Below are 288,358 nucleotides of genomic sequence, written 5' to 3'. Positions count from 1 at the left end.
CCTCTGGTCTGTAATCGCTTCACTGCCTCTCTGCCTTGGCCCCGTCCCATCCGGGTTGACGGTCATGAGGAATATGAGGTGACCCGGATCCTGGACTCTCGATTGGTGCGCGGTCGGGTGCAGTTCCTGGTTCATTGGCGCGGTTATGGTCTCGAGGAGCGTTCCTGGGTTCCTTCCGCGGATGTTCATGCTCCTGCCCTCCTCTGCGCTTTTCATGCCCGCTTTCCTCAGAAGCCTTTTGTTGAGCCACGGAGGGGGAGGGGCCCTTGAGGAGGAGGTACTGTCAAGGTCCTACCTTTCCCCAGAGGTTATGCTGCTCCATGTTCTGGCATCCATCTTAGGTTTCTGCAAAGCATAGTACTTTTTATGCTTTCAGGCCTCTGCGGTCCATCCCCCAGAGGGGCGTGGTTGATCACATTTAAGCCTGTTGTCTGCACTTGCTCTTTGCATTCGTGTCCTGTATGTTCCCTTGCAGCAAGCTCTTGTTCTGTTCTCATTGCTCTCCTGGTAACCGACTCGGCTTGGACAATACTATTCTCTGCTTTAACCCTTTACCTGACCTCCCGTTGCTGAACCCGGCCCGTGACCTGAGTATTCTTTGCCTACCGTCTTGTAATGTCTGCTCCGTTGTTATAGACCCGGCCTGTCTGACCACGCTACACGTTTTCCCATCTAGCTCCCACCAGCTGTACGCCATTGGCGGCAGTTGTTACCGCAGCTGGGGTTACTCGGGGGCCGCGACCTGGTCTCAGGCTGCGTCAAGTCCATCCCCACCATCAGGGGCCCTGGTGAAGGGCAGCCTGGGGCTTAGACTCCATGCCCTGAGGGACTCTGGTCTGTGGGTAGTGGCTGTCGTCAGTCGCTGCGTGACCTTACCATAGGCCTGCCTGCCCATTCCATCGCTCCTGCCCTGACAACCATACGGATTGCCTTTATTATATTTACATTGGTGATTGTTTATGTTTCACCACTATTTTCTCCAGATTTACTATATGTAACTGTCCCTTACGATTCTGACCCTGCCTAGTGGCCTCCTACTGCATGTAGGGGATTTTAACACAGTGTTGGACCCTGCCATGGGCTGCTTAGGGGGTAGTGGTAAACTCTCTCAGACATTTCTTGATTGGGTACAAGTATATAATCTCACTGAAGTATAGTGGTGGAAACACTCAGATGCACAACAATATTCCTGCCACTCTGATTCTTTTCATACAATGTCGTGTATTGATTTAGCTTTTGCTTCTGCTACCACTCTCCCTCTTATCTCTGCTGCTTCATACTGTATCTTCCTAGAGGCATCTCAGATCATTCGCCCCTCTCCTTCGACCTTCTCCTTCTTCCACGTGCGGGTTCCATTCTGCTGTGTTTGAACTCACAGTGCCTGGAGGATGAGGTGGTGCAGGGGGAGTGTAAACAGGGTATAGAGGATTATTGGAATACAAATTTAAACACTATTAGCCCTTCTAGAGTGGGAGGCATTTAAGACTACCCTCCATGGAACCTTTATGTCTGTTACTGGTATGATATGCAAAAATGCTCAAATGTTTACTGAGGAATTGGAGTCAGCCATGTTATGAGCAGAAAGTGATTTTATTTCTAACCCTGACCCATATACAAGAGAGGGGTAGTTGCTTAAACGTAGAGAGTGTGAGTTTTGGTTGTTAGACCTTACTATAAAAAAGATGCTTTATGCTACCCAAACATTTTTTTGAACATGGTAACAAAACTGGCCATTTAATTGCCTATTTAACTAGACCTGAATCCATCCCCACTTCTATTTCCCGTATACAATTGACTACTGGACGAATTGGCACTGTCCTGTATGAGCTTTTAGATACCTTTCTGTCCTTTTGCACTGATATTTGTGCTACCAAGGCCTGATACTCTGCTGACCAATTGTTAGATTACTTGGCACAGGTATCCCTTCCTTCTTTGTCTCCTAGTAAAAGGGGGGAATTGGATGCACCTATCTCTATTGAAGAAATAGACCATGCCATCTTGCAGCTTCCTGCTCATAAAATTCCAGGCCTTGATGGCTTCCCAGCTGAATGGTATGTTAATTTTAAACAACTACCAAATCCATTTCTCCTCCAGACGTTCAATGAGGACCTGGATGGAGGTATTTTATCTAACCTCTATGCAGGAAGCATTGTTCGTTCTTATTTTGAAACCTCACAAAGACCCTCTTCCCTCTTAAAGGTGATTCTTATAGCAGATTTCCCTAATTAATGTTGATATAAAGATATATAAAGTATTGGCCAATCAATTAAGCAGAGTGGTTGTGAGCTTGGTGAAAAGTAATCAGGGTGGTTTTATACCTGGTTGTACCACTAGAATGAACATATGCAGAATATTTCAGAATATGCAATATCCCCATGATTACCCTCCTACATGTGTTGTGGATTCTTTAGACACCTGTAAGACCTTTGATAGCTGTGCTACTCTCTTATCAGTCCCCTCTGCATGTGACCCGCCTCCTCCACTCAGCGGTTCCATCCTGCCTGGCACCCATGCGGAGAGGAGTGATCCATCTGTGGCAGCACATACCGGCCTCTCAGGTATTCCCAGCTGCTCCTACACAGGCTCTATAAAACTCAATGTGAGAGGGAGGCTACACGGGCCCTCCCGGATCATGGGCGGGGTCACAATTGCAACCCCTACAACCCCTGACACCAGTGTTTGATAGTGTTGAATGGCCTTATATATACAGTATACTACCATTTTATGGCTTTGGCCCCCATATGATAGCATGGATACGTCTCCTTTATACTAACCCTGTAGCCAGATTTAGAGTAAATTCTCATATTACTGGTTGTTGTATACTTTATGGTGGAATTCACACCTTCTGTTCGTTATGTGCTTTTCTAAATAAGACATGTCAGACATTGTGAGATTGTTTAATTGTTTATCGTTTTCTTTGGATTTTGTGTATTGTTTTTTTTTCTGTACAATTTATGCTCAAATTCAATAAACATATCTTAAATAGAACAAAATACACAGAAATGCCAATTTTCTGCACTTTTGCTGTTGTCATCTTCCCATTGTCATGTTATGTATACTCTGAATTTACTCATGGGCATAGCATCACTAGCAGAATATTGCAGTATGTGGATGTATTTGTCCAGCCCATTGTTACGTTCCTACTTGCATACATCAAGTATTTGTCCTATGTATTGGATACTTTAAACATTATAAGTGGGAGTCTAATTATTTATGTCTATTTTTAAATGTGTGCTTGCTGTACATCTCAATCCCTCATACAGAGGGGGTTGCAAGCTGTGGAGCATTTCCTGATGGAAACAGATGATATACATCACTCCCAATCTGGGTTCATCTGTCAATACACCAGGTTCGCCTTAGAGCACAACTTTTTCGATTCAATGAGTTTTATTATAGGCAATTATTTAGGTGCACATTTCACATCATGTTATGCAAATCTCTGGGAGAAGTTCAATATCTGGACTCAAAACCATTTTGCTATGCATCTTATTTACTACGGGTGATACATTGACAAAGTGCCTATTCGTTGGGACAGCCCACTTGAGATTGTCTCAGGCTTTGTGGCTTATTGCAATTCTAATGCTTATATGGAATTACCCTTTATAAAGAATCTTACTTGAGTAGAGGATGCCCAAAAAATGTTGATAAGGCTTGGCAGGCCTGGCTGTCCACTCCATCTACCAATGCCTAAGCTTTATGTAGTCATTGATTACTGTCTAATGCTAGATGTGCTGGGAGAGGCACATAGGACCACCACCAGTCTCAATACCACTTCCGCTATTGATAATTTAAAGGGAACTGGTATCGAACTGGCTACCTGGAGCATCTACTGTGCATGGGTCTAACTGGTGAATGATCCTTTTAACCTGGAATTATATGAATGAATACATTTGACCTCTATTTCTATAGGTCAAAGGTTAAGGTAAGCGTGCATTCCATGTGGTGGAGGTGCACAATATTGTGATCTGAGTGTAACCCACTGGTTTTGTTTCTGTGAATTGTGGAACATTATCACTGTCCATGTGCAGCTAATTTTGTTGGACTGTATTTTGGGACTTATTACTACTATATAGTCACAATTTTGCACACTTTGTACTTTGCCATTTGTGTGGGACTTTTTCATATCATTAATATTAGTTTTGTGTTAATTTTTGCACTTTGTTGGGTTAGTTGGGCTGACAGGTGCTTATTGCACTGTCACTATATAATAATATTGATGTACTGTATATTGGATTTCTATATAGGAATGATGTTTGTCAGCTATTACATTTTTAAGCACTTTATTGGGTTAGCAGGGCTGGCAGGTATTTATTTGACCTTATATACTTCGTTGTTACACTGTTTATTGGGCTTTATTAGGTGATTTATCAGCACTTGATCTTTATCTAGTGTTTGTTTCCATGTAATTAGTTACACTCTTTTGTATTGCTATAGATTTATTACTTTTTATTTTGCTATTTGTTTCTATTTTATTTAGTATATTATTTAGCTTTATTGTGAGCATTTTTGTAGTTTATGTGGGTTTGAAGGGTTGCAAGGTGTTAGCCAGTTTTACTTGTTATTTTTATTTTATGAATTTTGGATGCTAGATGGGCATTAGTGCCCATTTTTAGAATTATTTTTACTTTGGCAGTGCAGCACTTTTATTTTATTTGTTGCTTTGTTTGTGGGAACACATTTGGTGCTTGCAGCAGCTTTTTTATTTCCATTTGGCAGCGCACTTCAGTTTGTTGTTTCAGTTGTCCACCCAAGGATGTGCCTGATGCTCCAGCTCAAGTCTAGTGCTCCCCACCTAAATAAAGCCTAGTTCACACTGGCACTGAAAGCAGGCATTTGAGAGTCTTTTTAACGCATATCAAATGCCTATGCAAATGATACTATGTACAGCACACAATGCTGTTCACATTATCAAAACAAGAAGCATTCAACAATTGAATTGAAGCTTTATGTTGAGTCTGGACTAGTTTGAAGCCTTTCAATGTCTCATATTTAAGTTTATGGTGAAACACACTGGCAGCTGTTTGCGGGGCGTTAACAACATTAGCCAGGTACTATTGGAATTTTGTTAAAAAATGTTTGTTTCAAGAACGTTTGCAAATCGTTACTGAGGTCAAATTCACTTATGAGACAACTCAACTGAACAAACTAATTTCTAACTGACTGTGGCTTTTGTTTGGAAAAGTCCATTCACTCCTAAATTGAATGTTTTAACATAGGTAATTAAGAAAATATTTTTTTAGTATTCAAGTGATGTTTGTCATGTCATTGAATGTACTGATGAAAATTTTCATACAAATGTTTGATTAAACATTAATTTTAAATTCTACAGGTGTATAGTCAGCTTTATTCTCCAGGCTAAATTAAAGTGGAACTTCACTCTCTCAATCAACGTGGACTATTTTTAATCCTTATGCTGCTAGCATTAGTAAATAGAGAAACAAGTATGTCTTATTTACTTGTTTTAAACTTTACATTTCTTCAGTTACTTCCTGGTTTCCTGCCTAGGCAAATGGTGTCATACATCCTAGCAGTCTCCAGGAGGGGAGAGAGGGTTCTCAGCTCATCCAACACCTTAGCTAAGGGCAGATGGATTCCAGGAAGTAAATGCTACATGAATCATCTACCCTTACTCAAGATGGCCACTACCAGAAAGGCTAGGAGGTGTTTTTGAAAATTATTTCTCAGCAAAATAAAGCATGGGTACATGGATGGATATGTGAGTTTGCTTTGAATATTAACAATGAATTAAATAGTACAGCTCCACTTTAAGATTTAACCTACTTAATTTTCGGTGCTGAATGGAGTTCAGATTTAGGCTAGGTTCACACCTAAGCGTTTTTCGGTGTGTTTTGCGTTATGCAGAAACGCACTACAGTCCATTCAACATGATTTCCTTTGGGTGAAGTTCACATCTCCACGTTTTCAAATGGTGCAATTTTTGGAAAGGATCAGTGCGTTTTGGTTCCAAAGACTTCGATAGAGATGCTGCAGAAACGCATGTGTTATTGATGCGTTTTTTATGAGTTTTGCATTTTCAATCTGCCCAGCACCAAGTTGGCCAAAAAACCCATAAAAACACAAAACGCATAAAAAAGCGGCAAAAACGCACGTGTAAATCACACCACAAAAAGCACTGCAGAAACGGATCAAACAAACTGCATAGGTGTGAACCTAGCCTTAAGAAAACAGATTTTTTTTGTATCTCTAAGCTTCCAGGTAAATCAGGTCTTGTCTGTATGTATATTTAGAGCTTTGTAGCTTCATAAACAACAGTCTGTTTCTTAAAAAAACATTCCTCTTGCTTCCTGAACATAGATAAACCTCAAAATATTTATATACACCAGTTCAGACTCTTATGACAGGCAGTTGTGCTCTCGGGCAGAGAGGCAACGCGTTTCAGGGTAATGCTACCTTTGTCAAGGCAGGTCTAGTGCACCAACATTAGGGCTTAACAGTAACAACCCTGCAGTGTTAGGGAAATTCTAGCATTCTTTACATCTTGCCTCTATGGATGCTACCTAGGCTGGAGACAGGCTACTTTCATGTGTGTATGTGATTTTTTTTTTTTACCTTTAAAAGGGAAGTATGGGGTATAGTTTTTTTTTCCAAATTACACTTACCTAGGTGGATGCAGCATCGGTCCGATGCTGCATCTGTCCTCGTTGGCTCTAAGTGTGAGAACTCTCAGGAAACTGATCACTGAGTTCTCTCAGCTGCTCTGAGCAGAAAGTGGAGGGGGAGGGAGTGGCTGGACCAGGCTCTCAGCACCTTGCTGAGAGGCTGAGCCAGGTGCCGCTCAAGACTCTGGGGTGGATCCAGACTTTAAAGTTTAAATCTTTCCCCAGCTTGGACTGGCTTCAGCCATCTGTCAGCTGAAAACAGGTCAAAGGAGTGCAGAACGAACTGCACTCCTGTGATCCACAGAAGTACAGTCAAAACAGCTTTGGCTGTACTTCTCCTTTTAATAAATCCTTCCACTTTTTTTAACAATTCTCCGCACCCTTGTTTGTTCTCTGCTTCAGCTTGATCTCCTAGGATCAGAGCATAATGTACTGATGAACTCTCTGAATGTTACAATCAAGCAGACGTTAATTCTGTGCGCTACTGCCTGTCATACTTTTATTTACTGTACTTTATAAAAATTACTTTTTTAAATGTATTTATCAGTCCTGAACATATAAGCCAAGAATGAAAGTATATAACAATTATACATTACCTTTGAAAAGTTTTGAGAAATATTACATGTCATAGAACATAAATATACAGAAACTAGCTTAGAGTTCTGCATTTTGCAGGCTCACACCTGTGGCTGGTAACACTGTATACTGGTGCTGGTCAGGAGGTAAAGCTCATCAGGCTTTACAGATGTTAACGGATGCGGACATTAACAGATGTAAACAGATGATCATCAGCATAGATACATTAGTCCACATGGGTATCTGTTTTTCATTTGTAAATGGACAGATTAAATATGGACATATGGAACGCCTGTGTGAAAGGACCCTAAGGCTAAAATTGTAAAAGATGATGAGAACTGGCTTCAACTCAGTTCTCCACCCACCGAGGAACTCCTCCTAAAGCATCTCACCCATGTGTAGCTTAATCATAGAAGCCCCATATTAAGCCTTGCATGGGTCAAATGCATTGGGGGGTATTCTGTGGGTGGAGAGCCGAGCTGAAGAAAATTCTCATCATCTTTTACTATTTTAGCATTGCAGTCTCACACTGTTCAATCATCACAGACAATGAACTTATATTATATTCCCTGTTCTGTTTGTTTTTTTCTGTTACTTTTTTCACAATAGCTGAAATTTAAATTATTCAGGTGTTGTGGATGTCTTACATTGTTATGAAATTATAAAGTTATGCATTATTTTAATAATAGACTGAGCAGGAGAAGGGCAGTGTGGACAACTGTTGGGTCAGGAAGAGTTAGGCCTATGGATCATAAAAATGTAGTTTTAGTGTGACACTGCATAACTCTTATAGTGTTCTTTCTGAGCTAGAAGCAAATACAAAGGTTGCAAACGCAGCTGATTGTGAGCATAGGAAGGAGGACCCTAAGTAAAAAAATTGCTTTGCCAAAAGAAACAGTTTTATCTGAGGTTCCATTCCAGGTAAGTGTTGTGAATAAGACTCCAAAAAGGAGAAGTCATCTTCTTGTTGGGGATTCAATTGTAAGAGGTGTTTCTTTAGGAAATCATGTGGGAGTGTCAAAAGAAGTTAGATGTTTACCTAGTACTACTGTTAAGAGAAATAAAAGGCGTATTTTGAAAATTGTGAAGAATGCAATGTTGATATTCTAATGCACCTTGGCACAAATGATTTGTCTCAGAATTTTGTGTTCTGTACAGAAGGATTTTCAGTATTTGGGAAAGGACCTTTAACAATTAGGGTGTATTGTTACATTTTTGAGAGTTCAATGCTTGGTTAAAGGATTGGTGCAAAGCTGACGGTTTTGGTTAAGTTAGTCATGATGCTATCAGGTGGTCTGACATTGAGCTGTACAAAAGAGATGGTCTGCATCCCTCTCAGAAAGGCGCTGAGCTTCTGAGTATGGAATTTAGCAGTTTTTTGGACATGCATTTAAACTGAGGAATGAGGCAGAGATGTAATTGTTGAGGAGAATAATAGTAGGACCTCCTGCACTCAGATGAATAAACTACTTAAAGCTGCCAACACCCTCCTTTATACCAAAAAGTAAACAGTACATAAAAATATATATAAATGGTGTAGCGCTATTGGGTATGCGTATGTATACACATGCAAAATCTTAACAGATACATAAACATAAAAACACACAGATAAATATACATAAAACAACACTCCCCTTAGGTGTCCCCAATATGAATGGGAAACCAATACGTGACTCAATAAGTATACAGTGGTTGAAATGCAAACTCGTGCAAGCATAGCACACTTATTATGTGGTAATAGTGAATAAAAAATGAAACAGTCCACTTCAAACATAGGTGTAAAGACTTCAAAAACGTGAGAGTGCCACTGGTGCCACAATCCTACGATGGTCTGAGTGCCCCCTCACCTCCTTGCAGTGACCACAAGGGCCAGCACGCTTTGTTGTATATAAGACGTATCCCTCAGGGACCACCTGATCTAGAAGACCATACTGGAAATCACATCAAGGCGCTGTCTTCAAAAACTCCTCCTGCCACTGCCTCTTTGCAAGCAAAACAGGATTTACAGGGATAAAAACCTTTTAGATCTAAAAAAGTAATCGCCTTATTTTTTATTGGAGGATCTAAAACATTTTTTACTAGTTTTGTCCTAAGTGTAGGTGCTTTCCTATATATAAATCGAGGCTGTTCTGGTATTATATGATTTAAAACCGGATCCACTTTTAAAATAGGCCAATATTTTTTAAAAATGCTTTCTATCATTTTATAATGCACATTAAAATCTAATATTATTGGCACTTGTTCTTCACTGTTCCCTTTTTTATTCACAACTTGCTTTTCCTCTTTATCTTTCAAAAATATATCTCTTTCCATATTTCCAACCATATTAATCTTATTCTTAATCTGATCCCGTGGGTACCCTTTAGAAATGAATCTTTCACCTATTATTCCAACTTGTTCATCATAATCTTCTTTATTAGTACAGTTCCTCCTAAGTCGAACGAACTGACCCCTAGGAATATTGTACAACCAGGAAGGATAATGACAACTGTCACATGGAATATATCCATTCCTATCGACATTCTTAAAGAACATCTTAGTAACAATATTACCTTTGTGTACACTCACATTAAGATCCAAAAAGTTGATTTGGGAGTTGTTATATTCCCATGTAAAATTGATATTTTTATTATTAGAATTCAATTTGTTAAGAAAAAACAACAGGGAATTAACATCTCCTTTCCACATAATGAACACATCATCTATATAGCGTTTAAAAACAAGTAGTTCTTTAGGGAATTGTTGGTAAACTGAGCTTTCTTCCCAATGGGCCATAAATAAATTTGCCACACTGGGGGCAAATCTTGCCCCCATGGCTACACCCTTAACTTGTTGATTGAACTTATTGTCATGCCAGAAGTAGTTATGTGACAGACAAAAGTCTAAACACTCAACTAAATATTTCCTCTGGGTCCAAGTGATATCACTATACTCCCCTAGTCCCCATTCTACTGATTCCATGGCTGCCTCATGTCCTATGATGGTATACAGGGATGCAACATCCACACTTGCTAAATAGATATCTGTATTCCCCTCCTCCTTGATCTCATGTAGAATTTGAATAAGATGTTTTGTATCCAGCAAAAACGATTTGGTTCTCTTATCTAAAGGCTGGAGATATATGTCAATATATTGGCCTAGTCTTGCAAGGATAGATTCAATCCCATTTACAATGGGTCTTCCTGGTAGAATTACTGGGTCTTTATGTAACTTGGGAACAGTATAAATCACCGGAATCCGGCATATTTCAGGGACCAAGAACTTGGATTCTTTTTTATTAAGAATTTTCTTCTCTGTACCTTTCTTGATCAATTTTCCTAGTTCTTTTTTATATCCAATAGTAGGATCTTTAGGGAGTACCTGGTACGTGGCAGAATCTGCTAGTTGTTCTCCTAGTTCTTTAAAGTAATATTTCCTTTGATAAAACCACAATGCCCCCTCCCTTATCTGCTGGTCTGATTACTATATTTTCTCTTTTAGATAGTCTCTTAATACCAGTTTGTATTCCAATGTTGTGATGAATTTTTGGGAAAGTCATTTTGTCCAAATCTTGGACTACCATTTTTTTAAAAGTATCCACCTGGCTATTATTTGAAATGTGCGGGTTAAACAATGATTTGTTTTTAAGATTCGAATGTACAATATCGCTATTGCAATCAATGGGACTATATTTAGATCCTGATAATCCCATAAAATACTTCTTTAAATTCAGTTTCCTAATAAATTTCTGCGTGTCCACATACACATCGAATTTACATGCCGTTTTGGGGGGGGGGGGGGCGTATTTGAGACCCTTATCCAACACCATAATTTCTTCATTAGTGAGGACGGATCCACTTAAATTAAACACCCCTTCCCCTAACCCTCTCTTTTCCTTTTGTTTTTTCCACCCGGCTCTACATCCCCTCCTCTTGGGGGGCTTCGTCTTCTTTCTACTACTGGGCTCCTGTCTTTCCATCCCCTCTCTAAAAAATCCCGTTGGGAATAATCATAGTTCAATGGTTTATACCTATTGAATGTAGGTAATGGACTTCTCCCACCCTGATAGTGATAATAATTCCAATTCTCCTGCTGATTATGTCTAGGGCTTCTATCATAGTATTGTCTATTCCCATATCCATATGGAGGTTCTGGTCTTATATAGTTTTCTGTTCTAGGTATATAATTTGGCCTATGTGCTTGATAGTAAGGTTTCCATTGTTTCCCCTTTCCTCCCCCTTTAGATTTTTTTTGGGGGTAACCTCTATTATGTGGTCTCCACCCATTGCTAGGTGTTTGATAGGTGGGATTATTATTAACTCTATATTGATTTTTGTCTTGTTGTCCATGATGTGCAGTTGGTTTCCTCGGTGTCTCAATTTTTATCTCCTTGACAGGGGTGGTATTGACAGATGTAACTTCAATATCATTTGATGAAGACTGCCACTTAAAGACCTGGTCTTTCTTAAAGTCAATAAAATCTCGTTGGTATTTCTTACTTTTTCTATATTTTATTTCTTGATCCAATTTTTCCAGGTCTTTATTTAACCATTTTGTAAGTTCAATCATCTCCTGAGTATCTTTTAATGGTTCACTTTTATCTCTAATTTCTCCAATCTGTATTTCTAAATTCCTCATTTTCTTTTGTTTTCTTTTGAGCAGGAGTTTCAATAACTCCAGCCCTTTTTCATGGAAAAAATTGAACCATTCATCAGTAGATTCTTCATCTAGAAGACCATCTGCAATTGGCACATCCCATCTCCTTGTTCAAACATTTTATTAATTTTGAAACATAGGGGGAAAGGCATAGACAATTGGCATTAGACATTGTACAGGCTGTGAAATACAGAGAAAAATGTACACAGCAGACATGTCTTTAAACAAATAGGGAGAGAAAACGTCAAACACATAGTGCAATGCAAACAAGCTTGTGACTCTAGGCATACAGAGATTATTTTAGGAAAAGGTAACGATGTGCTAAAGAGAGTTCACTCATTGGGCATAGAGACTCTCCAGAGATACTTAAGGAGTTGGGGAGAGGCCGAGGGAGACCAAGGAAGAGTGGGGGGGGGGGGGGAGGTGGCAGGAATGACTCCAGGACCAGTGAGAAGGAATATACATAATACGTGAGACCGGTTAGAGGTTGTACCAGCATTGTGTAGAAAAAAAAATATTTAATCTAATTTGGATCAAGGAAGAAGGAGGGATTCGTCAAAGTTTTGCGGAAGGAAATTTTGACCCAGGGAGTCCAGGCATTCAAGAACTTAGGAATTGTATCAAGAATTGTGGCTTCAACCTTTGCGTGTATCATAGCTTGTGTTACTCTGGTTTTAACAGCAGCAATGCTTAAGGCGGGGGCTTTCCAAGATTTCGCTATGACCTGCTTGGCTGCCGTGGTAACTTGCATGATAAGTTTGAATTGTGACGACGTCACATTGGGAGGGCGTAGGTTGAGAAGAGCTGTTGTCGGGGTGGGTTGGAGTATGTTTGTACTAAGTCTGGATATCATAGTGAAGACATCCATCCAAAAAGACTTGGCTACCGGACAATCCCACCAGATGTGGTAGTATGTTCCCGGGTCTACACAGCCTCTAAAACAGTTGGGGGAGTAGCTAGGAGTATATTTTGCGATTCTCGCTGGAACCATGTACCAACGGGTCAAAACTTTATAGTTGGTTTCCAAGGCCGCAATGTTCTGCGAATATGATTTCGTATTGGCCCATATGTGATCCCAGTCAGATTGATTTAAATGCCTATCCAAGTCTGTTTCCCACTTACGGGTATATGAAGGGAAGGATGCGGTGGCCGAAGTTGCAATGAGGGAGTATAGATAGGAAATGAGGTCGCGCCTATGGGGGGCCTTTATAGCAAACTCATTCAAAGGGAGACATGATATTAGTTTGGTTGGGTATTTTAGTATAGGGGCCATAAAAGTGTTGCAGCTTTAGATACCGGAATATTTCAGAGGCTGGGAGGCTATACGCCTCCTGTAGTGAGGCGAAGGATTTGAATTTATTTCTCTGCAAGAAGTGATGAGTGCAGAGTAGGTTAGCTGAGGTCCATAATTTAAATGAGAGTGGCGAAGACCAGACCGGGGGAAAAGCTGGATTCTTTAGATGTGAGAGTAACGGGTTATGCAAGGATTGGAGAAGGGAGCGAGTCCTGAATTTGTCCCATAACGATAGAAAGTGAAAGGTAATGGGGTTTGTTATCGAGCGGCGGTCACTTGGTCTGAGCCAAAGTAAGTTAGCCGTAGAAAGGGGATCACAATCTATAGATTCAAGAGCAACCCACTGAGGTATTTCATAGGTTGCATGGTATTTTGGCAACTGAGCCAGGTGTGCCACCTGATAATATTTACCGATGTTTGGTAGACCAAGACCTCCGTTAAGTTTAGAGCGATAAAGGGTGGAGCGGGGTACGCGGGGGCGGATAGTGCCCCACACATAGGATGAAATGCGACGCTGTAGAATGCTAAGATAGTGGGGAGGTACTGGGATTGGGAGAACTCTGAAAAGATACAAAATTTTTGGAAGTATTGACATCTTTATGACCGTTATTCTGCCAAGCCATGCGAGAGGTAAGGAGGACCGCTTAGTCATAAGAGCGGTAAGATGTGTTAACATAGGAGTATAATTAGCTGTATAAAGGTCTGATAAAGTAGGGGTTAGTTTGATTCCCAAGAAAGGAATATGATTCCTAGACCAGGGAAATGGAAGTATATGCTTCAAATGTGCCAGCTCCTTAGCGGGGAGGGAAATATTAAGTGCCGTGGATTTGTGGGGGTTTATTATAAGGCCAGAGAGTGCTCCGAACCTCTTGAGAAGCCGGAGGAGGGGAGGTGAGGAGGTCAAGGGAGAAGTGAGAAAAAGCAGAACGTCATCCGCAAAGAGGCATAATTTATGGTGGGAGCCACCTATTTCAAGACCACGGACATCTGGATTAGCTCTGATTAGGAGGGCAAGCGGTTCTATGGCTAAAGCAAAGAGTAAAGGGGAGAGAGGGCAACCTTGCCTTGTGCCCTGGGAGATTGGAAAGTGAGCAGATCTATGCCCCAGGTATCTAATGCTAGCCGATGGCTCTCGGTACAAAGAGAAAACCCAGGTTAAAAAATGCGGGCCAAAACCCCAGCGGTTCAGAATGTAGAGTAAATAGGGCCATGAAACCGTGTCAAATGCCTTCCTTATGTCCAGGGACAGGAAACAGGTAGGAATATCACGGGATTTAGCAATATGCGCCAGAAGAGTTGCGCGTCTGACGTTGTCTCCGGCCTGCCGAGATGGAATGAATCCCACCTGGTCATTATGGATTAAGGAACCTATACACATTAAGGCGTGTGGCAAGAATTTTGGCAAGTAGTTTAATGTCTATATTGAGGAGGGAGATCGGCCTGTAATTGGACCATTGCGTATCGTCCGAATTAGGTTTTGGGATCATTGAGATGGTAGCTTGCACTGATTCTGAATTAAAGGTATGGCCCAGTAGTATGGCGTTAAAAGCACTGGTAAGGATGGGCGTTAGAAGGTGGGCAAATTTTTTGTAATATGTGGCGGAAAACCCATCTGGCCCTGGACATTTACGAAGCTTTAAATTTTTAATTGCGCTTAAGGTTTCAGTTGGAGTGATGGGTTGTTCTAAGGCTGCTAGGTGGTGTTCAGAGAGTGTCGGGAAGGAGATGGGCACCAGGAAAGCATCGGCCTGGGTGAGGTCAAAGGGTGTGGAGGAAGAGTAGAGTCATGAGAGATGCTCGTGAAAGGTTTGCAGGATGCGTTCCGGGTTATTGGTGAGGTTGCCAGAAGAGGTACGTATTCAAATAGGTCTAGTTATCTGGTCAAGCCTACGAACAGAAAGGGATAGAAAGGTGTTGGGTTTATTTGCTTTTGTATAATGTTTGTGTCTGGCTCTTCGGAGTGAGAGCTCCGCCTGGTCCATGAGGAATAGGTCAAGAGCTAATCGGGCTCGCTCAAGAGCTTCACTGTTGGCTGGTGTAGGGGTTGCTTGGAAGGCTTGATGGGGTTGGTTGTATGTTCGCTCAAGGGAGAGGCGCCTCTGTCGTTTCGCTTTATTTAAGTAAGATGCTTTACTAATGCAAAATCCCCGTAGGACTGGTTTATGTGCTTCCCAGAGAAGGAGAGGGGATATATCGGGTGTTTGGTTGAAAGTTAAATAATCTTTGAGAGCTGCCTCAATTTCTTGGCAGTGAGATGTATTCGCTAATTGTCATTAATGATCCAGGAGGGGTCAGACGGGGATGGGGCTAGGGAGGTCATGGAGGTGAATACAGCGCTATGGTCTGACCAGGGGATAGGAAGTATGTCAGAGGCCAGGAGCCGGGATGAAGAGCCAGCGGTTACAAAAATGTGATCTATCCTAGAGAAGGACTTATGAGGGTGTGAATAATAAGTGTATTGACGCTTAGTTGGATTAAGTTCCCTCCAGGTGTCTATCATGGAATGAAGTTGCAATACGGCTTGGAAAGTGTGCTTAGAAGTAGGGAGGTGGGTAGGTTGGGGAGATTTGTCAAGAAAAGGATATAAAGTGCAGTTATAGTCTCCGCAGACAAGCAAAGTACCTCGCGCATGATGGTCTATAACCGTTAGTAACATAAAAAGTAGTGCAGCGCTGAGGGTAGTGTTTATAAAACAGATATGAGTCCACTGCAAGTCCAGTTCATGAAAACGTGTCAAGTGACAAGTGGGAATTCAATGTTGGTGATCCGTGAGGAAGTGGCTGAAAAACGCACTCCCTAGAAAGAAGACATATAAACGCAGTATATATACAAAAACTCATGGATCCTCAATCCGGAAGAAAATAAAGCTGGTCCGGTCACAGAAAAGTGGGTTCCTCCTTTATGGATGCAGCAACAGATCCTCCTCCTCCCAGTTAGGTGTAGGATTCCAAAGTCACGGTTCCGTAAGCAAAGTGCTCCTCAAGGGTGTTTAGGGAAGGACACCCATAGTGTAGTAGGTTAAGTAAAAGCAGCTTTATTAAAGGAAACAAAAGCATCCAATTCAAAGTAGGCAGGTATCATAAAGATGTGTCAGCAAGACAAACTAACCCTGACACTATGAATGATGGCCGCCGGGCCTCCACGTGGCTCCGGCGGCGTAGCGTCTCGACGTCCAGGCTCCTCCTTACGCGTTACGTGCACACGCACATCTTCAGAGGTATGGAACCAGTGACGTGATGACGCGATAGGCGCATTTATATAGGCATAATGAGGCATGCGCGGTTTCATATGCGTCATTGTGCAATGGTTAAGGCGCATGTGCGTAGTTCCGTCCGCCATTTTAATGGAGCCCAGAGACACACAAAATAGGCGATGGTGCGCCATGTATCTGACAGATGGATGTCAGTGGAGAAAAGTTCAACATCGGTGTAAATACACCCATTAAAAGAAGATCTAGTTCAAATCTAGAAAAATAAGCGCAATGGCGCCAATATGTTGAACCTATTCCAGTTACGTGGTATAATTTGAGTGTGTATATACATGCGTCATTATTTCATAAATAACTCAAAATTCACCTTAATTCAAAGTGACATCATATGCATAAAATTCTTTATGTCAAAGAAGATATAATTATAAAAGAGTGATTATGTTCATCAGAAAATAAAACTGAAATATCACATATTGAACATAATATATAAAAAAGGCCTAAAATTCTAAATCTGCATCAACCACAAATTAGATAACGCATGTAAAAATAGTTGAAATAAATGAATAGATATGTATATCAAATAGTCAATCCCTGCATCTATGAGCAATGTAATCTAACTGGCTGGAACGAATGAATATAAAGTTTAATTAGGAATTATTCAATTATCAAAAGTGGTTGGTGCAAATGACTAACAATATATACATAAAGTCATATCCAAATCTATATTCATTCGTTCCAGCCAGTTAGATTACATTGCTCATAGACGCATGGATTGACTATTTGATATACATATCTATTCATTTATTTCAACTATTTTTACATGCGTTATCTAATTTGTGGTTGATGCAGATTTAGAATTTTAGGCCTTTTTTATATATTATGTTCAATATGTGATATTTCAGTTTTATTTTCTGATGAACATAATCACTCTTTTATAATTATATCTTCTTTGACATAAAGAATTTTATTCATATCATATCACTTTGAATTAAGGTGAATTTTGAGTTATTTATGAAATAATGACGCATGTATATATACACACTCAAATTATACCACGTAACTGGAATAGGTTCAACATATTGGCGCCATTGGGCTTATTTTTCTAGATTTGAACTAGATCTTCTTTTAATGGGTGTATTTACACCGATGTTGAACTTTTCTCCACTGACATCCATCTGTCAGATACATGGCGCACCATCGCCTTTCTATTTTGCGTGTCTCTGGGCTCCATTAAAATGGCGGATGGAACTACGCACATGCGCCTTAACCATTGCACAATGGCGCATATGAAACCGCGCATGCGTCATTATGCCTATATAAATGCGCCTATCGCGTCATCACGTCACTGGTTCCATACCTCTGAAGATGTGCGTGCGCACGTAACGCGTAAGGAGGAGCCTGGACGCCGAGACACTACGCCGCCGGAGCCACGTGGAGGCCCGGCGGCCATCATTCATAGTGTCAGGGTTAGTTTGTCTTGCTGACACATCTTTATGATACCTGCCTACTTTGAATTGGATGCTTTTGTTTCCTTTAATAAAGCTGCTTTTACTTAACCTACTACACTATGGGTGTCCTTCCCTAAACTCCCTTGAGGAGCACTTTGCTTACAGAACCATGACTTTGGAATCCTACACCTAACTGGGAGGAGGAGGATCTGTTGCTGCATCCATAAAGGAGGAACCCACTTTTCTGTGACCGGACCAGCTTTATTTTCTTCCGGATTGAGGATCCATGAGCTTTGTATATATACTGCGTTTATATGTCTTCTTTCTGGTGAGTGCGTTTACCAGCCACTTCCTCACGGATCACCAACATTGAATTCCCACTTGTCACTTGACACGTTTTCATGAACTGGACTTGCAGTGGACTCATATCTGTTTTATAAACACTACCCTCAGCGCTGCACTACTTTTTATGTTATTCTGTTTAAGTATATATCGGTTGCTTAGAGTGTTTAGCTGCTATTTAGGACCAGCGCTCACTGTTCTTTTCCTTTTTATAACCGTTAGTAGGTGGGAAAGAAATGGTAAGGGCCTTTGATTCGGTGCATAATATGTGGCTATGGTTACGTCTACATCTAGGAGTTGCCCTATTAGTAGGAGGTAACGGCCTTCAGGATCCTTAACTTCATTGCTTAGCGTAAAGGGGGTTGTACGATGGAAGGCGATGAATACTCCCCTGCATTTTGCCCTGGCAGAGGCTGTGTAGACCTGCGGGTAACGGGGGCCAAAAAACTTGGGGGTAGAGTTAGGGGTGTAGTGCGTTTCTTGCAGGCAAACTACATGGGCTTTAAGTGATGCAAAAGAGCGGAAGGCTTTGTTGCGTTTCTGTGGTGTGTTGAGGCCCTGAACGTTCAGGGTGAGAATGTTTAATGGGCCCATAAGGAACGTTTATGGTGCGTCAGTTGAGAGAGTATTGTCAGCCATGTACGAGGCTGGGAACCACTATGTAAGATAGTCTGAGTGTATAAGAAACTAGATGGGGTCTTGGAGTCATATGAGGTGAAAAGTAAGGGGATAAGATAAGGGATAGAGACCAGGGAAGAGGTGGTGCGGGGCCATGCCAGGCCCAAGTGGCGGTCCCCAGAACCACCTAAGAACAGGGTGGTTCGGGGAGCTGTAGTAGCCCAAGCGCTATTAAGTAAGCAACAGCGTAGGGGCTAAAGGGGAGTGTGCAGGTGCGCGGACCGTGGGGATGATAGAGGTTTGTCAAAAAGAGGGAAAAAAAAATGTATGATAAGGAGATCCCGGAAAAGAATAGACAAATCAGTACTCAAGCAGCTAAAGAGGTCCCGAGCTCAGGCGGCTTCTAGCGCGAAAACTGAACAAAAAAAATGAGAAGTATCCTCCTAGGCCGCCGGAGCTGAGGCCCCCATAAACAATCTAAGACACGATTAAGGGGTAGTGATGTCAACAGTAACTTTCAATGAGCAACAGGCTCTAAGGGATACATGGGAGGCAAAGAGATAACTTAACCATCAACATGCAAGAAAAACCCCCCGATAAGAGTTTTTCTCCAAAACAAAAGGTAGCCTTCAAAAAGGAAAGAAACAAGAGGGCCAAACAGGCCCCGGTGGCTAGTATGAGTTTACACAACGTCTGCATTGAAGCGCGAAGCAGGAAAAATAGGAACCATAGGTGGTAACCTCGCCGCTGATCTAGCGGTGGTTGGTCCAAAACGGGTGTCAAGAAAAGAGGTGAAGGATGCAGTTCAATCCATGGTATCCTGTGGAGGTGGGCCCGGTGATGAGAAGCGCCCACGTTTGTGGACACTGAGTTGACCGTCGGCCGAGCATGGAGGATAGGATTTCCGCGGTGAGCAGGATGTAGATCTGCGTTTGGTAAAATATAAGGAATCCTCCTGCGCTCAATGGAATGATTATTATAATACAGCTGCTATCACTTGACTAATACCAATAACTGCAAACAAAAAGAAAAAATAGTGAAGCGCTTATATCACATAAATACAGTAAAGTGCATTAAAAAATAAAAATGAATTAATATAAATATAATTCTAATAATCCTGTGTAACAACTCTATGTAATCGATATTAATGCCTCCCTCTGGTGGGGGAAGAAAATAATACAACCAAATATAATTAAACTATAATAATATAGCACACACTTTAAGAACCTATTATTACGTTCAAAATTCATAACGGAATGTGAATATATAAGTGAAACAAATTAATCACATGAGATAGTGCCTAATTCATACACATGACATATACATCATAAGTGAAACAGAAAAAATGTCCATGCATGTGACTGTGCTTTTAGAAAACACACGTGATCTCCACTTCTAGGTGCAAATACTCTCCTCCAAATGGCAGCAATGCCTGCTCACCTCCCTTCCTTGACCCACACAGGGCCCAAAAGCAGTTACCACCTCAATGGTGTATCTCCTCTGGCAGACTCATTATTCCTCCTCCTCTCTTATTCAACTCATAGAAAGACAAGAAAACTTTCCATAGTGTAGTATGTTTAATTAGGAAAAAGGTAAACTACAAAAAGTTCCACTCACATGGTCCTCTTCATCAGTAAGCGTTTTTACCACAGCCTATGGGTAAATCTGCATGCACTTGGGGGAATCCAATATGGCCGCGGCGTCCGGACATGCGTCACCAGGAAATGACGAACCATGAACCAGCGTTTGGTGCCTTCTGACTGGCTCGAGGGGGAATGTAGTTGGAGGTTCTGTAGGGTATCCAGCAGGTCTTCAGGGGTTTTGCAAGAGTAGTCCCGGGTTTGATAGCGGAAACGTACTGCGAAGGGGAAGCTCCATTTATATGGTATCGCATGATGTTGAAGCGTTTGCAGATGCGGTTTCATGGCTCTACGTTTAGCGATGGTTGTTGGGCAGAGATCCTGGAACAACTGGTAGGTGTGGCCTTGGAATTGTAGGGATTCCATGTTGTGGGCTGCCTGCAGGAGTTGCTCTTTATTACCAAAGAAATGGAGCTTGGCTATGATATCGCGTGGTGGGCCATCAGGGCACCGCGGGGTTAATGCCCTGTGGACCCTGTCCATTTCCAAACGGTCCATTGGAATGGATGGGGCGAGCTCCTGAAACAGCACCATTACAGTAGACTGGACATCGACGATCGACTCAGGGAGGCCACGGATACGCAGGTTTGAACGCCTTGCCCGATTTTCAAAGTCCTCAAGGCGTGCTAATAACGTTGTGTTTTCATCACGCAAGAGGTCGAGATCGTCCGCATGTGTCTGAAGTGAGGCGTCGATATCGTCTACTTTCTGTTCCAGGGCCGCCATGCGTTGTCCTAGTTCGTGGATTTCTCTGGACAGCGTAGCGGTGATACGGTCGGAGGTTTGTTTCAGGGCTTTATGCAGCATCTTTTCAAATCGTGCTAGGAGATCAGGGGGTGTAAGGTCAGGTGTCGGAGCGTATGTAGGGGTGTCTGGGTCAACATCTGACTCACCCTCGGATGCGCTGGGGTGGCCGGGCTGTGCGTCCCTCAGAGCTGCAAAGGATCCTGCAGCCTGCTTGCTGCTTTGTGATGCAGCTGTGGCCAGTTTGTATGAGGCCCTTGCTAATGCCTCCTTAATGGGCTTCTACTGTGGTGGAGCCTGGTGGCGGGGTGCCCCTTTCACCATGGTGCTGTCAGGTGAGTGTGCCCCCTCAGATTATGGCCCCCCCTGGTCTGTGTGAGGCTATATGATTTGCCTCGTTGTGGGCGGGCCTCCGTGTGGCCTATAGGGGGGACGGAGCCACGGCTCCTTATATATACTCCGCCGATCGTCGGCCGTTTTTACAGGGCTGGATCGGATCTGGGGGGTGTCACAGTGGAGGTGGGTACCTCAGTAGGTGCCGTGTTGGCCGGGATCCATGGGCGGATTGCCTCTACATCTGACGGGGAGACGGAGCTCTAGCTCTCCATGTCCGTCCCGCCGGTCGCGCATGCGCACTCGGCACATCCCATCTCAACCGCCTGGGGATTAGTTTATCCTTCAAATATCTTTCATAGGTGACCATATCCCACCATATGGCCACTTTCTTTTCCATTAAATGCCCAAGTTTTCTATAGTGAGACTCTAGGTCACCATTTGTATTCACTGTGTGCTTTTGTTGAGGAGCATTTCTGTCCCCAGCAAGTTGAAACAAATGCGAGGGTTTGTGTTGCTAAGGACTGGGCTGATGGGGTGGTCACTTCAGTTAAAGCTTCTGGTGGCAAAAAAGCAGTAGATAGCAGTGTAAGTCATGTGCACTAATGCTCGTAATTTAGTCAGCAAGCTTTGTGAGCTGACAGCTAGGGACAACTTGGACCTTGTTGTAATGACAGAGACATGGTTCAAGGATTCAAATGACTGGGAAATAACTATGCCAGGGTATACACTATACAGGAAAGACATAGTAGGGAAGAAGGGAGGTGGAGTTGCCCTATATGTCAAAAATAGCATAAATCTAACATTAATTAAAGAAACAAATGAAATACTCGAAACTCTCTGAGTCTGCCTTCCAACCAGAGAGGGATCTTCCCTTAAAATTGGTGTAATATACAGACCTCCAGGACAGACTAAAGATTATGATAACTTGTTGATTGACCAGAAAACGCAAATGGAAATGAAGGGGTAGTTTTGATTATGGGTAACTTCAACATGCCTGACATTAACTGGAATTCTCAAACTGCTATTACAGGCAGGAGCAGGGATGTAATGGAAGCATTGAATGGGCTTTCTCTAAAATAGTTAGTAAAAAGTCCAACCCTAGGTGATCATATTCTATACCTAGTACTGACAAATGGGGATCGACTGTCTATAAGAGACTCAAGGAAACAGGAGGTGCAGCTGACAGAGAAGAGTATAAGAACAGACAAAAGGAGGTACATTAGTGATAGAAAAAATACGATGGGATCACTAAAATGAAAACTGGTCACAACACTTATGCTAAGGGAGACATAGATGTAGCAAACCGCTTAAACAATTATTATTATACAGGATTTATATAGCGCCAACAGTTTGCTCAGCGCTTTACAATATATAACGGGAGACAGTACAGCAACAATACAGTTCAATACAATAGGGTTAGGAGGGCCCTGCTCCTTGGAGCTTACAATCTAAGAGAAACTATTACTTTTGTTCAGTCTTCTCAGAAATAAATTATACTAACAATAATAAGTTGGGAAATCATATTGGTTGTAGTAATGATGGTTCATTTTTAGGATTTCCAGAGACAGAGGTAGCAGAGGAACTGGGTTTGTTAAAGATTAATAAAGCAATGGACCCTGAAGGTATTCATCCCAGAGAACTTCGAGATATAGTTGTTGGACCATTAACTGATCTTTTTATTTAATCTCTTCTAACAGGAGAAATTCCCCATGACTGGCGGACAGCTGATATTGTACCTATGCACAAGAAGGGCAGGAAGGTAGAAGCTAGCAATTACAGGACAGTGAGTTTAACATCAGTTGAAGTCAAGTTAATTGAATCACTCCTGAAAAGAAGTATCATTGATCACTTAAAAACACAAAACTATGCTGGACATAGCATATTTCAGCACGGCATTTGATACAGTTCCACATAATGATCTAATACAAAAGTTGTACAAGCTAGGAGTTAACCCTTGGGTGGGTCAGTGGATATGCAGCCGGCTAAATCAGCGGCGCTGAGCGAACTATTGGCGCTTTATAAATACTGTATAATAATAATAATAATAATAATAATAAAAAATGATAGATACCAGAGTGTGGTTGTAAATGGGGTTCACTCGGAAAACAGACCAGTCACTAGTGGTGTACCACAAGGCTCTGTACTAGGTCTTGTTCTTTTTAATCTGGGTGTAAGTTATATAACTAAAGTTTTGGTGGGTAAGGTATGTCTTTTTGCTGATGACACAAGGGTGTGCAATAGGGTTGATATCCCGGGAGCTGTATGTAGCATGGAACATGATATTTCTTTGCTGAAAGATTGGTCAAAAAAGTGGAAATTACAGTTCAATGTTTCTAAATGTAAAATAATGCACCCAGGAAAAAAAATCCCTTGAGAGACTACAACACTGGGCATATAGTGTTGGCCAGCACTACAGAGAAAAAGGATTTAGGTGTAGTTATTTCAGGTGATTGCAAAATGAGCAGAGTGGCCAGGCAGTGGGGATAGCAAATAGAATTCTAGGATGCATCACTAGAGGGGTCACCAGCAGGAGGAAGGAGGTCCTGATTCCCCTATGTAGATCTTTAGTTAGACCTCATTTAGAATACTGTGTCCAGTTCTGGAGACCTCACTTACAAAAAGATATTGATAAGATAGAACAAGTCTAGAGACAGGTAACAAAAATGGTAAAAGATCTGGGGGATAAAACATATCAAGAGCGACTTCAGGAACTTAACATGTACAGTCTGGAGGAAAGAAGGGAAAGGGGTGTCATGGAAATTTTGTATTTACAGGTTGAACTTTAAATGTGTCATATATTAGTGTTATTCATATGTCTCTCGTGTGGCTTAATTAAAGCTCTGAAGGCTGCAATTGGGCTATGCGCATGTACAATGTATGTATTACAGTACTCAGCTCGGTAATGGATGAGATGGCAGATCTGCGCTTATAGACCGGCGTGTATACCACCACGGCATTCGATGCAAATGCCGCCGGCGGTAGGCCGCGGGCCTGTATCCAAATATCAGCAGCATAGTACCACATGGACTTCGTACCGCAAGGCGCCAAGCAGTGCGAACTCCGTGTGTAGGCTCATGTATATCTTACAAGCCATTACCAACCTGAAACTGTATCTGGATGGATGTGTTTTAATAAAGATCGTATCGGGCCCATTCAGATACAGACTGACACTGTTTAATCTAGGGGATGCTTGTACAGAGAATTTACATACCACTAGGAGCTAATAGGATAGGAAGTTTGCTCTCCTCAGAGAGTTCATGGGGGGGGAGGGGAGGACTGGTGTAAAGGGGGAAGGTTGCTTCCCTCAGAGAGCTCATGGAGGGAGGGGAGGACTGGTGATAGATAAGAGGAAAGGCTGCGCTCCAATCGGAATGTACATCCTGTGTATAGGCACTCCCCATGCATTGTTCTGTGGGAGGGGATTGACCTGACTCATGTGGGGGGGCATGTGTGTGTTTGTAATAAAACCAGGGGCTGAGTCTGAAGCCAGTCTCTATGTGAATTCCAACAGCAACCTGAGAGTGTCGTGTGATCATTCCCAGGTAACTGGAGCTCCATTTCCCCACAATTCTGAGATAGCTAAACCAGTTGGAGGCGTGGAATCATGGAGCTAAGCTGCAGTCGTGGTAGGCGAGATTCGCACAGCTTTATGGGGGATTGCTGCGCATCCAACTGCGAGTACTCACGGTAAGGAGAAATTCGTTAAAAGCGAATTTCCAAGACGGGAGACATGATTGAAACCTTAAATACATCAAGGGGTGAATAAAGTTCAGGAGGGCAGTATTTTCAAAACAAACCCAAAATCAAGAATACAGGGACATGACCTTAAACTAACCGGAGGAAAGTTCGAAACTAATTTCACAAAGTACTATTTTACTGAAAGAGTAGTTGATGCTTGGAATAAACTTCCAGCAGAGGTAGTGAGCCAGTCAACAGTAAATAATTTCAAACATGCTTGGAACAAGCATAGATCTGTACTCTCTATACAAAAAAGTTGACACCTCTCCCCCCCCCCCCCCCAAAAGAAAAACACAAAAAAAAGGGCAGACTTGATGGACCACTTAGTCTTTTTCTGCCATCACTTTTCTATGTTTTTATTAATATTTGTGTTTTGTACTATGAAAATATGTTTGTTTAATTTTGGACTCGATTTGAAACACTAGTTTTATTTTTTTTTTTCGTTCCATTCTATAAAAACTATAAACCAGATTGCCCTATATTTATTTGGTCTGGGTTTTTTTTTCCTATGTTCTTGCTGCACTTGGGTATGCTGTTTCCACGGTAACCAGATAGACTTCAGCTTTAAAGCAATGAAGTAGATAAAGACATTAGCAATTAAGGGAAGCATAAAGAGACGAAAGGAGAAAAGAATGGAAGACATAGCATACACTTTAGGCTCGGCTTAATGGAATCTGATTGACCATAACATGATAGTTAATAATCAAACATAATGATGCAGTTTTTGACGTATATTAATATTTAAAATACTTTAGTGTTCCTTTCTCTCTAATTGGTTGCAATGAGTTAAAGCTTTAAGATAATTGTGACACAGCAATGGCAGTCTGCTTGTTTACTGTTTGTTGAAACACTCTGGGCTTTGTTTATTACAATGAAGATGGTAGTAACTCAGCAAACCATTATATATGATTTGCTTGTATTCTTCAGTGTCCTATTTTAGATCACTGAAGAGTAAATGTGCTGTGTGTAGCAGGAATTGTTATTAAAGCCAATCGTAGCATCATAGAGAATAAGCCAGCTCTGGTATAATGTATATGACACCCAAACTAAAAGCATCAAAAGACCTTTATCTTACCAATAGCAACAGAAAGACACCCCATCCATATAGATGGTAAATAAGAGTCTACTTGTTTTGCAAATAGTCCTGAGCCCCTCATGTTCCTTAGAATGTCACCTCATGCAGGGGACAGCATACAAGCTTCCATAGGAACCAGAATGTGAAGAAAACCACTTTTTCTTTGCCTTAGAACAATGGTCTCCAAAAACGGTTGATCCAAAGGCCAGACTTAACCTGCTGCAAGATTTTTATGCAGCCCTCTGATGTAAGAAGGGACTCTGATGAGGACCCGGATGTAAGGGGGAACTCTGTTTGGGACCAGGATGTAAGGGGGAATTTGATTAAGACTGTCATATAAGTGGGCTGTAAGGGGGACTCAAGTTTATTTGAAATTTCAAAGCTTTGTTTTATTGAAGTTTTCTTTTCTGCTGTTCCAACTCATACTGGTTACAAAAAAAGCTCAATGTAAAATATATACATTCATTTAAATTTGATTTGTTCCTTTCTTAAAACTGACTTTTTTTTTGCCCATGAATTTTCTTACAATATATACAATGTGACCCGGGCACTGAAAAGTGTGCAGACTGTAATGGCAATTTTGGGCCTATAGTAATTTTCACCTTCATTAAGGTTATTGTGACTGTGGGGGATTACACTTCAAAAGACTCAATGGAGGTGAGGGAGATGGAAGGCAACTGGAATTTCCTGTTTTTCTTTTAACTAAACTGACCATTGCTCTGAAGCCCACCCCATTGGAGGTTACTTTGGTGGGTGGGTCTAGGGATGGTCTTTTGGAAAGGGCATAAAACGGCTTTTACAAGGGAGACATGTTCTCTTTGTCCTTTGTGCCTCCTGGAGCCCAGACCTCAGAACATCAGGATGTCTGTAATGTTTCACCATTGCTCTGTCTTTTTCCTGCAACTTTCTGTTTTCCTCGTTCTGTTCCTGTTCCTCACAGTCTTTTAGCCTTACCTTGTGGCTCTCCCTTTTCATCAACTGCTAATAACAGTCCATATCAGTGCTTGAGAATTCCACTGGCAAGGACTGGGTAACTGCATAAGGCCCAAGTTCTGACTGTTGCTCATTGTCCCCCTGTTCATCATTGCCACAATTCTGTTCCTTCATACATCTACTTTCAAGTGTTGTTTGGAATGATTTCTCTTTAGATTCCATATTAAAAACATTCCCTGCCTCCCTACTCCCTACTCATTGACTCTAACAGCCATATGCTCCAAGCATCTCTTTCATTTGGGCGTGTCATCTTTCTACGATGATCATACAAGAGGTGATCCCAAGTCTTAGGTTTAAAAGTGGGTGGGTCTAGGGATGGTCTTTTGGAAAGGGCATAAAACAGCTTTTACAAGGGAGACACATTCTCTTTGTCCTTTGTGCCTCCTGGAGCCCAAAACTCAGAACATCAGGATGTCTGTAATGTATCACCATTGCTCTGTCTTTTCCTGTAACTTTCTTTCTTGTAGTCTTTCTTTGTATTGGTAACATTCTGTATTATATTTTTGTTGTATTTGATTAGTAGTCAGCTTCTTTGCTGTGTAAATAAATAAGATCTTTACTTTTGCACAGTTGTTTTTCCTTAGCTATTAACATTATTGGTATTAACCACATGAGGATTGGCTAAATTCAGGTATAGACAAAGGGTTATAATCACTTATTACATTTATAATCTGTATAGAACCAAGTAAATAAGTGTGGGTAGAAAAACCGCCAAAACAAGACCCAGCTCTGGAAAATGGCCTTGAAATGTCCACAACTATGTACTACTTTCACTGGGGTGATTTTATTACATATGCGCTGACCTTGGAAAATTTTATAATTGATGGGTGAATGCACAGTTACTTTTTTACTTTCTCCAGGCAAAGCTCAATGGACCCCTCAAATGACATGATGGACATTGCAAGAAGCTAGCTACTTATTAGTTATCACTGGTTGCCAGTCAAAAAGCTGGCATTGTGCAATTGCATATTTACAAGCCTAGGACTGTCCTTGAAAACTACATTCAGGCTCAACCTGCATAAACCTTTATAGTAAACACAATTCATAATGTTCTCTATCCTCACTTCTTGTATTATCCAGATTTACTGCTACAGGGTGGACTCCCAGTCCAAAATCAATGATGTTTGGACTGGATTTGCTGATTGGATGTAAAAAACACAAATTAGAGAGCACACTGGCCTAGTGCATTATCCTTAGTGAATTTTATTAAATGCTGGTAAAAGTTATACTCACAAATAATATATAAAAGCTTGCGTATCAAGTGATGACATAGTGCTGGTATAGACCTGAAGGACCTTCAAATGCCTGGTGGGTGTTATCCAGAAAACCAGAACATGACAGTCACATTTCAAAGAAAAAACTCTTCTTCAAGGCAAGAAGAATTGGATCCCTCCATCACCTTAAATCCTCCATTGCTACCACACACAGTATTAGTATAGGGTACAGCACAGCACAGTCTAGGGTACACATTTACACAGTGTCTCAATAGATGTTAGGTAGTCAGAAAACATTTTGCAGACCCTAAAATCAGTCTGGAAAGTTTACTGTTTTACAAAAAAAGTTTAAAAACAAAAAAAAGTTAAAAGTTAAAAAAAACAGAAAAAAGTAAAATTAAAAAATAAAGTCAAAAATAGTTGTCATTTATTTAGTTAATGTTCTCTTGTTGCTGTGTTTTACTGTTAACTGTTGTTGTTCTCTTTGCAGGAACTCTATTCAGCTGCAGCACCGACCTGTTTATTCTGACAGCAACAAGGTGTGCTCTCAGAATATGCATCAGTGCTTGCAGCGCTACTGAATGAGATTTATCATCCGCAGTTGAAACAAGCATATATGCTCAAGCATGTGGGGCCTGGGAAAGTCATTGGATGGATTGCTCCTATGCTTCGGCATATACATTTTTCATATTTTTGGCACAGATTTCAATTAAAAAATGTGTTATTTTATTGAGTTAATGTTCTGTTGTTACGGTGTTTTATTGTTAACAGTTGTTGATTTCTTTGCAGGAACGCCATTCAGCTGCAGTACTGATCTGTTTTTTCTGACAGCAACAGAGTGCGCTCTCAGAATATACGTCAGTGTGTGCAGTACTGCTGGATGAGATTTATCATCTGCAGTTAAAAAAGAACATATATGCCCAAGCATGGGGGCCTGGGGTGGTCAGTGGGTGGATCGCTCCTATGCTTCAAAATATATAATTTTCAAGGCAGAGATTTCTTCATCCACATCTATCGAAAAAAAGAATGTTTCATGTATGTCAAACATTAGAAGTGGGTGAATGAAGGGTGGTATATGTTAATGTTGGGTATACCACACACTTTTTCTGCCAGATATTTCTTCTGTTTTTTCATTCAGCACACAGGCTGCAAAAAAAAAAGAACAACATATATGCCCAACAAGGACCAGCGATATACTGGAACATCACTGGACTTTTTGGAAAGTAGACACCCCAAACTATTTGCTGAGAGACATGTTGAGTTAATAGAAGATTTTATATTTTACCACAAGTTTTTGGAAAATGCTGCTAGCATTAGTAAATATATAAGAAAGTATATCATATTTACTTGTTTTAAACTTTTTTTTTTCCATATTTTCTCAGTTACTTCCTGGTTTCCATGCCTAGGCAAATTATGTCATCCATCCTAAGAGTCTTCAGCATGGAATGGAGGATTCTCAGCTCAGCCTATGGGTGAGCCAAGGGCAGATGGATTCCAGGAAGTAAATGCTACATGAATCATCTACTCTTGCTCAAGATGGCCAGGGCCAGAAATGCCAGGGGGTGTTTTTCAAAATGATTTCTCAGTAAAATAAAGCATGGAGACATGAATGGATGGGGGAGTTTACTTTGAATATTAAAAATGAAATAAACTGTGTTTTTGGTTTGTGGTGCTCAGATGCTGTGTAGGTCCGCTTTGAATGATATATTGCTCACACAAGCCATGGGTATATGTGGAATTACACCCAAAAATACATTCTGCTACTTCTCTCGAGTATGGGGATACCACATGTGAGAGACGTTTTGGCAGTCTAGCTGCATACAGGATCCAAAATTCCAATAAGCACCTTCAGGCTTTTAAAGGGCTTTATTTCCTCATTACACTTCCTGACTACATATCACAGTTTCGGAGGCCCAGAAATGCCAGGATAGTACAAACCCCCACCCCCCAAATTAACCCTTTTTTGGAAAGTAGATACTCCAAGGTATTTTCTAAGAGGTATGGTGAGTATTTTGCAGATCTAATTTGTTGCCACAAATTTTTGGAAAATAAAGAAAGAAAATATATTTTTTCTTTTCCTTTTTCATTTTTCAAAACCTTGTGACAAAAATGAGATCTGCAAAATATTCACCATGCCTCTTGTCAAATTCCTTGGGGTTTCTACTTTCCAAAAATTCATTTTTTCGATGGATGTGCTATTCTGGCATTTCAGGGCCTCCGAAACTGTAATAGGTAGCGAGGAAGTGAAATGAGGAAATTACGCACCTTTAGGCTTTCGAAGGGGTCAATGGATGTCGGGTTCCTGTATTCGGCTAGGTATTCCCATAAACTTTGTGTAAAAAAAAAAAATATATGTTTTTTTTGTCATTTTCCAAAAACTTGTAGTAAAAAATAAAAGATTCCATTGATTCAACATGCCTCTCCACAAATTATTTGCGGTGTCTACTTTCCAAAAAGGGATCACTGGGGGGGTTGGGGGTGTGATGCTATCCTGGCATTTCAGAGCCTCTAAAACTGTGATAGGTAGTGAGGGAGTGAAATGAAGAAATTACGCACCTTTAGGCTTTCAAAGGGGTCATTGGATTTCGGGCTCCTGTATGCAGCTAGGCTCCCAAAAAGTCTCACACATGTAGTATCCCCATACTTGGGAGAAGTAGCAAAATATATTTTGGGGTGTAATTCCACATATACCCATGGCTTGTGTGAGCAATATATCATTTAAATTACATAAAAAACCCAGTGGTGATTAAATATCACCAAAAGAAAGCTCTATTTGTGTGAAAAAAATTATATCAATTTTGTTTGGGTACAGCGTTGCATGACCGTGCATTTACCAGTTAAAGTAGCACAGCTCCATGTAGCAAAAAATGGCTTGGTCATGAAGAGGGGTAAATCTTTCGGAGGTCAAGTGGTTAAACAATTTCCTTTATCTGTCTTTTTAATAAATATAGAAAGTTATGGTTTACATTTACTCAATATTTTATCAAAGCATCTTATAGATATTTACATTTCTTTTGTAGTATCTGTAGAAGCTGTATGTGTGGATTTGTGAATAAGGTAACTTGATGTTTACATTTACTGCTGTAAGAATCCACTTACTTTTCTGCTAGTATCCTGAGCTCTTCTGTGTCTTTACTCTTCCCACTGTAGTAAGAGGTTATGCTATGAAGTGCTCTGACATCTCTCTATTATTTTTTATTCTGTGTTCATCCCCTCCTCATCAGTGCCTTCTTCTAGTAAGTTTTAAATGTGTGTAAAGATTTTGTGGTTTTGCTTTGCTTCTTTGCTTCCCAGCCTTCTGATGGCATTTTGTTACATTTTTTTTTTTCGAATTGTCTTTTGAATTCAGTTTCCTAGTCCTGCTCCTTGCCTTTCTATTAATGTGTGTTCAGCATATCAGAATCTGTGTTCAGCATGTAGTGTTTAGCATATGTGCATGTTTTCTGCCTTTTATATTCAGCTTGTTCCTCATTCTCTTTGTCCCTTATGCCTGTCATTATTTGCCTTTTACTTCCTTTTTTCTTTGTTTAATATTTATGTAAACCATTCCTGTCTTTACCTTCTTACTCCAGATTACCGGTTTAAGAGGGGTTAAATTCACCATTAAATGTTTTACCCTAAAAAAAACCTTTTGATCCTGCCAGAAATGTAGAGAGCATTTGTGCATTCTTCTTCTGCTATGCTGAAATTTAAAGCAGTGCTATTGTCCCTGTCTGGTTCACCTTTGTGAATTACAGAACAGTCCCCCATGTTATGGAGAGAGGGGGAGGTATTCCACAAGCTAAATGAAGAGTGAGCAGGACCTAGGGTGTCAAAGAGTTATACATTTTTTTACCATGGTACAGAAATAGTGCTACTGGCAGGATCACCAGTTACAGAATAGACTGTGTTTGAATTTAATGTCTCCACCCCCACAGCTGCACCTTTCATTTACAGGTCCATTCACAGGGATCTGTAAAAAACAATTACAGTAAGTCCCATCTGCCAAGGTAGCAGAGGGATGTAAACACCTCAGTGGATTATTTGTTGTCCATTGCTTCTGTCCTCCAGACCCCTAATGGTAAATAAGTATTTATTTTCTGTAATCATCAGCTCCATGTATTGGCCATTATGTTGTATTTTCCTGATTCACCCTATTCTGTGAGAATAATAACATTTGACCTGGAGAGAAATTAGCCTAATAACATTCAATTTTGTCCTCATTCACAGATCGAATGCAATGTCACAAGCTAAAAAGATCTGCAAAGTTTTATAAACTATGGGATTTAGAACCACTATGGGTTATCAAAACAGAAAGCACAGCAAAGCAGCTTGTTTTGCTGCTTCATTTGTCTGATAGAAACCTCCAGCTTGACCATTTATTAACATATGAGTCATAACAGGCCTCTTTTAGGAGAACTAGAAAGTATTTATGCTGTTAATCTTAAAATGAAATATACATAATAGTAATATTACTATGCTTGCACTTTCTACTCCTCTTCTCTGTGTGCCCCCATAGCAAGTTGTATGCTATGGAGGCGCACTTGTGGGTGTGCTCCCGAGCCGGACTGTGTGCATCTACAGACACACACAGCGCATCTGGGCTCTGCCCCCTTCTCACAGGATTTGACTGAGAGGAGCAGAAGCCAATGGCCCCTGATGCTCTCAGAGCCTCTTGTGAGAACAGGGAAAAGGGACAGATCAGATGCAGCAGGACACAGCGCTGGATCTCAGGTGAGTACTTCGGAACAGAGGGCACATAACAAGTACTAAAATGTTTTTTTACCTTGCAGGGAATGCATTAAGGGTAAATAATATTTTAGCTTTAGAACCACTTTAACTGTTTTACTACTTTCACCTTTCTTTCAAGATTATTTTCTGCTTCAGTCAAGGCTTTATCTACACTCTGCTTGAGCTGGTATCCTTATGAAGCAGTATATTCTCAGCAATAGTTTTGGAGGCTATATCCTGACCCCACTGGACTGGAAAATTGCATGGCCTGCATAGAATGTGACTTTTGGGCACTAGGCTCTGCTTGTAGCGCTTTCCAGAACTTGTGTTATTTAGCAGCAGAGTGCTTTTCACATCCAGAGCTGTGACTCAGCCTCTGAGACTCATTTATAAGTAGACCATATGGGGAAAGTATCAGGAGCTACAGTAGTTATTAGAACTGTTGGTGCCATTATTACCTATGTTTTCCATTGGTCTGTTGGAAAATTATATGCTATGTCATTAGTTGGCAAGTTGTGTGTGTGCGCACTCCTTGCTCTGTTCCTGCCTTGAAGTATTGGGTAGCCATCTTCCCACCATTGCTCATATTGCAAGAGATATGAGCAATGGTTAGTCATTGCAGCTAGTGGGACTAAGTCACTAAGTCAACACCAGCTATTTGAACCTGTATTGCTCTCAGCAGCTGGTTTATGAGCACCCTAGGTTTTTATCTGGTGTTCCACTTAGGTTGTATCTGTGCAGATCCCAAGCATAAGGGGATTCCTAAATCTGCTTGAGAAGGCCTTTATTAAAAACAGGACACTATCGTTGTTGTCCTGTCTTAATAAAGCACTGACCCTTCCTACATAGTTATTCAGGAAGAAATAATATATGAGTCCATCTGGTTCAACCAATAAAAGAAAACCTTCATATACAGAATACTATACCCACAGCCCAGGGGATCCAGGGGAAGGCAAAACGCGAGGAAGTCACGTGCCTATAGTGACATAACGCGTAGATACGCCAGTGGGAGGAGCTTGTACGATCGACGGCTTGACGTCATATCCGGCGCGGGCGCCATCTTGGTGCTCCGTTTTCCAATATACAGTACACCCTTTGAGTGGTGTGAAAGCTTATTCGTTTGGAGTGTTTTGTAAGTAGGATTTCGTTTCTTTATCGATATAAATAAAATGGTTTTACACTATATGAGTCTCTCTTGCCTTACTGGTGATCGTCCTGGAGAGTCATATACTGGTACCACCAACGATTTACGGTATAGCCAAGAGGAGGGAGTTCCACCACCATTGTCGAAGTGATCCATCTAACATCCGGAGGGACACCCACTGCATTATTAAAGGCTCATTGGTCCTTAGGGGCCTGGGCAGGAAGTTGAGGAGGCACCCCAGCTATAGAGGATTGGCACTTGCAGTTCTTTTTTGCTTTTTTTTTGTTTATAGTGCAAAAAATTAAAGACCCAGCGGCAATTAAATACCACTAAAATAAAGCTCTTTTTGTGTGAAAACAATGATAAAAAGTTCCTATGGGTACAATGTTGCACGATTGAGCAATTGTCATTCAAAGTGTGACAGCTCTGAAAGCTGAAAATTGGCCTGGGCATGAAGGGGGTATAAGTGCCCAGTAGGCAAGTGGTTAATTGCCATTAACCACTTGCCTACCGGGCACTTATACCCCCTTCATGCCCAGGCCAATTTTCAGCTTTCAGAGCTGTCCCAGTCTTAGTCCATAGGGTTGGCCCACCCTTTGCAGCTATAACAGCTTCAATCCTTCTGCGAAGGCTGTCCACAAGGTTTGGGAGTGTGTCTATGGGAATGTTTGAGCATTCTTCCAGAAGCGCATTTGTGAGGTCAGGCACTGATGTCGGATGAGAAGTCCTGGCCCGCAGTCTCCACTCTAATTCATCCCAAAGGTGCTCTATTAAGTTGAGGTCAGGACTCAACTGTGCAGGCCAGTCAAGTTCCTCCACCCCAAACTCGCTCATCCATGTCTTTATGGACCTTGCTTTATGCACTGGTGCGCAGTCATGTAGGAACAGGAAGGGGCCATTCTCAAACTGTCCCCACAAAGTTGGGAGCATGAAATTGTCCAAAATCTCTTGGTATGCTGACGCCTTAAGCTTTCCCTTTACTGGAGAGAACACGTCTTTATTGCTCTAGAGTCCAGAGGTGGCGTGCTTTATTATTATTTTATTATTATTATTATTATTATTATACAGGATTTATTTGGCGCCAACAGTTTGCTCAGCGCTTTACTATCACGTACCTGGTGATGGAGGCCAATGGAGAGAGGGCTTCCCTTGCGGCTAAGTTCCGGACTACCCTGAGAGTGGGACAGCGGGAGTCAGGCCCAAAGTTGCACAGGTCACCTGTAGGAGTGCTGGTTGGTGGTCCACTCAGGAGCAAAGCTGGTGCATGGAGATAGGTCTTCAGGCTGGAGGCACCTGTGCGTGGTATGCAAGCCTTCTGGGATATGGATGTTTGTTGGTTAGTCAGTTCGAGCCAAGGTCAGGTACCGGGTGGGGAACAGAACAGACGTGGTCAGGTGGGAAAGCCGAGGTCATGCACGGAGGAGCGAGAGAGAGAGTAACCTTTAGCCAAGCCGAGGTCAGATCAGGGGGGTCAGTAGAGCAGACAGATCCAAGTACAAGCCGGGTCGAAATCAGGAAGTCACAGGTAACAGGAAACAGGAACAAACCACGGGGAGCTAGAGATCATTCATCAACCAGAGGAAGTGATGAGTCTCCTTATAAAGGCCGTCTGGCACCAGACTGAGGCTGAGGTGTCCCTTTGCGGCCACGTAGAGTATTGGCAGAAACGCCAGAACTTCTGCTGTGGACAGGACCCTGACAGTGCCCCCCCCTAAAGGGCAGCCTCCGGATGCCCACCCGGGCCATCTTTTCAGGATACTTGGAATTAAACTCTTGGAGAAGCCTGGGGGCATGTATATTCCCTTTTGGTTCCCAGGAACTTTCTTCAAGTGGGTACCCCTTCCATCTGAACAGGTACTGGATCTGTCTTCCCTGCCTTCTGCAGTCCAGAATTGTTTCAACCTCGTATTCCATCTCCTCCCCAACTGTTGGATCAGAAACAGCTGGCTTTAGTAGGGAGACGTGAAAAACTGGGTGGATCTTGTATGATTCCGGAAGAGACAGCTCAAAAGCCACAGGATTTATTTCCCTCTTGATCTGGAAAGGGCCAATGTACCTTGAACCCAACTTACGTGACGGGCACGGGAGTTTTAGATTGGCAGTTGATAGCCAAACTTTGTCTCCAATCTTCAGGGGAGGTGTCAGGGTCCGCCACGGCATCCGATCCGGCGCATGCGCGGTTTGCCGGCTCGCACCGGGCTATGGGCGCTAGGTCCTGGCCGGACACAGTGGAGGGGAACTCGCGCATGCGCACTGGGTGGCGCGGGAGCTTGCCGGGCACCGATGACAGCGCAGGGCGCGGTATTTAAAGATGCCCTGCGCTGACACTGGTTGCCGTTAGGTCTATCCTGTGTTCCCCTGCTTCTGTACCTGTGTAGATTGACTGTTGCTGACCTGCATTGCCTCTGACTTGCTGTATTCTCCTGCCCTGACCCCTGGTTCGCCTGACCTCTCTTTGCATTGTCCCCATTGGATCTGAAACTCTGGTATTGACCCTGCGTGTGACTCGACTCTCCTCTGCTTGCCGCCTTGTACCTCGCTGCTCCCACAGTAACGACCCGGCCTGTCTGACCACGAAATTATCATTCATCCATCCGTCCATCCATCCTGCTCGGGCCCGTTTGACCTCTTCACATCAGGCTCTCCTCTTGTAGATATCCCCTGCAGACCCCTCTGCCACGGGTGGGAGTACTCAGAGGTCGTGACCTGGTCCTGGTCTGCTCCAAGTCCATCCCCACCATCACGGGCCCTGGTGAACAAGTAGACCGGGACTTAGACTCCGCGCTCTGAGGAATCCTGTCTGGTGGACTGCCAGAGGTACTGCCAGGGGGATCATTACAGTATCTAATGGCCATGACAGAGACTGGAAGAGGACCAGCCTCCCTAGAAGATATATGCCAGCACCTAGCGGCTTTAACCCAGGCCGTCCAGACGTTGCGCGATAGATACACCCACTTGGAGAAGTGCATGGAGACGCTAGTCACACCTGCTCCCACCTCCCAGAGTCCAGCTACCCCCGCTCCATCAGGGGAATCTTTAGATCCAGCTCCTGGAGTGGTAGCCACACCACCCACTCCAGAACCCCGCGTGCCATTACCAGAACGCTTCCGCGGGGACAATTCAGAGCCTTTCGGAACGCGTGCCTTCTTTTTTTTAACCTGCAGCCACGCACGTTTGCCACAGAGACCGTTAAGGTGGGATTTATCGTCTCCTTGCTCCAGGATGAACCCCAGGACTGGGCTCACCGTCTGATGGAGAACCACGATCCTCATCTGGAGTCAGTGACAGAGTTTTTTGATGCTATGGCCATATTATATGATGACCCGCAGCAAATAACCTCCACAGAAATGGCATTATACTCCCTCCGACAAGGCCGCCGGAACCCAGAACCTATGCCTGTATTGTGAAGAAGCCGGTCATATGGTGTGTTCCTGCCCAGCAAAAATGAGTAAGTCCGCTTCTATTTCTTCCTCTGTATCTGCTGAAATGGCCAATCAGTCCAGTTACTCAGCTATACCTGTTTCTTTTCAGCTCCGTGGAAGAACCGTGTCGGTGACGGCAATAATTGATTCCGGAGCATGTAGTTGCTTCGTGGATTTAACTTTTGCCAATCAACAAAAAATCCCCCTCCAGACCAAGGAACGGGGTCTTAACATCTTTCTGGCCGACGGGTCATGCATTAAGTCAGGAGTGGTGGACCAGGAGACTCCTCCTATCTACACTACAGTAGCTGGCCATCATCAAGAGTTTCTCCGACTGGACGCTATAGCTTCCCCCCATTTCCCAATCATTCTGGGGCTTCCTTGGTTGCGGGCCCATAATCCCCAGATTGATTGGGAGAATGGATCAGTTCAGTTTCAATCCCCATATTGTCAGAAACACTGCCACGCCTTGGGGCCCGTGGCTCCCTGACTCCTCCTATGTACAGACGGAGATGCTGACTTAACTCAAACGATTCCCCAGCCTATCATAGTTTTCTGGACGTCTTCAGCAAACGGGGAGCAGACGTCCTCCCACCACACCGAACTTATGACTGTCCCATAGACCTCCTGCCTGGTTCCGAGATTCCGTTAGGTCGGATCTTCCCCGTCTGAGCTAGAATTAGGGGTGCTTAAGGAGTACATTGACGAGAACCTCCGGAAAGGGTTCATTCGTCCCTCCACGTCCCCAGCCGGGGCCGGAATTTTCTTTGTGGAGAAAAAAGATAAGTCTTTACGGCCTTGCATTGATAATCGTGATCTAAACAAGATCACGATAAAAAATCGCTACCCACTACCCCTGGTCCCAGAACTCTTCCAGAGACTAAAATCCGCAGTGATCTTTACTAAACTAGATTTAAGGGGGGCATACAATCTGGTTTGTATCAGGGAAGGGGACAAATGGAAAACGGCCTTTCGTACTCGATTCAGCCATTTTCAATATTTAGTCATGCCATTCGGTCTCTCAACACCCCAGCCACGTTCCAGCACTTCATTAACAATGTATTTCATGATTATCTTGATGTTTTTGTGGTCATCTATTTAGATGACATATTAATCTGCTCTTCTTCACTTGAAGTTCATCGGGGTCATGTGGCAAGTGTGTTGGAAGATTAAGCCAACACGGTCTGTATGCTAAGGTTGACATGTGCAGCTTTGAGCAGCACAGTATTGCGTTCTTGGGGCTGATCATCTCCACCGGGGGGGTTGCGATGGATCCTCAGAAGGTCGCGGCAATTTTAGATTGGCCAATACCCGCAGATAAGAAGGGCGTACAACGCTTTATCGGGTTTTCAAATTTTTATAGAAAATTTTTCAGAAACTTCACTGGTCTGGTTTCCCCCATTACTCAGTTGACCAAACAGGGAGTCCGTTTTAAATGGACGCCTGAGGCTCAAACAGCTTTCGAAACCCTAAAGAAGCTGTTCACCACCGCTCCCATTCTCAGTCACCCTGATACATCCTTACCATATGTCTTAGAAGTGGATGCTTCAGAAAATGCTGTAGGGGCCGTCCTGTCCCAGAGGAAGGGCACCAAGGAGCTCCTGCACCCAGTAGCATTCTTCTCGAGGAAACTCACACCGGCAGAAAGAAACTATGACATTGGAGATCGGGAGCTTTTGGCTATTAAGACCGCACTGGAGGAGTGGAGATACCTGCTGGAAGGAGCCACACATCCAATCCTGATCTTTACCAATCACAAAAACTTGGAGTATTTGAGAACAGCGAAACGTTTGAGACCACGCCAGGCAAGATGGGCACTCTTTTTCTCCCGGTTTTCCTTCCACATCACGTACCGGCCAGGCTCCAAAAATACAAAACCTGACACCCTTTCATGCATGTTTGAACACCCTGAAGACATTCCTAAACCTGACACGATCCTGTCCTCTGGGAACTTTCTTGCTCTCCAGACGGAGCTACGTTCCAGGCTACAAGATGCCTCCGTGGGAATGCCAGATCCACCTGGGGTATCCCTCCAGAGCAAGGGAGGGCTCTTATGGAAAGAAGGCCTAATCGCAGTACCAGAGGAGGTCCGAACATTGGTCCTGGGACACTGCCATGACCACCTGATGGTAGGGCATTTCGGAATAGCAAAAACCTCAGAATTACTTCAGCGCACATTCTGGTGGCCAAGTATGACCAAAGATTGTGAGCTCTATGTCAAAACTTGCGCCACCTTCCAGAGGAACAAACCCTCCAGGAATAAGGCCTGGGGTTTGCTACGCCCACTGCCAATACCCGATCGATCATGGCAAATGGTTGCCATGGACTTTATAGTCGAGCTTCCTCCGTCGCAAGGCTACACTGCAATCTTCATAATTGTGGATCGTTATCAAAGATGGCCCACTTCGTACCTCTGAAGGATACGCCATCGGCTCTGGAAACCGCGCAAATTTTTATAAAGGAAGTGGTAAGATTGCATGGAGTTCCTGAAGACATTGTGTCAGACCGGGGAGTCCAGTTCACCTCGAAATTCTGGAAGGCATTCTGTGAAGCATTGGGAATCAGATTGTCCCTTTCTTCCGCTTATCACCCACAGACGAATGGGCAGACAGAAAGGACGAATCAAACGTGGAACAATATTTAAGATGCTACACATCCTTTCTGCAGGACGATTGGCTGACACTTTTGCCACTGGCGGAATTCGTCTACAACAAGGCGAATCATTCAGCACCGGGGCAATCTCCATTTCTTGCAAATTATGGGTTCCATCCCACATTCCTGCTGGATTTGTTGCCCGAAAGTTCAGTTCCTGCTACTCAAAGCATGTTGAGTTTTTTTGCTGTCAACAACAAGGTACTTCAGGAGGCTATCGCAAAAGCGCAAGAAGATAACAAGAGGGCCTTCGACAGGAAGAGGAGGGGAGAACTGGTATTGCAACCAGGAGATCAGGTCTGACTGGCAACAATGAACTTAAAGATGCCGTGCCCATCGAAAAAACTGGGGCCGAAGTTTGTAGGTCCATTCCAGGTAAAGCGAATGATCAACAAGGTGGCTTATGAACTCACGCTTCCGGAAACCTTTAAGATCCACCCAGTTTTTCATGTGTCACTACTGAAGCCAGCTATGCCAGACCCCTTTCTAGATCAGGAGTCCAGACCTCCAGAAGTGATAACCATAGATGAACAAGAAGAGTTTGAAGTGGAAGCAATCCTGAACTGTCGAAAAAGGGGGGGCCAGACACAGTTCCTGATCAAATGGGAGGGTTATGGTCCTGAGGAGCCTACCCAAAATGTTCATGCCCCTAGGCTCATCCGAGAGTTTTATCGTAGTCATCCACGGTGGAGAGATCAGTTGGGCACCCGGAGGGTGCCCGTAGGGGGGGGGCAATGTCAGGGTCCGCCACGGCGTCTGATCCGGCGCATGCACGGTTTGCCGGCTCGTGCCGTGCTATGGGCGCTAGGTCCTGGCCTGCCGCGGCACAGGGGAACTCGCGCATGCGCACTGGGTGCCGCGGGTGCGCGCCAGGCACCAATGACAGCGCAGGGCGCAGTATTTAAAGATGCTCTGCGCTGACACTGGTTGCCGTTAGGTCTATCCTGTTTTCCCCTGCTTCTGTTCCTGTGTAGATTGACTGTTGCTGACCCGGATTGCCTCTGACTTGCTGTATTCTCCTGCCCTGAGCCCTGGCTCGCCTGAGCTCTCTTTGGATTGCCCCTACTGGATCTGAAACTCTGGTATTGACCCTGCGTGTGACCCGACTCTCCTCTGCCTGCCGCCTTGTACCTCACTGCTCCCACGATAATGACCCGGCCTGTCTGACCACGAAATTATCATTCATCCATCCGTCCATCCATCCTGCTTGGGCCCGTTTGGCCTCTTCTCATCAGGCTCTCCTCTTGTAGATATCCCCTGTGGACCCCTCTGCCACGGGTGGGAGTACTCAGAGGTCGTGACCTGGTCCTGGTCTGCTCCAAGTCCATCCCCACCATCACGGGCCCTGGTGAACAAGTAGACCGGGACTTAGACTCCACGCTCTGAGGAATCCTGTCCGGTGGACTAGCAGAGGTACCGCCAGGTGGATCATTGCAGGAGGATTTCCTCTCCGTTTCCTGTCATAGTGTTTCTTATAATTGGCCTGGGATTTCAGTATAGACTCTCGGAGGACTTTAAAGTTGTTCGGTAGCATGGAGAGCCTGTCCTGTACTGCGGGTACCGAAGCTTCAGGAATGGTGTCAGGTATGGAGGAAGGGTGGAATCCATAATTGGCCCAAAATGGCGACTGGTTGGTGGCAGAATGGACTGAGTTGTTGTAGGCAAACTCTGCCAATGGGAGCAGGGATGCCCAATCATCCTGGGAGAAAGTAGAGAAGCACCGTAAGTATTGCTCCAAAGTCTGATTTGTTCACTCCGTTTGCCCGCTACTCTGGGGATGGTAGGCAAACGATAGGCAGAGTTCTATGTTCAGGGCCTTGCAGAGGGCTCTCCAGAACCTGGAAGTAAACTGCACCCCTCCGTCTGAGACAATATCACTAGGCAGACCATGCAACCTGACAATTTCTTTGATGAAGGTCAGTGCAGTCTCTGGTGCAGATGGAGTACCCACCATTGGTAAGAAGTGGGCCATCTTGGATAGCCGATCCTCTACTACCAGAATGGTAGTAAACCCCTCAGAGGGTGGTAAGTCCACGATGAAGTCCATTGCGACCCTCTCCCAGGGACGATCAGGAATGGGCAGGCGCCTCCGTAACCCCCAAGCCTTGGTTTTGTCTCCCTTGTTACGTAGACACACTGTGCATGATTTCACATAGGCTCTACAGTCTTGATTCAGGTTGGGCCACCAAAAGGATCGCTGGATTAGTTCCATTGTTTTACGGGCTCCAAAGTGTCCCGCAATTGATGATCATGGAAGGCCCTGAAAACTTGAGATCTTACTTTTTGGGGTACAAAGATCTTATCCTTGTGCCAAAGAAGGCCATCCTGCCTTCTTAACGAGTCTCGTTCGGGTTCAGGACATAGTGCAGATGCTTGCTTGATCGAAGATTTTAGGCTTGGTTGGATCAGTTAAAAATTTTGGGCTGACAAGATGGTGTTGTGAGGCTCCTCTAGGTCCGGGAACATACGGGAAAGAGCATCTGCCTTCCCGTTCTTGGATCCTGGGCGGTAGGTTATGTGGAAATTGAATCTGGAGAAGTATAGGGCCCATCTAGCCTGCCGAGGTCTTAGGCGCTTGGCAGATCTTAGATACTCCAGGTTTTTATGATCCGTGAAAATCATAATTGGGTGAGTAGCTCTTTCCAAAAGGTATCTCCATTCTTCGAAGGCTATTTTGATCGCTAAAAGTTCCCTATCACCCACATCGTAGTTCCTTTCAGCTTGGCTCAGGTTCCTAGAACAAAAGGCTATTGGGTGAAGCAGAGCCTTTGGGCCCTGGCGCTGGGAGAGTACGGCTCCTGTAGCAACTTCAGATGCATCCACCTCCAGGATGAAGGGAAGTGTTGGTTCTGGATGCTGTAACACTGGATCGGAAGTGAACTGACCTTTTAACTGCTCGAATGCTCTTTGAGCTTCGTGGCTCCAGCAGAAACGTGTATGCTGGCGAGTGAGTTGGGTAATAGGGGCAATGATGGTAGAAAAGCCCTTAATAAATTTCCTATAGAAATTGGCGAAGCCCACGAATCTTTGGACCCCTTTCCTGTCTGAAGGTGCAGGCCATTCCAGGATAGCCGATACTTTCTGAGGGTCCATGGAGATTACCTCAGTGGAAATTATGAGCCCCAGGAACTGAATGGACTGCTTTTCAAACTCGCACTTCTCTGCCTTCGTGTACAAGCCATACATCCTTAGAGTGTTTAGCACCTTCCTAACATGATCCCGATGGAGTTCCAGTGAAGCAGAGAAAATCAGGATATCGTCCAGGTAGACAATTACGAAAAGGTCAAGGTACTCTCTAAAGATGTCGTATACAAAGTGTTGAAATGTAGCAGGGGCATTACACAGCCCAAACGGCATAACTAGGTACTCAAAATGTCCAAAGCGCGTTCTGAAGGCGGTCTTGCACTCATCGCCCTCCCTTATATGGACTAAATTGTAGGCCCCCCGTAAGTCCAATTTAGAGAACACTCGGGCTGTTCGGAATCTCTGGAATAACTTGGGCACAAGAGGAAGAGGATACCGATTTTTAATGATAATTTTGTTAAGCTCTCGGTAGTCAATGCAGGGTCTAAGAGACCGATCTTTCTTCTCAACAAAGAAAATACCAGCCCCAGCAGGGGAAGAAGAGGGGCGGATGAATCCTTTAGCGAGATTCTCATCTAAGTAATATCAGAGGGCTTCTAGTTCTAGCTCGGACAATGGGAAAATTCGCCCAAATGGTATTTCTGCTCCTGGAAGTAACTCTATTGGGCAGTCGTAAGACCGATGAGACGGCAGCGTGTCAGCCTTCTTTTTATCAAACACATCAAGGAAGTCGTGGTAGATAGAGGGAACCGATTGACTGGCCTCTGGTGAAGGTTGGACTGAGAGACATATGGAAGAGTTGGTGGAAGCAGGGGCACCACAGTGTTGCAGACAATATTCCGATGAAAAGATGATTTCCTTCTTGGGCCAATTGATCTGTGGGTTGTGGGCTTGCAAATAGGGTATTCCCAGGATGGCAGGAAACATGGGGGAACTGATGACGTCAAAACGAATGAACTCCTGATGGCCGGAGTCAGTGGTTGCTAGAATAGGAATGGTTTCCTGGGTAACAGGTCCAGAGCTTGGAGCAGTGCCATCCGCGAGTAAGACGTCGAGTCTCTGCTTCTTAGGCAGAAGGGGGATGTGTAGGTCCTTGGCCAATTTGATGTCCAGGAAACAGCTACAGGCTCCTGAGTCAATGACTGCCCGTAACCTGACGTTCCTTCCACCCACCTGCAATGACATGCGTAGAATGACATGGGTGGTTAAAGTCCCGGATAACTGAAGGTACGAAAGATGGAGCTGGCTGGACTTACTTGGTCATACTGGGCAGCTACGCAGGAAGTGGCCCGTGGCCCCACAGTACAGACATAGATTGCCTTGCTGTCTGCGTAGCCTTTCTTCCGGAGTTAGGGCAGGTTGGAGAAGGCCAATTTGCATTGGTTCTACCTCAGTAGTGCTGATGGGTTGCGGAGTAGGGGCAGGAGCAGTTGGTCCTGGAATCTTTGGCAAAACCCATGTGGGTCGAAAGGTCTGAGTACGCTCAGCACGTCTTTCCCGTAGACACCGATCCAACTGGGTAGAGAGCAGGATTAGGTTCTCCAAGGAGGAGGGAACTTCCACCCTAGCTAACTCATCCTTGAGTGATTCGGACAGGCCTAGGCGGAACTGGTACTTTAATTATGCATCGTTCTAACCAGTATCTGCAGACCATTTGAGGAACTCCACTATGTAGTCCTCTACAGGCCGCCGACCTTGTACTAGAGCATGGAGGGCGGACTCAGCAGTGGAGGTCCTCTGGGGATCATCGTAAAGGGCAGCCATGGCTTCAAAAAATTCACTCACTGAGTTGAGTGCTGGGTACTTTTGTTCCAGTAAGCTATGTGCCCAAGACTGAGGTTCTTCTGACAGGAGGGAGATAATGAACCCGACCTTCCAGTGAAAAGGTTCTGGGTTGTAGAGCAAAATACAGTTCACAGGCATTTTTAAAAGCTCTGAACTTGCGTCGATCCCCAAGGAAATGTTCAGGAGTAGGAACTCGGGGTTCCGGAGGTGGTAATACCACAGCAGGAGTGGTGGTAGGAAGCAGACTGGCAGGCGTGGCTACTGGGTTAGGATTGGCAGGAAGATCCTGTTCGGTAGAAGTAGAGAGCGAGTGAAGACGCCCTTCCAACTGGAAGTATCCTTGCTGAAGATCTTTCATTTGCTGGCACAGGGCCTCTAGTGTGGAAGCGCCTCTCTCGGCCTCGGACATACTGGCTGGATGATACTATCACGTACCTGGTGATGGAGGCCAATGGAGAGAGGGCTTCCCTTGCGGCTAAGTTCCGGACTCCCCTGAGAGTGGGACAGCGGGAGTCAGGCCCAAAGTTGCACAGTAGCAGTGCTGGTTGGTGGTCCACTCAGGAGCAAAGCTGGTGCATGGAGATAGGTCTGCAGACTGGAGGCGCATGTGCGTGGTATGCAAGCCTTCCGGGATTTGGATGTTTGTTGGTTAGTCAGTTCGAGCCAAGGTCAGGTACCGGGTGAGGAACAGAACAGACGTGGTCAGGTGGGAAAGCCGAGGTCATGCACGGAAGAGCGAGAGAGATATTATCCTTTAGCCAAGCCACGGTCAGTAGAGCAGACAGATCCAAGTACAAGCCGGGTCGGAATCAGGAAGTCACAGGTAACAGGAAAAAGGAACAAACCACGGGGAGCTAGAGATCATCCAGCAACCAGAGGAAGTGATGAGTCTCCTTATAAAGGCCATCTGGCACCAGACTGAGGCTGAGGTGTCCCTCTGCGGCCATGTAGAGTATTGGCAGAAACGCCAGAACTTCTGATGTGGACAGGACCCTGACATTTACAATATAATGGGAGACAATACAGCAACAATACAGTTCAATACAAGAGGAAAAGGAGGGCCCTGCTCCTTGGAGCTTACAATCTAGGAGGGAGGGGCTAGTGGTACAAAAGGTAGTAACTGTGGGGGATGGACTGGTTGGAAGAGTAGAAGATTCCATTAGTAGCTGAGGGCAGGATAGGCTTCCCTGAAGAGATAGGTTTTCAGAGATCGCCTAAAAGTGAGCAGAGTAGGCGATAGTCTGATAAATTGGGGTAGAGAGTTCCAGAGGATGGGGGAAGCTCTGGAAAAGTCCTGGAGACGAGCATGGGAGGAGGAGACAAGGGAGCTAGAGAGCAGGAGGTCTTGCGAGGAGCAGAGTACGGTTAGGGTGATATTTAGAAACAAGATCGTTTATGTAATATGGGGCAGAGTTATAAATGACTTTATACGTTATTGTTAATGTTTTGAATTTTATCCGTTGGGCAATGGGAAGCCAGTGGAGGGATTGGCAGAGAGGGGTGGCAGATACAGAATGGTTAGTAAGGTGGATAAGTCTGGCAGCAGCATTCATGATATACTGAAGAGGTGATAGCCTGCGATTCGGTAGGCTAATGAGGAGGGAGTTACAATAGTCAAGGCGAGATATAACAAGAAAGTGAATAAGTTGCTTAGTGGTTTCCGAGGTTAGGAACGGGCATATCTTGGAGATGTTGCGGAGGTGAAGTCTACAAGATTTGGAAAGTGATTGGATTTGGGGGTGAAAGGACAGATGGGAGTCTAGGATTACACCTAGCACCCTGGCTTGAGGGGAAGGAATGATGATTGTGTTATTGATTTTGATGGAGAAGTCAGGAGAGGGGGTACGGGCTGGGGGGAATACTAAGAGCTCAGTTTTGGAAAGATTGAGTTTGAGGAAGTGGAGTGACATCCATGCCGATATGTCACTTAGTAGGTTAGTAATTAAAGGGGTGAGGTGAGGGGTAGAAAGATAGATTTGTGTGTCATCAGCATAGAGATGGTACTTAAAGCCATGGGAGTTTATCAAGTGACCAAGGGAGGAGGTGCAGATGGAGAACAGAAGGGGTCCAAGGACAGAACCTTGAGGAACCCCTGCAGAAAGGAGTAAAGAGGAGGAGGCAGCGTTATAGGTAACGCTGAAGGAGCGCTGCGATAGGTAGGAGGAGAACCAGGAGAGAGCAGAGTCTCTGAGACCAAGAGAGTGGAGTTTTTTGAGGAGGAGGGGATGATCAACCATATCAAAAGCTGCAGAGAGGTCAAGTAGTAAGAGTACGGAGTAGTGGCCATTGGTTTTAGCTGTTCGTAGATCATTAGTGAGTTTTAGTAGGGCAGTTTCATTGGAGTGTAGTGAGCGAAAGCCAGACTGTAAAGAGTCAAGAAGGTTGTTGTTGGTGAGGTGGGAGCTCAGGTGATTGTAGACTAAGCGTTCCAGGAGTTTAGAGGTAAGTGGCAGCAGGGAGATGGGTCTTAAGTTGTTCAGGTTGGTGGGGTCCAGGGAGGGCTTTTTAAGTATGGGAGTGATGTGCGCATTCTTTAGAGGGGAGGGGAAGGCACCAGTAGAGAGGGAAGGATTGAAGATGTCAGTGAGGGAGCATAGGATGGAAGAAGAAGGTGACCGTAGTTGTGAGGGGACAGGATCCAGGGGGCAGGTAGTGAGACGGGCTTCTGAGAAAACCTTAGTGACCTCTTTGGTAGTAGCAAGGTCAAAAGAGGAAAGTTTTGAGGGAGGTTTAGTATAAGGTATGCAAAGTGGGATGGATGTCTGTGCAGTGGCGATTCCCCTTACGAATTGCGTCAATCTTGTTTTTGAAATGATTTGCAATCTTGTGAGCAGTGAGTGAAGTACTGGGTGAGGTAGAGAGTTAAAAGTAGAGAAGAGACGATGAGGACTGGATGACAAGGTATTAATAAGAGTGACAAAGTAGGCTTGTTTGGCAGCATGAAGGGAGGAATTGTATGTTAAGAAAACAGATTTATATCGGGTAAATGCTTGTTGGGATTTGGTTTTACGCCACAATCGCTCCAGCGCACGACTATGTCGTTTAATATTTCTGGTGTCGTCAGTCTGCCAAGGTTGTAACAGTCGGGGCCTGATGCTTCGTGTTGTTAGAGGAGCAAGTGAGTCTAATGCGGATGAAAGCAAACTGTTGTAGACAGCAGTGGCCAGGTCAGGGCAGGACAGGGGAGAGATTCTGTCATAGAGTTGGTCAGTTGCAGAGGGGAAAGGAGCAGGGTTAAAGTTGTGAAGGTTTCTGCGGGTAATTGTTTGCAGCTTGGAGGGATAGGTGTTTGAAGACGAGGACACTGTGAAGGTGATGAGTTTGTGATCAGAGAGAGGAAAGGGGGTGTTTGTGAGGTTGTAGGGAGTGCAAAGACGGGAGAAAATAAGGTCTAATGTATTCCCATCAGAGTGAGTGGAGGACTGTATACATTGTGATAAGGCAAAAGATGAAGTTAGGTTGAAGAGTTGGGATGTAGCCGGGTTGTTGACATTAATAGGGATGTTAAAATCTTCGAGAATGATAGTGGGTAGTTCAGAGGAGAGAAAGTAGGGTAGCCAGGCGGAGAAATCATCAAGAAAGCGGGACACCGGTCCAGGAGGCCGATAGATCACTGCAATCATCAGAGAAATGGGAGAAAACAGCTGGATGCAGTGAGTAGAAGAAGAGAAGGATAGAGAGGGAGGGTTAGGGAGGACATGAAAGGTGCTCAGTGGGGATAGAAGCAAACCAACCCCACCACCTTTCCGACCACTGGGTCTGGGTGAGTGGGTCCAGATGATGCCTCCATAGGAAAGTGCTGCGGGAGAAGCAGAATCTGTTGCTTGGAGCCAAGTTTCTGTAATTGCTAGTAGGTTAAGGGAGCGGGAGACAAAAAGGTCATGGACAGAGGTGAGCGTATTACAGACAGAGCGGACATTCCAGTTCGCACATGAAAAAGGGAGGGTGGTTTTTGGGAGCACGGGGACCGATGTTAAATGGAGGGGATTGCGGCTATTCCCAGAAGAAAGAGGATGCCTGATGTGGGGGTGAAATACTGGAGGACCAGGGTTTGGGGAGATATCTCCAGAGGTTAGGAGAAGAAGAAGGTGAGGAAAGTAACATGGGAGTGGGATGTACACGAGTTCACATGCCTTCCAGTCCTGGTGTTTGGGTCAGCAGCAGAGTGAGAGTGATGGTAGCAGTAAGGGTGAGATGTACAAGTTTTGGGGTGGAGCAGGGGGGTAAAGAATTGAGATTTTTGGAATGCAGGAAAGTAATATGAAAAGAAGGAGTAGAGGGGACATATTAAAAGGTACACGGAGTGGGACTCAGACTTGTAAGAGATGTTTCCCAGGGTGTTTGCTTGCAGTCTGTCCAGCATGCAGTAGAGATTCTTGTTGTTGTATCTTCCTGCTGCTTGAGTTATAGCACTCCATCAACGCAGCACTCACGCAAAAGCAGCACCCCATCTCTGACTGTGCCCCCCCTTCTGTGATTCCCCCCATAAGCTGATCTAAATTTATAGGGAGATGGTCAAATGAGCACTCTTCTCCGCCCCAATTAGGAAATGATAAGGATCACATGGATAGGGGGGGGATGTTTCTCAAGCAGACCACACACAGACTACAGTCATGAGTGCAACTAGAGGTGAGAACTAATCAACATATACAAAAATATATATACACTATTTGTTCTGAAATTGACAGGAGTCTATGCATTTTTGTAGTTAGGACTGGAGAGGAGATAGCAGCATTTACCCAGTGAAAGCAGGAGTCTATGCGTTTTTGTAGTTAAGAGTGGAGAGGAGATAGCATTTACCTGTGAAAAGCAGAGAAGGCATGATTAGACTGCTGTGTTTAACTGCGTCTTAGCACTCCAGGAATGCAGCACTCACACAAAAGCAGCACCTCATCTGTGACTGTACCACTGCATCCGACACTAAACCCGCTCTGTCATTTGACGTGGCCTACCACTTGGTGGCTGAGTTACTGTTGTTCCCTGCTGCTTCCACTAACAGTTGACTTTAGAATATTTAGTAGCAAGGAAATTTCACGGATGAACTTATTGCACAGGTGGCAACCTATCACGGTACCATGCTTGAATTCACTGATCTCCTGAGAGCGACCCATTTTTTCACAATGTTTGTAGAAGCAGTCTGCATGCCTAGGTGCTTGATTTTATACACCTGTGACTATGGAGGTGATTGGAACACCTGAATACAATGATTCGGAGGAGTGTCCCAATACTTTTGGCAATACAGTGTATTTAATACATTTGGGGTTTGTCCTCCTCTCTCTTGCAATCTTTTGTCATTTGTTTTCAGTTTTTGCAGCCTTGATTTCCTTTTTACATATTCTTTTATATTCTTTGTAAATTTTAAATGATAATAGTGTTGCTTAATTTTTATATTTTTTAAATGCTCTTTTCTTAATATTTATAGCTATTTTAAGTTTGGAAGTGAGCCACATAGGTTTTATTTTTAGCCTTTTAAACGTATTTCCCATGGGAATATATTTTGCAGTGTGTTTGCATACAGTCAATCTGAAGCATTACCATTTCTGATCTTTAATGACAACATTCTCTTCCAGTCTAACGCTACTTTCACACTGAACTGGTGCATGGATATGTGAATCTAAAACTGCAAAAATGCAACGCTTTTGCTGCATTTTCCATTGATTTCAAGGGTAAGGTGCGTTTTTGGCGCAGTTATTTTTACCACACTAAACCTGCACCAAGAATGCAGCAAGCAGGATTTTAAAAAATATACCAGATCCGCAACAGATCAGTGTGAAGAGTCAGTTTCTGGGACATTATTCTCACTGTGCCAACCCTCGCAGCTCTTTCTATCTGTGCAAGGAGCTGAGTCTCCACCTCCTCATTAACATGGGGTGGTCTGTAACAAACTCCAATAATTAACTTTGAAGTATGCACACCCATATGCAGCTGCATCCATAATGCTTCAGCACCATCACACTCTCCATCCACAAGGTCCTCTTTCACATTTGCTGTGAGATTATTTCTCACATAGAGACAGACACCCCGCCTTTATATTTCACCTTGCCCCTGCAGTCAGGAGCTCTGGCAAATACTGGTTAGTGCTTAGACCTCACGCCTCGTGTGAGCCCCCTGTCATCCACCTGGGTAACCTGCTTGTGTACTTATTCTGCTGGTTAATGTAGAGCCTACCTACTTCTATAACTACTGGTCTCAGAGCCTGACCATGAGAATATATGTATATTGCTATACTTTTTTTGTTTTAATTTTGGTTGCTGATGGGAGGCCTTGTGCTCTCCCCTTTATGGTGCCCTGGGTTTGTGGGTTTCCCAGTATGCTTGGGGGGGGCCCTGCCTCCTTTTGTTTTATCCTCTGCCCCTAGTTTGAATGGTGCTCCGTGCCTTAAGGTGGGGCTTTTCGCCATGCGCGCTGATATCACATGGTTGACGCATGCACGGTGGGGACCTGAGGTGACGGTTGCCATCTTTGAATTCCCTGTTTACCTGTCATCCATGCTAGCCTTGCCAGCAATGTACAGATGCAAAATATTTACTCATTAGTGCATCTGTGTGCAGCTATTTAGCTATATACACAAATTATGAAAAGCCAGGCTGAGAAGGAGATGGTCTCTTTGACTTTGGTCCTCACTTGGACTTTTACATCTGGCGGCATATGTACTGGTATAGGAGTGGGTATGTTGGGTTTTTTTGTTATATAAGTTGAGGCTGCTGGTGCTCCAGTGTTTTTTTAAGTTTTATTTGGTTACACTTATATTAATTACTCCCTTTTCCTCCCCCTTTTTTCAGAATAGTTTGTTGTTCTGGAGTGTGAGGCTTCACATGTACTGATATATCAGATACAGGTATCTTTTGATTCTATCCCTGACCTAACTTGGGATAATAAACTGGCTGAGCACCTGTTTTATAGGTGGCTCATTTAGTGTTGTATTCCTCTCATGCTGGTTCTACTGTTTTGGGATGGCTTGCAATTATCAGGGAATGACCTTTCATATGTTATATGTAATGTTTAGGGTGGGTGCCTCATCTGGCAGTTACAATATTTCCCTTTTTTTTATTCCCCCTTAATATACACTTGATACTCATGTGATACTTATTTGGTGCCTATAGGTCCTTGTGACATTGCAGCCTGGAGCATCCACCAAAAGGACTAAGCCAAACATCTTGGAATACTGTTACTGTATTTTTTTATGGCTGACTTCACATACAGTATGGTTGCTTTCTAGGTGTGAGTAAAGAAATGAGGTTCATATGATTGTGCTGGAATTGCATTGTACATGATGTAAATTATAATACGTTATGCATTTATTGTAGAGTGAACAAGAGTCTCGTCTCCCCGAGGAAGAAATTCATAACATGTCAGTGGCATCCCACACCATCATTTTGTTGCATGATCAATATATATGAGACATTTATTCAGCTTGGAATGTTGGGATTATAGAAATGTATTGGCTTAGCAACATTTTCTGTTGTGTAGAAATTGCCATCCTTGATATCTATCCTATGTGTGTAACAAGATAGTTTTTGTCCATTTATTATAATAAAAATATGTTGTTTTTATATTTTTTGTGTACGCACATATGAATGCCTGAAAAGTCCCAGATAGAAATGTCTAGTTGTTTGTTGTACATTGTAGGGATGTGGCATTCCCCTTGGGTGAAATCACTTGTACAAATACTTTTTTATTTTTTTGGTATAATTCATTTGTCTCTTTGTCACCTTAATGAAGAGATGGATTTCATGGCGAGTAAAAAAAAATATATTTTTTACCTTTTATTTTTAGTCCTGGCCATGATAAATAAAAAGCAAATAAATAAAACTAGCAAGACTTTGCATATTCATAAAATAGGCTGAATACAGGTGTGTGTATTGTTAGAGTGAGTGCCAACCCTGAGACACATGTTGGTGGATTGTTGAGTGAAGAGGGGGTATACAGGAAGGGGAGGATAGGAGTCTAATGTAGTGGTGAAAGTATGTCTTCAAAATGGAGAAATGTATGTTGGTGCAGTGGTGGCAAGTGCAGAACTACATAATGGTGCACTTGCACTGAGAGCAGAAGTGCATGTTAGTACAAGATGGAGAGTGTAGAATGCCCATTGACTATGGCAGCGAGTGCAAAAGTGCATGTCAATGATGTTGCATTAAGTGCAGAAGTGTGTGTTGGCGCAAGGGCAGCGAGTGCAGTGACGTTGCAACTGGTGGGGTATTGTGCATCGGTGCAATGGCAGCAAATGTGGCACACAGTGCATAGGTAAAGTGGCTGCGGGCAGGGGGGAGTTAGGGGGGAGAAAGGCAATAGTGAGGTAGAATCAATTAGCTGCCACCTGACATATCTATAGGAACATACCAAATAACCAGTAGAGGGATGCACATAGTGCTAGAGCGTACCAGAGTTCTGCAGCGATGACTTAATTCTTTAGTGCCCAGCCCATCTCAACTTTCCATTATCATAACAGCAGTGAATGTGTGCTGTAATACCACCAAAATTAGGTTTCAATGTTACTACTGCATATGCATTAAATATTACTGCTAACCACACTGCTATGGGGATATTAGTGATGGACATTGTCTCTGACCAGTTGCCATTACTATGGAACCCAAGTGTCATCTTTGAGAGGTCCCGGTGAAAATATTATTGCTTATGCTCCTTCTTGAATTTGTGAATTTGAAATACAGTTATATATCCACCTAAAGTGAACAAATATTCTCTATTATTAACAGAGCATTCTGACAAGAACTTGCTCTCAGAATGGTCCCATTGGGTCTTTGCAGTTTACCATACACTAAAGTCTATAGACTGATGTTGAGCAGCCCTGTTGCTCTTTGTTTTTGAAATTCCTGTAATGATTTTGTCCTGACATTTTAGGTTTGTTCCATGGCTTGGCTGACTCTACTTTTGTGAAAACCAGAATAAGTTTGGCCAAATATATAACTCCCAACTTTAACAAGGATGGATACCCTGGTTTGAGAAGAGGGCAGAGCGTGCCACAGCAAAAATAGGTATTGCTAAATTGCTCTGAATAGAGTCTAAACCTACAGATGGTATACAGTGAACAGTCACACAGTCTACAGTGCCTGCTCCTACAACATAGTAGAAACGAGGTGGTATCAAGAAGTCTCCAGACTAGCTCTGTTTACATGAAAGTACTTTATTTATTTACGTTTACACACTATCACCTTCAAAATAGTCCCCTTGCACAGCAATACATTGCTCCCAGCATTTCTGCCACTTCTGGAAGTCTTCTTTTTCGAAGTTGGTCAAGCACCTTCTGCTATTCGTTCTGGATCTCCATAATGTTGTCAAATCGGTGACCTTTCAGTTGGATCATCATCTTCGGGAAGAGGGAAATATCCACAGGAGCCAAATCTGATGAGTAGGGTGGGTGCAGAAGTGAGATCATTGCAGCCTGGGGATGAACTTGGCAGTAACACGGCGCATATTCAAATCACAGGATTGCCTGGACTGTTCCGTATGACACACCGACAATGGCAGCAATTTTGTGGATTGTTCTCCAATGATCATCATGCACAAGTTGCTGAATGGTTTTGAGATTTTTGAGGGTTGAGCTTATTTAAGGTCTTCCTGATCGCTTGTCGTTTTCCAGTGATGTTCTTCTGCTCTTGAAGTGCGTGTGCCACTCAAACACCTTGAAAAATTCAGCAGCATCGCCGTAAACTTGCTTAATCATGTCAAAAGTCTCTGGATTTGCCCACTTTCAAGCAGAATTTCACATTTGCACTTTGTTCTAAGTTGCTGTCCATGATGAAATGGCAGATGTGGTAACGCATGTGGTCAGAATAGCACCAGTTACACAGCTTTTGGCGCACTGACTTATGAAGGTCGGTCACAGTGCGTGCAGACCTGTTGCTGCCATTTGTTGGCGTGTTACAAAACTATTCTTGAAACTTTTTGATACCGCCTCGTAATTACATAGTCACATAGTTGGTAAGGTTGAATAAAGACACTAGTCCATCCAGTTCAACTTGAGTGTGTGTGTTTGCTTATGTCACTATCATTTTCAATCCCTGTACACTCTGTTCGCTAAGAACATATCTAAATGTTTTTTTTTTAATTTATCTAATTACTGCCAATTCCATACCACTAACTGTGGAAGGGAGTTACACATCCTCACTGCTCTAATAGTAAGTAGCAATTACTGTGCTATAAGTGGGAGACTTACTCATATAAACCTAAAGTATCAATAAAAAAAATCCTGCCACATGTTTACACACTGACACAGAGGCTGAGGAACACTCTATGCCAATAACAAATGTTTGGTGTGAAGTATGTAAAGCTGTGCTGTATCCATACAAAAGTTCTAGAACTGTGGCTAAACAGTTAGGTCCATATACAGTATATTTGGACACAGACACAATTTTATTTTTTTCAGGTATTTGCCAAAACATATTCAAGCTATAGTTATATAATGGATATGGGCTGACAGTGCATACTCTCAGGTTTAATGTGAGGGTATGTACAAACTGGAGGAAGGGTTTAGGAATTACAGGAGAGTTTAGGAGAGTTGGGTATGCCACATAAAAACAGACCAAACTGTGCTCAGATTGAAAACAATGGCACAGTGGCTTAGTGGTTAGCACATCTGCCTTGCAGTAAATGGGTCATGGGTTCGATTCCCGACCATGGCACCTCCTGCATGGAGTTTGCATGTTCTCCCTGTGCTTGTGTGGGTTTCCTCCGGGTGCTCCGGTTTCCTCCCACACTCCAAAGACATGCTGGTAGGTTAATTGGATCCTGTCTAAATTTTCCCTAATATGTGTATGTATGAATGTGAGTTAGGGACCTTAGATTGTACACCCCTTAAGGGTTAGGGACTGATGTGAATGTTCAATATATATATATGTGTAAAGCGCTGCGTAAATTGACAGCGCTATATAAGTAACTGAAATAAATAAATAAATAAATCTCTGTGACCAGGTAATTTTCATATTGACTGAAATTTGGTAGAGGAAATTAACACACTCTGATCTACAGATATCCATCAAATCAGAAAAGTTGCTATATGGAACACCATCATGGATCCCTGATATAGCAAGTATATACTGTAAATGCCATATTAAATGTTTTTCACTCTAACATTACATAATCAATGTTTTTTGGATTAACACCTTAAGTACAATAAAATAGATTCCCCAGTAAACTATTCCTTAAAATTCTAAACCCAGCACTTGTAGTTTACAACTTTCAGTGCTGTGGGCTCCAGCTCTCTCAGTGCTGCTTCTTTGAACTTCCAGTCTTTACAAGGAAGAATTAACAGTGGGCAGTGCAATCTTGAGCCATCATGTTAGCCTAGAGAAGGGAGGGGAAAAAGTAGGAAGGCACAGGGCACTGTCTTGCCATCCTAGGTTATGGGTTTGTGTGTGGTTCTATTGATGCGCACAGTGCACGCAGACTCAACTCTAGTCCCTACATGGAAGGGTGATTTCATAGGATGCTGTAAGAGAAAGGAGTCACCCTGAAACAGGGAACCCGGGGCAGCAATCATGGCACTAGCATAAACTGGAACACAGGCAATGATTAAAAGATAGAAAGGTCCGCAACATCGCCAAAATCCGCACGTTCCTAACCCCAGAAACCACTAAACAGCTCATCCACTCCCTCATATCACGACTCGATTACTGCAGCTCCCTCCTTACTAGCCTGCCTCGCCGCTGGGTATCCCCGCTTCAGTCGATCCTGAATACGGCAGCCAGACTCATTCACCTTTCCAACTGCTCCATCTCCGCCACCCCCCTCTGCCAATCCCTCCACTGGCTTCCGATTGCGCAACGGATGAAATTCAAAATCCTAACACTGACGTACAAAGCCGTCCACCACACTTCCCCGAACTACATCACTGACCTAATATCCAAGTACCACCCAGCACGCACACTCCGCTCCTCACAAGACCTCCTTCTCTCTAGTTCCCTGGTCTTCATCTCCTATGCCCGCCTCCAGGACTTCTCCAGGGTGTCACCCATCCTCTGGAACTCCCTGCCCCAACCCATCAGATTATCACCTACTCTCCTCTCCTTTAGGCGCACCCTGAAAACCCATCTCTTCAGGGAAGCCTACCCCACCCCCTGCTAACTTGCCGACCTCCTCTACTCTTCCTACCACTCCATCCCCCACAGCTATCTCCTTCTGTGCCACCATCCCCTCCCTCCTAGATTGTAAGCTCGAAAGAGCAGGGCCCTCAATCCCCTCATGTTTTGCATTGTATTGTTATTGTTCTGTCACATGTTCTGTCCCCCTTTGTAATGTACAGCGCTGAGCGAACTATCGGCGCTTTATAAATACTGTATAATAATAATAATCAGTAACTGAATAAAGCCAGCCATACATGGATCAAAATTCAGCCAGTTCAGCAGAGACTGGCTGAATTTCTGTTTCAATCTTTTTATTGAGTTTTCAAATGGCAGTGAAACAGTACAGGATTTCCAAATTGTATATCAAAGTGAATTGTCTACATACTGTTGTCAAGATGGTGACAATAATAAAGGAACATCCAAAATAAGTGATATGAGAAAGAATGGGTTGAGTCAAGAACCCTTATATATATATATGATGAACTACAGCAAAGTGGTCAACAACAGAGAAGTCAGTGTAACGCTGTATAAACTATATTCCAGAAGGAAGAAAAAATAACAATTTGGTTAGTTCAAATATATCATCATCACATTCTCAGGGGGAATGTATCACTTATGCAGTCTAGACTAGAGTCTTAAACCCTATGCAAAGGTCCAAAAAGCGGACCAAAATAAATAAAACAGACAATGCAAATGAGAAGGGAGGGAAAGAAAGCAGAAGAGGAAACAAGCAAAAAGAGCGGAGGGGAGAAGGGTAGAAGAGTGAGGATACACTCATCAGGGAAACCCATCACGCCTCCAGTCTGATGGTGACCTTAATACCTATATACTTATAATACCTATACCTGCAGGTAGGATAACCAAGGATGCCAATTTTTTTCAAACGGGCTGTTTGTCTCGCAGAACACTAGCAAGTTTTTCATGTAGCATAATCCAAGTTCGCTTCCATTTCATTAAGGCTAAGTCAATCACAGGGCTTTTCCAAGCAGTAGCAATAGCTATTTTGGCCACCATAAACATCAAAGTCCGCATGGATCTCGGAATATGGTCTACAGGTTCATTAAGCATTGTGATCTGAGGATCTTTGGTAATATTAACCATAGTTAATTTTGAACCTGTAGATAACAGGTCATAATAACTATGAACTATGTAGATTAATGAATGAACACTTATTTAAAAATGCTGGACCTTAGGGCATGTCCACCACATATAGAAAATTGCTCAGGTACAAAGCACCATCTTGCAAGCACCTTGTACCCCGCTTTGACCAGGGCTACATTCATTATACCCTTATGTGTGCGTGTAGACCAAGTCCGACAGTCTTCCACATCAGGAGAAATGCCCAAATCCCTCTCCAGAGCAATTTGGTGAGGAAGTTTTGATGGGGGGGGGGGATAAAAGATTTATATAGCATGGAAATGCAACCCCTCTGGGGGTATCTTGTATACATCTGTTTTCGAACTGTTTTCGGACTGCAAGGTAAGAACTTTTCTTCTGTAAAGAACAAAGAAAATTGTGTATTTGTTGTAAGTGGAAGCTTTCAGAGGGGGCATCCCCAGATCATAAATATAATATGAAGAGAGATGCCCCTATGATCAATAAATTGCTATATATGGTAGAGGCCTTTGTTCATCCACCAACAAAAATGAGCAGGTGAAATGCCTGGTGGAATGAATGGGTTATTAAAGAGGAGTTCTGTGGGGGGAACTGAGAGGCCCCCACCTGCAAGTCGATTCCCATAACCCTATAGAGTGGGAAAGTGTGGGGTGCAGAATATCCCTTCGGTATTTCGAAGGAAGCCAAAGAACCAAGTCTATTGGCACTGGGGAGCAAGCTTGAGCTAAACTGTAAATACCCAATCTGGTCTATAGTGTTTATGATGAAATTGACATATTTGTGTGAGTTGAGCCGCAATGTAATATTTCCGGAAATCTGGGACACCCAGACCCCCCCCCCAAGACTCTTAGGAGCGTACATTGTACTCCAAGCCAGCCTACTGCACTTTGCGCCCCAGATGAAATTGCAGATTTCTGTTTGGAACTGTCTTAAGGCCTCCATCGGCATGGAGATAGGTAGGGTTCTAAAATAACCAGGTCCTCACGTCCTTCAACAATTTATTAAAAAGTGCCGGGTAATTTACTTTATAAAGCAATGAAATATGGAGGGTCAACTTAACCCCAAGATAAGGGAGTAAAGTTGTTTGCCACATGAATTGGTATTGAGCCTGAAGGCTTCTATGCACTGCACTATCTAGATTCATGGCCTTTGATTTGGCACGATTGACCAGTAGGCTCAAAATCTGACCAAATCGGTCCAATAAGGAAAATAAGTATGGTAAGGTAGTATGGTAGTATGTGGTGAGGTAACAAATAACAGTAGGCAATTTGCGAAAAGCGCACTTTTATGATTTTGGTCCCAGCTCGTGATCCCTAATATGTTTGGGTCCTGATGGATCGCTATAGCAAGGGTCACCATCACTATGATGAATAATAAAGGAGAGAGCGGGCACCCATGGTCTCGCAAAGAGATCTGTGCTGTCGGATTACTATATAGTGAGTGGATCGAGGCAATAAATTCGGGACCAAAGTTCCATTGTTCCAACATCCGAAAGAGGTAGGACCATAAGAGGGAATTGATTGCCTTTCGTATGTCTAGAGATTACAGCATCCCATAACTACAGCCTTCCCCATCCCAATGAGATCTACCACTCGATGCACTTGATCTACCGCCTGTCGATGTAGTAGGAAACCAACCTAATCAGAATATATATAGCGGTCTAGAAAGGTCAACAAGCGATTTGCGTAAATGTTTGTAAACAATTTCAGGTAATTGTTGATTAAGGAAACTGGTCCATAGTTAGCCACGTTGCTTTGGTCCTTATGAGGCTTAGGGATAAGCGTAATGAATGCTCTATTGGAGTCAAGATCTATAGGTTGTTACCAATCAATCAGTGCAGCCAGGTATAGCTGGCCACACGGATCTGTGTATTTTGGTGGCGGGGAAGTCCCACTGTCAGACTACAGTAGTTCAGCGGGGAGGATTCCCGAATCCACCCCAAGTGTGTGGATGGGGAAATTGAGTCTCCTAGGTCAGGGGTGGGCAACTGTCGCCCTCCAGCTGTTGGTGAACTACAAGTCCCATCATGCCTCTGCCTTTGGGAGTCATGCTTGTAACTGTCAGTTTTGCAATGCCTCATGGGACTTGTAGTTCTACAACAGCTGGAGGGCCACAGTTACCCACCCCTGTCCTAGGTGGATCCTGACCATATGGTTGGGATCTTTCCTCAGCCTGGACTGGCTGTGTGAAGTCAGCTAACACAGGAGAAGGGAAATGAGCTTTGGCTGTGCTTCTCCTTTAACTTGTGCATGGTTAGATTCTCGTTAACATTCTTTCATGTCACAAGATTTGCTATATTTATATGAACAGAATCAGTAATGCTAGACTTATCAACAAACATCTGTTTCAATTATCCCTTTCATAAAACTGGTCAGAATGTGCAAGGGCAGTGAGGCACATGATATAGAATAACTTGACTAGTGGATTCTGTGTTTGGAGATAGGAATATTAAGAACTAATCTTACTGAGATAACATTTTCCATATTTTGTGATTTAGGCTAAAAACCACACACATTCTATAGACAAACTAATTCAAGTTTAGGGCCTCATGCACACAGGGCATTTGAAAAAGCCCCTCTGAATGCCAGAAGTGCTGGCAGGAAAATGCAACTAAAGAAACATGCTTTTAGCTGCATTTTGTACATGGGTTTATGCTCATTTAAGTGCGTTGGTGTCTATTTTATTTTTATTTATTTATTTAAAAAACTCAGCACTGGTGAGGTTGTGGTTGTGGCTGAGTTTGATGGACTGGATGATGGACTAGCATCATTCATTTTCCTCCTGCTCCTCTGGCTGATATACTGGCCAGTTGGATATTGTACTAAAATAGTAAGCATTACACATTAAAAAAATGAAATAAAAAATAATAATAATAATAAAAAAAAACAAAAATAAAATAGAAAACATTTTTAAAAAATTATATAAAAAATGTAAAAGAACTTTTGTAAAAAATAATTAATTCATTAATATTTTTATTAGAAATGTAAAAAATATTTTGGAAAAAAAAATTAGAAAATTTTTCCTATTAAAAATTGAAAGATAAAAATTAAAAAAAAAACCAAAACACTGCCCCTACAAAAAATAAATTAATAAATTACTTTCTAGATGCCATGGACTCCCTCAAGAAACCAAGGTCCGAACCATAGAGTGTTGCCTGTGCATGCTTGTGGCTTCATTCTACTGTGCTTCATTTTATTTTTTTAAATCTATACACATGCAGTCATGCAGGGACTTCCACCGCATCCAGAGGATGTCAACTGAAAAAAAAAACACAAAAAAGGGTATATAAACATACGTACTGCAAAAATTTACATAAACATAAAATCGTGCGGACTTATGTCGATTCTTCTTCTGCCTGCGCATAAGACCATCCCAATGCTCAGTCAGGCTCCAGCCAATTTTATACCAGATATTTCCTTTAGATACCTAATCCACATGGGACTAGTTGCAAGTTTGGGGGTGCATTTGTGCAGCTTCAATCAACTGTGTGTACACCAGGCGGGGAAAGGTCGCGGGGAACTTCCTATATACATAGGATTTCTTGAATTGTCATCATCATCATCAAAAAAACAAAATGATCTTTTGACCACTAAACTGTAAAAATGGACCTAAATGCAAGACACAGCCTTTAAACGTCTTCATTCAAATTTAAAAACTGTGCAAAGAATCCACTAGATCTTTCATAGCTTCCTTCCATCAGACTTTCTATCATCTATGGATATCAAGGATGCATCCTTACTCGTCCCCAACTTTCCAGTACACTAAGTCCACCACCATTTTGCTGTGGGCACACAGCACTGCCAGTATGTAGCTCTTCCATTTGGTCTGTCTTCCGAAACCTCTGTTGTTCACCTAGGTGTTAGAACCCATGCTACCCTTACTACACTCCCTGGGTATTTCCATTGTGGGAAACCTTGACCATCTCTATATGACAATGTGATGTGAACAGTTCAGACCTTACAAAGGTTCAGTTGGATCCTGAACCTCACCGCTGGAACTGACACATCACATGATGTATCTAAGTCTCATTCAGGACACAGGACACGGCGATCCTAAAAATGGATGCCAGGCTGAAGGAATGGGAAAGAGTCTTAGACACCTTGTTTGACAAACAGCTCGACTCCTAGGACAGGAACTATAGCTGTCTTAAGCAGCCCCCATTCCCTAAGGCAAAAAAGGTTTTCCAGTACTTGGTTGCTCCCAGATCTTAGAACATGATGCTGTAGTTCCTTTCTAAATTACACTGGGACTGAATGAATGAGACAAGGAAGGGTACCTGTAGTCTCAAGGCTGATCAGGCAGAAGGCAGTGGCTGGTAGTGAAACCATGGGACAGTCCAAGGTCAGGGCAGACAGGTAGTGGTCACTAATATTCTAATAGACAGTTCTGAGGTCAGAGCAGGTTTTGCCAAGTGTAATCCAGTGGACAGTTTCAAGGTCACAGAAGGTAGCAAATGAGTGTAATCCAGTAAACAATCCGAGGTCAGATTCAGATGGCAATCCAGTCCAGGTACAAGGCAGGGGTTAGCAATGAGGAATCCAAATATCAGGTACTACAACAGGCAGGGCAATGTTTGTGTCACGTACCTGGGTAGTGAGCCTGACGTGAAGAGGCAGACCTCTCGTACAACCCCGGCTTGGGGACCGCTGAGAGTGGAACAGTAGTCACAGGAGCTCGGTGGGGTAAGAGGGCCTGGGATCTGTCCGATGAGAGCTGTTGGACTGATGTGTAGCAGACCAGAGCAGGGTACAGAGGGATCCGTGCAGGATGGATGGATGCGGATGCAGAGTCAGACAAGCCTGTTCGGTATTGGACGAGACAGATCAGGCATTAACAGTAGGCAGGAGAGTAGTCGTGGCACAGGCCAGGTTCAGCAGCAGGAGGTCAGTCAATCAGGAGCAGGCAGAAGAGTAATCCAAAGACAGGCCAGGGTCAGGGCAGGAGACAATCAACCAGTAGTCAGGAACAGGCTGGATTCGGCAACAGGGAACAATCACAGAAGTCAGGAACACAAGCAGGGAACAAGACCATACGGCAACTAGGTAACTGCAGCAGCCAGTTTAAATAGCCCACTTGGCGCCAGCATAAGTGACAGGCGTGCACTCGCGTGGGCGAGTCGAGGCGCCCGCACATCTGTTCGTCTTGTCAGCACCCTGCGCATGTGCATATTCGTGCGCCATGGCGCTTTTCTTGTACTACTGGAAGGCATTTCCTGACAGTTTGCAGGAAGTTTGACTGCTTTTGGATGTTCTGTTTGTGTCTGAATAACTGAATCCTGTGTCCCGTAATGAACTTGAAAGATAACAGGATTTTTGTACTTACTGTACAGTCTGTTTCTTGGAGTTCATTAAAGTGGAACTTTACCCAAAAGGGGAAGTTCAGCTTTTCCTCCTCTCCCCCTCCTCTGACATATTTGGCACATTATTCTTTTTTTTTGGAGGAGGGGGGAGCAGGTACCTGACTTTGACACTCCCACTCGGATCGCCTAGATAATCCAAGCAGAAGGCCCCCCCCCCTGCCCGCATCCTTCTGGGACACCTCACAGTTCCCAGACGGCTGCAGGACTATTTACAAAGCGCAGTGCGGCTTGTGCGTGCTCAATGGGTAGCCTCCTGTGAAGCCGCAAGCAGTCACAGTCAGCTGCCCACAGCTAATATGCCAGGGACCGAAGACTGATGAAGAAACTGACCTGGGTGAGGACAGCGCTGGATGCTAGGACAGGTGAGTGTTTGTTTATTAAAAGTCAGCAGCTTCAGTTTTTGTAGCTGCTGACTTTTACTTTTTGCACAAGAGACTGAAGAACTTCTTTAAGGGACACAAATCCCACTCCTATGTCTTTGTGATCTACTCCTAATATTGCTTTTATACAAAACCAAAGCATTATGGGAGTTGGAATGGTTATACCTGGGTGGCCAACAGTTTCCAGTCCCTCCTGAAGGTGGCAGTATAACCCAGTTGTCTCTGAACAACTGAATTGTGTATCACTATAAATACGTTTTATGGTAAGTACAAAAATCCTGTTTTTCAATCTATTTTGTTTGTAAGTAATGGGGGACAAGTAAAGTACTAAATTACTACTATGGATAAGATGGTTTTCACAATTTTTCTATGACAGACGGAGCTGTGATCAGTATTTTCTAGGCCCTATACAGGCTTCTAATTGTCCTGACTAATGCCCTACTTCCTCTGGCTACTTATTTAGGGCTCGTTCACACTTGATTGTTTTACCAACTCTTGCCAAACGCCCCTATAGTGTTTGGCAAGCGTTGGTCCGGCGTTTGCGGAGTGTTTTTTAACGCTCGGCAAACGCCCCGCAAGTGCCACATGCATGGTTCAGCGGCGGTTGCTAGGTGTTTGCCAAGCGTTAAAAACGCCCCACAAACGCCTATAATGAAGTTTGGATGGTGTTACTGCTCCGCAAACGCCCCACAACCGCGTTGCAACCGCACCGCAAACGCCGGCCGGGCATTTGCGGAGCAGCACCATAGACTAGAATAGGAGGCTTCAATGCCTCCTGACTCGATCAGAGGCCTCCGGTTTGCTGCACCGCAATGCGCCGTGGCACTACCGCTCCCGTTAGAACAGCACCATATGCTGATGAGTGATATATTTCCCAAATCTTCTGGTGATATTAAATAATAAATTGCGCACTCACCAGATGCGCAAAGTTATAGCGTATTTTGAGAAGATAATCTCTCAGAAGATCAGCTGGGGTGTCTTAACAGGGCCTCTGCCGCCTGATGTAGATTCCTCCCCGGATGGCTCCTGGGTGACAGCAGCTACTCTCTCTCCTTAGTGAAGAATACTGTGGAAGGTTGGACTCATAAAGAGTCCAAAAAAGGAGGAGACCACATAGCGTGATACTGCTTCACAACTTTATTCCAGTCACAGGTACAGATAAGAGGCAAAATTGAAATGAAGAAAAGACACTGACCAGTAATTAGGCAAGATGGCTGCCGGACCACCGCAGGATCTCGGCAGCGTGACGTCACAGCGTTGTAGCTCCTCCCTGATGCATTTTGTGCTAAGCACACATATTCATAGGGGGTATGCTATTAACGCCTGACGTCTGTTGCACCTTTATATAGTATGAAAATGGCGCACGGATAATCGCGCCCGCCATTTTCTCGGCTATCTTCTCAAAATGCACTATAACTTTGTGCATCTGGTGAGTACGCAATTTATTATTAATTATCACCAGAAGATTTGGGAAATATATCACCCGTGCATTAGATATCTCATCACCAGACTTCACGTCTGACAGTTTCTTTGGACTTTTATTGTTATATTTTATGTATGAACTCTCATTTAATGAATGGTAATTTTTACTAGACCATCCTAATACGGAAATTACACTATTTGATCATATTAGCGGTGCACCTTTCATTATATTTGGTTTTTAGAGGGTTATGTCGGTACCTTTTGGTGTCCTAGCTGCTCTATAATATAGTGCTTACTTTGACCCCCCCATTTTAGTAGTGGCAAGATAGTTTGGGACTTGGTGTCATCCTTTATCCATATGGGGTACCACTTATATGTGGACAATTTTTATTCAAGCGTGCCACTATTTAGACATTTGTACAATCATGGAATTGGCACATGTAGCATCGTGTGACCTAATCTGTGCCCACCATTAGAAGTGGGCATACCACATACTTTTTCTGGCAGAGATTTCTTCTCTTTTTTTCATTCAGCCCACAGGCTGCATACAAAAAAAAAAAAGAACATAGCATATATAACCAACAAGGACCAGCGACGTACTGGTACATCACTGGACTTTGAATGGTTATACCAGGATGATGCCTACAGCTGCGGGCATCATCCTGGAAATGTTTTTTTCAGCCGGCGATCGGCTTTCATGTAAAAGCAATCCTAGTGGCTAATTAGCTGCAGGATTGCTTTTACAAGCAGTGGGAGATGATGGCCCCCCTCCCCCACTGCCTTCCACGGCCTTCTCGGGCAGTACCGTGTCATCGGGGGAACTTGAGAATGCAGCCGGATTTTCTGCCAGCTGACCATAGAGCTGATTGGAGACCGGAATGGTGCCAATCATCTCTATAGTCTAAGAAATTGGAAGCTACGAGCATTTTATCACTTCAGTTTTGCAGGATATAAACAGCGCCATTTGTAAATTGGGAAAGCATCTGATCACACTGATCTTGGTGAGATTAGATAATGTAAGGGCAGAGGAGATATCTAGAGTCTGATAGACCCCAGATTTCTCAAAAAAGAATATATGACAATGCCCATTGAAGTTATAGGGGATATTTGTATTCCCTGTGATAGCATTAAAAGTGACAAAAAAAATGAAAGGGACAGTGTAAAAATAATTTTAAAAAATCAAAATAACTTAAAAAAGAAGAAAAAAAAAGCACCCTTGCCCCTCCCCCCACGCGCACCTGCGTACACGAACGTTGACCCTGTGCCGATATGTAAACAGCAGTTGCACAATGCATGTGAGATATCACCACGAACATCAGATCGAGGACAGTAATTCTAGCACTAAACCTCCTCTGTATATATAAAATGGTAGCTTGTAAAGGCTTTTAAAGTGTTGCCTATGGATATTAAAAATGTATGCAGTTTGTCGCCATTGCACGAGGCATGCACAGTTTTAAAGCACGTCATGTTTGGTATCTATTTACTCGGCATGCCTTCATATTTTATATTTCACCAAAAAGGGGTCATTTGAGGGGGTTTGGTGCTATCCTGGCATTTCAGGGCCTCCGAAACTGTGATAGTTAGTGAGGAAGTGAAATGAGGGAGTTACGCACCTTCAGGGTTTCAAAGTGGTCATTGGATTTCAGGCTCCTGTATGTGGCTAGGCTCCCAAAACATCTCACAAATGTGGTATCCCCATACTCGGTTGAAGAAGCTGATTGTATTTTGGGGTGTAGTTCCACATATGCCCATGGCTTGTGGGAGAAATATATAATTTAAATGACAACTCTGTGCAAAAAAAAAAAATGTTTTTGTAATTTTCCACGAAAAGGTAAGTTTTACAGCAAGCCGACTGCTATATATATATATACTGTACCTACACACGCACACTATAATGACTCTACAGCAGCAGTTCATATAGCAACTTCTGGCAACTGGTTCACTGACATTTGCACAACTATCAGACCTTACTGGGGAGTAAGGTCTTTAATAATTTTGTCCCAGAAGCTGTCTGCCACCCATCATCCACATGTACATCCTAATCCTAGGTTCACACCTAAGCCTTTTCTGCAGCGTTTTGCAGAAACACATTACAGTCCATTTAACATGATTTCCTATGAGACACGTTCACATCTCCACGTTTTCACTCAGTGCGTTTTTTGGAAAGGGTCAGGGACATTTTTTAACGTAAAAAGTTGCATTTTTGGTTCTATAGACTTCAATGGAAATGCTGCAGAAAAGCATGTAGTGCGTTTTTGCTGTGTTTTTGTGGTGGTTTACGTTTTAAATCAACCTAGCAAAAAAAAACTAAAAACGCGTCAAAAACACGTCAAAAACGCAAGCGCAAAAATGCAATGCAAAACACACTGTTGAAACAGATCAAACACAAACTGCATAGGTATGAACCTAGCCTTAGTGAGGAAGCCAACAAAATCCTTCTTCAAACTCAATACTTCAGTGCAGTGCCTTTCAGCAAACGTAATCTTCAGTTAATCTCCTAGGCTCTCAGTCCAACAGCTGCTAAGGCCTAAACTGCAGCTTGTCTCTTTGGCTATTTCCCCAGGAGAATTGGAACCCTCCCTGATGAGGAAAAAACAATCTGCTCAGGCCTCTTGCACATTTATTGCCTCCCCAATCACCTACTGGATGCCCCCTTACAGGGATTGGCTAGGGCATGATAAATATTCAACCAATGATTTAAATCTTCCTCCCTATGCCCTGGAAGTTCCTTCCAGAGGTATGGGGATTCAAACAAACTCTCAGCTCAGAAATCCTGATCAGACCAAACAATTGAAGGGTTACCCCCGCAGAAGCCTCTTGGTAATTTGGGTTCTCTGTTCTGTGCCTCAAGTCCAAGAACAATCTCAGCCCCTCTGACACACCTGGTTGAATGAAAACTGCTGTAAGCACTTATAAGAACACAAGCATAGATACCTGCGGCTGTGAATCAGTACCAGGAAATAGACACAAAAATGTTTAGTGGTAAATTAATCAATGTGTTGGTACGGGTTAAAGTAGTGGTTTGAGCATACTGAAGGTAAGTTCAGACACAGTCTGCTAGACAGTATAGTCATTATGCCACAGTAACTTAGAATAGAGTTCTGTACCACTAGACTTGAATCGACACATAAATCAGCAAAGTCCGCAATAAACAGTGCATATAAGCATTAACTGCAATGGTGCCCTGAAAGGTACCTCTTAGCATAAGAAATAGGTAAAGGTCTCTGTATAGCAGCTGTAAAGGGGCAGTTTTTAGTCCTAACTCTTCAGCCGGCTAGTGTTGGGGTCCAGTGGTACCCTTGGGGCACATAAGAGTGGTCCCAGTCAAGCTTGCAGGCAATAGTAAGGCTAGCAGATGGCTTTATGGTCAGTTCCTAAAAGGCTCAGTCTCTGATAGTAGATCCCCACACCAGCAGCTCACCATTCAGTCACACATGGCAATTAGTCCACTCTGCTGTACACCCAGGTGACTCTGGCCGTCTGCACCCAGAACTCAGCACTCTAAATCCTGCTCAGGCTGCTGATATGCAGCAGTTAAGTTAACACTGGACAGTGATCTGCACTCTCCAGTCTCCCTCATGGCCAGAGGAAATTGCGTGCTGTACAGATTGAGAAAATGCAGCTCTTTCCTCTCCTCTTGGCAATCTCTCTCTGGGAAATGAAGTTCAAAAAATCTTGATTACAGAAGAGTCTCTCTCCTCTGGACTACAGTTCCCACAGTGTAATGCTGCCTGACTCAGTCTATTGAACTCTTCCAGCTCTGCAGCTCTCTCCTCTTGCTAATATAGCTGTTAACCAGCTCAGCACCACAGGACAGCAGCTACAGAGAGCGGATGCAGCCAGTGTTTCTCTCACTCTCCATTCTTAGCCAAGCACCTGGCTACACAATCAACCACTCCACTCACTACACTGGAGCCAAAAACTAAATATGCCTAGCAGCCTAGGAAAGTGGGGAAATAACAGATCTACAGGATCAACATGTAATAAAACTATTTTACAAGGAGATCCCAAAAAAACTGATGTGTTGCTATTGACAGACTGCCATATGTCATTTTTTTGTGTAGTAGTATGTTGATCCAGAGATATGTCAGCTTTTTGGTGTGATTCAACATAATTAGAAACAAGACATTTTGCCTTGTCTATGTGTTGGGGCTGCAAAGGAAATAGCTTCTAGTGCGTCCTCACTGGTGGACTTGGGCACTTTAGCTGGCCATACACTATATAATCATATCATCTCTGAACAATCCTCTTTAGGATAGGTTTAGACATGTGGAAGCCCCTGACACCCCTCCGAAAAGCAATCCACACTGGATCTCTTCTCACAGATGTTTGACAGGCAATGAGGAGGCAATGGTTCTAAAGGTAATAGTTTTTTTTTACCTTAAAGCACAACTATACTCTCAATCAGCATTGATTATTTGTAATCCTTATGTTGATAGCATTAGTAAATAGATAATAAAGTATCTTATTTACTTGTTGTAAACAATTGTTTTTTACATTTATTCAGTTTGTTTCCAGGCAAAGGCAAATGATGTCATACATCCCACAAGTCCTTCGGGAGGGGAGGAAGTGTTTTCTCTCCCAAGCACACCCTTCTGCCTGCATGACTGAGCTAAGGGCAGATGGATTCCAAGAAGTAAATGCTACACAAATCATCTGCGCTTACTCAAGATAGCCATGGCCAGAAAAGCTAGGGGGTGTTTTTCAAAGTGATTTGGCAAAATAAAGCTTGGAGACATGGATGGCTGGGTGAGTTTGCTTTGAATATTAAACATTAATTTAAAAGCATTTTTGCTTTGTGGTGCTCAGAAGTGTAAATCCTCTTTAATGCATTCTAAGAATAATGGTGAAAAACCTTCTGAGTTCAGCTAACCCCCAGGTCCCCCTTATGCTTACCTGAGCCTGATCTTGATCCAGCACTGTGCACTAGAGCAGCATTTCTTTCCACCCTTTTCCTCCTTATACAATCAAAGGCAGCAGTGGGAGCCATTGGCTCCTGCTGCAGTCAATCACAGCTAGGGGGTGGGCCATGCTGTGTGTGTCAAGGAACACAAAGAGTGCAGCACCAGATCGAGCCCACACGACTGCCCCCATAGCAAGCCAAAAAACAATTTGTGAGAACTAGCATCAAAATGGTAGAGCTTTTTAAAGCACACAGCAACTCGCTTCTTCTTTTTTAAAGACCTTTTAGCCCAATTTTATTTAGAAAGAAAGTTCAATAACATGCTTCCCACGCAGGGGTATCCACCATCACACAAATGCAACGAATATTCAGCCTCCTGGCTTGTACACAGAATTATGTCTGTCTCCTGCAGACTCTTTCCAAAATGGTTGTTTCACACACAGCCACTAGCACACGGCTACTCTGGCTTCCACCTCTCCTAGGTAAAGCCCTCCAGTCTGCCAGGGTAGAGCCCAGAATCATGGTTTGGGCCTCTACAAAAAGGCCTGCACACACCTGCGAAATCAGTGTGCTGGCTGCTCTCAAAACATGGGCCCAGGATTGGAGATTTCATCCCTCCCAAATCTTTTAGAAATCTCTAGGCCACAGGTTCCAAAACGGGCTTTACAAACCAAAGAGGAAACTGATAAACCAGTTTCCTCTGCATTAAGAGAACTGCCTGGAGCCCCTCAACCTGTATGGTTGAGAATCCTGGGTTATGTGGTGGTTTATGTAAGAATTTATTCTAAATACGTAGGGCGGTGTCCTCTCTCTTAAACAAAATATCGCAGTGCCTCCAGCCGTTAAAATACGGCAAATATTTAATGAACCAATAATTTGGACACCTTAATAATTTGATCACCACTTAATAATATACCTTGAGTCCTTTTAGCCAGTATGATTTGGTACCATATACACAAAAATTGCCTAAATTTATTTATGTACAAAATTTATATATATATTAATACAAACGCAAAAGACTGGTGATAAATGTATACTTGTACATACAATCAAAAATATGACAGGCTCATTTTTATATGATCCAACAATATATGATTATAGATAATAGTAAATAGAGGAAAAATCGAATTTAGGTATAAGTTGTAACCTTATAGTGCTTCAGAAATTATTTCAAATTTCCTGTGGCCATAGAGAAAAAAGAAAAGTCTCTCTGATAAATTGCACTACAACAAAACTACCAATCAGTTAAATATGCAATATATATTCTTAATACCAAATCAAATAATTTTTTAGTGATAATTATGTATGTAATCTTAATATGTTCCTAAACACACAATACAAATGCCTATGGACTATGCCTAGTCTATGGAAAATTGAAAATATTAAATAAATACAATATCCTAGCAGTCTCACCACTCCCAGAATCTTGATTTTGAGGCCTCCCCAGTGGGATGCAGTTAAGCCTTCAAATGGTCCTCAAGACAAAATGGCAGCTGGAACTCCTTCAGCAAAATGGCCACAGGTAGCAAGTGAGAGATAGTGCAGTAGTTGTTAGTAATAGGATAGATGATATATATTGGAAGTTATAGCAGCCTGGATTGTAGTGTTATAGAAGAAGTGTAGAAGTGTAGAAGTTCAGAGGTTCAGAAGTTTAGCAGAAGTTTCAGATTGTAGATTGTAGATTGCCTTAGATCTTTTCAGCTTCTTCAGATTCTTAGCCTTTTTTTTAGATCTCCTCTCTAAGTGGGAGGTGTATGGCCTTTTTATACCATACAATCCTTTGTTTCAAGAGACCCTCCCAACAGGCTTGTTGATTGGCCGGTCGAGAAATGTGTGTACATAAAGATATATCTCACCTGTCCACTGGGGCAGCTAGGGATCACAAAACAATTTGTGTTGTAATGATGACTCATACTTTGATTGAAATAACATGTCTTTAGGTATCAAATATATATGTATCCTATTCAAGTATAGTTGATTCTACTACTACTCTTGGATGAGGACCATAGAAAGATATACAGTACGTTTGGAGAAGAAGGGGCACAGAATTTAATGAAAAGAACCTCTGTCCAACTGTTAAGCATGGGGTTGGATCAATCATGCTTTGGGGTTGTGTTGCAGCCAGTGGCACAGGAACATCTCACGAGTAGAAGGAAAAATGGATTCAATAAAATTTCAGCAAATTTTGGATGGTAACTTGATGCCATATGTGAAAAAGCTGAAGTTAAAGAGAGGATGGCTTCTACAAATGGATAATGACCCTAAACACACCTCGAAATCCATGGGGGATTACATCAAGAGGCGTAAACTGAAGGTTTTGCCATGGCCTTCACAATCTCCTGACCTCAACATAATTGAAAATCTATGGATAGACCTTAAAAGAGCAGTGCGTGACAGACAGCCCAGAAATCTCAAAGAACTGGAAATTTTTGTAAGGAAGAATGGGCAAAGATACCTCAAACAAGAATTGAAAGACTCTTGGCTGGCTACAAAAAGCGTTTACAAGCTGTGATACTTGCCAAAGGGGGCAGTACAAGATATTAACTCTGCAGGGTGCCCAAACTTTTCCAGACGCCATTTTTTTGCTTTCTGTTATTTTGAAAGTGTAAATGATGGAAATAAAATCTAACTTTTGTTGACATATAAGAATGTCTAATCTGTAATTTTATGCCTTTTGGAGATTTTTCCATCTTTCCTTGGCTTCTTTATGCACATTAATACAAATTTTTAGCTGGGGTGCCCAAACGTTCGATCCCCACTGTACATACATTTGGTTTCTCATTTCCCTGATATTTAAACTGTTTTGAAACATTTGATTTCTTTTGGAAATGTATAATTGACACCAATTCACGAATCATCTTATTCTTCATCATTTCACACTTAATTGAGTGGTATGCAATACCTAACCTTCTCAAAGATATTTTCCCTAGATAAAAATTGTTAGTAATATGCCTTTTGATAATGTCTCTGTGGGTAGATATATCAAGTTTTTAGCTTTAGATGACCTAAGTTTCACCTTCTTGTTTAAGGAATGAAGTTCCCATGAGTAGGAAAAACTCTCTGTTTACCTGTTTATTGTGTGGGAATTAGGGTAAACAGCCAGTTATATTTTGACCTCAGTATCCAATAGCTATTGTGACAGTTCAAGAAGTTTGTTTGTTCATCACACTTTCCAAGGTTTTGTGTGAGCTCTCAGACAATCAGGTTTGGTTACCCTATTGTCACTTCCATACCTCCTATATGTTCACCTGCAGAAGTCCAAATAGTAGTGTTTGACTACCTAGAATTAAGTTTCCTGCCATTGAAGTGTCTCCTAGCTTCCCATAGACAATGGTACTTGTTTAGGAAACATATATCTGCCAGGTCTTAGACTAACCAACATCAGATCCCCCATTGTCTTTTCTGGGACTTTGTTTGATCACCTGTAGGAATTTCAATAGTGGTGTGTGTCTCATTGTCTTTCAAACAAGTTTCTTCCACTCACTGGTTTTTGTAACTTCCTAGAAGGTCATTTGAATTTCAACCAAGAATGTTAACCCCTGACAGTCAGCTAGGATTCACAATTTTGGAATAATATCATTTCTTAATAAATAGTCCCCCAAAAGTCACTACAGTTAACACTGTGATTTTCACCGTGGCAGGATACCACACTGCCACACATTGCACATAGCAGGTATGTATATCATGTTTGTTATTTAAAAAGAGAAAAAAATTCCTTTAAGACCACTTTGACCCTGTAAATGGCAGGCCGCCGCAGCACATGGTTGCAGGGTGGTTGTGGTGTGTCCCCTTTCACTTGAATTGGTCATGTTCAACAGCAGTACTGCCTGCTGAACACAACAGGGGGGTATATCTGCAAAACATTGCGCCTCTGGTATGTGTACAACCGTGACCGACTGCCTTTGCAGCTTAACCCCTTTGTGCTTAAGGGTAAAACAAATCTTAAAGCCTAAAAACAATTTTGCAACTTTGACATGTGTTAGCAAAACCGTACATATCATCAAAACTACTTTGTCCATCCAGGTAGATTATACCTTGTTTTTTTCAGGACAAATTGAGATTTTATTTGGTGGTAAATGGTAATAGATACAGTGAGGAACAGAAGTATTTGAACACCCTGCAATTTTGTTACAGTTCTCCCACTTAGAATCATGGAGGGGTCTGAAATTCACATTGTAGGTGCAATCCCACTCTGAGAGACAGGATGTAAAAAGAAAATTCAGGAAATCACATTGTATGATTTTTAAAGAATTTATTTGTCTTGCACTGCTGAACATACAGTTGCAAGAAAAAGTATGTGAACCCCTTGGGATTCCGTGGCGTTTTGCATGAATTTGGCATAAAATGTGCTCTGAATGTCATCTAAGTCACAACAATAGAAGAACGCAGTCTGCTGAACATAATACTACACAAACATTAGATGTTGAAATGGTTTAATTGCACATAACATGTAAACATTCACAGTGCAGGGAGGAAAAAGTATGTGAACCTTTGGACTTAATAACTGGTTGTCCCTCCTTTGGCAGCAATAACCTCAACCAAACATTTCCTTTAGTTGCAGATTAGACCTGCACAACGATCTGGAGTAATTTTGGACCACTCCTCTTCACAAAACTGTTTCAGTGTAGCAATATTCTTGGGATGTCTGGTGTGAATCGCTCTCTTAAGGTCATGTCACAGCATTTCAATCGGGTTGAGGTTAGGACTCTGACTGGGCCACTCCAGAAGGCGTATTCTGTGCTGTTGCAGCCATTGTTTTGTTGAATTACTTGTATGCTTTGGGTCATTGTCCTGTTGCCTCACCCATTCTCTGTGGAGCTTCAGTTGGCGGACAGATGGTCGTACGTTTTCCTGCAAAATGTCTTGATAAACTCTGGAATTCATTTTCCCATCAATGACAACAATCCGTCCAGGTCCTGAGGCAGCAAAGCAGCCCCAGACCATGATGCTCCCTCCGCCATGTTTTACAGTGGGGATGAGGTTTTGATGTTGGTGTGCTGTGCCTTTTTTTCTCCACACATAGTGTTGTGTGTTCTTTCCAAACAACTCAATCTTGGTTTCATCTGTCCACAGTATATTTTGCCAGTAGTGCTGTGGAACATCCAGGTGCTCTTTTGCAAACTTCCAACGTGCTGCAATCTTCTTTTTGGACAGCAATGGCTTCCTCCGTGGTGTCCTCCCATGTACTCCATTCTTGTTTAATGTTTTCTTTATTGTAGATGTGTCAACAAAAATGTTAGCATGTGCCAGAGATTTCTGTAGGTCTTTAGCTGACACTCTGGGATTCTTCTTTACCTCATGCAGCATTCTGCGCTGTGCTCTTGCAGTCATTTTTACAGGACGACCACGCCTAGGGAGAGTAGCAACAGTGCTAAACTTTCTCCATTTGTAGACAGTCTGTCTTACCGTGGACACATGAACATCAAGGCTTTTGGAGATACTTTTGTAACCCTTTCCAGCTTCATGCAAGTCAACAATTCTTGATCATAGGTCTTCTGAGATCTCTTTTCTGTGAGGCATGGTTCACATCAGACAGTGCTTCTTGAAACCAGTAATCCCAAAACAGGTGTGTGTTTTTTAAGGGCAGGACAGCTGTCAGCAACACATCCGATATAATCACCCTGATTGGAGTCAAGGTTGGCTCACTCCTGGCTCCAATGTGCTCTGGGAGAAGTCATTAAGCTAGGGCCTCACATACTTTTTCCTCCCTGCACTGTGAATGTTTACATGTTATGTGCAATTAAACCATGGCAACATCTAATGTTTATGTAGTATTATGTTCAGCAGACTGTGTTCTTCTATTGTTGTGACTTAGATGACGTTCAGAGCACATTTTATGCCCAATTCATGCAAAACTCCACGTAATCCCAAGGGGTTCACATACTTTTTCTTGCAACTGTAAGTATTTGAACACCTAAGAAACAGCAAGAATTCTGGCTCTCAAAGACCTGTTACTGTGCCTTTAAAAAGTCCACCTCTACTCCACTCATTAATCTAACTTAGTAGCACCTGTCTGAGCTCTTTAAAGACACCTGTCCACCCCACAGTCAGTCAGATGCCAACTACTACCATGGGCAAGACCAAAGAGCTGTCAAAAGACACCAGAGACAAAATTGTGGGCCCCCACAAGGCTGGAAAAGGCTACGGGGCAATTGCCAAGCAGCTTGGTGAAAATAGATCAACTGTTGGAGCAATTGTTAGAAAATGGAAGAGGCTAAAGACGACTGTTAGTCTCCCTCGGACTGGGGCTCCATGCAAGATCTCACCTCGTGGGGTATCACTGATGATAAGAAAGGTGAGGAATAAGCCCAGAACTACAAGGGAGGAGCTGGTCAATGACATGAACAGAGCTGGGACCACAGTTTCAAAGGTCACTGACGGTAGAACACTACGCCGTCATGGTTTCAAATCATGCATTGCACGGAAGGTTCCCCTGCTCAAGTCATCACATGTCCAGGCCCGTCTGAAGTTTGCCAATGACCATCTGGATGATCCAGAGGAGGCATGGGAGAAAGTCATGTGGTCAGATGAGACCAAAGTAGAACTTTTTGGTCTAAACTTCACTCGTCGTGTTTGGAGGAAAAAAAAGGATGAGTTGCATTCCAAGAACACCATCCCTACTGTGAAGCATGGGGGTGGTAACATCATGCTTTGGGGGTGCTTTTTTGCGAAGGGGACAGGACGACTGCACTGTATTAAGGAGAGGATGAATGGGGTCATTTATTTTGAGATTTTGAGTAACAACCTCCTTCCCTCAGTCAGAGCATTGAAGATGGGTCGTGGCTGGGTCTTCCAACATGACAGCGACCCGAAGCACACAGCCAGATAACCAAGGAGTGGCTCCATAAGAAGCATATCAAGGTTCTGGAGTGGCCTAGCCAGTCTCCAGACCTAAATCCAATAGAACATCTTTGGAGGGAGCTGAAACTCCGTGTTGCTCAGCGACAGCCCCGAAACCTGACGGATCTAGAGGAGATCTGTGTGGAGGAGTGGGCCAAAATCCCTGTTGCAGTGTGTGCAAACCTGGTCAAGAACTACAGGAAACATTTGACCTCTATAATTGCAAACAAAGGCTTCTGTACCAAATATTAACACTGATTTTCTCAGGTGTTCAAATACTTACTGTATGTTCAGCAGTGCAAAACAAATAAATTCTTTAAAAATCATACAATGTGATTTCCTGAATGTTTTTTTAAATTCTGTTTCTCAGAGTGGGAATGCACCTACAATGTGAATTTCAGACCCCTCCATGATATCTAAGTGGGAGAACTTGCAAAATCGCAGGGTGTTCAAATACTTCTGTTCCTTGCTGTATCTCCTGATTTATTTTTCTTATTACCAAAGGAAAAATGGCCCAAAATAGTAAAAAAAACACCCTTTTTCTAAATGTAGCTGTATATTTCTTGCTACTACCATAACCTACCACCAAAGAACAACTCAAAATAATTTCTCCTGCTCCTGACAATCGCAGCGATACCACGTGTGTAAGTTAGTTGTTGTTTGTACCCATAGTATAGCCCAGAAACAATAGTGCGCAATTTTTTTGTTTTTATCCTGCCACTAACTGACAATGATACTAATTTAAAATTTAAAAAAAAATCCTGACCAAAAAAAAAAAACTGACCCTTACCCTTGACCCTGACCCAAACACTAACCCTGGCACAGACATAGATCAAACCTTGATCTAGGTATTCTTGTCTATTTTATTTTTTTTATATTATTGTTTTTATTTATTTTTTACACATACTTGTGTTTTTTTCTCTCTGAAAGGACAGAGGGAGATACAATGTATCTCTCTCCTCCATTCAGAGAGAAAACAAGGGGGGCAACTTCACAGTGACTGATCACTGTGACAGGCAATCAAAGGCTATCACAGCGATCAGTTGACTCAGAAATCAGGATTCTGGGTCATGATCGTTAGAACGTGACCTGAGGCTCTAGATGACACCCCGGTCTTTGTGCTGGGAGCGTGCCATGTGTACGCAAATTAGCAGCCCAGTTCTGTGAGGCAGTTAATTTCTGTACAGTCAGCATCAAGGGGTTAAAGGGGGACAATTGGGAGTGCTAAAAATGCTCTTATTTTTAGTTTCCCCCCCAGGGTTAGTGTAATCTGAGGACAAACCTAAACAAGCCATTTATTGCATCAAATCATGCAGGCCCTTTTACTACACAGTTGATGGAAGATCTAAAGGAGATTGTACAATCAGATTGTATAGAGTATTGTCACCACCAAGGCTGAACTTCACAGATAGGGTTCATTTACATGGGGCGTACAATATCATATGCTCATGCACGGACATGTTTACCTGCATGCCATGCACAGGTGTTCCATGCATCTCCTTACAGGCAGTCCCTTTTATGTCTATTGGGATGCAACAGCTTCAAGGGCACAACCACTGTGTCTCAATATGACAGCTGTGTGGGTGCATGCGGATCTCCAATTGCAGACGGTGTGAGTTTGGGGACTCACATGCACCTGATCCACGTGGAAAAATCCTAACTGAAAAGGATGAGAAAAAAGAAGACACTGGACTTTTTCTGGTGTGTAAGGACAACATCTTAAACAAATTTTATTAACACACATTACTTTAAAATACACATGTGTGCTGCTGTTAAAATAATAAAGTATGAAATCCTTATTTGGTATCATGGGCTCCCCAAACTTCACAATGTCACATGCAGTATGTGGGGGGGGGGGTCCTCATCCAGCTTGTTACTGCCTCTATGCGTTTCGTAGGAAAAAGCCTGCTTCCTCCGGAGTACATCAAGGGGTGATAGTCTGAATGGTATCCACAAATGTAAGAAAAAATCTTGATATACCATGTAACAAGGTTTACACAGACCCAACTGTGCATCTATATTAGAGCTGTGCACAATGGAAAAAATTGCTTAGTTTTGGATTCATTCGGAAATCATTTTGTTTTGTCATATTCATTATGTTACAATGATTCGTTTTTGGAATTCGTTTCATATATTCTGATTTGTTTAGTATATTTGTTGTTCCAAATTAATTCATATTCATATCAAATTGATTCATATTCATATTGAGGCCATAAAAGCATTTTTCTTACCAATCTGATTATGAATATTGTACTCCTGTGCCTGCAGTTATACCAGAGCAGGATTAGTATCACAAACCAGCTGCCCTCCAGACGATTTATCCCCCTTTCTTGACCAGGCCATTCTTTGCAATACGGCGTTGCATTATTTTAACTGACATTTGCGGTGTCATGCAATGCTGCACTCAAATGAAATTTATGTCCTTTTTTCCCCACAAATAGAGCTTTCTTTTAGTGGTATTTGATTACCTTTGCGGATTTTACTTTTTGAGCTATAAACAAAAAATGACTGTCAATTTTGAAAAAAAAACTAGTAATTTCTTACTTTCTGCTATAAAACATATCCCCCCCCAAAAAGTAAAAAATCAAATTTCTTCATAAATTTAGACCAAAATGTATTCTGCTACATATTTTTAAAATCCCAATTATTGTATATTGATTCGCTTGTACAAAGTCGTAGCATCTACAAACCATACAAACACTGTACTAATGACACTGGCTGGGAAGGGGTTAACATATATGTTAACCTCTTCCCAGCCAGTGTCATTAGTACACTATAGGGTGATCAAAGGGTGTAGTGTGTTCCTAGCTATGTTCTTGGTGTACACTAGGTGGTGCTTTTATTATGGGAAGTGATGGATCATTAAATGATTCATTACTTTTTCTTGTCAAAACGGTACTATGACTATGTAAACATAGCCATAGCACTGTTCTTCCTCCCTGACTGACGATCTGCAGGTGCCATTGAGCAACTGATTGCCGGGGCCTATAGATTGTTTTGTGCTGCAGATCTTTGACGGCGCATATTAGCCCCCGTGTCACGGAAGTGCAAAATTAATTTTTTTAAAGTGATTTTGCACAGGAGAACCACCCCGTAGCAGTAAAAATACTATAGGGCGGATGGAAAGTGGTTACTTGCTGACTGCCCCATGTTTTTAAACTGTGGGCTGGAGGCTCTTCTGCGCTGGATCACATACATGTATCTGATGAAGCATCTCTGGGTAAGAGGTACGTGCGTGCCCACCTCCTGACTGTGCTGTCATTCACTACAGCACAAACCGATCAGCGGGTCCTTGCCAATGATTTATGGCTTTGACCCACTGATCGGTCGAGCAAATGACAGAAGAGAGCCCTCTGTTGGTAAACAACACAGGGCTCGCTACCATTGTAGCAATGTGGCTGTTTTTTTTTCTCCCTGCAAAGCACAGAGTAAAAACAGTCACAACTATAAGTGAAAACGGAATACTTTACACATTGATAGGCACACAGTCAACCCTTTGATAGCCCCTAACTGTTAACCCTTTCCCAGCTAGTGTCATTAATACAGTCACAGTGTATATTATTAGCACTGATCATTGTATTAGTTAATGGTCCCGCAGCCTTCTGGGACCCACCACAGGTCCCAGAAGACTGAGGGACCATTCACTAATACAGTGATCAGTGCTAATGACACTGGCTGGGAAGGGGTAACAGTTAGGGTATATCAAAGGGTTAACAGTGCCTATCAATGTGTAAAGTATTCCGTTTTCACTTATGGATGTGACTATTTTTACTCTCTGCTTTGCAGGGAGAAAAAAAAAACAGCCACATTGCTACAATGGTAGAGAGTCCTGTGTTGTTTACCAACAGAGGGCTCTCTTCTGTCACTCACTCAGCTGATTAGCGGGTCAAGGCCATAAATCATTGGAAGGCACCCACTGATCGGTTTGTGCTGTAGCGAATGACAGCACAGCTGGGGTGGTGGGTACGCACGCACCCTCTTCCCCGGAGATGCCGCATCACGTACATGTATGTGATCCAGCACAGAAGAGCCACCACCCCATAGTCGATCTGAGCTGGAAGTGGGAGCAGGTACCTGTCAAAACAAGGTACCAGCTCCCCCCCCCCCAAAAAAAAGTGCCAAACGTGGATGTGGGGGGGGGGGGGGGGTGCAGACACATGGAACTTCCATTTTTAGGTGAAGTTCTGCTTTAAATGGTTATCATAAATGACCTGAGGTGAGAGGGATGCTGGTCCTTATCTGTCTGCACTCACTGCTATGAGAAGTGGATTAAATATTGATACTTAAAGCATCTTTTTTTCAAGATAAGAATACATCATGACTGGGAACGTCCTGGTCCCAGCTCCCTCCCGGACTGCATATCAGGATGACGTCCCAGATGTTGTGGATGAGCTCTTCCTACCTCCCACGTCTGTTGTCTCTCCGCCTACCTGTGACTTCTCCTCTGCAGTGTGACCGTTAGCAAGAGCGGGGGAGGCAGAGGTTGCTGGATAAGGAGCTGCCTCTCATCTGATACGTAAGGAGACTTTGAGAAAGAAGGAGCCATGGCTGTCTGCCTGCTGGGGATGTTATACCTGTGTCTTCACATCTGTAGGATCACCGGCCATATCGAGAACACTCAATGGACAGCAGAGAAAGTGAGTGGGGGAGGGGGCTCCTCCAGTGTACTTCTTGTAATGTAATATCCGGCAGAACTTAGCAACATTTTATTTCAATGTCAACAGGCAGGAAAGACAGTTTACATTGCTTATTGTGCTTACCCATAAGTACTAGTTGTTCTGTTTGTTTTTCTCCAGGCTCTCCTTGAATAGGATATTCCAGTTATAAGATATTTAGACATGACATGCAAATCCTATAAACCTACTTCAGTGTAAATGCACGTCCCCATCTGTGTATAGGGTGTCTTCCTGATGTCAGATATAAACAAGTTGTTGCACAATAATTGCGCAGCTATTTATTGAACATAAATTTCTAGGAACAAAAATACACCAAAATGAATTTTAGTGTAAACACAGTATTATAGTATACCCAATTTTTTGGTAAAATCTAAATGGGGTTGTGTCAAGCAAATTTTAGTGTAAGCACAGTATAAGTCTTCACACACACTGGACGTTTTTACAGCTGCTGTTTTTGGCTTTTGGCATTTTTTTCTACAGCCAGCATGTTATTCTGTGTGTCCATGCATACATAAGCTTTAATTAGCATTTTTGGCAGGGGTGTTTTTTTGTCTGGGAAAAAAAAACAGAACTAGTGGAGTTTTTTAGCTGTAAAAAATGCTCTAATGCAGAAAAACACAGCAAACCGGCATTTTTGGAATTTTTTTTAGCAAAAAACACTAAAAAACCTAAACGCTAATGCAAAAATGCTAAAAAACGCTGAAAAACTCCAGTTTTTAACATGACTTTACACAGGTAATGCTACCAGCGTTATTAAAATGCCCAGTGTGCATGGAGCCTTATAGTATACCCAATTTGTTTGTAAAATATAAACAATGGAGTTGTATCAAGTAAATTTTAGTGTAAACACAGTATTATAATATACCCATTTTATTGGTAAAATATAAACAATGGGGTTGTGTCAAGTCAAGTAAATTTTAGCTTAAACACACTATTATAGTATACCAGGTGCGGACTGACCATTTGGAAACTCGGGCACTGCCCGAGGGCCCGGGGTTAGTAGAGGGCCCCATGAGATGCCCCTGTGCCTTTTTGATAGGCTTTTTTGAGTTTGGGCAAGGACACAGGGGCCCCATGATCCCCTATTGCCCGGGGGCCCCAGGAGTTGTCAGTCCGCCCCTGTAGTATACCCAATGTTTTGGTAAAATATAGAAGATGGGGTTGTGTCAAGTAAATTTTAGCGTAAACACAGTATTATAGTATACCCAATTTTTTAGTAAAATATAAACAATGGAGTTGTGTCAAGTAAATTTTAGTGTAAACACAGTATTATAGTATAACCAATTTTTTGGTAAAATATAAACTATGGGGTTGTGTCAAGTAAATTTCACATAAATTGATATCAAATGTGTCAAGCCTTAAGCCTAGTACACACATTGAGAAAATCGAATGAAAAATACCACTTTTGGAGCAATCGTCCAATCATCTAATCATTAGGACACGCTTTCCAGAGCTGATCGCAGCAGTTTATGTAAATTTACCCGAAGAGACAAGCTCAAAACATTTTCTCCTATGATAACAGAATGAATGATTTTCATTTAATCAGTACAGTATTCGTCTGTAAAAAATCGAGTGATGAAGATCACACAAAAGAATAAATTACAATGCAATCCAATACATTACATCATTGTTGGAAATTGTATTCTGTTTTATGGGAATTTTCGTATCTTTAGTAGCCTATTCGTTTGTGATATGAAACTAGCATGCAATAAAAAAAAAAAATGCGTGTGCAAGGCTTTAGCATTGCATTTGCCCATGAAATTGTGAAAAAAGATGGTACCCAAAATTCTGCATAGCCATCGCTTTAAAAGCTTTTTCAGGTTATCAATTTAGAGTTAAAGTGACACTAAACAACGTTTTAAAGATATATTTTCTATTTAAGTATGTATTCCTAACTTTTGCTGCTGTGATACAACTTCCTGTGGCTGCCTTCATTCTACATGATCCCACTGTAAAGTCGGCCATACATGAATCGAATCTCAGGCCAATTCAGCAGGGACCGGCCTAGATTCAATTTATGTATGGGAAGGCTGATTGTACCCAAGTCGATCCATCAGTCGATTTGGGTACAACCAGCCTGTCGGATTTTTCTACATGCGATTACTACCAGCGGCTAAGCTTCTAGTAGTAATCATTGTGTTCCACTGGTCTGAAGAGCCCCCGCCCCTGCTGGCAGAACTCAATAGCGCTGCAGAGGCATTAACTGTGTTGATGGGGGACTTGAGCAATTTTCTTTTCTTCCATCCTTGATGGAAGAAGGAATATAGAAACAACTTTGGGCTACTTAACCTCTTCCCGTCTGTCCCATGTCAATAAACGGCTGGATGGGAGTGCTGCCGATGCGGGTGGACGTTTCTAAACATCCCCCCGCATCCATTGCCTGTGTGCGCTCCCTGGGAGCGGAACACAGATCGCTGCTCGGGACCTTTGTATGAGGTCTCGATTCATGTAATTACTGATTGGCCAATCAGTGATCACATGAACAGTAGTAAACAAGATGTCACTTCCTGACATCATTGATTACTACTTTTGAAATCTGTAAATGATCACAGAGGTCACGTAGTACAAGGCTATTCACAACAGCTTTGTACCATGTCACAAGCTGTGACCAATCACAGCTCGTACAGTTTTTCTTAATGGCTGCAGGAATGCAGCCAGAGAGGAGAAATTGTTGCTTTTACAGCCTTTATGGGTGCAAAAGCAATCAGTGCAAAAAAAGAAAAAAAAATCTTCATCACCCCCCACAAGTAGTACAGTGTCACTATGGTGACACTGTACTGCTAGAGTGACCGTATGTTAAAAAACAAAAAAAAATAATAATATAAAAAAATAAAATAACATTTATTTTTTTTTTTAATTATAATTTTTGGTTATAAACTAATTTGGGTTATTATTTATTTTTTTTACTAAAACGATAGCTGAATACATTTTGACCAAGATTCTTGCTACTACCGAAGAGGTCACTAAGGCTTTCTCAGAAGCCCGTCTCACTACCTGCCCCCTGGATCCTGTCCCCTCACAACTACTACGGTCACCCTTTTCTTCCATCCTATGCTCCCTCACACACATCTTCAATCTCTCCCTCTCTAACGGTGCCTTCCCCTCCCCTCTAAAGCATGCGCACATTACTCCCATACTTAAAAAGCCCTCCCTGGACCCCACCAACCTGAACAACTTAAGACCCATCTCCCTGCTCCCGTTTACCTTGAAACTCTTGGAACACTTAGTCTACAATCGCCTGAGCTCCTACCTCACTGACAGCAACCTTTTTGACCCTTTACAGTCTGGATTTCGCTCACTACACTCCACTGAAACTGCCCTACTAAAACTCACTAATGGTCTACTGACTGCTAAAACCAATGGCCATTACTTCATACTCTTACTACTTGACCTCTCTGCGGCTTTTGATACTGTTGACCATCCCCTCCTCCTCAAAAAACTCTGCTCTCTCCTGGGTCTCCTCCTACCTATCGCAGCGCTCCTTCAGTGTTACCTATAACTCTGGCTCCTCCTCTCCACTCCCTTTTTCTGTAGGGGTCCCTCAAAGTTACGTCCTTGGACCCCTACTCTTCTCCATCTATACCTCCTTCCTTGGTCACTTGATAAACTCCCATGGCTTTAAGTACCATCTCTATGTTGATGACACACAAATCTATCTTTCTACTCCTCACTTCACCCCTTCAGTCTCCTCTCGCATTACTAACCTATAAAGCGACATATCGGCATGGATGTCACTCCATTTCCTCAAACTCAATCTTTCCAAAACTCCAAAACTGAGCTCTTAGTATTCCCTTCAGCCTGTGCCCCCTCTCCTGACTTCTCCATCAAGATCAATAACACAACCATCAGTCCCTCCCCTCATGCCAGGATACTAGGTGTAATCCTAGACTCCCATCTGTCCTTTCAGCCCCAAATCCAATCGCTGTCCAAATCTTGTAGACTTCACCTCCAAGATACGCCCATTCTGAACTTCAGAAACTAATAAGCAACTCCCTTGTTATCTCTTGCCTTGACTATTGTAACTCCCTCCTCATTGGCCTACCTCATCGCAGGCTATCACCTCTTCAGTCTATCATGAATGCTGCTGCCAGACTCATCCACCTTACTTACCGTTCTGTATCTGCCACCCCTCTCTGCCAATCCCTCCACTGGCTTCCCATTGCCCAACGGATAAAATTCAAAACATTAACAATAACATATAAAGCCATTTATAACTCTGCCCCAAATTACATCACCAATCTTGTCTCCAAATATCACCCAAACCGTACTCTCTGCTCCTCGCACGACCTCCTGCTCTCTAGCACTCTTGTCTCCTTTTCCCGTGCTCATCTCCAGGACTTCTCCAGAGCTTCCCCCATCCTCTGGAACTCTCTACCCCAATTTATCAGACTACTCTGCTCACTTTTAGGCGATCTCTGAAAACCTATCTCTTCAGGGAAGCCTATCCTGCCCTCAGCTAATAATGGAATCTTCTACTCTTCGTACCAGTCTATCCCCCACAGTTACTACCTTTTGTACCACTAGCCCCTCCCTCCTAGATTGTAAGCACCAAGGAGCAGGGCCCTCCTATCCTTCTTGTATTGAACTGTATTGTTGCTGCATTGTCTCCCGCTATATTGTAAAGTGCTGAGCAAACTGTTGGCACTATATAAATCCTGTATAATAATAATAATAATTTATTAGCAAAATTTTATAAAAATACACTTTTTTTCAAAATTTTTGGACTTTTTCATTTATACAGTGGGGATCGAAAGTTTGGGCACCCCAGCTAAAAATTTGTATTAATGTGCATAAAGAAGCCAAGGAAAGATGGAAAAATCTCCAAAAGGCATCAAATTACAGATTAGACATTCTTATAATATGTCAACAAAAGTTAGATTTTATTTCCATCATTTACACTTTCAAAATAACAGAAATCAAAAAAATGGCATCTGCAAAAGTTTGGGCACCCTGCAGAGTTAATATCTTGTACTGCCCCCTTTGGCAAGTATCACAGCTTGTAAACGCTTTTTGTAGCCAGCCAAGAGTCTTTCAATTCTTGTTTGAGGTATCTTTGCCCATTCTTCCTTACAAAAGTCTTCCAGTTCTTTGAGATTTCTGGGCTGTTTGTTGCACATTAATACAAATTTTTAGCTGGGGTGCCAAAACTTTCGATCCCCACTGTATAGCAAAAAATAAAAATCCCAGTGGTGAATAAATACCACCAAAATAAAGTGTTATCTGTCTCAAAAAAATGCAAAAAATTTATATGGGTACAGTTTTGCATTACCGTGCAATTGTCACTCAAAGTGTGATAGCACTGAAAGCTGAAAATTGGCCTGGACTGGAAGGGGTTGAAAGTGTCCGGACTTTAAGTGGTTAAATAATATATAAACCCATCCTTTCATATTTATATGTGCCTGCTGTACCATGTACTTGTATGAAAAAGTGTCCTGTTCTCTTTGTATTGCTTCCTTGGTGTAAAATTGCTGGTGTTCCTGACAGTCCCTCTGCTTTCCTGTAAAAAAAAAAAAAGACCACACTAGGCATGAGAGCACAGTGTGGTCAGTTCTGTAGCTGTGCTGGGAGCTAATGCAATCATCAGACTTGTGCTGACACGTTACACGTTTACCCCCCCCCTCCCATCCCCGAACAGCCACTCACTGGGAAGATCAGTGTACCCCTCCTTCTCCTCTCCTAGCTTCTTATGTAGCTGAGAACAGAGATTGTGTAATCACTTGTAAAATAAGGGGAAATACGTATTTATATTGTTTTAATATGTGTACACAAATGTTTTGCCTACACTGAATGTATACACAAATGTTTTGCCTAAAGTGAATGGGTTGTCTTACAAGGTGAGGGTTTACATATACTTAACATAATCGCCTTCTCTTTCTCACTCCTGAGATAGACTAGGGACTATGGACTATGGGACTGGTGCATAAAACAGTGCACAGCAACTAACTTCTTGATTTAAATAAATGGGAGTGAGAGGAAAAGGGGAGGTTCAGAAGCTCAGGGAGGATGTTATTTTTATCTAGGGGTTAAAGCAGGCAGCATTGTGTTGCTTTCTCAACACCTGCTTTAACCCCTTGGACCCCGCAGAAGCATACAGCATGCTTTCAGAGTGGTCCCATTTACTTGAATGGATCATGATTGGCAGGTGGTAGCACCCACCAAAAGCAACAGGGGGTTTCATTTCTACTGCGGCATGAGTACACCTTTGGCTGCTGCCTCAGCAGCTAAAGGGGGTGGGGATTAGGGTGGTAAAAGTTTGACTCATACACAGGGTTTTACCACCCCCCAGCTAAGGTTGCTGCTGTTGAATGCAGTTAAGGGCTTGTTCACAAGTGCAGCAGGCACTGCTGCTCTCCTGAAAAGTAATCTGAGTGTATTTGACAGATCTGAGGAGGCGATATGTTGCCTCCTCACCCCCTCATTTAACCACTTGCCATCCTGAGGATTTACCCCCCTTAATGACCAGGCCTCTTTTTGCTATTCTGCACTATTTCAACTGATAATTGTGCGGTCATGCAATTCTGTACCCAAACGAAATTTACGTCCTTTTTTTCACACAAATAGTACTTTCTTTTGGTGGTATTTTATCACCTGTGCGCTCTTTATTTTTCGTGATATAAACAAAAAGACCAAAAATTTTGAAGAAAAACGATATTTTTTACTTTTGGCTATAAAAAAAATATATAGTAAACTCAAAGTTAGTCATAAATTTAGGCCAAAATGTATTCTGCTACATGTTTTTGGTAAAAAAAAATCCCAATAAGTGTATATTGATTGCTGTATGTGAAAGTTATAGCGTCTACAAACTATGGTATAGATAGTGCAATTTATGCCATTTTTTTGCTATACAGTGCCGCACTAGTTTAACTGACAATTGCGCGGTCATGCAATATGGGACATAAATTCAATTTACATCCTTTTTTCACATAAATAGATCTTTCTTTCGGTGGTATTTGATCACCTGTGCGCTTTTTATTTTTGCCGCTATAAACAAAAAATGTTTTGAAAAAATTATTTTGGGGGAAAAAAACAATATTTTTTTTCATTTCTGTTATAAAAAAATATCCAAAAAACTAAAGTTTTGTAATAAATTTAGGCCAAACTGTATTCTGCTACATGTTTTTGGTTAAAAATATCCCAATAAGTGTATATTGATTACTTTGTGTGAACGTTATAGCATCTACAAACTATGGTATAGAAAATTGAATTTTCACAGCTTTTACTTTCTGATTGCCCATCACATTTCTTGAGGTGCTAAAATACCAGGACAGTACAAACACCCCCAAATGACCCCTTTTTGGAAAGTAGACACCCTAAGCTATCTGCTGAGAGGCATATTGAGTCCATGGAAGATTTTTTTTTTTCCACACGTGTTTGGAAAATTACAAAAACTTTTTTTTTTACACAAAGTTGTCATTTAAATTATATATTTCTCCCACAAGCCATGGGCATATGTGGAATTACACCCCAAAATACATTCTGCTACTTCAACCGAGTATGGAGATAACATATGTGTGAGACGTTTTGGGAGCATAGCCAATACAGGAGCCTTAAATCCAATGACCACTTTGAAAGCCTGAAGATGCATAACTTCCTCATTTCACTTCCTCACTACCTATCACAGTTTCAGAGTCCCTGAAATGCCAGAATAGCACCAAACCCCTTAAATGACCCCTTTTTGGAAAGTAGACACCCCAATGAATTTAAAAAGAGGCATGGTGAGTATTTTGCAGATCTAATTTATTCTCACAAGGTTTTAAAATGTAAAAAAAAAAAAAATATGTTTTTGTTTTCTTTTTTCATTTTCCAAAAATGTGTGACAACAAACGAGATCTGCAAAATACTCACCATGTTTCTTATCAAATCCCTTGGGGTGTCTACTTTCCAAAAAGGGGTCAGTTGGGGGGGTTTGGTGCTATCCTGGCATTTCACGGCCTCCAAAACTGTGATAGGTAGTCAGGAAGTGTAATGAGAAAGTAAAGCCCTTTAAAAGCCTAAAGGTGCTTATTGGATTTTGGGGTCCTGTACTTGGCTAGACTGCTAAAAAGTCTCTCACATTTGGTACCCCCATATTCGGGAGAAGTAGAATGTAGTTTGGGGAGTAATTCCACATATATCCATGGCATGTGTGAGCAATAAATCATTTTAGTGACAATTTTGTGTAAAAAAAAAAAAAAAAAAAAATTTTTTTGTAATTTTCCAAAAACTTGTGGTAAAAAAATAAATTTTTCTATTGACTCAACATGCCTCTCTGCAAATAGTTTGGGATGTCTGCTTTCAAAAAAGGGGTCGTTTTGGGGAGTGGGGGCATTTTATGGCCAGCATTAGAAGTTTATGCCACGCATCATTCACTCTTCTAACCACCTAAAGACCAAGCCTTTTCTGACATGAAAAAAATCTGTATTTTTTGCTAGGAAATTACTTTGAACCCCCAAACATAATAAAATGGTGGGTACTGCGATTTTTTCTGTCACATAGTACTCACGCAGCGATTTTCAAAACACAGATTTTTTTTTAAAAAATACACTTTTTTTACTTTTACTGCATAAAAACACAATATATTGGCCAATTATTTGGTAACTTATAAAAGATGATGGTATGCCAAGTAAACAGATACCAAACATGACATGCTTTAAAAATGTGCATGCCCCGTGCAAGGGTGACAAATAGCATACATTTTTAATATCCATAGGCAACACTTTAAAAGCCTTTACAAGCTACAATTTTAGATTTACAAAGGAGTTCTAATGCTAGAATTACTGCCCTTGATCTGACATTCGCGGCGATACCTCACATGCATTGTGCAACCGCTGTTTAGATTCCGGCACAGGGTTAACGCTTGCGTCCCTTTCATTTTTCCATTTCCACAGGGAATGGAAATATCCCTTATAACTTACATGGGCATTGTCATATATTCTTTTTTGAGAAATCTGGAGTCTATCAGACTCTAGATATCTCCTCTGCTCTTATGGTACTGCCCGAGAAGGCTGTGGAAGGCAATAGCCACTAGGATTGCTTTTACATGAATCTCCGGCTGAAAAAAACAATACCAGGATGATGCTTGCAGCTGTAGGCATCATCCTGGTATAAGCATTATAAGTCCAGTGATGCACCAGTACGTCGCTGGTCCTTGTTGGGTATAATTGCTATGTTCTTTTTTTTTTTTTTGTATGCAGCCTGTAGGCTGAATGAAAAAAAGAGAAGAAATCTCTGCCAGAAAAAGTGTGTGGTATGCCCACCATTAGAATATACCGTCCTGCATCCACCCACTTCTAATGGTGGGCACACATTAGGTCGCACGGTGCCACATGCGCCAATTCCATGATTGTACAAATGTCTAAATAGTGGCAAGTGAATAAAAAATTGTCCATGTATAAGTGGTACCCCATATGGAAAAAGGATGACACGAAGTCCCAAACTATATTGCCACTGCTTCCCATGTAGTCTGGGCATCCGGGGGGCTCCACGTGACTATCTTTTCCCTCGTAAATCCGAACCTTATATGTATAGACTGTTGCCCTCTCACAGGTCTTATACATCTTGACTCCATATCTAGCACACTTGCTGGGGAGGAATTGTTTGAATGCAAGGCGGCCAGAAAAATTAATGAGAGACTCATCAGCACAGATTGTTTTGCTGGGGAGTATAGACATCTGCAAATTTTGGTTAAGGTGATTTACGAGGTGCTGAATTTTGTGGAGCCGGTCAAATTCAGGGTCACCCTGAGAATGACAGAGTGTATTGTCATTGAAATGCGTAAATTACATTATACTCTCATATCTATGCCTGGCCATGGCAGCAGAGAACACGGGCGTATGATGAATCGGGTCTGTGGACCAATACAACAGCAATTCATTTTTTTTAGTAATGCCCATTGTCAGGGTCCTGTCCACTGCAGAGGTTCTGGAAGATCTGGCATTTCTGCCAGTACTCTGCATGGCTGCAGAAGCACACGCCAGCCTCAGTTTGGTGCCAGACGGCCTTTATAAGGAGGCTCATCACTTCTTCAAGTTGCTGGATGATCTCTAGCTCCCCGTGCTTTGTTCCTGTTTCCTGTGATATTGACCTGCGATTTCCTGTTACCAACTCGGCTTGCTCCCGGACCTGTCTACTCTGCTTTACTCCTGGTCTGACCTCGGCTTGGCTTATGGATACTCTCTCACTCCTCTGTGTATGACCTCGGCTATCCCATCTGACTGCGTCTGCTCTGATTCCCACCTGGTACCTGACCTTGGCTTGAACCGACTACCCAGTAAACATCTAAATCCTGGAAGGGCTTGCATACCACGCACAGGCGTCTCCTGTCTTCAGACCTATCTCCATGCACCAGTGGTGCTTCTGAGTGTACCACCAACGAGCACTCCTACAGGCGACCTGTTCAACTTTGGGCCTGACTCCCGCTGTCCCACTCTCCATTGGCCTCCATCTCCAGGTACGTGATACCCATGTTGAGGGTTAGGCCCCCAAAAATTTAAATTTGGAACTGTAATGGGTTTCCATGCGAATGGACTGGCAAGGTTTGAATTTGGGTTGGCAGGGATAAATTGTTGTGCATATAAATTGTTTTGATCCACAGTAAATGCATGCAAATCTTCCATGAAAAACAGCTCCAAAAAATCAAGGGGAGTAGTTAAATCTGCTGATTCCATCTGAATTCTGAGTTGGGCAGTGAATGGGGGAAATACGGGTGCTGATTCCACGAACACTGCGGTCTTCTGTGCAATGTACCAAGTGACCTACTGACGCTGCACTTGCTGGGGAATGGGAGGGGGGACGGGGGGGGTAAGCATAGGGACTAAACGCAGGTGCTGGCGCTGTGTTTTTGGGGACACTATACTAATGATTATACGTGATTTTGTGCAGAGGGCCCGTCCTGCAGCAGTAAATGTACTGTGGGCGGGCCTTAAGCTGTTAAAGTTGTTGTCAAAGCTGAAGGTTTGCCCCCTCAATACTTACCTGAGCCTCATCGTGATGCAGCGATGTGAATGACAGCCTCTGCTGTAGCAAGTCTCTTCCATTGGTTCCCACTGCTGTCAATCACAGCTAGTCAGCCAATGAGGATAGAGAGGGGGCAGGGCCAAGCCGTGGCTCCATGTGTGAATGGACATATGGAGCAGCTGGTGTGAAATATAAACAAAATATTGCAACACAAAAGGAATAGTTTTTTTTTGTCAAATACCTATCAAGTTTATTAGACAAATATCTGTTAGAAGGTGCAGCTCATGTGGCCAGGGGGCCGCACAGCAGCACAATCTGTTACCGGTTGTGTCCACGGGATACAGCCGATGACATCACTGCACTGGCCTGCTGCCAGTGTTATGTGACCCCTGGATTGCCTTCATGCCATCCTTTTATACAATTGTGTTGTTAGCTGTGATTGGTCACAGCAATCACATGGTACAAACAGGGCCAATCACAGCCCATATGTACCATGTGATGAGCTTTGTCCAATCACAGCTAATCACAACATAAGAATGAGGAATCAGTTTCATTCCGTAAAAATGGTTGCTAATACTGTATCAATGCAATACATTGGTATTAGCAATCATAGTGTGTAAAAAAACAAAAAACCTGATCACTTGCCTAGAGTAGTACAATATTTCTATGGTAACATTGTATTGCTCTGGTCACATTGTGTTGGAAAAAAAAAAAGTTAAACAAAAAGAAAACAAAATAATAGAAAAAAACTGAAAACATTTTTTAATTAAATTATTATTTTTTTTTTTTTAAACATAATGTCACCAATCAGTGTCCCTGATCACCGCCACCCCAGTTTTAATGAGAACGTTGTACTGGACTGGAGACAATATGTAAAAATACAAAAAATGTATTTTCCCAAACAATTGTGACAAAAAAATTACAAATACTAAATACCTTGGACTGTCTATTTTCCAAAAATGGGTCATTTGGGGGGTATTTTTACTATCCTAGCATTTACGGCCTTAAGAAATTACATTGTCCGTCAGTACATCAAGATTGATCTATTGTCAGATATATATGCCATAGTTTGTGGACTCTATAACTTTCCTACAGATTAAATATATACACTAATTTGGGGTATTTTCACCAAAAAAATGTAGCAGAATACATTTTGATCTAAATTTATGAAGAAAGGTTATTTATTTGCAAAATTTTTTTAAATGGCCATCAAAGTGCACACAGTTTTCAGCATAGAAATATACCATATATAGGGGGTGGGTCCAAGATGGCGACCGGAGCGGACGTCTGATCCTGGGCTCCGGCGCCTTGAAGTTAAATCCGCTGCCATCCAGGTGACAGCGAGCCTTACACGGCCACCGGAGGCTCTGCGGACCCTACCTGACACCTGAGAAGGGGTGCCGGGCGTTTTCGTCCCCCCTCTGGCCACTCAGAGATCCGGGCGATTTGCGGCACGCCGCAGCCTTTTCCGCTACCGCGGCTGGGACGGAACGCTGCCGTGGCCAGGATGGGACGCCGCTGCTCTGTCCCCCAGCCCCCTGCTATAAGGCCAGTTGCTGGGACAGCCTGTGTGGGTCCCCCTGGCTTCTGTGTCGGTCCAGGGCAACACACCAGGCCTACATAGGTTCCAATAGGGCCTGGAGGCCCATGGAAGTGGATGAGCAGCCCTTGATAGGGGTGGAGGCTTCACCCATCAGCCCCCCCTTCTATAGAGGGTGAATCAGGGGCTCCTGTGGCCCCCCCTTGCAGGCCTTTATTGTTGCTGACCACCTGGCCTGATTGTCACAGATCCTCGCGTCCCACCGGCTGCTGAGATCTTGGGTCCTACGCCTGCTCTACTTGGGACTTCATCACCCTATGGAAGGTACCGCCGCAGTTACATCTGAAGTCTGTATCTACCCCTCCCTTCCCAGTGCGATAATCTTCTCTACAATTTATTGGCTGTGGCGGGACGCATGATGTGCTCCGTAGCAATGGATCTTATGTGAAAGCAACCCTGTTGGGGGACACGAACACGTAATCGGGGAAGATGACTATGTGATCTCCCTGTGCCGTGCCACCGGAACATATATCTCGGCAATTGGGTTTCTACACCCTGGCGTATAATTTCAACCGGTTGAAGGTGTTTGTGAACTACCTGGACTTCTAAAAATGCACGCACCACGCACCAAACCCAAACACTGGGCCCAGCAGCAATCTCCTCCATATAGCCACACTAGCAAGCTAACGCCAAGCCCCCCAGAGCTTGACCGGCCCTCTTGAACAAAACCCTGAAGCCTTGCTACACAAATTCCGCGCCATAGTGCGGGAGGAGATTACAGTTGCCTCTCGTAAATTATCTTCTGATCTGGTAAGAGGCCTAAAAGAACTGGGCCATCGTGCCCATCAACTGGAACAACGTATGGATCTGTTGACTACGGTCTTGGAGGGCCATGAACAGGAGGTGGATGATCTGCATGCTGATCTGGACACTTTAAAGGATAAATTGGAGGATGCTGAGAATAGAGCCCGCAGAGATAATCTCCGCATCCGCGTGGTCCCTGAGGTAATCACCGATCTACAGGGTATTGCTATCGCACTATTCCAGGAACTGGCTCCTGAGCTCCCCTTGGAATGACTGGAGTTTGACCGTATCCATAGAGCTTTAGCTCCTAAACCCACGGAGGGCCCTCCCAGGGACATTCCCAGTCTTCGCCTAAATCTTCTCCTCCAAGTCAGAGTAGCTCTCAGGCTCTTCGATCTCTACAGGCCCAGCGTTTCCAGGAAGTTTCTGCGACTTGACATTCTGTGTCCGGTTGGGTTATTCACATTTGTTTTTTTTTTTTCTCTTGGAGATGTGGGCGACATTGCCCATATGTGATCCTATGCAGTTATGCCTTGTAGCACTTTCTCCACAGCGGTTAGTGCCCAAATAACAATGTTATTTCTGTGTAGATGCTTCTACTTATGTTATAGTTGATGGGCGGAACTGGCGGCGGCTCTCAGGCCGCGGGTGTCACTCAGCTCACTGGGCAGTCCAGTGGGCGGTCTCACCCCTCCGGCTATTTTGGAGCTTCTTCATTTTTTAAGTTTTAGTATACTGAGATTCCTATTGCCTTACTAGCCAACTATAAGTAAATTGTTCCTGGGGTTTATTAGCCTAAGTTGTTTGTTTAGTATTTTCTTGCCTTAACTAAGTCGAGTAGTTCCGGTAGACTATGGTGTCCCCCTCCGAGCTGGTTAGTGGACTGGTATTTCATCCACAGTGAATTATTAAGATGTTTGTGCTAAACTTACTGTTTCATATGAATATTGCTCGTATACCAGATGGTTTCTTGTTTTCTTCCTTCTGTCCTGTCTTTTTTTCTCTGTTTTTTGTCATGTGTGTTTTGTGTTTTTATCATTTTTATTTCAGAGCTCTCGGGGATCGTAGCGGAGATGGTCTTTTTCCCTTCCAATTGCCATGTCGCTAAACTGGTTATCCTTGAATGTTCAGGGCATGAACTCTCCGCAAAAACGGGAAAAGATATTTAGGTTTCTCCGGGCTCGCCATGTCAACATTGCTTGCCTGCAGGAAACTCATTTTTCAAATACCTCTGCCCCTAAATATTTCGATGCACGCTACCCTCAGGTTTTTCAGGCTACTGGCCCTACTAAACAAAGGGGAGTCCTTGTTGCTTTTCACGGCAAAACCCCATTTGTTTGTGTGAAGCGTATTGCTGACCCAAGCGGCAGGTATATTTTATTACAGGGCGCGATTCAGGGTATCGATGTTACAATTCTGACCTATTATGCTCCCAATGTCAACCCTGGACCCTTTCTATCACATATCTGCTCCCTCCTGGCTGTTCATCAACGGGGTACTCTTCTGCTGGCAGGAGTTTCCAATTTAGTATTAAACCCATCCCTAGATAAATACCCTGCAAAAAACTCTTAATTATTCCACGTCAGCCAAATCCTTCACCCATACGTTAAGTACCCATGACCTGGTAGATTTATGGCGTGATTTCCACCCCCGAGGAAAAGACTATACCTACTACTCTCAACCTCATCATTCTCATTCAAGAATTGACCATGCTTTTGTATTGCGTAAACATCTTCCTCTGTCTCTATCCTCACGGTTCCATGGTCCGATCATGACCCCATTTTGGTGGTTTGTCGATCTCTCCTCTGTAAGCCATCCTACTCCTTTTGGATTATGAATGACTCTCTACTTTCACTGAAGGAGATTCAGGCGGAACTATTGCGTAAATCCGAAGAGTATTTTCAGCTAAACTCGGGTTCTGACTCTTCTTCGGTGACGTTGTGGGAAGCTTACAAGGCTGTTCTCCGGAGTCATATTATTCAGATAGCTTCGAGGCGGAGGAAGGATAGTCAACATAAACAGAGTCAGCTGGAATCAAAGTTAGCTTCTGCGTCGGCTCAATTTAAGCAGGTACCAACCCCATGGAACCGTAAGTTGTTAGATCAGGCTCGCCTGGAACTAGATCTCTGTTTGACTGATGAGGCTGAGCGCTCTTTGCGATGGACACGCCAGAAGTGGTATAGTAAAGCAAATAAACCAGATTCCATGTTAGCACATAGATTGCGCTCTTTTGCGCACCATCCTAAACCGATTTTTCTACGCACTCATCAGAATGTTCTCACCAGTAATCCTGTAGCGGTATTGCAGGAGTTCCAGCATTGACTAGCCAGACTTTATGCGGATCCTACACGGGCTGATCCCCAATCTATCTCTGATTTTCTATACTGTCACGGCTTCAACTACCACCTCTATGCCGATGACACACAAATCTATCTCTCACCCCCTCAGTCTCCGCCCGAATAACAAACCTACTGAAAGACATATCAAACTGGATGTTGCTCCACTTCCTTAAACTGAACCTCTCCGAAACCGATCTCCTAGTCTTCCCCCCAGCCCGCACACCACCCCCCACTGACTTCTCCATCACGTCCAACAATGCCACTATCAGGCCCGCCCCGCAGGCCAGAGTACTTGGTGTCATTCTGGACTCCAATATTTCCTTCCAGCCCCAAGTCCAATCATTAACAAACTCATGCAGACTCCACCTCCGCAACATCGCCAAAATCTGCACGTTCCTAACCCCAGAAACCACTAAACAGCTCATCCACTCCCTCATCATATCACGACTCGATTACTGCAACTCCCTCCTCACTGGCCTGCCTCACCACAGGCTATCCCCACTTCAGTCGATCCTGAATACGGCAGCCAGACTCATTCACCTTACCAACCGCTCCGTTTCCACCACCCCCCTCTGCCAATCCCTCCACTGGCTTCCGATTGCGCAACGGATCAAATTCAAAATCCTAAAACTGACGTACAAAGCTGTCCACCATACTGCCCCAAATTACATCACCGAGCTAATATCCAAGTACCACCCAACACGCACACTCCGCTCCTCACAAGACCTCCTTCTCTCTAGTTCCCTGGTCTCCTCCTCCCATGCCCGCCTCCAGGATTTCTCCAGGGTGTCCCCCATCCTCTGGAACTCCCTGCCCCAACCCATCAGACTATCACCTACTCTCCTCTCCTTTAGGCATACCCTGAAAACCCACCTCTTCAGGGAAGCCTACCCCACCCCCTGCTAATTTTCGGACCTCCTCCACTCTTACTACCACTCCATCCCCCACAGCTATCTCCTCCTGTACCACTATCCCCTCCCTCCTAGATTGTAAGCTCGAAAGAGCAGGGCCCTCGAACCCCTCGTGTATCGCATTGTATTGTTACTGTACTGTCGCATGTTCTGTTCCCCTTTGTAATGTACAGCGCTGAGTGAACTGTTGGCGCTTTATAAATACTGTATAATAATAACTGTCCTACTACTAGTCAGCCTATTTCTGATACATTAATGAAGGAAATGTTCCTTTCATTAAGACCATCCATAGAGTCAGATATCATTAACTCTATGCAGCAAATCAAATCAGAGATTAATGACCTTGGCGACAGAGTTGACCATGTTGAAACAAAAATGGTAGAATACGCCACTTTCTTTAACCATTAGCCGCCTGGCCAATGGCCGATTGGCGGCTGGCAAAAGCCTTTAGCATTCTGGGTGGACGCCATATGGCGTCCTCCCGGGCATGCGCAGTTTGCGCGCCTGCAGAGCAGTGCAGTGGCTTGATCTGTCACCGGCCGTGTACCTCGGACACGGTCGATGACAGATCTGAGTATCGGCCCTGTTGCCTGTATCATGTGACCTTCTGTGACCAATCACAGCAGGTCACATGACAGTTGTATACAATGGATGGCTTCATTCATGCCATCCATTGTATACTAGTGTCTAGCTGTGAATGGTCACAGCGATCACATGCACATGTCATGTGATTAGCCGTGGCCAAATCACAGCTAAGCACAAAAAAAAAAAAACCCTGAATGAATCGATGTCATTCAGGTAAATGCTTGCTTATAGCAAAGTAATTCTTTGCTATAAGCAAATTGTGTAAAAAAAAAAATACTGATCACTTCCTCATAGTAGTACAATGTTACTATGGTAACATTATACTACTTTGGTCATAGTGAAATATGAAAAAAACCTCTCAATTATTCTAAATGCATTCCAAAAATTCAAACCCACCTTAATCAAATGGCTAAACATTAACTATCCTCATCTGGCAGACTGGCCGCATGTAAAATGTTCATATTGCCACAGATTTTATATCTTATTTAGATCAATTCCAATCCCAATTAAATCTTTGTATCTAACAAAACTACAGTCTATGCTTAAAAAATACATCTGGGGAAATATGAGACCTAGATGCTCACATAATATATTAATCAAACACAAATAAATTGGAGGAATGGGATATGTTGACATTAGGGACTATCACAAAGCATCATTATTAGACAACTTAAACATTGGTTTATAGTGGAAGATGATACAAAATGGGGTGACATTGAAAAAAACTCTAGCCTCTACTACCGAGTTAAGCGCCATACTACGAGCGAGCTCGTAGCAAAGGATTCCCACTAGTAAAACAACACCAACTATATGAGCTTCAATTGAAGCCTGGAAATCCTTAAGCTCCATGCCTATAGATCCTCTCCGAATAAGTCCTCTTCCTATACCTATAACAGCCTTAGAAGTCGTAATGCCCAGCATAGATATCTCAAATTGGAAACATAATGGCATACGCACAATACAAGGTATTTGTGTTAAAAACAACATAAAAAATGTTGAATTCCTTATGAAAGAATTTAATCTCCTCCCTTCTGAAAAATCAACCTATACACGCATCAGTCGTTGCCTATCGAAACATCCAGTAAAAACAATATATATACCCAAAGTATCTTTACAGTTCTATAGCTCTGCTACTCCTAAATCAGGCGGCATAACCCTATTTTATAACCTTCTACAATGTAAATCAGAATTTAATAAGACTACTCCCTTAATCAAGTGGTAAAAAGACTTAGAGACTGAAATCTCTAATGAGCAGTGGGGATGTGCATTCGGGAATGTGTTTTCAGCGACTAGATGTGTTAAGCTTTGGGCACTAACGCACAAAATTTCCACAAGATGGTAATTAACTCCTTACCAAATGGCCAAATTCTCTGAACAACGTAGTCCTCAATGCTGGAGAAACTCCGTTCAGATTGGTACTCTATTAAATATATTATGGACATATATTAGAAGCTATTGGTAATTGGTATAAAGTCTTCCACATGATATCGGAAATTACTGGGATATTAAAACAACCAGATCCTACCCTAGCCATTCTGAATATAAATATAAACATATATCCAATCCATATCGACTTTTAGTGACACATATTCCGCTAGCATCAAGACTTACTATTACTAGACACAGGAAAAAAGACAACCCCTTCTCTAAAAGAAGTCATTGAGCTAATCCAGACCCACTTCATCTATGAGAAATCTTTAGCTTACCTAAATGATAGAATTAATACATTTGACAAAGCTTGGAAACCCTGGTCCAACTGGTTCAGAACTGTAACCTAAGATGTTATTATGTTTAACCTTTTTTTGGATACTCTAAAATGATTATTTCGTGGAACTAGTAGGACTGTTAGGAGTTATTTAACCACTTGAGCTCCTGAGGATTTACCCCCCTTAATGACCAGGCCTCTTTTTGCTACTCAGCACTGCACTAATTCAACTGATAATTGCGCGGTCATGTAATGCTGCACCTAAACAAAATTTACGTCCTTTTTTTCACACAAATAGAGCTTTCTTTCGGTGGTATTTGATCACCTGTGCGCTTTTTATTTTTCACACTATAAACAAAAAAAAGACCAAATATTTTGAAGAAAAACGATATTTTTTACTTTCAGCTAAATATATAGTAAACTCAAAGTTAGTTATAAATTTAGGCCAAAATGTATTCTGCTACATGTTTTTGGTAAAAAAAATCTGAATAAGTGTGTATTGATTGCTTTGTGTGAAAGTTATAGAGTCTACAAACTATGGTATAGATACTGCAATTTACGACATTTTTTTGCTATACAGCGCTGCGCTAGTTTAACGGACAATTGCGCGGTCATGCAATACGGTACATAAATGAAATTTTTGTCCTTTTTTTTAACACAAATAGAGCATTCTTTTGGTGGTATTTGATCACCTGTGCACTTTTTATTTTTGGCGCTATAACCAGAAAAACTTTTAAAGAAAAAATTTATTTTTGAAAAAAACAATATTTTCTCATTTTGGTCATAAAAAATATCTAAAAAAACTAAAATTTCATCATAAATTTAGGCCAAAATGTGTTCTGCTACATGTTTTTGGTTAAAAAATCCCAATAAGTGTATATTGATTGCTTTTTGTGAAAGTTATAGCGTCTACAAACTATGGTATAGATAATGGAATTTACATAGCTTTTACTTTCTGACTGCCCATCACATTTCTTGAGGTGCTAAAATACCAGAATAGTACAAACACCCTCAAATGACTCCTTTTTGGAAATTAGACACCCTAAGCTATCTGCTGAGAGGCATATTGAGTCCATGGAAGATTTATTTTTTTTCCACAAGTTTCTGGAAAATGACAAAAACTTTTTTTTTTTTTTACACGAAGTTGTCATTTAAATGATTTATTTCTCGCACAAGCCATGGGTATATGTGGAATTACACCCCAAAATACATTCTGCTACTTCTACTGTGTATGGGGATACCACATGTGTGAGACCTTTTGGGAGCCTAGCCACATACAGGAACCTGAAATCCAATGACCACTTTGAAAGCCTGAAGGTGCGTAACTTCCTCACTACCTATCACAGTTTCGAAGGCCCTGACATGCCAGGATAGCCCCCCCCCCCCCAAATGACCCTTTTCTGGAAAGTAGACATCCCAAGGAATTTAAAAAGAGACACGGTGAGTATTTTGCAGATCTCATTTTTTTCTCACAAGGTTTTGAAATATAAAAAAAAATAGAAAAAATATGTTTTCTTTTTCTTCATTTTCCAAAAACTTGTGGCAACAAATGAGATCTGCAAGATACTTACCGTGCTTTTTATCAAATTCCTTGGGGCGTCTACTTTCCAAAAAGGGGTAATTTGGGGGGGTTAGGTGCTATCCTGGCAAAGCCCTTTAAAAGCCTGAAGGTGCTTATTGGATTTTGGGGTCCTGTACTTGGCTAGACTGCCAAAAAGTCTCTCACATGTGGTACCCCCATACTCGGGAGAAGTAGCAAAATGTATTTTGGGGAGTAATTCCACATATAACCATGGCATGTGTGAGCAGTAAATCATTTAAGTGACAATTTTGTTAAAAAAAAAAAATATACAGTATTTATTTTTGTCATTTTCCAAAAACTTGTGGTAAAAAAATAAATTCTTCTATTGATTCAACATTCCTCTCAGCAAATAGTTTGGGGTGACTACTTTCCAAAAAGGGGTTATTTTGAGGGGTGGGGGCGTTAAATGCCCAGCATTAGAAGTTTATGCCACACATCATTCACTCTTCTAACCACCTGAAGACTAAGCCTTTTTGTTCACATGAAAAAAATCTGTATTTTTTGCTAGGAAATTAATTTAAACCCCCAAACATTATATATTTTTTTTAAGCAGACACCCTAGTGAATAAAATGGTGGGTACTACAATTTTTTATGGCACATAGTACTCGCACAGCGATTTTTCAAAAGCAATTTTTAAAAAAAAAACACTTTTTTTACTTTTAATGCACAAAAACACAATATATTGGCCAATTGTTTGGTAAAATATAAAAGATAATGGTATGCCGAGTAAATAGATACCAAACATGACATGCTTTAAAACTGCGCATGCCACGTTCAATGGCGACAAACTGCAAACATTGTTAATATCCATAGGCAGCGCTTTAAAAGCCACCATTTTAGATTTACAGAGGAGGTCTAGTGTTATAATTACTGCCCTTGATCTGACGTTCACGGCAATACATGCATGGTGCAACCGCTGTTTACATAACGGCACAGGGTCAAGGCTTGTGCACACAGGTGTGCGCGCATGGGAGGGGCAATTTTTTTTTTCTTTTTTTTAGTTATTTTGATTTTTTTTTTATTATTTTTACATTGTACCTTTCATTTTTTTTTTTTTTTTATCACTTTTAATGCTATCACAGGGAATGCAAATAACCCCTATAACTTCAATGGGCATTGTCATATATTCTTTTTTCAGAAATCTGGGGTCTATCAGACTCTAGATATCTCCTGTGCCCTTACATTATCTAATCAAACCAAAATCGGTGTGATCAGATGCTTTCCCAATTTACAAATGGCGCTGTTTATATCCTGAGAAACTGAAGTGATGAAATGCTTGTAGCTTCCGAATTCTTAGACTATAGAGTTGATTGGCACCATTCTGGTCTCCAATCAGCTCTATGGTCAGCTGGCAGAAACATCGGCTGCATTCTCAGGTTCCCCTGATGGCACGGGACTGCCCGAGAAGGCCGTGGAAGGCAGCGGGGGAGGGGGGACATAATCTCCCACTGCTTGTAAAAGCAATCTTGCAGCTAATTAGCCACTAGGATTGCTTTTACATGAAAGCCGATCACCGGCTGAAAAATACGACACCAGGATGATTCCTGCAGCTGTAGGCATCATCCTGGTATAACCAGGTTATATATGCTATGTTATTTTTTTTTTTTGTATGCAGCCAGTGGACTGAATGAAAAAATTAGAAGAAATCTCTGCCAGAAAAAGTATGTGGTATGCCCTGCATCCACCCACTTTTAATGGTGGGCACACATTAGGTCACACTTTGCCACAAGTGCCAGTTCCAAGATTGAATAAATGTCTAAATAGTGGCACGCTTGAATAAAAATTGTCCACGTATAAGTGGTACCCCATATGGAGAAATGATGACACCAAGTCCCAAACTATCTTGCCACTGCTCCCCATGTAGTCTGGGCATCCGGGCGAGCTCCACGTGACTATCTTTTCCCTCATAAATCCAAAACTTATAAGTATAGCCTGTTGTCCTCTCACAGGTCTTCTACATCTTGACCCCATATCTGGCACGCTTGCAGGGGAGAAATTGTTTGAATGCAAGGCGGCCAGAAAAATTAATAAGGGACTCATCAACGCAGATGTTTTGCTGGGGAGTATAGACATCTGAAAATTTTAGGTTAAGGTGATTTGCGAGGGGCTGAATTTTGTGGAGCCGGTCAAATTCAGGGTTACCCCGAGGATGACAGAGTGTATTGTCGCTGAAATGCATAAAACACATTATACTCTCATATCTATGCCTGGCCATGGCAGCCGAGAACACGGCATATGATGAATCGGGTCTGCGGACCACACTACAACCGCAATTCATTTATTTTAGTAATGCCCATGTTGAGGGTTAGCACCCAAAAAATGTAAATTTGAAAACCGTAATAAGTTTCCATGCGAATGGTCTGGCAAAGTTTGAATTTGGGTTGGCGGCAATAAATTGTGCATATAAACTGCTTTGATCCACAATCAACGCATACAGATATTCCGTGAAAAACAGCTCCAAAAATCAAGGAGGTATATGAAAGACCAGGATGTACTAGACCGCTGGTACTCGACAGTTCACCAAAAGGTAGAGCGGCACTAGTACTGGCACTCTGCTGCATATGAGAGTCATCAAAATTTACCGGCAAGTGATAACAGAGATCAGGCCTGATTCTGCGAACACTGCGGTTTTGTGTGCAATGTATCAAGTGACAGTGACCTACTGACACTGCACTTGCTGGGGGAGAAGGGGGGGTAAGCGTAGGGGCTAAACGCAGGTGTTGGCAGGTGCCGGGGTTTGATCCCGCTAACGCTGTGTTTTTGATGACGCTATACTAATGTGAACGCTGTTATAGTGCTGACCTGATCAAAGATATTGACCCGTTCAGACACTATACTAGCAATGGAGGTTTATTGTATATGAGCGTGCTCCTGGCAATCAAGGGGTTAAATGTGATGACTGGTGTACTGACGGGCAATCTGACGCTATCTGGGAGGGGTGTGAATACCACGGGAGCGCGAATCACGTGTATATATATATATATATATATATGTGTGTGTGTGATTTTGCGTACCCATGCCGCCCTGTAGCAATATTTCTGCTGTAGGGTGGTCAGGAAACGGTTACAGAAGAGGTTTGTGTTACGGCGCTGCGTTACTTTAACTGACAATTGCGCGGTCATGCAACACTGCACCCAAATTAAATTTAATCCTTTTTTTCCCACAAATTGAGCTTTCTTTCAGTGGTATTTGATCGCCTGTGCGTTTTTAATTTTTTGCGCTATAAAAAAAAGGCTGACAATTTTGAGAAAAAAAAACAATATTTTGGACTTTTTGCTATAAAACATGTCCAGTAAAAACAATAAAAAAATCAAATTTTGTCACAAATTTCATCCAAAATGCATTCTGCGACATGTCTTTGCTAAAAAAAAATCCCAATACGTGTAAATTAATTGGTTTACATGAAAGTTATAGCGTTTCCAAATGGCGGGAAAGATACTGGGATTTTTAATTTTTATTTATACTAATAATGGCGGCGATCAGCGACATATGGCGGCGATCAGCGACATATGGCGGCGATCAGCGACTTATGGCAGGACTGCGGGACTGCGGCAGACATTTTGACACTGGGGGGAACTGATTTGGGTTCACTGACATCCTTAGTGACACCAATACAGTGATCAGTGAAAAAAAAAAACACTGACACTGTACTAATGGCACTGGGGAGGAAGGGGTTAACATTTTTAGAGTTTACTGTGTGAGGGGAGTGATTTACTAGGGGGCGGGGGTGTGTGCTGGACGGGGACAGGCTGATCGAGGGAGAGAAACTCTTCTCTCCCTCTGCAGCTTGTCACGAGCTGTCAGAGAACTGACACAGAGCAGGGCTGTGTGTAAACAATGCAGCCCTGCTCTCTGTCAGCGATCACCGTGAATCCCGGGGAAACGGCCAGTAATCACTGGCCATGACCTGGCGGCTGACACTCGCTGCTGACACCCGCGGGACAGGTAGGGCGGGCATGCGCCTCGCGGGCGCCCCCTACCTGTTTTGCAAAACTACGTTTTAAAACGTGGTTTTGCCTGCCCGTGCCGCCCTGCAACCGTTTTAATGTGGTGGCTGGGCGGCAAGTGGTTAATATTTCCTTTTTTCTCTTTGTTAAACTTTACTGCAACACCTATACTGTGATATTGTGTAGCTTTTCACTGCCCTATTTTTGTTTTTGTCTTTTTTTGTTGTAACTATATTTGTAAAATCAAATAAAAATGTATTGTGGAAAAAAAACAAAGTGCTGCTTGTAATTTGTGGCCATGCAGAAGGGCTGGTAAATTGTTAAATAAAATGTGAAACCTACATTTAATATGCCTAATTATAAAAGCATGAAATTGGAGAGACTGTTTGTATAGTAGAGTTGTCTGCTTGTGAGGTAAAAGGATTGCTCAACATCTGTGCTGTAGAATCTGCATATAGAGGCCAGTTAAAACCTGATCAGAAGTTCACCTCTTTTGCTCTGGGAAACTGGGTGAATTCAGCATGGGAACAGACGCCATCATTAACTATAGTCTTTGATAGGTTGCGAGGATGGCAGACATTTTATTTCTGACACCACCATTACTAGTATATAAAAGTTGCTCATGCAGGCAGATGGCAGCAAGATTACACAGCTTGAGATAGAGCAGGGAGAAATGGCAAGATTTAGGCTCCATGCACACTAGTAGCTTTAAAACCGAAAGAAAACGGCTGGATTAAAACTAAAAATATTAGCATATTTTGCTGGCATTTTGCAGTGTTTTGAAGTGTTTGCAAAAAAGTGTTTAGGAGTGCTAGTGTTTTTTAGGGAGCGGTGGCCACCAGTGTCCCTAACAACCAGCTGGTTATAAAGAAGCGGGCCAGCAAGCTGTCCGCTGCATCCTTAACAACAGGGTTTCCCGCTGACAACAAATTGGCAGCAATGAAAACTTCATAAAAAAAACAGCAAATCTATTCCAGGCCCTTGGGGTCTTTGAGGAACGTCACACCAAATTTAAAAAACAAAAACGGTTTGAGTTCCCCCCCAAAATCCATACCAGACCCTTAGGTCTAGTATTGATTTTGAATGTAACCCCATGCCAAAAAAAAAACAAAGTAGTGTGGGCCCTCCCCAAATCCATACCAGACCCCAACCTGAGCATGCAGCCTGGCAGGCCAGGAAAGGGGGTGGGGCACCCGGTGACATTACCATGTGGCCCTGCCCCTTAGTTTATTTGTGGTTGGAGGCAGCGTAGGGTTTTCTTTTTTCTTTTGTTTTTCTTTTTTTTCTTTTTTTTTCTGTTTTTCTTTTTTTTCAGGTCAGCTGCGGCGTTCATCGTGATTGACGCTGGATTTACTTCAGGGACATTGGTTTTAAAAAAAACAATAAAATAAAGGACTTTAATAAAAGACAATTCAAAAACTGTGTCTGTTTTTATTTATTTTTTTACACTTATTCATACAACGTACCCCATACTCATTCACATGGGGGGGGGGCCTTGTTAAAGGGAGTTTCCAGATTCCAATAAGCCCCCTGCCCCCAAACCCCCACAACGACTGCCCAGGGTTGATGGGAAGAGGCCCTTGTACCTTTCAAAATGGAGACAAGAAGATTTGAGGAGGGGAGACCCCCCCACCCCAAAGCACGCTCCCATGTTGAGGGCATGTGGCGTGGTATAGATGCCCACTCGTCCTGCCCCTTTCTTGGCCTGCAAGGCTGCATGCTCAGATAAGGGTCTGGTATGGATTTTGGGGTGGACCCCTACACCATATTTTAACTTTTGGCCCAGAGTTCCCCTCAAAGTTGAGGTGGGACCCCACGCTTTTTTTTCCTCTCAAATTGTAATGGCCAGTTCTTTTGTATACACTAAACAAAATGCATTTACAAGTGTTTAAGAGAGTTTAGGAATGTTCAGTGTTTTTTTCTGTTGGCAAATCACTCCCAAAAACGCAAAAAAAGCGTTTTATTTTCTGCTCCTAGAAGCTGAAGCTTAAAGTGGCTGTAAAAGCTCAAGGTTTTTTACCTTCATGCATTCTATGCATGAAAGTAAAAAACCTTCTGTGTGCGGCAGTGCCCCCCCCAATAGTTACCTGAGCCCCATCGCGATCCATTGATGTGCTCAGGAGCCATTGGCTCCTGCTGCTGTCAATCACTGACAGTTAGCCAACAAGGAGTGAGAGGGGGTGGGGCCAAGCCACGGCTTCATGTGTGAATGGACACACAGAGCAACAGCTTGGGGACACACCTGCTCGGGTGCCCCCATAGCAAGCTGCTTGCTGTGGGGGCACCTGACAGAAAGGAGAAGCCAGGAGCGCCAGCAAGGGACACGAGAAGAGGAAGATCCAGGCTGTTCTGTGCAAAACCACTGCACAGAGCAGGTAAGTATAACATGTTTGTTGTTTTCCAAAAAAAAAAAAAAAATAAATTTTAGAATCTCTTTAAAAAACACTTCTAGCCTACAACAGTGTGTATGGACACATAGGATAACAGTTTACTTCTAGGGGCTGAAAAATAAACATTCATTAGTAGCTGCTAGGACCATAAAAATAAGCTAGTGTGCATGGAGCCTTACACTGAGTACAGATTATCAGTTATGCCAACAGAGGAGCAATTATATACATTTTTATGCTTAGAATATAGTTTATGTATAATATACAGTGGATATAAAAAGTCTACGCACCCATGTTAAAATGTCAGGTTTCTGTGATGTAAAAAAGTGAGACAAAGATAAATCATTTCAGAACTTTTTCCACCTTTAATGTGACCTATAAACTGTACAACTTGAAAAACAAATTTAAATCTTTTAGGGGGTGGGGGAGTAAACATAAAAAACTAAAATAATGTGGTTGCATAAGTGTGCACACCCTCTTATAACTGAGGATGTAGCTGTGCTCAGAATGAAGCAATCACATTTAAAATCATGTGATTCCTGACATTTTCTTAGTCGCGTCCTACAGCAAAAGCCATAGTCCGCAGAGAGCTTCCAAAGCATTAGAGGGATCTCACTGTTAAAAGGTATCAGTCAGGAGAAGGGTACAAAATAATTTCCAAGGCATTAGATATACCATGGAACACAGTGAAGACAGTCATCATTAAGTGGAGAAAACATGGCGCAACAGTGACATTACCAAGAACTGGACGTACCTCCAAAATTGATGAAAAGACAAGAAGAAAACTGGTCTGGGAGGCTACCAAGAGGCTTACAGCAACATTAAAGGAGCTGCAGGAATATCTGGCAAGTACTGGCTGTGTGGTACATGTGACAACAATCTCCTGTATTCTTCATATGTCTGGGCTATGGGGTAGAATGGCAAGACAGAAGCCTTTTCTTACAAAGAAAAACATCCAAGCTAAATTTTGCAAAAACACATCTGAAGTCTCCCAAAAGCATGTGGGAAAATGTGTTATGGTCTGATAAAACCAAGGTTGAACTTTTTGGCCATAAATCCAAAAGATATATTTGGTGCAAAAACAACACTGCACATCACCAAAAGAACACCATACCCACAGTGAAGCATGGTGGTGGCAGTATCATGCTTTGGGGCTGTTTTTCTTCAGCTGGAATTGGGCCTTAGACAAGGTAGAGGGAATTATGAATAGTTCAAAATACCAGTCAATATTGGCACAAAACCTTCAGGCTCCTGCTAGAAAGCTGAACATTAAGAGGAACTTCATCTTTCAGCATGACAATGACCCAAAACATACATCCAAATCAACAAAAGAATGGCTTCACCAGAATATTAAAGTTTTGGAATGGCCCAGCCAGAACCCAGACCTGAATCTGATCATAAATCTGTGGGATGATCTGAAGAGGGCTGTGCACAGGAGATGCCCTTGCAATCTGACAGATTTGGAGTGTTTTTGCAAGAGTGGGCAAATATTGCTAAGTCAAGGTGTGCCATGCTGATAGACTAATACCAAAAAGACTGAGTGCTGGAATCAAATAAAAAGGTGCTTCAACAAAGTATTATTTTAAGGGTGAGCACACTTATGCAACCATATTATTTTAGTTTTTTATTTTTACTTTCCTCCACCTAAAAGATTTCAATTTGTTGTTCAACTGAGTTGTACAGTTTATAGGTTACATTAAAGGTGGAAAAAGTACTGAAATGATTTATCTTTGTCTAATTTTTTTACATCACAGAAACCTGACATTTTTGTACAATTTGTGTAGACTTTTTATATCCACTGTACAGTATGTTATCTAAATATGTCACATTTCATTTATTATTTTTATCTACAGAATTCTCATCGCCCTTTGGTTTTGCGTACAGCTGATGTCCGGCGTGTTCTAACTCAGACAGACATATCGGAACTGTGGAAGATGGATCTAACACCCATTCTAATTGAAAGGTTTGCTGGATCACCAGGGAATTATGCAGTGCGGCAGGTGGGTTGTGTTTTTTAAAATCTCGTAACTAAATTTCTCTTAATGGGATCTTTGTAATTATTTTTTCCTTTTGCAAAAAGAGTATCTTAATTTTACAGGACAGGACACAGGCCCTGATATCCATAGACCCTGGGTTATAGGCTGGTAACTTCAAGTGACTGGACACTAGTAAAATTTTTGAAAACATGCCCCCCCAGGCACCCTGCTATAATCATACCCTACTCCACTCCTCATTTTTTTTGCTAGTGTCCTAAGGAGGACATCATATCCCTTATGAAGAAATCACTCTTGGCCTAACTAATATATTATTTTTCTTTGGATTCTTCAATCAGCTCTTCACTGTCTTCTAATACAAAATAGAAGCAGTACATCTGGGTTGGTAAAACCTTGGGAGGTGTAAACCAAATCCCACGTTGTGGGGATGGCCTGAAATGTTGCTTGGATCCTGCTTGGGCGCTTCCCTTGGCACTTGGTGCAATGCATGTAGTTAGCCACAGGGTGCTATATAGGTTTAGGGCCATGGTCACTTTGGAAGCCTGACCTTGTAGACCCTTTCTGGGGTATACCCACTCTATAACCGTCGAAGCCTGGACCCTAAATAGGGACCAGCGATATGGACACATAAGACGCTATGACCTTTACTGTAGCCCAATAGTATCACTTACTTTACACTGGTTATGTGTATCCTAAATAGTATTTTGCTTCAACTGGAAATGTATTTGAAATGTATTCACTTATACAGTGTTAAAATTTTCAAACTTGACACTACATTCCACCTTTCAGAGGTTAGTCTCTGGTAAATTACCTGGTGTTATATCACAGCACAAGTCACACAGTTTACCTCAACTGCCCCCTAGGGCCTTTTATAAGGTAATCAGGTTCTTCCTCCCACTCTTTTATCACAAGGACTTTGTTACAGGATGGTCAACACTCGGGATGCCGTGTACTCCTTTTCCGTAACCTACTCCATGAGTACCTCACAGGGGAATACCCTTATTAGTAGCAATGGTGGAAACCAGGCACATAGGAACCAAGACAAAAGCTCAGAATGAGGATGCTTCCCTTCCACTAGAGCAGGACCCCATTTTAACACTGGTCTTTGCATCCAATCCTAGATCTGTCAAGCAATAAGCGGCCTACTTGGCTAGTGCAGGTTTTTTTTCTGAAACCATGTTACAATTTTTCAGACAACTAATGGTTTTTCACAGCCATGATTGACCAAGGCTCAAAAGCGCTAGACTCCTTCTCCACCCCCACCATCTCTCGGAGGCTCCTATACACTTGGTGTTACAAATTCACACAATATGCTTGCCAGTACTCATATCTTCACTTCTTTTGTGTGCAAAAGACTTGGCATTGTTGGCATTGTCACCATGCCCCTTTGGGTCCTAAGAGATGTTCTAAGTCAAAAAAGACATACCCCATTTATGAACAACAGAATGGGAAATTTATGACATTTGGGTCAGTCCTGAAAATACTTTCATCCCTCTGAGCATAATTGCCGAACTCTATCCAGTGTAAAAAAAGTGCACAAAATGGGAACTATTTTGGTAGTAGATCCTGCTGACTCATTCTTAAACAAATATCTTACTGTACCCAGTATAGATGTCATGTACCTGACCGGAGGCTGCAATAGAGAGAGGGCTCCCCTTACGGCTAAGTGCAGTGCACCCCTGGAGATGGAAACAGGAGGTGCAGTGCCCAAAGAAGCATGGGTTGCCAGTGGTGTAGCTGCTTGGAGATGCCTGATGAGATGGAACCCATGGGTGCTCCAGTTGCAGGAGGAGTTTCTCCAGAGAACACGTGGATCCCGGAGGATGGGTAGAGCAGTCGGTAGCCAGAGCCAGGATCAATATGGAACAGCAGACAAGAGCAACGTCAGGATTAAGCCGGGGTCATACACATAGTAGCAGCAGACAGGAGCAAGGTCAGGATCAAGCTGGGTCGGTAATGGGTAATCAGCAGTAAACTCAGGAACTCAGGAACAGGAGGGGCTGACGATAATCCAGCAATCACTGCGCAGAGCTGCAGTCCTTATAAAGGCCACTGAGTGTCAGCAATTAGTGCACCCTGCGTGTGCTGGTGCGTTTTCGTGCACAGGAATGCACGATTACATGTCTTCCTGCCTATGTGCATGCACACTTCTTTGCACGAATTGGTGTGGCCATATTGCGCATTGCACATTTGCTCGGGCTTCCTCGTCTTTTTCTCTGACAATAGATGTTCCTTCTTTCAAAGATTCTGGTTACAGAAAGTTTGAAATGTTCTTAAAAACTTTTTTTTCGCAGGCCCAGCTCTGCAACCAGCTATTGGTTCTGTTTGTCAAACTTCAGCTAATTAGACTAGATGAACAACCAACAGGATCCCGTCTTCCAGGAATGTGATTTGACAGAACACTTGCAATCATTACTCTCTGCTTAGCTGTTTTGTGTTGCTGCCATAAAACAAGTCACTAAACAAATCTCCAGAATGGCTCTCATTTCTGTCCATATGTGCAGAATCTTGTGGCTAAATACATGGACAGTTGAAGCTGCCTGTAAAAAACTTCTCACGCGTATGCCCTTTGAAGGTGGACATCTCATTGGTGTAGCACTTGAGAGAATCATGAAAGATGTAACAGGAGGTAATATCTATCATCAACAGCACAATTTTACAAGATCCCCCTCCTCAGGGAATTCTACCTCCTCAAAATGAAGACCAAAATGAAAAACTAAGATCAAAATGCCCTTGTTTTTGGCGCAAGACATGGAACACAAAATCCACCAAGTCTTTCTGTAAGCCCTCTTCTCAATGAAGGGGCGCCCTGACTCCAAGAGTGGAGAACATCTATTACAACTTACCTCTCTGTGGTTCACAGGCTTCACAGACCTGCAGGTCCAATCAGTGCTTTCAAAGGGGTTCAGAATAGATTTTCCAATTCTACCCCCAAAAGGTCAATAATTATCTCTCTGAGACAAGGGGAATACCTAGCATCCATAGACATCCAGGATGTCTATTTGCATATTACCATTTCTCCACTTCCTCAGTGCTTTCTGCTCTTTGCAGTACAAGACAGATACTTCCAGTGGGTCGTACTGCTATTTGACCTATCCTCTGCTCCTAGAGTATTCACAAAGGTACTCTCACCCCCTTTTGCCCTTTTTAGGAACGCAATGCGTTCAGGTCACAGAGCATCTAAATGACCTTTTTCTGAAGGACTCTTGTCCCTTTCAACTGTTTGCAAGCATTCACAGGACTATTCAGATACTTCAGGCTTTTGATTGAGTTATCAACTTTCAAAAATCCACTCTACAGCCTTCCCTTCACCTGCAATGCTTGGGCCTCATTATGGACACAGCCCAAGCAAAATTATTTCTTAAAAAAAAACAAACTGGTCTCTCATAGATCTCATACTCAGGCCTTATTGTAAAAGAGACATCCTTGTGTGAGATTCTCCATTAGAGTTCTGTTCCACATGGTGTATTCTTTCAAGGCTGTTATATTCACTCAATTCCTTTCAAGGCCTCTCCAGCAAAACATCTTGATGGCATTGAATAATGCTCTCCAACCAAGCAAAGGGATTCCCTAGTTTGCTTGATTTTTAACTCAGCCCTAACAATGGGCAAATCATTTCTACAATACCAATGGAAGGTGATAACAACAGATGGCAGCCTGTCAGGCTGGGAAGGTATGTTCCAATCTTTCACAGTTCAGGGAACATGGTCACCCAAGGAAGCAAAGCTGAACATCAACATCCTGGAGCTCAGAATGATAAAAATGGCTCTGCGTCTCTTGACCCCCCTTTTTTAGGGATATCTGATCAGGGTGCACTCAAACAACAACACAGTTGTGGCCTACATCAATCACCAGGTAAGTACCAGGAGTCAGGCAGCCTTGAAGGAAGCAAGCCTGATCATCTCATGGGTGGAAAAACGTGCAGCAATCTCTGTTGTTCACATATCAGAAGTGGACATTTAGAAGGATTACCACAGTTGTCACTGGCTGGAACAAGGGGAATGGGACCTTCACCCTGACAGATTCAACCTACAGTATATGTCAAAGACTGGGGACTTCAGAGGTGTTTACCCTGGCCTCCGGGTTCAATAACAAGTTACCCCTTTTGTGGCCAGGAACAAGGATCCTCTAGTGCTGGCATTGGATCCTCTGATAATTCCCTGATGTCAATTCAGATTAATTGATGGCTTTCCTCCAGTGCAAATTTTGCCGCAACTGCTCCACAAAAAAGAGCAAGAGAAGAAACAAATGATTTTCACTGCAACAAAACTGGCTCAGAAGAACTTGATACACACAAATACTCTAGAGGAGGTTAAGGAGATGGCACCTGTCCTCTTCCAAACAGGCTAGACGTGACCTGTTTTTTCATAATTTTCACAGTAATTAGGTGTATAAGACAAGTCATCTCAAGAGCTTATGCCCTAAAGAGTAAAGCACCTCTTGCACTGATATGTGCTCAGGTCCCGCAGGTTGGTAGGAGTTTTAAAGGTATTCCAACATCAAGCCTCTGTTGCCCAGCTTTGTAAGGCTACCTCCTAGTCTTCTGTTCATACCTTTTACAATTTCTACCAGGTGGATATCCAGTCCTCTGTGGATGCAGCTTTCAGCCAGAAGGTTCTTGCAGCAACACTCTGAGGTGGGTCTATTGACCTTTGTTATTGTTGGGCTATTAGCACAGTTCTGTTTGCCTTGTTGATGTCCACCCTTCTCATTCATTGCTTGGGGATGTCCTAAGGTCTATGAATATCAACCCTGTGTCCTATACTGCACAAGATAAAAGGAATTTTGACTTTCCTGTAAATACCATATCTTGGAGTACAATACAGGGCAGTGGACACCATCCCCTTCTCTTCCTCTGTTACTGTACATTGCTTGCACAGGTGGAGTGCAGGGGATTGGGGTGTTCAAAAAGCTTTGCTGGTGCCCGGTCACCTGAAGATACCAGCCTATAACCCAGGGTCTTTGAATTCTGTGTCCTGTTCCAAGATGTGGGATTCTTGTCCATTGAGAGACACAGGATTCTTGAGCATCTAGGTTACACTGTCCCTACAGGAAGATTGGAAACAGACAAACAAAAAGCTGTAGGTAAGTCCAAATAGTATTATTCCTCCCATGAACAGCATGCTTCAGTCTTTTGCTAGGGTCCTAGGTCCTCGGGATGACTTTTCTGTTGATTTAAGATGTAACCTGAAATTGTCTTCTAGCAACATTTTTCTTCAGTCAAGATTCTGCAATCAATAGCTGTTGCTGGAACCCCCACCTTCCTTTGAAGCTATCCAGCGCAGATTTTTCCAGCGTCTGCTGTTGGATCTCAGTGTGGCAGACAGCTGCACTGAACATTCTCAGGGCGAGCCAGGCACTGCTACTTAAGAGCAATTTCCTGGTCTATAGTCATGGCATATCTGCAGGCTTACCCAGTCTCTGAGATTCTGTCTCAGTTGTGCTGAGACTGTTGTGATTCCCCTAAAATGATATCCTTGTCAAGTATCTCAGTCCCAAGTATTAAAACTTTGAGAAAAAAAGAGACTTTTCGAGAGATACACTTTCCCTAGACTCTGCCAGTGTCACTCTCTCCCAAGACTTTGCAAGTATTATACTATTCTTTATTAGACTATGCTGCTGAGATTTTTCCATCAGTGTCACACTTTCTTGAGTCCCAGCCAGTGCCATACTTGCCATACCATGTTAACTTTTTTGAGGAATTTTTGAGACTAGATCCTCTGAATCTGTAATTTAGAATACTTCTGATTTTGTACATATCTTCTGCTCATGAATGTCTCCCCCCTATGCCTGAAGCATCCCAGTTTATTACTGCTATTTGAATTAGTTATTGAGTCTCATCCCTTTAACAAAAGTAATTGCTTGGGCATCCTTCCTGTTTCTGAAAGGTCCTAGTACCTGTCTGGTGCCTGTTCTGCCCAACATTCCCAGATGCTGCTTTTTTTCAAGTATGTCCAGATAATGCCATTGATCAGACTTATCCAATTGCTAGCTCCATTCAGACAGGCTCTAAGTCTGCCCATGATAGGGTGAGCTCGAATGTCACACATGCTCTAGTATGTCTGCATGCTGGATACTTTCTCTGTTGGCTAGGTTTTGAGGGGTTCTTAAGGGTTACTCTAGGCCCTGAATGGGTCCTCGGTGCACCTGAAGAAATCCCTCAGCTACTGATATTCGGAGACTCTTACACTCTTTTAGGAATCTTGCCGGAACCTGGTTTAATAGTTTAGGCTCGGTCTTCAGTAGGCATTGCTCTGTTAAGTGGTGACATTGGGTTCCATTCTGTGTGCTCTGACTTTGTTGTGCATAGCCATTTAGGTTCTGGTTTTGCTGGACCTTATTCTGTAGGTTCTAATTCTTCTGGTCATCACTCTGTGGATTTTGGTGCTCCTAGGCTTTGCCATGTTGACAAGGCTGAGCCTGGTGGGTTATCTCTCAGTTAGGGCTATTTCCCAAAGGTGGCAACCATCCACTTAAATGCTAACATTGCAGCTGATGGGGTGGTAGACATGCCATGGCTGTGCCATTTTTAACTCCGCATGCATAAATTGAAAAGCAGCACTATTTGTCAAACTTGCCCATTGAGGTAAATGGGACTGCACTGCAGCTGCTAGTCAAGCATTGCAGCTTGTTATTTCAATACAAAATCCCCATTGGGTTTTTAAAAAAAGGTAGTTAAGAACCGGTTTTCAGGAGGCAGCAGAATTGCCTCTTGAATGCTTGGCAGTTTCTCTCTACTCTAAAAGCCCTTACAGTTTTCTTCTGTCAAGTGTGAGTGATACAGGCCTCTGCCTTTCCAAGGATTATGCTACTGACTGCCACCAGCCCTGACCTCCACCTGCCTTAAGATTTTGTTTTCTAATGGGCTCTTGCCTTCACTGTCTGTTGTGGATGTGTTACACTCCTGACTCTCTCTGACTACCATAGGCCAGAGAATATATCACTGTTTGCAATCTGGCGGCAACCAAGTACTGGTGAGCCTACTTGCTTTAAGACATTGGGGGTAGCTATAGGTAAAGCTACACTCACCAGCTATAGTCCTTGACCTTCTGTGCTAGAGCAGGCATTGCATGTTATTGCAATTAAAATGAATCCGCACTAAGGCACTTTTCTCCAATAAAATACTAAGCAGCTACTTGTGCAACTGTGACACCAGCCATTAACATTTATAAAATAAAAAAGCAGCACTAATATGAGCCAATGAATCATAAACTCTAATAAATGATCAAATATAATAGTGAACACATATATAAATTACAAATGTGAAAAGATATAAAGTACATGTACATAGAGTGCATATATAGTCCATATAACCATAGATCCTAGAAAATAAAGTGCATAAAACCACAGTTCTTCAAAATAAATGTGAACTCAGTCTATTCATGTGTGAACATGCTTCAAAAAGTGCTGCCTACCTCACAATTTGTGTAAAAGATCACTCCATAAATGTATCGTGATTTATAGAGTCAAAATCCATCACCAAGTGCACCCCACTGTTAGCTGCCTCCTACCAGATAAGATGGACTATTATATTATAAATGGTCAAATTCACCTAATAACTTCCATCCACAGATTCCACTGGCTTGGCAAGAAGTGCTCCACAGAGGGATCCGATTAGCAGCAGAAAATAAAAAAGTACACTTCCACGGTGAGGTACAGTATGTAATTTAAAAGGCTTCACACCATTTATTTAATCTTCCACAAGGATTTTCATATAGCATTTATAACCTTTCAATATACGAGGTAAGCAAATGACAGAAAAGTTAAAACCAAAAAGAGATGACAGCAGCTCACGATATGGTTATATGGACTATACAATATATGCACTTTACGTACATGCACTTTTTTATCTTTTCACATTTGCACTTTATTTATGTGTTCACTAATACATTTGATGATTTATTAGAGTTTATGATTATTTGGTCCATGTTAGCGCTGCTTTTTTATTTGATTTATTGCATGTTATTGCCTTGGCTCTCTGTATTCCAGTGTAACCATTTCCAAATGGATCTGGCAGATTATCTTCCAGGCATATTCCCTGAATGGATGGGTCAGTGACACTGCTCATGTTACTAGGGGTCATTCAAGAATTGAACTAAAGGTCCCAAAGGCAACAGTATGATCTGTCACACTGCTTTTGAAGGTAACCTGGGCAGGTTTGTCATGGTCATTAGTGTCCTTGCCAGTGATCATTATTTGGGGATCACTTTCGGACGTCCCAAACATTGAAGAATAGCATCCTGTGGTATTTATATAGACTCTTAGAAAAAATACAATGCTTTAATAGTCATTGTAAAATCCTTCTCTTCAGTAGCTCATTTAAGCTCATAGCTCCATCATCGTGATCGGTGTTCTTTTACATTGTTGGCCATTGTCACAGGTAAAACTTGAACTTGCATATAGGCAAAGGAGTATAGCCACAAGATGGGGCTGTGTCTTTATGGTTTGCATAGCATCAAAACGTTCTAACCTATATGCTGAAGAACAAGGTCCTCCATTAAACTACTGGAGATAGAAAAATTTCCTTGGTAGTTCTGCAGTACTTTATTGTCCTCCAATAAACACTGGAGAAAAATAATTTATTATGATTAAGAATATATATACTGTATATATACAGTGGGGCAAAAAAGTATTTAGTCAGCCACCAATTGTGCAAGTTCTCCCACTTAGAAAGATGAGAGAGGCCTGTAATTGGCATCATAGGTAGACCTCAACTATGAGAGACAAAATGAGAAAAAATCCAGACAATCACATTGGCTGATTTGGAAAGACTTTATTTGCAAATTATGGTGGAAAATAAGTATTTGGTCAATATCAAAAGTTCATCTCAATACTTTTTTCTATATCCTTTGTTGGCAATGACAGAGGTCAAACGTTTCCTGTAAGTCTTCACAAGGTTGGCACACACTGTTGCTGGTATGTTGGCCCATTCCTCCATCCAGATCTCCTCTAGAGCAGTGATGTTTTGGGGCTGTCGCTGGGCAATACGGACTTTCAACTCCCTCCAAAGGTTTTCTATGGGGTTGAGATCTGGAGACTGGCTAGGCCACTCCAGGACCTTGAAATGCTTCTTACGAAGCCACTCCTTCGTTTCCCGGGCGGTATGTTTGGGATCATTGTCATGTTGGAAGACCCAGCCACGTTTCAATTTCAATGCCCTTGCTGATGGAAGGAGGTTTGCACTCAAAATCTCACGATACATGACCCCATTCATTCTGTCCTGTACATGGATCAGTCGTCCTGGTCCCTTTGTGGAGAAACAGCCCCAAAGAATGATGTTGCCACCCCCATGCTTCACAGTAGGTATGGTGTTCTTTGGATGCAACTCAGCATTCTCTCTCCTCCAAACACGACGAGTTGTGTTTCTACCAAACAGTTCTATTTTGGTTTCATCTGACCATATGACATTCTCCCAATCCTCTTCTGGATCATCCAAATGCTCTCTAGCAAACCTCAGATAGGCCCGGACATGTACTGGCTTAAGCAGGGGGACACGTCTGACACTGCAGGATCTGAGTCCCTGGCGGCGTAGTGTGTTACTGATGGTAGCCTTTGTTACGTTGGTCCCAGCTCTCTGCAGGTCATTCACTAGGTCCCCCTCGTGTGGTCCTGGGATTTTTGCTCACCGTTCTTGTGATCATTTTGACCCCACGGGGTGAGATCTTGCGTGGAGCCCCAGATCAAGGGAGATTATCAGTGGTCTTGTATGTCTTCCATTTTCTAATTATTGCTCCCACAGTTGATTTGTTCACACCAAGCTGCTTGCCTATTGCAGATTCAGTCTTCCCAGCCTTGTGCAGGTCTACAATTTAATTTCTGGTGTCCTTCGACAGCTCTTTGGTCTTCACCATAGTGGAGTTTGGAGTGTGACCGTTTGAGGATGTGGACAGGTGTCTTTTATACTGATAACAAGTTCAAACAGGTGCCATTGATACAGGTAATGAGTGCAGGACAGAGGAGCCTCTTAAAGAAGAAGGTACAGGTCTGTGAGAGCCAGAAATCTTGCTTGTTTGTAGGTGACCAACTACTTATTTTCCACCGTAAGTTGCAAATAAATTCTTTCCAAATAAGCCAATGTGATTGTCTGGATTTTTTTCTAATTTTGTCTCTCATAGTTGAGGTCTACCTATGATGCCAATTACAGGCTTCTCTCATCTTTTTAAGTGGGAGAATTTGCACAATTGGTGGCTGACTAAATACTTTTTTTGCCCTACTGTATATATATATATATTTAAATTTTTTTTTTTTTTTTAAATAAAAGTCAACCCTTAGTTAGCACTAACTTTTATTAACTCCTTCATACCCCTCTTCTTTTATCTTTATTATTTTGCTTATTTTTTTTTTTTACTGTTCATATATAAACTTTTATAATGTGTTTATTTTTCTAGTGCCACAACAAAAAATGCTTTGCACCAGAAACTTGATTGCAGCACTTTTTGAAAGGAAGAAATGGCAGAATAAAATCTGCACTTTGGATGAGTTATAAGCTACCTTTGTTTGCAGATGGATGAACCCATCTTGGTTATCATAACAATAATGATATACTTTTTCTGTTTCACTGTCCTTAATCACAGCAATTTGACCTTCCTTCCACATTTGTTTTCTAGTAACTCCTTGGAAACTGTCATTTCTGAACCCTCTGCTGGACAGTTGTTCTTATCGCTGCCCACACATAGAATATGTGCCCTGAGATACAGCCCAGTCCCAAGTGGGTCTTGTGACGGACGCGGCATCAGACCCCCAACCCTTCTCACCAACTCGTGACCGAAGGACTAGCCAATCTAAAACCGCGCTGTCACGATCGTAACAATACCACGCTCAGCTGTACCCTGCACAAAGATTTTCCAGCTAATGGACCACAATCTATGTACTGCAGCCTGAGAGCGATTGTTACTGGGTCAGGTTAATTACGCAATTAACCTTTCACACTGCCACCACCACCTTTTTGTATGGAGAAGGAGGAAACTCGCCAATCTTAGCAGTAACACTATGATGTTTGAATAATCATCTGTATACACACTGTCACCGCAGGCAGATGTATATAGAGGTTTAAAACACACAGTAGCACTTTTCAGAGACAGGGATTCTTAGTTTGCATTAAAGAGCTTTAGAAACAGTTCAACACTTTTCAGAAAATAAGATTTATTACTAAAAAGGTCAAAATGGTGCAATAAAAGTATTTACAGAAAAATATGTAGCCAATATATATATATAAATACAGAGAGCAATACCACAACAGAGAGATAACAGAAAGAAGTTTAGAGAGGTAGAATACTTGCCGTCAGCCTTGGTTTAAGCAGCGTTCGAGTGTCAGCGCAAAAGGGTGCCTTTTCTCCCAAAGTTGGATCCTGATGTTAAAAGGGAGAATTCTTCAACTTAACTTTCTCAGGCCTGACAGCCTATTTTTGTAGTCCACCAGCAGGGTGTCTCCTTAAAGTAGAGAACCAATCGCCTCATTTGGGGAGGGTGTTTAGGCAGGCTTCCCCATTTTTTCTTATGGTATGATACTGAGGAAAATCTAAGGAAGAGGAGATAAGCAGCGGCAGAGGGAGTGAGAGATCCCTGGAGGGATAGAGGCTTATGAGCAGAGGAGCACTGCCAAGCACCTAAGGGATACCCACTACTGTTTACACGGTGCAACATAATACACAGAGTTCCATTTGTGAACAAAAAGCGGTATAAGCCTTTATATAGGCTTATAAGGAGGTGAGCGCACAACCTTATCTCAGTAAGGAGTCACTGGAAATCACCATTTGTGGATCACTTTATTGTTAATATTGGAACAGTCACTTTTTAATTTTTACCAGGGACGTTTATTTCTATTTGGATCACAGATTGTTGTTTGAATAGTTAATTATTTATTCATCATCAGAGACTTTATTTTATTTAAAGTGGCACATTATATATTATTTATTATATATATATATTTTTTAATATTTATATTATTACTGTTTGTTCACATATTAATAAGTTGTTACACGCATTATTAATTTATATATTAATGATGCATGCTTTTCACTACTAAAATTCCGCATGACTTGATAAAATCATGTGGTATTTTAGTAGCCTTTTTTAGTGGATTCAAATGGGTTTTTTAAGAAAAAAAAGCTTTGCGGTATCCTACCGCATACTTGGATGCGGTAGAATACCGCTTAGTGAATTGTGCCCTGGATATGGACCTGTCAAAAAACGCTTCTAAACGCAAACGCTTATAAACGCGGTTAGCCGCATTTACACGTGTTTTGTGTTTGAAACGCTGATAAAATCTACTGCTGAACGCAAGTTCAAAAAAAGACTGTAAACTCAACGGCCTGTAAACGACTGTAAACGACAATGTGTGCATGGACACATAGGAAAACATTAGGGTGAGTTTAGGGGCTGCTGAAAAAAAACGCTGAACAGCTCCTAAACGCGAGTTTATCAGCTGCAGTGTACATGAGCCCTAACTACTATTAAGTCCACCAAAACACAAATGATCCATTTTTTATGGTTTCTTTATGCTAAATTGGAATAATAATAATAGTAATTGTATAATTATAATGTGCACTGATTCTAGAAATATCACTTCGATCATTGATTTGAGATATCCCATTTAAATAAAGGTAATAATTTCCTATTACACATGGGTATTCCACAATGCTTGTATGCATCTGTCAATCAAGAGGTGTCCTTCTTTAAGAAATATGTATAATCTTTAACATATTGTTTTTCTGTATTAACAGCACATAAAGCAAAGACTGCAAAGACTCCCAGCTGGTTGGCATATAGAAGAAGATTCCTTCCAAAGTCAGACCCCTTTTGGATATGTAATGTTCTCCAATGTTGTCGCTACCCTGAATCCTACTGCCAAGCGTCATTTAGTCCTTGCTTGCCATTATGATTCGAAATACTTCAGTCCACAGTGGGATGGCAGAGTATTTGTTGGAGCTACTGATTCAGCTGTTCCATGTGCAATGCTGTTAGAGCTAGCTCGAGCACTAGATTCTCGTCTTCAAAAATTAAAGGTATGTGTTAAGCGAGTACATCCACTGTGAATGTTTAACATCTATATTTTTTGTTCAAATGTAAATTGGCTAGTGACCCTGTCAACAATGTAAAAAGTTTTTCAACACTTTCACTGCAAGAGCTGATTTTGCATTTTTTGCACACATGTTTAAAAAATTATTTTAAAACATTATATATTTTCTGAAAAGCAGACACCCTGGAGAATAAAACAGGGGTAGTTCCATTTTTTTTATGTCACACGATATTACCGCAAAGGAAACGCAAAATGTAAGTAAAAAAACGCACTAAAGTGAATTTTAGGGACAACAAACGCAATAAATAACCCATATTTTTGGTAAGATATAAAAGACAAGGTTGCGCCTAATAAATAGATGCCCAACATGCCAAACCTAAATTTGTGTGTGCCTATGAAATGGCCACAAATTTCAGTACCCTATATTATCTATAAGCGAGGCTAAAAGACCCTGCTTGTCTCCTCTGGCCTCCACTCAATGTACATTGCTGCTCGGCTGCGCTAGCCGAGAAAGTGACAGTGGTGACTCCTGCGTGTGATGGGGGGGGCACCGGTACCGGTGGCTGTGGAAGTGATCTGGCAGCAGTGCAGCCACCCAACTGCTTTCACCTGACAGGCAGGAGTCTGCCTGTTAGTTTTATACACAATCCTGGTGGCTGCAATCACCGGAATGTGTATAAAACCCCCCGCAGTCAGGTCCGTACTACTTATGGACCTGGTGGTGAAAGGGATAAATGCTTACTTACCATAAACTATTTTTTATTTACTTGTCATGTGCTTTTGAATTTGCTAACATAATTGACTTCTTTAGGAAGAGTCAGTTCCAAATCACATACCCTCCCTTCTGCGTGATAGCCCTCTCCTCTTGTAGAAGTGTTCTATTTACTGTGTTGACCTAGCTCAGGTTAAGAAGGGGCTTCAGTTAAAAGGGGGACTCTGTAATGCAAATCAAAAGAGAAGGATAGTGCACCAGCTCAAGTATTACTGGAACTGGGTTTATCTGTGATAACAAAATTAAAGTGAGAATAGAAAAGGGACCATCAGCTTGCCTAGGATTGAGGCGTGGAGCAGACTGTTGTTTTGCTTGGTGTCTAGTTAAGGTTACTTTGTGGTATAAGTCAAGGAACCTTAGACATCTGTGGTGTATTAATATGATTTTACTAAATGAAAATGCTGTACATAGAAACTATTACAATTATAGGAAAAACTACTTAACTCAATCATCTATGTTACCATTGTTTTTAAAAGACACCTTATTTAAAAGTTTTCAGTAGTATTTGTTTAACCACTTGCCAACCGCCCGCGGTGCTTTTACTGTGGATGGGCGGCAGCTACAGGTAGAGTAATGTACGTCATTCTGGCTGTACTAACACCCCCACCCCCGCGACCGCTGTCTCCACAGTGGAATGTGGATCCTGGGAAATGGGACCCGGTGGTCATGCGATCACAATGCCAGCAAAGCTGTTATGGATCAGTCTGCTTCATAACAGCTTTACCTCCCTTTCTAGTGAGCTGTGATTGGCCCACATTTCTCACATGGTATATGGGCCAATCACAGCACCCTATACCATGTGATCAGTTGTAGCCAATCACAGATCACTAGTATTTTGAACTGTCACGAACTTAGCCCATTCATGACAGTTTACAGTAAGCATTGCATTAAGGAGCAATGAGAAAAAAGAAAAAAATCCCTGATGATCACCACATCAGAGTAGTACAATGTTATTATGGTAACAATGCACTACTGTGATGAAAGTATTTAAGTAAAAAAAAATTTAAAAATAATGTTAAAAAAAATTTAATTAACTTTTTTTTTGCCTACTTGGCAATCAATCTGCAACACTCTGCAGGCAAGCCGCGGCTCTGGGCAAAGCGGCATACCCTTACATTGCTTTTTATTTGAGGGTGTTAGAGAACAGAGAACACACACTGAGAGTAAAAGCACTACATTGTACACACACGCATTAGATTAGCACATTTAACACTTTCATCACCCCTATTACTCCTTTGATCACCTTGTCACCCAGCTAGTGCGATTAGTAGAGTGTCAGTTTATAGACATTTTAACTGATCACTGTATTACTGGCACTAGCGATATCCGTAAATGTCAGGGTCCATTAGCGCCCAATCCCAGCCAGGGTCAGCTAGGATTAGATTGCCCGCACATTATCGCTCTTACGCTGTAGGTCGCCGATCACCATCATTACTATTATAGTGTTTGCACGGATCAGTATATTGATCACAAACAGTACTATTCTAGTACCTCCTTAGTATAGTGTCCCCAAAAACGTGTTAGCAGGATCAACCCTTTTTGCTTAGCCCCCTGTTTTGCACAAAAGATTTGTATCAATTGATTGTTGGCCAAAGCAATTTAGACACGCAACAATACATCGCCGCCCACCCAAATTCAGCTCTTGCCAGACAATTTGCATAGAAACATATGACGGTTTTCTGAATGTAAAACTTTTTTTGTCCTATCCCTCAACATGATACAAAGAAGAATAAATTGTGTTCATTCAAATGCCCATGTTCTCTGCTGTTACAGTATATGCCCAACAAGGAACAGCAATGTACTGGTATGTTGCTGGACTTTGAATGGTTGTACCAGGATGATGCCTGCAGCTACAGGCATCATCCTGGTATCATTTTTTTCAGCTAGTGGTAGAGTTTCATGTAAAAGCAATCCTAGTGGCTAATTAGCAGCTGGATACAAGCAGTGGGAAGGCACACCTCTGCAACCGTCTTGGTGTGATCAAGTGCTTTAAGTGCAGGGGAGAGTTCTAGAGTCTAATAGACCCCAGATTTCTCAGAGAAGAGTACCCACCATCACAGGGGATATTTCTTACACTCCCTGTGATAACAATAAAAGTGAGAAAAAAAATTAAAGGAACAGTGTAACAAAAAAAAGCAAAATAAATAATAATAATAATAAAAATCACCCCTGCGACTCCCCTACCCCCCCCCCCCCATGCTTGTGTGCAAGGGCAAATTCAAGTGTCGGTCCTGTGTTGGTATTTAAACAAAGATTGCATGCATGGGTGATATCACCGCAAATGTCAGATTGAGGGCAGCAATTTTGTCACTAGACCTCCAATGTAAATCTAAAGTGGTAACCTGTAAAGGCTTTAAAGTGTCACCTATGGATATTAAAAACGTAGTCTTACCGATTTCAAACTTTCATGCCGGAATAAAATTTTCTCTAGAGGCCGTATTTCTGCAGTGTATGCCCTTGTTACTGATCCGAGTTGTAAACTTCCCTATATGAATCAATGGGAACAGGAACTGAATGTTAATTATGATCTATCTGATTGGCAAGACATAGCCTTGGCATTATCTAAAGTTTCCATCAATTCCACCCTAATTGAAGCAAATTATAAAACACTTTTGTGATGGTATTTGGTCCCAAACCGGACTGCGAGGATGCATCCATCTGCCTCACCGATGTTCTTTCGGAATTGTGGCCAGATGGGCTCTATATATCACGTCTGGTGGCAATGTGCAATAGCAACCAGATTTTGGATCCACATGTTCAACTTTATCTACACTTTGACGGGTGTGAATGTCAGGAATCCCAGGGCTCGTGGCGGTTCACGGGTCGGCGCATGCGCAGAACGCCTATGCGCATTAGCCGGTGGGCACTAGGACATAGGCATCCGCGGCAACAGCGGCGGCCGCGCATGCGCACTCGCGATCGCGGACACACACCTGGCACCAATGACAGTGCAGGGAGCACTATTTAAACCAGCCCTGTGCATACTCAAGTTGCCGTATGGTCTTTGTTCCTTGTTCTCTGCTCATCTGTTCCTGAGAAATATACCTTGTTGCCGACCCTGCTTGATCCTGATCCCTGTTGACCGTCTCCTGCTCTGACCTCTGGCTCGTTTGACTACTCTTCTGCCTACTCCTTATTACTTGACCTCCTGTTGCTGAACTTGGCTTGTGACCCGACTACTCTCTGTCTGCTGCTCGGTACCATTCTGCCTCCGCTGTTACCGACCTGGCCTGTCTGATTACGCTATACTTGCACTGTCATCCATCCATCCTGCATGGATCCAGTCACTTCTGCCCAGGCCTGCCAGCCTCTTCACATCAGGCTCTCTTACATTACATACCTCCGGCGGTTCCATCTACCACAGTTGGGTGTACTCAGGGACCGCGACCTGGTCTTGGTCTGCTCCAAGTCCATCCCCACCATCAGGGGCTCTGGTGAATAAGCAGACTGAGGCTTAGACCCCGCGCCCTGGGGAATCCCGTTCTGTGGGTCGCTAGAGATACCGCCGGGCGGTACCTGACAGTGAATGTTCTTATATCCCTGGAGACAGTCCTTTTTTATAAATCCCTAAATGTGGTTCCTAAAAAATCCCTTAAATTGCTCACTTATATGTTGTTGGCAGCGAGAATTACTATTGCTAGACGTTGGAAGAGACTGATTATCTCGCTTGCATATGTTAAGAACAAATTGAATTGGATCATGATTAATGACAGACTCACCTGTATTCTACACAATCATACTAACAAATTTGATAAAATATGGGACCTGTGGATTCAATACATTTCTGTGACTTGATGTTCCCCGATTTGACCCTCTCCTTTCCTCGTTCCTGTCTACTTATTTTTCTTACTTTTTACTATCCCCCCTTTCTTTTGTTTGCCTTTTTTCTGTTCGCTGGGGCTAGTTGGGACTACTCCCTATTTGCTGTAGAACATTTGTTATGTTTTCAACAACACTTGTTCTGTGTGCTTCTTGGGCTTACGAACACTGGTTTTCTCCCTTTCCCCTTTATTACGTCCCCTGACCATCCCTTTTCGGCCCTATCTAGCCTTCCTTTCCCATTTGCCCTACTATTACCTTCATTACCTATATATGATCGGATTAACGCTGGAAACATTTAATTCGAATTACCGAGTTGTTTTCACAGATTCTCGGGTTTCCTAATGTATGTCTTCTGTTTGTTAAACCATGTGTTTTTTTGCAGTTTGACATCTACTTTTATGTCATGACGTTTGTCTATTGCACTATTTGTAATTTGTAAAAACTTTCACTAAAAACTACTGGAAAATAAAAATTTACGTAGTTTGTCCCCATTTTGCGGGCATGCTCAGTTTTAAAGCATGTCATGTTTGGTATCTATTTACTCGGTGTAACATCATCTTTTATAGTGTATCAAACAATTGGGCAATATATTGTGTTTTTGTGCATTGAAATTCAAAGAAGTGTATTTTTTCCCAAAAATTTGCGTTTGAAAAATCGCTGTGTGTGACATAAAAATTGCAACACCCACCGTTTTATTAAAAATATATATAATGTTTGGGGGTTCAAAGTCAATTTCTAGCAAAAAAAAAACATGTTTTTTCATGTAAACGAAAACTGTCAAAAAAGGCTTGGTTTTCCAGTGGTTAGAAAAGTCAGTGATGTGTGGTATAAGCTTCTAATGTTGGCCCTGAAATGCCAGGATACTAGAAGCAAGGTATTTGCTAAGGGGCATGGTGAGTATTTTGAAGATCTCATTTGTTGCCGCAAGTTTTTGAAAAATGAGAAAGAAAAGTATTTTTCTTTTTTTCTTTTTAAAACCCTGTGACAAAAATTATATCTGCAAAATACTCACCATGCCTCTTATCAAATTCCTTCAGGTGTCTACTTTCCAAAAAGGGGTAATTTGGGAGTGGGGGGGGAGTTTGTACTATCCTGGCATTTCAGGGCCTCCAAAATTGTGATAGGTAGTGCAGGGGCGGACAGACAACTCATGGGGCCCTCAGGCAATAGGGGACCATGGGGCCCCTGTGTCCTTGCCCAAACTCAAAAAAGCCTATGAAAAAGGTACCAGGGGCATCTCATGGGGCCCCCTACTGACCCGGGCCCTCGGGCAGTGCCTGAGTTTCCAAATGGTAAGTCCGCCCCTGAGTTAGTGAGGAAGTGACATAAGGAAATATGCCTGCTGATGTGGTTTGCTCTCCCAAACTGTCAAGGTCCTACCTTTTCCCAGAGGTTATGTTACTCCATGTGCTGGCATCCATCTTGGATTTATGCTGAGCATGGTGGGAAGCTTTTATGCCTTCAGGTCTCTGAGGTCCATCCCCCAGAGGGGTGTGGCTGAGTACATATAAGCCTGTGATCCGCACATGCTCTTTGCACTTGTGTCTTGGTCTTGCTACAGCTCTGTGTATATGCTCGTAACTCTTCTGGTATTTGACTCGGCTTGTGACTAGACCATTCTCTGTGTTTTCCTTCGATCTGACCTTCCGTTGCTGAACCCGGCCCGTGACCTGTGATTCTCTGTCTACTGTTCTGTACTGTTTTGTCCCGTTGTTGTTGACCCAGCTTGCCTGACTACGCTATTGTCATTCTCACCAGCTACACACCATTGGTGGCGGCGGCCATTACCGCAGCCGGGGTGTCTCGGGGGCCGCGACCTGGTACCTGGCTGCGTCAAGTCCATCCCCACCATCAGGGGCCCTGGTGAAGGGCAGCCTGGGTCTTAGATTCCGCGCCCTGAGGGACTTCGGTCTGTTGGTGGTGGTTGTCGTCAGCCAGTGCGTTACCCTGCCACTAGGCCTACCTGTCTGTTCCACAGCCCTGCCTTGACACAAACCTTCTACATAAATTACTTCTCTTTTATGATGGGAAGGATTTCCTTTTAAAAGTGTAACCTCTGCTCCAGTATCAACTAAAGCCATCACATGTTTAGGAGAAGATGACTTCCCCCACCATACAGTGAAAGGTGCATATGGGCATTGGTCTCCTACATGAGGACTTACTGTTTATTTTCCTCCTGTCTGGCCTTGACCTTATCTACTGCCCTGACAGGTTTTGTTTTAGTCTCCTCTAAGCTCTACCAACTGGCTTAAAAGGATAGTGGCTTCATGAATCTTGCTGTTTTATCCCAGGCCTCCCAACAAGGACAATAAAGGAGTCCTGAGATTAAGTGGTGCAGGCTTCATCAGCTTAGAGCACAGAGCATTCATAAAGGGTTCCATGTCTGGACCCATCCATTCTGGAAACTTAGATAATCTGGTTGTACAAACCATCTCAGGTAACCTGAAAATACTCTCTCCTATTGTTCTCCACAAGTAGGTATTTTCCAGGTCACTAGGACTAGTGTATACTCGGACTATCCCATCTCTCCCAAGGTCTAACAGCAAAAAAATCACAGTAAATGCTTGGGCTTTTTTCATAGCCTGACGTAATTGTGGATCGTGGGTTAACACTCCCATAGCCCCTGATTCCTTGCCTTACAACACTGTATGCCCCTTCATCCCACATAGTAGGAGCTTTCTGGACCTCTGTTTGTATTGTTTTGCCAGCGCATGAAGTTCTGGTTGTGTAAACTCCGTTACTTCTTCAAATTCCACATCTCTCTGGTTTATACATTACATTTAAATGCGGGTGGGAGATGTGAGTTAATTGCACCTCACCCCTTGTAACATATAAGAATAATTGAAACAAGGAGTGAGGTTTTCTAGGTGCATATATTACATGCCACCACTAAACATCTATTAAAATATTACAGTTTATTTTAAGCAATACATAAAAAATTCTAAAAGAAAACTGGTTTAGTTCCATAGTATATATCCAGTATATGCCATTTGATGGTTATGAATTGAGATCCTCAAACATAGGCTCTTCTACATGTTTCGCCAACTTGGCTTCTTCAGAAAACAGACATGTTCATGAGGTACTACTAAAGATACAAAGACACAAGTAAGAAATTATCCAACAACAATAATAACACTGTATACAGTCAGGTCCATAAATATTGGGACATCGACACAATTCTAACCTTTTTGGCTCTATACACCACCACAATGGATTTGAAATGAAACGAACAAGATGTGCTTTAACTGCAGACTGTCAGCTTTAATTTGAGGGTATTTACATCCAAATCAGGTGAACGGTGTAGGAATTACAACAGTTTGCATATGTGCCTTCCACTTGCTAAGGGACCAAAAGTTTTGGACAATTGGCTTCTCAGCTGTTCCATGGCCAGGTGTGTGTTATTCCCTCATTATCCCAATTACAATGAGCAGATAAAAGGTGCAGAGTTCATTTCAAGTGTGCTATTTGCATTTGGAATCTGTTGCTGTCAACTCTCAAGATGAGATCCAAAGAGCTGTCACTATCAGTGAAGCAAGCCATCATTAGGCTGAAAAAACAAAACAAACCCATCAGAGAGATAGCAAAAACATGGCCAAAACAACTGTTTGGAACATTCTTAAAAAGAAGGAACGCACCGGTAAGCTCTGCAACACCAACAGACCCGGAAGACCACGGAAAACAACTGTGGTGGATGACCGAAGAATTCTTTCCCTGGTGAAGAAAACACCCTTCACAACAGTTGGCCAGATCAAGAACACTCTCCAGGAGGTAGGTGTATGTGTCAAAGTCAACAATCAAGAGAAGACTTCACCAGAGTGAATACAGAGGGTTCACCACAAGATGTAAACCATTGGTGAGCCTCAAAAACTGGAAGGCCAGATTAGAGTTTGCCAAACGACATCTAAAAAAGCCTTTACAGTTCTGGAACAACATCCTATGGACAGATGAGACCAAGATCAACTTGTACCAGAATGATGGGAATAGAAGAGTATGGAGAAGGAAAGGAACTGCTCATGATCCTAAGCATACCACCTCATCAGTGAAGCATGGTGGTGGTAGTGTCATGGCATGGGCATGTATGCCTGCCAATGGAACTGGTTCTCTTGTATTTATTGATGATGTGACTGCTGACAAAAGCAGCAGGATGAATTCTGAAGTGTTTCGGGGCAATATTATTTGCTCATATTCAGCCAAATGCTTCAGAACTCATTGGACGCTGCTTCACAGTGCAGATGGACAATGACCCAAGGCATACTGCAAAAGCAACCAAAGAGTTTTTTAAGGGAAAGAAGTGGAATGTAATGCAATGGCCAAGTCAATCACCTGACCTTAATCCGATTGAGCATGCATTTCACTTGCTGAAGACAAAACTGAAGGGAAAATGCCCCAAGAACAAGCAGGAACTGAAGACAGTTACAGTAGAGGCCTGGCAGAGCATCACCAGGGATGAAACCCAGTGTCTGGTGATGTCTATGCGTTCCAGACTTCAGGCTGTAATTGACTGCAAAGGATTTGCAACCAAGTATTAAAAAGTGAAAGTTTGATTTATGGTTATTATTCTGTCCCATTACTTTTGGTCCCTTAACAAGTGGGAGGCACATATGCAAACTGTTGTAATTCCTACACCGTTCACCTGATTTGGATGTAAATACCCTCAAATTAAAGCTGACAGTCTGCAGTTAAAGCACATCTTGTTCGTTTCATTTCAAATCCATTGTGGTGGTGTATAGAGCCAAAAAGGATAGAATTGTGTCGATGTCCCAATATTTATGGCCCTGACTATACATGCATGTAGACAAAGGGGGATCAAACCTCCCCTACCACCCAATCTGCCATGTCCCCACACACCTCAGACCCAACACTCCAAGGATTCGACCAGATGGCATTATAGGAGGAAACCCATTGGGTCCACAGGGGTGGATCCACAGTGGCACAAGGGTTAGGGCAAACCGCAGAGGGGATATAGTTACCAAAGAATAATCCTGATAAAATAAAATCATTATTAGCTATACAAAATTGAAACATACGTATTTTATATTTGTAATTCATTATATATATATATATATATATAGCATCACTGTATATTGCCATAAAATGATACTAAAAAAGTGCAAAGAAACAGTTCACTAGGGGGAGCCAGAGTACTGCGATGACCGTAAGCAATGGGGCCTATTCACTGGAAGAATCATAAAAAGATGTTATAGAGAACAGCAATGGGCTATTGAGAAAGTTGAATATTCTGGCCTAATATAATTAAATCTAATTTATGGTGGAGTTCAATAACTCACCAAAATATACTGTATTAAAAGTAAATGTTAGAGACAAATGCATATAATGCATATGATAAAGAAGGGGAGGTTAATTTCTATAAACATTGCCATTACGTCCAAAATAATCCATAATGAATATAAATAAAATACCTTATCGCAAGAGCTAGATCTCAAGTGTGCCATAAGCGGGCCGGCTCTGGTTCTATGAATTGAAGTAAATAATACTAACTGTATAAACAATGAGCCCTTCAAATGAATATAATATATATATATTTAAAAAATCTCAAAGTTATTGCTAATTGAAACAAAATGGATATATTAGTTGTATGCTTTAAATCAGATATTAAACCATTTTTATCAGATTTAAACCATTTTTATGAAATTATCCTGTAACAAACCACTTTGGTCAGTTAAGATGGGCAGATCTCATATCCAAGATAAACTTATTTTCAAAATCATTTGTATTAATATTGGTTAACAATGTATGTAAATTTTTTGTTTCGTTATAGGTAACTTTTTTGAATGGTAATGTTTTTTTTTACAAGTCAGCTTGTGTAAACAGTTTGCAATAGTATTTGTTTAAGAAAGTGTCCACTCAAACACTCAAAGATTTCTGTTTCTAAGACAAGCAAACAAACAGATCCTTTCATGTAAGTCTGAGGAAAAAAAAAAAATCATAAAACAGACATATATACAGTTGTGTTGAAAATAATAGCAGCGTGTTGAAAAAAGTGAATAAAGCTCAAAATCCTTCTAATAGCTTTTATTTCCATACACACAAATGCATTGGGAACACTACACATTCTATTCCAACTCAAAAACATGAAGAAAAATATATCAAATTTGTGTTGTTCCTCTAAAAAAATTGAAGAAAAGTGAATATTAGACTGTTCAAAAAAATAGCAGTGTTTTGTTTTCTTCTTTACAAACTCAAAACATTCACTATATAAACTGAAAAATGTTTGAAGATTTTGCTTTCCTTTGAATCACTTAATTAATATTTAGTTGTATAACCACTGTTTCTGAGAACTGCTGTACATCTGTGTTGCATGGAGTCAACCAACTTCTGGCACCTGTGAACAGGTATTCCAGCCCAGGATGATTGGACTACATTCCACAGTTCTTCTCTATTTCTTGCTTTTGTTTTCATTTTTGATGTCACCCCACAAGTTTTCTATTGGATTAAGATCTGGGGATTGGGCTGGCCACTCCATACCGTCAATCTTGTTGGTCTGGAACCAAGATGTTGCACGTTTACTGGTGTGTTTGGGGTCGTTGTCTTGTTGGAACACTCATTTCAAGGGCATTTCCTCTTCAGCATAAGGCAGCATGACCTCTTTAAGTATTCTGATGTATTCAAACTGATCCATGATCCCTGGTATGCGATAAATAGGCCCAACACCGTAGTATGAGAGCATACAAATAAAGAAAATATAGATGCCGTGCTCTATCAAGACCTATTACCTGTATATAGTATAAAAACTGTATTTGCATTAAATCTCTAATAGCTGCATAATCTCTTATGTGTAACCATACATGATTGATTGTAATGCCAATCAATACCCAATTTTTTTATATTTAATTTTTTATATTTTTTTATATTTAATTTTTTTATACTGTAGTATGAGAAACATCCCCATATCATGATGCATGCTTCACTGTATTCACAGTGTACTGTGGCTTGAATTCAGTGTTTGGGGGTTGTCTGACAAACTGTCTCTGGCCACTAGACCCAAAAAGAACAATTTTACTTTCATCAGTCCACAAAATGTTGCACCACTTCTCTTTAGGCCAGTCAATGTGCTCTTTGGCAAATTGTAACCTCTTCAGCACATGTCTTTTTTTCAACAGTGGGACTTTGCGGGGGCTTCTTGCAGATAGCTTGGCTTCACATAGGCGTCTTCTGATTGTAACAGTACTCACAGGTAACTTTAGACCTTCTTTGATCTTCCTGGAGCTGACTGATGGCTGAGTCCATGCCATTTTGGCTATTCTTCTATCCATTTGAATGGTAGTTTTTCGCTTTCTTCCTCGTCTTTCAGGTTTTGGTTGCCATTTTAAAGCATTTGCGATCATTTTAGCTGAGCAGCCTATCATTTTCTGCACTTCTTTATATGTTTTCCCCTCCCCAATCAACTTTTTAATCAAGGTACGCTGTTCTTCTGAACAATGCCTGGAACAACCCATTTTCCTCAGAAATTCAGAGAGAAATGCACTGTAACCAGCATGTACAACATTTGCTGCCTTCCTTCCTTAAATAAGGGCAATAATTGCCACCTGTTTTTCAAAGAATGAATGACCTCACTAATAGAACTCCACACTGATATTATTTTGAACATGCCCCTTTCAATTAGTGATTCAATTACACAGAATCAGCAGCATGCATGCCATGACTGTTGGGTCTGTTGGATTTCTATTACTCTACTACACCTGCTAGTAAATTATTTGCCATATAGAAATATAATTTCTACCAAAAACAGTGATTGATCAGGTTAGTGATGTCTGACTGCTATTATTTTGAACACTGTATATATCAAACGCAACACAACTGTTGATTTTGTACATTTTTGTGATTGTAAATATAGTCAAACTATGTAGGGATCTCTGAGAAACCACGATTTCTCCAGCCAGCTTGAAAGCTAACAGCTCAATACCCCTGATGCCATAACTCTTGTCTGCTATCATTTTTTTGGAAAAGAAAGCACATGGGTGCTTTTTCCTCGATAGTTTGAAAGTACAGCTCTGAAGCCCATGATGGATGCATTGACTTACAAAGAGAAGAGTTTAGTATTATCTGGCCAGTGTAAATTTGGTCTGGTTTTGAAGGCAGTTTTTAAGAGTGTTAAAAACCTTCATGGCTTTGGGAGGCTAGTTTTTTGGATCAGAACCGTTACTAGTCAGATCAATGATAGGCACCACCAGAGAGGAGTAACCATTGATAAACTGATAACAATAGTTTGTAAAGCCTCAAGATCATTAAGTTGCCCTTAGACTGGTGGATCTCAGCCAATTTGTGATTGTTGACACTTTGTCAGGCTCTATTCCGAGGTCCTTGGTGGTGATGTACATGAGAAAATGCACCTCTGATTGCTCAGAAATTTAATTTTCTGCATACAGTCTGTTTTCACATAAAAAGGCCAGCTGCATGTGCTGACATTGAATGTGGAGGGTGGAAGAGTTGACAAGAATATCACCAAGATACACCAGCCTTGAAATGAATACGCCAGCCTTGCTCCATGCCAGGTGAATAGTTCAATGATGATGGGCAGCGGGTTCTGATTTTTGGCAGGGAGAGACATTCAGGCCCAGATAATTTATGAAAGGACTCAGGATTTCAACTTTCTTCTTTGAAAAGAAAAAAATAGCTTTGACTGGTGAGGTGGATTTCTGAATGAAGCCTTTTTAAAATACAGCAATATAGTTAGACGTGGACTGCCTCAGGAACTGAAAGTGGGTAAATTCTACCGAGAGGTGAGGACTTTGGAATAAGTTTGATGGCAAAATCAAAGGAAGCACTGCGGGTGCCTTAATGAAAAGAGCTGTCGCCCCAGAGTCAGTAAAGGTTGGGATTGTAGAAGAGGTGACCTTTTCTTTCTTTTGCTTTCATTCTTTTTAAGGGTTTTTCTTGCCCAATTTTATTAAAGGAATGTTCAAAGATCCAGGAATGAAAATCAACAGATTTCTCTCACAGGGGTATTCAACTCTTCCATCCAAAGAAATCCACATTCAGTCCTCTGGCTTACACATGCAGTGCTCCTGCTCTGGCCTTACCCTTTAGGCCCTTTGTCTGTCTTATACAGAGAGTCTTCATACATAACTCTGTGCACATAACTTGCAGTCCATTGCTGCTCTGGCTCCCACCTTTCTCTCTTAGGCGGAGCCTCTTGACTCCTTAGCAAAGATCTCCCCTGTCTGCTGAGGTAGAGCCCAAAACCATGGTGTCAGGAATGGACTCAGCACTGGTGGTGGGACTCACCTGCTGTGTGGGCTGCAGTACCAGGGCTGACCAGTGGGTGCTCTCAGCAGCCAGAAGCTCACTCCTGCAGTCAGCCAACACCTGGGGCTGATTGCAGGAGGTGTATTTAAGGAATGACCAGGCCTGTGATCAGGGCCTTGGTGTATTGTTTCCCATGAGCCCCTGTACCTGGTATCCTGTGTTCCTGTTCTGCTGACTATCTGATTTGTTGCTGACCCTGCCTGATCCTGACCTCTGCTGACTTCTCCTGCTTGATCCCTGGCTTGCCTGACCATCCTTCTGCCTGATCCTCTGTACCGCGCTGCCCGTGAGTTACTGAACCCGGCTTGTGACCCTGACTATTCTCTGCCTGCTCCTCCGGTACCTCGCTGCCCGCACGTTGCTGACCTGGCCTGCCTGACTACGCCTGACGCTACCTAGGCGATCCATCCATCCCGCACAGATCTGTCCCTGTTACCAGGTCTGCCAGCCTCTTCACGTCAGGCTTTCCCACGATACATACCCTCGGCGGACCCCTCTACCACAGTTGGGTGCACTCAGGGGCCGCGACCTGGTCTCAGTCCTGCGCCAAGTCCATCTCCACCATCAGGGGCTCTGGTGAAAAGGCAGACTGGGGCTTAGACTCTGCACCCTGGGGAATCCCATTCTGTGGGTACTAGAGATCCCGCCGGGCGGTGCCTGACAGTGCCTAACGGCCTGCCTGACCATTCCACCTCTCCAGCCCTGACTACACCTGTGTTCCTGAAGCCTGCTACTTCCCTGTGTCAGTCCACACATTTCTGGTCATACCCGGATCCCTGACACATGGTCAGGTCTCTACCTAAATCCCAGCACCCACCTGTACAATCAATGTGCAGGTTGTTCATAAAACCAGGATCCAGGATTGGAGATTTCATCCATCCCAGATCATTACAAAATCTCCAGGCTTCAGGTCCCAAAATGGATTTTACTAAATAATGAGGAAACTGAAAATCCAGTTTCTTCTGCATGACAAAAGCCCCCTGGAGCCCCTTAACCCTGCCTGGATGCGAATCCTGGGTCAACAACTCTTTTTATACCCTGGCAGGGCACAACCTGCCACAAAGGGCACTAGCTGTGGAGGAGGCATGCCCCGGCTCCTCAAAAATGCAAGGAAATGCAGCTTAGAGCTCATGAAAATTGTAAAGTAGCAGATCCTCTCTTTCTCTTGGAGAGGAAAGGCCCAGGCCAGGGCTTCACCACCTAAGAGGAAGATCACATAGGTCATCTTAGAATGGATGGGGAAATTCTGGGGCTGTACTTCAAAGTAGTTTCTGCATTGAATAAGGAAGCCTTTAGTATCCCCGTAGTAACGAGGAGTTGGCAGAGAATGCAGTGGATGAACTCAACTGGAGTTTTACTTGTGTAGGAGGTGAAGGCATCTTAGATGTGGTCAGGGCAAAAAGGGAGGGTTGCAGAAAGTCTAGATGATTCATGTCTTGCAGGGAGTGTACCAGGCAGTCTTGTGTGGTTTGCTTTTTGTTGTTTGTTTTACTGGACAAGACCTCCAGAGGATGAGTGGTAGGCAGTAGCACCTGGGAAGAGTCCATCAATGGCTTGAGCATTCTGGCACAATTCCAGCTGAGGACCCTGCTTATCTCTGCTTTTGTTTTTCCTGAGAGTGGAGTCTAAGGAGTAGCTGGTGTTCCATCGGGGAACCCATCACGGGAGTTTGGGCTTGGCTTCAGGCTACCCCCAGATCACTCAATAGGTACTCACAGTCATGAAGTAAAGTAGTTGTGGGCAATGAGAACATGAAAGAGGCGCTAGGCAGCTGGGGTGCGTCTGGTGGCTGTGAGTGCAGAGATAGTGCAGCTAAGGCTGTGGAAGCTGTTGAGACTTTGGTAGCAGTTGAGGTGCAGCTCAGCTCATTAGGAAGCCCAAGAAGATATGGGTGTATAATCAGGCAGTGGTTGAGCTATGAACCCAGAGGTGACCAGCCTGGGGTGCACTAGAGAATTTGGATGTGGGTGCAGTGGAGACCAGGCTGGAGTGTAACACTGACTGGTCTGTGGTTGCAGCAGTGGCTGTGCTACAGGGGCAGCAGGGACTAGGTTGAAGTACAGCAAAGACTTGGGCTTCAGGCACAGCTATAACTAGGTTGCAGGTGAAGTGTAGACCTGGTTGATGTGCAGCAGTGACTCTGCTGCAAGTGCAGCAAAGGCTAGGCAGAGGTACAGCAGAGACTTTAGATGTAACTGAAGCGGTGACTGGACTGCGAGTGCAGTGGAGATCAGGCTAAAGTATGGTAGAGAATAGGCTGGGGTTTGGCTGAATTGCTAGGCAGAAACAACTTCACTAGCTGAGGGAGTGTACAGAAACTATGCTCAAGTTGGTAAAGCGTGTCACTCTATATTTTAAATGGAGGAACACTGTCCTTTGTCATGTTAAGCGATGCAACCGTTTTATGATAGGACCTGAAAGTGTCTGCAGTCACTGGAAATAAGAGGAGCTGGAGCAGGGAAGGTAAGTAATTGTGAAATTAGCTTTCCCAGCTCTCTTTTGTGCTACAACACAACTCTCTTTAGCTACCTTTCCTCATTTCCACTACATAGAGGTTGTAGTCCACTAGGACTATGAAAGGTAACGTTTATTTATGCAATGTTCATTGTTAGCCCCATTTTCATTGCCCAGATTTTTTGTATAACATTTACTTTAAAGCAGTTTTGTACTCTCCTTTTTTTTATTGCGCTCAGAGCTTTAGGGTGTCTTTTCTTTTTTTTTTTTAAAGTTAAAATGGACTGACATAGCCTTTTTTTACCTATTTTACTTGGTATGTTAAAAATCAATGTCATTTTGTATTCACAGCAAAGAAATTCAAGTAAAAAGCCAGATCTTTCTCTTCGACTAATATTTTTTGATGGTGAGGAAGCATTTCATCAATGGTCCCCATTTGATTCCCTCTATGGGTCTCGGCATTTAGCACAGAAAATGGAGAATACTCCTCACCCATCTAATTCTGAAAACACAAATCAGCTCCAGGGTATTGTAAGTATTATATAATATTTTATATTTTTTTACTACATAGATGTATTTATAATAAAGAGGAGGCAAAATGCTATTCCTTGACAATGTTACTGTATTCTTTATCAGGTCTGATGTGTCTGAAGAATATAGCCCATTAAATAAATTGCAGATTAAATTGCAACTCAAATGCTGTATACCAAATATTTATTCTCTAAGTAAAAAGATACATGAATACAAATCTTCAAAAATTATTTTTCATATAAAGACATGTATGTCTCCTTTCCCCCTAAACATTACACATATTAGCATTCAACTCAATGTAATATTTCAGTTGTAGTAATCCCAATCATATCACTTTGCTAACTGAATATCCACACAGCCCCCGACTAGGGTTTATATAAATTATTATTAATTATAATGAAAGATAGCTCTTATCGTGTACTGCACTACAGTCAGACTATTAAACCAGTTTAAGTGCTAGTGAAATCCAGATAATCTTCCTTGTTTGTAATATGTAAGATTATTCAACAAAACATCCCAAAGTAAAGCATAGACCATGTCTTCCACAGGTGCACAAGTTGCAGTGGCGGGCACTGCAATATTTTACACCTAGGCCTTTAGTGGTGTCCAACCTGAATTAATCCACCTCTTAATACCATCATTATGACACTACAGCTATAGAAACCATCAATATCATACAGGAACACAGTACAACAGGGCATTCATCACAGACAGGTATCTCATGCAGTGAGAAAGAATGCCAATGGCTCCAAACACTAAGTCAATCAACTGCAAATAATAGGCATTCTCAGCAATAAAATTTGCAGTTCTCCTCGAAGGCTGTGAGCCAAGGGTACCGCTTTTTGTTACTGAAATGAAAGTGGTGGACAAACCCTTTCCCCCCAGACAGGCTTGGTAGTTTTGGGGTTGGTCAATCTTTCCTCGTGATGTCCAGTTTGTCTTGAAAAGTCCATCTTGTAGATGGCTTTGTAAGTATATCCTGCCTAACCAAATCAATTTCTTCTCCGCTCTTAGGGATTGTGGTTTGAAAAAACAGCTTTTAAATCTACAGGAATATATTTTAGCTTGTGCAGTTTGCTATAGATTTGGTTTGCTCTCTGACCATCCAATAAAAGGGCGTGAAAATGCAGATGTTGTTATACACCTGCGAGATGGCTCCAGTGTCACCAACTTGAAATCTGATTGGTTAAAGCAACAGATTCATTGCCATTTTTACAGGCACCTGCACTGTGCATTCTGAAGGCCTCAAAGCAGATTTCTTTTACCCTGGTAACACATGGTGGCTGAAATATGATTGGATAAAAACTTTAACATACACATGGACTGGAAGCAGCACAACCAAGAGAAAAGCTATAAAATGAAGAGTATAGACTATTGGGAATAATTTAATACACATTCACATAAAAAATATATTAAACCGTAAATTAGTGATACTGATAGTGTTTAGGCCAGCAGAAAAGGATTGCTGGACCTGACAGTCCACCAGTGACAAGTTGTAACCATGTGTAATATGTAATCCTTATAAACTGACAGGATACCAGCAGTGATTATGTATGAATGCTCCCGATAAGAGCAACCGTAGTTCTCTGATGGTGATATTGTAATGATGAAATAATCAGTTCCTGCTGTAAATTATGTTAATGTATAACGTAGCACTCAAGTAAAGCATGGATTCCACAGAACAGTATCTCAAAATCAGAGGACAGGGCAGACCTCTTGACCAGAGAGCTGCCAGTATGTCCACAGACACAGTTCCAGACATGCAGTGATAGCAATTGGTCTCTTTCGGTAGTATTGTGATATATCCGTAAGTTCAAAAATTTAGATGAGTTGGATTTGGAGTGTGTCAATAAATGGGCATCGAAGACCTCCCAGCTGGGGAGCTCTAAAATCCATGCTCAGTTCCAAGCATGACTCTGTTTAATTGCAAAAACAGTCCATCTATAGGTAATTCACAATAGCAAATCCATAATAGTGTATTATAATCAATTAATCTGATTAATTTTTATTAAGCATTAAAAAGCGATTACACAAAACTTTCAATCAACACACAAACTGACTATTGAGAAAGAAAATTGGTAGATGCAGGAACTGAGTGACACTGCACACAGACAAAAAAAAACAGATGGGTTCAAATATATTGCGATGAGTATGTCAAAGGCGGTCCCACAGATACCAAATGAGTATAACATTTATCTCATAATGTTTACTAAAAAACATATTAGCATGAACAGGAACCAAATAATAATTGTAACAGTAAACTCCAAATGTATATCAGGCATAAAATCCACATACAAAAAGAGAGTGGTTTAGTTTAACCATTTGAAGGTATGCTTCTTAAACCCATTCCTGTCCAGGCCATTTTACAGTTTTCAGCACTGTGATACTTTGACTAACAATTACTTGGTCATTTTTTTTTTTTGCAAATTCAGGCCAAGATTTATTCTGCTATATTTCATTAGTAAAAAAAAAAGCATATATTGTGTAGTCCCCAGGTCGGACACATTTTGCGATCCACCTGTCAATTGCGGCTGGGTGTCTGGTAGATCACCTGGGCTTGCTGACCTAGTGCTGTCACACAGCATTGATCATCAAGAAGTGCAGAGGAGAGGGGCATAGGAAGTATAGGAACTACATGCAGTCATGTAATGGCGCCGACCACAGAGGGAGCAGGCAGTGCGGAGGCATCAGGCAGCCCCATAAACCGATGCCTTATCTATAGCGCTGATTCAGCTGTCAGGTGGAGTGATTATAACAGCACTCCAACTCTTATACATAGAGCAGTGCTGCAGGAGGGCTAAGGTTAGTGACAGTGACTAACTGCACAGTAGCAGCTATGTGACACTGGGCACAATAGCATCTTTATGCTGTAGTGCCCATATAGCTGCTGGTGTGCCCATATAAATGCACAATAGCAACTATATGGGCACAATAGCAGCTATATGGGAACAACAGCAATCTGTATGGTCACAACAACATCAAGATGGATACTTCTGCGATAGATGTGAGCGGGTTGCCCTTCTGGAAACTTGCATTAGAGATCTGGAGGAGCAAGTTGCAACACTGGGCAGAACCAACAACCTTGAAAGGGGTCTTCTGCTCTCTGAGCAGGCAGCTAATGGGATTGATGTGGAGGGCGTAGGGGCTAATCAGGATTATCTGGTAGGAAGGTGGGTTACTGTAATGAGAGGGAGTGGTAGGGGCTCAGAGAAAAGGAAGGCCAGCCCTGGGTTTTGTCTTGGAAATTCGCTTTCAATGAATTTCTCCTTACCGTGAGTGTCCGCAGTTGGATGTGCAGCAATCCCCCATAAAGCTGTGCGAACTTTTCTTACCATGACTGCAGCTAAACTCCATGATTCCTGCGCCTCCAGCTGGTTTAGCTCTGTTGATATGTGAGGAAAATGGAGCTCCCGTGACCCAGGAATAATCAGATGACACTCTCAGGTTGGAGGTTGAATTCACTCTGTGTCCGGCTCTAACCCCAGACTCTTGTTTTATTAAAAGCACACACACGCCCCCCCACACGGGGGGTCAGGTCAATCCCCTCCCACAGAACAATGTATAGGGGGTGTCCATACACGAGAATGTACATCCTGTTTGGAGTGTAGCATTTCCTCTTATCTATACTGAGAACCATTTAAACCAGTCCTCCCCTCCCCCATAAGCTCTCTGTGGAGAGCAAGCTTCCCATCCTTTACATGCTATCAGCTCCTAGTAGTATGTTCACTCTCTGTACAAGCGTCCCTTAGATTAAACAGTGCCAGTCTGTATCTGAATGGGCCTGATGCGATCTTTATTAAAACACATCCATCCAGATACAGTTCAGGTCGGTAGTGGCTTGTAAGATATACATGAGCCTACACACGGAGTTCGCACTGCCCGGTGCCTGGCCATACAAAGTCCATGTGGTACTATGCTGCTGATATGTGGATACAGGCCCACGGCCTACCGCCGGCGGCATTCACATCGAATGCTGTGGTGGCATACACGCCAGTCTATAAGCGCAGATCTGCCATCTCATCCATTACCGAGCTGAGTACTGTAATATTTACATTGTAAATGCGCATGGCCTAATTGCAGCCTTCAGAGCTTTAATTAAGCCACACGAGAGACATATGAATAACACTGATATATGACACATTTAAAGTTCAACCTGTAATACAAAATTTCCATGACAGTTTGTGCACCTAAACAGATTAGCCAAGTTGGGTGAAGATGTGGGGGTGGCAAGCTCAGGGGTGGCATCCCTGGATGTCACTGCTATCCCTAACAGCCGGGAGGGCAGACCATCTGGGAGGGGTGGTGTCAGGAATAAATTCACCACTGGTGGTGGGACTCACCTGCCCTGTGGGCTGCAGTACCAGGGCTGGCCAGCGGGTGCTCTCAGCAACCAGAAGCTCACTCCTGCAATCAGCCATCACCTGAAGCTGATTGCAGGAAGTGTATTTATGTATGTATGACATTCCCTCCTGTTTTATCATATTCTCCTCGTGTCCCTTCTTGATCTTCTTCAGCTCGATGGGTGTAGTCTCAAAACCTTAAAGAGTTGGTCTTAGACCAGAGTTCCTGTAGTTGTCCCTGAGAATAAAGCTCCACGGGGTACCTGAAACAACAAGACCCGACGCAGACTCAATGCAAACAGGCTTGATTGAAACAATGATCCTCAAGAGCGTTGGAATCTTCACTACAGGAAGGCTCTTGCAAAAACCACAAACAGACTTGTGGTATAAATAAGGCTTGTGATCCCACGGTGGTCCTGGGAGATCCAGCAGCAGATTCTCAAAATGCCCCTGCAGACGGGGCCATACAAGGCTGGTCTCGACCCAGACGGTTTTCCAAAATGCAGACACAAACAACGATGAGGCTTGAAGCTTGCTTGGAGAACATGGTCTTCAGGGAGATAAATTTAGAGGGAAGCCAGGACGTAACCTGCAGAGAAGGTGGCTGGTTGGTGAGGTCTTCCTCTGATCAGTGGTTGGAGTGGGATCCCAGGAGCGGGCATGGAGATGTGGTCATCTGCCACAGCTTGGCTTACACGGTTGAGGCAACAGGAACATCTCACCGCGACATATAGGAGGCAGAGGAAAAAGAGAAGCATCAGCACATACACTCCCACTTCCTTCAACCAAGATCTGATGGAGAACAGGAAATCTCCCAATCCTCCCAAACCCTTGAACGGATTCCAACCCTCACTAGCTATAGCTCTAGCTTTTCCCTGTAGTTCACTAACTTTGTCCATATGGGCCTGGACCTTGTCATCGGTGTCTTCTATCCAAGTACAACAATCCTCTCCGATGAACTCACAGAACCCTCCCTTTGGCGGCTAAAAGGTAATCAAGGGCCATCTTCTCCTGAAGCACTAAAATTCCCATCTTCCGTTGTTCCTGGGCAATTTCTCTGACAGCCTCTACGGTCTCGTTAAACATACTATCCACAATGACAGAAAAATTGTTCAGGCTCATCATAAGTTCTATTCCCCAACCTGTCCATGAGGGGAACCAAGCCCATGCCTGGTCGCCCTCAGAGAACAGCTCCCTGCGAACTCTCCCTGCCATCCCTACCTTCTTGTGGACCATCAACTCTTCATGATCCATCACTACATAAGATGCGGGGACTAGCTTTATGAGGGCACACGAACCTTTCGCGTTCTGGGGAAATGTTCTATAGGCTGCCGAACCACACAGAAAATAGTACGGACCTGTCAGAGCAGAGCAGGAGGAGTTCTTCGTTCGGCCTCTGGCACTGAGCAACAGTTGCACAGACTGGGGGATTGCTCCCTCAGTCTGCACATCACATCCGTCCTTCCAACAAACATGGTCTGGTCAGTCAGTGTGGTTACTCAGAAGGGAAATCTGGTTAGTCAGATTGACAGTTATACCTCCCTCACAGGTGGTAGTCCCAACAAACTTGTTACCTGTGCCAAAGCTGATGTTAAAGCACAACTGAGGGCTGCCTAGCTGCCCAGTTATCCATAATGGACTGACGAGGGCCCTACAGGAGCTAGAGCTAATATTGGTACTAAAACTGATGTTACCTGCTAAAAATGTGTCATTAAGTTCTACAGACAAATGTCTACGTGGGGGCTGACCAGGGGTCCCTTGCTTTTTCATGCCGACACGGATGTCATATAGGGCATGAACAGCGGCCATTGCGGACATGTGATGACTGGGTGGGGGCTTAGAGCATACCCAACAGTTGGTTTTGTTCGCGGTTCTGGCTAAACGCAGATGCATTTTAAATAAAAGGTTGGGGTATCTGCCGTCTTTTCCTCCATTCACACACATGTAAGACATACAAAGAAAAAGGAAAATGACACCCCTCATTCTCTGGTGTAGCTGAAAAGCTTCTTGCAGTGGCTTGCGTGCACCCAGTTGTCTCGTCCCTTGAGCTTGTGTGTGGTAGGTGTCGTCAGCTGGACTTGGTATGGTCCGGTGAACCGTGGCTTGAGTCTGGTTCTTTGATGTTTCTTTAGGATGACCCAATCACCTGGCTCAATAGAAAGAACACCCGTTATTGCATTTTGATCCGCGAGCGATTCGCAAACCCGATGGTGTATCTTCTGCAGCTCCCGTTGCAGAGATTGCACGTAACCTGTAAGCTGTGAATGCAAAGACGACAACTGTTGAGGAAAGTAGAACCCTGTTTTGGGAGGTCCCCCAAACAACACCTCGTAGGGTGACAGCCCATGTGGTTGCCGAGGGGCATTCCAGATGGAATAGAGGGCAATGGGGAGACACTCAGGCCAAGGTTTTTGGGTATCGGCCATGATTTTGGAGATCCTGTTTTTAAGGATTCCGTTGAGACGTTCAACCTTACCGCTACTCTCGGGGTGATACGGGGTGTGTAGCCCTTGGTTGATGTGAAGGGCTTTACATACCTCTGCAAAGATCTGTCCAGTGAAGTGTGACCCCCCTATCGGACTCGATGGTTTTAGGTAGACCCCAGCGGCACACAAACTCAGACAGGATTTTCTTCGCCGTGGTACTAGCGTTGGCACACGTAACGGGCCACGCAACTCACATGCCCTGGCCAGTGCCCACAGCTCAGCTTCCTGAGCTGACATATGTGCGTTCAAAGAGCCCTTTTCCACAACCAGTGTGTGGCTTACCGTCTTGGGTGTAGTACCTGGAGCCATCGACAAAAAGATTTTTTGTTTCCGGTAGTGGAGCTTCCTTCACCGGGCTGAACGCCGCTGACTCCAGTTCCATCAAAGAAATGCAGTTGTGTCCTTTGGAAGAGAGGTTAGTAGTGGAAAAAGAAGACATGTTAGCAGAAGAGGTGTTAGTTTCGTTAGTCGAGTTGCAAGATTTAGCACTGTCGTTGCTGTCCTCCCCCCCCCCCCTTCTCATCTTCCAACACAGGAAGAAGAGAAGCTGGGTTAAGAATAGTGCATCGTTTGATAGTGAAGTTAGTAGGGATTAGGAGGGCTACCTCTAACGGTGGTTTTTGGGTCTTTTTAGGTCTTGCAGTGTTTGCACTCTTACTGTAGAGATACCGTTTGACCTGTGAGACCTACCGTCGGTGTGTTTTCCCCTGAGAGGGGTACCTTGCCTTGGATGTCCTGTTTCCGTTCTGGCTGCACTGGTGTCGATGAGGCAAGGGAGGGGATATTTTAATTCCTCAAGTAAAAGATGGACCTGGGCCGACACCGATTTGTCAACTTCCTATGAGGATTCATAGGAGTTACTTACCATGGTGGTGACAGGGGCGGAGGACTCATCAGGAATGAACTGCCACCGACCTTTAGGTAATTGGGGACAGCTCCTCCTCATGTGCCCCGTTTGGTGGCACTGGAAGCACCTGGGAGGGGGCCTATCCTTCCTGTGACCCAGATCCCTTGGTTTTTCGTGTGGGGTCTGGGACACAAGAACTTTGGCCTTGTCCTGTTTTCTCCTATCCATTTCCCTCTCTATTGCCGCAAGAGTGGAAAGGATAGCAGCGATAGACATCTCATTATATTCGGGTCGGGCCAGAACCAGCCTTTCCCGAATTTTAATATTGATGCCTTCCAAAAATTTGGCCCGCAACAGAAAGTGCGTCGCGGTCACCTTTACCCCTTCAGTTGGAGCATCAGGTCCAACTTCCAGATCCGCATCCAGTGCCGTCTGCTTGAGACGGCGCCAGAAGCAGGCGCTTTACTCATTAGGACCCTTCATCATGTCCGTAGTAGAGGTAGCACCATACATTTCTGGAAGCTTTGCCTTTAGCTGTGCACAAAACTCTTTGCCCCCTGAAGTCATCTCCTCATGAGTGGTTATAGAGCACCCTGCAATCACTGCACTGGCCACTTCCATGCCCACCTTTGCCCGCAGGATCTGCGCACAATCCGACCCGCTCATACCATAGCTGAACTGGTTTTGTCCAAACATTCAAGCAAATCCTCTCGGATTGACCCGATAGTCCGGGAGCTCAGCCAGAATAGTGCGGATCTCTGCCGGGGTGAAGGGGACATGCCAAACTACCCATTCCCCTAAAGTCCACTCCCCCAGTGCATTGGGAGGACCTTCAAATTGCTGCACCCTGACTGGATAGGCCTCGGTCCGGGAAGAGTGCAAGGGCTGGCCCGGCTTCATCGGTGGGCTTAGATTAACCACCTCGCTTACTGCACCTTCAGGTTTGAGGTCCCTCAGATCAGGGTATAGCTGGGGGGGCAGGGGTCTGATCAGTAGCTCATAGAGCTTTGATGCAATCCACCCTGTTTCTTAACCGGGTGTCTATTCCCCTTGCTTTGCAGATAGTCTGCAAATCGGTTGTTGAGAAGACTTCGTAGTTGGAAACAGAAGGAGCTGGGGTGAAGCAGGGAGGAGGGAGAGGTAGAGGTAGAGGCTGAGGCATAGAAATAGAAGACACGGAAGGTACGTCAAGAGTGACGTCACTAGCAGAAGAGACAGGTGCAGTTATACTTATCTCAGCCACTGTTGGTTGTTCGGGAACCCCAGCAGACCCTGACCCTGCCTGCCTTAGTAGAGTCAGCCCTGAAAGAGCTTCCTCCACCTCTGACACTGGATCCTCCTGTTTTATTCCCTCTGGAGGCCAGGTATACATCACCTGGTTCTTCCGCTAAGACACCAGTTTCTGTATGCCCTGCTTCCCTAATTGGATTGACCTGTGAAGCCATAGCTGTGCGATCTCTAGTTCTGACGCCTGCATCCGTGGTTCAAATTCAGAGATGAATTTTTCCCACCTCCATGCGTCAAATGTACCTTCCAGGGGAATTTCCCATCTGGTACCCTTCGACCATTTATTCCATCTTTTGAGGGGTTCTGTAGACTTCCCCCCCAAACTCGCCTTCATCAGCTGTGCAGCTGTCCTCACCCTGTTTACCCCTTGGAGCACTCAGTGGGATCCTACCGAGAGGCCTGATTCCACCACTTTCCCAGCACAGCGTAATTTATGTGATTCTTATCGATCACCCGAAGCGCATCAAGTGGCGGTCAGACTGAGAGCACACCTCCCACTCCCACAGCGCAATTTATGTGATGATGACCACCCGAAGTGTTTGTGGTAACCAGGCTAAGCGTTACACTTCCCTGGACCGCCCACTCACACAGCGCAATTTATGTGGTTCTCATCACCCACTGTGTTTGACAGGCCACACTGCACAATGATGAGAGTGGCTTTTCTCTCCCTGCACACAGTCGCTAACACAAGTAAAAACAAAAGGAGGGGTTCTTTGCTTGTTACTTAGGGGTCACTGGTTGCCCGGAAACCTGCTAACTGACCTTTAGGAAAATCGTGTAAAGATAAAACTTTCCTAATACACACAGAAAAAACGTTAAAAAGGACAAAGTGGAGCCTTATGAAAAACATGGGACGTTTCGCAGTAAAACAATTACACAGAGGTAAACCGAAAAACTGCGCCATAAATAACCCCGGTTGCCGACGCTAAAATCGCTCCTACCAGCGCCGCTAAACGATCCGCGCTACACCCGCGATCTTTGCTGCAACCGCCACAAAAAACAAACACGCTTTACAAAAAGGAACTACTTTTAACAAGAAAAACACAATCACTATACAAGAAATCTATGCGTAAAAACCCAAACTTCACCGTGCTCACTAAATGTGGAAAAACTCGCTTAACACACTTTAAATTGTCTGGCAATACACAAATTTAAAGCTAAAAGCAAACAACTTAAACCAAGCTTTTTATTGAAGGCGGTAGCGTACCTAGAGCTAGATGTGCTGCCCTCGTGGGTAACCCCCCCTTGAACCAAAAGGAAATGACATGGAATAAAATGCAAAAATGTAAAAATTGGATTAAAAACACAATGTGGGTCAAATGCATATAGAGAACTGCATATACATTGCATAAAGATTACTGAAACTCAAAGCGAAACTCACAAAACAGCGTTCCCGAGTGATCCAAAAACAAAATGGCAGAGAAACGCATGCAGTCACAAAATGGTTGCCAAACAAAGAGACATGTGGAGCAGTCAACAAAATGGCCACCAACAGAGAAGCACATGTGGTAGTCAACAAAATGGCCACCAACAGAGAAGCACATCTGGTAGTCAACAAAATGGCCACCAACAAAGACGCACATGTGACACTAGCCTCAAAATTTCCTCTAACCTCTTACATAAAACAGACTTTTGGACAAAGCATACACTGGACAATTACACAACAATATACAGTACACATACAACACAATTTGGCACAATCACAGAACGGACATGGAAAAACCAACATATCACACTAACATGCGCATGTAACAGAAAAGACCCACTGCTGCATGCTTGCTGGGAGCAGTAGTACTGACAAAACACTGCACAGACTATATGCACACAAAGGTCTTACAACAGTTAACGATTAATCTAAACCTTTCAGCACTGTAATAATTACCTCACGTGGAGGGAGGTAAAGCAACTACCACAGTACCTACAACCCACAAATACTTACCTAAACTATGCAAAAACTTTTACCCGCTAAAACATATACCGGTTTAATTTTTGGTTGAAAGATTTTTAAACTTGACCAAATCCGGCCAACCAAACCCACCCCTCTGCTGCTCTTAGCAGAGAAAAACCCTTGTCTTTCACCCACAAATCAAGATTTTAGGACAACTAGGTCCTTGCTAAGCAGAATTCACGTTAGCTAACAGAGAGCGAAATTAGCCACACGAACGCACAAAAAGCGATCCTCTTAACGGTAGAGAGACCTGAAATGTGCCAGCATACTTTTTGCTAGTTCATGATAGCTCATTCCCCCCTCGTACTCGTTTAGCTATCGCAGAATTTGCGTTAGAATCCACTGGCTCGCCAAACTGTCTTTAAAATTCGCTTTCAACGAATTTCTCCTTACCATGAGTGTCCGCAGTTGGATGCGCAGCAAACTGTGCGAACTTTGCTTACCGTGACTGCAGCTAAACTCCACGATTCCTGCGCCGCCAGCTGGTTTAGCTCTGTTGATATGTGGGGAAAATGGAGCTCCCGTGACCCAGGAATAATCAGATGACACGCTCAGGTTGGAGGTTGAATTCACTCTGTGTCCGGCTCTAACCCCAGACTCTTGTTTTATTAAAAGCACACACACGCCCCCCCACACGGGGGGTCAGGTCAATCCCCTCCCACAGAACAATGTATAGGGGGTGTCCATACACGAGAATGTACATCCTGTTTGGAGTGTAGCATTTCCTCTTATCTATACTGAAAACCAGTTAAACCAGTCCTCCCCTCCCCCATAAGCTCTCTGTGGAGAGCAAGCTTCCCATCCTTTACATGCTATCAGCTCCTAGTAGTATGTTCACTCTCTGTACAAGCATCCCTTAGATTAAACAGTGCCAGTCTGTATCTGAATGGGCCCGATACAATCTTTATTAAAACACATCCATCCAGATACAGTTCAGGTCTGTAGTGGCTTGTAATATATACATGAGCCTACACGCGGAGTTCGCACTGCCTGGCGCCTGGCCATACGAAGTCCATGTGGTACTATGCTGCTGATATGTGGATACAGGCCCGCGGCCTACCGCTGGCGGCATTCGCATCGAATGCTGTGGTGGCATACACGCCAGTCTATAAGCGCAGATCTGCCATCTCATCCATTACCGAGCTGAGTACTGTAATATTTACATTGTAAATGCGCATGGCCTAATTGCAGCCTTCAGAGCTTTAATTAAGCCACACGAGAGACATATGAATAACACTGATATATGACACATTTAAAGTTCAACCTGTAATACAAAATTTCCATGACAGTTTGTGCACCTAAACAGATTTGCCCTGGATGTCACTGCTATCCCTAACAGCCGGGAGGGCAGACCATCTGGGAGGGGTGGTGTCAGGAATAAATTCACCACTGGTGGTGGGACTCACCTGCCCTGTGGGCTGCAGTACCAGGGCTGGCCAGCGGGTGCTCTCAGCAACCAGAAGCTCACTCCTGCAATCAGCCATCACCTGAAGCTGATTGCAGGAAGTGTATTTAAGGAATGGCCAGACCTGCAGTCAGGGCCTTGGTGTATGTTTCCCATGAGCCCCTGTACCTGGTATCCTGTGTTCCTGCCTATCTGCCTAGTTGCTGACCCTGCTTTGATCCTGACCTCTGCTGACCATTTCCTGTTGAACCCCTGGCTTGCCTGACCATCCTTCTGCCTGATCCTCTGTACCGCGCTGCCCGTGAGTTACTGAACCCGGCTTGTGACCCTGACTATTCTCTGCCTGCTCCTCCGGTACCTCACTGCCCGCATGTTGCTGACCTGGCCTGCCTGACTACGCCTGACGCTACCCAGACGATCCATCCATCCCGCACGGATCCAGTCACTACTGTCCAAACCTGCCAGCCCCTTCACATCAAGCTTTCCCCCGGTACATACCCTCGGCGGACCCCTCTACCACAGTTGGGTGCACTCAGGGGCCGCAACCTGGTTTCAGTCCTGCGCCAAGTCCATCCCCACCATCAGGGGCTCTGGTGAAAAGGCAGACTGGGGCTTAGACTCCGCGCCCTGGGGAATCCTGTTCTGTGGGTCACTAGAGATCCCGCCGGGTGGTGCCTGACAGTACCTTACGGCCCGCCTGACCATTCCACCTCTCCAGCCCTGACTACGCCTGTGTTCCCACACATTTCTGGTCATACCCGGATCCCTAACAGAACACCAAGGCCATTCCTGACCAGAAGTGGCTGCACAGGGAAGCCATCTTGGCTTGTTGTTTGTGAAGGATGCATCCTAAGGAGGTTGAGTACTTGTCTCTGCTGGTCTTGGAAGACAGAGTATACGGCTATCAGATTCTGAAGAAGTATGCCAGGGATCAGCTGCTAGAGTGCATGCGGGTTGCTCATTCCCTAGTAGATCAGGGCAGGTTGTTTGTTGAGGTGCAGCCATTGATCCAGGTTTGTGCTGAATTGGCTTTGTCCAGTACTCCTGAAAGCAGGGATGACTTTTCTCCGCCATTCAGTGTGGATCAAGTAGATTCACTGGTATGGTTGTTGTAGGATGATCCAGATTGCTTCTTGGAGCATTATTCAGCGTGTTCACAACATGTGCTAGTGGAATGTATAAACGCAGTGCAGTCTTTGGTCAGACAGGCTATGTGTATGCTGAGCTTTGTTCAACCAGTATTACAGACATGGTCAGATTTGTTACACCCAGCCTCAGTCAGCTTGCAACAACCCAGTCCTGCTTCTAATTATTCCTCTGCTCAAAGCTCTCTTCCTCCATTTCCCACAGCACCCCCAGTTACAGCCCATTATACCCTGCTATCTACCACATGTCAGTACCCTGTTCCCACTCGCTGCACCTATCCTGCCTTTTACCCTGTAAAGAAGTCCTCTGTAGCAACTGCTCCCTCCTCTGTTCCACCCTCCAGCTCTTCTCTGTCCTCAGCTGCTCCATCTGTTTACAGACCTGCATTTACTTGCAGTGCCCCAGTAACTAAACCCAAGAAGAAGCGAAAATTCTTTCCAACCAATACCATCCTGCCAGTATCCAAACCGGTCAGCCTGCTGTCTGAGAACCCGCCTTCCGTTGTTCAGCCTGATGCCCTGATGCCTGATGACCTGATCCAGCCTGATGACTCGGTGCCCGCTGTCGAGCTAGATCACTCGGTGCCCGCTGTTGAGCTTGATGACCCGGTGCCCGCGGTTCTGCTAGATGGCTCGGTGCCCGCTGTCGTGCCAGATGGCTCGGTGCCCGCTGTCGTGCCAGATGACTCGGTGCCCGCTGTCCTGCCAGATGTCTCGTTGCCCGCTGTCGAGCTTGGTGACCCAGTGCCCGCGGTTCTGCTAGATGGCTCGGTGCCCGCTGTCGTGCCAGATGACTCGGTGCCCACGGTTCTGCTAGATGGCTCGGTGCCCGCTGTTCTGCCAGATGACTTGGTGCCCGCTGTTCTGCCAGATGACTTGGGGCCCGCTGTTCTGCCAGATGACTTGGTGCCTGCTGTTGAGCTTGGTGACCCAGTGCCCGTTGTTGTGCCAGATGACTCGTTGCCCGCTGTTCTGCCAGATGACTCTGTGCCCGCTTACTTGCCAGATGACTCGGTGCCCGCTGTCGTGCCAGATGGCTCGGTGCCCGCTGTCGTGCCAGATGGCTCGGTGCCCGCTGTCGTGCCAGATGACTCGGTACCCGCTGTCGTGCCAGATGACTCGGTGCCCGCTGTCGTGCCTCTGTCTGCTGCCCAGCCTGATGTGCCTCTGTCCGCTGCCCAGCCTGACGTGCCAGCTTCTGATGTCCAGCTAAACTGGCCAATAACTGGTTCCCAGCCTGCTCCTGGAGATCCTGTGTCCAGTAACCTGCCTTCCTGGGTTCTCCTACACAAAGAGAAGTCTACCAGCAGGAAACCCAGCCAGCCGGTTGACTCCGGCAGTAGGACATTCAGCCAGTTACCTGACCCGGGCGGTGGAACATTTTGCTCACTTAGGACTGTTTGGAGCGTCCTGAGGCCGCTCCTTGAGGGGGGGTACTGTCAGGAATGGATTCACCACTGGTGGTGGGACTCACCTGCCCTGTGGGCTGCAGTACCAGGGCTGGCCAGCGGGTGCTCTCAGCAGCCAGAAGCTCACTCCTGCAATCAGCCATCACCTGAAGCTGATTGCAGGAAGTGTATTTAAGGAATGGCCAGACCTGCAGTCAGGGCCTTGGTGAATGTTTCCCATGAGCCCCTGTACCTGGTATCCTGTGTTCCTGCCTATCTGCCTAGTTGCTGACCCTGCTTTGATCCTGACCTCTGCTGACCGTCTCCTGTTGAACCCCTGGCTTGCCTGACCATCCTTCTGCCTGATCCTCTGTACCGCACTGCCCGTGAGTTACTGAACCCGCACGTTGCTGACCTGGCCTGCCTGACTACGCCTAACGCTACCCAGACGATCTATCCATCCCGCACGGATCCAGTCACTACTGTCCAAACCTGCCAGCCCCTTCACATCAGGCTTTCCCCCATTACATACCCTCGGCGGACCCCTCTACCACAGTTGTGTCAGGGCTCCGGGGTGTGACCAGAGGTATGTGACTGACGCAGGGAAACGCAGGCTTCAGATAAGTTATAAACAATATAATTTATTAAAGACTAACAATACAAACATAAACGCAGTGCAATTCTAAAACATAACACAGTGCAAACGAACCAAACCAAACCACCCACAGATAACAGTACATATAATGCAAGCGTCGTCAGGCAGGCCGGGTCAATAACAATCGGGCAGGTAGGTACAGGGGGTCAGGCAGAGAATGGTCGGGGTCACAAGCCAGGGATAAAACAGGAGAAGTCAGCAGAGGTCCGGATCAGGCAGGGTCAGCAACGAATCACAGAGACAGGGACAGGGACAGGGATGCAGGAACAAGATACAGGGCCCAGGAAAAACACACACCAAGGCAGAGACTGCAGGTCTGGCCATCCCTTAAATACACCTGCATGATCAACTTCAGGTGTTTGGCTGGCTGCAGGGTTGAGTCTCTGATTGCCGGGAGCACCCGCTGGCCAGCCCTGGTACTGCAGCCCACAAGGCAGGTGGGTCCCACCATTACTGGCAAGTCCATTCCTGACAAGTTGGGTGCACTCAGGGGCCGCGACCTGGTCTCAGTCCTGCGCCAAGTCCATCTCCACCATCAGGGGCTCTGGTGAAAAGGCAGACTGGGGCTTAGACTCCGCGCCCTGGGGAATCCTGTTCTGTGGGTCACTAGAGATCCCGCCGGGTGGTGCCTGACAGTACCTTACGGCCCGCCTGACCATTCCACCTCTCCAGCCCTGACTACGCCTGTGTTCCCACACATTTCTGGTCATACCCGGATCCCTAACAGGTGGTGAGGGTAGTGCAGGAAGACCTAGACAGCTGGTGGTAGTAGATGATTCTATAATCAGAAGGACTGATAGAATAATTTGTCGCCAGGATTGCCTCAACTGAATGGTTTGCTGTCTCCCTGGTGCCAGGGTTCGGCATGTGGTGGACCGGATTGATAAAATACTGTGAGGGGCTGGGCATGACTCAGCTGTCTTAATTCATGTTGGAACCTATGACAGAATATATGGAAGGTGGAGGCTCCTTAAGAATCAATTTAAAGAAGTAGGCTGCAAGTTGAAGGGAAGGACCTCCAAGGTGATATTCTCTGAAATATTACCTGTGCCATGCGCAACTCAGGAAAGACGGGGAGATTAGAGAACTCAATGCATGGCTGAAGACCTGGTGTAAGAGGGAAGGATTTGGGTTTCTAGAGCACTGGGCTGACTTTTCATTGGGGTGCAACCTATATGCTAGAGATGGTTTGCACCTAAATTGAAGGGGGTCTGCGGTGCTAGGAGAGAGGTTTATGGGAAGGCTGGAGGAGTATTTAAACTAGGATTGAGGGTGGTGGGAGAATTAGATTATAATGGGGTACACAGATCAGACAGGGGTCAGTACTTACTGGTGGGTGGAATGGGGAAAGATAAAGGGAAGGCTATGGCAGATAAGAAGGTTCCCAAGTTACAAACAACCAGTGGAATTGGTACCATTTGTATGAAAATAAACAATATGCTAAATACATGTGAACAAGGTGTCAATGAATTAAAGTGTTTGTTCACCAGTGCCAGAAGTCTGCCAAGCAAAATAGGTGAGTTGGAAGCTTTGGTGCATGAAGAAAACTATGATTTAATTGGTATTGCTGAATCTTGGCTTCATTCGTCACATTACTGGCCCATTAATATTCCTGGCTATGTTCTCTTTCGGAGAGACAGGGTAAATAGGAATAGTGGTGGTGTCTGTCTCTATGTGAGAAGTGATCTCAGAGCAAGTGTGAAAGAGGACCTAGTTGATGGAGAGTGTGATGAGGCTGAAGTATTATGGGTGGAACTGCACATGGGGGTGCGTACTACAAAGGTAATCATTGGTGTTTCTTATGGGCCTCCTAGTGTTAATGAGGAGGTGGAGACTCAGCTCCTTGTACAGATTAAAAGGGCTTCAAGGGCTGGGACAGTGATAATAATAGGGCATTTTAACTACTCAGAAATTGACTGGAGTAATGGTACTGCAGGTACAGTTAAAGGGCAAAAATTTTTAAACCTACTACAGGACAATTTTATGGTACAGTTCATAGAGGCCCCTACTAGAAATGATGCTCTGCTGGACCTGGTAATCTCAAACCATGCAGAGCTTATTACGAATGTCCATATAAAAGAACATCTGGGTAGCAGTGACCATAACATGATTTCATTTATTGTTAGCTGTAAACAGTGAGCACATACGGGAAAAATAAAAACGCACAACTTTAAGAGAGCTAATTTTCCAAGGCTGGCAGCTGCTTTCCAAGACTTAGACTGGGATGGAATATTGGCATCAATGAACACAACACAGAAATGGGAGTTCTTCAAAAAGACTGTATGTGAACACACTGCAAAATATATTCCCATGGGCAACAAGTTTAAAAGGCTAAAAATCAAACCTATGTGGCTTACGGCCAAAGTTAAAAAAGCTATAGATAATAAAAGAGCTTTTATTAAATATATAAATGAAGGAACGCTATCATCGTTGAAACATTGCAAAGAATATAACAGAATATGCAAAAAGGCCACAAAAATTGAAAACAAATGACAGATTGCAAAGGATAGCAGGACCAACCCCAATAAATTCTTCTAATATATTAATAGTAAAAAGGTCCTGTCTGAGTATGTAGGCCCTTTACAAAATAATCTAGAGTGGGTGACTGGGGACAAAAAGAAGGCAAATTTATTAAATACCTTCTTCAGCTCTGTGTATACAAAGGAGCATGGGGGAGCTCTTGTCCATAATGGGCAAGGTATTGACACAGCTCCAGATGATCCACATTGGCTCACAATTGATATGATCCAAAAATATTTAGAGAGAATAAAGGTGAATAAAGCACCTGGACCAGATGGCATACACCCATGTGTCCTTAAAGAATTGAGGTCTGTCATTTCAAAGCCATTGTTTACAATTTTTAGGGACTCTTTAATGACTGGCATAGTACCACTGGATTGGCGTAAGGCCAATGTGGTGCCAATATTTAAAAAGGGGTCAAAATCTTTACCAAGTAATTATATACCTGTTAGTTTAACTTCTACAGTATATTGTAGTTGGGAAGATACTGGAGAGTTTAATAAAAGACCGCATAGATGAGTTCTTGCTGGAAAAAAATATTTTACACAACAGACAGCATGGATTCATGAAAGACATAAGTTGTAAGACAAATCTGATTTCTTTTTATGAGGAGGTGAGCAAAACCTTGGACAGAGGGGAGGCGGTGGACATGGTATAAATGGATTTTGCAAAAGCGATTGACACAGAACCCCACACACGGCTAATGTGTAAGGTAAAGTCTACGGGCTTGGAAAAATCCATATGTAAATGGATAGAAAACTGGCTAAAACATTGTATTCAAAGAGTTGTGGTTAATGATTCATACTCTGAATGGTCTAGGGTTGTCAGTGGTGTACCCCAAGGTTCAGTGTTGGGACCCTTACTTTTTAATATATTTATAAACAAAATAGGGTCTGGGATTATAAATACCATTTCAGTCTTTGCAGATGACACCAAGCTGTGCAGTCGAATAACTTCCTTACAGGATGTCTTCAACTTACAAGCTGACCCAATGCACTGTTTAATTGGGCAACTATGTGGCAAATTAAGTTTAATGTTGATAAATGTAAGGTTATGCACTTGGGGGCTAAAAATATGCATGCACCATACATACTAGAGGGAGTACAACTGGGGGAATCAATGGTGGAGAAGGATCTAGGAGTTCTGGTAGATCACAAGCTTAATAATGACATGCAATGCCAAGCTGCGGTTTCTAAAGCAAGCAAAATCCTGTCTTGTATTAACCACTTGCCGACCGAAGATAGCCGAATGACGGTTTCTCCGCGGCCCGCCAGTTCTGAGAGGGTGTCATATGATGTCCTCTCAGAACGTGCACCCCCGGGGGCGCGCACCCGGCGATCTCTGTGATCGCTGTGTCCTATGGACACGGCTGATCGTGTGATGTGGTAAAAGGCCAATCATAGCAGCCTTTTACCACGTGATCAGCCATGTCCAATGACACAGCAGATCACTGATAAATGCAGTTGCCAGTTATCGGCTGCACTTTCCTCACGCTGTCACAGCTAAGCTAAGCTCTGATGAAAAGGGATGCCCTTCGAAACGCGTCAGCTATACTGAGTGTCTACACCCATGATGGGACTCGCGCTGGTTCCTTATCTTTCAAGTCCCTCTGAGGACTCACATGCCTGATTTTATTCGCTGTTTGTGAGTATCATTCTGTATTTAATACATTTTTGTTACTGAGGTAATGCGCAAGGTTGGTGCGCTTCTCGATTTTGTTTCGCTTTGCAGTATTGGTCGGGCTTCCCCAGCCTTGTTTGGCACAACTTTATATGCACTGGTGGTCGAATTTTCCAGTTCTGGTTCCATCCATCCTCCACCTGCCTGGGTCCTAGAGCGTAGGAGAATTAGTTTCCAGCTATATGGGCACAACAGAATCTATATGGGCATAAAAACAGCTATATAGGCACAACAGCAGCTATATGAGCACAATAGCATAAAAATGCTACTGTGCCCATATACTGTATCCGCTATTATGCCCATATAGATGCTGTTATGCACATATAGATGCACAACAGCAGCTGTATGGGCACAGCAGAAACTGCGTGGGCACAATAGCATCCTTATGCTGTTGTGCCTGTATAGCTGCATAATATCAGCTATATGGGCACAGTAGCAGTTGTGGTGGCCACAGCAGGAGTTATACCCTGTCACTCTTGATGAGTGTAGCACCTGTCCAGCATGACCCTTTCAAATGACTGAGGCCTCTTTGCAAGAGCCCTGCAACCTTGTGCAGTATAGTAATCAAGGTGTTAAAGCAGACAGTGAGGGGGCATTGTATCGTCTCCTCACTACCTGCTTTAGCCCCTTGGACCCCACAGAAGTACGCAGTTGCGGGCGCTTGTAGAGTGACCCCATTTACTTGAATGGGTTGCTAATGGCGAGCAGTAGCACTCACCAAAAGTGACAAGGGGTATCATTCCTGATGTGACAGGTGTACACCTTTGGCTGCTGTCTCTGCAGCTAAAGGGGGTAGGGAACAAGCCCTAAGGGTGCCACCACCAAATTACCCCATTCACAAGTGCAGCAGGCACTGCTGCTCCTCTGAAAAGCTCTCTGTGAGTGTTTGACAGGTGGTAAGGAAACAATATTTTGCCTGATTTAAATCTATAATTGCTGTGCAATGCATGCGATTGTGGTAGCACAGAAATTAAAGATTTAAATCAGGCGGTGAGGAGGTGACATCACTTCCTTACCACCTGTCAAACACCTCTGAAATTCAGTCAGAGCATGGATCACTTTTCAGAGGAGTGGCAGTAATTTAAAAAATGCATTGTATGGCAGGAGCAGACAAACTATGCTGTTTAAAGGTAGATACTGGCAGCTGGGCACAGGGGGCATGTTAGGGTCTATACTGGGTCATACATGCTAACAGCCACTGTCTGTGTTATTTACTCCTCACCTGTGAACTATGCATAACTTACTCCTAACCTCTGAAGTCTGCTTTGCTTACTCCTGACCTGTGAACTCTGTTACTACTGACCCATGAACTCTGCATTAATTACTGCTGACTCTGTGTTACTACTGACCTTTGAGCCTTGCAATATTTATTCCTGACCTATGAACTCTGTGTTACTCCTGACCACTGCACTTAGCATTTTTGAAAATCTGAACTATGTGTTACTTACTCCTCACCCCTTCACTATACTAACAAAAATGTATAATGCTCAGACAGGCCACACCAAGCCAGGTTAGCCAAGTAGAACCCAGCCAGCCAATCCAGAACTCAGCCAAGGCAGAGACCAGAATTTTCAAAATTCCATCCAGCCAACCAGGCCGAAACTCAGACCAGTCAGCCAGGCCAGAGCTCAGACCAGCAACCAGGCCAGAATTCAGACCAGCCAGCCAGGCCAGCACTCGGACCAGCCAGCCAGCCGGGTCAGAACTCAGACAAGTCAGTGAGCCAGGCTGGAACTCAGAAAAGCCAGCCAGGCCAGAACTTAGAAAAGCCAATCAGGTCGGAACTCAGACCAGCCAGCAAAGCCGGACCTCGGACTAGCCAGCCAGGTTGGACTTCGGACCAGGTAGCCAGGCCAGAACCCCACCAGCCATCCAGGCCAGAACTCAGACCAGCCAGCCAGGCTGGAACCCAAAGCAGCCCATCAGGACAGACCTCAGAACAGCCAACTGGGCCAGAACAAAGACCAGCCAGCTGAGCCACAGCAAAGACCAGCCAGCCAGGCTAGAATGTAGACCAGTCAGCCAACAAGCAGTGGCAGTTCAGCCTCTGATGCAATGGCAAAAAAAGCTATAATTTTCATCATCAATGGAAACATGATTACTTTTTTACTGAAATGAATGGGAAGTGTGTGTGTTTGCTATGCAAAGCTTCTGTTGTTTTAGCCAAGAAAGGAAACGTTGAAAGACACTTCAGAACACTCCATTCTAAAATTGATAATGACTTTCTACGTAAGTCTGAATTTAGAAAGCAACATTTAAAACCTTGCTTAGTATACAGCAAAGGATGTTCACTAGGCCTGCAGAGAAAAGCATAGCCACAATCGTGGCCTGTTATCGTGTGCCTCAGCTAATAGCAAAGAGGAAAAAAACATTTCAGGATGGTGAAATGATTAAAGAGGCTTTTTTGGAAGCTGCTGATTTTGATGGCTTCAAAAACAAAACCGAAATAATATCTGCAATAAATTCTCTTCAACTTTCTGCAAGAACAGTTACAAGCAAAGTTGAAGTCATGGCAGCTGACATTGTTTCACTACTGAAAAAAGATATGGATGTTTTCAGCAATTTCTCCATTCACCTTGATGAATCAGTTGATATTACAGATATCACAACTAGCTATGTTCATTATAATGGTTTTCAGTAACTTTGAAGTAAAGGAAGAAGTTATGAAAATCATTCCTTTGAAAAGCCATACCAAGGGAGAGGACATCTATTGAAAAGTGAAAGAATATTTAAACTCCGAAAAGATTCAGATATAAAAACTTGAGAGCATTACTACACATAGAGATCCCGTTTCACTGGCAGAACCAATGGATTTCTAGCTCTTTGCCAAAGGGATGCAAGTTTCCCCCAAGTTTTTTTCGTACTATTGCATCCTGCACCAGCAAGCACTCTGTGGGAAGTATTTGAACATGAATGACATTATGAAAACTGTTATTAGGATTGTCAACAAAATTCAGTCCCACTCCCTTCAAAGAAGGTTGTTCAGGGAGTTGATTGGAGATCTTGAAATGGAATACAGTGAACTTCCCTTTCATACTGAGGTGCGTTGGCTCAGCAAAGGAAGTCTTACATCGATTCAAGCAGCTTCTACCAGTCATAGCAACATTTCTTAAAGAAGATAATGAAGAAGCATTTGTAGAGATGTTGGAAGATGCTAATTGACTTCAAGACTTTGCCTTTTTGGTTGGTGTCACAGAAAAACTCAATGATTTAAATTTGAAGCTTCAAAGCAGAAATAAACATATTCTGGACATGATTTCTGAGGTAAAATCATTTTCAAACAAGCTTGGCCTTTGAAAGAATAATTTAAGAAAGGGAGATTTGAAGCACTTTCCAAATTTAAGAGAGCAGATTGAGAAATCTGCAGTACCCTATGAGGGGGGAGAAATGTTTGAATGTAATGTCTCCACTTAAGGAGCAATTTGAAAAACATTTCAGTGATTTCAGGGGGGATTCGAACCCGCTTGTCAATTTATACAATATACATTTTCTAACGTATTTTTTGAGGAGTTCTCTGCTGCAATAGAAAAAGAATTTCATGAAGATCAATCTACTGCTGAGCTTTAACTTATTTTACTGAGAAATGACTTAGCTGTGAAAAGTATTGCAGATCCAATAAATGTGTGGCCTGCAGTTCCAAAGGAAAAGTACCCCCTTTTCGTTTCTGTGGCTTTGTGAGTAAAGGCCTTCTTTGCCTCCACATACCTCTGTGAATCAACATTTTCAAACATGACCTTTATAAAGAACAAATATTGAAGCAGACTGACAGATGACCATCTGGATTTCTGCATCAGATTTGGAGTGACAAATTACTTGCCAGACATAAAAAAAAAAAACTGTACATCAAAGTGAAAGCCAAGTTTCACACTGAAACTACAAAGTTACTAAGTTTATATTTTTACATCATTTGTATTATATTTTTCGTTTTTTTTCAAAACTGCCTTACTTTTGACTGTGACTGTTATTATTTTGTCAATATGTGTATTTAATTTTTCTTGCATATAAGATGATTCCTGATAATTTTCTTTTAATGTCAAACTCTCACTTTCATGTTGTCAGTACGTATGACTACAAGATCCAAAATAAAGAATTAAACAAATGCTTAATGTTTAATTTTTATCTCTCCAATACCCATTCCTGTTGATCTTTGATTTCTCCCATGTTGATCAGGTAAATCTCCACCTCTCTAAGGTTGCCTATGCCTGGTGTAGACTATGTGGAAGTTGTAGAGTCTACAAACAAAGCAAAATGGGGTTTTGGAAGCTGTGGAAAGAAAATTTTAAAAAAAGGATTTTTGTACACAAACATGCCAATTCAGTAAGATATTTTTCACACACAACATAGGCACACTTAGAATTTCACTCCATAACACATTCTGCTACTCCTGAATGGGGATACCACATGCGTGAGACTTTTTCAATGTGTGGACTGCTTATGTACTGAACATTGCATCTTGTGTATCACAAAAATCCACCAACAGTGTATTAAAAACAGTGTATTGTAAAGCCAGTCTCTGTACAAATGGTCAGGAAATATAGCTTAGTGTAGTGTCACCTATAGCAGTACCCGTTCCTATAAGCCAAGCAAGCCTAGCCTACTGGTATGTGGCTGCTCCAGGAATGCCATGTTCACTGACCAGGAAGTACAGGAGGCTAAACAAAGGGTGTGCAAAAGAGTTCCTGTGGTTCCAGGAGTGCAGTTGTATGCAGGGGATGGATGGCACTAGTATCTTGCAGGAACATAGTCAGTAGGATGTGCAGATGGGTCAGTTCAATTGGTAGGCAGAGACATGGCCAGTAAACAGGTAAAGGATCAGTCCAGACAGCAGGCAGGTGATCAATAAACAGGTCACATATTGGTGTGTCCGTGATCAGGAACAATGTTGCTGGCTGCACTGGCTCTGGTGACACTGCACTGATGTGGTCATAATCAGGGACACTATTGATGGCTGCACTAACTCTGGTGGCACTGGTACTGGAGTGGCTAGAACACTGTTGCTGACTTACCCTGAGACTGGTATGGTGATGGTCAGGAACACTGATGCTGGCTACACTGGTCTGTGTGACACTTGGACTGGTGTGGTGGCAATCAGGAACACTGTTGCTGGCTTACACTGGTGGGGTGACACTGAGACTAGTGACATTGGGGCTGGAGTGGCTAATGATCAAAAATAGATTTTGTGGGGTACCTTATCAAATGCTTGAGCAAAATCTAGGTATACTATGTCCATAGGCCTTCCTCTATCAATATTACTGCTCACTACCTCATTGAATGTTAAAAGGATGGTCTGCCAAGAACTGCCCTTCACAAATCCATGTTGATTACTACTAATAATGCCATTGTCACTGACAAATTGCCAAATTCATGTATATGTTTCTGTAAATTTCTTTCCAATACTTTTCATACTACTGATGTTAGACTAACTGGTCTGTACTTTCCTGGTATTTACTGTATATTGGCCCTTTTTTCAATATTCACCAATCTGTTGGTACCATTAAGGTAAGTAAGGTTAATAGGGTGTCCTTAAATTTGGACTAGTGGTCTGTCTATAACATGGCTCATTGAGTTTATTGAGGAGTCTAGGGTATGATCCAGCTGGCTGATTTATTCACATACATTTTTTCTATTTTTTTTAACACAGATTTGTAGCCACAGTGGGTACATTCAATACAATGTTATTAACTGTTTTGTTTATTATAACCCTCCATTTTGGCCTTCGTTAGCAACCGCCTGGCGGTACCTCTAGCAGTCTACAGGACAGGATTCCCCAGAGCGCGGAGTCTAAGCCCCAGCCTGCTTGTTCACCAGGGCCCCTGATGGTGGGGATGGACTTGGAGCAGACTGGAACCAGGTCGCGGCCCCTGAGTACACCCGTCTGCGGTAGAGTAATCCGCCGGGGGTCTGTGCAGGTGGAGAGCCTGATGTGAAGAGGCAGAAGGCGGAAGCAGGGATGGCTGGATCCATGCCGGATGGATGGATGGATGAGCGTGGTCAAACGGGCCAGGTCGGTAACAGAGGGGTCAGCGTAGTACAAGGCAGCAGGCAGAAGAATAGTCAGGTCACTCGCCGGGGTCGGTACCAGTAGTTCAGTTCAGGTAAGGATATCCAAAAGAGAGGTCAAACTTAGCCAGAGCAGGAGAAGTCAGCAGAGGTCAGGTCCAGGCAGGTCAGCAACGAATCTCAAACAACGGGAATACAGGAACACAGGAATAAGACCATACGGCAATGTGTGTAGGTGCAGGGCAGGTTTAAATAGTGCCCCCTGCCATTGGTGCCAAGCGAGCGGCCGCGATCACGAGTGCGCATGCGCGGCCACCGTCCAGGTCCTAGAATGGATCGGCGCTCTGTGCCAGTCTTATGTACCAGGGGTTCCAAACCCGGGGTGTGCAAGATAGATCTTCAGGGAGTGTGACAAAGAGTGGCTTGTGTCCTTTAACTGCTTGCCAACCAGCCACTGTACAAAAATGGCCACAGGGGGGCACCCCTGCGCAAAATCACGTTTTAAAACGTGATTTTGCAAAACAGGTAGGGGCCGATCGCGGCCGCGAGTGTCAATCACCGGGTCCCGGCCGGTCATTACCCGCTGGGTCCCGGCGATTGCTGGCAAACAGTGACACAGAGCACAGCTGCATTGTTTTCAATGCAGCTCTGCTCCCTGTCAGTTCCTAACACACTGATCCTGAGAGCGGAGTTTAGCTCTTGGGATCAGTGTGTTCCTGTGAAGTACATACTCCCCGCCCACTAGTAAAACACTCCCCTCATACAGTTAACCCTTTGATTGAATTAAAATGTTAACCCCTTCCTCCCCAGTACCATTAGTACAGTGTTGTAACGGAACTGGACCCCGACTGCCCTAGGGTGTTTCCGTTAGACTCCAGCTTCCCTGTCCTAACACAGGTCCATGGACACCACCACTGGCCACCCAAGATGAGACAGCACCAGACTGGTATGAAAGACAGGAAATAGACTGCTTTATTTTGACATAGATACAAGATATATATACAGGGCGGGGAAATACACACCCAGACAGGAAACACATCAGCAGGCCATCCCATCAGGGGGAAGGGCTGCCGGAAACATTACATCCCATCCCAAGCAAGACACACAATAGAACAATGGGATACACCATGTGGCAGTAGACAATACACAAACCCATACATCCCATAATAGTTTGCTCGCAAGCAAGACACATAATAGAACAATGGGACAACCATGTGGCATTAAACAATGAACAACCCCCACACCAATACACAAACATTACATCCCATAATAGTTTGCTAGAACAATGGGATGCAGCCACATGGCAGAGAACAATGAACAATCCCCACACCAATATTAGAACATTTCACCTTGTACCCCTAACAGGCACAGGGTGACTTACACATAATGGGCACATGGGGAGCTGAGGCAGGGGTCCCCCCACCCCCAAAAGTCACTCCCATCACATATCTCCTCTTTTGGCAGGAGACTAAGGCAGGAGTAAATCTCAGACGGATGGACTCCGAAGTTAGTCTGTGCTTCCAATCCCCCGATGCCAGCACCCACACAGTACCCCAAACAAATTGTCCCACACAAAGCATTACTCACCCAGCCAACCTCTGCCTCTCTTGTAGAACATACCCGCTGCTGGGAAGAAGTACGGACTGGTCCTTCTCCCTGAAGTCCTCTCAGCAGCTGGAGAGATGACAGGGTGGCTGGGCCGACTACATCATGTTGTGGGGGATCTGGGCCGACTGCCCAGCATCCCTGGGGTATCCAGTTGGCGACTGTAGTCTCATCCATTTTTTTATTTTTTATCAGCAAAGACATGTTGCAGAGTACATTTTGGCCGAAATTTATGACAAAATTTGATTTTTAAATTTTTTTACTGGACATGTTTTATAGCAAAAAGTCCAAAATATTGTTTTTTTTTTCTCAAAATTGTTAGCCTTTTTTTATAGCGCAAAAAATAAAAAACGCACAGGCGATCAAATACCACCGAAAGAAAGCTCAATTCGTGGGAAAAAAAGGACGTAAATTTATTTTGGGTGCAGTGTTGCATGACTGTGCAATTGTCAGTTAAAGTAACGCAGCGCCGTAACACAGACCGCTTTGATAACCGCTTCCTGACCACCCTATAGCAGAAATACTGCTACAGGGCAGCACATATATATATATATATATATATATATATATATATATATATATATATATATATATATATGTATATATATACAGTTGTGTTCAAAATAATAGCAGTGTGTTGAAAAAAGTGAATAAAGCTCAAAATCCTTCTAATAGCTTTTATATCCATACACACAAATGCATTGGGAACACTACACATTCTATTCCAAATCAAAACATGAAGAAAAATATATCAAATTTGTGTTGTTCCTCTAAAAAAATTGAAGAAAAGTGAATATTAGACTGTTCAAAAAAATAGCAGTGTTTGTATTCTTCTTTACAAACTCAAACGTTCACTATATAAACTGAAAAATGTTTGAAGATTTTGCTTTCCTTTGAATCACTTAATTAATATTTAGTTGTGTAACCACTGTTTCTGAGAACTGCTGTACATCTGTGTTGCATGGAGTCAACCAACTTCTGGCACCTGTGAACAGGTATTCCAGCCCAGGATGATTGGACTACATTCCACAGTTCTTCTCTATTTCTTGGTTTTGCCTCAGAAACTGCATTTTTGATGTCACCCCACAAGTTTTCTATTGGATTAAGATCCGGGGATTGGGCTGGCCACTCCATACCGTCAATCTTGTTGGTCTGGAACCAAGATGTTGTACATTTACTGGTGTGTTTGGGGTTGTTGTCTTGTTGGAACACCCATTTCAAGGGCATTTCCTCTTCAGCATAAGGCAGCATGACCTCTTCAAGTATTCTGATGTATTCAAACTGATCCATGATCCCTGGTATGCGATAAATAGGCCCAACACCGTAGTATTACATAAATAAAAGTGCCAATAAAGTTTACAATGTAAGTCTGTTCAATAAACAGTTATTAATAGACAGGCTTCCATTAAATCAAACCAGGTAAACATTAATGAGACTAAGGACTTCCTCCACTGAGCTCATAAGAATAATATATGCAATCTGCCTAGATGTTGCAAAATTGTTCCTGCTCATTCTTAGCTGTAAAGATCCACCTTTCAGCCTCCACTATGCTATGAACTTCCTTACACCAATCTGCAATAGTTGGATAAGTATCCTGTTTCCAAAACTTATCTTGCTTTTGGCCACATTTAATAAATGTGGAGTTACACTATTTTTATCAAATTTAACCTCTTGCCGTCCGCCTGCTGTTTATAAACGGCAGGGCGGTGGCAGTCCAAGGTCGGGTTGCCGTTCCTAAACGGCACCCGCCTTTTCTAGCTGTGCGCGCTCCCTAGGAGCGCGCACCACCGCGATCCGGTGTCCGCTGTGTCCCCCGGACACAGTGAAACACCGATCGTCGGACGGGACCTCTGTACGAGGTCCCGGTCATGTGATCACTGATTGGCGAATCAGTGATCACATGCAAAGTAGTAAACAAGATGTCACTTGTGACATCATTGCTTACTACGTGTGAAATCTGTGAATGATCACAGAGGTCACATGGTACAAGGCTATTCACAACAGCCTTGTACCATGTGACAAGCTGTGACCAATCACAGCTCACTCAGTATTTCTCAATGACTGCAAGAATGCAGACAGAGAGAAAGAGAAATGATTGCTTTTACATCCTATATGGGTGTAAAAGCAATCAGTGTAAAAAAAAAAAAAAAAATCTTCATCACCCCCCACAAGTAGTACAGTGTCACCATGGTGACACTGTACTGCTAGGGTGACAGTATGTAAAAATAAAAAATAAAAATAAAAAATAATATAAAAAAAAATAAAATAAAAATGTAAAAAAAAATGTTTAAAAATTATAATGTTTGGTTATAAACTAATTTTGATTTTTTTTTTTTACTAAAAAAATAACGGAATAAATTTTGGCCAAGATTTAGGATGAAATATTATTTATTTGCAAAATTTTATTAAAAAAAACACTTTTTTTCAAAATTTTTGGACTTTTTCATTTACATAGTAAAAAAAATAAAAATCCCAGCGGTGAATAAATACCACCAAAATAAAGCTTTATCTGTCTCAAAAAAATGGTAAAAAATTCATATGGGTACAGTATTGCATGACCGCGCAATTGTCATTCAAAGTGTGATAGCGCTGAAAGCTGAAAATTGCCCTGGACAGGAAGGGGGTAAAAGTGTCTGGACAGGAAGTGGTTAATAGAAGAGGGTATATAATGAAAGAGCTAATCAGCTTAAGGGAATCTTTCTGGATCAATGTCGAAATTATTTAATTTTGGGGCATGTCCACTATATATGGAGAAATATTTGCAAAGCTTTTTTAACATCTCAGGTTTGCTCCCTCATGTACTGATGAATGCACAGAGCACCTGCCAAATTACTTCCTGCTATGGTACTTTCTGCCATGGTTTTTTCCAGTTGAACCCATAGTTCATTATTCCTGTCATGATGCCAATTCACTATATACAAGGGGTCAACTGTATCTGGTGAGTGAGGTGTGAATCCTTGGCAGACGTTTCTTTGTGGAAGCTCTTTTTCTTTTGAAGCGCTATAGTGTGTCACATTTGTCATTGGAGTCATTACAACTACATTGACACTTGTTTTGTAGACTCAGTGGGGAAAATAATTATTTGATCTCTTGCAGATTTTGTACGTTTGCCCAGTTACAAAGAAATGAAGGGTCTAGAATTTTTATCATAGGTGTATTTTAAATGATTGAGGCAGAATATCAACCAAAAATCCAGAAATAAAAACCAATGATACAAATGGTATAAATTAAATTGCAGTTCAGTGAGTAAAATATTTAAAATTATTGTTGGTTGGTAGGGGATCAAATGATCCCCTACCAACCAACAATAATTCTGGCTGTATTCTCATGTAGTACACAGATTAGTCCTGTCAGTTTAAGAAGGTACTCCTAACGACAACTCGTGTATAAAATACACCTCTCCACAGAATCTCTTTCTTGGGCACCACCATGGGCAAGACCAAAGAGCTGTCAAAGGACATCAGGGACAAAATTGTAGACCTGCACGTGGCTAGAATGGGTTACAAGACCATCAGCAAGAAGTTTAGTGAGAAGGAGATAACTGTTGGTGCGATTATTCGCAAATAAAAGAAATACAAAATAACCATCAATCGCCCTCGGTCTGGAGCTCCATGCAAGATTTTGTCTCATGGGGTAAGGATGATCATGAGAAAAGTGAAGGGTCAGCCCAGAACTACATGAGAGGAGTTTGTTAATGATCTTAAGGCAGTTAGGACCACAGTTGCCAAACAAACCATTGTTAACACAATATGCCGCCATGGATTGAAATCCTGCAGCACATGCAAGGTCTCCCTCCTCAAGAAGGCACATGTACAGGCTCGTATGAAGTTTGCCAATGAACATCTAAATAATCCAGAGAAGGATTCGGAGAAATTGCTGTGGACAGATGAGACCAAAATTGAGCTCTTTGGCATTACCTCAACTCGCCATGTTTGGTGGAAGAAAAATGCTGACTATGACCCTAAGAACACCATTCCTACAGTCAAGCACAGGAGTGGAAACGTTATGCTTTGGGGCTGTTTCTCTGCTAAAGGTACAGGTCGACTTTGCCACATTGAGGAGTCAATGGACGGGGCCCTGTATTGTAAAATCTTGGATGAGAACCTTCATCCCTCAGCCAAAACACTGAAGATGGGTCGTGGATTGGTTTTCCAGCATGAGAATGACCCAAAACATTCCACCAAGGCAACAAAGTAGTGGCTCAAGAAGAAGCACATTAAGGTCATGGAGTGGCCTAGCCAGTCTCCAGACCTTAATCCTATAGAAAATGTATGGAGGGAGCTGAAACTCTGAGTTGCCAAGCGACATCCAAGAATCCTTAAGGATTTAGAGAAGATCTGTAAAGAAGAGTGGACCAAAATCCCTCCTGAGATGTGTACAAACCTGGTGTCAGGGCCCCGGGTATGACCAGAGGTGTGTGGACTGACACAGGGAAATGCAGGCTTCAGATATAGTATAAACAATATAATTTATTTAAGACTAAACAATACATAAATGCAGTGCAAGACTAAACATAAACACAGTGAAAACAAACCAAACCAAAACCCCCAACAGATAACAAAAGAACAATACTAAGCGTAGTCGGACGGGCCGGGTCAGGAACAATCAGGCAGACAAGGTACAAAGGAGCAGACTGGAGAGTGGTCAGGAAAAGCAGAGGTCAGGACAGGCGGAGTACAATCAGAGTCAGGGATAAAGCAGGATCAGACAGGAAGCCGACAGGATGCAGGTACAGGGGCTCTTGGGAAAACATACACCAAGGCCCTGCTTGCAAGTCTGGCCATTCCTTATATGCACCTCCTGCAATCAGCCTCAGGTGTTTTGGCTGACTGCAGAAGTGAGCCTCTGGTTGCTGAGAGCACCCGCTGGCCAGACCTGGTACTGCAAACCACAAGGCAGGTGAGTCCCAACACTATTGGTGAGCCCATTCCTGACAGTACCCCCCCCCTCAAGGAGCGGCCTCAGGACGCTCCAAACCGTCCTAAATGGGCAAAATGTTCTACCGCCTGGATCCGGTAATTGGCAGTATATCAAGGACTGGTACATCAGGCTGGGCACCGGGCAGAGACACATCAGGCTGGGCACCGGACAGAGGCACATCAGGCTGGGCACCGGACAGAGGCACATCAGGCTGGGCACCGGACAGAGGCACATCAGGCAGGGCACCAGACAGAGGCACATCAGGCTGGACACCGGACAGAGGCACATCAGGCTGGACACCGGACAGAGGCACATCAGACTGGGCACCGGACAGAGGCACATCAGGCTGGGCACCGGACAGAGGCACATCAGGCTGGGCACCGGACAGAGGCACATCAGGCTGGACACCGGACAGAGGCACATCAGGCTGGACACCGGACAGAGGCACATCAGGCTGGGCACCGGACAGAGGCACATCAGGCTGGGCACCGGACAGAGGCACATCAGGCTGGACACCGGACAGAGGCACATCAGGCTGGACACCGGACAGAGGCACATCAGGCTGGGCACCGGACAGAGGCACATCAGACTGGGCACCAGACAGAGGCACATCAGACTGGGCACCGGGCCACCAGGCGGAGCAGCGGGCACCGGGTCACCAGGCGGAGCAGCGGGCACCAGGCCACCAGGCGGAGCAGCAGGCACCGAGTCATCTGGCAAGACTGCGGGCGCCGAGTCATCTGGCAAAACAGCGGGCACCGAGTCATCTGGCAAGACTGCGAGCGCCGAGACATCTGGCAAGACTGTGGGCGCCGAGTCATCTGGCAAGACTGCGGGCGCCGAGTCATCTGGCAAGACAGCGGGCGCCGAGTCATCTGGCACAACAGCGGGCATCGAGTCATCTGGCAAAACAGCGGGCACCGGGTCATCTGTCAAGACTGCGGGCGCCAAGTCATCTGGCAAGACTGCGGGCGCCGAGTCATCTGGCAAGACTGCGGGCGCCGAGTCATCTGGCAAGACTGCGGGCGCCGAGTCATCTGGCAAGACAGCGGGCGCCGAGTCATCTGGCAAGACTGCGGGCACCGAGTCATCTGGCAAGACTGCGGGCACCGAGTCATCTGGCAAGACAGCGGGCATCGAGTCATCTGGCAAGACAGCGGGCATCGAGTAATCTGGCAAGAGTGCAGGCGCCGAGTCATCTGGCAAGACAGCGGGCACCGAGTCATCTGGCAAAACAGCGGGCACCGGGTCATCTGGCAAGACTGCGGGCACCGAGTCATCTGGCAAGACTGCGGGCACCGAGTCATCTGGCAAGACAGCGGGCATCGAGTCATCTGGCAAGACAGCGGGCATCGAGTCATCTGGCAAGAGTGCAGGCGCCGAGTCATCTGGCAAGACAGCGGGCACCGAGTCATCTGGCAAAACAGCGGGCATCGGGTCATCAAGCTCGACAGTGGGCACCGAGTCATCTGGCAAGACAGCGGGCACCGAGTCATCTGGCAAGACAGCGGGCACCGAGTCATCTGGCAAAACAGCGGGCACCGGGTCATCTGGCAAGACTGCGGGTCGCCGAGTCATCTGGCAAGACTGCGGGCGCAGAGTCACCTGGCAAAACAGCGGACACCGAGTCATCTGGCAAGACTGCGGGCGCCGAATCATCTGGCAAGACTGCGCGCGCCGAGTCATCTGGCAAGACTGCGGGCGCCGAGTCATCTGGCACAACAGCGGGCATCGAGTTATCTGGCAAAACAGCGGGCACCGGGTCATCTGGCAAGACTGCGGGCGCCGAGTCATCTGGCAAGACAGCGGGCACCGAGTCATCTGGCAAAACAGCGGGCACCGGGTCATCTGGCAAGACAGCGGGCACCGAGTCATCTGGCAAAACAGCGGGCACCGGGTCAACTGGTAAAACTGCGGGCGCCGAGTCATCTGGCAAGACTGCGGGCACCGAGTCATCTGGCAAGACAGCGGGCATCGAATCATCTGGCAAGACAGCGGGCATCGAGTCATCTGGCAAGACTGCGGGCGCCGAGTCATCTGTCAAGACAGTGGGCACCGAGTCATCTGGCAAAACAGCGGGCACCGGGTCATCTGGCAAGACTGCGGGCACCGAGTCATCTGGCAAGACATCGGGCATCGAGTCATCTGGCAAGATAGCGGGCATCGAGTCATCTGGCAAGACTGCGGGCGCCGAGTCATCTGTCAAGACAGTGGGCGCCGAGTCATCTGGCAAAACAGCGGGCACCGGGTCATCTGGCAAGACTGCGGGCACCGAGTCATCTGGCAAGACATCGGGCATCGAGTCATCTGGCAAGATAGCGGGCATCGAGTCATCTGGCAAGACTGCGGGCGCCAAGTCATCTGGCAAGACAGCGGGCATCGAGTCATCTGGCAAAACAGCGGGCACCGAGTCATCTGGCAAAACAGCGGGCATCGGGTCATCAAGCTCGACAGCGGGCACCAAGTCATCTGGCAAGACAGCGGACGCCGAGTCATCTGGCAAGACTGTGGGCGCCGAGTCATCTGGCAAGACAGCGGGCACCGAGTCATCTGGCAAAACTGCGGGCATCGGGTCGTCAAGCTCGACAGCGGGCACCGAGTCATCTGGCAAGACAGCGGGCGCCGAGTCATCTGGCAAGACTGCGGATGCCGAGTCATCTGGCAAGACTGCGGGCGCCGAGTCATCTGGCAAGACTGCGGGCGCCGAGTCATCTGGCAAGACTGCGGGCGCTGAGTCATCTGGCACAACAGCAGGCATCGGGGCTTTAAGCTCGTCAGCGGGCACCGAGTCATCTGGCAAGACTGCGGGCGCTGAGTCATCTGGCAAGACTGCGGAAGCCAAGTCATCTGGCAAGACAGCGGGCACCGAGTCATCTGGCAAAACAGCAGGCATCGGGTCATCAAGCTCGACAGCGGGCACCGAGTCATCTGGCAAGACTGCGGGCGCCGAGTCATCTGGCAAAACAGCGGGCGCCGAGTCATCTGGCAAGACTGCGGGCGCCGAGTCATCTGGCAAGACTGCGGGCGCCGAGTCATCTGGCAAGGCTGCGGGCGCCGAGTCATCTGGCAAGGCTGCGGGCGCCGAGTCATCTGGCAAGGCTGCGGGCGCCGAGTCATCTGGCACAACAGCGGGCATCGGGGCTTTAAGCTCGACAGCGGGCACCAAGTCATCTGGCAAGACTGCGGGCGCCGAATCATCTGGCAAGACAGCGGGCATCGAGTCATCTGGCAAGACAGCGGGCGCCGAGTCATCTGGCAAGACAGCGGGCGCCGAGTCATCTGGCAAGACTGCGGGCGCCGAGTCATCTGGCAAGACTGCGGGCGCCGAGTCATCTGGCAAGACTGCGGGCGCCGAGTCATCTGGCAAGACTGCGGGCGCCGAGTCATCTGGCAAGACTGCGGGCGCCGAGTCATCTGGCAAGACTGCGGGCGCCGAGTCATCTGGCAAGACTGCGGAAGCCGAGTCATCTGGCAAGACTGCGGAAGCCGAGTCATCTGGCAAGACTGCGGAAGCCGAGTCATCTGGCAAGACTGCGGATGCCGAGTCATCTGGCAAGACTGCGGAAGCCGAGTCATCTGGCAAGACAGCTGGCACCGAGTTATCTGGCAAAACAGCAGGCATCGGGTCATCAAGCTCGACAGCGGGCACCGAGTCATCTGGCAAGACTGCGGGCGCCGAGTCATCTGGCAAAACAGCGGGCGCCGAGTCATCTGGCAAGACTGCGGGCGCCGAGTCATCTGGCAAGGCTGCGGGCGCCGAGTCATCTGGCAAGGCTGCGGGCGCCGAGTAATCTGGCAAGGCTGCGGGCACCGAGTCATCTGGCACAACAGCGGGCATCGGGGCTTTAAGCTCGACAGCGGGCACCAAGTCATCTGGCAAGACTGCGGGCGCCGAGTCATCTGGCAAGGCTGCGGGCGCCAAGTCATCTGGCAAGGCTGTGGGCGCCGAGTCATCTGGCAAGGCTGCGGGCGCCGAGTCATCTGGCACAACAGCGGGCATCGGGGCTTTAAGCTCGACAGCGGGCACCAAGTCATCTGGCAAGACTGCAGGCGCCGAGTCATCTGGCAAGACTGCGGGTGTCGAGTCATCTGGCAAGACTGCGGGCGCCGAGTCATCTGGCAAGACTGCGGGCGCCGAGTCATCTGGCAAAACTGCGGGTGCCGAGTCATCTGGCAAGACTGCGGGCGCCGAGTCATCTGGCAAGACTGCGGGCGCCGAGTCATCTGGCAAGACTGCGGGCGCCGAGTCATCTGGCAAGACTGCGGGCGCCGAGTCATCTGGCAAGACTGCGGGCGCCGAGTCATCTGGCAAGACTGCGGGCGCCGAGTCATCTGGCAAGACTGCGGAAGCCGAGTCATCTGGCAAGACTGCGGAAGCCGAGTCATCTGGCAAGACTGCGGAAGCCGAGTCATCTGGCAAGACTGCGGATGCCGAGTCATCTGGCAAGACTGCGGAAGCCGAGTCATCTGGCAAGACAGCTGGCACCGAGTTATCTGGCAAAACAGCAGGCATCGGGTCATCAAGCTCGACAGCGGGCACCGAGTCATCTGGCAAGACTGCGGGCGCCGAGTCATCTGGCAAAACAGCGGGCGCCGAGTCATCTGGCAAGACTGCGGGCGCCGAGTCATCTGGCAAGGCTGCGGGCGCCGAGTCATCTGGCAAGGCTGCGGGCGCCGAGTAATCTGGCAAGGCTGCGGGCACCGAGTCATCTGGCACAACAGCGGGCATCAGGGCTTTAAGCTCGACAGCGGGCACCAAGTCATCTGGCAAGACTGCGGGCGCCGAGTCATCTGGCAAGGCTGCGGGCGCCAAGTCATCTGGCAAGGCTGTGGGCGCCGAGTCATCTGGCAAGGCTGCGGGCGCCGAGTCATCTGGCACAACAGCGGGCATCGGGGCTTTAAGCTCGACAGCGGGCACCAAGTCATCTGGCAAGACTGCAGGCGCCGAGTCATCTGGCAAGACTGCGGGTGTCGAGTCATCTGGCAAGACTGCGGGTGTCGAGTCATCTGGCAAGACAGCGGGCGCCGAGTCATCTGGCAAGACTGCGGGCGCCGAGTCATCTGGCAAAACTGCGGGTGCCGAGTCATCTGGCAAGACTGCGGGCGCCGAGTCATCTGGCAAGACTGCGGGCGCCGAGTCATCTGGCAAGACTGCGGGCGCCGAGTCATCTGGCAAGACTGCGGGCACTGAATCATCTGGCAAGACAGCGGGCATCGAGTCATCTGGCAAGACAGCGGGCGCCGAGTCATCTGGCAAGACTGCGGGCGCCGAGTCATCTGGCAAGACAGTGGGCACCGAGTCATCTGGCAAGACAGCGGGCACCGAGTCATCTGGCAACACTGCAGGCACGAGTCATCTGGCAAAACAGCGGGCATCGGGTCGTCAAGCTCGACAGCGGGCATCGGGTCACCAGGCATCAGGTCATCTGGCTCGACAGCTGGCATCGGGTCATCAGGCATGACAGCGGGTACCGGGTCATCTGGTTCGACAGTGGGCATCAGGTCACCAGGCATTGGATCATCTGGCTCGACTGCGGGTACCGGGTCATCAGGCATTGGATCGTCTGGCTCGACAGCGGGCATAAGGTCACCAGGCATCAGGTCATCTGGCTCGACAGCTGGCATTGGGTCATAAGGCACGACAGCGGGCATCGGGTCACCAGGCATCAGGTCATCTGGCTCGACAGCGGGCACCGAGTCACCTGGCATGATAGGATCATCAGGCTGGATCAGTTCATCAGGCTGGGTACAGACATCAGGCTGGTACAGACATCAGGCTGAATTGCGGGTGCCGAGGCACCAGGTTGAACCACGGAAGGCGGGTTCTCAGACGGCAGGCTGACCGGTTTGGATACTGGCAGGATGGTACTGGTTGGAAAGAATTTTTGCTTTTTTCTGGTTTTAGTTACTGGAGCACTGTAAGTAAATGCAGGTCTGTAAACGAATGGAGCAGCTGAAGACAGAGAAGAGCTGGAGGATGGAACAGAGGAGGGAGCAGTTGCTACAGAGGACTTTTTTACAGGGTTAAAGAAAGGATAGGTGCAGCGAGTGGGAGCAGGGGACTGGTATGTGGTAGTTAGCAGAGTATACTGGGCCGTCACGGGGGGTGCTGTCGGGGATGCAGGAAGAGTGCCTTCAGCAGAGGAATGATGTTGCAAGCCGACTGAGGCTGGGTGCAACAAGTCTGACCATGCCTGCAGTATGGGTTGAACAAAGCTCCGCTTACACAAAGCCTGTCTGGTCAACAACTGCACTGCGTTTATACAATCCCTTAGTACCTGTTGTGAACATGCAGAACAACACTCCAGAAAGTAATCCACATCATCCTCCAGTAACCATACCAGGGACTCTATCTGGTCGGCACTAAATAGCGGCAAAAATTCATCCCTGCATTGGGGGGTACCAGATGAAACCAACTCTGTACAAACCTGAATCGATGGTTGCACCTCAGAGAATTCTGTGCCCTGATCTACTAGGCAATGAGCAATCCTTATGCACTCTAGTAGTTGATCCCGGGTATACTCCTTCAGAATATCTGATAAGCATAATCTCTGTCATCAAACACTAGCAGAGACAAATACACCACCTCATCAAGATTCATCCTTCCCAGCAACAATAAGCCAAGATGGCTTCCCTGTGCAGCCACTTCTGGTCAGGATTGGCCTTGGTGTAATGTCAGGGCCCCGGGTATGACCAGAGGTGTGTGGACTGACACAGGGAAACGCAGGCTTCAGATATAGTATAAACAATATAATTTATTTAAGACTAAACAATACATAAATGCAGTGCAAGACTAAACATAAACACAGTGAAAACAAACCAAAACCCCCAAAAGATAACAAAAGAACAATACTAAGCGTAGTCGGACGGGCCGGGTCAGGAACAATCAGGCAGACAAGGTACAAAGGAGCAGACTGGAGAGTGGTCAGGAATAGCAGAGGTCAGGACAGGCGGAGTACAATCAGAGTCAGGGATAAAGCAGGATCAGACAGGAAGCCGACAGGATGCAGGTACAGGGGCTCTTGGGAAAACATACACCAAGGCCCTGCTTGCAAGTCTGGCCATTCCTTATATGCACCTCCTGCAATCAGCCTCAGGTGTTTTGGCTGACTGCAGAAGTGAGCCTCTGGTTGCTGAGAGCACCCGCTGGCCAGTCCTGGTACTGCAAACCACAAGGCAGGTGAGTCCCAACACTATTGGCGAGTCCATTCCTGACACCTGGTAACCAACTACAAGAAATGTCTTACCTCTGTGCTTGCCAACAAGGGGTTCTCCACCAAATACTAAGTCATGTTTTGCTTGTGGATCAAATACTTATTTTACTCACTGAACTGCAACTCAATTTATAACATTTGTATCATGTGTTTTTTCTGGATTTCTGGTTGATATTCTGTCTCTATCATTTAATATACACCTATGGTAAAAATTATAGACCATTTATTTCTTTGTAAATGGGTAAGCTTACAAAATCTGCAGGGGATCAAATAATTATTTTCCCCACTGTATATCTGGCTGTTTTTTTTGCGCTTACATTATATGTGACATATAGGCAACGCTGTTAATTTTTGTTTTATTTTCACTATAAGGGCACTGCTTTATAACACAAAGCTACATCGGATAAATTCAGATCTCCATCTGATTCCTTTCTACATAATATAGAGTTGTCAAATTTGTTTTTTTTTTGTTATGCCACACAAAGGTTGTAATCAAGTTTCAAATGTATTTGAAAAACAGCTGAAGGAGTTTTATGAGGAATGTATGCAATAAATAAATAATGCACAGCAGAATATTAATTTTGATTACATTTACATCCTTCCCAGTTAAGTTAGTGGGAGTCCTTCTAAGCCTTTGAGGTCTCATCCCACTAAATCAAGCAGCTCATCATAATTCCTAGAGATGTTTTTTATCTTGGGAAACATGTTTTTCTGTCAAACCCATTGGAAAACTTTGTCATACGCAAGTAGTAAGATTACAGGAGATAAGGATCAGCAGGATTTCTGATTTATTATAACTTATTTTGAAGTTGGACTTTAGTCCAGATCTCTTCAATTTGCATATTAGGATTGGAAGAGTGGTAAGTGGTTGCAATATATAGAATAGGACATCATCTACATAACAGTCAACTTGTATTCCTGAGAACCAATCTTAACTCCCTTAATATCTGCATTGTTCCTAATTTTCCTGAGGAGAGATTCTAATACCAATGCAAACAGAAAAAGTGATAAGGGTCATCCTTGGTGAGTTCTGTACTTAATAGGGAAGGATTTGGAAAGAGCATCATTGAGCTTCACTTTTGCCTCAGTGTTTTGATATAGAGCCAAGATCCAGCCCAACATCCTTTCACCTAAGCCTAACGCTTTTTCGAGTTTCTTCCATATACTGTACATCCAATCCACACTGTCAAAGGCTTTCTTGGCATCTGTTGACAGTATTAGAGCGGATGTCTTCTCAGGGCTGTGTTTTGCCCAATGCAAAATATGTAGGGCTGTAGTCGTTTTATCATGTGCCTGTCATCCCACTATGAAGCTCGTTTGATCCGCATGGGTTATGGAAGGTACATGATCCTGCAACATAGAGGCCAAAAGCTAAGAAAACATTTTAGTGTCCATATTTAAGAGAGAAATTGGTCTGTAATTTTAGCATAGTGTAGACTCTTTCTCTGGCTTAGATAGCAATTAAGTAGGTGCTACAAGTTCCTCTTTAGGAAAAGGGTTGGAAATACCAGTCATATTCAAGTACACATGGGGTCCAGCAGTACAGAGGATAGCTTTTTGTTATATAAATTGGTAAAGCCATCAGGTCCCATACTCTTGCCAGGTGGAAGGGCAGAAAAATATAGAGCTCAGTTCTTGGGGCCACATAATACTTTAATACTTGTGCAGGAAGTTGAGGGAAGTCAATATCTTTCTGGTATTGTCTTATCAGATCTCGTTTCTGGTCTGCAGATAGTGTAGTAGGTGAAGTTTGAAAGGTATGTAGCATACTATAATAATTCTTAAATTCCTGGGTAGCCTTAGCAGTATCCACCTTGTATTTATTATTCACCAAATTTTGTCTAGCAAGCTACTACATTTATTGCCATGTTCAGAGAGGCTATGTGCATAATATTTGAGTTTTTTCATAGCGTTCATTTCCAGGTGTTGCAACAATTTAGTGTGAAATTCAAACAATGCTTCTGCATCCAATGGCAGAAGACACCATTTATACTTTTGTTCAAGAGCTCTGATTTTTTCCAAGAGATCTTAGTTTTTTTTATTTTTTTACTCCTAGAGCCATGAGTTATCAGCTTCCTCTGTATAATGGCCTTATGCTCCTCCCAAAGAGTCTTGGCAGGTACCTCCTCAGAAGCGTTCATCTCAAAATAATATTTTAGAGATTAAGTAGCTGATTCTAATACAGAGTGATCTTTTAGCAAGCAAGTTCAGACTCAAAGTCCACGCTCTTGTAATAGCATTAGGGGTGACAGAGCTAACGTTACTGTGAAATGATCTGATATAGTAATCAGTTCTGTGATAGTGGCACACGAGCCTTAAGAAGTATTGGTCTATGAGAAGGCCAGTGTTTAGCTCTTGTCACTCCTCTTCGTGGCCACTCGTTGCTGACCTTTGTCTTGTTTATTGACTATGCTTCTGCTTATGCCTACCTGCTGTATCTGTTAATGGACCCTGACTGTTCATTGCCTGAAGGGGCAATCCTGGGGCTTGTGACCTTGTACTAACATGTAGCTAAACCGATCTCCAGCATCAGGAGCCCCAGTGAACACCAGTTAGTACAAGCTGGTCAGTGGGTGCCTCATTGCTGCAATAGCTACTGGTTTCCATGCCTGACTCCAGATCATGACAAATAGACAAGTTTAATGGTGAACAGTCAATCCCTTTGGTAACTACAATAGTAATCACAAACATCACTAAGTGTAAATACTAAACAGCTCCTAAATGGAACATGAGCAAGTAATCATTAAAGCAGATCAAAGACAATGCACCCTACAACTGGCTTATCACCAATATGACTGAGTCCTGTAAGAGTTCCCCCTAGTGTTACCTCATCAATAGTGTTGATGAAGATGGGTTAAACGATAGGAACGGTTATCTCCAGACTCCAGTAAAGTTGATTTAGTGTTATTGTCCTACCTACATGTCTCTCTTTTCTTGTAATATATTGCAAACATAATTACTTGTGTTCACTATTACCTGAACTATCCCTAACGTTTACATATGCAATCAGTTCTGTGTTGTTTGATATTAGGAAGTCCAGCAGAGCATTACTTCTAGTTGGGACTTCCACCATATGACCAATAAAATTGTCCTGCAGTATGTGGAAGAATTAACAAGCCTTACTTAGGCGTGCAATTCTGTCTGCCCAGTTAATATCAGGATAGGTTAAGTCCCCCATGATAATAACATTGCCCTGTTTCCCTGCCATTTCTATATGTGAATTGGGATGTGTCTTCCTCCTCACTGCTAATCCCTGTACTCCTCATCCTAAAAGTGTAAGTTCACCTTTGGGAACATGTTACATGTTCCATCTGTTTTTAGGGTAAAATACATAACATGTTCCCAATGCTGTAGCCACTGCCTGTTGCCCCCCCTCCCTGTGACAAACGTACGGGAACAGGTTACCTGTACTAGCTGTCACTTTTTAAAACCAGTGTGGCTGTGCAGGGCTGTGCCCACACGGCCGTGTCATTTATTCACATTGTTCTGTGAATGAAAGAACTATGAGTCCCAACATCAGCTGTTGGCTTGTAGTTCATATTGAACTACCATAGCACTGTGGAGCACGATGGTAGTTCATTGAATCTTCCTGTCAATATATCTGTTTGCCTGTACATCCTGTACAGGCAAGCAGATATACTGACAGGTCTGCAGGAGACCTGTATGACACCAGTTATCTGTTGATCGCTGGTGCAATGCTTTATGGGTGTCAGGGCAGGAGCTGTGCAATGGACAGGCAGGCCTAATGGCAGGGTCACGCACCGACTGACAACCACCACCCACAGACCGGAGTCCCTCAGGATGCAGAGTCTAAGCCCCAGGCTGCCCTTCACCAGGGCCCCTGATGGTGGGGATGGACTTGACGCAGCCAGGGACCAGGTCGCGACCCCCGAGAAACCCCAGCTGCGGTAATGGCCACCGCCAATGGCATATAGCTGGTAGGAACCAGATAAGAACGATAGTGTAGTCGGACAGGCCGGGTCGATAACAGCGGGACAGACAGTACAGAATGGTAGACAAGAATACACAGGTCACAAGCCGGGTTCAGCAACAGGAGGTCAGATAAAGGGATAAGGCTGAGAATAGTCTTAGACAAAGCCGAGTCAATTTCCAGGAGAGCCACAAGAGTAGAACAAGAACTTGCAACAACACTATCATACAGGACACGAATGCAAAGAGCAAGTGCAGACAACAGGCTTAAATGTGATCAACCACACCCCTCTGGGGGATGGACCGCAGAGGCCTGAAAGCATAAAAGGCTCCCACCATGCTTTGCAGAAACCCAAGATGGATGCCAGCACATGGAGCAGCATAACCTCTGGGAAAAGGTAGGGCCTTGACAGTACCTCTTCCTCAAGGGCCCCTCCCCCTCCGCGGTTCAACAAAAGGCTTCTGAGGAAAGCGGGCATGAAAAGCGCAGAGGAGGGCAGGAGCATGAACATCCGCGGAAGGAACCCAGGAACGCTCCTCAGGACCATAACCGTGCCAATGAACCAGGAACTGCACCCGACCGCGCACCAATTGAGAGTCCAGGATCCGGCTCACCTCATACTCCTCATGACCGTCAACCCGGATGGGACGGGGCTGAGGCAGAGAGGTAGTGAAGCGATTGCAGACCAGACCAGAGGCTTCAACAGGGATACATGGAAGACATTAGAGTTCCGCATCCCAGGAGGAAGGGCAAGGGCATAGGCAACCGGATTCACCTTGCGGTGGATGCGAAAAGGACCAACAAAACAGGGGGCCAGTTCGGGCACCGGAAGATTGAGGTTGCGAGTGGACAACCACACCTGATCTCCGACCTGGTATGAAGGAGCAGGCAGCCGTCTACGATCAGCCTGGATGTAAGGGACCACCCAGCGGTACCACTAGCACTCCACTAAATAGGCGTTTCCAGAGCACGGAGTCTAAGTCCCAGGGTGCTTGTTCACCAGGGCCTCTGATGGTGGGGATGGACTTGGAGCCCCCCGAGACCAGGTCGTGACTACTGGGCAAACCTGTTAGTGGTAGTGGTATTCACCGAGGGCTCCTGCGGGGAAGAGCCTGATATGAGGAGGTCAGGAGACCCCACTGGGAGGGATGGACGGATGGATGGCTGAGCAGGTGCGAGGTCAGACAAGCCGGGTCGGTAACAGGGAGGATGGTACGGTACAAGGCAGCGGGCAGAGAATAGTCGGGTCACACGCCAGGTCAGCAACAGCAGGTCAGATCCAATAGGGGGCATTCAAGAGAGAGGTCAGGCGAAGCAAGGGTCAGGGCAGGAGAAATACAGCAAGGTCAAAGCACAATCTGGGTCAGCAACTTACAATTCGCAGATACAGGATACAGGTAAGACCAGAAGGCACTGAATGACAGCTCAGGGCCATTTAAATATCCCGCCCTGCGCTGCCATTGGTGCCCAGCGGGCGGCCGCGGCTTCTACTGCGCATGCGCGAACTCGAACGCCGCGGCCGGCCCGGACCTAATGCTCGAGTCCCTGCACAGGGCGGCACACTGCGCCTACGCCGGGACCATCATGGCGGGGATCGGCAACCTCCGGATGCCCACCTGATCTCTCCACCACGGGTGATCGCGAAAGAACCTCCGGACAAGTCTAGGTGCATGGACATTATGGGCTGGTTCCCAAGAATTGTCCTCAGGGCCATAGCCCTTCCATTTGATTAGGAATTGGGTCTGGCCCCCCCTCCTTCGGCACTTCAAGATTGATACCACCTCAAATTCTTCTTCCCCTTCTACCGATATGGCCTGCGGAGGTCTAGATTCTCGTTCAGGGAAGGTATCTAGGACCACTGGCTTCAGCAGGGACACATGGAAGACTGGGTGGATTTTGAGTGTGTCAGGGAGGACAAGTTCGTAGGCCACCTCGTTGACCATCCGCTTAACGCAAAAGGGTCCTATAAATTTAGGGCCTAATTTCTTTGAGGGGCAAAGCATCTTTAAGTTGGAAGTAGACAACCAAACCTTCTCACCGGGTCGCAACACCAGATCTCCCCTTCGTCTCTTGTTAAATGCCCTCTTGTAGTCATCTTGGGCCCGAATTAGGGCTTCCTGTAGCTTCTTGTTGTTCGAGGAGAAGAACGTCAATGTATCCTGTGTTGCTGGAATTGGGCATTCAGGGACCAAGTCCGGGAGGAAGGTAGGGTGAAACCCATAATTGGAAAAGAACGGGGACTGCCCCGTTGCCGAATGGCACGCGTTGTTGTACGCGAATTCCGCCAAGGGTAGAAGTGGTATCCAGTCATCCTGGGCAAAAGATGTATAGCAGCGCAGGTACTGCTCCAGAGTCTGGTTGGTTCTCTCGGTCTGTCCGTTGGACTGAGGGTGGAATGCAGAAGAGAGGGACAGTTGGATGTTCAGAGCTTTACACAGAGCCCTCCAAAATCTTGAGGTAAACTAAACCCCTCGATCAGAGACGATGTCTTCAGGGACCCCGTGCAGTCTTACAATCTCTCGAATGAATACTCGCGCAGTTTCGGCTGCCGACGGAGTCTTCCTTAATGGTATAAAGTGGGCCATCTTAGATAAACGGTCCACGACCACAAGAATTGCTGTGTGGTCTCATGAAGGTGGGAGCTCGACTATGAAATCCATTGAAATTTTCTGCCAAGGCCGTTCGGGAATCGGTAAAGGCCGCAGAAGACCCCAAGCCTTGCACCTTGATGGTTTGTTCCTCTGGCAGGTGATGCAGGAGTTAACGTAGTTGTCAGGGCTCCCAGGTATGACCAGAGGTGTGTGACTGATGCAGGGAAACGCAGACTTCAGATATGTGATAAACAATACAATTTATTAACACTAACCATACAAACATAAACGCAGTGCAATACTAAACATAATACAGTGCAAACAAACCAAACCACCCACAGATAACAGTACATACAAGCAAGCGTCGTCAGGCAGGCCGGGTCAATATCAATTGGGCAGGTAGGTACAGGGGGAGCAAGCAGAGAATGGTCGGGGTCACAGGCCAGGTTCAGCAGGTAGCAAGCAGCGTAGTACAGAGGGTCAGGCAGAGGGATGGTCAGGGTCACAAGCCAGAGATCAAAACAGGTAACAAGCAGCGTAGTACAGAGGGTCAGGCAGAGGGACAGAAACAGGATGCAGGACAGATACAGGGCCCAGGACAAACACAACACCAAGGCAGAGTCTGTGGGTCTGGCCATCCCTTAAATACCCCAGCATCATCAGTTCCATGTGTTAGCTGGCTGAAAGGTTGAGTCTCTGATTGCTGGGAGCACCCGCTGGCCAGCCCTGGTACTGCAGATCAAAAGGCAGGTGAGTCCCACCATTGCTGGCCAGTCCATTCCTAACAGTACCCCCCCCCCAAGGAGCGGCCTCAGGACGCTCCAAACAGTCCTAGCTGGGCAAAATGTTCCACCGCCCGGGTCTGGTAACTGGCGGGATATCAAAGACTGGCACACCGGGCAGGACTCCGGGCAGTGGCACACCGGGCTGGACTCCGGGCAGAGGCACACCGGGCTGGACTCCGGGCAGAGGCACACCGGGCTGGACTCCGGGCAGAGGCACACCGGGCTGGACTCCGGGCAGAGGCACACCGGGCTGGACTCCGGGCAGAGGCACACCGGGCTGGACTCCGGGCAGAGGCACACCGGGCAGAGGCACACCGGGCAGGACTCCGGACAGAGGCACATCGGGCAGAGGCACATCGGGCTGGACTCCGGGCAGAGGCACATCGGGCAGGACTCCGGGCAGAGGCACATCGGGCAGGACTCCGGGCAGAGGCACACCGGGCAGAGGCACATCGGGCAGGACTCCGGGCAGAGGCACATCGGGCAGGACTCCGGGCAGAGGCACACCGGGCAGAGGCACATCGGGCAGGACTCCGGGCAGAGGCACATCGGGCAGGACTCCGGGCAGAGGCACATCGGGCAGGACTCCGGGCAGAGGCAGGCACCAGGCCCCCGGGCGGAGCAGCAGGCACCGGGCCCCCGGGCGGAGCAGCAGGCACCGGGCCCCCGGGCGGAGCAGCAGGCACCGGGCCCCCGGGCGGAGCAGCAGGCACCGGGCCCCCGGGCGGAGCAGCAGGCACCGGGCCCCCGGGCGGAGCAGCAGGCACCGGGCCCTCGGGCGGAGCAGCAGGCACCGGGCCCCCGGGCGGAGCAGCAGGCACCGGGCCCCCGGGCGGAGCAGCAGGCACCGGGCCCCCGGGCGGAGCAGCAGGCGTCGGGCCCCCGGGCGGGGCGACCGGCGTCGGGCCCCCAGGCGGGGCGACAGGCATCGTGCCCCCAGGCGGGGCGACAGGCATCGTGCCCCCAGGCGGGGCGACAGGCATCGTGCCCCCAGGCGGGGCGACAGGCATCGTGCCCCCAGGCGGGGCGACAGGCATCGTACCCCCAGGCGGGGCGACAGGCATCGTACCCCCAGGCGGAGCGACGGGTCTCGGGCCCTCAGGCGGAGCGACGGGTCTCGGGCCCTCAGGCGGAGCGGCGGGCGCCGGACCCCCAGGAGGAGCGACAGGTCTCGGGCCCTCAGGCGGAGCGGCGGGCGCCGGACCCCCAGATGGAGCGACAGGTCTCGGGCCCTCAGGCGGAGCGGCGGGCGCCGGACCCCCAGGTGGAGCGACAGGTCTCGGGCCCTCAGGCGGAGCGGCGGGCGCCGGACCCCCAGGCGGAGCGACAGGTCTCGGGCCCTCAGGCGGAGCGGCGGGCGCCGGACCCCCAGGCGGAGCGACAGGTCTCGGGCCCTCAGGCGGAGCGGCGGGCGCCGGACCCCCAGGCGGAGCGACAGGTCTCGGACCCTCAGGCGGAGTGGCGGGCGCCGGACCCCCAGGCGGAGCGACAGGTCTCGGGCCCTCAGGCGGAGCGGCGGGCGCCGGACCCCCAGGAGGAGCGACAGGTCTCGGGCCCTCAAGCGGAGCGGCGGGCGCCGGACCCCCAGGCGGAGCGACAGGTCTCGGACCCTCAGGCGGAGTGGCGGGCGCCGGACCCCCAGGCGGAACGACAGGTCTCAGGCCCCCAGGCGGGGCGGCGGGCACCGAGTCACCAGGCACAACCGTGGGCTCCGAGTCAACTGGTATGACCGCGGGCACTGGGTCAGACATTGGATCGTCTGGCTGGACAGCGGGCACTGGGTCACCAGGCATCAGGTCATTTGGCTCGACAGCGGGCACCGCGTCATCTGGCAAGGCAGTGGGCTCCGAGTCAACAGGCACGACAGTGAGCACCGGGTCATCAGGTACCGGATTGTCTGGCTCGACAGCGGGCATCGGGTCACCAGGTATGACAGCGGGCACTGGGTCACCAGGCATCAGGTCATTTGGCTCGACAGCGGGCACCGCGTCATCTGGCAAGGCAGTGGGCTCCGAGTCAACAGGCACGACAGCGGGCACCGGATCAGGTACCGGATCATCTGGATCAACAGCGGGCATCGAGTCAACTGGCCTAATAGGATCGTCAGGCTGGATCAGTTCATCATGCTGGGTAGAGGCATCAGGCTGAATGCCGGCGTCCGGCTGAGTAGAGGCTTCAGGCCGAGTAGAGGCTTCAGGCCGAGTAGAGGCTTCAGGCCGAGTAGAGGCTTCAGGCCGAGTAGAGGCTTCAGGCCGAGTAGAGGCTTCAGGCCGAGTAGAGGCTTCAGGCCGAGTAGAGGCATCAGGCCGAGTAGAGGCATCAGGCCGAGTAGAGGCATCAGGCCGAGTAGAGGCATCAGGCCGAGTAGAGGCTTCAGGCCGAAGAGAGGCATCAGGCTGCATACAGGCATCAGGCTGAAGAGAGGCATCAGGCTGAAGAGAGGCATCAGGCTGAAGAGAGGCATCAGGCTGCGTACCGGCATCAGGCTGAAGAGAGGCATCAGGCTGAGTAGAGGCATCAGGCTGAGTAGAGGCATCAGGCTGAGTAGAGGCATCAGGCTGAGTAGAGGCATCAGGCTGAGTAGAGGCTTCAGGCTGAGTAGAGGCTTCAGGCTGAGTAGAGGCATCAGGCTGAGTAGAGGCATCAGGCTGAGTAGAGGCATCAGGCTGAGTAGAGGCTTCAGGCTGAGTAGAGGCTTCAGGCTGAGTAGAGGCATCAGGCTGAGTAGAGGCATCAGGCTGAGTAGAGGCATCAGGCTGAGTAGAGGCTTCAGGCTGAGTAGAGGTTTCAGGCTGAGTAGAGGCTTCAGGCTGAACCACAGAAGGCAGGCTCACCGGTTTGGATACTGGCAGGATGGTATTGGTTGGAAAGAATTTTCGCTTTTTTCTGGTTTTAACTACTGGAGCACTGCAAGTAAACGCAGGTCTGCAAACGAATGGAGCAGCTGGAGACAGAGAAGAACTGGAGGATGGAACAGGAGAGGGAGCAGTTGCTACAGAGGGCTCTTTTACAGGGTTAAAGGCAGGATAGGTGCAGCGAGTGGGAACAGGGTACTGACATGCGGTAGATAGCAGGGCAGGAGGAGCTGTTGGGAATGCAGGAATAGAGTTTTGAGGAAATAGATTAGAAGCAGGACTGGGTCTTTGTAAGCTGACTGAGGCTGGGTGCAACAAATCTGTCCATGTCTGCAGTATGGGTTGAACAAAGCTGAGCTTACACAAAGCCTGTCTGGTCAATGACTGTACTGCGTTTATACAATCTCTTAGTGTCTGTGGTGAACATGTGGAATAACGCTCCAGAAAGTAACCCACATCATCCTCTAATAACCACACCAGGGACTCTACCTGGTCTGCACTAAATGGTGGCAAAAATTCATCCCTGCATTCGGGGGAACCAGATGAAACCAACTCAGCACAAACCTCAATCAAAGGCTGCACCTCAGAGAACTCTGTGCCCTGATCTACTAGAACATGAGCGAGCCGTATACATTCTAGCAGTTCATCCCGGGTATACTCCTTCAGAGTTTGATAAGCATACTCCCTGTCATCAAACACTAGCAGATATAAATATTCAACCTCATCAAGATCCATCCTTCCCATCAACAAGCCAAGATGGCTTCCCTGTGCAGCCACTTCTGGTCAGGATTGGCCTTGGTGTAATGTCAGGGCTCCCAGGTATGACCAGAGGTGTGTGACTGATGCAGGGAAACGCAGACTTCAGATATGTGATAAACAATACAATTTATTAACACTAACCATACAAACATAAACGCAGTGCAATACTAAACATAATACAGTGCAAACAAACCAAACCAAACCACCCACAGATAACAGTACATACAAGCAAGCGTCTTCAGGCAGGCCGGGTCAATATCAATTGGGCAGGTAGGTACAGGGGGAGCAAGCAGAGAATGGTCGGGGTCACAGGCCAGGTTCAGCAGGTAGCAAGCAGCGTAGTACAGAGGGTCAGGCAGAGGGATGGTCAGGGTCACAAGCCAGAGATCAAAACAGGTAACAAGCAGCGTAGTACAGAGGGTCAGGCAGAGGGCCAGAAACAGGATGCAGGACAGATACAGGGCCCAGGACAAACACAACACCAAGGCAGAGTCTGTGGGTCTGGCCATCCCTTAAATACCCCAGCATCATCAGTTCCAGGTGTTAGCTGGCTGAAAGGTTGAGTCTCTGATTGCTGGGAGCACCCGCTGGCCAGCCCTGGTACTGCAGATCAAAAGGCAGGTGAGTCCCACCATTGCTGGCCAGTCCATTCCTAACAGTAGTGTTTGCAGTCTTTTGCCACGTCAGGCCACCAGAAGGAGCGTCGGAGGAGCTCTAAGGTCTTGGGCGACCCAAAGTGCCCTGCCATCGGGTGGTCATGGCAATGGCCCAAGACCAGAGTTCGGATTTCCTCTGGCACCACAATCCGATCTTCCTTCCACAGGAGTCCCCCCTTGTTCTGGAGGGGCACCCCGACTGGGATGGATATGGCCGTGGACGCCTCCATTATCTTGGAACGAAGGTCCGTCTGGAGCGCCAAGAAGTTTCCCGAAGACAGGATAGTCTCGGGCGCTGGGACCTCCTTGGCGTCCTCGTACATGCGTGACAACGCATCTGGCTTCGTATTCTTTGATCCCGGCCTGTATGTAATGTGGAAATTGAATCTTGAGAAGAACAGTGCCCATCTTGCCTGTCGTGGGCGTAAGCGTTTGGCGGTCCTCAGGTACTCCAGATTCTTATGATCCATAAATATCAAGATGGGGTGTGAGGCACCTTCCAGCAGGTACCTCCATTCCTCTAACGCTGTCTTAATCGCCAGAAGTTCACGATCGCCGATATCGTAGTTCCTTTCCGCCGGGGTGAGTTTCCGTGAGAAGAATGCCACAGGGTGGAGCAATTCCCTGGTGCCCTTTCGCTGGGATAGGATGGAACCTACCGCATTCTCTGACGCATCTACCTCCAAGATGTAGGGTAAGGCGGCATCGGGGTGACCTAGGACGGGTGCCGAAGTGAATAGCTTCTTTAAAGCTTCAAAAGCTTCCTGCGCCTCTGGCGTCCACCTGAATTGAGTTCCAAGCTTGGTTAGCTGAGTAATGGGGGAGACCAGACCCGAGAAGTTCTTGATGAACTTGCGGTAAAAGTTTGCGAACCCGACAAACCGTTGGACGCCCTTCCTGTCTGTGGGTTCAGGCCAATCCAGTATTGCAGAGACTTTCTGAGGGTCCATCGTGACCCCCGCGGTGGAGATAATCAGACCCAGAAAAGTAATACTAGACTGTTCAAAGCAACATTTGTCAGCTTTGGCTTATAAGCCGTGCTGCCGCAACCGCCCTAATACCTTTGCTACGTGAACCCTGTGCTCCCCCAGAGAAGGTGAAAAAATCAAAATATCGTCTAAGTAGACTATAACAAAGACATCCAGGAAATCCCTAAAAATGTCGTTCACAAAGTGTTGGAAGGTGGCCGGTGCATTGCACAGACCGAACGGCATGACCAGATATATTCGAAGTGGCCGAAGCGGGTGCGGAATGCCGTTTTCCACTCGTCCCCCTCCCTTATGCGAACCAGGTTGTATGCTCCCCTTAAGTCCAGTTTTGTGAACACCATTGCCGCCTTTAAACTCTGAAATAACTCTGGTACCAACGGCAGGGGGTAACGGTTTTTGATTGTAACTCTATTCAATTCCCGGTAATCAATACACGGTCTCAAGGTCTTGTCCTTTTTTTCTACAAAGAAAATCCCTGCCCCTGCCGGAGAGGTAGAGGGGCGGATGAATCCCTTCTGCAGGCTGTCCTCAATGTATTCCCTCAGGGCCCCCAATTCGAGCTCCGAAAGGGGGAAGATCCGCCCGAAAGGGATCTCTGAGCCAGGTAACAGGTCGATAGGACAGTCATACGGGCGGTGGGGGGGGGGTAGAGTATCTGCTCCCCGTTTACTGAATACATCAAGGAATTCATGGTAGGCTGCAGGAATGACCTGCCTTAAGTCAGCATCCCCCTCTGGGAACCCCCGGGCCCGAAGTGCGGCAGTGTTCCCGACAGTATGAGGAAGGGAACGAGACTACCCTGGTTTCCCAGTCAATCTGGGGGTTGTGAGCCCGTAACCACGGAAGCCCCAGAATGACTGGAAAAAGGGGTGATGCGATGGCATCCAAGCGGAGGAGTTCCTGGTGTTGGCTGGCAATGGTGGTAGCAATGGAAGGGGTCTCCTGGTTAACCACCCCTGATCTTATCCGGGACCCATCGGCCAGAAATATGTTGAACCCCTTTTCTTTTGGTTGGAGGGGAATACCCTGCTGGTGAGCAAAATTAATATCTACAAAACAGCTGCATGCCCCCGAGTCAATTATGGCTGTCACTTACACGGTCCTTTCTGGCAGCTGAAAGGAGAGGGGTACAACTAAGTATTGGGAAGAATGAACATCGCCAACAGATAAGGAAGAAGAGGTGCACTTACTCAGTTTCTGCGGGCAGGATCGTACCATGTGACCAGCTTCACCACAGTAGAGGCATAGGTTCTGGGAGCGTCTGCGCTGGCGTTCCTCTGGAGATAGCTTAGGTCGCGCCAGGCCTAGCTGCATGGGTTCAGGAGTATCCTCCGGTGGTGGGTTCAGGAACTGTGGCCTAGTGGATTGGCTGTGACCCTGGAAAGACCCCCAGGTACCTCCTCGACCCTGACCGGACCTCTCAAACCTGCGTTCCCGCAGTCTTCGGTCAATCTTGATGGTTAGTGCAATTAAGTCTTCTAGCGCCTCAGGCATTTCTACCCGGGCGAGCTCGTCTTTCAGGGCCTCTGACAGGCCCATACGGAACTGGTGCACAAGGGCAAACTCGTTCCAGCGTGTGTCCCCCATCCAACGCCTAAAATCAGAGGCGTACTCCTCCGCCGCCCGTCGGCCCTGCCGGAGTGTGTACAAGGTTGCTTCGGCCGAAGCTGCCCGCTGTGGGTCATCATATAAGATGGCCATTGCGTCAAAAAAAACGTTAACTGAGCCTAGGTGGGGGTCATTGTTCCCTCTCAGTCGGTGGGCCCAGTCTTGGGGTTCGCCCTGCAGGAGGGAGATGACAAACCCCACCTTTACTGATTCCGTCAAAAAGGTACGAGGTTGCAACTCAAAATAGAGAAGGCAGGATTCACGGAACGACCTGAAGCGTGTGCGGTCCCCGTGAAAATGCTCCGGTAGGGGTACCCGGGGTTCGGCCATAGGAAGTGATGCGGGGGCCCCTGAAGCAGGCTCAGGGGCCGCTACGGGCGGAGGTGCAGGGGTCGGGGCCTGTGGTGCAGGGGCAGATATCGTGCAGGCCTGGAACCGATTTTCAATCTGTAAACACCTGTCCTGTAATACGTTTACAGCTTGCGTCAAGGAAGCCAGGTGCCTACAAACTTCCTCCAGCGGGGAGGGTCCTCCTCGAGGCTCCGTCATGGCCTTCTGGTACTGTAAGGGACCACCCAGCGGTACCACTAGCACTCCACTAAATAGGCGTTTCCAGAGCACGGAGTCTAAGTCCCAGGGTGCTTGTTCACCAGGGCCCCTGATGGTGGGGATGGACTTGGAGCCCCCCGAGACCAGGTCGTGACTACTGGGCAAACCCGTTAGTGGTAGTGGTATTCACCGAGGGCTCCTGCGGGGAAGAGCCTGATATGAGGAGGTCAGGAGACCCCACTGGGAGGGATGGACGGATGGATGGATGGCTGAGCAGGTGCGAGGTCAGACAAGCCGGGTCGGTAACAGGGAGGACGGTACGGTACAAGGCAGCGGGCAGAGAATAGTCGGGTCACACGCCAGGTCAGCAACAGCAGGTCAGATCCAATAGGGGGCATTCAAGAGAGAGGTCAGGCGAAGCAAGGGTCAGGGCAGGAAAAATACAGCAAGGTCAAAGCACAAATCGGGTCAGCAACTTACAATTCACAGGTTCGCAGATACAGGATACAGGTAAGACCAGAAGGCACTGAATGACAGCTCAGGGCCATTTAAATATCCCGCCCTGCGCTGCCATTGGTGCCCAGCGGGCGGCCGTGGCTTCTACTGCGCATGCGCGAACTCGAACGCCGCGGCCGGCCTGGACCTAATGCTTGAGTCCCTGCACAGGGCGGCACACTGCGCCTGCGCTGGGACCATCGCGGCGGGGATCGAGGGGATCCCTGACACTGGAACTTCTGGCGCTGTGCTGAGTCCTTCAAGGACTTCTGGATCTGCCCCCATGAAGAACGCAGGGCAGCAAAATGTTCTCCACAGCCGGAATGTCCTGTGCTGAGAACCTCTCAGGTAATACCGCAGGTTGGAACCTATAGTTGGCCATGAAGGGAGACACCCCGGAGGAGGAGTTGACAGCCGAGTTCCTGGCAAACTCCACCCATGGCAGGAGATCGGCCCAATCGTCCTGATGGTCCGAGATATAGCAGCGAAGGAATTGTTCCAGGGCCTGGTTGGAACCCTCCGCAGCCTTATTGGACTGCGGGTGGTAGACCGAAGAGAAGGAGAGCCTGATACCCAACTGGGAGCAGAAGGCGCGCCAGAACCTGGACACGAACTGACTCCCGCGGTCCGAGACAATCACCCTGCGCAACCCATGCAGGCGAAAAATCTCCCTGGCAAAAACCATGGCCAGTTCTTGCGCAGTTGGTAATTTCTTGAGCGGAACACAATGGCACATTTTGGAAAAACGATCAATGACCATGAGGATGACCGTATAGCCCAGAGACACAGGGAGGTCTACAATAACATCCATGCCCAGGTGTGACCAGGGACACTCCCCATTGGGAATGGGTTGCAGAAGGCCCAATGGAAGATGCCGAGGAGATTTATTCTGGGCACAGACCGAACATGCCGCTACATAAGAGGCGATGTTGGAACGGAGAGTTGGCCACCAGAATAAACGAGAGACGACCCAGGACAACTGGTTCCTCCCCGGATGCCCGGCAGTCTTGGAGTTATGGTAGGTACGCAGCAGGCGGGTGTGCAATCCCTCAGGTACGAAACATCTACCATCCGGTCTCTCGGGAGGAGCGTCAGTTTGAGCCGCCAAAATCTGCTCCCCAAGGGGAGAAGTCAGACTGGTGCGAATGGCAGCCAGGATCTGATGCGGAGGTATGACCGAGGTTGGCTCAGAGTCCTCCCTGGACAACTCAGAGTATTGCCGCGACACTGCATCAGCCCTGACATTCTTGGAACGAGGCAAATAGGAAACCACATAGTTGAAACGTGACAAGAACAAGGCCCATCTGGCCTGACGGGGCGTCAATCTCTTGGCCTCCAAGAGATACGTCAGGTTCTTGTGATCGGTAAGAATGAGGACCGGAACCGCGGAGTCCTCGAGCAGGTGCCTCCATTCCTTGAGAGCCTGAATGATGGCCAACAACTCCCTATCTCCTATCTGGTAATTGCATTCTGCAGAGGAAAGCTTCCTGGAGTAGAACCCACAGGGAAGTAGGGGTCCATCGGGCGACCGACGCTGAGACAGGAGAGCGCCTACTCCCGTCTCAGATGCATCAACCTCGAGGACAAAGGGCAACCCAGGATTGGGATGAGACAGTATCGGAGCTGAAGCGAAGGTGGATTTCAGAGACTCAAAAGCTACGATGGCCTCGGGTGGCCACTCGTGAGGATTACTGCCCTTCTTGGTTAGGTCTGAGAGGGGCTTTGCCAGCGTGGAGAAGTTCCTGATGAACTTCCGATAATAGCTGGCGAAACCCAAAAAGCGCTGAATGGGCCAAAGACCATTGGGACGAGGCCACTGCAGAACTGCTGCAACCTTCTGAGGGTCCATGGAAAATCCCACCGCAGAAATGATGTAGCCCAAAAAGGCAACCTGGGACCGGTGGAATTCACACTTCTCGAGGTTACAAAAAAGTTCGTTCTCACGTAACCGTTGCAGCACCCGCTTGACATCTTGGATATGGGACTCCATGGAGGCAGAGTAAACCAGGATGTCATCCAAGTAGACCACCACACACTGCTGCAACAAGTCATGAAAGACATCATTTATGAACTCCTGCAAGACCGCGGGCGCATTACACAACCCGAAGGGCATCACCAGGGATTTATAGTGACCAGTTCTGGTGTTAAACGCGGTCTTCCACTCGTCCCCCTGCTTGATCCGTACAAGGTTGTACAACGCCCGAAGGTTGAGTTTGGTAAGACCGTTGCTCCCTTGAGGCGGTCGAACAACTCGGTAATCAACGGGATAGGGTAGGCATTCTTAATGGTGATTCGATTGAGACCCCTATAATCGATGCAAGGCCTCAATTCACCACCCTTCTTCTTTACGAAGAAAAACCCTGCTCCTGCTGGGGAAGTAGACTTACGAATGTGCCCCCGGGAAAGCGCATCCGCAACGTACTCCTCCATGGCCTGATTCTCCGCAGCCGAAAGATGATATACCCTGCCACGCGGAGGAGTGGCACCGGGTTGCAAGGGTATGTCGCAGTCGTAAGGATGATGGGGAGGTAAGGCACCAGCGCGCACCTTGACAAACACGTCCAGGTACTCCCCATAGTCGGTAGGCAACACAGAGTCCGAGGATGCACACAACACCTTGACCGGCCCACGGATGCACCCGGCCCCACACTGTGGAGACCACGAGAGAATCTCGGCCGTTCGCCAATTAAAGGTCGGATTGTGCTTCTGGAGCCAGGGATACCCCAAAACCACGGAATAGTGCAGGGAAGAAATTACCTGAAAACAGGCCAACTCCCTGTGAACAGCCCCAATAGCTACTTCAACCGGCAGGGTCTCGTGGGTAACCTGCGGCGGTTGCAGGGGCCTGCCATTTATCGCCTCGAGAACCAATGGGGTAACTCGAGCCTGCAGGGGAATGGAGTACTGGGCAGCAAACGAGCTGTCTATAAGCAACCCGCCGGCCCCAGAGTCTACTAACGCCTGAGCCGTCACCGAGCCCTCCGCCCAAGAGAGGACAACGGTGATCAGTGGTTTATCTTTGCGGGACACCGGGGACGAGGAAACTCCACCCAAGATCTGTCCCCGACAGGATCTCAGGTGCGACGGACTGGACAGGACTGCTGAAAGTGCCCACCAAGGCCATAGTACAGGCAGCGATCCTCCCGACGCCGAGCAGCCCGCTCCCCCTCGGAAAGGTGAGCAAACCCCAGCTGCATGGGCTCACCGCCAGACAAGCCATCCCCAGGAGGCGTGGGAGGAGAGGGAGGAACGGGTGGGACAGAAAACGCCGGCGCCAGTCGGTTGGGAGGCCTCCGCAGGCGCTCCTTGAGTAAAGGCCTCTCCCTGAACCTGGTGTCAATCAGGATTAGGAAGGAAATGAGTGCTTCCAGCTCCACAGACAGTTCCTTGGCTGCAATCTCGTCCTTCAACACATCAGAAAGGCCATGAGAAAAAGAAGCCACCAGAGCCTCATTGTTCCAGCCCACCTCTGCCGCCAGGGTACAAAACACTATGGCGTACGCGGCAACGGTCCGTGAACCCTGATGCATGGACATGAGCAGCTTGGCAGCCGAGGCGGAGCGAACCGGCACGTCGAATACCCTACGGAAGGCGTTGACAAAACCGGAAAACTCGTGAATCACCGGGTCATTCCTCTCCCATAAGGGATTTGCCCAGGCCAAGGCCTTATCTGAGAGCAGCGAGATTAGGAAGCCCAGCCTTGACCTCTCAGTAGGAAAAGCGTGGGGTATTAATTAAAAATAAATGCCCACCTGGTTGAGGAACCCACGACACTGACTCGGCTCACCCCCAAAGCTCTGTGGAAGAGGGGCTGAACCAGTCATACCTCTGGGCACCGCGGGCGCAGTGGCAGCCGCGGCGATAGGTGCAACAACCGGAGCCGCAGCGGGGGGGCGACCACCGGAGTGACAACCGGCCTAATAGCACCAGGAGCAAGGTGCGCGGTGTGTGCACGCAGAGTCTGCAACGCCTGAGCGAACTGATCCAACAGGAGATCCTGTTGATCAAGTCTGGTGACTAACATGGGAAACGAAGGCGTACCTGCACCGTCAGGATTCATGGCATTCGTGTAATGTCAGGGCAGGAGCTGTGGAATGGACAGGCAGGTCTAATGGCAGGGTCACGCACCGACTGACGACAACCACCACCCACAGACCGGGGTCCCTCAGGGCGCAGAGTCTAAGCCCCAGGCTGCCCTTCACCAGGGCCCCTGATGGTGGGGATGGACTTGACGCAGCCAGGGACCAGGTCGCGGCCCCCTAGAAACCCCAGCTGCAGTAATGGCTGCCGCCAATGGCGTATAGCTGGTAGGAACCAGATAAGAACGATAGCATAGTCGGACAGGCCGGGTCGATAACAGCGGGACAGACCGTACAGAATGGTAGACAAGAATACACAGGTCACAAGCCGGGTTCAGGAACGGGAGGTCAGATAAAGGGATAAGGCTGAGAATAGTCTTAGACAAAGCCAAGTCAGTTTCCAGGAGCGCCACGAGAGTAGAACAAGAGCTTGCAACAACACTATCTTACAGGACACGAATGCAAAGAGCAAGTGCAGACAACAGGCTTAAATGTGATCAACCACACCCCTCTGGGGGATGGTCTGCAGAGGCCTGAAAGCATAAAAGGCTCCCACCATGCTTTGCAGAAACCCAAGATGGATGCCAGCACATGGAGCATCATAACCTCTGGGAAAAGGTAGGGCCTTGACAATGGGCTCCTGCAACCAAAACTAATAAATGCACATTTTTTTTACCTGCAAAAAAAGTGTATTTATTATTTTTGGTCAATAGGTGAACTTATCCTTTAAAGTGGTTGTACAGGCAGAAAGTTTTTTTAACTTCATGTATTCTAGGCTTGGACCTGGCTTACCAACTGGTGGAATAATGTCAAAAGCTTCTGCGCATGGGTGTGGAAGGCTAGGAACAGAAATATTCGGTAGAACTCAGATGTATGTGAAACTCCAACAGGTGGGCTAAGCCTTGCAGCTGTCATATAAGACAGGGGGAGTCCAAATGCAACTGCAGAAGGAATAAAACAAGAGTACACTGGCCTAGTGCATTATCCCAGATAACTGTTTATTAAAACGTGGATAAAATATTATATTCACAGATCGCATATAGGTAGACAGTCATAAGATGCATTAATCCACAACAAGCCAAAGACCCTGACATCAATGAAGTGCCATCTAGGGGCCAAATCCAGCTGATGCATTTCCAGGGTAACCCTCTTTCTCAGAGCCTGCTGGTGGCACTTTGCTTCCCTGGGTGAAAAGCTGCAGTTCTGGTGTCCACCAGTGGGTGTCTCCCAGTAGCCAGCAGGTTCCTGCAATCAGCTCCACCTAACCGCAGCTGCTGATGCTGGCCTAAGACCCTGATCACACCGGGTCCAACTTGGCATGCGATTTGCAATGCAACTTGTAAATTGCATGGCAAGTCGCACGCTATTGTCCACAATTACAGAGGTCATATGCAACTCCGACTTGGACAGAGCCGCACTGATTTCTAAAGTAGTGCATGTACTACTTTAAGTGCGACTTGCATAGACATCTGTGTCTTGCAAGCCGCATATGTCTTGTATTGTACATATTTGTACATATTGTATATAGTTAGTTTGATAGGTTTCTGTTACTTAGGCATTTTCGGTTGCGGGTCACTTGTTGTTTATGTTCGCAATTTGCTGGTGTGTGCATGTCTTTTTGCTTACTGATAATACATTTATGTCATTATACATTGTTTGGTCCCAATTTCTTTGTGTAGCTACATTTATCCAATCATCTCCTGTGTGGATTCCTGACAAAAACCTGCATGCAGCTCCCCCCAGCCTTCCCTTATATTACCTAATCTCGATCCAGGGATGTGCAGGTCTCTCAGCTCTCTCATTCGTCATTATCTCAGACTCAGCAACAGGAGCTATTGGCTCCCACTGCTGTCAACCCAACCAGTGAGGAGGGGGCGAGGCTGAGCCACGCTCTGTGTGCCCTATAGATACACAGAGGTGGCTCGTGTTTGAGCATACAGGTGTGCCACGATAGGCAGTGGCTTCCTATGATGGCACACCAAGAAGAGGAGCCAGGAGCGCCATCGGGGGACCCAAGAAAAGGAGAATCAGGGCTGCTCTGTGCAAAACCATTGCACAGAGCAGGTAAGTATGACATGTTTGTTATTTTAAAAAAAAGAGCCTTTACAGCTGCTTTAAAGTTATGAGGTTTAAGGTGCCCAACCACAATTATATAACCACAAAAGAAAGCAGACTTAATCCTCTCCTGGGCAGAACTGCACATTTCAGCCCTGTCCACTCTCCACACATCCTGTGTGTAAAAAAATTACAGGTGGACTTTCTCAGCCATCAGCATCTAGACCCGAGGAAATGTGTTCCCCAATCTGGAAGTGCTCCAAGCCCTTTGCTGCAGGTGAGTGACAATAGACATGGATCCATGGAGATCATGCGGTTGTCTGGCATTCAAGTTCAAAACAATTTTGACAGGTTTTTCACCAGGTCCGAGGACCCTTGTTCATTCAAAGTGGGTGCTTTGGTTCACCCCTTCATATTCTCCATCATCTGCTCTTCAAGATCGAGATGAAGGGCATTCCTGTGATTCTCATTGCATCAAATTTGGCCCAGAAGAACATGCAGAGTATGCAGACTCAGATTCCCAGCAGAATCTGTATGGACACTCATGGATCATCTGGTTCTTCTGTTACAAGGGCCAGTGGCCCATCTTACTTCTTGATTGCTGGCTTTAACAGCTTGCTATTGAAGCCACAATTCTAACAGAGAGGGGCCTACTGGACTCAGTCATCCCTATACACTTGAAGGTTAGAAATCGACTTCTCGCAAAGTCTACCACTACACCTAGAAAGTCTATTTTGCTTGGTGCGAGTTGAGGAAATTTAAGCCTACGAAATACTGATATGTATCCTGTCCTTCCTTCAGCCTGGTTTGTATCAACATTGAGATTATAGCAACATCAAAGGGAAAAAGAGTTCAGCAGGGCAGCAGCCAGTAATGACTGGAAACAGCTATGCTATACAGTATATGCAGAGCACGTGGTGGAAGCGTAGCTGGAGATGACAGAGCCAGAGTGGGAAGTGGTGGTGATGTGTCAGCATGATCGCTGTCAGCCTCAGGCCAAGAGCAAAGCCACAGATGTTCGAGGTTACATGTTTCAGGAACATGCCCCCTTGTCAAACCTGTATCATGGATTGTTTGGGATGCTGATAAAGAAGGGAGAAGTGGGCTGGACAGGCTGTATGTAAATTACTAGCCAAAAAGGAGAGGGAAAGGATCTGTATAAATTACACTTGGGTTATACACTCTTCAAAGACATGACAGCACGGATACAAATAAGCAAACAACAAAAATCAAAGAGTGGACATTATCAACAAAGTTACAACATGCAGAAGGTTTTTTTACCCTAATGTATTCTATGCTCTGCCCCCCCCACCCATCCCTACCCAGCCCTCCCTATACTTACCTCTCTCACTTTTCATTGGACAGAGAGACAGCAGCGGGAGCCACAGTGAGGAGGGAGCAAGGGGCAGGGCTGAACCGTGCTCTCTGTGTCAGTAGACAGCCGACTCAGGAACAAGAATGCAAAACTGCCCCCAAAGCAAGTGGATTGCTATGGGGGCACTTGGCTGGGGGAGGAGCCAGGAGCACTGGAGCAGGGGGGGACCCAAGAAGAAGAGGATAGGGCCTGCTTTGTGCAAAACCATTGCACAGAGCAGGTAAGGACAACATGTTTTGTTATTACAAAAAAAATACCTTTAGAATTACTTTAAGATCCAGGCCCCTAAGGAGTCAAATAGTTTTCTGTACATTGAAAGCTAAAAAAATGTCAGCATGAGTTGTTTTGCAAAGACAAAGAGTTACTTTAAATTGCTTGAAAGTTTACATTTTTTAAATACGAGGGGCGTTCAAGTCAAACCAGGACAGCCTGCTTCACTTCATCATCACCATTTCTCTTGTACAATTTCACAACAGGTTATGGGTCGATTTTCCAGGATCAGGCATTCCACACGCTGAATGTTAACAGGAATGACTGCTGTGGGCTGGGAACCACCACAGCCGGGATTGTCACTGATAGATATAAAACTTGCCTACAATGCTGCATTTTTTTGTTCTAATCTTCTTTCCTGTTGTTTTAGCTGGTTCCTTCAGTTCTGGCTGTGATATCGGGGTGTCTCCTTTCCCCTGAAAGGTTCTATGAAGATACCCTTCAAACACATAGTCCGTACAAGCCACTGGCCTTCTCCTCTCTCTTCCCTCCTTCAAGTTGATTGGTTGCTTGTGGCTGGGCTGTTGCCTTTGACCTAGGTGAATATGTGCTCTCACTCAAAAGAAAGTGCTTTGAAGTTGCAGTTGGGGACCTAGAGCCAGCTGCTGTCAGTGAGGATAGTGTAAGGGTTTTGCACACATACCATGCATGTTAAGTAGATGTTTACCTTGCTGCTTAGCATGCAGGAGTTAAAAAGAAATAATGCTTAGTAACCAATATGCTATCATTTGGAAAACAGTGATAGAAAATTGCTTACATTTCCTCGTCTACATAATATAGTCACATTTTTAAATTATATTCCATTATGTGGTTCTTTTTAATGTCTTTTTTACCCATGACAGAAAGTTAGCCGATGAAGTGTTGGAGACTGTAACAAGTGTGAAGATTCAAGTAATTGTAGCATAACACATCCAGTAATACTGATAGCTTATTTAGCTTCAGTGATTCATGCTCTAACTGACCTACATTTTCAAAGCACACTGTTACCATAGTGATTAATAAAAGTAAGTCTGTAGACTTTTGGCTAACAGGAATAATTGATTTGAAGTAACAATACATTACACTTCAGAACAAGACATAAATGTCAGTTTTATGCAATTAAATTAAGTAACAGCATACTTTATTTTAGATGCAATAAATGAAATGCAACTTTTTTTATAATGTTAAATCTTATAAAAATCATTAAACATAAAATCATTAAAAAAAATCATTAAACATAAAAATGTGTTTGCCCAATGTTTTCCACTGCTTGGTAGCCTGAAATTTTGATTTCAGTATCTAACCCCCCCATCCCCCAGTGTGTAGCAACACCTTTCATTGCAATTTATGAAAGCAGTGGAAACTGTTGTTCAATGTTTTTAAATGTAAAATACTGAACTTAGGGGAAAAGACAGAGTACTGTACATTATTGGGGATACAGTGTTAGCCAGAACTACAGAGGAAAAAGATTTGGGGTTACTTATTTCAGAAAATGAGCAGTGTGACCAGGCAGTGGGAAAATCAAATATAATTCTAGGACGCATCACTAAAGGGGTGACCAGAAGGAGAAAGAAGGTCCTGATTTTCTTGTAAAGATCTGTACCGAGACGACATTTAGAATACTGTGTCCAGTTCTAGAGATCTTGCTTACAAAAAGATCTTGATAAGATAAAAAAAGTCCAGAGATGGGTAACTAAAATGGTGAAAGGTCTGAGGGTTAAAACATATCAGAGGAGATTTCAGAATCTTAATATGTACAGTCTACAAGAAAGAAGGGAAAGGGGAAACATGACTGAAAGCTTTAAATACATCAAGAGGGTGGACAATATTTTCATTATGAAGCCAACATCAAGAACACAGGGACATGACCTCAAACAAGTAGGAAGAAAGTTCACAGAGAAAGCATTTCTTTTCTGTATTCTTCTGTGCTATTGGGACAGGCATCCTCTCCATGTGCACCAGCTTTTATCTTTGTCATTGAGAAAATTGGTGACAATGTGCTGGTTCCTGCAAGCTGCCTGGGCAAAGCAGAAATCTTCAGGCTTCTCAAGGAGGAGCCTACGTGCAGAAGTCACGCCGCCGCGTCCACATGATGGTCTGGCGGCCATCTTTGTAAGTGCTTTTTATCCATTGATGATTTTATGCTCCACGTGGTTGTTATCTTTTTAATAAAACATACTACACTATATGATACTGTTTCTGGGCTCAGTCTATGAGCTTGCCCTGTAGGAGGAATCTCTTTCCTTGGTTCATCATGGGCTGGAGATGGAGACTTGGCTACTCTACTTTTGATTATTCATTTGGTGTATCACTGGCTTCTGGAGAGATCCCACCTTCAACCGGGTCAACACTGGCAGGAGGAACAAGTAGGAACACCCCTTAGTATCATTCCTCTCTGGGCTTGCTTGCTACTTACTTCTGGTGAGTGCATTATGGTGGTAGTACAGTGCGGATGTGACTACATTTTGTTGATTTTATCACATCACTATTTTTGGGAATATTGTGATATTTGGAGGACTTATATATTTTCATTTGTTATACCGTCCATTTTGTTTCTTCATTGGAGTATTCACAATTTTTTATGATGTTTCCTTTCTGTTTTACAATCACACTGGTCATCATTGATTATAACACACATATTTATTAGTGCTGCACATTAATATTATACTGGTTGTTAGAACTCTGGCAGGTGCTGGTTCCCTAACAACAAGAATCCTTGTGCTGCAAGCTGTCACATTTATCAGTGATAGTAATACCACTGCAAAATGTTTTACTTCACACTTTAGCTGATAGTTCTCTTGGACAAATTCCAATTCACTTGGCCGTTCACCAAGATTCTCTACAGACTGTACACGGTGCTGAGGTCTCCCTCATATTATTTATCCTGCTTAGCCTATGATGTTAGGCTATTTTCTCTATTGTTGAATGTTAACTCTTATGGTTGAATGTTGCTATGGCTATTATTCTATTGGGATCGAATGTCAGGAAATGTTGCATTTACTTGATGAAAGGCATAAAATAGAACTTTTACACACATATTATCAACATTGCTGGTAGTATTCATTATGTTTGTACAAATAATGAGACATCCAGAAAGCACATTTTTAATATAAATAGACCCCTACTATGTTGTACTGCACAGTTGTTATTTTACACCTGGCTGTGTCAGTTCAGTACATAATTCTACTTGCGTCAGTACAATACTGAGTGCTTCCCTGTGAACATGGTTTGGTCAGTATGTTATTGATTTTGTATCTGGGACTTATTTCTTGTTTTTTTCTTTTTGCTGCTGTTTTTGTATTTGCAGACCTGACGCTACTGCTTCAAAATGGTAATGGTGGCATCTCTGTGGGCATGTACTGTATGTTTATAACTGTGTGTCTACAGTTCTGATGCAATCTCTGCAGACATTTTTCTACTTATGTACACTATGTGTAAGTAATTGTTTGCTCTTGTTCATGTGGAAACAAACTGCACTGGCTTGTGTGTGTGTTGGAGGGGCAGAAGGTACCTTACTTAGGGGAAAAATGTAAGGCTGGTCACAGATGATTTTTTTTCAGGAAGAACTCCCCTGATAAATGAACTATGCCAAAATACATCAAGCGCTTACATCTTTGTGTATACACGTGACTGGCTGTGGTGGCCAGATGGCATTTTTTTGAGTGGTTGGTGAGAGTATTTCTGTACCACCCATTGATGGTTACAAGACTGGAGGTCTTGATGCTAGGGAGTGTGTAGTTCCACCTGTAGTTCCAATATACCAGTTGTTTTGGCACAAGGATCTAATTACAGTGACAGTTTTGATTGGCTTTAGCTGTGCTTTACCAATGGAGAATACTGACGGAAGTTGAAGCTTTATTGGTTGTGACATTTGAGGCAGTACCAGAAATGTATAGGATCAGTCCGGTCAGATTGGATTATGTATGGAAATTTGCACAAATTTATTGGGAATTACAAGCCATTAATGCACTAAATGTGAGTGGTTTTCTTTCTGATGTTTTGCCCAAATATCAACATTACTACTCTATTTTCTTTTTTTTCCCCTTTGTGCACAATTCTATGTTTTTAAGCAGAGCTGATATACTAGTTACAACATTTAGAGAGACATCACTGGCAACATATATGCTCAGCTTATTTGTACTGGGTAATATATGTGAGTCTTCACAAGTTTGACTAACAATTTATGCTTATTTTGACATTCCTATGATCTGGAAGGCCATATTTGGTGAGTATTTTTCCCATGAGGTGTTGGCACAGTGGTGATTGTTATTTCCAGAAGTAAATTTCTAGATTTCTTCACATTTGGACACTCATTGTTTATAAAAAGGACTTTTGTGTTTACAGTCAGCATTTTGGATTGGCATTTATTTATAACACTCACATATATAGTGTTCTCTTTTAGTAATGTGTCCAGATTACACATGCATGTTAATTGCTGAAATTGCAGGCAGCCTGCATATCTACTCTCTCTACTCTCTACTCTCTCCACCCCCACCTCCATCCAGCACCTCACTCACTGCCCTTGAGATTGCCAATCACTTCAAAAACAAAATTGACACAATTCGCAAGGACATTGCCGCAACTCACACACCCTCTCAACCCGTCCCCTCTCACACAGCTACCCCCTTATCCCCCCTCCCCCTCGACATAACCCGCAGGGACTTCGTCGCTGCTCAAACTCTCTCCAACCCCCTTCACCCTCACTCAGCTACCCCCTCATCACCCCTCTCCCACAGCCCCACCACTGCTCTGACCTCCTCTTCCACCCCACCCTACATTCCTCATACTGAAGCTCCCCCAACACTCCACACCTTTGACCTTACTACCATCGAGGAAGTCTCCAAGATCCTCTCTGATGCCCGCCTCACCACCTGCCCCCTCGACCCTATCCCCTCACAACTCCTACGACCTTCCTCCTCCTCCATCCTACGCTCCCTCACCCACATCTTCAATCTCTCCCTCTCCTCAGGCACTTTCCCCTCCCCTCTGAAACATGCACACATCACCCCCATACTTAAAAAGCCCTCCCTGGACCCCAATGAACCAAACAACCTCAGACCCATCTCCCTGCTCCCATTTACATCTAAACTCCTCGAGCGCCTCGTCTACACCCGCCTATGCTCTCACCTCAAAGACAACAACCTCCTCGATCCCCTACAGTCCGGCTTCCGTCCCCTACACTCCACCGAAACTGCCTTACTCAAACTCTCCAACGACCTGCTAACCGCCAAAGCTAATGGCCACTATTCAGTGCTCCTACTCCTTGACCTCTCTGCGGCCTTCGACACAGTCGACCACCCCCTCCTCCTCAAAAAACTACACTCCCTCGGCCTCAGAGATTCTGCTCTCTCCTGGTTCTCATCCTACCTGTCACAACGCTCCTTCAGCGTTACCTATAATGCTACCACCTCCCCCTCACTCCCCCTCTCTGTTGGGGTCCCTCAAGGCTCTGTCCTCGGGCCCCTTCTCTTCTCCATCTATACCTCCTCCCTTGGCCAACTTATACACTCTCACGGCTTCAACTACCACCTCTATGCCGACGACACACAAATCTATCTCTCAACCCCCCACCTCACCCCCTTGGTCTCAGCCCGAATCACACACCTACTGAGCGACATATCAGACTGGATGTTGCTCCACTTCCTTAAATTGAACCTCTCCAAAACCGAGTTTCTTGTCTTCCCCCCAGCCCGGACACCACCCCCCATTGATTTCTCCGTCACATCCAACAACGCTACCATCAAACCCGCCCTGCAGGCCAGAGTACTGGGTGTCATTCTGGACTCCAACCTATCCTTCCAGCCCCAAGTCCAATCTTTAACAAACTCGTGCAGACTCCACCTCCGCAACATCGCCAAAATCCGCACGTTCCTAACCCCAGAAACCACTAAACAGCTCATCCACTCCCTCATCATATCACGACTCGACTACTGCAACTCCCTCCTCACTGGCCTGCCTCGCCGCTGGCTATCCCCTCTTCAGTCCATCCTGAACACGGCTGCCAGACTCATTCACCTTTCCAACCGCTCTGTCTCCGCCACCCCCCTCTGCCAATCCCTCCACTGGCTTCCGATTGCGCAACGGATCAAATTCAAAATCCTAACGCTGACGTACAAAGCCGTCCACCATACTGCCCCGAACTACATCACTGACCTAATATCCAAGTACCGCCCAGCACGCACACTCCGCTCCTCACAAGACCTCCTTCTCTCTAGTTCCCTGGTCTCCTCCTCCCATGCCCGTCTCCAGGACTTCTCCAGGGTGTCACCCATCCTCTGGAACTCCCTGCCCCAACCCATCAGATTATCACCTACTCTCCTCTCCTTTAGGCGCACCCTGAAAACCCATCTCTTCAGGGAAGCCTACCCCACCCCCTGCTAACTTGCCGACCTCCTCCACTCTTCCTACCACTCCATCCCCCACAGCTATCTCCTCCTGTGCCACCATCCCCTCCCTCCTAGATTGTAAGCTCGAAAGAGCAGGGCCCTCGATCCCCTCATGTTTTGCATTGTATTGGTATTGTTCTGTCACATGTTCTGTCCCCCTTTGTAATGTACAGCGCTGAGCGAACTATTGGCGCTTTATAAATACTGTATAATAATAATAATAATAATAATATCAGTGTTCATATTATATTATGTTTATATTAAAGCACCATAATATAGCATATCAGTGTTCATATTATAGCACCGTTACTGCACTCCCATCTATTTGCAGGGACCTTCAGTCTGTCTGCTCACAGCCTGAGCATGAGATGAGGAATGTCTTTTAGCTACACTAGCCAAGCTGGTTTTGTAGATAGCCACAGTTATATCATCTGGCAGATGTACAGTACTGTGCAAACATTTTAGGCAGGTGCGAAATAATGCTGTAAAGTAAGAATGTTTTCAAAAATATATATTTTAATTGTTTACTTTTATTTACAAAATGCAAAGTGAGCAAACAGGAAAAATCTAAATCAAATCAATATTTGGTGCGATTATCCTTTGGCTTCAAACAAGCATCAGGTTTTCTAAGTACACTGGCACAGTTTTTGAAGGAACTCAGCAGGTAAGTTGTTCCAAACATCTTGGAGAACTAACCACAGATCTTCTGTGGATGTAGGCTACATCAAATCCTTCTGTCTCTTCATATAATCCCAGGCAGACGTGATGATGTTCAGATCAGGGCTCTGGGGGTCAAACCATCACTTCCAGGACTCCCATGTTCCTCTTTACACTGAAGATAGTTCTTAATGACATTGGCTGTATGTTTAGGGTCCATGTCCTGCTGCAGAATATAAATATGGGGACAATCACATGCCTTCCTGATGGTATGGCAGATTGTAAGCTCGAAAGAGTAGGGCCCTCTAACCCCTCGTGTGCTGTTTGTTGTTGCTGTACTGTTTCATGTATTGTCCCCCCCCCCCTCTATTGTACAGCATTGATCAAACCCTTTGGCGCTATATAAACTCGATGTAATAATAATAATAATAATAATGGCATGATGGATAAGTATCTGCCTGTATTTCTCAGCATTGAGTACACCATTGCTCAGGCAATGGTCGGCCAAGGAAACTTAATGCAGCAGATGAAGGACACATGATGCTTATTTCCCTTTGACATTGGAAGATGTCCAGCAGTGCCATCAGCACAGAACTGGCAGAAACCAGTAGGACCCGGGTACATCCATCTACTATCTGGAGAATTCTGGCCAGTAGTGGTCTTCATGGAAGAATTGCAGCCAAAAATCCATACCTCCAATGTGGAAACAAGGCTAAGGGACTGTCAGGAATGGACTGGCCAGCTATGGTGGGACTCACCTGCCTTTTGATCTGCAGTACCAGGGCTGGCCAGCGGGTGTTCCCAGCAATCAGAGACTCAACTTTGCAGCCAGCTAACACCTGTAACTGATTATGCTGGGGTATTTAAGGGATGGCCAGACCCACAGACTCTGCCTTGGTGTGTGTTTGTCCTGGGCCCTGCATCCTGTTTCTGTCCTGCATCCTGTTTCTGTCCTGCATCCTGTTTCTGAACCGCTGCTGACTTCTCCTGCTCTGATCCCGGCTCGCTCCTGACCATCCCTCTGTCTGACCCTCTGTACCACGCTGCTTGCTACCTGTTCTGATCCCTGGCTTGTGACCCTGACCAATCTCCGCTTGCTCCCCCTGTACCTACCTGCCCTATTGATATTGACCCGGCCTGCCTGACGACGCATGCTTGTATGTACTGTTATCTGTGGGTGGTTTGGTTTGGTTTGTTTGCACTGTATTATGTTTTAGTATTGCACTGCGTTTATGTTTCTATTGTTAGTGTTAATAAATTATATTGTTTATAACATATCTGAGGTCTGCGTTTCCCTGCGTCAGTCACACATCTCTGGTCACACCTGGGAGCCCTGACAGGGACTCAACTATGCAAACATAGGAACTGGGGTGCAGCAAAATGGTAGCAGGTGCTCTGGACTGATGTGTCAAAATTTGAAATATTTGGCTGTATCAGGATGTAGTTTGTTCCCCAATGGGCTGGAGTATGATAATGAGTGTCTGTAGGCATTAGTGAAGCATGGTGGAGGTTCCTTGCAAGTTCTGGGCTGCATTTCTGGAGATCTGGTAAGGATTGATGGTGTCTTCAATTTTGAGAAATACAGGTAGATACTTATCCATAAAGCCATACCATCAAGGAGGCATGTGATTGGCCCCAAATGTATTCTTTAGCAGGATAACGACCCCAAACATACAGCCAATGTCATTAAAAACTGTTGTCAGCGTAAAGAAAAACATGGAGTCCTGATCTAAACATCATCGAGTCTGTCTGGGATTACATGAAGAGACAGAAGGATTTGAGGCAGCCTACATACACAGAAGATCTGTGGTTAGTTCTCCAAACTGTTTGGAACAACCTGCCTGCTGAGTTCCTTAAAAAATGGTGTGCATAAGCACTGTGGGGTTGATTTACTAAAACTGGAGAGTGCAAAATCTGGAGCAGCTCTCCAGAGAAACCAATCAGCTTCCAGGTTTCATTGTCAAAGCTTAATTGAACAAGCTGAGGTTAGAAGCTCATTGGCTACCATGCAGAGCTGCACCAGATTCTGAGTGCTCCAGTTTGAGTAAATCTCTCCCTGTGTGTACCTAGAAGAATTGTTGCTGGTTTGAAACCAGAAGGTAGTCACACCAAGCATTGTTTTTTTTTTAAATTTAAATATTTATACATTTTTCAGATAAACAAATTATACAAACATACTCATTAAAACCTTAGCATATTATCAAAACATTTATTGTTTCATCCCTCCCCCCCCTGTCCCCCCCTCCCTCTACCTATATTCCACCCCCCCCCCCCCCCATCCAATTCCTGACTCCTTCTGCTCTGCATTTTCCTGTTCATTTCTGGAGATCGTAATCCCTATAAAGGAAGAACAAAATATGTTTCCATATTATTCTATGTTAATCCCCATAACCTCTAAGGCTAGCCTTGACTTTTTGAATTCCTCCCATTTGTTCCATCTTGTATGGTGACTCTCCATCTTATCTTCATTCAAATGATAAAGTTCCTCCAATTTACATATTTGATCCACCCTATCTACCCAGTCCTTTTTTTTCTGCACCTCCTGTCTCCTCCAATACTTGGGTATCAGTCCCTTTGCTGCATTCAAATAGTACAATAAACCAGATGCTTTGTATTTTTTAACTGAAAGCTTAGTACTATGAAAAAGGCAAATCTCTGGGTCTACTAGAATATCAACCTCTGTAATTTTCTGAATCAAGCTTACTATTTTCCCCCAATACTCTTGTATTTTAGAACACTCCCACCATATCTGATACATTGTGCCTCTACCTCCACATCCACACCAACATATAGGTGAATTATCTCCACTCAATCTGTGTGCCACAATCGGTGTGATATATCATCTTGCCAAACACTTATAATTCATTTCTATCTCCTGCATATTTATATTTCCGTGAATTATTCTATACATTTTCCTCTGGTTTTCCGCATCTATTGTTAGTCCTATATCTCTTTCCCTTTTTTCTATATATGGAGGACTTATATCTGCATTTATTTCAGTGAGAATCTTATATATTTTAGAGGTTCCGTGTTTCCCATCTCCCCGTGTATCTAATAAGTGCTTAAAAGGATTCCAATCCTTTCTTATTCTTAAAGGCTTTGGTAGCTTCTGTCCTGTTTCGCCAACATAAGATCACTTGCTACATTTGCAAACAAGTTGCAAATAAGGATGAATTTGCACAGACATACCATCAAGGAACATAAAGAAGATGACCTTTGCACACCTGTGGGACACCATTTCGCACAACCAGACCACACTTTGGGAGACCTCAATATTTTAGTTCTTAAAGAAAATTTCAAATCCATTCAGCAAAGAAAAACTTTTGAACTAAGAATGATAATTCTATTTGACACAAGAGATAACGGCCTGAATTTGGACATGGGATTCCTCAATCATCATCCAACAGTTTTATGACTATCAGCTCAAACATGACTGCCTCTGCTAGTGTTGTCTCCCCCCCCCCCCCAGACTTTTTTTTGCTGTGTCTTATCTCTGTTTTTTTTTTTCCCAACCCCTTCATCTCTTCTAACATTCTGCTAAATCTTTGTTTCAGTACTGCTTAGACCTGAAGAAGGGGACATTCCCCGAAAGCTTGTCCTCAAAATTGTATGTTAGTGCAAATAAAAAAAGTATCACGGATAGTACTCAATTGTTCATATAGCTTATTATAATATTCTTAAACACTTTAGCTGTATCTTTAGTTGAATACATTAAATCTCCTTTGTGGTATCTTTTTTTTTCTCTATATAGTTCCTAGATTTTTTTTTTCTCTGAGCCCTCATTAAATACTTTCCTGGCCTATCTCCCTATCTGTATCTCTCACTTATCATTTTATTGAACACTCTTCTCTTATCTTCTTCCAGAAATGTATTTAATTCTTCTCTTTTATTTATTACCTTCTGCATAATCTCTTTTGTTACTTTATGTTTATGTGTCTGCTCTAACTCACAGAGTTCATTAAGAAGTGTGTTTATTTTTTCTCTTCTTTCCCTCTTCTTTTTTGCTCCAATCGCTATCAGGATTCCTCTAATATAGGCCTTATGAGCCTCCCACACTGTTGCTACAGACACTTCCCTAGAATAATTTTCCTAAAAAAAAAATTTTTTTAATTCTTTGATCCACCTCTGAATCCTGGAGAAGTGTTTCCTTTAACCTCAATAATTTCCCCCCGATCTGCTATTTTCTCCATAATAATTGCATTGTGATAGGGGCATGATCCGATATTGACATCACTTCTATTTTTACTTTGACCAGTGACTCGATAAGTCGATGGTCCAGCAATATATAATCCAGTCTTGAATACATCTCATGTGCATGAGAATAAAACGTATAGTTTCTGTCCTTCATGTGCTTAATTCTCCATATGTCTACATGCTGACATTGGTATATAATTTTTTTCAAGGATTTCAGAGACTTACTACCATCTCTCTGCACAGGGGATGTCATATCCATCTGGGGATCCATGCAGAGATTGAAATAATCTGCCACTATTAAATTGTCGTTTTTGAAATCCAATAACTTCCTTTGAGTTTCTTTTAGGAATATCTCCGGTTTCTTATTCAGGCAAAAAAATTTTTGCTAATGTACAGTCTATTTCCTGTAATTTTCCCTTCAGAAACAGAAATCTCCCTTCCGGATCTACCAATCTGTCTTCCAGCTTAAACCTTATATTTTTCGCAAAACCTATTGCCACTCCCTTGGCACGTTTAATTGGGGAATCTGCATAAAACCACATTGGATAATATCTGGAATTTAATTTTACATTTGATTCTTGCACCAAATGTGTCTCCGGTAAAAAAACCACTGAAGAAAATCTATGTTGAATTTCTTTAAAAATTCCAAATCTCTTCCCAGGGCTATTTAACCCTTTAACATTAAGTCACAAAGTGAATCTCTTCCATTTTTCTCCTCTCCACACCTCTATCTTCCCCATCTCTTCTCTCTTTTCTCTTTCCGCCACATCTTCCCCTTTGATCTCTAGGATTTCTCCAGACTGATGTTTCTCCCACTATTTCGCAGAGTCTTAAACTACCTATCCCCACCCCATACCCTCCTCCCACCCACCCTCCTGTCCCTCCTCCACCCCTCCTCCCTCCCTCCCACTCCTCTCCCTCCCCTCACCCTGCTCCCCCATCTCCCCCTTTAGGACTCGTGGCCTGGGACTCAGGCTCCTGAGAGAGCTGTGCATGAAAGAGCTTTTAACCACCCACAGAGCAGTTGTGCCATTGCTGACAGCGGAGTATGAGCAGTGAGGGACACCACACCAGACCAGACCAGACCTTTTCCATCTTAAAGGGACCTCCAGGTTACTGAGAGTGTTATCTCTAAATGCACTCTTTGATTGCACATCTGCTGAGTGCGCGGTCTTTACATGTTTGGCCACATCACCATCGTACAGGATAAGATTACCAGATATTGAAGATCATCATGATCTCCTATGCACTTCACTTTGGACTATATGAGGATCATTGATTGATTTCTTGGCACCTTACACACCATTGGTGACGTAATTTATCACTATTCAGTCACTTTATTTCATTGTCAGCACTTTACCATGGGTACCACTTTTATGTATTTATTTGCTCTATTATATGTACATGTATGCATATTAATGTTTGAGAGTGACACTATTCTATGATATCACTGAGTCACTTTATTGCAATCAGCACTTTGTCACCGATTATTTTATGTTCTCATTATTATGGTCTGCATATGATTATAACTATTTTAGCGCTACACTCTATTTTTTGTTTGCATTTTTGAAGGTTTTCTTGGTACCTTTTGGTGTTTTAGCGGCTATTTGTGACTTCCAGCACTCACTTATCCTTTTTTGTGCTATACTAGTTGTTCCATTTGCAGCTGTGGACTTTGTTAGGTTTATTCTCTGGTGCCCTACAGTGGAACTATACTCACCTCCCATCAAGTTACATAATCTGTGCATGGACAGCATGCACAGAAGACTGTGAACAGGCAGGTAAGAATCCTTTATTGCAAAAGAGACATAGCATGTCTCTTCTGAAATAGACAATTCTTATCATTCCTTTTTCAGTTTTTATTCAAAGTTCTACTTTCAGTCCTAGGTCCTAGTCTTAAGTCCTTTCTTTAAGGCAGTGGAATTGAAAAAGTTTCCATGATCACAAATAGAGATGAGCGAATTATTCAAAAATTCGGTTCGGCTGATTCGCCGAATTCGCCAAAAAAATTCGATTCGATCCGAATATATTCGCTGCGAATTTAACTTATAAAAAGGGTGTTTCTAGGCTTCAGAGAGCCTTTATATTAGTGCAGAACACTGTACCTTTAATTTAAATGCCCTTGGAGTCTGCTGGGGAAGAGAAATAATACTGTCAGTCAGTATGACATGCAGATGAGTGCCGTCGATCTTAGAATCACCGCACACTTCACTCATTTGGGCAGTCACGGGGCCAAAACCAGAGTGTGGAGCCACAGTGTGGCGGTGGAGGCAGCAGCAATGGGAGGCCATACAGCACCCTATGACAAAATGGAACCCACCAGCAGTGTGAGGAGACCTGAAAGTGGCACATGGCAGAGTGTGGCGATGGAGACAGCAGCAATGGGAGGCCGTACAGGGACCCATGACAAACTCTGGACCTGGAAGCAGCATGAGGAGGCGGTACAGGGGCCCATGACAGATTACGGGCCTGGCAGCAGCATGAGGAGTCGGTACGGGGGCCCATGGCAGATTACGGGCCTGGCAGCAGCATGAGGAGGCGGTACAGGGGCCCATGGCAGAGTGGCGGAGCGTAAGCAGCTAAAATTGAAGGCCATACAGAGGCCTATGTTAAAAAGTACCCCCAGCAGCAGCGTGGGGAGACGACTATCAAGAGTCCAATGGCAGAGTGGCGGAGCAGAAGCAGCTTCAATTGAAGGCCATACACAGGCCTAGGTTAAAAAGCGGAAGCCGTCAGCAGCGTGAGCAGACGACAGAGGCACATGGCGCAGGGTGGCGGTGGAGGCAGCAGCAATGGAAGGCCATACAGCACCCTATCACAAAATGGAACCCACCAACAGTGTAAGGAGACCTGAAAGTGGCACATGCCGCAGGGTGGCGGTGGAGGCAGCAGTATTCGGTAGACATACACAGGACTAGTTTAAAAAGCGGAAGCCGTCAGCAGCGTGAGCAGACGACAGAGGCACATGGCGCAGGGTGGCGGTGGAGGCAGCAGTATTCGGAAGCCATACACAGGCCTAGGTTAAAAAGCGGAAGCCGTCAGCAGCGTGAGCAGACGACAGAGGCACATGGCGCAGGGTGGCGGTGGAGGCAGCAGTATTCGGAAGCCATACACAGGCCTAGGTTTAAAACTGGAACCCAGCAGCGTGAGCAGACGACAGAGGCACATGGCGCAGGGTGGCGGTGGAGGCAGCAGCAATGGAAGGCCATACAGCACCCTATCACAAAATGGAACCCACCAACAGTGTAAGGAGACCTGAAAGTGGCACATGGCGCAGGGTGGCGGTGGAGGCAGCAGTATTCGGAAGACATACACAGGACTAGTTTAAAAAGCGGAAGCCGTCAGCAGCGTGAGCAGACGACAGAGGCACATGGCGCAGGGTGGCGGTGGAGGCAGCAGTATTCGGAAGCCATACACAGGCCTAGGTTAAAAAGCGGAAGCCGTCAGCAGCGTGAGCAGACGACAGAGACACATGGCGCAGGGTGGCGGTGGATGCAGCAGTATTCGGAAGCCAAACACAGGCCTCGGTTAAAAAGCGGAAGCCGTCAGCAGCGTGAGCAGACGACAGAGGCACATGGCGCAGGGTGGCGGTGGAGGCAGCAGCAATGGAAGGCCATACAGCACCCTATCACAAAATGGAACCCACCAACAGTGTAAGGAGACCTGAAAGTGGCACATGGCGCAGGGTGGCGGTGGAGGCAGCAGTATTCGGAAGACATACACAGGACTAGTTTAAAAGCGGAAGCCGTCAGCAGCGTGAGCAGACGACAGAGGCACATGGCGCAGGGTGGCGGTGGAGGCAGCAGTATTCGGAAGCCATACACAGGCCTAGGTTAAAAAGCGGAAGCCGTCAGCAGCGTGAGCAGACGACAGAGACACATGGCGCAGGGTGGCGGTGGATGCAGCAGTATTCGGAAGCCAAACACAGGCCTCGGTTAAAAAGCGGAAGCCGTCAGCAGCGTGAGCAGACGACAGAGGCACATGGCGCAGGGTAGCGGTGGAGGCAGCAGCAATGGAAGGCCATACAGCACCCTATCACAAAATGGAACCCACCAACAGTGTAAGGAGACCTGAAAGTGGCACATGGCAGAGTGTGGCGATGGAGACAGCAGCAATGGGAGGCCGTACAGGGACCCATGACACACTCTGGACCTGGCAGCAGCATGAGGAGGCGGTACAGGGGCCCATGACAGATTACGGGCCTGGCAGCAGCATGAGGAGTCGGTACGGGGGCCCATGGCAGATTACGGGCCTGGCAGCAGCATGAGGAGGCGGTACAGGGGCCCATGGCAGAGTGGCAGAGCGTAAGCAGCTAAAATTGAAGGCCATACAGAGGCCTATGTTAAAAAGTCCCCCCAGCAGCAGCGTGGGGAGACGACTAATAGTACGGCCTCCCATTGCTGCTGACTTCATCGCCAGACTCTGCCATGTGCCACTTTCAGGTCTCCTTACACTGTTGGTGGGTTCCATTTTGTGATAGGGTGCTGTATGGCCTTCCATTGCTGCTGCCTCCACCGCCACCCTGCGCCATGTGCCTCTGTCGTCTGCTCACGCTGCTGACGGCTTCCGCTTTTTAACCGAGGCCTGTGTTTGGCTTCCGAATAATGCTGCATCCACCGCCACCCTGCGCCATGTGTCTCTGTCGTCTGCTCACGCTGCTGACGGCTTCCGCTTTTTAACCTAGGCCTGTGTATGGCTTCAGAATAATGCTGCCTACACCGCCACCCTGTGCCATGTGCCTCTGTCGTCTGCTCACGCTGCTGCCAGGTCCATACTGATTCATGGCCCCCTGTACCGGCTCCTCATGAACGTGGTTCAGCGGGTTTGCATCACTTAACGGCAAATCGTTGACAAACGCTGGGACGTTCAGTGTTGTGCGCATTAAGCCAGACACCAAAGGGCAGCACAGACCTGTTATTACTCGCTCAAGCATGGCTGAACAAAACCAGTCTCTACCACAAATTGGACCCAGACCTGCCCAGGGTCTCGTAAGTAGATTGCACGGAGGAGTAGAGTTCGTTATTGGAATTAACTGTGAGGGACTTTTAAACCTAGGCCTGTGTATGGCCTTCAATTGAAGCTGCTTCTGCTCCGCCACTCTGCCATTGGACTCTTGATAGTCGACGACCCGCTGAACCACGGCAGAGTCTGGCGATGAAGTCAGCAGCAATGGGAGGCCGTACAGGGACCCATGACACACTCTGGACCTGGCAGCAGCAAGAGGAGGCGGTACAGGGGCCCATGGCAGAGTGGCGAAGCGTAAGCAGCTTAAATTGAAGGCCATACAGAGGTCTATGTTAAAAATAATAACATGTTTGGGGCATGATTCATGGTGGATTTAGTCAGTTGTGTCAGGAACTGGTGGTTTGAAATCCAGACTAATCCACGCCTGATTCATTTTCACAAACGTGAGTCTCTCCACACTTTGGGTGGACAGTCGTGTCCTCCGCGGAGTTACAATACCTCCTGCCGCACTAAACACGCGCTCCGATGCCACGCTACTGGCCGGGCATGACAGCCTTTCAAGGGCAAATTCAGCTAGTTGGGGCCAAAGGTCAAGTTTCGTTGCCCAGTAGTCAAGGGGATTGTCTACCTTGGAAGCAGGGTGCTGTCCAAGTAGGCCCAAGCCTGTTGTTTGAGGTCCTGCTCCAGGTCCACCTGATGCTGCTGCTGCTGCGGCTGGTTAGTAGTTTCCTCACTGCGCTGGTGAAGAAAGCTACTCATCATCGACTGCAGACTGAGGCAGCCGCTGCTGGTGGAGCTGCCACTGCTCCTACCACCCCACCCCTCCCCTGCTGCCATGGCAGCGGAACGCGAGCGCACAGGGCCCACAGTGTCTGAGGATGGACGTTGGCGCAGAAAGGCAGAGACCAACTGACTACATAGGTGGTTTTTATAGTACGTTATTTTGGCCTCCCTCTCAGCAGGTGTGAAAAAGGCCACCATTTTTGAACGGTAGCGAGGGTCCAACAAGGTGGACAGCCAAAAGTCATCCCTCTGTCTGATGGTTATTATTCGGCTGTCGCTACGCAAGCAACCGAGCATGCTATGGGCCATTTGTGCCAAGGAATGCGAGGGACTCCCTGCCTCCATCTCCACAGCATACTGCCACGGTGCGTCTGGGTCCTCTGTCTCCTCCTCCTCCTCCTCTACCAGATGCTCCTGCTCCTCCACTCCTGTCCGCTGACTGGAAAAACCACCCATTTCACTCAATAATTCCTGAGCACCAATGTCCTCCTCTACCTCCTCCTCTTCTTCCTGTCCTGCCCCCACAGGGGTCATGTGGCGTTGAGATCTGTGCGCCACGTCTACCGCACCCTGACCAGCCATTGTTAACAGCATTTGTTCCAGGACGTGCAACAGAGGAATGACGTCGTTCATCCCATAGTCCTGCCGGCTCTCGAATAGCGTGGCCTCCTCAAAGGGCCTGAGCAAGCGGCAGGTGTCACGCATGAGCTGCCAATGGCTGACATCTAAGTTACACAGGGGAGTACCTTTATCCGCTTGTAACATCAGGAAATCGGTGATGGCCTTTTGCTGTTCGTAAAGGCGGTCTAACATATGTAGGGTTGAATTCCACCTTGTTGCAACGTCGCAGATCAGGCGATGCTGTGGAATTCCGTTCTGCCGCTGCAGCTCAAGGAGGGTGTGCTTTGCGGTGTAGGAATGGCTGAAATGCATGCAAAGTTTACGTGACATTTTAAGGATGTCTTGCAGTGGGATGGTGGATTTTAGGAACCGCTTGACAACCATATTGAACACGTGAGCCATGCATGGCGCATGGCACAACCTTCCTTGACGCAGAGCAGACACCATGTTCTTTCCGTTGTCGGTCAACATGGTTCCGATTTTCAGTTTGCGCGGAGACAGCCATCTGTCGATTTCTCTGTTCATTACACTGAGAAGTTCCTCCCCTGTGTGACTACGTTCGCCAAGGCATACCAGGTGCAGCACAGCGTGACACCGTTGCGCCCTGCACATGTGATATGCCGGTCGGGTAATGGGACTTGGCACGGGGGTGGCGGCTGAGGACACGGCGGAAGAAGAGGTGGTAGAGGCGGACATCTTTGCTGGACCAAGGACGTGCAAACGTGGAGGCAAAAGCGGCGTGACCTGTCCAAGTTGCTGGTGCGGCTGTGCCGGCACCACGTTCACCCAGTGGGCCGTAAATTACATGTACTGTCCCTGACCGTAGTTACAGCTCCACACGTCGGCGCTGCCGTGCACTTTGGCAGAGACCGACATGCTCAAAGACTGGCCCACCATCTCTTCTACATGTGAATGCAGGGCTGGCACTGCCTTTTTGGCGAAGAAATGCCGGCTTGGCACTCTCCACCGCGGCTCGGCACAAGCCATCATTTCTCGGAAAGGTGCTGAGTCCACCACTTGGAAAGGGAGGGACTGCAGCACCAGCAACTTGGACAGGAGGACGTTCAGCTTCTGCACCGTCGGGTGCATGCTCGCAAACTGTTGTCTCTTGGAAACGGATTCCAAGAAAGACTGCTGACGGAATCCGTGAAGAGGAGTAGCAGGAGAAGGAGCATCTGAACGAGCGGAAGATGCCAACGAGCGACAACTCCCCTCAGCAGAGGTGTTGGAGCCTTGACTGGCTGATAGAGGGCGATTGACGTCGGGTGACGGAGCAAGTAACGGAGCGGGTGATGGAGCGGGGGCTGGGGCAGGCAGAACCGCCGTATCTTTATCACGGTTTTCCCAGGCCACCGAATGGTGACGCTGCATATGCTGACGCAACGCTGTAGTCCCAACATTGGCCCCCTGGCCACGCTTGACTTTCTGGCCACATAGTCGACATACGGCTACGTTTACTTCCTCGGGCGGCTTGACGAAAAATTGCCACACCGCCGAGTAGGAAACTTTGCCCCCGCTACTCCTCACTGGCTGACTGCTACTTCCTCCGTGCACACCGGCACCACTACTGGCCGTGGTGGTAGGCTGCAGTGGAGCTGGTGCTCTACTCCGTGGCCGTTTGGCTCCACTGACACTGCTGCGACCCTGCTGCCTCCTGGGCAACCCACCGACTGTTTTGCTCGCTGGCAAGCTGGCACCCTCTTCTCCTGATGATGCGGAAGCAATAGCCTGATGACGACGAGGCTGCCAAGTGCGATCAGCCTCATCATCATCAATTAGGGTCTCCGCGTCACTGCTAGCCCCCTCGGCTGCGTGTGGGTCAGGAGACAGACCTGTCTCTAGACCGGCTACCGAGCCACTCTCCTCGCCAGTACTTCTTCGCCTGGCTGCTGAAGAGGCGGATGTCTCCCCCCGTTCCTGACCGCCCTCTGTTAGCTCTTCCTCACTGTACAGTGGGGCTGAGCCCACAGCATGCGATACTTCGCTTGGTGAGGGAACACCAAATGACAGGGGCAGGTAGAGGACACGTGATTTCAGTGGGCTTGCTCCCGGGCCATGCCAACTAACGGTTGTGTCTGACGTACCCACCGACCGTTGGCTGTAGGTGTCAGAGGTGACCTGGGAAGAGGAAGACGACCGAGTCAACCAATCGATGACGGCAGGGTTGTCGGTGGAGACACGACCGCTGGATGACACCGGGAGCACTGGCCTCTGGCTGCGACTAGTGCTGCCTCGACCCCTTCCTCTGCTGCCACGTCTGCTCGCTCCTGAAACATTGCCTCCTCTGCCACTCCTCTGCGTGTTGTCTGACATACTCTTTAATTCAATAAGCACCCCAAAAATAAAACCGGATTTAACTCTTTGAACGTACAATAGTGGTTGTGAAGCAGAAAGTCAGTTTATTGTACACAATCGGTCAATTGCAGCTTGCCGTTGGCTGGAAACTGTACGTTTATGTCACTGGAATGCACTAATCACCCAAAAAATATTACCGCCACCCGGCGTGTAAATGGATCTAACTCTTTGAACGTACAATAGTGGTTGTGAAGCAGAAAGTCAGTTTATTGTACACAATCGGTCAATTGCAGCTTGCCGTTGGCTGGAAACTGTACGTTTCTGTCACTGGAATGCACTAATCACCCAAAAAATATTACCGCCACCCGGCGTGTATATGGATTTAACTCTTTGAACGTACAATAGTGGTTGTGAAGCAGAAAGTCAGTTTATTGTACACAATCGGTCAATTGCAGCTTGCCGTTGGCTGGAAACTGTACGTTTAGGTCACTGGAATGCACTAATCACCCAAAAAATATTACCGCCAGCCGGCGTGTAAATGGATTTAACTCTTTGAACGTACAATAGTGGTTGTGAAGCAGAAAGTCAGTTTATTTAGCACAATCGGTCAATTGCAGCTTGCCGTTGGCTGGAAACTGTGCGTTTATGTCACTGGAATGCACTAATCACCCAAAAAATATTACCGCCACCCGGCGTGTATATGGATTTAACTCTTTGAACGTACAATAGTGGTTGTGAAGCAGAAAGTCAGTTTATTTAGCACAATCGGTCAATTGCAGCTTGCCGTTGGCTGGAAACTGTACGTTTATGTCACTGGAATGCACTAATCACCCAAAAAATATTACCGCCACCCGGCGTGTAAATGGATCTAACTCTTTGAACGTACAATAGTGGTTGTGAAGCAGAAAGTCAGTTTATTTAGCACAATCGGTCAATTGCAGCTTGCCGTTGGCTGGAAACTGTACGTTTATGTCACTGGAATGCACTAATCACCCAAAAAAAATTACCGCCACCCGGCGTGTAAATGGATCTAACTCTTTGAACGTACAATAGTGGTTGTGAAGCAGAAAGTCAGTTTATTGTACACAATCGGTCAATTGCAGCTTGCCGTTGGCTGGAAACTGTACGTTTGTGTCACTGGAATGCACTAATCACCCAAAAAATATTACCGCCAGCCGGCGTGTAAATGGATTTAACTCTTTGAACGTACAATAGTGGTTGTGAAGCAGAAAGTCAGTTTATTTAGCACAATCGGTCAATTGCAGCTTGCCGTTGGCTGTAAACTGTGCGTTTATGTCACTGGAATGCACTAATCACCCAAAAAATATTACCGCCACCCGGCGTGTATATGGATTTAACTCTTTGAACGTACAATAGTGGTTGTGAAGCAGAAAGTCAGTTTATTTAGCACAATCGGTCAATTGCAGCTTGCCGTTGGCTGGAAACTGTACGTTTATGTCACTGGAATGCACTAATCACCCAAAAAATATTACCGCCACCCGGCGTGTAAATGGATCTAACTCTTTGAACGTACAATAGTGGTTGTGAAGCAGAAAGTCAGTTTATTTAGCACAATCGGTCAATTGCAGCTTGCCGTTGGCTGGAAACTGTACGTTTATGTCACTGGAATGCACTAATCACCCAAAAAATATTACCGCCACCCGGCATGTAAATGGATCTAACTCTTTGAACGTACAATAGTGGTTGTGAAGCAGAAAGTCAGTTTATTGTACACAATCGGTCAATTGCAGCTTGCCGTTGGCTGGAAACTGTACGTTTGTGTCACTGGAATGCACTAATCACCCAAAAAATATTACCGCCAGCCGGCGTGTAAATGGATTTAACTCTTTGAATGTACAATAGTGGTTGTGAAGCAGAAAGTCAGTTTATTTTGCACAATCGGCAAACTGCAGCACCAACTGTGCACGACAGCCACCAAAAAAAAAAAGGGTGTATGTCACTTTAAATTTTCGATTCTTTGATAGCTGTGGCCCTAAGTAACGATTCTGTGTCCCTGAGTAACGATTCTGTGTCCCTGAGTAACGATTCTGTGTCGCTGAGTAACGATTCTGTGTCCCTGAGTAACGATTCTGTGTCCCTGAGTAACAATTCTGTGTCCCTGAGTAACGATTCTGTGTCCCTGAGTAACGATTCTGTGTCCCTGAGTAACAATTCTGTGTCCCTGAGTAACGATTCTGTGTCCCTGAGTAACGATTCTGTGTCCCTGAGTAACGATTCTGTGTCCCTGAGTAACGATTCTGTGGCCCTAAAGTCTCTGTGGCCCTAACTCTGTCCCTTCATACACACAGGTCTGTCTCTCTTGAATGACCGGAGGCTAATGGAGAATTCTAAGATGGCCGCGATTTATAGCTCCACCATTACACAGTGCTGGCTGGCTGGCTGCTGATTGGCTAATGCGATCACATGTCATGAATGAATGCATTATGGGTCAGCGCGCCTTGTCTGCGCACCTTCCCAGAGATCCCCGCTCCGTTGCCACACATGTCGCCGCCATTTTTTGGAAAATTCAATTCGTGCATCCGAAGTGTGCTAATCTTCGGATTCGGCGCGAATGGAATTTTTCCAAATCTTCGGAACGAATTCCACTTCGTCATGTTCGATTCGCTCATCTCTAATCACAAATATAGCTATAGAATAGTGGAAATATTGTAATAGTTAACAAATAGGTGATCTGTATTGGTAGTTGAACCTGGTGTCTCATTCTTAAACAAACATTTCACTGTACCCATTGAAGGTATTCTTTCTTTAAAGATTCTGCTGACAGAAAGTTTGAGATGCTTTTAAAGGCTCTCTTTACTCTTGTACACCCAGCTCCGCAACCAGCTATTGCTGCAATTTCTATTTCTCAAACTGCAGCTAATTGGACTAGGGCCAACAACCAACAGGATCATTGTATTCCAGAATAATGCTTTGGTGAGATACTTACAGAAATTACCCCCCGCTTTCTCTTTTATGTTGGTGCAATAGAACAAGTCATTACACAAATCTACAGAATGGCTTTGATTTCTGTCCATATGAGCAGTTTTTTGGGGGCTAAAGCCTGGACAGCTGAAGCTACCTATAAAAGACAACTCACACATATGCCCTTTGAAGAAGGACATCTCTTCCTTTCAGCGAAAGACTTTGAACACAAAAACCACCAATTCTACCCAAAGCCCTTCTCCCAGTGAAGTGATGCCCTCGCTGATGAGAGGACATTCATGGAAATGTGCCTCTCTCTGGGTCACAGATGTTCCAAACCTGTGGGTTCAATTGGTGGTTTCAAAGAGGTACAAAATAGAGTTGCAAACGCTACCCCATGATGTTTTCTTCCCTCAAATCAACCAACATCTGGTCAAGGACAGTCAGATTTACAGAATACATCTTGTGTCCCAGGGAGTGGTCATTCTAGCACCCCTGGAAACATGTTCAAATAATTCTATATAAACCTGTTAATGATACCAACTGGGTTATTTGGACTATCCTGAACCTAAAATTCCTTAACAAGTACCTTCAGATTCCAAAATTTCATATGGAATCTGCAAGGTCATTTATTGCCTTTCTGAAACAAAGGGAATACTTAACGTCTATAGACATCCAAGATGCCTATCTGCATATTTCCATATGTCCACCACATTGGCACTTTGTGAGCTTTCCAGTAAGAGAAAAGACTTTAGTCTTACTGCTCTATCCTCAACTCCCAGGGTATTCACAAAGGTGCTTTCAACCCCGCTTGCTCTTTTTAGTTTAATCTGTTTTTATTATACATTTTCACAAGTACAAAAAGAGAACATACACATCGACCAAAGTGGAAAGAGTGGAAAGCGGTTAATCAAGTTTATCTGTTCTAAGATACAAGCACACAGAATATAATGCTTAGGTAGAGATAATTTGAAGGTAAAACAATGAGAAACAAAAGCGCTCCAACAGACAGTGTCATGTAAAAGTTATATATATATATATATATATATATATATATATATATATATATACACACACAGTGCTCAGCATAAATGAGTACACCCCAAAAGATTTCTCGGAAAACCTTTACTTTCCTTTCAGAATCAACATTTTCTGTGGGACACTATAATACAAAATACTCCTACAAATGCAGGCCATTGATTGCAGATAAGATTTGTTAATTTGCACAAACAATATAATATTTTTCCTAACAAATTCATTCAAGACCATGTTGCAAAAATGAATACACCCCAATGAAAGTCTTAGGAGCAAAGTTAAATTTTAGACAACAAAGTCCTAATGAAAAAGAATTCAACTACAGGTGAATCTAATTATTCATTAACCACTTGCCTACAGGGCACTTATTCCTTCCTGCCCAAGCCAATTTTCAGCTTTCAGCACTGTCACGCTTTGAATGACAATTGCGCGGTCATGCAACACATATGACATTTTTATCATTTTTTTGAGAGAGATAGAGCTTTCTTTTGGTGGTATTTAATCGCCTCTGGGTTTTTTATTTTTTGTTAAACAAACCAAAAACAACTGAAAATTTTCTTAGTTTTTGTTATACAATTTTGTAAATAAGTGATTGTTCTCCTTCACTGATGTGCACTAATGAGGCTACAGTGATGGGCACTGATAGGCTGCACTGATGGGCATTGATGAGGAGGCACTAGTAGGTGGCACTGATGGGCATTGACAGGCATCACTGATGGGCACTGAAAGGCAGCACTCATATATGGCACTGATAGGTGGCACTGATAGGTAGCACTGATAGGTGGCACTGACTGGCACTGATAGGCGGCACTGATGGGCACTGATATGTGGCATTGATGTGGCACTGATGGGCACTGGCAGGTGGCATTGATGATCACTGACAGCAGGCTATGATGGGCACTGACAGGTGGCACTGCTGGGGCTACACTGATCATCAGGGCACAGCGTGACAGCTCGTGAGGAGAGAAATGCCGATAACTGACATTTCCATATTTACATGCAATCAGCTGTAATTGGACACATCTGATCACATGACCGAGCCGACATCTTCGGCTCTTTCCATTGATCGGTGATCCGCTGTGTCCGAGGGACACAGCGTACCACCGATCGCCGTGCTGCACGCTCCCGGAGCCGTGCATGCGCGGTTAGAGTTGGAGAATGTCATTGTAACGTACCTGGTGGTGGAGCCTGATGTGAAGAGAGGGTATCCTCTTACCACTCCCGTTCGGGACCCCTGATAGGGTAAACAGGAAGTAACGAGCTGGGAGGGGCACGAGTGCCTGACAGGTCTGCGGTGACAGCTGGCAGATGAAGACCCGGAATACCAGGATGCAAGTAGCAGGATGCAGGTGAGCAGGTGCAGCAGAGAGGTGTAGCTGAGATGCGGATGACCGTGTCAGCTGGTAGCCAAGGATAGTCACAGGCAGTGTAGAATAGTCAGGCAGGCTGGGTCAGGATCGATCGGACGGATCAGGTACAGAGGAGCAGGATTAGGTACTGAGGGTTTGAGCAATGATACGTGAATGTATCTTCAGTGTTTCAGGCAAAGTGAGTTCATACGATACGTTGTTTATCCTCTTCTTTACTGGGAAAGGTCCCAGGAATTTGGGACCGAGTTTCCTTGAGTAACATGTCAATCTTAAATTTGTTGTAGACAGCCATACCTCTTCACCAGGCTCTAGGATCAGGTCCCCCTTTCTTTTCTTATCAAAACATTTTTTATTATCTTGTTGGGCCTTCAGGATTGCCTCCTGTAGTAGTTTGTTGTTCCGTTGCAGGAACCCAAAGGTATTCTGTACTGCTGGGATCGATGATTCAGGCAATGTGTTGGATGAGAATGACGGATGGAATCCATAGTTTGAGAAGAATGGAGATTGCTTTGTAGCTGAGTGCTTAGAATTGTTATAAGCAAATTCGGCCAAAGGCAACAATGACACCCAGTCATCCTGAGAAAATGACGTAAAACAACGGATATATTGTTCCAGTGTCTGGTTTGTTCTTTCTGTTTGTCTATTAGTCTGGGGATGATAGGCAGATGAAAATGATAGTTCTATTCTTAGTTTCTCACACAGTGCTCTTCAAAATCTTGAGGTGAACTGTACTCCTCAATCGGAAACAATATTTCTTGGAACTCCATGAAGTCTTACTATTTCTTTAATAAAACGTTGGGCTGTCTCTGTTGCAGAGGGTACTCCTTTCATAGGAACGAAGTGGACCATCTTTGAGAAGCGATCCACCACAACAAAGATGGCCGAACAACCCTCAGATGGGGGTAATTCCATGATGAAATCCATGGAAATCATCTTCCAGGGTTGATTGGGGACTGGTAAGGGCCTCAGTAGTCCCCATGTTTTGCTCCTATTGGTCTTGTTTTCTATGCATGTAGGACATGAGTTTACGTACGCCTTGCAGTCCTTCTCCCATTCAGGCCACCAGAAGTGGCATTGTATTAGGTCTAGAGTCTTGTGGACTCCAACGTGTCCTGCCAGCGGATGATCATGACATAGCCCTAAGATCTCCAGCTGTACACGTTCTGGTGCATAAAATCTTGTCTCCTGACCACAATAAGCCTTCTTTAGCCAATAGGGTTACTCCTGGAAGTGTGGGAGCCACCATTGATGCTTGCTGGACTTGTGCCAACAGTTCTGTTTGTAGGAGACAGAAGTTTCCTGCTGGGAGCACTTTGTCGGGAATGGGGAGATCCTTAGGATCGTCGAACATCTGGGACAAGGCATCGGGTTTAACATTCTTGGATCCTGGCCTGTAGGTAATATGAAAAGTGAAACATGAGAAGAAGAGTGCCCACCTTGCTTGCCGGGGTTTTAAATGCTTAGCCGTCTTCAGGTATTCTAGGTTCTTGTGATCTGTATAGATTCGGATGTAGTGTGCTGCTCCTTCCAAGAGATACCTCCACTCCTCCAAAGCCGATTTGATTGCCAGCAGTTCCCTATCTCCCATATCATAATCCCTCTCTGGGGGAGACAGTTTGCAGGAAAAGAATGCTACCGGGTATAGCAGAAGTTTTAGGCCCTGCAGCTGTGATAGCCCTTGATGAATCTCCTATAGAAATTTGCAAATCCAATGAAACGTTGTACTCCCTTTTTGTCTGCTGGTGCAGGCCACTCCGAGATGGCAGAAACCTTCTGATGATCCATCCTGAACCCCTCTGTGGAAATTATTAATCCAAGGAATTGGATGCTTTGGCATTCGAATTCACACTTCTCGGCCTTGGCGTAAAGACCATAAAGTCTTAGGCAGCTGAGGACTCTCTGTACGTGGTCTCAGTGGAGTTCAAGGGAAGCAGAGAAAATTAAAGTGTCATCAAGGTACACTATAATGAAAATGTCTAGGAAATTTCTGAAAATGTCATTTACAAAATTCTGGAATGTTGCTGGGGCATTGCATAGGCCAATGGGCATTACTAGGTATTCAAAATGCCCAAATCTGGTGTGAAAGACAGTCTTCCATTCATCCCCCTCTCGGATACGTACCAGGTTATAAGCTCCCCTTAGATCCAGCTTAGTGAACAGGGTTGCATATCTCAGCCTCTGAAATAGTTCTGGAACCAATGGTAGGGGGTATCGGTTCTTGATGGTGATATTGTTTAGCTCATGGTAGTCCACACAGGGACGAAGAGAATGATCCTTCTTCTCTACGAAGAAGATACCAGCTCACGCCGGGGAGGTAGATGGGCGGACAAACCCCTTTCTCAGACTGTCGTCGAGGTACTCCTTTAGTGCTCCTAATTCCCGCTCTGACAAAGGGAAAATCCGACCGAAGGGAATTCCAGCCCCAGGCAGTAACTCGATTGGGCAGTCGTATGGTCTGTGTGGTGGGAAGGAGTCAGAACCACGTTTATTAAAAACATCCAGGAAACTATGATAGGCCGCTGGGACTATTTGGTGTACTTCAGATTCTGTGTCAATACTTAGGAGGGATCTGGATGAAGCCAAGGGTTGGGGCAGTGTCAGGAATGGACTGGCCAGCAATGGTGGGACTCACCTGCCTTATGGGCTGCAGTACCAGGGCTGACCAGCGGGTGCTCCCAGCAACCAGAGACTCAACCTTGCAGCCAGCCAAACACCTGGAACTGATTATACTGGTGTATTTAAGGGATGGCCAGACCTGCAGACTCTGCCTTGGTGTGTGTTTCTCCTGGGCCCTGTATCCTGTTCCTGCTCCCTGTTCCTGTTCCTGTCTGATTCGTTGCTGACCCTGCTCTGATCCCTGGCTTAGTCTGACCATTCTCCTGCTCCTGATCCCTGGCTTTGTCTGACCATTCTCCTGCTCCTGATCCCTGGCTTTGTCTGACCATTCTCCTGCTCCTGATCCCTGGCTTTGTCTGACCATTCTCCTGCTCCTGATCCCTGGCTTTGTCTGACCATTCTCCTGCTTAACCCCATACGTTCTGACCTCCTGTTGATAATCCCGGCCTGCCTGACGACGCTTGCATTGTATGTACTGATATCTGTGGGTGGTTTGGTTTAGTTCGTTTGCACTGTGTTATGTTTTAGTATTGCACTGCGTTTATGTATTGTTAGTGTTAATAAATTATATTTATAACATATCTGAAGCCTGCGTTTCCCTGCGTCAGTCACATACCTCTGGTCACACCCTAGAGCCCTGACATTACACCAAGGCCAATCCTGACCAGAAGTGGCTGCACAGGGAAGCCATCTTGGTTTGTTGATGGGAAGGATGGATCTTGATGAGGTTGTGTATTTATCTCTGCTAGTGTTTGATGACAGAGAGTATGCTTATCAAACTCTGAAGGAATATCCCCGGGAAGAACTGCTAGAATGTATACGGCTCGCTCATGTTCTAGTAGATCAGGGCACAGAATTCTCTGAGGTGCAGCCATTGATTCAGATTTGTGCGGAGTTGGTTTCATCTGGTACCCCCGAATGCAGGGATGAATTTTTGCCGCCATTTAGTGCCGACCAGGTAGAGTCCCTGGTATGGTTATTAGAGGATGATGTGGATTGCTTCTTGGAGCATTATGCTGCATGTTCACCACAGATACTAAGAGATTGTATAAACGCAGTGCAGTCTTTGGTCAGACAGGCTTTGTGTAAGCTTCAACCCATACTGCAGACATGGACAGATTTGTTGCACCCAGCCTCAGTCAGCCTACAAAAACCCAGTCCTGCTTCTAATCTATTTCCTCAAATCTCTATTCCTGCATTCCCAACAGCTCCTCCTGCCCTGCTATCTACCGCATGTCAGTACCCTGTTCCCACTCGCTGCACCTATCCTGCCTTTAACCCTGTAAAAAAGCCCTCTGTAGCAACTGCTCCCTCCTCTGTTCCATCCTCCAGCTCTTCTCTGTCTCCAGCTGCTCCATCCGTTTGAAGACCTGCGTTTACTTGCAGTGCTCCAGTAGTTAAAACCAGAAAAAAGCGAAAATTCTTTCCAACCAGTACCGTCCTGCCAGTATCCAAACCGGTCAGCCTGCCATCTGAGAACCGGCCTTCCATGGTTCAGCCTGGTGCCTCGGCACCCGCACTTCAGCCTGAGGTCTGTACCCAGCCTGATGCCTGTACCCAGCCTGATGCCTGTACTCAGCCTGATGCCTGTACCCAGCCTGATGCCTGTACTCAGCCTGATGCCTCTATTCAGCCTGATGCCTCTATTCAGCCTGATGCCTCTATTCAGCCTGATGCCTGTACCCAGCCTGATGCCTGTACCCAGCCTGATGCCTCTCTTCAGCCTGATGCCTCTCTTCAGCCTGATGCCTCTCTTCAGCCTGATGCCTCCACTCAGCCTGATGCCTCCACTCAGCCTGATGCGTCCACTCAGCCTGATGCCTCCACCCAGCATGATGAACTGATCCAGCCTGATGATCCTATTAGGCCAGTTGACTCGATGCCCGCTGTTGATCCAGACGATCCGGTACCTGATCCGGTGCCCGCTGTTGTGCCAATTGACTCAGAGCCCGCTGTCGTACCTGGTGACTCGGTGCCCACTGCCTTGCCAGATGACGCGGTGCCCGCTGGCGAGCCAAATGACCTGATGCCTGGTGACCCAGTGCCCGCTGTCATACCTGGTGACCCGATGCCCGCTGTCGAGCCAGACAATCCGGTACCTGATGACCCGGTGCCCGCTGTTGTGCCAATTGACTCAGAGCCCACTGTCGTGCCTGGTGACTTGGTGCCCACTGTCTTGCCAGATGACGCGGTGCCCGCTGTTGAGCCAAATGACCTGATGCCTGGTGACCCGATGCCCACTGTCCAGCCAGACGATCCAATGTCTGACCCAGTGCCCGCGGTCATACCAGTTGACTCGGAGCCCACTGCCTTGCCAGATGACGCGGTGCCCGCTGTCGAGCCAAATGACCCGATGCCCGCTGTCCAGCCAGACAATCCAATGTCTGACCCAGTGCCCGCGGTCATGCCAGTTGACTCGGAGCCCACTGCCTTGCCAGATGACGCGGTGCCCGCTGTCTAGCCAAATGACCCGATGCCCGCTGTCCAGCCAGACAATCCAATGTCTGACCCAGTGCCCGCGGTCATGCCAGTTGACTCGGAGCCCACTGCCTTGCCAGATGACGCGGTGCCCGCTGTCGAGCCAAGTGACCTGATGCCTGGTGACCCGATGCCCGCTGTCCAGCCAGACGATCCAATGTCTGACCCAGTGCCAGCGGTCATGCCAGTTGACTCGGAGCCCACTGTCGTGCCTGGTGACTCGGTGCCCGCCGCTCCGCCTGGGGGCCCGAGACCTGTCGCTCCGCCTGGGGGTCCGGTGCCCGCCGCTCCGCCTGGGGGTCCGGCGCCCGCCGCTCCGCCTGGGGGCCTGAGACCTGTCGCTCCGCCTGGGGGCCTGAGACCTGACGCTCCGCCTGGGGGCCTGAGACCTGTCGCTACGCCTGGGGGCCTGAGACCTGTCGCTCCGCCTGGGAGTCCGGCGCCCGCCGCTCCGCCTGGGGGCCCGATGCCTGTCGCCCCTCCTGGGGGCCCGGCGCCCGCCGCTCCGCCTGGGGGCCCGGCGCCTGCCCCCCCTCCTGGGGGCCCGATGCCTGTCGCCCCGCCTGGGGGCCCGATGCCTGTCACCCCGCCTGGGGGCCCGATGCCTGTCACCCCTCCTGGGGGCCCGATGCCTGTTGCCCCTCCTGGGGGCCCGGCACCCGCCGCTCCGCCTGGGGGCCCGATGCCTGTCGCCTCGCCTGGGGGCCCGATGCCTGTCGCCCCGCCTGGGGGCCCGATGCCCGTCGCCCCGCCTGGAGGCCCGGCGCCCGCCGCTCCGCCTGGGGGCCCGATGCCCGTCGCCCCGCCTGGGGGCCCGATGCCCGTCGCCCCGCCTGGGGGCCCGGTGCCCGTCGCCCCGCCCGGTGCCCGTCGCCCCGCCCGGGGGCCCGGTGCCCGTCGCCCCGCCCGGGGGCCCGGTGCCCGTCGCCCCGCCCGAGGACCCGGGGCCCGTCGCCCCGCTCAGGGGGCCCGGTGCACGTCGCCCCGCCCGAAGACCCGGTGCCCACCGCTCCGCCCGGTGGCCCGCTGCCTGCTGCTCCGCCTGGTGGCCCGCTGCCTGCTGCTTCGCCTGGTAATCCGATGTGCCTCTGCCCGGAGTCCAGCCCGATGTGCCCGCCGCCCCGCCTGGGGGCCCGATGCCTGTCGCCCCGCCTGGGGGCCCGATGCCTGTCGCCCCTCCTGGGGGCCCGATGCCTGTTGCCCCTCCTGGGGGCCCGGCGCCCGCCGCTCCGCCTGGGGGCCCAATGCCTGTCGCCTCGCCTGGGGGCCCGATGCCTGTCGCCCCGCCTGGGGGCCCGATGCCTGTCGCCCCGCCTGGGGGCCCGGCGCCCGCCGCTCCGCCTGGGGGCCCGATGCCCGTCGCCCCGCCTGGGGGCCCGATGCCCGTCGCCCGCCTGGGGGCCCGATGCCCGTCGCCCCGCCTGGCGGCCCGGTGCCCGTCTCCCCGTCCGGGGGCCCGGTGCCTGTCGCCCCGCCCGGTGCCCATCGCCCCGCCCGGGGGCCCGGTGCCCATCGCCCCGCCCGAGGACCCAGTGCCCATCGCCCCACCCGGGGGCCCAGTGCCCGCCGCCCCGCCCGGTGGCCCGGTGCCCGCCGCTCCGCCCGGTGGCCCGGTGTCCGCCGCTCCGCCCCGTGGCCCGCTGCCCGCCGCTCCGCCCGGTGGCCCGCTGCCTGCTGCTTCGCCTGGTAATCCGATGTGCCTCTGCCCGGAGTCCAGCCCGATGTGCCTCTGCCCGGAGTCCAGCCCGATGTGCCCGCCGCCCCGCCCGGGGGCCCGGTGCCCGTCGCCCCGCCCAAGGACCCGGTGCCCGTCACCCCGCCCGAGGACCCGGTGCCCGTCGCCCCGCCCAGGGGCCCGGTGCCCGCTGCCCCGCCCGATGGCCTGGTGCCCGCCGCTCCGCCCGGTGGCCCGGTGCCCACCACTCCGCCCGGTGGCCCGCTGCCTGCTGCTCCGCCTGGTGGCCCGCTGCCTGCTGCTTCGCCTGGTAATCCGATGTGCCTCTGCCCGGAGTCCAGCCCGATGTGCCTCTGCCCGGAGTCCAGCCCGATGTGCCTCTGCCCGGAGTCCAGCCCGATGTGCCCGCCGCCCCGCCTGGGGGCCTGATGCCTGTCGCCCCGCCTGGGGGCCCGATGCCTGTTGCCCCTCCTGGGGGCCCGGCGCCCGCCGCTCCGCCTGGGGGCCCAATGCCTGTCGCCTCGCCTGGGGGCCCGATGCCTGTCGCCCCGCCTGGGGGCCCGATGCCTGTCGCCCCGCCTGGGGGCCCGGCGCCCGCCGCTCCGCCTGGGGGCCCGATGCCCGTCGCCCCGCCTGGGGGCCCGATGCCCGTCGCCCCGCCTGGGGGCCCGATGCCTGTCACCCGCCTGGCGGCCCGGTGCCCATCGCCCCGTCCGGGGGCCCGGTGCCTGTCGCCCCGCCCGGTGCCCGTCGCCCCGCCCGGGGGCCCGGTGCCCATCGCCCCGCCCGAGGACCCAGTGCCCATCGCCCCGCCCGGGGGCCCAGTGCCCGCCGCCCCGCCCGGTGGCCCGGTGCCCGCCGCTCCGCCCGGTGGCCCGGTGTCCGCCGCTACGCCCCGTGGCCCGCTGCCCGCCGCTCCGCCCGGTGGCCCGCTGCCTGCTGCTTCGCCTGGTAATCCGATGTGCCTCTGCCCGGAGTCCAGCCCGATGTGCCTCTGCCCGGAGTCCAGCCCGATGTGCCTCTGCCCGGAGTCCAGCCCGATGTGCCCGCCGCCCCGCCTGGGGGCCCGATGCCTGTCGCCCCGCCTGGGGGCCCGATGCCTTTCGCCCCGCCTGGGGGCCCGATGCCCGTCGCCCCGCCTGGGGGCCCGGTGCTCGTCGCCCCGCCCGGGGGCCCGGTGCCCGTCGCCCCACCCGAGGACCTGGTGCCCGTCGCCCCGCCCGAGGACCCGGTGCCCGTCGCCCCGCCCAGGGGCCCGGTGCCCGCCGCCCCGCCCGATGGCCTGGTGCCCGCCGCTCCGCCCGGTGGCCCGCTGCCTGCTGCTCCGCCTGGTGGCCCGCTGCCTGCTGCTTCGCCTGGTAATCCGATGTGCCTCTGCCCGGAGTCCAGCCCGATGTGCCTCTGCCCGGAGTCCAGCCCGATGTGCCTCTGCCCGGAGTCCAGCCCGATGTGCCCGTCGCCCCGCCTGGGGGCCCGATGCCCGTCGCCCCGCCTGGCGGCCCGGTGCCCGTCGCCCCGTCCGGGGGCCCGGTGCCCGTCGCCCCGCCCGGGGGCCCGGTGCCCGTCGCCCCGCCCGAGGACCCGGTGCCCGTCGCCCCGCCCGGGGGCCCGGTGCCCGCCTCCCCGCCCGGTGGCCCGGTGCCCGCCGCCCCGCCCGGTGGCCCGGTGCCCGCCGCCCCGCCCGGTGGCCCAGTGCTCGCCGCTCCGCCCAGTGGCCCGCTGCCCGCCACTCCGCCTGGTGGCCCGCTGCCTGCCGCTCCACCTGGTGGCCCGCTGCCTGCTGCTTCGCCTGGTAATCCGATGTGCCTCTGCCCGGAGTCCAGCCCGATGTGCCTCTGCCCGGAGTCCAGCCCGATGTGCCTCTGCCCGGAGTCCAGCCCGATGTGCCCACCGCCCCGCCTGGGGGCCCGATGCCCGTTGCCCCGCCTGGGGGCCCGGTGCTCGTCGCCCCGCCCGGGGGCCCAGTGCCCGTCGCCCCGCCCGGTGCCCGTCGCCCCGCCCGGTGCCCGTCGCCCCGCCCGGGGGCCCGGTGCCCGTCGCCCCGCCCGAGGACCCGGTGCCCGTCGCCCCGCCTAAGGACCCGGTGCCCGTCGCCCCGCCCAGGGGCCCGGTACCCGCCGCCCCGCCCGGTGGCCCGCTGCCCGCCACTCCGCCTGGTGGCCCGCTGCCTGCTGCTCCGCCTGGTGGCCCGCTGCCTGCTGCTTCGCCTGGTAATCCGATGTGCCTCTGCCCGGAGTCCAGCCCGATGTGCCTCTGCCCGGAGTCCAGCCCGATGTGCCTCTGCCCGGAGTCCAGCCCGATGTGCCCACCGCCCCGCCTGGGGGCCCGATGCCCGTTGCCCCGCCTGGGGGCCCGGTGCTCGTCGCCCCGCCCGGGGGCCCGGTGCCCGTCGCCCCGCCCAGTGCCCGTCGCCCCGCCCGGGGGCCCGGTGCCCGTCGCCCCGCCCGAGGACCCGGTGCCCGTCGCCCCGCCCGAGGACCCGGTGCCCGTCGCCCCGCCCAGGGGCCCGGTACCCGCCGCCCCGCCCGGTGGCCCGCTGCCCGCCGCTCCGCCCGGTGGCCCGGTGCACGCCGCTCCGCCCCGTGGCCCGGTGCCCGCCGCTCCGCCCCGTGGCCCGCTGCACGCCGCTCCGCCCGGTGGCCCGCTGCCTGCTGCTCCGCCTGGTGGCCCGCTACCTGCTGCTTCGCCTGGTAATCCGATGTGCCTCTGCCCGGAGTCCAGCCCGATGTGCCTCTGCCTGGAGTCCAGCCCGATGTGCCTCTGCCCGGAGTCCAGGGCAGGGCGGCACTCACAGGGAAAACCACATTTTAAAACGTGGTCCTGCAAAACAGGTAGGGGGCGCGCGCCCGCCCTACCTGTCCCGTGGGTGTCAGCAGCGGGTCCCAGCCGCCAGGTCACGGCCAGTGATTACCGGCCGTTTGGCCGCGATGAGCTGTGATTACTGACAGATAGCAGGGCTGCATTGTTTACACACAGCCCTGTTATCTGTCAGTTGCCGTCAGCTCGTGACAAGCTGCAGAGGGAGAGATGAGTTTCTCTCCCTCGATCAGCTCCCCCCTCCCTCCCCCCCTCCAGCACACACCCCCGCCCCCTAGTAAAACACTCCCCTCACACAGTGAACACTAAAAATGTTAACCCCTTTCTCCCCATTGCCATTAGTACAGTGTCAGTGGTTTTTTTTTTTTCACTGATCACTGTATTGGTGTCACTGGGGATGTCATTGACCCCAAGTCAGTTCCCCCCCAGTGTCAAAATGTCCGCCGCAGTCCCACCATAAGTCGCTGATCGCCACCATTATTAGTATAAATAAAATAAAAAATCCCAGTATCTTTCCCGCCATTTGTAAACACTATAACTTTCACGTAAACCAATTAATTTACACGTATTGGGATTTTTTTTTAGCAGAGACATGTCGCAGAATGCATTTTGGATGAAATTTGTGACAAAATTAGATTTTTTAATTTTTTTTACTGGACATGTTTTATAGCAAAAAGTCCAAAATATTGTTTTTTTGTCTCAAAATTGTCAGCCTTTTTTTTTATAGCGCAAAAAATTAAAAACGCACAGGCGATCAAATACCACCGAAAGAAAGCTCAATTTGTGGAAAAAAAAGGATGTAAATTTAATTTGGGTGCAGTGTTGCATGACTGCGCAATTGTCAAAGTAACGCAGCGCCGTAACACAAACCTCTTCTGTAACCGCTTCCTTACCACCCTACAGCAGAAATACTGCTACAGGGCGGCATGGGTACGTAAAATCACATATATATATATACGTAATTCGCGCTCCCGTGGTTTTCACACCCCTCCCAGATAGCGTCAGATTGCCCGACAGTACACCAGTCATCACATTTAACCCCTTGATTGCCAGGAGCACGCCCATGTACAATAAACCTCCATTGCTAGTATAGTGTCTGAACGGGTCAATACCTTTGATCAGATCAGCACTATACCAGCGTTCACATTAGTATAGCGTCCCCAAAAATGCAGCGTTAGCGGGATCAGCCCCTGCACCTGCCAACACCTGCGTTAAGCCCCTACGCTTACCCCCCCCTTCTCCCCCAGCAAGTGCAGTGTCAGTAGGTCACTGTCACTTGATACATTGCACACAAAACCGCAGTGTTCGCAGAATCAGGCCTGATCTCTGTTAGCACTTGTCGGTAAATTTTGATGACTCTCATATGCAGCAGAGTGCCAGTACTAGTGCCGCTCTACCTTTTGGTGAACTGGCGAGTACCAGCGGTCTAGTACATCTTGGTCTTTCACATACCTCCTTGATTTTTGGAGCTGTTTTTCACGGAATATCTGTATGCGTTGATTGTGGATCAAAGCAGTCTATATGCACAACAATTTATCGCCGCCAACCCAAATTCAAACCTCGCCAGACCATTCGCATGGAAACTCATTACGGTTTTCAAATTTAAATTTTTTTTGGGCCTAACCCTCAACATGGGCATTACTAAAAGAAATGAATTTCGGTTGTATTGGTCCGCAGACCCGATTCATCATATGCCGTGTTCTCTGCTGCCATGGCCAGGCATAGATATGAGAGTATAATGTGTTTTATACATTTCAGCGACAATACACTCTGTCATCCTCGGGGTAACCCTGAATTTGACGGCTCCACAAAATTCAGCCCCTCGCAAATCACCTTAACCTAAAATTTGCAGATGTCTATACTCCCCAGCAAAACATCTGCGTTGATGAGTCCCTTATTAATTTTTCTGGCCGCCTTGCATTCAAACAATTTCTCCCCTGCAAGCGTGCCAGATATGGGGTCAAGATGTAGAAGACCTGTGAGAGGGCAACAGGCTATACTTATAAGTTTCGGATTTACGAGGGAAAAGATAGTCACGTGGAGCCCCCCGGATGCCCAGAATACATGGGGAGCAGTGACAAGATAGTTTGGGACTTGGTGTCATCATTTCTCCATATGGGGTACCACTTTTACGTGGACAATTTTTATTCAAGCGTGCCACTATTTAGACATTTATTCAATCTTGGAACTGGCGCTTGTGACAAAGTGTGACCTAATGTGTGCCCACCATTAGAAGTGGGTGGATGCAGGGTGGTATATTCTAATGGTGGGCATACCACACACTTTTTCTGGCAGAGATTTCTTCTCATTTTTTCCTTCAGTCCACAGGCTGCATACAAAAAAAAAAAGAACATAGCATATATACCCAACAAGGACCAGCGACGTACTGGTACATCACTGGATTTGAATGGTTATACCAGGATGATGCCTACAGCTGCAGGCATCATCTTGGTATGGTTTTTTTCAGCCGGTGATCGGCTTTCATGTAAAAGCAATCCTAGTGGCTAATTGGCTGCAAGACTGCTTTTACAAGCAGTGGGAGATTATGTCCCCCCTCCCCCGCTGCCTTCCACGGCCTTCTCGGGCAGTCTCGTGCCATCGGAGGAACCTGAGAATGCAGCCGGTGTTTCTGCCAGCTGACCATAGAGCTGATTGGACACCAGAATGATGCCAATCATCTCTATAGTCTAAGAATTCGGAAGCTACAAGCATTTCATCACTTCAGTTTCGCAGGATATAAACCGCGCCATTTGTAAATTGGGAAAGCATCTGATCACACCGATTTTGGTTTGATTAGATAATGTAAGGGCAGGGGAGATATCCAGAGTCTGATAGACCCCAGATTTCTCAAAAAAGAATATATGACAATGCCCATTGAAGTTATAAGGGTTATTTACATTCCCTGTTATAGCATTAAAAGTGATTAAAAAAAAAAAATGAAAGGTACAATGTAAAAATAATAAAAAAAAAATCAAAATAACTATAAAAAAAAAAAATTGCCCCTCCCATGTGCGCACACCTGTGTGCACAAGCCTTGACCCTGTGCCGTTATGTAAACAGCGGTTAAACCATGCATGTGAGGTATTGCCGTGAACGTCAGATCGAGGGCAGTAATTCTAACACTAGACCTCCTCTGTAAATCTAAAATGGTGGCTTTTAAAGGCTATTAAAGCGCTGCCTATGGATATTAAAAATGTTTGCAGTTTGTCGCCATTGAACGTGGCATGCGCAGTTTTAAAGCATGTCATGTTTGGTATCTATTTACTCGGCATACCATTATCTTTTATATTTTACCAAACAATTGGCCAATATATTGTGTTTTTGTGCATTAAAAGTAAAAAAAGTGTATTTTTTTTTAAAAAATTGCATTTGAAAAATCGCTGCGCGAGTACTATGTGCCATAAAAAATTGTAGTACCCACCATTTTATTCACTAGGGTGCCTGCTTAAAAAATATATAATGTTTGGGGGTTTAAATTAATTTCCTAGCAAAAAATACTGATTGTTTTCATGTGAACAAAAAGGCTTGGTCTTCAGGTGGTTAGAAGAGTGAATGAAGTGTGGCATAAACTTCTAAAGCTGGGCATAAAACGCCCTCACCCCCCAAAATGACCCCTTTTTGGAAAGTAGTCTACCCAAACTATTTGCTGAGAGGAATGTTGAATCAATAGAAGAATTTATTTTTTTACCACAAGTTTTTGGAAAATGACAAAAATATTTTTTTTTTTTTTTTTTTACACAAAATTGTCACTTAAATTATTTACTGCTCACACATGCCATGGTTATATGTGAAATTACTCCCCAAAATAAATTTTTCTACTTCTTCTGAGTATGGGGGTACCACATGTGAGAGACGTTTTGGCAGTCTAGCCAAGTACAGGACCCCAAAATCCAATAAGCACCTTCAGGCTTTTAAGGGGCTTTATTTCCTCATTACACTTCCAGACTACCTATCACAGTTTCGGAGGCCCTGAAATGCCAGGATAGCACCTAACCCCCCCAAATTACCCCTTTTTGGAAAGTAGACACCCCAAGGAATTTGATAAGAGGCACGGTAAGTATTTTTCAGATCTCATTTGTTGCCACAAGTTTTTGGAAAATGAAGAAAAAAAACAAAAACATATTTTTTCTGTTCTTTTTTTATATTTCAAAACTTTGTGAGAAAAAATTAGATCTGAAAAATACTCACCATGCCTCTTTTTAAATTCCTTGGGGTGCCTACTTTCCAGAAAGGGGTCATTTGGGGGGGGGGGGGTTGGGGCTATCCTGGCATGTCAGGGCCTTTGAAACTGTGATAGGTAGTGAAGTGTAATGAGGAAGTTACGCACCTTCAGGTTACGCACCTTCAGGCTTTCAAAGTGGTCATTGGATTTCAGGCTCCTGTATGTAGCTAGGCTCCCAAAAAGTCTCACACATGTGGTATCCCCATACTCAGTAGAAGTTGCAGAATGTATTTTGGGGTGTAATTCCACATATACCCATGGCTTGTATGAGAAAGAAATCATTTAAATGACAACTTCGTGTAAAAAAGAAAAAAAAAGTTTTTGACATTTTCCAGAAACTTGTGGAAAAAAATAAATCTTCCATGGACTCAATATGCCTCTCAGCAGATAGCTTAGGGTGTCTAATTTCCGAAAAGGAGTCATTTGAGGGTGTTTGTACTATTCTGGTATTTTAGCACCTCAAGAAATGTGATGGGCAGTCAGAAAGTAAAAGCTGTGTAAATTCCATTATCTATACCATAGTTTGTAGACGCTATAACTTTCACAAAAAGCAATCAATATACACTTATTGGGATTTTTTTAACCAAAAACATGTAGCAGAATACATTTTGGCCTAATTTTATGACGAAATTTTAGTTTTTTTAGATATTTTTTATGATCAAAATGAGAAAATATTGTTTTTTTCAAAAAAAATGTTTTTCTTCAAAACTTTTTCTGGTTATAGCGCCAAAAATAAAAAGTGCACAGGTGATCAAATACCACCAAAAGAATGCTCTATTTGTGTTAAAAAAAATGACATAAGTTTCATTTATGTACAATATTGCATGACTGCGCAATTGCCCGTTAAACTAGCTTAGCGCTGTATAGCAAAAAAATGTCGTAAATTGCAGTATCTATACCATAGTTTGTAGACGCTATAACTTTCACACAAAGCAATCAATATACACTTATTGGGATTTTTTTTACCAAAAACATGAGCAGAATACATTTTGGCCTAAATTTATAACTAACTTTGAGTTTACTATATATTTTTTATAGCTGAAAGTAAAAAATATTGTTTTTCTTCAAAATATTTGGTCTTTTTTTGTTTATAGCGTAAAAAATAAAAAGCGCACAGGTGATCAAATACCACCAAAAGAAAGCTCTATTTGTGTGAAAAAAAGGACGTAAATTTCGTTTAGGTGCAGCATTGCATGACCGCACAATTATCAGTTGAATTAGTGAAGTAGCAAAAAAAGGTCATTAAAGGGGGTAAATCCTCTGGAGCTCAAGTGGTTAAAATCTTGCCATCTGCATTCTAAAAATCATATAAACATATATTAAATACTATGCATTCAGAGAGAAATCAATTTCCAGTCAAAGAGTAAAATAAAGAAAAAAATGGGTGGGGATAGGCCTACAGGACATCTCAAATGAAGGATACAAAATTTGATGAATATTTAAAAGGGATCCACAAGTGTGCAAGTGAACTTAAATGCCTCTTCAGTGCTCTTTTCCCCAGAGACCTTTTGTTCCATGTGGCATTTAGCATCCATTTCAAATGCCCACTCAGACATAAGAGTATGAGGTTTAAGCCAGTGTTCAAGGATAACAGTCCTCCCTGTGGTTAAGAAATGACGCAACCATTCTTTTTAATTTGCTTGAAAAAGCCTGGTATCATAGAGAGCACCGTGTTTTGAGGGATTTTGGGAATGTTATCCCTAACAAGTTTATAATATAATTGCAGTATTTTATCCCAAAATGGAACAATTAGCGGGCATGTACCCCAAGAATCGGTCATTGTACTTGGAGCCTCTAGGCACCTCCAACAATCTTTCAGAATAGAGGGATCAATATTACGGAGCACAAAGTGAACCAGTACCACCTGGAGAGTGTTTTATAATTACGCTCCTGCGCTCTTGTCGAAATCAAAGCCTTATGTGTAAATGTCAAGATTTTATCCCACTCCAATTCATCTGGTGTAGTGTAGAGCTTCTCCTCTCAGCTGGAGAAGAAGTGTGGAGCAGAAGGGAAGATTCCCAAAGAAGAAGTTAATAAAACAAAGATAATTACATCGGTTACATTACTGCATGAGCATAGCCTCAAAGTCTGTGTATGGTCTGAAAAGAAGGCCTGGTGTTGATACAGTCTAAAGGTAGTGTTGTAACTGAAAATATTCCAGCAGGCCAGTGATGGAAAATAGCAGGATGGTTGGAGCACCAATAGAGGGTGCCTCGTAAAAGCTGATGTAACAAAGATCTATCAGTTCCAGGGTGGATTTGATTTAAATCAAGTTGATTTAAATCACGATTGACACTGCGGTCACACTGAATGCAAATTGGCATGCGATTTGCATGCCATGCGATTTTCAAATCACATGCCAAGTTGCACCCTAGTGTCCGTAATTAAAGCAGTCATATCGGTGTGGTTCCGACTTGGTCAGAGCCACACTGATTTCCAAAGTAGTCCATGCACTACTTCTGGTGCAATTTGCATAGATATCTGTGTCAGATGTCTTGCAAATTGCACCTGAAATCGGCAGTTAACCTGACTTTGAAATCGTTCGACTTCACTGTAAGTTGCACGATTTCAAAGTCGGGCTTGATGTGACCAGGCTGTTAAATCATGATTTAAATCACTAGTGAAAAGGCTCCATTTAAATCATAATTTTTAAAGAGCAGCTGTCATCTCTGTCCCGCAGCAGCTCCTCTAACCCGCTGTTGACTCACTGACAGTCCCATTCACTTTAATGGGATGGCTGGTGATGCAGCAGTGACACAACAAGGTGAGGGACGTGGCGGCAGCAGGTGAGTGGATGCCCGCTAACAGGCGCTGCCATGATGGATCTAAAATGACAGGTGCTCTTTAAATGTAAGGAATCCAACTCATTCTTGCTGGTAGTTAGAATCTTTAATATTTGCAAACCAAATGAAGGTTTCATTTTTAGAATAATAAGCTGTCAGGTTAGTAAAACAGCGATATCAGAAATGATTTTAGGTTAATCACACATAGCTGGAGAACTACTCAAATTCATTTATTTCATGTTTTTACTCATGGTTACTGTAAAATTGTGTGAATGCATCAATGCAGTGCATGTTAGCTTGCAGAGGTTGGATTCATTGAATGAGTTTATCAAAAATGTAAATATTGCAGAATATACAGCCTCATGCTACATAACTAAGCTCCATTTCATGCTGAATAAACTAAATTATTAATGTATTTTAAATAGAAAACTATCTTTAGATAGATTTTTACTCCAAAAACATCTTATTAAAATACATTTTATAAAAATAAAAAAATCTGATTTTTTAAATTTTTAAAACAAATTAATCATCAATCTTTATCCACCCTGACCAGTTTGCATCTGTGACAAAAAATGAGACATATGTAAGGCTGGAGAAAATGTAAGACTGCCAAACAACAGCGATACAAGTCTAGGCCTGAAAGAGAGGAGAACATTACATAAACTTTCCAGGTACTGAGTGTAGTTAACACTAAGAGCAACAAAGAATCATTGGGGTGGGGGTTGTCCACAGTAATGAAGTAAGATCTGGTTTAATTAGGTAATCTTCCAAATTAGTCCACAAATTCTTAGATCTGCTATGGCACCAGTACAGAATTCTCAATAATGAAGAGACATGGAGATAGAGACATGTTTGGAAGCTCTACCCCTCCCCTGCTTTTGGGCAGCGATAATGTATGGTTCTATATGAATTTACTTAAAGCTGTACTGAGGCAAGTGAAGAATCCTTTGGGCAGGGAAAGCAGTATTGCTTGAAACTCATAAAGTAACTTGGGTAGTATATCCATTTTAATTAAATTTATGCACCCGAACCATGAAAAGTTAGGTTTATCATATTATTTGAGACAGGTAAGGACCATGTGCAACAAGGGAATAAAATTGAAATCTGCAATAGTGGCAAGGGACGTCGGTATATGTATGCCCAAGTACTTGACCAACCCAGTCTGCCACTTGAAAGAGAAATTGGATTGTATACAAGATATTTCCTGAGAAGATAGAGAAATATTTAGGGCTTCTATCTTGCCATAGTTATCTTAACCCTGATTCTGCTCCGATTGCCGCTTGTACCGACCATTGGCCTGTCTTTGGATTACGTCTCTGCCTGCTCCTCCTGTCATATACCGTCTGCTGTTACCAACCCTGGCTTGACTCCTGACTACTTTCCTGCCTTCCGCTTGTACCTCATCTGCTCGTTAGTTGCCGACCTGGACCGTCTGGGTCTGCCTCGTGTCTGTTCTTCAGCTGTGCCTGCAAGTTTCCATGTCCAATACTTGTTGATGAGTCCTGGCAGAGAAGAGTCAGATAAATGTGAGAATGATCCAGCCACAGGATATTTCCAGTGGAGCTATGGGGATGCAAGGTGAGAGCAAATTGGCTGACTAGAAAAAGATCAATTCAGGAATATGTTATGTGCTCCTGAGAAAAAGGTAAAATCTTAAGCAGCAAGCTAGGAGAGTCTCCACACATCCACCAGATTATATTGCAAGAGGAACTTTTAAGCTTATTCATCTGAGTACTAGAAATTGAGCTTCTGTCCATTGAAGTATCTAGAGCAGGATCAGAGGCACAATTGAAGTCCCCCGCTTACAAGAACACCCCTTCAGCAAAGCTCATAAGTTGTTGGAGGTACCGGAGGCTCCAGTCAATTTGTTGCTGGCTTGGGGTGTACACATTAGCCAACGTATATATTTTACCATACGTACCTAAGTCTAATTAAGAGATACCTACCATCAGGGTCGGATTATGTCTCCAGTACTTGGTATGCTAAAGATATGTGTATGAAAATGAGACCCACCCCCCAGATTTCACGTGGATAGTAGTGCTACCTGCGTGTATGTGTGATATGAATGGGACACAGGAGACACTGGGGGGGGCTTAGGAGACTCTATGACAAGGGGGACACAGAAGACACTGTGGGAGGGGGGGACACAGGAGACACTGTGGGGGGGAGACACAGGAAACACTGTTGGAGGGGGGACACAGGAGACACTATTGGAGGGGGGACACAGGAGACACTGTGGGGGGGGCACAGGAGACTCTGTTGGAGGGGGGACACAGGAGACACTGTGGGAGGGTGGGACACAGGAGACACTGTGGGAGGGTTGGACACAGGAGACACCGTGGGAGAGGGCTTAGGAGACACTGTGGGAAAAGGAGCTTAGGAGACACCATGGAAGGGGGGACACAGAAGACTCTGTGGGAGGGGGGACACAGGAGACACTGTAGGGAGGCTTAGGAGATACTGGGAGGGGGAGACACAGGAGACACTGTTGGAGGGGGGACACAGGAGACACTGAGAGGAGGGACACAGGAGACACTGTGGGAGAGGGGCTTAGGAGACACTATGGAAAAGGGGGGCTTAGGAGACACTGTGGAAGGGAGGACACAGGAGACACTGTGGAAGGGAGGACATAGGATACTCTGTGGGAGGGGGGACACAGGAGATTTTGTGAGAGGGGGGGCTTAGGAGACACTTTGGCAGGGGGGACACAAGAGACACTGTGGGTGGGGGACACAGGAGACACTATGGGAGGGGGGGACACAGGACACACTGTGGGAGGGGTGATACAGGACACACTGTGGGGGAGGGGGCTAAGGAGACACTATGGGAGGGGGGGACATAGGAGACTCTGAGACGGGGGTACTTAGGAGGTACTATGGGGGGGGGCTTTAGGAGACACTGTGGAAGGGGGGACACAGAAGACTCTGTGGGAAGGAGGCTTAGGAGATACTGTGGGAGGAGGAACACAGGAGACTGTGAGGGGGCTTAGGAAACACTGTGGGAGGGGGGACACAGGAGACTCTGTGGGACGGGGGCTTAGGGGACTCTTTATGGGGAGGGACAGAGTAAACTACAGTGGGGAGGATTTGATGAGAAAAGGAGAGGGGACACTGCTTTGGGGGATGGGGAGGCAGAGGACACTTTGTTGAGGGCAGAAACCACTGCTATGGGGCAGGGTAGAGGACACTATACAGTGGGGAGGTGGTGATGTGAAGGGGACAGAGGACACTGGTTTGGGGGGGGTAGAGGACATGACAGTGGGGAGATGTGGTGTGAAGGGGGGCAGAGGACACTGCTTTGGGGGGTACAGGACACTACTGTGGGGGAAGGGGGGCAAAGGTCACAGCATTGAGGGTACAGGAAACTACTGTGGGGGGGCAGAGGACACTACAATGGGGGGATGATGAAAAGGCGGCAGAGGACACTACTGTGGGGGGATCTTTGCTTTACTCCATGTTGTCCAGGTAGACTTCAACGTCTGAACAATTGCCTAACCCTGCCATAGACACACTCCTAAACCTTGTGGATAGCCTTCCCAGAAGAGTTGAAGCTGTAGGTAATCGGCTGTATGATACTGTTTTGGCTGATATTTGCTGTAATGTAATTCTGATCCTTTCGGTTTTTAATCATTTTTTGTATGCTTTGGGAGAGGGTGGAATTTGTAAATGGTATATCCACGTCAATCCCTGTGCATGATTTATTTTTATTATTATTATTTATCAAAATGCCACACAAGTTTGTGATTATATTTTTATTTTTTAGTGAAAGGAGTACATTTTTATTTTTTTATTTGTTTTTTTTCAGGACTTGTTACTTTTACTTGATCTTATTGGAGCTCCAACACCTGTTTTCCCAAACTACTTTCAAAATACAATTCGCTGGTATAACAGACTTCAGTCTATTGGTAAGTGTTTTATTCTATAAAATAACAGCTGAGCTAAACATGATATATAACGATACATACAGGTGAAACTCGAAAAATTAGAATATCGTGCAAAAGTTAATTTATTTCAGTAATGCAACTTAAAAGGTGAAACTAATATATGAGATAGACTCATTACATGCAAAGCAAGATAGTTCAAGCCATGATTTGTCATAATTGTGATGATTATGGCTTACAGCTCATGAAAACCCCAAATCCACAATCACAGAAAATTAGAATATTACATGCAATCAATAAAACAAGGATTGTACATAGAACAATATCGGACCTCTGAGAAGTATAAGCATGCATGTGGTTTGGACCCCTTTTGCAGCAATTACTGCCTCAATGCTGTGTGGCATGGAAGCTATCAGCCTGTGGCACTGCTGAGGTGTTATGGAAGAGCAGGATGCTTCAATAGCGGACTTCATCTCTTCTGCATTGTTCGGTCTCATGTCTCTCATCTTTCTCTTGGCAATGCCCCATAGATTCTCTATGGGGTTCAGGTCAGGAGAGTTTGCTGGCCAATCAAGCACAGTAATCCCACGGTCATTGAACCAGGTTTTGGTGCTTTTGGCAGTGCGGGCAGGTGCCAAGTCCTGCTGGAAAATGAAGTCAGCATCCCCATAAAGCTCGTCTGCGGAAGGAAGCATGAAGTGCTCCAAAATCTCCTGGTAGACGGCTGCATTGACCCTGGACTTAATGAAGCACAGTGGACCAACACCATCAGATCACATGGCTCCCCAAATCAACACAGACTGTGGAAACTTCAAACTGGACTTCAAGCATCTTGCAGTGTGTGCCTCTCCGTTCTTCCTCCATATTCTGGGTCCTTGGCTTCCAAATGAGATGCAAAAGTTGCTCTCATCAGAAAAGAGGACTTTGGACCACTGAGCAACAGAACAGGTCTGTTTTTCTTTAGCCCAGTTAATACGCTTCTGATGTTGTTAGGACATTTGAAGCCCATGTCCAGGATCCGTCTGTGCTCTTGATGCACTGACTCCAGCCTCAGTCCACTCCTTGTGAAAGTCCCCAACACTTTTGAATGGCCTTTTCCTGACAATCCTCTCCAGGCTGTAGTCATCCCTGCTGCTTGTGCACCTTTTTCTTCCACACTTTTCCCTTCCACATAACTTTCTATTAATGTGCTTTGATACAGCACTTTGGGAACATCCAACTTCTTTTGCAATTCCCTTTTGAGGCTTTCCCTCCTTATGGAGGGTGTCAATGATGGTTTTCTGCACAACTGTCAGGTCAGCAGTCTTTCCCATGATTGTGATTCCTACTGAACCAGACTGAGAGACCATTTAAAGGCTCAGGAAATCCTTTGTAGGTGTTATGGCTTAATTAGCTGATTAGAGTGGGACACATATTGCACCTTTTCACAATATTCTAATTTTCTGAGATTGTGGATTTGGGGTTTCCATGAGCTGTAAGCCATAATCATCACAATTATGACAAATCACAGCTTGAACTATGTTGCTTTGCATGTAATGAGTCTATCTCATATATTACTTTCACCTTTTAAGTTGCATTACTGAAATAAATGAACTTTTGCACGATATTCTAATTTTTTGAGTTTCAGCTGTATGTGTGATAAATAATTATATATATGAAACATACTTTCTGAGCTGGCTTTGTACTCTCAAAAGTTTCCTTTCTATTTTTTGTACCCTAACCAACCAAAATCTGAGGGTGTTTTTTTACAAGGACCCACAGTGGGGTGCCTAAATATTTTTTAACATTTTTAAAATACTGCTACAGAGTAAACGCGCAACATGGATTTTTCAAATCATTCTGAAATTTCAAAAGAGAAAAATTGCTGACATCTCAACAGTCTAAATTTTGAACATCTAAGTGTGGTCATACTGTATGTACAGAGCAGGTGGTTCCAGCTATTTACGTCAATGCAATAAAGTCAGCTTGGAAAAAAGAGAAAAACAGCCTAGAGCTGAACATAAAGAAAAAAATGTATTATTTTAAAGCATCTACTCAAATACTTGCTGATGCTTGATCATGCTTTAAGATGATTGTTTTAGAACAAAAAGCCCATCGCAGGAACTAGTTAGGCTCCCACAGTAACTAGTTCTAGCTAGCTAGAAAAAAAAAAGCTGGAATCATTCCTAAATGCATAGAGTACAGTATAACTGGATATTAACATTTATAGGTAATAACACCACAGTGCTGTACTTACAGTACTCTAGGAGCTGAGTAAAAGTAAACGATTTACCAAACAAAACAACGGCCAAACATGGGACAGGTATCAAGTAGAGGTAGATTTTGTACACAGAAAATGATCCAGAGTTGTTTGCTGAATTGTACAGTACAGGATGTGGCCAGTTTATTCATACACCATTGGTTATAGGCTCGTACTTTCAGGTGATTGGACACTGGCAAGCTTTTGAGGACACACTTTCCTGGGGCACCTCTTATATAACCACAAGTTTTTGCTCGTGCCTGAAGATGATGGACCTCTTCTCCTCTGCAGAGAAATTAGCTTCATTAGTTTATTATTTTTTCTTTATAATTTTCTCTTCCAGTCCTCTGATTCTTCAATCAACCTTCTTGTCTTTTAATTCCTACACAGAAGCAGTGTATCTTAGGAGCCATGCCTGGATGCCACACTATGGAAATGGCCTGTAATGTTGCTTCAGGCACTGGATCCTGTGTGGGGCGCTCAACTTGGCACTTGGTATTATGCATTGAGTTAGCCACAGGTTGCTCTACAGGTGAAGGCCATGGTTCATCACTTTGGAACCAAGCCCCTGAATACCTCTTTGGGATATACCCACTGTGATGGGCAAAGCCCAGACTTTATATTAATTCCAGTGTTGTGGAAATTCAACCACTCGGAGCTCAGTCACAGCTGGATGACTAGGGGTTACATCACCGGTCGCAGACATTACTGCTGATTTTGCTTTCCTTATAAGGTGCTTAGGCACTTCCTTCCACCCTTTTGCGATAAGGATTCATTGAAAGATGGCCTACACCTTGGTTTTCGCATACTACTTTCAGACACGCTTACCCTCACACTCTATTCCTTGAGTACCCCACAGAAGGATACACCCACTTGTAGCTGTGGTTGATTCAAAATAACAGGTGAACAATCACTTTGCCAAAGGCCTGCACAACTCTCCGAGACCTCAGAATGACAATGTGTCCCTTGCACCAGAGCAGGACCCAGTTTTAACACCAGTCTCAGCATACGATTATAACTGTGTTTCAAACAAGCAACAAATGGCCTACATGACAAAAGCAGAGTTTTTCCATCCATGTCACATTTCCTGGGACAGATTACAGCATTAATTCAGCCATCTTTGTTCAGGGCTGAGAAACTCCCTTATTCTTCTATTCTCGTTTCTCAATTTTAGTTGGGCCCTGATATGCCAATCCTAGAGGAGGCAGAAACAGAAGGGAATGCAGAGGATGTTGAGGCAGTGTTAGAGGAAACCTATCAAGATTTCTCTCTCCCACATTGTCACTGTATTGAAGAGGGAGCTTTACACAACATGTTTGCTAACATTGAAAAATTCCTTACCTCTGTCCGCAAAAACCTTGGCAGTGTGCAAATCGACTCTCCTCCATCTCGCTATGCATCTTTGGGAAAAAAGAGACCAACAAAATCTTGCAAAGTATTCCGTGTTCATGAACAGATAGACCGTGCAATTTATAATAATTGGGACACACCTGAATGGATTTTCATTCCCCCAAAAATCTATCCAATGGAATACTGTGGTTGATCCTGCTGTCTTTGTCCTAAAGAAAACATCTCACACTATACCTACCCAACCCAAATAAGCTCAATCCAATTGTGAAAGCTCTAAACAAGTAGAAAGGAAAATTAACTCAATATAATAAATAGATACACTGTATTGCCAAACGTATTGGGACACCCCTCCAACTCATTGGATTCAGGTGTTCCAATCACCTCCATGGCCACAGGTCTATGAAATCAAGCACCTAGGCATGCAGACTGCTTCTACAAACATTTGGGAAAGAACGGGTCCATAAAGAAATGGATGTGCGAGTTTGGGGTGGAGGAACATGACTGGCCTACACAGAGTCCTGACCTCAACCCGATAGAACACCTTTGGGATTAATTAGAGCAGAGACTGTGAGCCAGGCCCTCTCGTCCGACATCAGTGCCTGACCTCACAAATGCACTTCTGGAAGAATGGTCAAACATTCCCATAGACAAAGCCCTAAACCTTGTGGACAGCCTTCCCAGAAGAGTTGAAGCTGTTATAGCTGCAAAGGGGCCAACTCAATATTGAACCCTACGGACTAACACTGGGATGCCATTTAAGTTCCCGTGCGTGTAAAGGCAGGTGTCCCAATACTTTTGGCAATACAGTGTACATACATGAAAAATAAATACATACATACATGGATAGCCCCAGGTTGAGTGCTGCTTATAAAATGGTAGATACCCAAGAGCTTGTAGTCCGTGTGGTAGATAATATGTGTATGTGTATTGTAATATTCAGGGGTAATACTCCTCGGGACCCGAAGCTGTTTGTCTTAAACATAAAGGTGTTTATTTTTCTTTGAAATGAAAACAAAACACTACCTTCAGAAGCAACACAGAATTCACTTAACTCCAGAACAGAGAACAGAAATGTCCGTTTATCAGCCCAAACAGCATAAAGGAAACATAAAGAAGCATAAAGGTCAGAGACGGGATTTACCCCAAGGTTAGCACAGTCCAGCTCTGGCTGTTTGGCAGCTCCCAGCACATGTGCAGCACTCCAACAGATCTCCCTCCAAATTCCTACCTCTAACACCTAATACTCAGAGCTTCTTGTTTTATGTGCTGCTTCCCGGAGGCTGCTTTACCCTGTAGGAACTAGAGTCCCTGTAGTCAGGAATGGAGGTTCTTTTCCCACCCCAATATCACTATGAACCTCCTTTATATGACTACCCTGGAATATCTCAGCCATCACGGGTGAGACCCCTGAGTACACACACATTTCTCTTAAAGGGACCATAAGCCAAATATTGGTGCCACATAGCACCAGTCCAGGACCCATCCTTGACATCCTGTACATATCCCCACCCCCCCAGCCTCAATGTGTTGGAGGCACCATTTGACCTCATACAATGTACTAAGGAGAGGGCATCTACATTGTGATGCCATCTCTCTGGTCTGTATTCTACTCCAAAGTTGAACTGGAGAGAAAAGAACTATCTCATTAGCCGGGCATTGGCCTGCTTATTTTGTCTCATCAGTGGGGCATAGTCTGACACCAGGTGACACCTGCCTAGCAGAAAGTACTGCAGAGAGTCCAGAGCTCATTTTTTAATTTTTTTTTTTTATTCTTTATTTGTTTCTGGATACTTCCTTACAAAGGTTAATGTAAACATCAGTGTATAATACCGAGATATAGATTTGATAATTACATCACATGTCCAACGTTCGCTAAACACGAGTCAACAGCAAGGTCACATCACATTGAATCAAAAAACTGACATACTGCAATTACAGGTTCCAAGTTGAATGAGTAAGATAAAACATTCTACCATACTGTTCTACTTATGGCTTAGTCATATATAGCTACCTGAATTTGTTGATGAAACAGACACTGGATACCTACTATGGTGAGACAGCAAGTATGATCTAAGTATAAACTAGGAAAATAAATGTAGCAGAGGGTATGAGAGAAGAAAAGCGGGGGTATATTAAAGGAGGAGGAAGAAGAGGGAAGGAGGAAAAAATAAAGGGGAGGAGGAGGAGGAAAGGGGAGGGAAGGCAAGTCACACTCCAGGGGATATCCTCCGATCCGGTCTTCAAGGACAAAAGTGTAATCCCCCCGTGGAGCACTTTAAGGTGCATCAGGGTCAGCTTGTGACATGATATCACACACATACCTGCTGTCAGAGGCTAATGGAGAGAGGGCTTCCCTTGCGGCTAAGTTTCAGACTCCCCTGAGAGTGGGACAGCAGGAGTCAGGCCCAAAGTGGCACAGGTCGCCTGTAGGAGTGCTCGTTGGTGGTCCACCCAGGAGCACAGCTGATGCACTGAGATGGGATCTGCAGACAGGTGGTGCCTGTGCGAGGTATGCAAGCCTTCCGGGGAACAGAGGATCACAGAATAACCAGTTCAAAGCTGAGGTCAGGTACCAGGTGAAAATCAGAGCAGACGTAGTCAGGTGGGATAGCCGAGGTCATACACAGTGGAGCAAGAGGGAATATCCATTAGCCAAGTCGAGGTCAGATCAGGGATTAAGCAGTGAAGACAGGTCCAAGAGCAAGCCAAGTCGGTATCAGGAAATCACAGATCACAATAGCACAGGAACAGGAACCAGGTACTGGGAAGCCAGAGATCAACCAGAATGTCAGGGATCGCGGCTCCGGAATCCGGGATCGCGGCGTCTTCCCCCGCGCATGCGCACTGGCGGCAGATCACGCCGGGACACAGGCACTAGGTCCCGGTGAGCCGCGGCTGACAGGACGCCGCGCATGTGCAGCAGGAGCCGCGGGCGCGCCTCAGGCATCCAATGACAGCCGGGGGCGCGTCCTAGCTGGCCAATGACAGTGCAGGGCGCACTATTTAAAGATGCCCTGCACTGTCACAGATTGCCGCAAGATCTATCTGTGATCCTGAGTTCCTGTACCCGTTCTAGTGACCCTGATTGACCCTGACTACGCTGCCTTCTCCTGTGATTGACCCGGATTGCCCTGACTACGCTGCCTTCTCCTGTGATTGACCCGGATTGCCCTGACTACTCTGCCTTCTCCTATTCTGACCCCTGGCTTGCCTGACCATTCTACGGACTGATTACCCTGCTGATCCTGCGTGTGACCTGACTACTCTTTGCCTGCCGATTCGGTACCCCGCTGACCCCCACGGGACCACGATCCGTTACCACCCTGCTAGGGCCGCCGTCCTCTTCACATCTGGCTCTCCCAGTACCTGCATACGTCCCCGGAGGCTTCCTCAGCCACTGGTGGGCCTGCTCAGAGGTCGTGACCTGGCTCGGGACTGTTACAAGTCCATCCCCACCATCAGGGGCCCTGGTTAAAGCACAGCCCGGGCTTAGACCCCACGCTCTGGGTAGGTCGGTCAGTTGGCAGCCTGAGGCACCACCTGGCGGATCATAACACAGCACCTGAGAGTAGTGCAGGGCTTCCTTATAAATGCCGTTTGGAGCCAGATTTGAGCCGATGTGAACTTCTGCGGCCATGCAAGGTACTGGCAGGCTGCATTCACCAGATGAATCGTGACGGAAGCCTTATACTTTTGGACAGGCCACTCCATCAGGTGGAGGAGGCAGGCTACCGGATTTCCACTCAGATCTACAGATGTCAACTGCTTAACTGTGGCCGCCACATCCTCCCAAAAGGGACATATTCCAGGGCAAAACCAGAAGATGTGAGCTAAAGTACCGATGCCTTGGACACAACACCAGCATATGTCCCCAGACTCCCAAAGTTACAGTCAATTTTGTGGAGTATATATGGTACTCGGTACTATCTGGCAAGTAGCTTAAATCCTGTTTCCCGGTATTTGTTTGCTATAGATGACTTATGTGCCAGCAGCAGAATCTTGTCTACCTGCTCAGGTGTAAAAGTCATTCTGAGGTCTGTTTCCCAATGGGGAACAAATGCTGCTGGGGCTTAGTCGGAAGACGTGTTCAGGAGACTGTACAGGAGTGTATGTCTAGATGGTTCTTCCTTTCGACACAGCTTTTTGAATGGCATGAGTGCACTTGGGGAGAAATCTAGTTTCACAAATGTCAGAAGATAATGTCTAAGCTGCATGACACGCCAACTGTCTAGGGACGGATCCAAGCGAGAGATAGTTCAGAATAGGAGGGAAACCGTCCATGTGACCAAAAGTCAACCAGGTGAAATTTCACGGTTTGACATAGGTTTCTGAGATTTCTATTGGTAAAGGCTGGGGAGAAGTCAGGATTTCCTGTAACAGGTGTCATAGGAGAGATCTTAGGATAGATAGGTCTGTAGATCGGAGGACTGACTGGGCTACATGAAGTGAAGCTCCGATTGTTGGGTGGGTCTGTATCTCTGCTGGAATCCAAGAAGACAACCATGGCAAGCCCTGCAGAGGGATGGCAGTGTCCTCGCTCTCCATGCCCACTCACTGTTTCATATCTCCGTTACAGTGCCAGTCCACTATCCTTGTGAGGTGGGCAGCCTGGTAATAACGTGCTATATCTGGGAGGTCTAAACCCCCTCAAACCTTAGAGCTAGTGAGTAGGTGGAATTTAAGCTGTGACAGCTTGTGGGACCAAAGGAATTCCCAGATTAAAGAGCGGATGCGTTTAAAGAATTTGTCAGGGATCCGGGTATGGCCAGAGATGTGTGGACTGACACAGGGAACAGCAGGCTTCAGAAATGATGAAATAATAATAAAATTTATTAGAAGCACAAATATACAAATGCACATGCAACCAAAAACCAAACCTCCAACTAATAATAGATATGTACAATTGTAGTCTGGGCTGGAGAGGTGGAGTGGTCAGGCAGGCCGGGTCAGGAACAATCGGGCAGACAAGGTACAACAGGAGCAGGCAGGAGAATGGTCAGGAATAGCCGGGGTCAGTGCAGGCGGAGTTCTAGCAGAGTCAGAGTCAAGCAGGCAGGATACAGGAAACAGGATCAGGACAACAGGGCACATGGGGAAACACCAAGGCACTGATTGCAGGCCTGGTTCTGCTTAAATATACCTCCTGCAATCAGCCTCAGGTGATGGCTTGATTGCAGGAGTGAGATCCTGGCTGCTGAAAGCACCCACTGGCAAGCACCAGTACTGCAGCCCAAACGGCAGGTGAGCCCATTCCTGACACACCCGCTGGCAAGCACCGGTACTACAGCCCACAGGGCAGGTGAGCCCATTCCTGACAGAATGTCATAGGAATGGTCACGGGTAAGGCCTGGAGCAGATAGAGAATCCGGGGAAGTATTGTCCTTTTCAAGGTGTTGCAGCACCCAAACCATGTCAGCATATGCCACCGTTTCAGGTCTGGAGTAATGTTTTGAAGTAAAGGGATAACATTTGCCTGGTATATATCTGCCAGATCGTAGGTTATCTTCGTACCCAAGTATGTGATTGAGCAGTCTTCCCAATGAAAAGAGAAGTTGTCTCGGAGAGATTGAAGGTCCCGGGATGGAATTGTGACATTGCTGATTTCGTCAAGCTCATTTTGAAATCTGAATCTCCATAAATGCGTAGTTCCTGCAGAATGAAAGGCAGAGTTGTATTATAGCGAGTAACAAAAAAAAATCAGGCCGTCTGCAAAAGCGGCGAGTTTGTGATGTCCCGAGGTTTTGTCATCCAGCAATATCGGAGTTCCTTCTGACCGAGTAGAAAAAGGGCTCCAAGGTGAGAATAAAAATTATCGGAGATAGAGGGCAGCCCTGTCTCATACCATTTGTAATCTGAAGTACTCCGACCGAGTATCATTTACCCTTACTGATGCCGACGAATGTGAGTACAGAGAGAGGATCCACCCTAACAGGTGGGGTCTCAGGCCTTTGTGTTGCAGGGTGACCCGCATAAAATGCTAGGCCACCCTGTCAAAGGCCTTCTCTGAGTCCGTGGAGAGCAATAAAAGGGGTTGCTTGGAGGATTGTGCCGTGTGAATTAGGTTTAAAACCCTGGTTGTGTTGTCTCTAGCTTCATGAGATGGTACAAAGCCAGCTTGGTCTAAATGAATCAAATTTGAGATTTATGGAATCAATAGATTTGCTAGAATTTTCGAGAAAAGTTTCAGGTCCACATTAAGTAGGGCTATGGATCTGTAGTTCCCGCACTGGGAAGGATCCTTGCCCTCTTTAGGAATAAATTAAATGTAGGCTTGAAGCAAATCAACGTGTGTGGAACCCTCTCTGATCAGGGAATTGTAAGCTGTCAGAAAATGTGGTGTCAGTCGTGCCGAGAAAGTTTGATAACATGACAGCGGAAAGCCATCTGGGCCTGGGGCCTTCCAAGGTTCAATCTGAGCTACAGCTGCCCCTAATTCTTCTGCAGGACTCAAAGTCCTCTCTAGCAGTATCAGGCAGGGTAGGCATGCCTGATGCTTGAATGTATTCAAGGGATGCCGTCACCAGATCTTCGAAGGATCGATACAAAACAGGATTGATGCAGGTTGTACAAATCGTGGTAAAAGTCCTTAAATTCCCCCACCATCTCCGCGGATGTGGTAACCTTTACCCCCTGTTTAGTCACTATCTGAGGGATGAAGGCGGTTTTCCAAGGACCCCGCAGGGCTTTAGCTAACACGGAGCCTGGTTTATTGGAATATTCATACAGTGAATGCTTGGCCCATTCCAATCGCCGTGTCGTTTTCTGATTATAGTAAGTTATTCAGCTCTTCCCTAGCATTAGTCAGTTCAGCAAGATGTGAGGTGGCCAAAGAGGCCTTAAGTAAGGACTCGAGAGATCGCACCAAGCCAATTCAGATCGGGGATCCTTGAACCACGCATTTGTGGTGTGCCTCCCAAATCATCAAGGGGTTAGGAAAAGATCCCACATTTTCATCGAAGTATGCCTGTAGGAGCCTATCTACCTCCGATCGTACCTCTGGATGTTGGAGAAAAGAATCATTGATCCTTCAAGTTGGTGGGCTCGGAGCGTACGAGTCGCAATCGAAGGACAGGAGGACTGGAGCATGGTCAGAGAAGGAAATGGTGCCTATCTGCGAGGATTCAACTTTGGGAAGATGCTTATGTTGGATAAGAAAAAAGTAAACCTGGAGCAGGATTGGTGAACTGAGGAGTAATAAGAATAATCTCTCTCTCTTGGGGGCATTATTCTCCAAGGGTCTACCAAGTTAAGCAATTGAAGCTCCATGTTTAACTTTTTGAGGCATGAGTATGATAAATGGAAAGTGTCTCTGGAGACATCCTGGGAGTAGTTGAAAACTCCCCCTATCAGGAGAGTGCCCTCCGAAAAAGCTAATGTAATCGGCATCAGGGATCGAAGAAAACTGAGCTGGTCAGTATTTGGAAGATAGATATTAACCATGGTCACTGTGGTAGACCTCCCGTAGTATATATCAACCCAGAGGATCAATACGTGGGTCCCTAAATGTCCAGTGAACCAATTTGGACACCAAGATACTGACACCCTTGGACTTCGAAAGCGGAGAGGGGCAATGATAAACCCATGGGAAATCCCTATTAGTGAGGTACGTGATCTTGTCCTGCCTAAAGTGGGTTTCTTGCAAAAAGGCTATATTGGTGTTGAGCTTTTTGAGGTCTGCTAGAAGTCTGGAACATTTTTCTGGCGTGCTCAGTCCCCTAACATTCAGGGATGTGAGGCGTGTAGGAGACATAGTAGAAATGGGTGTAGGAGATGCCGGCGTGGAGTACCGATCCCAGAGTGTGTGGAAGGGAGGGAAGAGAAAAAGAAGGGGGTGGAGGGGGGGGTGTAATAGGTAGGGGGTGGGAGAGTAGCAAGAAGGAATGGGAAAAGAGGGGTAAGTATGGGTTATATAGGGGGAAGGAAAAGTAGGGGGACTATGAAAAGAGTGGCCAGTACGGACTGGAAGCTGGAAATTCAAAGCTAAACGACTGTTTGTACAGGATCCTCTAGTTCGTGTTCAGTATAGTACGGATAGGGTTAGGCCTAGTGGGGGTTGTAGTAGGACTCAGTGTAGGAAGCAGCGGAGATGCAAGGGATGGGAGCCAGAGATCAGAATAAGTAAACTGTCAAACACAAACATCAGCATGAGTCTATCACATGTAAAATGTGATCCTGGGAGTCCATGGGAGAGTGATTCCCATTAAATGACGACAGTCCAGGTCAGCAGACCCGCCTCAAGGTGACAAGGTGACTGTCATTGAGCAAAAGGAGTCTCCCTCCCCTCTGAGTAAATGGAGGGTTCAGCAGAAAACCATGACCTCCTCACGAACGTTGTCAGATGTCGGAGCGGTCCTTCCATAAACCGATGACGTGAAAGGGGAAGCAGGGGGTTCTCAAATGAATGGGGGGGAGTGAGATAACTACAACATAAGTCACTGGGAGCCTGTAGAGTCGGAGAATCACGAATACACAAATAGAAAGGGGAGGCGGGAGGGGGTGAACGAGAAAAATGCAATTAAGCATGAGTGGAAGCTCAGTCCTCCGATGATGCTGGGAAAGATCTGAGTGTCCTCTGGTTGCAGGAGTGGGAACGCGGTCTGTGGATCCATTTTGGTCTGGGGATGGGCTGGTCCATCAGCTCAGTGTGAAGAAGAGAGTCCAACCAGTTAGGGACCCAGATGGCTGATTTTTTCAGAAATCCAAAGAGGGTTGACAGTTGTTCCGGGGTATGTAGGTAAGAAGAGGAGCCCTGTTGCTGCACAATCAGGTGGAATGGGTGGCCCCAACTATAAGTGGCATCCTTCTTCTCTGATCACTTCTAAAAGCGGGAGCAGTAAAGCTCTCATCCAACGGGTTTGCCTGGAAACATCTAGATAGATCCTGATGGTTGCCCCATCAAAGTCCACAGGGCCTCTCCCCTTAATAGAATAAAAGTGCACTCTACGAAGAACATCTCTAGGCAGAGGGGGAGACTCTGATGAGGTGGCAGGAGGGACCTGTGGATGGGCTCCTTGAATCCAATGTACCTGGTCCAGCTTTAGCTCAACAGTTGGGGGCTTACCCAGCATTAGATTTAAGATGGCGAACACCGTGGTGCGCAATTCTCTGCCCATCATTGACTCCGGAATACCCCACAGGCGCAGGTTGTTTCTACGGTTCCTATTTTCTCCATCATCAACACGGAGATACATCTGGATTAGGTGGTGGTGGAAAATCTCCTGTGACCGTTCTAAAGCAGAAATCCTAGTATGCCTGTCGACTGCAGAAGTTTCCAGTGTGACAACTCTCTCAGTGACAAAGCCAGTTTCCTGCTTAAGGTCCTGAAGTTCTTTGGATAGATAATTAACAATTGAAGTGGCCATTTCATAAATATCTTGTTTCGTAGGCAATAAAGCTAACAAGTCCCGTATATTATCACCTTGGTAGGTATCTGCACTAGGAGAGGCCGCCATGTCTGCGAGCAAGTCAGCCCGCGGTAACTCCGGTGAGAGTAAAGGGGAGTCCGGGTGGGGTATGGACACAAATCCACCACAGAGGCCTGCAAGGTAGCTGGCTTTGATTTCTTACCCGGCATGGGACCCGAGGCACCAGTCTGGACCAGTGCCATCTTGGATTGGGCCGAGGCACGGGAATCAAGTGCTTGCCGCAGAAAATAGGATGATATCCTGGGTCCCTTGCACTCCCCAGCCGTTGCTGAGTGTATCCACTCCTTGGGCATAGAGAACCTTTGATGTAGAGGACTAGGCTTGCTGGCTGGCACCCCGATCCCTGCAGAGCTCCCACGGAAGCGTGCTTACAGGGCCATGTCCTGGTCACACCCCCTCCAGAGCTCATTTGATGGCGAGAAACTCTCAGTTCACCACAGCATAGTTTCCTACTGAAAAAAACTACAGGGTGCTCTTCCTCATCGACCACTTGAGACAAGACTGCTCCTAAGCCCTCACTTGAGGCATCTGTATGCACTACAAACTCTTTGGAAAAATAAGGGAATACGAGCACCGGATGCTGGCACACTGCAGTATGAACTTCTGAAAAGATTCTTTGGCATCCACATTCCAGTTTATCATTACTGACTTCCTGCCTTTTGTTAAGTCAGTTAATGGTGTAGCAATGGTTGCAAAGTTGGGGACGAACCTCCAGTTCGGTCCAACTATGCCCAAAAATGCTCTGACCTGTTTTTTGGTTAGGGGATGGGGCCAGTTCTGTATGGCTTCCACCTTATTCATTTGAGGTTTCACTAGCCCCCTACCCATAAGGTACCCTAAGTACTTGGCCTCCTCCATCCCAGTTGCACACTTCTCAGGAGTGATTGTGAACCCTGCTTTTTTCAAGCAGTCTATGACTGTCTGAACCCGGGGAAGATGGCTTTCCCAATCGGTACTGAAAAATTAGAATATCATCCAGGTAGAACAAAGCATATTGTCGATGCAGGTGTAATGTTTTATCCATTGCCCTTTGGAATGTGGCCAGGTCAGAGTGTAAGCCCAATGGCATTGTTTTATACTGAAAGTAGACTTCCAGGGTGGAAATAGCTGTTTTCTCTCTGGCTTCCATGGTGAGGGGAATGAGTTAAGGTCCAACAAGGTAATATACAGGGTGGGACCGAACCTCTCAATTAACGCATCTGCCTGGAGAATTGGATAGGAATCAAATTTGAAACTTTGTTTCCTAAAGCCATTGCAGAAGTGCAGGGTGCCATTGGGCTTTGGTACCAACTCACTTTGCTACTCTTCAATGATATCATGCTAAAGCATTCTTTTCACTTCCTCGGACAATGCCTTTCCATGTGCTTCTGGGATACGATAGGGCTTTTAATGAGACCAGGCAATCCTGAAAACATTTCTCTATTTTTCTGCAAAAACTCCTGCAGGTTCCCCTGAATTGACACCTACCAAAATGGACACCTGTTCTCTATTTCTTCAGGGTTTTAACAAGTTTACATGATAAATTTGGTATTTCTTTCTTTTCCCTGGCTGGTATACCTTGCAGTTCACATCACCCACTTTTTCCACTACCTCAAACAGTGGGTATCAGAACAGCCACCCGGTCTTCTACTTGAAACTGTGTGACTTTAGCTGACCGGTTCTACACCCTACTTTGGGCACCCTGAGCCTTCTGGAGATGCTCCCTCATCAACAGCATCACTCTAGCTACCCTTTCTCACATTTAGGAGATATGCTCTGCCACTGTTTTGTGTGTTGAGATTTCACTTTCCCACGTCTTTACTAGATCAAGCAGCCCCCGGGTTCTTCACCCCTACACTAGCTCGAATGATGAGAAGCCCATGGACACTTTTGGAACCTCTCAGATGGCAAACAGGGCAGGGAGCAATATATCCCAATCCTTTCCATCCTTCTGGATCACTCTTTTTAACATTGATTTGAGGGTTTTATTAAACCTGTCAACTAGGCCATCTGTCTGCGGATGATAGACGGACATCCGCAACTGCTTAATCTAAAAGTTTGAACGAGTCTGCCATCACCTTCGACATAAAAGTGGAACCCTGGCCTGTTAGTATCTCTATGGGGAACCCAGTTCATGAAAACATTTGAAATAATGCCCGAGCAATGACTTTAGAGGACGTTTTCTTTAAAGGGACCACTTCTGGATACCTAGTTGCATAATCCAGGACTGCTAATATATATATATATATATATATATTGGTGTCCCCTTGCTGACTTTGCTAAGGGCCCCACAAGATCCATAGCGATCCGTTCAAATGGCACCTCAAATTTGGGCAATGCTTTCAGGGGGTTTCTGTAGTGTGACACCAGGGCAGTTAACTGGCAAGTGGAGCAGAATGCACAGTACGTTTTAACCTCAGCCTTCACACCTTGCAAGTAAAACTGGCTGATTATACTGGCCTCTATTTTTTCAGCCCCCAGGTGTCCTCCCAGTGTGTCCTTGTGGGCTATAGATCAAGGAGCATCCACCTATACGGCTTGGGAACCAGCAATTGCTCTACAGTTTCCCCTCGGCTTTCAGCCACTCGATAAAGCAAGTCCCCATTCAACAGAAAATGAGGAAACCTTTGATATGCACCAGGCACTTGTGGGACCCCATTAACAACCAAAACCTGTTCTCAAGCATTGACCAAAGTAGGATCCTGTAATCGGGCAGTGCCAAATGCACCCCTGGATACACATAGGTCTGGGTGCACTGGCCTCAAGCAAGTTTCCCCTTCATCCTCCTCAACTGAGATGTGCAATGGGGAAAGTTCCCCTTCATCTTCCCCCAACATGACCTGAAACGGAGAGATTTCCCTCTCGCAGAGGTCAACTCAGTCTTGAGACCTGAAACATGAACATTATCAACCACATTAACATTTTCTGCAAAGTCATTATCAACAATAGGTACTCCAACATTAGGGATGGTTGTTGTGGGGGGTTCTGGATTGGGCCCCTCAAAATTCGGCCCTTCGAGGCCCAGTGTCCCTAGTCCTCTTGGCTGTCCAAGAAGTTCAGGTCTTGAGACCTGAAACATGAACATTATCAACCACATTAACATTTTCTGCAAAGTCATTATCAACAATAGGTACTCCAACATTAGGGATGGTTGTTGTGGGGGGTTCTGGATTGGGCCCCTCAAAATTTGGCCCTTCGAGGCCCAGTGTCCCTAGTCCTCTTGGCTGTCCAAGAAGTTCACTCTGTACCTGGTTCAATAATTCAAGAAACAGCGGACAGTCCCGGCTCACTATGATATCATATATCAAACTTTTCACCACCCCAACTTATTGTGTCGGTGAGGTACGACCATAGGCAATGGTCACTGGAACCATGGGGTACTCCCTGGTGTCTCCATGAATGCATACTACCTGTAGTGTCTTACCTACTGGGTTGGTGCGCCCTGCACCCAGGATCGGCAGTGGCATCACTGTATGCCCCCATTCTCTTGACAGGGACCGACCTCATGGATCCGGGAAAGTTGAGGCAGGGATGTGGCTTCCAGGGTCTAGTAGGGCTCCCCTCATAGGTGCTGCAGCTGGCTTTGCTGCCCTTGGTGTGGGTTCCCAAAGCTTGGCAGGCCCAAGCAGGTCCTCCCCCACTGTGTAGCTTTTGACCAACTCCACCAGCAGTTATAGGGTCTCCAAGGCATTCACCCTCTGAACCCCGATGGCCGTAGTAACCTCCAGGTGGGCCAGGATCTCTGCTTTCAGTCACTCATAATCTCTGATGTGCTTGGTTGGCAAGTCAAAGTAGGCCTTTTGCGGGTCACCGGTAAGACTGGGCACTAATTCACAAATGGATATTGGGGAACTGGAGTGCAGAGAAGGGCAACCAAACTGATAGGAGGCATGGAGGCTCAGCAGGAAAGATTAGAGGAATTGAGGAGATTCAGGGGGGAAACGATCATCATGTACTGTACATAGGTGGTCCATATAGTGAGTGTATAGTAGTGTAGAGTTTTTCACTTTAAAGTCATCACAGAGAACAAAGGGGAACTCTATGTCTGGAGGAAAAGATATTTAATCTCTAAATATGGAAAGGCTTCTTCACAATAAGAGCACTGAAAATCTGGAATAGGCTCCCTCAAGAGTTGGTTGTGGCCAGCTCAGCAGATTGTTTTTTAAAAAGACCTGGATTCTTTCCTAAATGCACATAATATAACTACTGTATACACATACATTTTTCCCCCTTTTAATGGTTAAACTAGATGGACGTTTTTTTTTTACAACCAGACTAACTATGTAACTAAACAGTCTGTCAGTATGGAAAAACAGGGTGTTTAACTCAACTTATTCAAGCTCCTATCCAGCCAGATAAGACTTTCCTTTCTTGGTGGATCACCCCAAAATCTTTCCTTCCCTACAAATGGAAAGTTCTTACAGCAGACAGAAGTCTGTTAAGCTAGGGAGGAGTCTTACAATCCTAGATAATTCAGGGAACATGTTCAAGACAGGAAACCAAGCTCCCCGTCACCATCTTGGAGCTCAGAGCAGTCAGGTTGTTCCTCAAGCGCTGGACTCTCTTCCTAAAGGGGCACCCTATTAGGATGCAGTCAGAAAAATACACCACAGTGGCATATATCAACCCGCAAGGAGGCATGAGGAGCATGGCTCCCATGAAGGAAGCAAACTAAATTCTCTTGTAGACATCCCAGGAGTGCACAACTGGTAGCCCCCACATCCTGGACCAAGGGGAATGGTCTCTTCATCCAGATGTGTTCAATCTGATATGCCAGAGATGGGGAAATTTGAATGTAGACATCATAGCCTCTATATACAACAACAAGCTACCTTTGTTTGTGGCTAGAATCCTCTAGCCCTGGCCTTGGATGCTCTACTTATTTTCCCCTTTTTTCAATTCACACTTATCTGTGCCTTTCCTCCACTGAGAATTATGCCCTACCTTCTCCAGAGAATAGAGGAAAACAGTGATTCTACTTGCACCGAACTGACCCAAAACCAAAGGGAATGGTCCCTTTATCTCAACATCTACACTCTTCTATGTCAGAAATGGAGAACTCCGGATGAGGACATTGTGGCTTCTAGGTTCATCCACAAGTCACCCCTGTTTGTAACCAGGACCAATCATCCTCTGCTACTGTCATCCGATGCTCTAAAGATTCTCTTGGACTCTGTTTCACTCTTCTCTACTGCAGATTCTGCCTTGACTGCTCCATGAAGTAGAGCAAGAGATTCTCATTGCACCAAACTGAAGAACCTGGCAGACAGACATACTCAGACTTCTAGCAGATGATCACTGGCCTCTTCTAAACAGAATGCACCTTCTATCTTAATGTCATTATTTCCACTATACTACGGTCTCTACCTTTAAAGTCTTTGCTGTTTTAATCCAGGTCATATTAATTCAGTCCCAGAGATTACTATGTGCCTCACATTCTGGCCTTCCTACAAATAGGTCTTAACTAAAATATAGCTCTCACCCTAAAAGAACAGGCATCAGCCTTATCCATCCTCTTCCAAAGGCCTTTGCCTTCGCACTCCCTTGTGAAAACTTTTATTCAAGGCGTTCTAGTGTTAAACCCCTCTCACCCCCCTGTGCTTCCCTGGGACCTTAGTTTTGTCCTCTCTGCGATGAAGAAACCATTCTTTGAGCCCATTATGAATATTCTATTAGAGATTCTTGCAAAAGTAGACTTTTTAGTAGCCATCATATCTGTCAGATATGTCTCTAAACTGGCATCCCTTTCCTGTAAAAGTCTTTCTTATACTTCCCAATGATAAGATTGTATTATATCCAAGACCATCCATTCTTCCAAAGTTGGTTTTGGTGTTCAATCTCAATGAAGGCATTTTTATGCTATCTTTGACCTTCACCCAAGCATCCAAAGGAAGTCTCTCTTCATTACCTGGATGTAGACAGACCCATTAGCATAAACAGAAAAAGAATAAAAATAAAATAAAACCAAAACGCTTTGTCTTTAGCCACCTCAATACAAGGCACTTTTACCTCTTCCTACCCAGGCCAGTTTTCAGCTTTCAGGACTGTCACACTTTGAATTAAAAGTACCTTCATGCAACAGATGTACCCATATGAAATTGTTATCATTTTTTTGAGACAGACAGAGCTTTCTTTTTGTGGTATTTAATCACCACTGAGTTTTTTATTTTTTTTGCGCTATAAATGGAAAATTACTGCAAATTTTGAAAAAAAGCGTGTTTTTCTTAGTTTTTGTTATAAAATTTTACAAATAAGTAATTTATCTTCATAAATTTTAATCAAAAGTTATACTGCTACACATCTTTGGTAAAAATAACCCAAATTAGTGTATATTATTTGGTCTGTGTGAATGTTATAGAGTCTACAAGCTATGGTACCAATCATTGAAAATTGATCACACCTGATGTACTGACTTTTTTTCTTGAGGACCCAACATGCTAGGACAGTACAAATACCTCCCACATGACCACTTTTTGAAAAGTATACAGTCTGAGGTATTTAGTAAGAGGCATGGTGAGTTTTTAGAAGTTGTACGTGTGGTTCAATTGCCGTTTACATATGCGTACAGGACCAACGCGTGCATTTTCATTTGCATGTGGGGACAGGGGCTTTACATTTTTATTTATTTATTGGTGGGACACTGGTACACTGACAGATGTTTTTTGTGTACTTGTACACTGTGATAGATGTTGATCGCCCATCGGCAGACACTGACATTATGTTGATGTTGAACACTATTGCAGATGTTTTATGCACTGGTACACTAAGACAGATGTTGATGTGACACTGGTATACTGTGACAGATGTTGATTGGACTAGTGTACCAATCAACATCTGTCATAGTATACCAGTGTCACATCAACATCTGTCTTAGTGTACACTTAGTACACTGTAGACTTAGTACACTTAGTACACTGTGACCGATGTTTTGTGTCCTGGTACACTGGTGCAGATGCTGATGTGACATTGGCACAGATTTTGATGTGACACTGGTACAGATGTTGATGTGACACTGGTACAGATGTTGATGTGACACTTGGACAGGGAAAGGGACAGATGGTGCTTGGTGTACTGTGTGGGGATGGCGGCAATCTGTGTGTTCTCTACATAGCTGAACACTAAAATCAGGCCTCTACCCCCCCTCCCCACTGAGCTCTCACTAAGCTCAGCAGAAAGCTCTGTGACAGAGACACATGTCTCTGTTTACACTGAGTGTTGGCTGTGATTGGACTCATCATTTGATTGGGAGGGCCATTCACAGTATCGATGTCCTGATCTGTGATGTGCCTTGAATCACAGAATCGTGCTGCTGTGTGGCCCTGAGAGGACGTTCAGGAATGCCCCCCCCGGCCATTTATGTGCAGTGGCCAAGTAGGCAGCAGTTAAAGAAAACCTATCATTAATTCATTTATTTTTTTAACCTTAACCAGAGCACCAAGTGCATATGGCACTTGGTCCCATTCTGATAGTTGACCCTGCTGTCCCTTAAAACACCTCTATATTCTGCCTGTAGCTTTACCAAATCATATGTGTTCCTGTGAGGGGAGGTACTGGCTGCACAGCCCCCTAACCTGAGTGATCTGTCACTATTATGAATGAACAATCAGTGCTATTGTTCTCTCATTATTGTAAAAGATCATTTAGATCTTTGGCTCTGTGTAAAGTATCTGCCCTGTGTGAACAAGCAGCTGCAGATACATTACACAGAGCCACAGCTCTGAATGAGCTTTCACTATTATGAATAAACAAGCAGCGATGCTTCATATCAGTAACAGATCACTCAGAACTATGGCTCTCTGTGTGTCTATTGTACACATCTACAGCTGGTCAATAAAGCATTGCAGCGATGTGTGAGCTATGACAAAGCCTGACATTGCTGCTCTATCGTTCATAATACTGACAGCTCACACAGCATTGCAGTGCAGTGTACATATAAAAATAGCCATGATTAACATATAGCTCTGCCGGCTATGTAAATGGTCTTTGGAGCTGCTACTGCCAGAGACCAGAGATATCAATAACAAAATGGTCTCCTTCCTAGCAGCACTGTCAGATGGTGGTGGGAGAAAACCTGTCAGACCACGCTGCTTAGAAAGGAAGGTACAGATTTGCACAGAATAAAGTGCTATATGCCACAGTTCTTATGTGGATTTAGACTGCCTCACTTGCTTCCACCTATTCATGTAATCCCAGACAGGTGCAATGATGTTGAAATCAGGACTCTGTGGGAGCTTTACTATCTCTTCTAGAACTACTTGCGCTTTTCGCTGAAGATAGTTTTTGTGACTGACTGTATGTTTGGGGTAATTGTCCTGCTTTAGAATTTTGCAGAAGTGCAGAAATGCAATCCCAAGCCTGCAAGAAACTCTCCCATATTCCACTGTTGTCTGCAGTCACCAGACCCTTGACAAAAACCTGCCATCTGTTACAGCCAAATAGCTCAATTTTGCAGCCTAGAGCATTTGCTTCTATTTTTCTGCACATCATTTCTTGTTTTTTAGTCCATAGAGTCACATGACCTTGTTCCATGTCAGAAGTATGGCTTTTTAGCTGCAGGTCTTCAGTGAAGACCACTTTTGACCAGACTTCACCAGACTGTAGATGGATGTACCAAAGTCCCACTGTTTTTGCCAAATCTAAGCTGATGGTGCCACTGGACATCTTCTGACTGCACAGAGAAGTCGGCATGATGTGTCTTTTAACTGCTGCACAAGTTTTCGTGCTCCTTAATGTTGCCCTTTTCTTTGTGCTGCTGCAGAAGAAGCAACTTATCTGGGAACACGTCTTTCTTGATATTTCTGCCTGTGAGATACCTTATTAATGCAATAAGCCTACCACGTGTCTTGCTGTTGTGCTCAGTCTTGCTATTGTGTGAATGTGTTTTTTACCATGTACTGTCTTCATCCACCTCAACTTGTTAGCAGAGCATGGTTTTTCCATGCCCAGTATTATTCCTCCTACATACTGATTTTGACTTAAAGTAGAATTCTAGTCTTTTACTAACTATTCTTAAAAACATTCCCTCCTCTCTGGGCCTTATCTCATCATTATGTGTATCTCTAAGCACCTGACCACATTTAGCATCCCTTACCTATGTCTTACAGTGGGAATTGGGAATGAGATCTGGCACCTGAGAGCGACCTGGGGGACTGGAGTAAAGCCTGGTTGACTGTAGCAAAGTGCTCCTTTAACACGATCATTTTGGAATCTGCCTATAAGGTACTCATGCACTGGTATTGGATGCCTAATAAAATTGCCCATGATCCCTGGAAACAGTGACAAATCTTTCAGGAATTGTGGCCAAAAGGGAGATGTGCTGCATATATGGTGGTCTTGTCCACATCTGACAGGTTTCTGGCCTGTTGCACACTCTTTTTCATTTGACAATTTGGAAAGATGCTAAATAGTCTCCTTTACATTGTCCTATTCTGGGCATTTTTGCTTATCAACAGAAGTTAGCCTCTTACCTGTTTTTGTCTGCTAAGCAGACCATCACTCAAGCCTGGAAGATACTATCAGTCCTGGTACAGGGAGTGAAGGATGGCATGACCACCTTAAAAGCACAATGAGACTTCTGGCCTCTGCTCCAGGCAATCTACTTTACTCTGCACAGATTGATACTGGTCTAGACTCTTGCATATTCTGTGGATTTGTTTGTGTCCATGCGCATTTATGCTTGTTTGAATGATACTATGTACAGCTGTTTTGCCCCCCTGCCTGGGCAACTTTGTTCTTGTTATGACTTGAAAACCGAATGAACATTATTGTTAAAAATAAAAAAACACTCCCTCCCCCTCCTAACACTATATTAACAAACCTATAAAAAAATGTATATACTTATCTATTCCCTGGCTGCATCAGTTTGGTCATGTGATCCCCTCTGTGTCAGCTGGTGCCGGCTTTAGGGGAGAGGGCTTGACAGTGGCTGGTAATGCTTGAGCAGTGACAACACCCATAGGCTTACTATGGTCCATCTGCTGTTGGAACTCCCTGTTTTCCCCAGCAGTGGTCTGCTGCTTAACACAGGGGAACCGATCACGTAACCTGACCAGAACAGGCTGAAAATAAGTAAGTATAGATATCTTTTTTTACATAAGTTAGGTAGTATCAGTGTTAGGAGGGGGAGGGGATGGTATTTAAGCATAGTAAGAGCCCGGAATTCTACTTTAATGATTGTGTGTTAAAGAATATATTACCCCAACATTTCATATTCTTGATTTGTGCCAGTTGTACCATGAACTTGTATGAAAAAGTATCCTGTTCTTTTTGTGTTGCTTCCTTTGTGTAAGATACTTGGTGTACCTGTCAGCACACCAGCTTTCCTATTAAAAACTGATCACATTATGCATGAGAGCATAGCATGGTCGGTTTTCTGGCTGTGCTGGGGACTCAGCCTGCACACCTCCAAAGATTAGAATTCTGCTGGCACACTGCCCCCCCCCCCACCCACCAGCCATTCATTGGGAAAACCACTGTGCTGTTGTTTCTCCTCCCACAGCTCTCTGAGCAACTTATGCACCTGAGAACATATTAAAAAAAGGTATTTATAATGTTTTTATACACTCACTGACCACTTTATTAGGTCCACCGTGCTGGTGCAAAGAAAATATCCCCCACACCATTACACCACCAGCCTGAACTGTTGATACAAGGGAGAGTGGTTCCATGCTTTCATGTTGTTTATGCTAAATTCTGACCCTACCATCTGAATGTTGCAGCAACCAGTCTACCCATTCTCCTCTGACCTCTGACATCAACAAGGCATTTTCGTCCACACCACGGTCACTTGCTGGGTATTTTCTCTTTTTCAGACCATTCTCTGTAAACCCTAGAGATGATTGTGCGTGAAAATCCCAGTAGATCAGCAGTATTTGAAATACTCAGACCAGCCCATCTGGCACCAATAACCATGCAACGTTCAAAGTCACCTAAATCCCCTTTCTTACCCATTGTAATGCGTGGTTTGAATTTCAGCAAGTCATCTTCACCACATTTGTCACGTACCTGATGGGAGACTGAAATGACGAGGTCGGCCTCACTTATGTCACTAGCCCTGACCCCACTGGAGTTGGAACAGACAGAGTCTAGGACCAGGGGGACAAGAGCGCCAGTAGTTGTTGTTTGCAGCTCTTGCTGATGATGACCCTGGAAGACTGATGATCTTCTGATTCAGACACAGTAGTAACAAGCAGAGCAGGTCTTGTAGATTGCCAGGCTGCACCAGAGCAGGGCAGGTAGTGAGGGTAAGAGACAGGAGTAGTGTCATAGGAATAGCCAGGGTCATCAACAGTCAGGCAGCGTGGTACAGAATCAGAAGGAAAGCCAAGGTCAGGAGCAGAGCCGAAGTCAGGAACCAGTATCAATCAGGAGAGCAATCAGAGTCAGGTGAGGAACAAGTCAGGTCAGCAACAAAGGAATCACACAGGAACAATCAGGACACGGGGGAGCTGAAGACCAGTCAGCATCTAACATGGGCAGAGACACTCTTTAAAAAGGCCGTCTGGCACCAATCTTTGCCGTGCGTGTGCATGTGCGTGATCGCACATTTCTGAGCACATGCGCACAACCAACAACTCTTCTTAGGGAGTTCCTATGCGCATGCGCATTTCTAATTGCGATTCATCTTGCCGGAAATCCCTTACAACATCTAGATGCCTAAATACATTGAATAGCTGTCATGTGATTGGCTGATTAGCAATTTGTGTTACCAAGCAATTGAACAGGTGTACCTAATAAAGTGGCCGGTGATTGTATATGTATATACAAATGTTTTTCCTTTTATTTCTTTGTTAAACTGAATAGGTTGTTTTCCAAGGTGAAGGTTCACACATATACTTTAATGTACATGTTGTCTTGTTGATCATTAGCACCTGTTTGGTAAAATTGTTTAATCATGCACTCAACCATATGCCTGCAATATCCTTAAAGTGTTACTAAACCCACAACAATAAAATCAGTCTGTATATGCAGTAAAGCATGCTTTATACTCACTATGGGTTTATCCTCCACATTGTGTAAAAGGCTGTTTGATCCTGTCTTCTCTGATCCTCCTCTTCTTCTACTGTCCCCAATCCTTCTACTGACAGAACAGAGCCTTGGGGGCGGCCAGCTGCACATGCTCAGTTTGGTGTGTATTGCTAGAGAGTTTTTTTTTTCTTTGGGAGGGTGCATGTGATCAGCACAGGACCAATCAGCACTGTCCAGACAGAGGGTCAGGGGTCATGCGGGCTCATAGGACAGAGGAGAATGAAAGCTCCTCCTGCAAGATTTAACCAGTGCTCAGCTGGATGCTGATAGAAGTCACACGACTGGTATATACTGCTGATGAGAAAAGGTATTTAGCAGTTTATGTTTACTAAAATAATTGCATTTCCATGTTCTGTATACTGTGGGAGACCAGATAGAGTGAATTCAGGGTCTTGGATTTAGTAACAGTTTGACTGTGTCAGTGTACCTCGAAGAATTGATCCTGTTTTAAAGGCAAGGAGTGGACATGGCAAATATTGATTTGATTTAATTTTTTTTCTGTTTATGCACTTTTTAAGTTTAATTGATAAATACATACTATTCATTACATTATTTTTGAAAACATCCTCACTTTAAAGCATTTTTTCACAAGTATTTACAACGTTTGCACAGCGCTATATATATTTACTGCTTTAATAGCCAAGAGAACGTTTATTTCACAACTGGTTCCGAAGGGAACTTTTCTGTGATAGAAAGGTTGCATGAGGTACATACTTCAGCCCCTCCTGCATGCCTCAGTATCCCAGTTGCTTTAGATCTGCACTTAAGGTCCTGGGAACACAGCGTACAGCGAGAAAGCTCTGCTGGGACATTGCTAATCAGTGCAACCCCATCAGATCCTCTGCTTCTTGGAAAAATCAGCCCAGCAAGCTACTTTCCTGGACACAAATGAGTATACTTTCACCCACTGCAGTGCCATACTGGTGAAACTGACCCATACAGTGACAACTGCAGGAGTTCTGAACCTGGATTTCTGGAAACCACATAAGGACCTTTGTTAGAGCCTTCAGATGTGACACTGTAAAATGCATCTGGGTTTCAACAGTTATCCTCTATGTTAGAGGGGTTTCTCACTCAACTGTCTAAAATCATAGAAAGGTCCCCAGGTACTTCTCTGGCATTCAGGGCCCCTCTTCTTCTTTTGACTTCTGTGCTCCCTCTGTTTCTGAGTGAGTCTTCCCTGTAACCACTGTGTCATCTTTAGATCACTTTCAGACTCCCTGTTCCCTTAGCAAAGGCAAACATTCTGAACGAAAATCCTCTTGCCATAAGGTTGATGATTAATAGCCTGATGAAATCAGTGTTTGAGGTACAGCAGCGACATGTCTGCTAAGATCAGCTTTCAGAAATGCAAGTTCACACCTAAACTTTTTCAAAATCATCAGGAGTAAAAGGACATCCTTTTTAAGAAGTGGAAACACTTTAACATCACCTGTAGTTAAGCCATCGGTCACCTGCTTTAGAATGGTTTTGGTCATACCTGCCCTTTAAGGCAGGGCAGGCAGAAAAACCAAGACATTCACTAAAATGTTTAATGACAAAAAGAAGAATAAATGGGACTTTAACAGTAAATCACCCTCAGGAAAAAAATCAAAACAAGAACATTTTTTAAAGTATACATTTTATTACAAAATATTCATCAGAAACTCCTGGGGTATGCAACCCATAAAAGCACTGTAGTGTCAATGATCAGCAATCCCTCAACACCTCCCCTGAATACAAATATACAGTCAATCACATGTCGTGTCATCAACATCAAGTCTTCAAATATTATTATAAGATACACCCATAGCGGGAGGTGCTTGAGTCCCAACACGTTTTGTCAGGTAGGGTCCTTCAGGGGTTTGCGGGGTGCTACTGGATTTAGAAAATAAAAACAAAATAATCTGTGTCACTTATGCTGGTGGAAACCCCGAAAGGTATGGCTGCTGAGGTGGAGTGGTTTAGATGGAACGATGGTCAGACTAGCAATCTCAGCCATGGATTGCAGGGGCAATAAAATGGGGAAGTAATAACCTTCACTTCCACATGCCAGATTATGCCTATTAGGGATAAATTAAATCAACACTGAGTTAACAGGGGCATCCAAAAGAAATGGAGTGGGTCACATGGTGGCTCTTCCCATATCCTACAATTCCAAAAGGGGACACGTGCTCCAAATACCAGCAACGCAGTAAATTGTCATTTACAAAGTGGGGGGCAGTGACTGGCCACTGATTAATGGTCAGGTAATTGCTCAGTCTTTGTACAGATCTTTTAGTACAAAGATAAGTCAGGACCTACCTAAGCCATACTGCCGCCATTCACAAGATAGATTCTCGGTTCATCATATCTGAAGGCTCTTGTAAGGTCTTTGACTTCCAGGTGCAACTTTTGAAAAGTGTATTCTCATTCATAGACAACCAAGGCTCAGATTATACCCTTTCCTGTCACTGCTCATTCCACTAGAGCAAAATAAACTTCTTACGTGGTATAACCTCAGGCTTCTGCTTCTTATTTATGAAGAGCTGTGACTTGGTCCTCGCCTCAAACATTTACTAAGCTCTATCATGCTGATTCAGCTGCTACAGTAGAGGCCTTATTTGAAAGTGCCTGTGTGGATAGTCCGACTGATCTCTGTCTGTCAGTTACAGTATATGTGAAGTGTGAAATTATTTCCTCTCACTTTGTTTGGGAGTGTTTTTGGACATCTGAGTGGTCCCCGCAATAAACGCTAAGAAAAAAAAAGAAATTTTTTTATCAGTGAAATAATTTTTTCCTTATTATTATTTCTTTATTTTAATAGGGGCACAGTAGAGCACTGGGTATATGCCTTGCCACTAGGAGCTGAAGTTTTTTCTTCCAGTCACAAAAGAATGCTGTCTGGGATTAATGTTAATGGCTGAAAAAAATGTATTTGCCTTACCTCAGTGTCAATGAATCAATAAGACTTATTTATAATTTCACAGGAGCAGGGACTTTCATGTTATCTGCTTGAATTATTTTTGAAAACTGTAGCTTGTCTGCACCATGCTGCAGTTTAAACCCATTGCTGGAAGGCATATGGGTTACTGATATTGACAGTTAAAGCGGAGTTCCACCCAAAAGTGGACTCTCTACTTGTTTGGCTCCTCCCCCCGCCACTGCCATATTTGGCACCTTTTGGGGGGGAGGGGGTACCTGGTTTTGATAGGTACCCATTCCCACTTCCAGCTCAGTTTGCCATGGTGAAGTGAGACAGAAGTTCAGCCCCCTCCTTCTTTCCACAGTCTCCTGGGAACTTTCACAGGTCCCAGAAGATTGCCGGGCGGCACAGCCCAACTTGCGCATGCGCAGTGGGCACCAGGCTGCAAGCTGTTACAGCCTGGTGCCCACAGTTGAGATGCCGGCACTGTGGAGAAGAGAAGGGACAGTGGGCTGAGTACATCGCTGGACCCTGGGACAGGTGTGTGTTTATTAAAAATCAGCAGCTACAATTTTTTTAGCTGCTGAATTTTAATAAACACAAAAACAGCTGGAACTCTGCTTTAAGTTATTCTGAACCCAGTGAACTACATTGGATGTAGTCACACTCAAATGCAAATGTTGCTTAAGTGAAAATACATTCTTAGGCTGGCCATACATTATACAAATTTCTTGTACAATTTTCCTTTAGATTTACCAAAATCATATAATATGAGGTCAAACCTAAACATTTTCAATTTGTATGCAGTCAGGCAGGCCCTTGCACTACATAATTGAAGGTAGGTCTAAAGGAAATTGAATAAGAAAATTGTATAATGTAGCCAGCTTTAATTTAGTGACAGATACATTTGGAGTACTTTTAAAAATGTTCTTTTTTTTTCATTTGAAGAACGAAGACTGCACAACCTAAGCTTGCTGAAGGATCATCCATCTGAAACAATGTATTTTCTAAATGGTTTGAGGGCAAGACAAGTTATTGATGATCATGTTCCATTTTTAGAAAAAGGTAAGAAGTAAACACAGACACATAGCAAATTCTTTTTTATTTTGTATGTGTAAGACATTTTTATTCAGCTGTAAATGTATCCAATCGATATTTTTTTATCCAAAGTGATATTAAACCCAAAAGCAAATATTTATTATATCGCAGCTTACCAATTCTTAGCTGAATTTGTTTTCTTTTTTAGGCTTTCTTTCACCTGGTGATCTAGCTAGTATGTCTGTTGTTTTTCAACTGAAAAAGCTGTCATTTGTGCTATTTTGTCCATATTCATTGATTCTATTTCTTCTTGTCTTCATCCACATTGAAGATTTCCTCATATTTTTCATATATCCACTTCAGGTCCTTCCATCCTGTCCCTTTGGTTTACAGGTACACTATTGAGGTGCCGGGACTTCGGAGTGTGGGCTGTCTTTCTGTATGACCACGTTGTCTTTTATTTTATTTTTCTGTTTGTGGTGGAGGTGTTGAACATATACAGTTGCAAGAAAAAGTATGTGAACCCCTTGGGATTACGTGCAGTTTTGCATGAATTGGGCATAAAATGTACTCTGAACATCATCTAAGTCACAACAATAGAATAACACAGTCTGCTGAACATAATACTACACAAACATTAGATGTTGCCATGGTTTAATTGCACATAACATGTAAACATTCACAGTGCAGGGAGGAAAAAGTATGTGAGGCCCTAGCTTAATGACTTCTCCCAGAGATAATTGGAGCCAGGAGTGAGCCAACCTTGACTCCAATCAGTGTGATGATATTGGATGTGTTGCTGACAGCTGTCCTGCCCTTAAAAACACACACCTATTTTGGGTTTACTGGTTTCAAGAAGCACTGTCTGATGTGAACCATGCCTCGCAGAAAAGAGCTCTCAGAAGACCTACGATCAAGAATTGTTGACTTGCATGAAGCTGGAAAGGGTTACAAAAGGATCTCCAAAAGCCTTGATGTTCATGTGTCCACGGTAAGACAGACTGTCTACAAATGGAGAAAGTTTAGCACTGTTGCTACTCTCCCTAGTCATGGTCGTCCTGTAAAAATGACTGCAAGAGCACAGCGCAGAATGCTGCATGAGGTAAAGAAGAATCCCAGAGTGTCAGCTAAAGACCTACAGAAATCTCTGGCACATGCTAACATTTTTGTTGACACATCTACAATAAGGAAAACATTAAACAAGAATGGAGTACATGGGAGGACACCACGGAGGAAGCCATTGCTGTCCAAAAAGAATATTGCAGCGCGTTTGAAGTTTGCAAAAGAGCACCTGGATGTTCCACAGCACTACTGGCAAAATATACTGTGGACAGATGAAACCAAGATCGAGTTGTTTGGGAAGAACACACAACACTATGTGTGGAGAAAAAAAGGCACAACACACCAACATCAAAACCTCATCCCCACTGTAAAACATGGCGGAGGGAGCATCATGGTTTGGGGCTGCTTTGCTGCCTCAGGGCCTGGACGGATTGTTGTCATTGATGGGAAAATGAATTCCAGAGTTTATCAAGACATTTTGCAGGAAAACGTACGACCATCTGTCCGCCAACTGAAGCTCCGCAGAGGATGGGTGATGCAACAGGACAATGACCCAAAGCATACAAGTAATTCAACAAAACAATGGTTGCAACAGCACAGAATACGCCTTCTGGAGTGGCCCAGTCAGAGTCCTGACCTCAACCCGATTGAAATGCTGTGGCATGACCTTAAGAGAGCGATTCACACCAGACATACCAAGAATATTGCTACGCTGAAACAGTTTTGTGAAGAGGAGTGGTCCAAAATTACTCCAGATCGTTGTGCAGGTCTGATCTGCAACTACAGGAAACGTTTGGTTGAGGTTATTGCTGCCAAAAGAGGGTCAACCAGTTATGAAGTCCAAAGGTTCACATACTTTTTCCTCCCTGCACTGTGAATGTTTACATGTTATGTGCAATTAAACCATGGCAACATCTAATGTTTGTGTAGTATTATGTTCAGCAGACTGTGTTCTTCTATTGTTGTGACTTAGATGATGTTCAGAGCACATTTTATGCCCAATTCATGCAAAACTCCACGTAATCCCAAGGGGTTCACATACTTTTTCTTGCAACTGTAATTTGTTTGTATGATTTTTGATTTTGAACTAAATTTTGGTTTTGTTCAAGCCGCGGACTGTCCTCATTGGAACCCTAAAGCCAGTGGATTCCTTTCCCCTGGTTCCCCTTGTTTTTTCTATCATGATTATTGGTTCCGAGGACACCACTTTTTGTTTCACAACTGGTGAGTCAGCTGAGTTTATTTATATGTAACTTTGGAGTTACCCAATTTTGGGACTCTATTTTCAAGGATATTATTACCATGCATTTTTTGTTAGGCATCCGGTTTTTTAATCAATTTTGCGAAACAGAGGTAAAAAGTCTAAAAAAAAAAGAAAAACTAATGCAGCCACCACATGTGAGGATTGTTAAGCTGCAGTATATTACATTTGTATGTCTATGTTACATGAGTATGTGTGTTTAGGGAGGGTGGCACTTAAGTGTTTCTGTTATTTTGCCATACATGGGAAAGGTACAAATGCACTTTAAAGAAATATCATATAATGTCACTCTCCTGATTAAAATGTGTTGTGTACATAGGGCCTGTTTGCACCACACGCAATCCAATGCATTTTATTTCTGCATCAAAAACTTATAGAAAGTAGGTTATATGATTTCCAATGGCATAGTTCACATCAGTGCAGTCAGTTCCAGGGCACTCTAGTCCCAGGAAAAAAAATTGGAAGATGCTGCATTTATCCTGCACAAGACAGTACTGGAACATGGTAAAATGCATTTTAAAATGCAGCAGAACCCAGTACAGTGGAAAAAAAAACATCTGGAATGCATCCAGAAATGCATCACAAACACACCAGAATGCATTAAAAATGTGCATGCAGAAATGCATCCGGAATGGATCTGGATTGCGTTTTTGTGATGTGGTTCACGGTTCGGCCTTTAAGGCTTGCCTGCACTAAATGCTATTCACACACCAAAACAATAAACAAGCACCCCTATACTTATACAGCAGATCTAATACCCACATTAAATCTATAAACGTGCATCTAGCTGACGTAAATTCATGTGATGTGTTCATGGTGAACTGTGACAAAAATGTTAAATAGATAATAAAATCACTGAATCAATACGTAAACATGTACATGTACATATAACGAATGTGCAAATAAACTCACATTCAACAAATCAATAAGTGAATATATACCTAAAAACAATGTGCAAACCATGGTACATGCCAGTGTATCAATGTCCATACAGCAATAAACCACCTGCTATCTCTCACAGTGGCCACAGTCTGCGCAAAAGCAATTAATACACTGTGCAAAGCATCTCTTCCACATACTGTATATGAAATTCCAACGTGTTCCAAGTGATCAATCTCATACAATTTACACCTGTGAACATTATAAGTGCACATTTTGCAGGTAAAAAAGTGTGGCTTTCTTAGGAAACTGGAAAGCATATCATCCATGATCAGCATTGCAGGTGCAATGGCAGGTGTAGATGTCTGCCTGTATGGGCGGGCAGTTACTTCAGGTTATTTAAAGATCATAATAAGAATGTAAGAAAGTGCCCAGAGGGGTATCATAAGGATTTTCACTACATAACATAACATAACATAGCATAACATAACTAACATAAGTGGATGACAGGTGAAACATGATTGTTTATGGACATTTTTGGAGTGTTTTGTTGTGATCACAGTATCACTGGTGCTATTCAGACGATTGTTGATGATTACGTTTGCACTATTGCACATATGCACGTTAATCTATGGTATTGTTAGCGCTAAACATGCTTGATTCATGAGGAACATTTATTACGTTTTCACGATGGTGCAGCATTTATTTAATATGCTAAAGTTGGATCATTATTTCTCTTTGAGCTCATCACTGCATATTTGTATCCTATTATTATTAGTGTGCGTGAAATCATTTGGGATATTAATACCACTGAAAAGGTTCTTGCATCTGATTGTGACCAGTCAGACGCTACAAGATAATGAAGCGTTTAAAAACTCACCTTGATTTTATTTGGGAGCACTCAAAGAAGGTGAATCCATTAGCATTTAGATTAAGAATAAGATAATATTATAACCTGTGCCTCCTACCCAAGTCACTCTGAAATGATAGCACTCTTAATAAAGTGAAGGAGGAGGGGGCCTATTTACAGCGCACAGCACAAGACACACGTTGGAATCCAGTCATTCTGGAATAATAGCACTGTGATAAAAAGTGAAGAGGGCGGGCCCATTTACAGCACACACAACATCCACGGCACAAGGCATATACAACACAGCATACACACAGACACAGCACACAACACAGAGCATGCACAAACCATACATAGCACAGAATGTATACGTCATAGCACAGAAACTACAGAAAACACCCATCCTACTTGGGGTGTTAAAGAAGCTTGGCATGTATGCATAAGGATGTTAGTGAAGGGTGTTTGCTGATTTAGGATGGTTTGCATTAACTAAGTATCTCACTCCCCTGAGAGACTTTAGATTCTTGCACTCCTCCCATCCTCTGCAATATAAATTGCAGATTTACTGTTTTTGTTTTTTTTTTTGTTTTCTTTTATCTGAACTTGCCCCGTTTTTTTTGTTTTCTTTTATCTGAACTTGCCCCGTGTCACCATTCTTGCCTCCCCATCACATATTCCACGAAGCTGCAGGAGTAGGGACACACAGCAGCCATGGGCATACCTGGTGCACATCATCATGGGCCAACTGCTTGAATCTGGAAGAGACAGCTGGCTCATGATCACTGAGAAAGACCAAGATAGCAGGCTGGCACCTGGGCTGTGACACCTGAGCAGCAAATCACAGTAGAACAACACTGGGACTGCTGGACAGATGAACACATGAATCGAAGGCAAGCCATCATGGTATTTAATGGGGGTTAAAAAGAAAAGAGAAATAAGGATATAAAACGCATGCGCTGCCACAAATAAATGATAAGCTGTTGCAAGCACCTTGGATTTAGTGGCTCAGCCAGTTTTTTTTTGTTTTTCATTTTCACTATTGACTTTATTTGTTTCACAGATTTATTCTATTACACGTTGGGTTTGATCCTCAGGAGGGTGTTTATATATTATTAGTGTATTTTTTTGGGTCACTAGGGGGTAGCGCAGCACTATTCATGGAGAGTTTTAAAAAGAAAACAGGCTGGGGAAGTGACATTCCTCTATAATATCTTGATTGTGTGCATCATAGTAAAAGGCTTTAACAACCGGGTGACTTTTAGCTTCTTTAGTGCAAAGTTCATTATGAACATGCCAACGGCTACAGGAATATGGCATAGTGTTGCACATAAGTATATAGTGTTACGGCTCTGGGTTTTCAGAAATGGGGAGCAACACTGAAGCACCTCACCTTGCTTATTCAACTATCTTTGATAAGCCATTGACAAGGGCTGTAAGTTTACTAAAGTTTATGAAGCTATTGCTTTTCGGATGGCCATTTTAGAAAAAAAAATTTGGTCATACCCAAATATTTCCTTCTTTCAAAACCCTTTTGGGGGCACAGCCTCTGGCTGTTTGACCAGCACAGCTGCAGTATTACCTATTTGCTTGCTAATTATGAAACATAAACTAACTTTAGTTTTTTATTTCACAAATAATGTATTGAAGTTTTTGGATACAGTCTAATGAACCAATATTCAGTTCATGAGCATAAACAGAGTATATTATACCAAAGGGAGTGGAGCTCCTCACAATCTGAATCAAAGGAGCTAACTTTAGTTTTCTGTTACAGGTGTTTCAGTCCTGCACCTTATTCCGTCACCCTTTCCAGCTGTTTGGCACACATTTGAAGATAATGAAGAAAACCTTGATTCATCAGCTATTAACAACATCAATAAAATTCTTCAGGTGTTTGTTCTAGAATATCTTAATATATGATTGTTCTGTTTAAATTATTTACTTTAAATATTTAGTTCAGATTACTTATTTTAAAATTGTACAAATGTTTTATTGTAAAAATGACAAAGAGCAAGACCAGGTAAAAAGTAAGAGCATTTGCTTTCTAGTAAACGCAACAACTGTGCTAAAGTTCACTCAGTTAATCTCGGTTGTGTTATCACCTGCAGATGATCCACACACAGCTGCATAGAGGGTCTGAAAATATTTATTTCTCTTTCATTCATTGGACAGCCCAGCAAGGAATGTAACCATAGCATTATAGGGCCACCGACAGGAGTAGGACACTAGGCACAAAAGAGCAAGAGCACCACCTAGGTGTATGCCTTGCTGGTGGCCAAATCCCCCATCTGCAACAGTTAGCTCAATCTTTTGCCAAGTGTCTAGGAGCAGGGACCTAAACTCCCTGCTGGGAGTCTTAGTTCATCTTCCTTAGCAGATTTAGTTTAGTCTTCGAAAACTCAAGTGAGCATCCACAGAATGCATGCTTACCCCTAGCTATGTAAGGTTGGCTGCAACAGCCCCGGCGGACAATTCCTCTGTATTCATTGAAGCATACAGCCCCCACTCCTCTAGTTGTGTTATACTGCTTTACTGTTAAGTGAGCTGCCTGTAGCAGATGGGGTTTGGCCACCAGCAGGGGCTGCCTCTAGGCAGAGGCTTCTGTGTTTTGTGCCTAATTTCTTTCTCCTGGAGGTGGAGCTATAACCCTGTGGCCAAGATTCCATTCTGGGATTTGTCCCTCCATAAACGCAGAGAAAGGTTAAGTTATTGTAAGTACAGAAAAATCCTACTCATGATGAATTTTCACTGTTGCAGCAATCATGACTCTCAAATTACTGTTCAAAGTGTTGTTTTGTCTTCCCTCACTATAAATGTAATGTTTGAGTAAATAAAGTGGGAAGGATGGCCAGGTCACTATTCAGTCATCTTTGAGGGCTTTACATAGTTAGTCTGGCTGAAAAAAAGACAAAAGTCCATCCAGTTCAACCAAAAAAAAGTTGATCCAGAGGAAGGCAAAATACCCCAGCAAAGCATGATCCAGTTTGCTCTTGCAGGGGAAAAAAATCCTTCCTGATCCCCCGAGAGGCAATCTGATATTCCCTGGATCAACCTTACCTATAAATGTTAGTATCCAGTTATATTATGTGTATTTAGGAAAGAATCCAGGCCTTTTTTTAAAGTAATCCACTGATCTGGCTAGAAGCAACTCTTGAGGGAGTCTATTCCACATTCTCACAGCTCTTACTGTGAAGAAACCTTTCCGTATTTGGAGATTAAATTTCTTTCCCTCCAGACATAAAGAGTGCCCCTTGTCCTCTGTGATAACCTAAGGATGAATAACTCTACCCTGAGTTCATTATATGAACCATTGATGTATTTATACATGTTAATTATATACAATACTGTAGTTTTAATTAAAAAAATAAAATACTTGTTTTCACATATTTTTCATTGACTGTTGCATCTCAGTGCTGCTTATCTCCTGCAGCCCCCTTGCAGCTACTTAATGCTTACATGCACTCCAGTGACGGATACGTATCATTTCTCCAGGTAGGTTTCCTTATAAAAATATCAGTGGACTGTGCTTGCATAATATGTGTTGAAATGGCCACTTTTAGTCTCCCACAAATCTGTCACCCCTTATTAGGAAGTGCCTGATCCATGACCTCCATCATGGCAGGACCACCAGGTATTATTTTAATGAAAGCTGCAGGTTTAAAAGACAACTTCACTTTTGTGGGAAAAAAATATACCAAATAAAAAAAAATAATATAACATATACAATTGCTACACAAGCCATTTGTAATTTAAAGTGTATCTATGGTCAAAATGTAAAATCACATATTCATTTCCACATTGTATTTTGATTATTTCTATCTTACTCCTATTAATCTGAATGATCTTGAAGTTTGTATACTTACTTTGTGAAGATTTACTTCCTTAAATTCTGTGACATGTATTCACTATGCTTTGTGAGTAGGCTCTGTTGTGTCACATATTTCACAGAGCCTGCCAACTGAACTACAGAGGTGATGAGAGGAGAAGTTTCAGGAGGCATAGTCAGTACAATGATCACTGCTTGCAGGCAGTAAGGTACCAAGGGAAAGGTAGTCTTTAGAAATTGAAAGTAAACAGCAGAAGAGAAGCTGAAAAGCATGCAGGTAATGCAGGAACTGAACTTGTACTGGATTGTTTGTATTGCTTTTACAGTGCTGATGTTATAAAATGAAAGTGTATGCTGTGACCATATATCTCCTTTAATGTTATTAAAAATGACCTATCTTTTTCAATTTCCAGCTGCTGTAATTTTTTGTAAAATGTAATGCAATATGGCAACCTGAATGTGTACTACACATACACTGTGTATGGAATGCCCCCAAAGGAATGTAATTTCCTGCTTAGGTGATTGCCCCTTTGATTTACCAGAGGTCTTTACTACAATGAAGGTCAAATTTTAGGTTTTGGTGAGATACTGTTAAAAGATTGAATGCTTCTAAAGGGATGCAGACTGCAATACAATAACATGATACTGCATATATAAAATGTCAGTGATTACATTTACATCGAATTTAATAGGCTTCCATTATATTTCTGAAACTTCAGAGCACAGATCAGTTATGGTCTCCAACATTTTTTAGTATTTTCTTTCACCGAGGCTTTGCATGCTGTACTGTGGAACAATATGGAGCTATATACTGTAAATCAATCAACACATTGGGACATTGTAGTACAGAATTAAAGTATACAGTATGTGAACCCTCACCTTGTAAAACAACCCATTCAGATTAAAATAGAAATGAAAGGCAAAAAACGTTTTTTATACATATAAAAAAACATAAATATCTTTTTTTCACCTTTTTTTTATAAGTGATCACGTATCCTCTGGTCTCAAGATCTTGGAGAGCTGGGGTAGGAGAAGCAGCAGCACACATATCTTCCCAGTGAATGGCTGTGCACGGGGGAGGGGGGCTGTCAGCACAAGTCTGATTTTTGGAGGAGAGCAGGCTGAGTGTTTAGCACAGCTAGAAAGTTGACAACACTGTGCTGTCCTGCCTGGTGTGGTCAGTTTTTAATAGGAAATCAGAGGGACTGTCGGGTACACCAGGCATTTCACACAAAGGAAGCAAAAAAAAAAAGAGCATGGTGTCTTGGAAATTTGCTCTAACGAATTTCTCCTTACCGTGAGTACTCGCAGTTGGATGCGCAGAAATCCCCCATAAAGCTGTGCGAATCTCGCTTACCACGACTGCAGCTTAGCCCCAAGATTCCTGCCCCTCCAACTGCTTTAGCTCTGTTGAGATGTGGGGAATGGAGCTCCGTTACCCAAGAATGATCACACGACACTCTCAGGTTGCTGTTCGAATGCACCAAGAGGCGGGTCCAAGTCCAGCCTCCGATTTTTATTTACAAGCAGACACACGCCCCCCCACATGAATAAGGTCAATCCCCTCCCACAGAACAATGCATGGGGAGTGCCTATACACAGGATGTACATTCCGATTGGAGCATAGCCTTTCCTATTATCTATCACTGGTCCTCCCCCATGAGCCCTCTGAGGTCAGCAGACTTCCTCCCCTTCCCCCATGAGCCCTCTATGGAGAGCATACTTCCTGTCCTACTAGCTCCTATTGGTATGCAAATTCTTTGTGCAAGCATTCCTTAGGAACATCAGTCTGTACCTGGATGGGCCCGATACGATCTTTATTAAAACACATCCATCCAGATACAGTTTCAGGTTGGTAATGGGTTGTAAGATATACATAAGCCTACACGCAGAGTTCACACCGCTTGGCGCCTTGCGTTATGAAGTCCATGTGGTACTATGCTGCTGATATGTGGATACAGGCCCGCGGCCTACCGCCGGCGGCATTCGCATCGAATGCTGTGGTGGTATACACGCCGGTCTATAAGCGCAGATCTGCTATCTCATCCATTACCGAGCTGAGTACTGTAATACATACATTGTACATGCGCATGGTCCAATTGCAGCCTTCAGAGCTTTAATTAAGCCACAGGAGAGACATATGAATAACACTCATATATGACACATTTAAAGTTCAACCAACAATACAAAATTTCCATGACAATGGATCGTATTTCTTACAAGTACATGGTACAGCAGGCACATATCAAGAATACAAAATTGGGTTGATGTAATCTTTAATAATTTTCTGTAATCATCAGCTCTATCTAGTGGCTATGAGGTGATATTTTTCTGATTTAAGGTGTTAAGGAAAATACTGCATCATGGTCACTAGATGGAGCTGATGATCATAGGCCCCAGGCTACTTTTATATCCTGCTGTCTTGCCTGCCTATTAATATTTATGGGATTATTGGGGCTATTTTCAGTAAGGCATCCTCCCTCTTGCCCATGCGCTTGATTTTGACATTATTAGTGGCGTTGTCACCCAAATACATGCCTGCCACTCAGAATTCCCTTGTTCAGTTCAAATGCCTGGGGTGAAATGAGACCATTCAAGTCCCCTTGGGGTGGGGGGCAGAGAGCATAACAGGATATGCATACTGAGCTGGATCCCACTGCTGGCTTTGAGACTTAACCACTTCAGCCACGGAAGGTTTCCCCCCTTCCTGACCAGGCCATTTTTTGCTATTTGGCACTGTGCTATTTTAACTAGTAATTGCGTGGTCATGCAACGCTG

At 45.2% G+C, this 288,358-nt stretch overlaps 1 protein-coding gene across 2 annotated transcripts; it reads left to right on the top strand.

The window, feature by feature from the left end:
* Window positions 1-81,701: 81,701 nt before the first annotated feature.
* On the top strand, window positions 81,702-285,986 carry QPCT (glutaminyl-peptide cyclotransferase). Of its 2 annotated transcripts, XM_089668536.1 has the most exons (8): window positions 81,702-82,015; window positions 110,644-110,790; window positions 118,357-118,437; window positions 123,507-123,788; window positions 140,469-140,648; window positions 248,688-248,787; window positions 277,616-277,732; window positions 283,529-285,986. In XM_089668536.1, exons 1-8 carry the CDS (start codon window positions 81,923-81,925, stop codon window positions 283,672-283,674), a joined length of 1,146 nt encoding a protein of 381 aa, XP_089524662.1. In that variant the 5' UTR covers window positions 81,702-81,922; the 3' UTR covers window positions 283,675-285,986. The 2 variants fall into 2 exon arrangements, with proteins under 2 accessions (XP_089524662.1, XP_089524663.1); XM_089668537.1 differs by lacking the exon at window positions 118,357-118,437 and having other exon boundaries at window positions 81,708-82,015.
* Window positions 285,987-288,358: the final 2,372 nt, after the last annotated feature.

This window comes from Staurois parvus, unplaced genomic scaffold, assembly GCF_062004578.1.
Source record: "Staurois parvus isolate SC_StPar_1 unplaced genomic scaffold, SC_StPar_1.0 ptg000059l, whole genome shotgun sequence".
NCBI lineage: Eukaryota > Metazoa > Chordata > Amphibia > Anura > Ranidae > Staurois > Staurois parvus.
The sequence above is the reverse complement of the archived record's forward strand: the minus strand, read 5'-3'. Positions and strand labels throughout refer to the sequence as shown.

Coding starts and splice junctions, on each gene's coding strand:
- QPCT (XM_089668536.1), top strand. CDS start 81,923: ATGGCTGTCTGCCTGCTGGGGATGTTATACCTGTGTCTTCACATCTGT. Junction 82,016..110,643: donor CTCAATGGACAGCAGAGAAA/GTGAGTGGGGGA, acceptor TTTTATCTACAG/AATTCTCATCGCCCTTTGGT. Junction 248,788..277,615: donor TAACAGACTTCAGTCTATTG/GTAAGTGTTTTA, acceptor TTTCATTTGAAG/AACGAAGACTGCACAACCTA.